This window comes from Typopeltis vanoorti, chromosome 1 (assembly GCF_054136105.1).
Source record: "Typopeltis vanoorti isolate ZY-2024b chromosome 1, IOZ_Tvanoo_1.0, whole genome shotgun sequence".
NCBI lineage: Eukaryota > Metazoa > Arthropoda > Arachnida > Uropygi > Thelyphonidae > Typopeltis > Typopeltis vanoorti.
In genome coordinates, this window is record NC_143549.1 from 8,429,753 (window position 1) to 8,718,110 (window position 288,358).

Sequence of the window (288,358 nt, forward strand, 5' to 3'; positions counted from 1 at the left end):
CATTGTTACCAAACTTGCTACATATGCAGAAAAATTGACATAATTATTAAACACACTACAGTTTCCAGAAGAGTACAACCAGAAACGCTTCTATCAAAACTAAAACATATTGGAATAGGCTGCCTTCTGTAAACAAGGTTTACAAATTACCTCCAAAAAAGGAAAGATAACTCGCATCGAATCATTCTATAGCACAGAGATATCTCCAGAAGCTGTTCTTTCTCATTTCCTCTTCACTATCTATATGCACGATATAAATCAACTACCTCTCAGAGGCAATATCCTCTTGCAGATGATATAAGCAATGCATTCTGACATAAGCAAACATACAACACTTCAATCTAGTCATGAGATAGCTCATCCATAAACTCCATTCACCTAAACATTGACAAGACAAAATATACGATTTTCAGACACCCACTGAGCCAGACAGTTCACAATAGGTACACAACAATCCAACATCCGCCCTCCAACGTATAAGGCAATACATAAGTGAAACAAACACTATTCACAGATTGAAGAATACCATTCTTTGGAATTCACCCTTGATGCAGAAATGAATTGGAATAGCGACATAAAACATATTAAAAATTAATCCCTGGCGAATACCGAACAAGCTGTATTGACCAAAGATTTGGATCTTGCATATATTATATAATATATTATATTATAAAATATATTAAGATAGATACAACAACGTTTGCATTCTCTATAGACTACACACAAAACTGGTTAATATCGCTTCAGTATAAAATGACAAAACTGATCTTCTGGAAGCAAACAGATAATGTCAACTTTATCTGCACTGAGACGACATCACAGAACATTAACTGCTAAACACCTATGACACCATGCAACTATGCTAAATTATTACTTTGATGGTGACTATAGACTAACTAGAAGCATGTACCGTATAACAAGACTTCAGACAACTAAAGACATTACATATAAATACAACAACCATTATGGAAAAACCAGCAGACATTTTTATATTCCAGATATGGTAAACAAACTGCCATTTGAAAACAGAAATCATGTAAACTAACTCTAAAACGAGCCTAAGGTTACACTCGATCCATTTAATCATCGAACATCATCAGACGCCGAATGGTCACTCTGCTGCTCGGTGATGTGCCACACCAGTCCTCGCTAGGTGGTTCTCTTGTATACTTTTCTGGAGGCTTCAATTCTCTAAAGATGAGTCACTCCAGACACATCGTTCATCAGTCTCTTTGATGCTCTGCTATTAGTTTTCAAAGAGCATTCTCTTCTATTACTGTTTTTCTCATTCCATCCTTCCATGCCTCCAAAGTATTTCAACTTTCTTCTGTTAATATTCTTAAGCAGTTTTAAGTTTTAACGATCCTTTCTTAAATCCATTTGTCTGTCTGCCTTTCAGATGATACCCTCAACAGCCTCCTATGACACCACATTTCAAAAGCAGCCATCCTTTTCCTATCAGACTTCTTCAGGTTCTAAGTCTCATGTCCATAATTCATTTTGAAAAAACAACAACATCCAGAATCGTGAACTTTGTAGATGCGAAGATAGATCCATCCTTCCAGATTTTAGCCACGTCTGTAACTTGTCTAGAATGATTTTCAGTGATACAAACAGCACAGATTTCAAGTACAATAAAGGATGATCAAGATAGACAATATTTACAATACATGATAAGACAATTTTTGCAATGTAAAATTTATAGGAATAAATGTAAAATACATATGTGCAATCAAGGACGATTACCATACTAAAAAAAAAAAAATACGCGATGAGGATATGGTACGACGCGTAACTGGTGGTCACATGACTATGAATATGCGATTATTTGATCCAATAAATGATTACACGCATTCACAATTAATTCCTTATATTCTTCGTACTTTTAGTTATACATCATTATTATTTCAACTGAACGTTTCTTAGAATATATATATATTGTCATTATCAGCTATATTGACTCGGTATTAAAAATGCATTAAAAATTCAACGGACTTCGTCTCTAAAATTAAAAATATAAAGCTCAAGAATTCAGATATTATGGCGAGCTTTGATGTAGTGGCACTCTTTACAAATGTTCCAATTCAAGAGGTTCTCAACGTTTAAGTAACAAGATCAACGTTTAAGTAACAAGATCTCAAAAAAGATGTTTGCTCTGCTGTTACATTGTGTTATTTCAGACTACTTTAAGTTTGAAGAAAAAAATTTATAAACAAAATAAGGGATTAACAATGGGAAGCCCCCTGTCTCCAATACTAGCCAACATATTTTTCGAGGATTTCGAAGAAAAGGCCATCTCTACTGCTACACTTAAACCTAAAATCTGGCTCCGTTACGTAGATGACATATTCCTTATTTGGGAATACGGTATGATAATCTTCACATCTTTGTAAATTACTTAAACAACTTCCACCCAGACATCAAGTTTACCATCGAAATTGAAGAAAATGGATCTCTGCCGTTTCTAGACATCAAACTGACTAAGATGTCTGACTCCTTAAAAAGCTCGATCTTCAGAAAATCAACGCACACGGATAGATACCTGCATGTCCTCACACCATTATTCAGCACAGAAGTTATGTATCATCTCTACTCTGGCTCATCGTGCCAGGTCTCTATTGTCAGATGAGGAGGAGCTGAAAAATGAACTACAATATCTCAAGAGAACCTTCACAAATAATGGAAACTCTTCAAAAACCATCTATAAACAACTATACCGCCGTCCTCAAAACACAACACAGAGACACAGGACAACCCCAAGGGTTACATCAGCTCGCTCTCCCGGAAACTAAGAAGAATTTTTTAAAAAATTAATATAAAAACGTGCTTTTCCACTCTTCCTAAACTCAGGTCAATTCTAAGCCAACCAAACAGGCTCACAACCATCTTCAGTTTCCAGGTGTATATAGAATCGCATGTGACTGTGAGAAGCCTTGTTATGGCCAAACTAAGAAGTCCATCCTCCTGCGTCTCGAAGAACATCAGAGAGACATCGCTTATAGTAGAACGAGAGCAAGCGCTCTCTCAAACCATGTCCTGTTCTCAGTGAACACAAATAATGAAGGCCGCAACACGAAATAGACTGGAATACAACATCACACATTCATATATGCCACGATGAAGTAGAACGCCACATAGTTGAGTCCAGAGAAATTATCCTAGATTCTTCTCACCAGTGGTCGGCAACCTTTTTAATATGATGGGCGTAATACTGCGGGCGCCATGACGCTCGCGGGCGCTGCGTTGCCGACTCTCCTTAATTTAAATAATTAAACTTAAAATTACAATTGGCACGAATGGTTTTGAAATGTCTTTCTATATTACTTTTTTTTTTTAGAAATAGCCACACTATTATGCATAATAAACAAATATATTTGCCATTTTGATCGATAAAGGCGCTCGCATCTGATCTGACAGATACATGCTAATTGTTAACACGAATATTCTTTTTGTATTCATTTTTTATGTTTATTTTTATGGTATTTTATATTCATTCATATGTGACAAAAATATGTTGTAAAAGCGAGGTAAATAAAATGATGTTAAAACTTGAAATCTCATTTTTCTTAAAAACAACTAATCAGAATTTCTAAGCCTGAAATGAAAGAAAAAATGCCTGTCACGAGCCCCCCGTAATTTTCAAATTTTATATTGCGCTCTTCATATTAAAAAGGTTGCTGACCTCTGCAAGATGTGCTTTACTTCTTCTTCCTCCTCTTCTTTCATTACGCGTTATTCCCGCTTCTTATGCACGGTCCGTGTGTTTGTTCTTTACAGTTATAGAAAATACTAAGGAAAGAGGTCTGGAACTTACTCCACCTTTACAACGAGTTGCCCATAAGACGCTACTTATGCTTGCATCCGACGAAACTTTTAGTTTCTATATATTCGGGACGAAAAACTCTTGTAGTTTTTATATTCGGCTATGAAATAATATTGGATTCAATATTCACTTAATTTGTACCATCATGTATTATATTTGCACTGTTTTTTCTTTATGTTTTCTTGCATTTTAGCACATAAATGACCGTATCTCTCAGATATACTGCGATCTACGCTGCAAAATTACCGCTGCGAGCTCCAAAGCAGTTTACAATAATTTCTCTGAGGGCGCACTAAAAATTCACTGCGGGCACTGCGTTGCCGACCTGTGCTTCTCACATAAACAGTAAACCTCGGTTATAGTTTGCCAGACTCACATAGCTCTGCCATCAGATACTGGCGAACGCGTGAAGTCATACGCTTGCGTATATGCCTACCAATAGAACTTTAGCCCGGACTGCAGCTTCAGTTCATAGTCTGTTATTGTAGTGGTACAATGTTTCTTTACGGTGTTTTTTGTGTTTGCTTTTAATGTTCTTACGCCTGAAGAAGTCGGCATTCCGAAGAAACATGTTGTGTGTTAGATTAAATTAATTTGTTTTTCTAATTCTCGGAATTCAGTCAGTAAATAATATGAATGCGTGTGTGTGTGTGTGTGTGTGTGTGTGTGTGTGTGTGTGTGTGTGTGTGTGTGTGTGTGTGTGTGTGTGTGTGTGCGTGTGTGCGTGCTCGTGCGTGCGTGCGTGCGTGCCTGCGTGCGCGCGCGTGCAATCCGAGGATGCAGATTTCATATCGTCTGGTAATTTATTATAGTCGTTTGTGGTTGAATGTTGGAAGGATATCTCTCTGTTGGGTTTGATATCCGTGATTGGAATCATCGTAAATTGAAAGCAAACTTGTGACTTCCTCTAGTAGCTTAACGGGAAAAATATATATATAATGGTTCTTTCGCACACAGAGAGTATGCATGCTACTTCTCTTGTGAAAATAGACTTTTCCGTATTATTGTTTTGAATAAATGTTATTTAATGAACAGCATTTCTTTTCTAATAACAACTTGGGGAAAGTGACTTTTAAAGATACTTATGATAAGAAATATTCTGTGTTTATAATGATTTTTTCCCAATTCGCTACAATTTCATTTATTTGAATTTGTACAGTTGATCACATAGATTTTATCCTTAATTAACTGATTGAAAACAAAATCCGAAACGTCTCAAATGAGAATAATAAAAGCAGTATAAGTTACTCGGTCTCATGATTGCCTACTTATTGCACTATCTACGCACCCACCCACCCTTCCATTATTGCCAGTTTGGGGGTGGAGAGACGGTACAGAACTGACACTGTTATGAAACTGATAAAATACTGTATTTTCTCGTTTATCAATTGTAGTGCGTGCTATTTCTACATTAAGAAATAAACTAGTTGATAGCAGACACTTTATCGTGGGTCAATGATCTATCTCCCACCGACAACTGCCAAGACAATAATAGAGCTTCGCTGGTATGTTTGTCTGTGTCCTGTTCGCACATTACACTGCAGTAGTTTGCAAACTTAATATAGTTGCATCCTCCTATCCTACTTTCCCAATAATAACTAATTAGTATTGCATCTTCTTTTTCACCAAGAGACATTTTTCCTCAAAACTTATCAGCATTTATTTATCCAAATATGTTTTCGAACTATGAAATAAATAATAATATTTATTATTATTATTATTATTATTATTATTATTACATTACGCCTCCAGGGCGTCATGTAATAAAGTGCCCTCCCTCGATGAGTCCAAAGACTCATCGAGGGAGGGCACCGACTCCACAACTCTGCGTCTCCACCACCCAATCCAACTACAACGAACCGCTCTACTTTCATCATCTACGAACGCTATCTACCGCCGACCACCACCACCATTAGTATTTTCACAGACAATCACATACAACATAAATATAACAAATGCTGATACACAAAATGAATGCATCATGCATTTCAAGTAATTTATTATTTTTTTTTCTTCCTATTTTTAATTATTATTTATTATAGGAAAAATAAGAAAATATTATTAATATTTTCCTATAATAAGAAAAATAAGAAAATATTATTAATATTTTCCTATTTTTAAAATCTATTTCTAGAAAACCAAGAAACTGAGGAAAGTGAACCACAAAAGAGGAAAGCAGGTGAAGATGTTGTTCCAACAGATGAATCAAATAAGAAGAAAAAAGACAAAACTTGAAGAAAATAAAAAGGACACATAGAAACAGCAGCTGCTGAAAGTACTCCAGAAGTTGAAGCTAGTGCATGAAAGAATCATTTGTAGATTTATAGTGTACTGTATTGTGTTTGTTTATAGTCTAATGGAATATGTGCTTAAGTATATTGTACTTCTGTCAGTAAATTAATTTTATTATCAAAAAATTATTATTATTATTAAGAAAGACCTCCAGGGAGTTAGAGACTCATCGAGGGAGGCACATATTCCACACACCAGCTATCATACTTATTCTTGAATTCATTCACACTGCTTGCGCTCATAACATTCAAACGCAATCCATCCCAATCACGCACCACCCTCTGAGAGAAAAATCTAGCCCTTATGCCCTTCTTTTCAGCCTTCATTTTCAGCTTCCAAGGATGACCTCTTGTCCTTTCCCCGCCCTCCATAAAATAAAAAATTCCATCAACTGAAATTCTGTATGACCCTTTCAGAAGTTTGTATCCCAATCATATTATCCATAATATAATAAACGTAAGAAATTCAACTGAAAATTTATTTGTACTATGTACTTCTTTAGTGTTAACTGAAGAAGTGGTACAGTGAATATAGAATACAACTAGTGATGCAGCAAATATTTAGAACTATACAAGTGATAATAGCAAATAGTAAAAAGTAATACCACATATATAATTAAAAATCTCCTAAAATTACTTTAAGTTGTAATATAAAGATTCATAATGCCAGCAAAGGTTGGTCGATTGGTAGAGCCTCTGCTATTAATGGCTCATTAAAAAGTTAAGCAAGTTTGAGCCCGGTTAATAGTTGGAAGGGTACCAATATTTTGATGCTGTTGGCGCACTCTCCCTCGATGAGTCTTTGGACTCCCTGGAGGTGTCACATTATAATAATAATAATTATTATTATTACAGAAAAGACTTCGGAATAAAGAGCAGAAATAAAAATAGTCTAGAAAAATGTATAGTGTATATGCACAGCAGATAGAACCTTAACTGGCAAATTGCCATGAAGAGTCAGTTCATGATGAACGGGAGAAAGAAATAAGGTGATGGACCAATTCGTCACCAACACAAGAATTCACGTGCTTTATACTTAAAATTTTCCAACTGTTATACAAGCAAAATAGTTACCACTTTAAAAACTAGAATGTTCATAAAAGTCGATCAAAGCCTTATACAAGGGAACCATAGCATCCTTATTTCTACAGGTCAGTGCCATCCGAATCATTCCTATTATCCGGTGTGTTTTTGCTTCACAATTTAGCAATATGTCCCCGAAATTTCAGACCCTTGTTTAAAATCACTCCAAGATCTCTCACATCCTCTATCTCTTCCAAGATATTTCCACCGATGTGTGCTGTACATCCCATCTTTACTTCCCAAATTTCAAACCTTACATTTAGTCAATCGTCTCTGGATCTTTTCCAATACACCATCGTTTTGTAAACCAGGTGACCAAATCTGTGCACAGTAATCCTTATGCGGCCTGATCAAAGCCTTAGACAAGGGAACCATAACATCTTTACTTCTACGAGTCAGCGCCCTCCACATCATTCCCATTATCCTCTGTGCTATCCTCATAATTTTTGCAGTATGTCCCCGAAATTAGGCTCTTGTCCACAATCACTCCCATATTCCTCCTCAAAGATATTTCCATGAATATTGTGTACTCTTCATTCCATCTTTGCTTTCCAAATTTAAAACCTTTACTCTTTGCGACATTGAAGTGAGAACCCCACTCATTTACCCATTCAGCCAATGTATTCAAGTCCTCTTGCAAAGCCACAGCATCCGCTCTACTTCTGATAGTTCTCCCCAACTTTGCGTCATCTGCAAACAACTGCATATCACCATTCAGACCTCTCCAAATATCATTTTCATACAAATTAAACAGCAATGGACCCAAAACAAACTCTTTGGGTACATCACTAGTAACTTTCCTCTTCTGGGATATCGCTCCTCCACAGATCTCTCTGATACCTATCAGACAGCCCATCTCCAATCCAGCGAACTAATCTACTGTTCAGCCCCATCCGTTCCAATTTAATTACCAGCTTGTCATGTGGCAATTTATCAAACGCAACGCCTTTCCAAAATCTAAATGTACCACTGTGTATGAAGGTGTATTGGAAAAGATCCAGAAACGATTGACTAAGGTGTTTTCTGGTCGCAATTTGCAGAAACTGGTGATTAGAGACAGGGGAGGGGGGGAAGTTGATTGAAACATGTAAGTTGATAAGGATTTATTACCAGATTAATGACTACCAAAAACCAGAAGGTTTTGCATAGAATGGGGGAAGGAAGGGAGAGAACAAGAAGTCATCTCAAGAAGCTGTATAAGGAGAGTGTGAACAAGAGGGTGAGGAGCAGGTTTTTATCATGGAGAATGACGAATGATTGGAACTTGCTGCCAGAGAGTTGTGAGTACGATGATGGTGAATATACTTAAGTCGTGGTATGGTAAAGTGTGACAGTGGTACTGCCGTGATGAGTCATTTGACTCCACGGAGGTTTGATGATGATTATGATGATGATGATGATGATATTATTATTAATAATAATAACAATTTTAAATAAAGGAATCGTCTTGAACGTTTACGCAGCTCATCGTAACTTCAATGAGAAAGAAAAACTATCATACACCCTCTGTCCAAAAAGAAACCGAACTTTTCGAAAATAGAAGAAACTAGTGGCGCCACCTGTTGTATCTTTTTGTTGTCGAAAGCGGCAACCTTCATCAGTGTTGTTTCAACTGTCTATGATATTTGTTTCATTAGAAGTCGAGTTATAGTGCCAAGAGTGACAATGTGTTTCCACGAACGGTCGGAAAATGAGTTTCAAACAGAGAGCAGCGATTGACTTTTGTGTTAAACTTGGTAAAAGTTTTATCGAAACGCTTCAAATGCTTCAAACACATACGGTGATGAATGCTTATGCCGTACTCGAGTTTCCGAGTGGTGGTTTAAACGATTTGAAAGTGGTCGTGAGACGCTTGAGGACGACGAAAAGCCGGACCGTCCAAAAACTGGACTGAGCGAAGTTAACAACCAAAAAGTGCATGATTCGTCCGTGAGATTGATTGAAGATGAATTGGGGATTCCAAAATCAACTGTGCACAACATTTTGACCAAGAGTTTGAGCCTTCGTAAATTGAATTCGCGATTTGTTCCATACAAGTTGACTGACGACCAAAATATATATGGAAATTGAACACTGCAAGGACCTCATTAAAACCACCTTCCTTGAAACAATCGTTATTGGTGACGAAACGTGAAGTTTTGGGTATGAGCTCTAAACAAAGCGCCAGAGTGCTCAGTGGAGACCACCAGAAGAGGGGCATCCGAAAAAAAAGTCGCTTGCAGAAGTCAAAAGTAAAAACAACGCTGATTTGTTTCTATTGCGATTCGAAGGACATTATCCACAAAGAATTCGTTCCGCCTGGCCAAACGGTGAATGGTGAGCTTTATCTCGAAGTTTTGAAGCAACTGATAGCGAGAATTCGTCGTGTACGGCATGAATGTCGTGACGACCGACCGTTCGTCAAAACACACTTTCACTCTTGGCACTCTAACTCGGTTTCGAATTAAACAAATGTCATAAACAGTTGACACAACACTAATGAGGTTGCCGCTTTCGACAACAAAAAAAAGATACAACAGGTGGCGCCACTAGTTTCTTCTATTTTAAAAGTTTGTTTTCTTTTTGGATAGAGGGTGTAGTTTCGATTTTACATGTCCACAAAAAGGTTTTGTAAGCATTTCTGCAACCGATTCCCGAGCCAGTCTCTCTTATACGCATTACTTCGTCCTTCCCCACCGCGCTAAAAAGTCAGTGTTTTAAAAAATTAACTCAGCAAAATCGACCACGCACGCACGCACGCACGCACACACACACACACACACACACACACACACACACACACACACACACACACACACACACACACACACACACACACACACACACACACACACACACACACACACACACACACACACACACACACACACAGAGAGAGAGAGAAACGACTGCATCCAAATAACTACTTTACAATGTAAAATAAGAAACATTGTAAGGAGAAAAGGGCGCTATCTACTCTCTTTGTGATAGAAAAGACATCAGAAGATGCATTTATTTAATTATTTTGGGATCGTCTCTGCAATAAACGTATAAATGTCGTTCTTTTTTTTTTATTCGCGTAGAATTGGTTTTGAAAAAAGGTCTCGAACGTTTTTGATATTGACTTCAATCATGATCACTTTTGAATTTTTATTTTTTAATTTGCAACCAAAATTTATATATTTTATTTATACTGAAACTTTTATTTTGAACTATAGTTCTTTCTTTCTTTCTTTCTTTTTTTTTTCATTACTTGAAGATTTGATTTCTTCAAAACCGTTTTGTTTGAGAATACGTTGACGGTTTCTAATTAAGTGCCCAATAAGAATGATCCTACTTTAGTTTGAGTGATATTTAATATTATGAATGAATTTCTTAAGAGCTTCTTAGGAGGATATTTCCTCCACGTATTTAATGTTCATGTTCGCTTTCCTTTTTCTCATCAATGATTAAATCAATCCATTGCTTGGCTTTTCTTTTAACAAGGCTTTGTCTAATTAAAATATATTTATAAAGGGATCCGTTGGGAATCGCTCAACTGCTGCAACAGTTCATCTTTTGGTGCCACCATTTTCTGTTTACGGTTCTTCAGAAATAAATTTCACTTCACAGTTTGACTTTGATACTTTGGTATCTTAGGTTAGTTCTGGTTATGTGTGAGAGTTAGTTTCATGTATTCTAAAGGATAGTTCAAGGTTCTGAAATTTTTTTTTATTCTTATTTTTTGTTCATATTCACATAATTCTGCTTTTTGAACAGGCATCTGCAAAACTGGAATTATATTCTTTTGAGAGAAAAAAATGGCGTTGAATAAAACAGAACAAATTCTATAATTAATAAAACTCACATCGTTTTATAGGAGGTCTTTGGTAGCTTGTTAATTATTTTTTATACATCATCGTCTGTTCTGCATTATAAAAATGTAACCGAAAATAATCACGACGTCACCAATGCAGAACTGTGGATCATTCAATAATTACAACGAATTTATTTCAGTGCTAGAAACTAAACCGGTCATGAGTACAATGAAGAAGCAATTGTTTCCATTTGCCACTGTGACTGTTTTAACACTTGGAACGTTCGGTGGCGAGGCGCAAACGTCCTTTTGGCCAGCTGGCAGTGGATGATAGTGATATCCTGCCAAATCCAATTTTAGCACGCTTTTCACCGCGCTCCCTCACGCTGCATCTTCGCGTCTCCCTGACTTTTGCGAAGTTTTCTGAAGTAACTTGGGCCACGTAACCGTCTGTCATTCGGGATAGCTGCAGGTGTCGTGACGAAGGCTGTTTTCATATGAGAACACAGTTGCTGTTTTCGTTTTCCCGTCTACCGAACCATTCCAATCCGCAAGTCAACTTTCGAGTTCAGAATTTTCTGAATAAAACTGTTATTATTATAGATCGCCGGTCTTGTTGTTCGTCGCCAGTCTGTTTCTTTCATAACTTCTGCAGTGTTCGATAGATAATAGATGACCTGCACGAAAAATTCGGCTGAAGAATCTAGCGTCTTGATGCGCTACATTCCGTGAGAAAGATAATTCGCCAACAAAAGGATTTTTTAATGCGAAGATGACCGTCAGCTATCAGTACGATGTCGCTTCCTCCACATCTGGAGGTTTCATCCGTTTGCTTTTCAGGTGGAGGGGTAGTGTTTGGAAACTTGTATACAGAGAAATGTTAGTATTTACAGGTATCTATGTGCTTCTTACAGTGCTGTATCGGTTTGCCCTTTCTGAAATACAGAAAAGGTAAGTTGGTTTCTTTAACTTCAGCACCCAAACTATCTCATGCACAGACATTTTAATGGCTTTCGTTACTGTTTCTGATTTTATTTATTTTGGATTTATTTAATTTCAACAGTGTCGCACACGATTAATAAAATACCGCAGACCGAACGGTCGCTGTGTTAATCTCGCAAATAGATGTTCACTGGCGCAAAATTTGAATGCGATAATGACACTCCACTGGTAATATTGAACTAGTAAAATCACCGTTTTCAAACCTCCAAAAGAAGCACGTAAAAATGTCTGATACTAAAGGTTGTTTCAATTGACAATAAAAAGCGTCAGTTTAATGTATTAAACAGGAAAATGTTTTCATTATTTAATTCAACGAAATTCTAAGATAAAAATATATTCAGCTAAAATATCGATAAAAGTCGTTCACTATTAATCAATAATAAATAGCCAAATTTACTGCCATGAAATATCAGTCGTTATTCCCAGTATCGTATGAAAACAATAAGTGGATGCTAGCAGCACAAGGCAGTAATTTTGTGATCAATGGATACTTGTGCAAACTATGACTGTTCGACCTCGATGCACAAGTTTCCAGTGGCTCCTTACCTTACTGGAGATAACACTAACGTTACTCAGGACTTTATTGTTTTTACGCTCTTGAAACGACACAGAGAATGATAAATAAAAAGCATGACAGAAATAAAATGTATTGTGCGAATGATATTGTTAGTTTTGATACTTTGATGGCCGCATCGTTTACATCTACAACCACACATCCACAATACACGTGCACATGTAAAATCACACGAAACAAACAAAAGTGAATCCAGAGAATTCAAACGATTATATGCAGTCGAAAATCTTCCTAATAATTACGATAATAAAACACCCAACCCAAATTCATCGTATGATAAATTAATTCTATATATATGATGTAGGTGAATCACTCGCGAAAAAAGTTGTAAACTTATTGTACATTAAGTACCGTCAGACAAATAATTATCAGTCTGTCAGTACTTATTTTTTATTTTATTTTTTTTCAAAATCATTTCACGCTTCCAGATTCAGAGGTGAAATTCACCTCTCATCTAAAAACATCTGGACCACAGTGCGATTCGAACCCATTGCCTGTTTGTTAGAAAGCAGAAACACAAGATACTCGGTCAACCAGGGTGGATATAAATAGCTGACTTGTTATTGATACTTTTCACTGGTTGCTGGTCTCTGTGAACAGACTTTTTCGGTATTCAGAGAAAATTATCGAACATTTGTGTGAATTCTGCTATAGAAACATTCCGAGCAAAATTAGAAGCTGGCTTCATAGTATAATAGTGAGTGCATCTAAACAAGTGGTGTATAAAACGTTAGTTTTGAGCAAACGAGTTTTAGATTAAAAAAAGAAAACATTTCACGAATTCTTACGACCATAAATATTTCAGAAACCTTCTTAAAGTTTTTAATGACATTGGGAAGTATTTATTTCTCTTTGTACGAGGGTGGTCTGAAATGTTCTCGTCTTAATAATGAAGAAACGAATTTATAATTTCAAAATTATTTTTTTTTTCAAAATAATCTCCCTTAAGACTAATTCATTTATTCCGGCAATGCTCCAACGCAATTATCCCGTCCCTGTAGTGGTTCTCAGTGAGATCCGCAAAATACCCCTCTACACTTGCAATCTCCTCTTGATTCGAAGAAAAACGCTGACCAGCGAAGAAGAGTTTTAGTTTTGGGAAGAGAGAGAAATCAAAGGGAGTCAAATCTGAGGAATAGGGTGGATGTTCCAACAATTCATAGTGCAGATCCCTTAATTTTCCCATTGCCAAAACACCTTTGTGGGCAGCTGCATTGTCCTGATGAAAGATGATTTTTTCCTTCTGCAAACCGGGATATTTCTCACGAATTTTTTCGTCTAGTCTAGTTAAAAGATCGGAATAATATTCCCCGCTTATTGTTTTACCCTTTTCAAGATAATTAATAAACAAAATGCCTTTACCATCCCGAAACACCGATGCCATGACCTTTCCTGCTGATGGAACCGACTTTGTCTTCTTCGGGCTGAACAACCGACGTCTGTCCACTATTTTCACTGCTGTTTGCATTCTTGTGTAATGGTGAATCCAAGTCTCATCCGTAGTAATAAATGGACGCACAAAATCAGTTTTAGTCTTGTTAAATGGCTCCGAGCACTGTTCAGAGATTTTCATGCGAGTGCGTTTTTGATCTTCTGTGAGCAAGCGAGGCACCCATCTTGCGCAAAGCTTTTACATTTGCAACAATTCTTCATGCAAAATATATCCTACACGTTCTTTTGAAATGCTTGTAGTCTCAGGAATTTCACGCACTTCGACTCGCCGATCATCTAATACCATATCGTCCACTTGATCAATGATTTCTGGTGTTGTTACGCTTTTTGGACGTCCTTCACGTGGATCATCTTCAAGGCTGGTACGGCCACGTTTAAACTCGACAGCCCATTTCTTAATTGTCGAAAACGAAGGAGAACAGTGCTCATAAACTTTTACGAACTTCGAATGAATTTCTTTTGGCGTTAAACTTTCTTTTACAAAGAATTTTATAACCGCACGATACTCAATTTTATCCATTTCAAGGGATACATACAACAATTTTGCTTCAGACAGCTGTATAAAACAAACTACTTGATAGGATGACTTGGAATTTCACTGGTATGCTTATGGCAGATGTACCAACTCAGAAAAAAATCTTATTGATAGCGTTGCAATCTGTGGTCGAGGCGGAGAACTTATCAGACCACCCTCATATTTGAAAATCGTCACACACTAAACGACCGTATTGTGCATAATCTTTTCTTTTTTTTTTTTTTTTTTTATTGTGACTCTCACCCCGGAGAGGTTGAAAGTCAATATTACATTAATACCGTGGATGAGTTGTTTTCCCCAGTTTTAATTAAATTTTTCTATTTTTATTTATTTTTACGTAGTCCAGAAACCTCTTCCGGAGACCAAACATGGAAGTTTTTCTAGCCAATTCAGACCTCCAATAAGCGGGACGGTGGTCTCACACTGTACGGTGAAATTCATCTTCCATCTAAAGATAATCACAAACATCCACGCGCACACATGGAATGGAGGCTGCAGCCTGTTACTGGAACAGCGAATAAGCCAATTTTCAAGAAATGTTTTCTAATTTTGCATCTTCAGTTTCACCAAAATTTGTTTCTTTCTTATTCGTGATGTTGAATTCGTAATGGATACGTAAAAAATTGGTGGGACTGTTAACTGGCTGTTGGTTTCCATAACAACGTAATGAACTCGAATCACAAGATTCCGTTATTTGCAACTTGGATGAGATTGAAGAATTTTATATTTTGGAAATACTGAATTACTGAACAGGATAAAGGAACACAACTTGTATAATTTAATTTCGTGCTGAATCATTTACATTTTACAAATATTTTCTATAATCGCGTTATATTAAAAAGCGATTCGCATGTGGGTTCATGCATTTCTGTTAATGTTCTGGGTGTTGATACCCTTAATTGAAACAATTTGCAGTATCGTGTTCATTAATAATATTACTATAGATTCTAACAATCATGTTTTATGAAATATAATTTAATGCTCTGTGTAATTGGACTCTCCCTTATCTCAGAAGCCATGGGAAAGAATGCTTTCACTTCCTTTTACTCCTATCCATTGAGTCGATCTTTTTCATTTTGGTGCAGCTGTGCTACACTGATTTCATTGTTCTAGAAATCTCTGCCTTAGCCTTCCACGCTGCGTCTTACCCGTTACCATTCTTTCAAATATCATTTTCAAGAAAATGTATTCTATTTTATTCGTGGGAGTACGTCCTCGTTGGTCATTTTTTGTCCATTTAATTGCTAGTGCTCTTCGACAACACCACAACCCATCCGCTTTTAGATATTTTTCTAAAGTCTTGTTTTAATAAATTCCACGTTTCACTTGCATAAAGGGCACACTACTCCAAACATAATTTTCAATTGATGCTGGAGTATCCCTGAGAAGATCAATGATCTCCTCTCTCTCTCTCTCTCTGACATGCAACTCTATTCAAAGCTTCGCTGATGACCGAACTCCCCATTCCTGTTCTTCATTCACAAAGCCTTATAGTGGTCAGGTAATTCAGGCTTCAAGATCTTCCAGAACCAATGACTTGAACCATCTTCTGGCCATTCTGAAAGTGAGGAGAGTTCAGTTCGATAGCCAAAAAACACAGCCCTGTCTCATTCCTGGAAGAAAGATCGTGCCTCATTCTCCCAACCCCACTTCCGATAATGATCTGATCTCATCACTTTCCCCTTCTTCGGCTGTGTCAGGCGTCAGCCGATCCTAGTACAAACATGTTCATGCCTCTTCAGCCTTCAAAAAACTTGGTATGCTTTTTCATTCTGAATAATTCTTTCCTTAAGCTCAATTCCGGACAATTTGTAATCCTATCCTAAATTTGTAAATCTTAAATGGTCTCAAGCATAGAAATCACTGTTTTCACATTTAGAGAACAGTGATATATATATATATATATATATAAGAGGCTTAATGACTAGAGGCAGAAAGATAGCAAAATAATAATAAAAAAATTACTATTTATTATCTGATCATTGCGAGTCTAGTTTCGTTTCCTTAGAAAACCTCATCGACTGCATAACATGAAAAGATATATATATATATATATATATATATATATATATATATATATATTTCCTTAGAAAACCTCATCGACTGCATAACATGAAAAGATAAATAATATATATATATATACAGGGTGTTCGGGATAAATTTGACATATTTATAATTAATTATATTTTTCCGTAAGTTACATGTATTAACACACACTTCTCTTCATTTAAAAGTTTGGACCCTTCTTCATTCATATACAAGATGTCAGAAAGGATGGATAGCTGGAACCCACCTGAATCATGGAAGAGAATAACTTGTATCATGATGATTCGTGCCCGCCATCAAAATAAGGATATTACGACTGCTGCCCAATGCTCCCTGAATACAGTAAAAACAATCAGGCATGAACTAGAGACTTGCAATGGTGACTACGAGGATGTAGCAAGAAGAAAGATCCCTAGCAGACGATCTGATTGCGTTCGTACAGCAGAATTCCTCGCAAATCTGCAGGAACAGGTGTTGAAGAACCCTGGCATTGGAATTCGGGCTTTGTTCGTGGAGTTGCTAACTGTAGTCAAGCCCTGGATAACAAGGGTAGCCAATGGTAGGCCGTATGTATGGCAGCAGGATTCGGCCCCTTGCCACACCTCTGGGAAAAGTCAAAAATGGTTGTCTGAAAATTTCTACGACTTCACCAGTCCAAATGTTTGGCCTCCAAACTCCCCAGACCTTAACCCCATGGATTATTTTGTATGCGGCGCAGTTGAAAAAGACACCAATCGCACTTCCAGTAATACAAAAGCCCAGTTAATGGATAAAATTAAAACAGGTTTTGCGGCCCTTCCCAGGGAGACTGTAGCATCAGCTTGTTCGAGGTTCCGAAGCAGAATTGAAGCTGTGATCGATGCTAATGGTGGTTATTTTGAGTAAATCTTGTTGATAGTATTGTAATTAACTCTGCCTGTAATGTTTTTTTGTCAATTCATTAAATTTAATAGATACAAAGAAGATTTTCTTTTTCCTTACGAAACTGTCAAATTTATCCCGAACACCCTGTATATATATATATATGTTAAAGATACCAAGTAATTTTAAACCTGGTTTTACTCCATTTCCCAAGTAAGCAAACAGACTAAAAGTCAAGTTTGCGCCTGCAATTGATGCAAGTCTAACTGATCCCACAGGTAGTGCAGGACCAGGGCAACTCGTGGCAAAGGTGGAACAAGCTCCGATCACTAATCTTAATATTTACCCTTAATGCCAAAACACATCTCCAAGAAGGGGATGTATGATGTTTTGTATTATTAAAGGCAAGGGGCCACTACCCAGACCGGTTTCGACCTTTATTGAGGTCTCGTCAGTGGGAGCTAGGCTAGAATTAGAAATACCAAGATTTAGTAGTACAGAGCTTGTAAGTATTTCGCCAAAACAAGTTACCATAAGGTGTTTTAACCTTATTAAATAAAAATCTCTGGAGGAGATAATAAGGTTAAAACACCTTATGGTAACTTGTTTTGGCGAAATACTTACAAGCTCTGTACTACTAAATCTTGGTATTTCTAATTCTAGCCTAGCTCCCACTGACGAGACCTCAATAAAGGTCGAAACCGGTCTGGGTAGTGGCCCCTTGCCTTTAATACAAAACATCATACATCCCCTTCTTGGAGATGTGTTTTGGCATTAAGGGTAAATATTAAGATTAGTGATCGGAGCTTGTTCCACCTTTGCCACGAGTTGCCCTGGTCCTGCACTACCTGTGAGATCAGTTAGACTTGCATCAATTGCAGGCGCAAACTTGACTTTTAGTCTGTTTGCTTACTTGGGAAATGGAGTAAAACCAGGTTTAAAATTACTTGGTATCTTTAACATATTTATACCCAAGGTAAAAATACTTTCTACATATATTTATACCCAAGGTAAAAATACTTTCTACATATATATATATATATATATATATATACACACATTACAAGAGAACATCAGCCACAAATTAATTTGCAAACGTTTTGCTGACATTTGAAGCCATTCTGAATGCCATAGTATGTTGGGAATCACACGGGCATGATCTTGCGTACGCCAAAGTTGAATAGCTGAAGAGTGACAATCAAATAGGTTATAGCTAAGGTTTTAGCTAATATTAAGATGGCTCAGACAGAGAACAGAGTGCACTTTCAAACTATTCTACTAGAATATCAAATTATCTTTTTTACATGTGTAAATCGTATCCATTCCTTTAAATAATGTCTCCATTTTTCAAGATCCTATTGTTTTGATCTTTCATCGTGGTACTTCAGATTTTCCACAATATTGCATTTGTGATTTCAATTTTCCTCTTCGCATAACATTTTCAATGCTGGCTTCTTTCGCTTGCAGTAATTCTGTTCCTTAATTTTAGATATTGCTCTTCACTCATCATTCTACTGATTTTTCCATTTATTTCAGTCGGCTATCAATGAGATCACTCTCTTTGTTATGCAAGGGTTCTCTTCTTACTTTGTTCAGGCATTATTGTTTGGTTATTGTTTCCTTAATCCCTGACCATTTTTTCGAGCAAATATTCTTTGTCTTGATTCCGTTTCGTTGGTTCATCTAAAACTTTCATATTCATTTTTATAATTCACTTCTTAGTTTGTTCACATCGTAAACTTAATTTTCTTTGCGCTTTCAGTTTTCTGCTTGAATCTGAGATTACATTTAATGAAGATTTAACTTACTTGTGGCATCTTTGCTTTGTTATTGTGCTGTTAGTTTGGTATTATCCTGTTAAATCTCGATACGTCTTAATAAACGTGATGTACAATTTTGTATTTCCTAATTTTTTTTCCATTAAAATATTCTAATTTGAACGACTCAACATATTTAAACAGTGATCCTGAATACCAACTTCATCAGACTCTATCACCCCAGTAAGAATTATTATACCCTTTACGAACTAGAATTTGTTCGTTTTAATAAACAAAATGGCCCAATTGTTTACAACATATTTTTTAAATTAAAACAGAGAGTTTGAAATTATTCAGATTCAATTCTTTATTGCCGCCCATTATATTTGCGAAAGTTTGCGAAAGTTATTTACATATTCAAAGAGCTCTATCTAACGGTGGCAAAAATCCAGCGTAAAAAGTTAGAGGAAGGCTTTTAAAATTTGAAAATACAAAGTTTTTTCTTGCTTAAGTTTTACACGCCAATCCAAATTAAAATATTTGAACAATGGAATGTGTATTCGAACATCTGTAAATCATCCTGATTTCAAAAGGCATAAAGTTACAGACAGTTACACAAATTATTTTCACGTACAAACAAATACAGGAAAGCAGTGCAATATGTGTTTACATATACAGATTCGCTTTTGTATGTTGTAAAAAAGAAAGAAAGAAAGAATACAAAAAACAGAATCCTCAAACACTTATTCAGTCTGTTCATACTATTATTATCAACATAATAGTATGCTGATAATAATCAGAGTATAATCAGAAATGTCAGAAGAATTCCAACAGACATCCGTATCCTGCCAACCACCCTAACACAGACAGAATTCGAATTGAACAAATACATACATAAATAAATAAATATGATTCCTTGAGTAATTTTATGGAGGAAAAAAATACAAACATATTCTACGTCTTTTTATCTACCAAAGAGAGAAGATAGCATTCCTTTTAGCTCACATTTTTTGGGAATTGGTTGTAGCGAGTCTTTGCTTCCGAGATAATCGGAAGATTAGAATTAGGAATACGATATGCACGAGAATAAGCGTTGTCTATCCTCATGCACATTGTGTTCCTAATTCTAATTAGTATCATTTTATGGTACGGTGTGATTTTGTGATCTTTTCTTTTCGGAGTCTTGTCTTTCAAAATCCGTATTCCAGGAGAGTAAGCCCTATTTGTCAAAGCTCGACTAACTTGGAATGGCTGAAAGCCTTAGAAAAAGGTATCCTCTAGTTCCTCTGTTGTGACTAGAAGAACTAGAGGACCAGGTCAATGCACACCATGAAATCTGCCTATGTGTGTTAGTAATGTAATCGCACCCCAGATTTTATCTTTTGTTTAAAAACGTTTATGGTATAATCCTTTACTGACAGTCAAGTCATTTGTTTTCGCTTTTTTCCACTTAAAGGTAACTTTCAATTAATATTAATATCTAATCCTAAAATAAACGCTTTCGTACAATTATCTATTTTCCTAATACTGATCAGGGAAATAGGACCTATCTTCATATCAACTTTTTTTCCCTCCATAAAATTACTCAAGGAATCATAATCCAAGTTTGCAGATTCCTTCTGGAGTATTTTGTGTATAACGTGTATGAAAAACATGAAAGATGTAAAAGAGAATATCAGGCTCCATGCAGCAAGCGAAGATTTTAACTGTTTAAATATTTATATTTACATAGTTCCTATTTTAGCTCATTATGTATTAGGAAAGTAAGCAGTTTTAGTGCTTCATCAGTACAAGATAATGTACACGGCAGTTTGAAATAGTTTGAAATTACAGCTGAAGTAGGGGAAGGGGGAAAACCCACAGGCAAAGTGAACTAGGGAGCATATCAGACTACAATAAATTAGCTGTTAACTTAAACAGCTATTTTAGGAAACTGTATCTGATGAAAAAGAAAACGGAGGGTGGGTGCTGCGAATAACCAATGTAGATAAACCCACTGTTGAGGAAGTCAGGGAAACTGGATCCATGTGCAATGTATAAAAATAGCAGACCTTTCCTTAGATCTGTTATTTTATGAAATTTTGTTTATTTATTTATTTTTACTAAGAAAGGAAAAATTAAAACTTGAATTTGCGTAGCTAAGGAAGCAGTTAGTTACCTGTGGATTCCAGTCTTGCAGAGAGTAATAATAATGAGATGAATGACAATGGAGAGTAGAGTCTTAACAAGAGAACGTGAAAACATTTTATTCCAGCGAGGATGCGTTTATCAGACAAAGGGAAGTTAAGTATGTGATAGATGAAACGAATTTCTTATGGGATATGAAATGACATCTCCAGCAAAGATAAGAGGAATATAAAACTTGAATAACTTGAACTTGAATCGAATATCAAATTCTCCAATGCCCTGATCAGCAGAGAAAACTGAAAGCGCTTCGTTTTCAAACTTCTGTATTTGTTCGTGATGAAATAATGGATGCACGGTATTTTCCACATGAAAATATGAAATTTTTATTGGACAAGGGATTCGCTATTACTATGAATAGCTTTTTCAGCATATGAGGTAGAGAATTCTTAAGCGAAAACTGTTTGCTCCATAGCCATAATTGCAGTTACGGCTACGGGGCAAACTTGTGTTTACTGCGCGTTTTCTTGTTTTCTCAGGATGCTTGACTATTTTGGGAGATGAAAAAATTTTTCTCTACAATAGGAGAAATCCTGCATTGCATCTTCATATAAGATCGGAAAACTAATCTTCAGCTGAAGAGAAAAAAAATATTCTCACAAAACTTCTTTGCGCCTTGGTCAGAATTTGATAAGAGGTCTTTCTCACCACAATGCATTATATTTACCGCCTGAAATAATGGGTAAGGAGTCACCAAAACTGTCATTATAAAAATGGCATCCTTCAAACTAAATACAAATGTATAAAAACATCTCTTGCCTAATTATTAACAATATTATTATACAATATTAGGTTTACTGTTGTTCGAGTGAAAAATACGAGTTTTGCCAAATGTGATCAGACAAGAAAAATACTGTCTATAAATTTAAGAGTAGAAAGATTGTTAAAAACAATATAGAAATGCAGCAAGGACGAACAGCGTACTTCTTTTCCATTTTTTTAAAGAACAGAACTGTTTAGCAATGTAGGTCTGCATTTCAGTAGAAATGGTCACAAATATTAGCAAGCACGATATATGGGGAAAGTTATACAAAGTGGAATATAACATTGCATAAGTAGAACGCCAATCAAAACTCATAAATGGAAATTACAGAAAACCCTGGAATATTTATTTGCTGCAGGAAAAGATAAGTCGTACTGGGTTATTCCGTAAATGAGGTGAATGAGTCAAAAACAAGTGAAAATTCCCCTACCATTTTGAGGATGGGAGCATAAACTTCTACTATACGTAAATGGATAACTTTGATTGTTTACAAGATTGTGTAGGATCTGTACATATTTACTTTTTTAAGTAATATATTACTTAAAAAGTATTAAAAAACAATTATTTACTTTTTTAAGTAAATAATTGTCTTTATACGAACACTAAGAATATGTAATGAATATCGTGAATTTGAAGTGCTGATTAATAGTAAAAGTCGGGATAAAATAAGTCTACTTAGGACAATGCCATCTCCTGATATTCAGAATTCTGTATTTGAATATGGAATAGGTGTTCCATATTTCAATAACTTTTAACAGTAATTTATAAGCAGAACAGAATGTAAAAGAAGGTCGAATTTCTTGAGCAGCACAAAAAAATAATAATAAATAAATAATTCTATGCAGAAATGAATTCACTCCTTAATGATAATTCTTATCCCATAACTGAATCTGTTTAATGTAATATTACCAAATCAAATGTCAGTGATTCAGTTTATAGTTCGATTACACTGAGAACCGTACTTATGCAAAGGCGCACGAGGCTCTTGGTGGGTTCGGAAGAATTAGGGTCAATTTAAGGACCCCATACAATAAGAGAGAGCGACACGGAGCACTCTACTGCCTCGGGAAAAGTGTAAGTACGGTCCTGATTACACGCTAAGAACTTTTCAAACAGATCAAATGGGAGACTTCAGTTTTTCTGAAGTGCAGATTGACTATTCGGCTTGTGGAGGAATATTTTCAGGATTTCTTACTTTTGCACACCATTAAAATACGCATATGAAAATGGAATATATATCAGACTCAGCTCTCGCTAAAAAGTTCGAATCGACCGTGAGATGCGGTGATTCATTCATTCAATCCAATACTCTTGGAGGGTAATGGATGGCAATGCTGTAGCCAATGAAGTTCTAACTGAGGCTCGGCTATTGCTGTTACCCTCCTGCCATGATCAGAGCTTTAATTGCTCAATAACACCTTATCCCTACACTGTCCTCTACAGATAACGGGGAATATGAAAAGCATTCTTGCTTCGCCCCTTTAAGCCAGTCCTTATAAGGACTATAAGGCTAAAAAGTTCATATCACTGGCCCTTCAGGTTACTTAAGCAACGACTCACGGGTCGATGTTCCACTCTGCAGTTGTGTTAGTATGAAAGTATAAAGAAGAAAGGCAAAAGAGAGAGATTGGATTCTTCCAAAGGAAGTTCAAAAAAATAGTTTAGGGATATAAATAAGCTAATTTGTAGATTAAATGTTAATGACAAATAAGAAGTAACGAAATTATACTTCTAGCAACAAGCACTGACGAACCGGGCAAAGAAAAAAAAGACGTGGGACAATTAGTCTAAAACCCATTGGTTAAAAAACAAATTCATTATACAGCAACTTATCGCACGTGGCTAAACATACACACCACCGTTACAATCACTTATAAGCGATATACTCGTATAATGCAACACACTTGGAAATGACTCATAATTGAATTTTCAGTTTTTTATCGATAATCCATTGCATTCGCAAGAGCTATCCATGAATATTTGCGATACATTTATGTTATTCAAAGAACTGAATCGAGGTAAAAATCAGACATAAGTGCGTATCGAAAACATGCCAAACTGCTTTCGACTTATTCTACAAAGTGTAATTGTAATCCTAATGTCAAATTTCATTCAGTTCCATGAAGCCGGTTAGGAATTATTAATGCCCAGTTCGGCTAATAAAAATACTGAAGTTTAAAAATATAATTTAGACACGTTATATCCTTTTGGTGCCCTTGAAAATGGGCAGCTGAATTGTAATTTTTCACTTAATTTCCTGTTTTATGTTTCTAAACATAAAACAGGTTTGTTAAGTCATAAGTAGTCGGACTTACATCATCAGTGGTACAAGAATTGTATCACAGACTAGGAAAAAAAAATAATCACACACTCCAGATTTGACCAGAAAACCGTTTCATTAACTAATCTGTAAGGGGGGGTTGGAATAATGCCAACTGTTGCTGTCACATTCTGCGGCTTGATGCGCGTCATATTCCGGTTGTTAGATTTTTGATGAAAGCAGACCAAACTTAGTCTAGGATTAAACCTACGTTTCTGAGCGTTTCAAACTGTATACAGATCTGAAATACCCCATTTAATAAAATCCTGAAATTTAAGGATTTTCTTTAAAAAAAATCCTTAAATAAAAAGAAAAACTTCAACTGAAGGCGTAAATCGCGTAGACGTCGAAAGAGAAGATTCGAATCAAACTATGACATGAGAGTTTGACAAAAATTGTAGGCCATACAATGATTTTTATCATCGAGTGTGACCAGCAAATTTTCTTATTAGAGGGTCATTCACATTACTTGCATTCGTATGGAACGTGACGTGTATGATCTTTATAGCGAAAATCCGGATATTTAACTGGCATACGCGAATTATTAATATTTATTTAATTTTTAATTTATGTTGAGCCCACTACCCACAGTACTAATTTGGGAGAAGAAACTTGTTGTGTGGGTTTCAAGGTGCACTGTTGTGAAGGGATGTTGAGCAGCAGCTGCACGTGTTCCAACGAGTTCAGTACAGAGTGGGGGAATTATTGATGCTGTTTCTGATGAACATTTGCCATGGAAATATTTCTAGAATACAAAAATTAAGGAAACCAAACGTCTGTGCGAAAGTGGGGGGGGTAATAATATACAATACATTTCCACGCTCCTGCGGGTGGGACTGTCATTAGAAAGAGATGGTGATAGAAATAAAAAGATAACATCCCTAATGGTGTCAGTAATTCATAAATTCTGAGAGTATACCTCACAACGTACAAACGGAACGCGTGCTTAAAATACCTGCACCTCTCCCCCGAGGTACTACCACTCGTGTTACTAATATTGACCTCTTCGAGAGGGATGGTGTCCACTAAAAAGTGTGATTTCCTTGTTCTGTAAATAGCATCACCATGCCGTGCAATTTAAGAAAAACTGAGGCTCCTTTCGCTTTTAGCAGCAGAGACTCTTTAACATCACCAGAAGCAGAGCCACAGCTCATAAAAAATTAAACAGAGAGAAACAGGAGGAACTGCAATGCACGAAAACGACTCTGGAATTTAAGTGTCCATTTAGTCATCGTAATTAAGAATTACCTTTAAAATGTTACAATGCACTAATAAGCGAATGTAGGGGGGGGAGTTAAATGGTCATTAATAAGACAAAGGGTGTAGTTTGAAGTGATTTATAAACTGACAGATAAAATCGTAATGAAGTTTTATTTCTGTTTTTTAGCGACGCAAATGCCGTTGTTGCCTCGAAATACATATTTTAAATACTTCTTACATAAAAAAAATTAATATTTATGTACTTGCATCTCGACAGAGTTCTAGACTGTTTCAAAGGTTATCAATCTGTTATCAAACATGTTACACTTTTTTTCAAATGTTATCAATATTTCATTCGTTATCAGTGCTCTGATTAGAAGTTCGTGAATTTGTGAAATCACAGCGAAAAAACTTATCTCTCATATGCTGATCTTGGAAGTATTCACTTTTCTTAAAAATGAACTCTTCTATTAATGCTTTTTATAATTGTGTGTTTTATAATCATAATTTTTATAATGCTTTTTATAATTGAGTTTATAATTTTTATAATCAATTTTTATAATATCAATTATAAAATTGATAACACTCAAAAATTCAGAAGTCGATGTCAATAAAACGCGACTATACTGGTAGGAGTTCTAGCACATCTCTTCAGGTGTTTAAAAAGGCAAATAAGTTATCTTTTTTTTTAGTAACTCTTGGTTTTAAAAAGTTCCTTCGTGCTACGAGTCATAAGGAAAGAGTATTTTTTGAATTTTTTAGCTTTTTCTTTCACTACTACTACAACGTAAGATTATTGTGTTCTACAAACGAGATCAGCAGTGGTTTAATAACACATTCTTTGCTATAGTTCCAGCGTACGCATCCTCATACGCTTCGTATCCATCATATATTTTAATGTAACATCAATGGTATTACAATTTTAATATGCACTTCGTATCCATGATAACCTTGACATCTATAGACATCTTGGCCGGTAGCGTGGTTAATGAACTGGAATGAAGATCTCTGATACTTCGATTATCCTCACTAGTCAAGAGCTGTGATTACTAGTTCCGATCTGCAAAATAAAATAAATAAAATATACTTATAAAGAGAAATTTAACAATCTACTTGCACATACCAAATGTTCTTTTCCTTTTCTAAATCCTCAAATTCATTATGCTGGTGAGGTATCACAAGCATCATTTGTAAATACCGTGAACCCTTTTGGAGTATATGATGAATGCTGCCACCAAAAGAAAACTTCAGTTTGGAAATTTGGGCATCAATTCAGCTATGAATTTGACTCTTCGAAAGAGCACGAGGTCGAATGAATTTATTTATTTATTTTATTTTTATTTTTTGTGGATTAACAGACTTGATGACGTTTATAGATTTATAGCATTATCTTACAATTTAGGATTACAGTCAACGAGGAAAACAATAGTCAAAAAAAGAAAAAAAAGAAAAGAGAACTTCGTTACTTTTTTTGAACAATTTACTTTTGTGAACATTTGCGAGCTTTTTTCTTTTTTTTAAAATAAATTCAGGGTTTCATTCTGAGTCTCAAGCATACAGATGAGAAGAGAATGCGAGGGCATCCGTGTAAGTTGAGAATGAATGTAGTGAAGAGGGGAAAGGCTAGATTTTTCTCTCTCAGATTGGTGTGTAATTGGATTGGATTGCCGTTGGATATTGTGTGTGCAAGTAATGAATCAAGAACAGGCATGGCAGCTGCCGCAGGTAATATATGCCTCCCTTGATGACGAGCTCTTAAGAATAATAACAACAACATGTACGTATTGATACTAATACTACTACTAATAATAATACAAATCTCCTACTTATCCTATAATTATGGTTACGAAAGCGAATGATACTTCGAAGGTCGTGAACTTTAGGGGCCTGATAAGTACACACATTATTATTATAACTAAAGAAATCAGTTGAGAGATAGTTCTTCATGATTCTTGAAGTGGCATCTTTAACAGAAGAATTTGTGTAAAAGAAACAGTAAGAACGATCACATTAAAACTCCAAAGGTTTTATTATTAGAATAATAACTCTTAATGTGCTTGCGCTTTATTTCAATGAGAGAACACAAAATAAAAAAGATTCAAATATTCTTTATTCTGTTTTTTGAAGAAGTTATATTTTAAGAAAGTATATATATACTTTCCCCGTATAGAAACACTGTTTCAGAGAGATTAAATGACGTCTTGGTCGTGCTCAAGCACCACACTTAATCCACAAGATATGTAAATGTATTCTGCAAACCTCCTGCTCATTACTGGGGATTATGGTTTTTCTTTTCCCATTTTTTATTCATAATCCATGTAGTTTCCAGTATGACTGGCGACGAAAAATCAATATGTAAACTAAACCTCCTCCTTTGTTAATTTTTCTAAGGTGTATTTAGACAGGCTTTTCCAATAAAATTTTATGATAAAATGTTAAAAGTATTTTTTTATTTAGAACAAGTTTCAAAAGCGACAAAAATATTATTATGCGGCCCGTTATAAAAATAAGCGATTTCACAGAGTCCTACCTCTTTGCTATTGAAAAGAAATAAAAAAAAAAAAAAAATTAAAATTAAAAAAGCAGAATAAAGCGGACAACTTATTACTTAGATATGACCTTGTCTCATGTGATCTTGGCTTCAAACTCGATGCATAATTTTGCGCACGATGCAGTCTATTCCATTTTGTGCATAAACACTCCAAAATCTTCAAAGATTTGAGATGTTTGTAAATGAATAACAATGCTAAATAATGCGTGGTCAGCTGATCATTGAGGGCTTTCTCATTCACTGCTATCCATAGATGTTCCGTGTTATATCGAATAGAAAACAGGGTAGTGTATAAATTGCAAGTTTCTCTGGCTTATTTGCCTGTTTTGTGGGATGAAAAACTCACCTTGAGTTAAAAAAAGGAGAAAAACATATGAGGGTACTTCGCATTTCAAAACGCATTCAAACTCGCATCTTTCTAATCAAAAAACTTCTTGGATGCCGATTGAGCAATCATGGGGGAGGCTTCAAGGACATTACAAACGGTCTCTTTCATTATCATCACGCATTTGAAGGATTTAGGCCTGTTCCGACCTTAGACGTCATCGTTGAATCTCTTTAGAAGACTTTTCAACAAGCAGTTTCATAGCTCTCGGTCTCCTTCCCTTTCGTATTTTCATTTATTCTCTGCAGCAGATTTATTCACGAAATATTTCCTAGCAAACTTCAACCTCTAGCCTTTCAAGAAAAATATCACTCGATTCTTTCTCTCTTTTCCCGTATCTATATACCCCGCATTAATATGTTATAGATTCGGTAACCTCTATGACTATTAATCACGGGAAACATCACGTATTCAGAATCTAGTTCGTTTACCTTAGGAAACTGTTCTTACTCTCTAGTAGAGAAAGAGAAGTATAAAACCTTCTTAAGCACAGCTTAGAGTTCTCTTACAATGGATAGCATAAAACCTACCCTATGCGATCAAAATTTTGTTTGGGTGTGAGGCAGTCTGAGGTGTAGTTCTCTGGGGAGAGGGGTGGGGAGATGAATGTTACCACTTATATTTGTATCAGATGGTATACCCGCAAGCGCTTCCAGTAGGACTGCATCGATATAAATATGAAGTGAGATAGCTGAATGAAGTCTGGCTTACCAGACTCTCGAGCTCTAACAAAAGAGTGATTGAGCAAAAGTTAGGATCAATAACTGTTATCACACGTAAACATCAGTCGTGCTGTGAATAAATCAAATGCAATTAGTATGAGGATGCTTTCCCAGTTACGCTATTGGACTGCTGATTTGTGTTGAAGTAATCGGATGCGGCGATGTTCTCGTTAAAGTAAAAATTCCAGCGGGATTCAGTTCTATAGTAAACAATCGCACGGGTTTCAAACCTAAGACATGCAACTCTCTTCCAAGTCCCTGACAGATGTCCCTGTAGCATTTTCCAGGTTGCTGCGAGATCCGGCGGCGATATGCGGGATGCTCGAACATTCCGAGACACAATTCTTCGATCTCGATCAATAAGTGTCGGTGGTCTCCCAGGGCGCTTTCCATGCAGTAGCTCCTTCAACTTTCCATCTGCGAATGACATAAGCAAGAGTGGATTTCGTTATACTGACACGGGTAGCAATGTCAATTGTCAATGACATTGCTACCCGTGGGATGTGCTGCAAAACATGCGACACATCCCACCTTTTATTACATTGCCTGAATATTTGCATGTGGTAGGATCCGAAATTTGCATGGCACGTAAGCCGTCCAAATACTTTTGTGAACATTGCGCGCGCGTGTGTAAGTAATGTATCTGAAATTAAGATAAATCAGGAACCGGAATTTAAAAAGAAAAATTAATTTTTATTGTTTTCTAATGTGTTAAGATGTTATGTTTCTACGAATATGTCCAACTTCTTTGTAACGTGAACATTTCTCCGGCCTTGTCACAAAATCTCACGTTTTCAGCATCTCGATTCTCCCCCACCCCCAAATATCATATCTTACTCGGTTAATACAATTTGAAATTCATTCAAATGAGCGTTTTGTAGACTAAACGATACCAGGAAATTATGGCACAAAAATTCTTAAGTGGACACAATATGGCGGCACATGCGCCTTCACAGAGAATTTTGACATTTAAAAGTCAGTGAGTTTCGAATGCTAATGAACTTGCTTTAGACGATTTTAATACGCGTGGGTCTGTTATTTGCTGATTTCTTTACGGCTAACAGTCCTGTGAGATAATTTATATGTCAGGTTAATAATTGTTTTCCCTGTACAGAATTCGAGCTTATAAATCTTTCTCCTCGTGCTGAGATTACTATCAGAAGTCAGTTGCTAATCGCCGAATTTCAGGACTGTTAGAACAGTCCGAGGGAACGTTTCTTCATAGTTGATTTGTCTGTTATTATAGGACAGAAAGAAACTAAGAAATAATAATAATAAATAGAAAATTTCAATAACAATACTTTGACTAACCATGGGATAAAAATCGTAATAATATTCCACGAGTACTTGTGGTATATTACAATAGTTTATACACTTCCCATTTTCTTCCACAGCTTTTACATTCCTCGGAAAGTTTGATGCGTTTTCTGGAACAAAGTGAACGTTAATGGACTTTCCGTTTGTTCTTTAACATAACGTTTTTAGCTCTTGCACTCGATTTCAGAAAGCACAGGGATTCCTCACATGTGTTTGTTATTAAGATGGTGCCAATAGATAAAAAAAGGAGAAAAAAAAAGGAAACAATTTGCTTCCCAGACTTTCAAAACAAATACCAGTCGTCGGCATCTCTCAGCAGTAGAAATGTTGGCACAATTTCAGTGACGTCGTATGGAGTCGGTGACACGTGTTGAGTGCTCCGCTGGAGACTGCGTGGTACTCACTTCTGCTGAGGTAGGATGGTTATCGTTTCATTTCAGGAGAAGAGTGCGGTTACTAATAAATAGAAGCTTGGAACATTTAAGTAACTTGATTACCTCGTGTATTTGGCTGGTGGACTTAAAAATACTTACAAACAACACCAGAATGACCGTTATTAAGTCCAGATAAAAACAGATATTTCAAATGAAATTTAAGTAATGTGCAATTGATTGAAAGAGGGATGTTATATCGACTACATATTTTTTTTTCTGAGTAGCTAACAACACTATTTAAATTTTACATATGAACCATTACCTAAATTCATAATTTATGCAATTTACGGTACTAATACGGTACTATACGGTATGCAATTTACGGTACTATATATATATATATATATATATATATATATATATATATATATATATATATATATATATATATAAAATTCCAACAGTAGCATATATATATATATACTGTATTATGCCTTTATGTATACTAAAGAAGAAGATTTTTTTTTTATAAGTAACAGTAGCATATAAACGCGTAAACATCCAAGGGATAGTATGTTGTATTTATTGGACATTTCAATATCTTTTGTATTTGTTCCTAGTTAAGATCTGAATTACTTTATTCTGAGTCGAAACTAAAGGGTTCATTGTAGTTCGATAGATTCCTCCCCAACTTAAAATACCATATTGTTGTGTGCTTTGAATCCAGCAGAATATATTATTAACATATTTAAGTATCTATGTCGACAGTAGAGTCTATTTAACATAATCCTCACTCTGTTCATGACATCAGTGATGAGAGGTTTCCAACTTAAATTACTATCGAATCATATTTCACGGAACAAGAATGCCAAAAACATAAAATAAGCATGCGATGAGTCTGGCTTGCAACTAATGTCGAGATGATGAAGGACATCATCCCACTGGCTACACCTGCACATGTTCAGAACTTTTGAAATGAACATCCTTGTAGCGAAAAACTGTAAAACTTGCAGTGGAATGTCAATTGTTTCCAATGAGCTTTTCACCACAGGACAGCTAACATCAACAGTAGACTCAGATGCTTGATTTGATCTCTTAAACATTTCTATTTCTGTATGATATCAGACTCGAGCGAAAATCAGAAGTCTGGACTGATCGCAGATGATTTTTAAAAGTCCTAAATCACGCAATCACTTCCTTAAAATGGAGTCAGACTTGAATGAAAACCGAATAGAATAGAGTTTACTTTTTTTTTTTTTTTTTTTTTTTGCCTACGACATGGGTTCCTTCGATGTTAAATAGCTGAGATCTTCGTGCTTCACATGATGGACCTCGCCCAGCTCAATTAGAGATCTACGTTTACTTGGTCTGTGGTTAACCAAAGTCGTGGAAAGGACCTCCTCTGATCATGTACACATGACGGGTTTATTTGCAGATGCTGGAAGGAAGAATGTCTCGCTATTAAAACTCATTCAGTATCTCTATAGGCCTGGTTTGCTGAAGCAACAATAAAAAAATATAAATGTGTATGCGTAATTAAGACTTCACCGAAGTCATCTTTGAAACACATTGCTTTTATCAGATTTACCTCCATTTGTAGAGAGAAACATCTATTTAGTTGGGAAAAAAGTGAGAGAAAGTACGTGAAACGAATTGTCATGTCATCTTTGTCATTAGATTTTCCTAATACAGCATTTAGATGTTTGACTTGCTGCAGAAACAGCAGGGAGAATTACTGGCCTCATTTTCGAGTAACTGGAGTTTCCCTTACACTCTAAAAACGAGATAATTTAATAAAATAAGGCTGGTTATGCAAAGGAAACAAGTTCTAATTTCACAACGAATCCTTGTCTAATAACTTCTCAGGTGAGCAATGAAGAGAGAATACGGATAAACGAGCAGCCAGAAGTTCAACTGGAGGACACTCTCTGCAATTTTTGATTTCGTGCCAATATATGCGGTGTAGAAACATCGAAAAAAAAATACTGTTCTTACTGGTGATGTTTTTGCCACACTATTTTACTTTTTTTTTTGTCTGTGAGTGTCTGTCTGTATGTTTGAGTAGTCTCCAAATTGCAGATGTGATACATTTCATACAATCTACGACGCTCTTAAATACTCTTTAGAATTCATCTCAAGTTTCTTATTAAGAAATGTCAAATATATCAAATGTCAGATATAGTTGAGAGATATTCCAAAATAAAGATACAATGCCAAACCATTTTTCTTTTTTGATTTTTATTCGGTTTAATTTCTGCTTCAGTTATTATATCGTTCCACCATTAATAAACATGGAAATTAAAGAATCGCCTTGTCTAATCCCTATACTTATAAGAATTTTGTGTGTATTTATCTTCTGATATCTTATTACGCATTCATTTTTCGTATGTATACTTGATCGTTCCGATAATTTGTAATGGTATCTTTCTAAATGCTAGTACTTTCAGGATATCCTGTAATCTGATTCTGTCAAAGAAATGTCTCTAAGTCAATGAAACGCATAAACATTCGTCTGGAATTCTATTGCTTTTTCTATTATTTGCTTTACAACTTTATAACATGCGGCGATATAATGATTTTCAAAAACCGCCACTATTAATGAGTGGATATCAATCAAAGCAAAATGGTTGTTTAGGAAATTAGAGCAATTTCGGGATTCAAAGAACACTATTTCAAAGGGACAATAGCAAAGGCAAGTAATAATGAATAAAAGACTGATCATTTTTTAATGGTAGCAACCGTGGCTGAAATTCAGATGTGTGTCTCTTCTACAAATACTTCTATAGTCGCTACTCGGTGAACTGGGAAACATTATTCCTACACTTACTCTTGGATTTGTTAAAACAAGAGCAGCTGCTGCCTAACATCTGTTTTTTGTATAACTGTAATCACATCGAACCTGCTTCTCCTTATCCTTGCTTTTTTTTATCTACCTCTGTCCTCTGTAACAGCCTTTAACATAATGCGTTTCCAACAAGTTCAACCTCCAGACCTTTAAGAAAAATGTCCACATAGATTTCTTCTTTCTCAATCCTTATACACGGCACTGATGTGCTGCGGATTCTTGTACCTCTCGTGTGTTGTGTGTATATGTATATATATATATCGGTGAGGGTATTTATTACGTCCTCGTAGTCCAGTGCCCTTGTAATATCGCCTCAATTTGTAGAACTACCAAGTTGCTGAGCCTTTCTTCTGTCATAGTTGTTCTGTGGTAGTCCTTCAACCTTTTGAGAGCGGAAACCGATCGTTTTCAGCTGAGCAGTTTGTTGCCATCTTACACAGAATAATCGTAACAGCAGTGTCCAGATTGGGATATATACACTGTAGGGTTTCCTGTCGAATTTTCTGTGAAAGTTGCAGGAATGTATTTATTTCTAGGCCACATGATTTCAAGTGGGCTCTGAAGTGCAGACATTCGTTTACAAATTCAGGTTCAATATCAGTCGAAAAGTGTTCTTGAAGTGTTTCCCCTTTTATGACGTCTTTTTCACATATCACATGCATTGTTGTGAGAAACCGGAACTCTATCGAGAAGTTTTCATTCGACACTTTTCTTCAATTCATTTCGAATGAGAGACTGTGCAAAATTGTGTCATAAGTATCAGTTTTGAAACTGACTGATGGATTGTACTCGTCTTCATTTTCGTTACTTTCATCTGCGCTGTCGTCAAAAAACCTGGTGGGCTTTTTCTTTCTCTTTTTCTCTTCCTCATACAAGTCAACTACACTTAGTTTCTTGCCCTGTTCTTCATAGGATTCATAGAGTAACTCTAGTTCTTTGAAATATTTTTCGAGGGACCCATACAGTCCACACACCGTTCCTATATCAATGTTTACACTTTGTAATTTCTTGCTTGTAGCATTCATTCTTGCTAGAATTCACTCCTTAGGCAGGTCATGATCCCAATCTCCAGTGACTGAAGTTGCCGTAGAATCCCACTTGCTTCACATCACGTAACTTTCTTCTGGGTGGTGTCATTTTCAATTTCGGACAAAGTGGAAATTATTTCCGTCCATCCCTCACGAAGACTCCGACAGGCATCGTCACAAGCTGACCAACGAGTAGGCGAAGGACGCTTGATTACTTTTGCAGAAGTTTCCAGGTGCTTTCTTAGAACACTCCACCGATGTGTTGAAGATGTGAAAAATACGTACATTTTCTGAAGGACATAAAAAATGCGGAAGAGTACCGACAGGATTCGGCAGCGCAAGTACCGATTAGAGACAGAGAATGTCCAGCGCGTGGTGTGAATTCTGACAATGGATTTATTTCAAGAATTCTTGCTTGCAGTCCTGTGTACTTGCCTGACATGTTACTAGCATTATCATATGCTTTCCCTCTGCAATTTGCTGCATCAATTCCAAGCTCGTTTAGTGAAGTGAAAACCGCCTCTTGTAACTTTTCAGATTTGTACCTACGTTAGGAATGAAACGCAAGAAACGCTTCGCAGGAGTTCCATGTTCTTTCACATATCGTACAATGAAGGATAGCTGATCAACATGATACAGGTCTGGTGTTGACTCAACACTTATGGAATAGTACTTAGCTATTTTAAGTTCTTCCACAATAAATTTGATTGTTTTCTCTCCCGTTATTTTGATAAAGTTCTCATGCGTCGCAAAGGAAAGATAGGAAACGAAACCTTTTCCTTTTTTCCCGCTTTTGGCAATGTGCTCAGCAAGAAAGGGATCAAATTCACTAATTAACTCTGGACACATCATTACATTTCTATTATGCACAAAACCGAAAATGTCATCCTTTCCCCTCAAAGGAAGTCCTCTACTGGCCAATGTTTTTACAACTGCAACTGCTCGTTTAGCACCGCCTTCCGGTACTTAATTTCTTCTTCCAGTTGCTGAGTTATTTGTAAGTCAATTCTTCCTGCAAGATTTGCTCTTTGTTTCAGAGCTATCAGACATATGACTAGTTGCTTTCTCGTGATGACTCACTCGTGCTTCTGCATTTTTCCAGTCATTAAATCCACAGACGAAGTGACTATCGTAAGCTCCCCCTCCACCAAAAAGGCGCACAGAAGATCTTCCCGGTACTAGGAGAGTAAACAAGAAAATCTCTTATTATTAATTTGCCATTAATCAGATTCCTCTCAATGAGTTTCTTAGAAAATGTCTTACTTTGTCAGGATAAGTTCTTTGTGATTTTAAAAGATCACTGTCTAAATTTTGTGAAAACCCGTTAACTGCGGTATACTCGCGTGTTACGTCATTTAGAATCCACTCAGCTGGGTCATTACTCACTATCACCTGTGCTGCCAAATTGTTGGGATTTGTTGTAGGCACGTCATTTGAAACAGATTCAATTTCCGTCTCCTCGATCACTTCTTGTTCTTTTTCCAAATCACAATTACTATTATCAGATACCGACGCAAAAAAACTGTCCAGTTTTCTTGTCTTTGATACTACTTCGTTAATTTTCGCTTCCTTGTCTTTTCTCCTCTTCTTATATTCCCTACCACTAAGTCGCTTTCTACCGTCACTCATGTTTTAAAATTTAAATAGTAATTTAAAACACGCAGGAAGTATCGGAATGATTTATACAATTTATACCTTTTTAAAAGCCAAAAAATAAAACAGTATTACCTCCAATCTGATGGCAACATGTGACAAGCGCACTGAAAACTCTAAAAAGAATTTCGGATTTAGCACGTCTTAACTGCCACAAAGATATCAACTAAAGAGTTGAAGGAAAGGCAACAATTAACAATCTTAATTTGAATTCGAAATAATAAAGGAGGAAAAGTTGTTAGTAAGTAAGTAAGAAAGTAAGCCATTAGTAAGAATAATACCGACACAAAATTAATTAGCATCGATCCAGAAACAGCTCGTGCATAGGCACTGCGGAACTGCAGCGCTCCTCATTTTTCTGGATATATAAATATTTTTATTAATTTATTTATATTTGCTTGTAATATTTAATTTTATCATCAACAATCCTCTACAATTCTCTTATTATCGTGATTTTATTTTTAAGTAATTTTGAATTATACCAAACTGTATAATTTTATTGATAATAAACAATATTTTTTCATGTCTAATTTTTTTTTTAAATTTTTACCGTAATTTTGATATTTTACCCAAACACGTATACACTGTACTTACAGTGTGTATGTATATTTCGAAAGTCGCAGCACCCCCACGATTTCAAGCCACGAGCCGCCAATGCATCAATCTCTCCCGAGCGCGATCCCTATTGTCTTTGTGTCCAGTTACCGAGTATATGCTGCATATAAGTTACACGTTATAATGACAAAAATGAGAACCGGGAAATTTCCGCCGCCCCTCAAAATTTGCCGCTCTACTCTCCCCCTATACGACCTATACCTCAATACGCCACTGTACTAGACACACATACAGTAGTCTCCCCTTATTCGCAGGTGATACATTCCAGACACCCCTCGGATACCTGAAACCGCAGATAGTACCGAACTCTACATCCAGTATGTTTTTGCCTATGCATACATACCTCTGATAAATTTTAATTCATAAATTAGGCACAGTAAGAGATTAACAACAATAATTAATGATAAAATAAAACAATTATAACAATATACTACTGTAATAAAAGTTATCTGAATATGAATGGAATCTTAGCAACATCAGCCTACGTTTTATTATTATTATTTATTTATTTATTATTTTATGAAGTCAAGAACTTTCCCCTTTTTCACTTAAGAGGAAGCACTTTAAGGCTTCTCTTTGGCATGTCCGGATTGCCAGCATCACTACTCTTGCTCTTTGCGGCGATAAAGAATTATTAAGTGCATTATCCTGACAGTCGATCTTCTTTTCTATTTGTTCCCAAAATATCAGCTTTATATACGTAATGATACTAATCTGTTTAGTTTGTAGTCTTCACAAAAGGCGTGCATTGTTATAGCGTATCTTATTATGTTCTCGCATAGTGAGAACATAATGCTTTTGTATATTTGTGTTTTAATGTATGTACGAACCAAGTCTTTTCACCTGTACGGCTTGCTTGCTATTGTCCTGATTTTTTCCCCTTTCTTTTGCCATCACACCTCCTTTTAGTGTAATCTTAATGTATACACCTTTCCTAAAAATCCAAACACTAAAATGAACACAAATGGCCAATGAAAAGAATACAATGAACTTTATTTATAATACAGATGTAAAAAATAAAAATGTTCAAATGAAACAAAATAATTATTATCCTAAACAATTATAAAAATAATTATATAAACCCATGTTACTGACTTGAAACTAATTTAGGAAAGGCAGTTTTTTGTTACAATGTACATGAGCAACGTGGGCATTTTTCATAGCCAAAATCTCCTGTTTTCCATGTTTCCGTTCTCAGAACCCACTCTGGATAAAAAAAAATAATAAAAAAAAACTAACAACTAAAGTAAAACGTTATTGTAACATTACATATGAGGTACGAAAGCAAATCATCATTAACCAGCACATTCGTGACGCATTAAAAGAACAACGAGATGTTGCACCCTTCGACTGGAAAAGATCTGAGTTCGCTTCTTGTCATGACGAAAGGAATCTTCGTATCGGTTTTTTCAATCGAAGGTGCTTTAGCCGATCTCATATGGTGATAACAAGGTTTTGAATACATAAAATATATCATCCCGCATACAAATCAGCCAAAGAACGGTAATTAACACACACACACACACACACACACAAAAAATGCTACTAAACATTCTGTCATACGAGAGAATCATGTGGCCTTTGCACAAACGTTATGGATCCTTTATATTGTATACGTAAGCATTAACTAAATACCCTAAAATTTATGTAAATTACCACCTTGGTCTTCGTGTCATTTTCTGGATGCACCAAATGAAATATAATATGTGTATCCATGTGGGCGTAGGAACTTGTCAGTGCTATCAGACGTATATTCGCTTTGACATATCATATACTCAGGTGTTCCTAAATCAAATCTAATTTGAATGGTTGAATGTCTGCTTTGCATAACTAATCTGGTTTTCGGAGACTTTGAAGAACTGGTGATTATTTCAGCACTTTTGAGTAACAATTTTGACGAAGCCCTTTGCTTGGAAAGACCTGAATTTGAACGTTTAAGATACCAAGAAAGTTTACCAGGGCTTTTCAATGGAAAAGCCCTGGTAAATTTCCCTTCTCGGAAATAAGGGTGTTATCGTTTCAGTACGTTCTTGTCGCCATAGCTTAGCCTCTGCTTTTAACTGCTTAACGTGAACTATTATCAAAATGTAATTGCTCCAAATTCATTTTAAAAATATAATCGGTGGTGAATCTTAAACAGGCTCATTTACATCTTTCCAAGTCTCCATGTTTCTAAACAGAGCCTAACGATCTCGCTGCCGTCATGTATACGTTACTAATTCACTGAATGACTGGCAAGTTACGAAAACAAAACAAAAACAGCTCATGTATGAAAATGCATCACAGAATGACGCAGCTTGCACGTTGTGAGATTACGATTGCTTAACAAACAATGCATTCTGCCAACTCTGTATACAATAAACATGAATCACCTGGCAAGCGAAGTGGGAAGGCCTCTGTCAGTGGGATTTCTACTTTGACAGTGACCCCGATTAGAACAATTTAAGAGATTTGGCAAGACAGAGCAGTAACTGTGTTGGCTAGTATTTAATTACTGCTCTCGAAAGCAGATGTTTAAATTTAGAAATCACAGGATTGAGTGAAGAAAGTCGTGCATTTTGTCATTTAAAAACGAGTAGTTGTTTTGCTATCTCTGTCACTAGGAAGAGTTTTGCGACATTTTTTTTTTTTTTACTATTAACATTTTAAGCATATTTTACAGAATTTTAATACCTTTAAATAACTAGAATTGAGGTAGGCAAATATTCTATAAAATAGTTTCACAAAATGCACTAAAACGGTAAAAATCTTTTCCATTTTCACGCATGCCACGTAATATTTCCAGAACATTCTCGTAGAAAAAGCAAAATTATCTATTCGTTTCTTGAAAGTGCTTCAGTCCAGTCGGCATGTGAACTTCACTAAAAATGACTGCTTTTGTTCCATTGTGTGAGTTTCAAAATGTGTTTTATTACTAATAATTAACATATTTACTGTATTAATATAAAATATTTTCAGTTGTTCTAGCTCCCTAAAATCACAGTTCATAAAATACAAGGAACTATCCTGAACACAATGATTCAAATATGTTACACATTTTTGTTACAAATATTTCAGAGATGTTACAAATATATAATAATAATAAAAAAAAATGTAATAATAATAATTTTATTTTTATTTATCATCATACAGAGTATTTACATCCAATAAAGTATATAACTTCATTTTCTGCTCAGTGCAAAATGTAGAGAAAAGTGATATATATATATATATATATATATATATATCATGTCTTTGATTATGAGGATTACGTATCTACTTCGAAGCTTGGGTTAGCTTTTAAGAAGAGAGTGGGATTTAGCCTTCACTATTTATGTTGTTTTTACTGTTTATGTATGGGGTATAGGCAATGCATGCTGCTGATTTGTGATGTGTATATTAGTATTAATGGTATATTAACTTTGTTGGTATATTTTCCGGAGTTAGTTTTTTAATGTTCCGTAGTTATCAACGTGTTTTAAATTTCTTGGTAGGTTGTTGAGTAGCGTACATATCTAATGTGATCTCACAAAAGAACCGTACGAGTTGTTGAAGGGTGAAGGAATGTAGAGAGTTGTTGTGAATCGTGTTATACGATATGTGTCTCTATTTTTTCGATAGGTGATGTTGAAGTTATTCCTCAGTAATATTATGCAGTGTTTCAGATTTTTAATGCTGATGATTTTGTGTATCGCCATGTGCTGGACGGATATTGGTTGTTGCGTGTAAGGTGTCCAGATCACTGTTGACACAATTTTCTTATATAATATTTCTAATTTTGTTAGGTGGCTTTTTGATGTATTTGCATAGACTGTTATTTCATATCTGAGTAGGGATTCGCTGATACCGTGATATAGAAGAATTTTTTATGTTGGGTGGAATAATGTCTTCAACTTGGAAGAGTTTTGCTGCGATGATCCGGAGTTTGGTGTGTAGGTATTCTATATGTTTTGTCCATTTAAGGTGGCAATCTATGTAAAGACCATATAATAATAATAATAATAATAATAATAATAATAATAATAATAATACGTGGTATTTACAGACCCTTAAGGCCATAACTTGCAAGTGTCTTTGGCATTCGTAACTATAGTTTTAGGATAAAGGGAAGGAAGGGAAGGGGACATTTTTCATACAAAAAATGTATTTTTGTACGAAAACTGACTGCGTTCTTTTACCCGGTTTGCTACGCGTAAAACACGTACTTCCGAAAAAGGGAGCAACTTTCCACTATCGTATAAGAGAGAGAGAGAGAGAGAGAGAGAGAGAGAGGCTAACTCACTTTCCATTGAAAAGCCTCGATAAACTTTCTTGGTGTCTTAAACTTTCAAACTCAGGTCTTTCCAAGCAAAGAGCTTCGTCAAAATTGTTACTCAAAGCTGCTAAAATAATCACCAGTTCTTCAGAGTCTCCGAAAATCAAATTAGTTATGCAAAACAGACATTCAACCATTCAAATTAGATTTGATCCAGGAACACCTGAGCATATGATACCAAAGCGAATATACGTCTTGTGCTATCAGACGTATAAGAAATTCAACTTGTAAGAAATTCATAGTATATTTCATTAGGTGCATCCAGAAAATGACACGAAGACCGAAGTTTAGGAAGTTGGAAATTAAGATGTGGTTTTCGAAATACAGCCAAATCAAATATGGCTATGAGACCAGCATACTGTCTGCAAATTGAGCATAAATAACATAAAAAGGATTTACCTTACATATATATTTAATTAGCATAAAATTTTCGCATTAGTATCAAAGGCATCTTCAGTATGACTTTCAAATTAAACAAGAACAGAAACCGCTATATTCAACAGCATGACACGCGCGAGCTGCAATGATGAGCTGCGGAATCCAGCGGTTTCTGTTCTTGTTTAATTTGAAAGTCATTCGCCCTTGTTATTAGGGCAAAAACTTTATGCTAGTTAAATATATACGTAAGGTTAATCGATTTTATGTTAGTTACTAATTATTATGTCTTACGTTTTCGATTAAGTAAGGTAGGCTCTATTATTTCAAGCAGTTATTCATTTGATTATTTCAATCGAATACTAATTATTCGAGTATGCCCTTCGCTAATTTTAATAAAGATAAAATTACTCTGTCCGTCTTACTAAACACATTTTTTAGTCGTTTAATGACTCATCACTGTATACAGGACTGAAATGATATAAAAGCCATAAATTATCTCTTAGATCACGTACAGTACCAAATGTGCTAGTATCCAATCCGTTTATTGGAGAAGAGTGACATATAAACAGATAAATAAAATTAACATAAGTTAATTTTATTTATCTGTAAATAAAATTAACATTAAAATGCACAAGTTCATCACTTAACAAAGTCCATCATCCCCCTCCTTTCCCCTTGATTCTGAAAGTATATGGCCCAATGGGATGCACAAGCAAGGTTTATTTCCATAATATAGAGCCTTTCAAAGAACCTTGACTAATGTACAGTTTAACAGGAATGCGTTGTCGATATTGCATTCCTGTTGACGACAATAAGTGTGCACGTTTTTCTTTCTATCTTTCATTGGTTGATGAAGTCAGTGAAAGACAAGAATGAATTCCCTGATCGTTTTTCTAGGCACATTTTAGAACATGCGAAATGATCTTTACACAAAATATTAAAGGACCGCCATAGTTAATAATTCCAATAATAATAAACGTTTAATATGCATGAACACGGCGGGGTTTTGATATTTTTTAAGTTTCTACCGCGGCAGACCTCATATCACTTCATTTTCAGTGTTACAAACATCAATGTTACAAACCACTAGTAGAATATTGCAGTGTAGCCATAATTGAAATCAATAAGTGTTGAAAACCTTCATGGTGAAATTTCCTATAAAAATAATTGCAGCTAAAAATAACCGCTTTAACTTCCTTGGGACTGCTACCCACAGGGTGGAAACCCAGATATTAGACCAGGGTGGCACCAAAACCACAAGTTAAATGCTGAAGACGAGAACCTTTGTTCAGATGAGCAGAACTGTTGCAGCTCCGTTGTTGATGATATAAGTGAGAATAACTAGGCACTTGAAATATCTAGATGCAAACAAATTGTTAGATCAACCAGAATTAGAAGAAAAAAAAGTCGAGAAACGATTAAACAAAGTAATAAGGACAGGCAGAATAAGAAGCAGAAAAGTGCTGAAGCAAATAAGTTAGAAACGAATGATAATAACAATAAATTCAGTTATGAGAGCGTAAAAAATGAAATAATATGGTACAGCAGTGGTTGTTAAATTTTTTAAACCGACGAATATTTTTTTTGTAAAAAAATTGCTTCCCCCCTTTAAAAACAATAACTGAGACATAGTTTTCTTATCATGTATTTTATTCTAGTAAAACTAAATGTTCTTACTGCTTTTTGATAGTAAACAATTATACTTCGAACCAAATTAAAAGTAAAATAGCACACAGGTATTTATTTTAAAAATTATGACTTGTAAATGTCGTAGTATAATAAAAATAAACGATGTTAGTGTTTTTAATGCTATATTATATATTGAAATAAAAAGTGAACAGAATATCGAGTATATGCGCGAGTTGTGTTTGAAAATGAGCAATAATACTGACCGGTGCATTGGGCTCTCCTGTCTCCCAAACGGGTCTCGCTCCTACAGTTTGAAACCACTGTGGTAAGGTGATTCGCCTAAGAAATTTGCGTTTGCCGATAGAGCTTGTTGAAAATTGTTGGAACTAATGATTTCAGTAATGATAAATATAGTGTGGAAGAGAACATCGAAGAATCGATGGAAAAAGCGAGAAAGAAAAGTGGAAGAGCTAAATTTGTTATAAAGATACGACAGAATGGCGAGTTATAAGCGCCTCTGCAGTGCAATTGGAGGTACGATGGAAGAATGAGCCCTTCATCTGAAAAAGATCTGGGTTCGCTTCTCGTCGTGATTTCATACGGAGATGGCAGGGTTTTTTCTCACGGAAACTACGATTTTTCATGCCGCATGCAGGCAAATCGGCTGTGAGAACAAACGCAATTTACAAACAAAATACTCTTGTTGGTGGCAGGCAGTAGATTGCATTGTACATGGCGATGGAGAATTAAGTAGGGCAGACGGTGAGGTGTGTGTCGTTGGAGGATTAAGTAGCAGCAGAAATGATGAGAGGTGGGTACTGGAATAGAGTAGAGTGCCTTTCCTAGAGGAGTTCTCGGCTTCCTTGGAGGTGTCACGTTATAATAATAATAATAATTTTTTATTTTATTTTATTTTATTTATTTATTTATTATTTTTTTATGTCTCAGATAAATTGCATACATAGATGCTCTAATAATTATATATATATATATATATATATATATAATATTTATAAAACATTACAATTGTGAATAACAGATACCTGCAAGTTAATACTTTTCTTCGAAGCTTAACAGAGCGTATCTGAGGACGATAATAGATTATAGATGGTGGTGGTTTCTTGGTTATGTTCCTATACTGGTCACAAGCCAGGTGTTGATTTTACTGTTTGTTGGTATGTGCTTGGAAGACATCGACTGCTATTACAGTTTAACTTTTTTTCTTTTTTTTTGGCAAATAGGGTTGGATTTAGACATGGTGTGTTTGTTTCTTTGTGTTCTTGAAGTGATGATTTTTGAGAGGGATTTGTCATAGGTTTGTGTGTGTGTGTGTGTGCATGTGTGGGGGGAGAGAGAGAAACAGGAATCGCTCTAATTTTCATTCTCGCTATAATATTTATACAGCGCCTGTTTCAGCTCTCTGTATGTTCCTAGGTTTCTGTTGTCGAACGGCAGTTTGTTTATCATGTCAGGTACGTAGAAGTTTCGGGTGGCTTTGCCGTAGTGATTGTTGTACTTATATGTTATGTAGTTTGTTGACTGTGGTCTTGTTATGTGATATGTTGCTCTGGTTACTCTATAGGTTGGGCTGTAGTAGTGTTTTAACATGACTGTGTAGTGGCATAACTGTTTCACCTTAAATATTTTGTGTTTTGTCCGTGCTTTCTGCATAATTGATATTCTGGGTTGTTCCCAGAATATCAGTTTTACCATTTTATCTTGCAACCATTGTAGCCTGTTAAGTCTGTAGTGTGCGCAGAATGCGTATGATGTGATTGCATATCTTAAAATGTTTTCACATAATGCTTTATAGATTAGTATTTTTATGTGGGTTGGGGCAATGTCTTTTAATCTGTATAGTTTGCTTGCGATTATCCTAAGCTTGGTATGTAGGTAGTTTGTATGGCTATTACAACTTTGATCAACATCGAAGTGAAGTCCGAGATGCGTGTTGTTTCCACCTATGTGATGGTTGTGATTTTAGGTTCTGCGCTTTGTGTATAGGAGGATAAATGTTGGATAGTGAGATATTTAGTTTCTATGGGCAGGGTTTGGGGGATTTTGAATACCATTAGCTTTGTTTTTCCAGGTTTATATATATATGCCGTTTTCGGTTAACCAGTTAGTGATTTGATTGATGTCGTGTTGCATATTTGTGTAAGCGATATTTGCATTGTTGTGAATGAATACTATTGGCCGTATCGTCTGCGTACTGGAAGATTTTACTTTTTAGGGGGAGTTGGCTTATGTCGTGTGTGTATATGTTAAATAGAATGGGAGATAGGACAGCTCCTTGCGGTACTCCACAGGTTACATGTACCTCTTCTGTATGCTGATCCTATACGTGTGGTGTGCTTTCTGTTTTTCGTGTATGCTTTAAAACACTGAATTAGACGACCTCCAATTCCGATAGGGGTTAGTTTCGTTAACAAGGTTTTGTGTGTTAGTGTGTCAAATGCTTTTGTTAGGTCAATGAATACCACTAATGTTATTCTGTTTTTTATCCAATGCAGCGTTTATTAGATCTGTGAAATCTTCCAGGAGTGTTGCTGTTCCTTTATTTTTTTCAAAGCCATATTGTGTTTTGGGTATGATTTGAAATTTTTCAACGTATGTGGAGAGTTTCTGATGCACGATGCGCTCCATGATTTGGTTGATTATAGACAGCGTGGCGATGGGTCTGTAATTACTTATAATGTTTCTTTTTCCCTGTTTGTGTATGTGTGTGATTAATGCATTCTTCAGTGTTTCAGGTATGTGTCCCATTTCGAAGATTTTATTGAACAGTTTTTGAATAACTGGAAGTAGGTTGGTTGAGTGTTTCTTGATGTCTTTTGGTCTGATTCCGTCTATCCCCGGTCCTTCGTTAGGATTAATTTGTTGAATTGCCAGTGATAGTTCTTGTTTTGTTATTGTGGGGAACCACATCGACTGGGTTGCTCATGGACCTAGTGGAGAATGTTCGTTTGTGTGAGGAAAGGTTGTTTCTTGTAGCTTTTGGACAGGGTTCACGAAGTGCTGATTAAAGTTGTTTGCCAACTGTTTGAGGGATATGGGGTCGCAGGCAAAGCTGTGTTTTATTGTTTCTGAGGCAGTTGTTCTGTGTATATTGTCCAGCATTTCATTAATCAGGTGCCAGGTTTCCTTTATGTCATTCTGAGCTGTTGTTAATTTGTTGCTGTAATAGTTTCTTTTTGCCGTTCTAATCTGTGTTGTTAGGAGATTCCGCTTTCTTTTGTATTCAGCTTTTAAAGCGATATTGTTCGGTGACTTCTTAAGTTGTTTCCATAGGGTATCTTTTCTTTGTATGTCTGTTATCCATGGATTTTGTTTCGTTTGTGGACGTATTTTTATTTTTGTTAATGCTTTGTTATATATTTTGTTAAATACAAATTTAAGATTACTATATACAGCTTCAGCAGAGTCTAAAGATGCTATCTGCATCCAGTCTGTTTTTTCTGATTTCATCGTTTACTATTGTTTCGTTTAGAATGCTATAATATTGTTTTGTAGTCTCGGTGATTTTTATGGGTTCTGGTTCAGTGTGTGTAATGCTGTGAAATAATGGTCTGCCAGTTTGCATGTTATGACGGCTGCTGTGTGGCTATTTGGAGGGGCCCTTATATTTATATGATGAATGCAGGATAAGGGTGTTGTGTTTCCGACTATCTCTTCTCGTGTATACGACTCTATGGATGGGATTATGTTATATGCCGATAATAGGTCTAGGTATTGTTCTGTTATTTGTTATTTATATTCCTAATGTTTATATTCATGTCTCCTTTAATTATCAGGTATTCTGAGGCGCCTTATTTCGTGGCTGAAAGCCATCTGTTTAGTTCATCTAGAAATTTTGTGGTGCTTAAGTTGGGTGGTCTGTATATTGCGCTTAATATCAAGGAGTTTTCATGTTTGATGCTTTTAATTTCGATGCATATGTTTTCTGCGTATTCTAATTTATAATTTATTTCTCTAACTTCTAGTTTATGTTTGGTAAATATTATTATACCACCGCCTCGTTTTGTTTGTCTGCAGTGTTTGTGTTGTTGGAAGTGTGGCATTTGGTAGGTGGATGCCTCTTCGTTTGTTGTAGATACTTCAATCAGTATTAAAATGTCTATGTTGTCTATATCTTCCTTCAGATAAGCTTACAGGGTAAGCCAGTATTTTTGAATGCTTCTGATGTTGATGTGGAGAATAGATAGTCCTTTTATGGGGATTGTCCGTTGTTGCCATTCTGTTATTGATTTCAGAATGTGGCAATTATCATGTTCTGGGGTGATTACGTCTTCTTGATGGTCTGTTGGTTGGTGTGCTGTTCCTTCTTTACGAGTTGTCAATATTCCTTTCAATGCGGCAGCCTGTTGAGGTCGTCTAAGGATTTTATTTCGATTGGTTTTGCGACTTGTGTCTTTCTAAGGAATATTTTGCAGTCTCTTATCCATATAAGCTGGTAATTGTTTTCTGTTTTTACTTTCCTTGCGTGGTAGAATATTTTCTGATAATGTGGCGTTAGGTATTCGGACAATTATATTGGTCTCCTTTCAGATCCTTGGGGTTGTTTATGATTATGGGCTGTTGTTGAGTCGCACTACGACGGGAGAAGGACGGGTATTATTTTCTCTTTTCCTTTTTTGTGGTAACCGAAACTGTCTGGATGTCTCTTGATTCAATCGGAGATCCAATTTTTTGGCTTAGTTGTATTACGGTGTCTCTTAGATGTTCCGTAGCTATTTCTGGGAGACCATTTATGAGATCATTTTTGTGCTGCTGTTGGTTTGAGAGTTCGTACTGTTGTTTTAAAGAGATTAGTTCTTGTCGTAGTTCCGTTGTCTCTTTAATTAAATTATGCTATCTTTCCGTTAGCTCTTTAACGCAGTTTTCAATTTCTCTAACGGTCTGTAATACACCTTCTACCGAGTTATTACTAAATTTAATAAATTCCTCATGTTGGTTGAATTTTTCTGTAATTTGTGCGGTATGTTTTTTAAATAGTTCTCCAACAAAATCGATTAAACAGTCTTTTAGGTTTTGTAATCTATTTTCAAGTAATACATTTAAAGTTGGCTCACCTGGGTTGCCGTTGTTGTTTTCTTTGTTTCTAATTCCCTCTGTTGTTGATAGCTGTTTACTGCCTGCGGTTGTTTTCTGCATGTGCTGTTTTCCGCCTGCGGTCGGAGGCGACATTCCTTTGTTGTCTCTGCAATGGGGACACTTCCACTCGTCACGATTCTTGTTTGATTTTCTCTGCCAAGTAGTCTCGGACAATCCTGAACATAAAAAATGCATGTTTCTCTGGCAGTTCCTACATGTTACGTGGTTTTTCTTCCCCCGTTAGGTCTTCTTGGCATTTGTAGCACTTCATACTTCTTGTTTGACGATCTTGCTGTAATTTCTAATATGGCGACTTCCTTTGTTCTCTTCTCGCGTAGTTGACCAACGTATACTTTGAACTTTGAATACTTATATTTTACTTATTACTTAACAGATACTTACAGTTTTTACATCAATATGTTCGTCTTGAAGAACGGAATTCACTGATGTACTTTAAATTTTAATTCACAAGAAAATATCTACTTTACAACTTAAAATGTGGGAGCATCAAAATATCGTGCTTGCTGCTAAAGCGCCCTCATAATAAAAAAAAATTAAAAAAATAATAATATATATTTTTAATTTAATGATTTTTATTATTAAAATTATGACTGCATATTATGCATTTACAAAACATGTTGTTCTAGTTTTTTTTTAACAATGAATTTCATACAAATATTCCTTTTTTGTACAATGTATTAATAATAGTTACTATAGATGGTAATTTATAGTTTGCAATTGAATAAGATTACATTTTAAACATTTATAGTATAACAGTATGTTATGTTTTACAATTTTTGCTTTTAATGTATTTAAGCGCTGTAACTATAGCACTTCAATGTAATAAAAAAATTTTCTTTCTTTCTGTTGATCTCAGTTGGGATGTAATGCAGTGTCTCAGCTGCTTGCATTCTTGAAGCTTTTTAATAAGCTTATCTGAGGATGACACCGGTTAGATATTTTTTTATTGATTTGATTGCTGGGTTGGAAGTAGGCCGATGTTTGAAGGGCAAATGAATGATCTGAAAGGTCTGATCAAAGTGCAATTGCCGATATATTCTGGTGTTATTACAACTATCTCGATAGTTCACATTCATTGTTGTTGTGGTCTTCTTTTTCAACTAATTAGGAGACTCTTTTTTTTCACTGTGGCAGCCTTTCTATGTCTTCTGAGCTTTTGGTTTGTATCAGCTTTGAAGTTTCTGACTTTTTCAAGAATATCTTGGCATCTCTGATCCACACAAATTGGTAATTTTTTTCTGTTTTTGCTTTTTCTTGCTTGGTACAACAGATTCTGTTTGAATGGTGTTAAATATACGGATAGGAAGATTGGCGTATTGTCTTGCAATAAGTTCAAGCCCTTGGCAACTGTTTTTTTTCTGTCTGCTGGCTTTTATGAGATTATCTCTTGTGGACTTGCTTGTAAGACGAACTATGACTGGTGCAGGTCGTGGCAAGCCTTGTTTTTTTGCTCTTCCTAGGAATCCGATTTACGGTCTGAATGTCCTTAAGCTGTGGGGGGAGGATATCAATTGCATGGCCTAATTTTAAAACTACGTCTCTGAGGTTTTCTGTAGGTGCAGTTTCAGGAAGACCGTTTATGACAAGATCTTCTTTATGTTGTTGCTGATTTAAACGTTCGTATTGCAGTTTTAGATTATGAAATTCTTGAAGGAGTTCGGATGTCTCTTTCATCAAATTGTGTTGCCTGTCATTTAGTGCGTTAATGCTGATTTTAATGTATTTTACCGTTTGCAACACTTCTATCGCTGCTTAATTATTATGTTTGATCAAATCTTCATATTCGCTAGTTTTTTTTTGTTATCTGTTCGTTCTGTTTGTCGAAGAGTTCTTGCACAAGATCTACTAAGCTGGCTTTTATAGTCTCCAGACCGTTTTCTATAGTATATTTAAAGAGATAAAATTATAGGACTCACCTGCGTTTTTTTTTTGTCTGTTGAGTTCGTCGTAGATTTTGCCTTCGGTATAATCGGCTGCATCGTAGGTGGCTACCTTAGGTGCGTTTCTTTGTTTCCCCCTGTAGAGTAGGCACTTCCATTCCAGAGTAGGCAGTTCCTCGTGTGTTGCATTGGATTTACGTTGTCAAGTTGTTTCTGAAAGGCCGGCACATGTAAAGTCCAGAATCCTACTGCATTTCCTACATGTTATATGATTTCCGTCAGACAATAAATCCTTCAGGTATTTGATTCACTTCATGACTCACCTTTCTTTCCTTGAGCAACTATAGTGTGATTGTAAAGATGGCAACGTCTTTTGTTCCTCGCTCGTTGTTGACCACACTCCTCTCTTTACATTTTTCAGCTCTTCAAAATTTGGTTTCTTCTTAGCCGATTTCGGTGAATTTTATATCACTGTCTAAGGCGTGACAAGTAGAGTTACTTGGGAACACTTTGAAATTAAAAACAGGAGTTGGAACCACTTTTTTTATTGATTGCAAACATATTTATACATACAATAAACATCTTGTGTGACATTGTGCCTTATAATTTTACAGAGTTCAGCACTAAGTGCTGCAATTCCTGCATTGGATTTCAATTCAAATTTTTAATAATAATTTTTTGCCTTTATTTTATTTATTTACAACACATGTTCTTCTATTATTAACAATGAAGATTAAACAAAATTTTTTGTATAATTTTTATTTATTTTTATTATTTTAAAGTTTGAGAAAGAGTGATTATACATACAAATTTCTGCATTTGCTTATAAGAATTACTTGTAGATGAGTGAGGAAAGTTAATCCCACCTACTTCGAAGCTTGGGTTAGCTTTTATGAAGAGAGTGAGATTCAGCCTTCACTATTTGTGTTGTTGCTGCTGTTTATGTATGGGATGTAGGCATTGGATGCTAGTGATTTGTGATGTGTATAATAGTGTTAATGGTTTCTTAACTTTGCTGGTATATTTTCCGGTGTTCGTTTTTTAATGTTCTGTAGTTATCTACGTGTTTTAACTTTCTTGGTAGGTTGTTGAGTTACGTGGGTATCTGATGTGATCTCACAAAAGAACAGTATGAGTTGTTGAAGGGTGTGGGGATGTAGACAGTTGTTGTAGGTCGTGTTATAAGATATGTGTCTCTGTTGTTTCGATAGGTGATGTTGAAGTAATTCCCTCTTAATGTCATGTAGTGTTTCAGTTTTTTTAATGCTCAGAATTCTGCGTATCGCCATGTGCTTGTCGGATATTGGTTGTTGCGTGTAAGGTGTCCAGATCACCATGTTGACACGATTTTCCTGTGTGTTTCTAATTTTGTTAGGTGGCCTGTTTGATGTATTTGCATAGACTGTTATTCCGTATCTAAGTAGGGATTCGTGATATAGGAGTTTTTTCATGTTGGGTGCAATAATGTCTTTAACTTGGAAGAGTTTTGCTGCGATGATCCGGAGTTTGGTGTGTAGGTATTCTATATGTTTTGTCCATTTAAGGTGGGAATCTATATAGAGACCAAGGTATTTTGCGTGTGTTACATGTTTGATTTCGGAACATCGGCAGGTATTTTTGTTGTTAATGCAGCGGTATGTGTGACAATGTATCGATAGTGATGCGGAGCGTATGATTCTTGGGTTGTGTATTATCAACATCTGTGTTTTGGTGCCGTTGATTAGAATTGCGTTTTGGTGGAAGTATGTTGTGATTTCGTTTAGGTCTTGTTGTGCTTTGCAGAGAGCTCTGTTAATGTCTGTGTGGATTGCTAGTAGTGCCGTGTCATCTGCGTATTGAAATATTTGACACTTCTTATGAATATGTTATGAACATCGTTAATGTATATGTTGAATAGAGTTGGTGATAATATGGCACCTTGAGGTACACCGTGTTTTACTTGTATACTCCGACTGTGACGTGTACCTATTTTTGTTACTTGTGTTCTGTTTGAGAGGTAGTTCTTGAACCATGTATGCAGTGTTCCTCTTATACTCTTATGTTGAGTATAGTTTGGTGAGGAGTATGTCATGTTCAAGTGTGTCAAATGCTTTGGTTAGGTCCAGCAGTATAAGGACGGCGTACTTGTTTTTGTCGAGAGCTTTGTTCATTGTGTCGGCGATGTCTTCTAATAATGCGATGGTGCTTTTGTTTTCTGAAAGCCGTGCTGGTTTTGTGAGATGATGTTTTAATTCTGTAGTCTGGTGTGTGTGTTATTTTTTCTAGGATTTTTGAGATGACTGGTAGTGTAGCTATTGGTCTGTAGTTCTGAGTATCGTTTGTTTTGCCGTGTTTGTATATTGGCGTAATTACTGCATTTTTTATTTGTTGTGAAATAATGCCTGTGTCGAATATTATATTCACGAGTTTCAAAAGTATTGGATTTATTTGTCTATTCCTGGAGTGGTCTTTGGTTTTAGTTGTCGGATTGCTTCTTTCAGTTCCTGTTTTTTATGGGTAGAAAATACATCGTTTGTTGTTGACTTTGTGTTTTGTGTCCGTAGTTTTTTGTTGATCGTTGGTAGTTTGTCTTTTTTGAGTTGTGTGATGTTGTTTGTGAAAGCATGGTTGAATGAGTCTGCTAGTTCCTCTTGGTTTGTGAAATGAGCGTGAAGTTTCGGATGTGTGGAGTGAGTTTGATGATTAAAAATGACTTGTATAAGAGAGAGAGAGAGAGAGAGAGAGAGAGAGAGGACTGGCACTTGAATGGATTTGCCATAAGGAGCTGGAGAAATTATTTATAGAATTGCCTCCTATGCAGAGTCAGGGAAATTGGATCATCATAGGAAAAACAGCTTGATTGTGTGTGTAAATTGAGCTATGGCATACAAAAGTAACAGTGATGCGAATGTAATCGAGCAGAACATGGTTATGAATTTGGTGAAGGGGAGAAATGTACACCTTGGATTCAGACTGTGTCTGGGGAGTTTTTTTTTAGTATCTATAATCATATTGCATTTTTTTATTTTTAAAAATGAAATTTTATTTCTGAATCAATAGTTACTGCAATATTATCCGCAAATCTAATCCAGAGTCCAATTCGCTATCACCATCGATGACTATATAGTATTAGACACTATTTCCAATATAATGTTATTAAATTTAATGATATTAAAAAGAAGTGGCGATAGACAGTAAACTTGTCTCACTCTTCTTTTTATTTTAGTAGTTTTAGTGTTCTCATCTCTTCTAATTCTAGCTGTTTGTTTTCAGTACATGCCATATTTAACTCTCCCATTTCTCCAATCTATGTTAGCTCTTTCCATATTTATGAATAATTTTCCTCAGTTTATAACGTGACCACTGAGTTGGATAAAGGGATGGTTCCACTATGATACTGTTGGACATTGTAAGGCAACTGATAGGATACCACACGAAAAGGTGTTGCATAAACTACAGAATATGGTATTGGATTATAAACTTCGACTTGCATAAGTGGTGGAAGGCTGACGGACAGATATCAAAAAGTGATATACGGCTGGTGCGAATCTGCCAGATTTAACCAGTGGTATGCCACAGGGATCAGTCTTAATAGTAATAATAATAATAATAATAATAATAATAATAATAATAATAATAACGATGATGATGAATCATTACTTGCATTCAAGCAGCAATGTGGATCTGTTGTATATAACCAGGAAAAGTAGAGACAAAGAAAAGAAAGAGAAAAGCGGGCGTTAATTGATTATATCAAGGTTAAACACAGAAAGGATGCTAATATTTTTGAATCTTCTAGATTCATTCTGGTAGTATAATGAAATATAAATAGCAAAAAAGATCAGAAGGTTGGAAAATAAACGCACTCCATGGTAAACATATGAAATATATCGAAGGGAAAGCTGACAGTTGTTTAACTCTTGTTAATGGCTTCAGAAGCGCAACATCAAGAAAGAGACAGAAGGTCTTGTTGCATAAGAAAAAGAGTTACAAAAGAATGCAGTAAAGCTAAGATTGAAAAGATTTGTAACGATAACAAATTCGACTGTGCAAAGATAAAGAAGAGAGAGTGGATCATCTAAATTAATTCTTGTAGCAAGAGTGCTTATACAGACTATAAAAAAAGGAGCGAGGCGTGAAAACCATATTTTCTGCACAAGCTCCAGTGCACGCTGGAGCTTGTGCAGGAAATATGGTTTTTTAACTAGCAAAATCCCTTGGGGACACACAGTTCCAAAAGTTATTGAAAATGAAAATGCAAAGAGATTATCGTACTTTAAAATTCAGGCAGAAAAACATCGTGAACATAATATGTCAGGCATCACTGTAGTCGAAGAGCATGTGTAGTTTATTGATGTGACAATACCGAGGGATAGTCGCCTAGAAGAAACACAGACCAAGTATAGGGATCTGGAGATTGAAATTAAATTCTATATATATATATATATATATATATATATATATATATATATATATATATATATATATATATATATATATATATATATATATATATATATATATATATATATATATATATATATATATATATATATAAGAAAGCAGCAACAATTCCAATTGTCATAATAGAGCGCTATATGTAATACCCAAGAGCATTCATGAAACATCTGGAAAAGTTTAGCTTCCCAGATAAAACACCATCTCAACTCCAGAAAACTGCACTCCCAGGAACATCTCCCATTTTACAACGATATCCAGTTGATTCCTTTAGATAAAGACCGAATTAGACTCACGTGCCAATCAAAGATTTCATTATGCTGTTGCGTATTTCTGAAATCTGGTAACTGAATATAGAAATAATAAATTAAGTATAGTTTCTGGGAAAATTCCCATGCTACTCCTCTTAAACACTATTGTTATAATTACGGCTATTATAGCCTGTTTTTGTTTAGGAGTGTCGCTTATTTTAAATACATTGGCTATTATTACTGAAAAAAGGGGTATATATATTTTAGGGAATTATGGGTGAATATAGAAGGCAATTATAGCAGAATAAAAGAGGTGGAAAAATTTTGTACATACCTTGTTTTGATACTAGCATGTCTTCCAATTTCATGATCCTGCTGAAGGTTGTTTATAAAGAGGTGGGGAGGAAAGGAGCGTGGGGTGTGTGTGTTTTGACGCGGGAAAAATAAATTTGGAAACCCGGGTTTTGTATTAATAATATATATATATATTATTAATACAATAATATTTGTATTAATAATATATATATATATATTATTAATACAAAACCCGGGTTTCCAAATTTATTTTTCCCGCGTCAAAACACATTATTTATAATATTAATAATATATATATATATATTATTAATACAAATATTATTGTATTAATAATATATATACAGGGTGTTCGGGATAAATTTGACAGTTTCGTAAGGAAAAAGAAAATCTTCTTTGTATCTATTAAATTTAATGAATTGACAAAAAAACATTACAGGCAGAGTTAATTACAATACTAGAGATTTACTCAAAATAACCACCATTAGCATCGATCACAGCTTCAATTCTGCTTCGGAACCTCGAACAAGCTGATGCTACAGTCTCCCTGGGAAGGGCCGCAAAAACTGTTTTAATTTTATCCATTAACTGGGCTTTTGTATTACTGGAAGTGCGATTGGTGTCTTTTTCAACTGCGCCTCATACAAAATAATCCATGGGGTTAAGGTCTGGGGAGTTTGGAGGCCAAACATTTGGACTGGTGAAGTCGTAGAAATTTTCAGACAACCATTTTTGACTTTTCCCAGAGGTGTGGCAAGGGGCCGAATCCTGCTGCCATACATACGGCCTACCATTGGCTACCCTTGTTATCCAGGGCTTGACTACAGTTAGCAACTCCACGAACAAAGCCCGAATTCCAATGCCAGGGTTCTTCAACACCTGTTCCTGCAGATTTGCGAGGAATTCTGCTGTACGAACGCAATCAGATCGTCTGCTAGGGATCTTTCTTCTTGCTACATCCTCGTAGTCACCATTGCAAGTCTCTAGTTCATGCCTGATTGTTTTTACTGTATTCAGGGAGCATTGGGCAGCAGTCGTAATATCCTTATTTTGATGGCGGGCACGAATCATCATGATACAAGTTATTCTCTTCCATGATTCAGGTGGGTTCCAGCTATCCATCCTTTCTGACATCTTGTATATGAATGAAGAAGGGTCCAAACTTTTAAATGAAGAGAAGTGTGTGTTAATACATGTAACTTACGGAAAAATATAATTAATTATAAATATGTCAAATTTATCCCGAACACCCTGTATATATTATTAATACAAAACCTGGGTTTCCAAATTTATTTTTCCCGCGTCAAAACACACACACACCCCACGCTCCTTTCCTCCCCACCTCTTTATAAACAACCTTCAGCAGGATCATGAAATTGGAAGACATCCTAGTATCAAAACAAGGTATGTACAAAATTTTTCTACCTCTTTTCTATACTCACCCATAATGCCCTAAAATATATATACCCCTTTTTTTGAGTAATAATAGCCAATGTATTTAAAATAAGGGACACTCCTAAACAAAATCAGGCTATAATAGCCGTAATTATAATAATCAAAATAATAATATTCTCGCTTTGGCATATCACCTTTTGATATGTCATTTTTTGATACATTCATCCACTCCTCCCCACTTTAAATATCACAATAACTGTGGTTAAAATAAAGCTATCTTTTAAATGGTTAAATGTCTATTCTAATTGATTGCTACACATCATTTGCATATTAATGTGTGAGTACCTTGCTCGAAGCAGGCGACAGTATATTTGAAACACTGAAATACATTACATTTAACATTTCTGGCTAGATGGGTGAAGCAAAATTGCTTTTCATATTCCCATTTCTTGTAATGAAAGAACTTTGAATGGAGTGTGTGTGAGCTATATGCTCGCCCATTGAGGGCAGTGAAGTCAGTTGTGTTCAGCTGAACTTAAGATAGACTTTGGTCTTTTATATATGTTGATTTCTGCTTCATTATATTCCGTGGCTTCCTTTATTAACGAGTTTGGATGGTTACTTGCCTTGGTAAAGAACTTCTCAGCTAGATTTAGGAGAAAGGAAGAGATATAAGGGATATTAACTTCTCTATGGATCTGGGTGTTTCTTATAAACCAAGGGGCATCCAGAATCATCCTCATGCACTTATTCTGTAATCTCTGAAGTTTTAGAATGTTTGAATTTGCGGTGTGGCTGCATGCTGAGGTGGCGTAAGTGATAACCGGTCGAATTACCATCTTGTAAATTGTTAATTTTGTTTCCGTGTTCAGTTTACTTTGTCTATTGATCATAGGGTAGAGCTGTGCTAAGATGTTGGATGTCTTTGAGGTAATGTAACTAATATGTTTGCTGAATATGAGTTTTCTATCAAGAATCACTCCAAGATATTTAACTTCAGTCTGCCATGGAATCTTTACTCCCAATAAATAATATCCTCCATGCTATGGATTTACTTTCTAGTGAACAATATAGCTGAGCTTTTCTGGGGGTTAACTTGGATCCTCCAGTCTGCCATCCACTTTTCTAGCGTGTGTATGCAAGTTTGTAGTCTTTTAAGTTGCCAGTTTTGGGCTCAGTGATCTTGCCATCAGTGCAATATCGTCTGAATATAATGCAGTGAATGTTGTTCTTGGGTTCAGAGGGATGTCTGCTACATAGGTTGAAAACAGGAGAAGTGCCAGAAGAGATCCCTGAGGTACGCCTGCCGAGATCCTGGGTCTGGTCGAAACCGTTTCACCGACCCTGACCTGCATATATATCTGTCTTTCAGGTAAGAATGTATTGTTTTTATTAACTTGACTGGAAAGTTAAATTTTATCAGTTTGTAGAGAAGGCCTTGATGCCATAATTTGTCAAACGTCTTCTCTGCGTCGATGAAGATGGCAGCTGTATTGAGTTTCCAGTTGAAACCTTTAGTAATGATTTCTACCACCCGGTGCACTTGTTTAGCTGTACTATGGGCCTTACGGAAGCGGAACTCTTCCGTAAGGCCCATAGTAATGTAATGTTTACGAGATGGACTGCAGCCTTTCTTGGGAGTAGATTACTATTCTGTTAGTTATGCCATCTTGTCCTGGAGCTTTTTTTACTGTTTAGATGGGTGATGATATTTATCATTTCTGCCGGATTTGTAAGAGTGATATGTTCAGAGTTAACAGTGTTCTGTCTTAAGGATGTCCTAACATGACGATGAATCTTGTACATAAGGTTGATATTTAGATTTGAATAAGATGGATTGCACTGGGATTCTAGGTTATCAACTAGTGCTTCGGCTTTCTCTTCATTTTTGTGAACTGTCCCTTTCTTGGTTTGTATAGGGGGTATGAGTTACTTTTTGTGCGGATTGCTCTTAAGAATTTCCACACAGAATGAACTTCAGTATTGATGTTAGCCAATTTGGTTTCCCATTGATGGTTTCTGTGTTTTTGAAGAGCTTCTCGGACCTGCCTGTTTAGATAGTTCAATACTTTTTTATCTTGTGGAGCTCTGATATTGTTGGTATCTCTTCCTGGCTCTATTTTTTGCTCTGATTAGATCCATGATTTCTTCAGGGATACGGTTGGTTGGGGGGAAGACAGTGGATTGTCTGACTGATTCTATTGCTTTCTGAATTTGTATGGTTAAGTTATTTATTGCTGTGTCAATCTCTTCCTTTTTACTGATATTGGGCACCAGACCAATATGATCGGGAAGAACCTTGGCTAATTTGTCCCATGGTATGAATGTGTGCAGAGGAGAGAATGGATCTGATGAACCTAGATTAAGCACTATGGGACTGTGGTCAGAAGATAATTCGTTGACTGATTCCAATTTGAATTGGTATCTTAAATTTTTAAAGATGACAATGTCCAGCACATCCGAGCCACCCGAAGGGCTGAAGTGGGTGGGCTCGGTAGGGCGGGCCACAACAACAGAGTTGAGCATTGCAAAATTGAAAAGTGTGTGGCCTTTGGTGTTAGTTGATGAGCTGTATCAAGCTGCGTGTTTTGAGTTGAAATATCCTGCTATTATTATGGAGTCATTTGGACCAAGTAGGAATCCAGATCTGTTGTCAGCAGAGGAATGCTTGCTTGGAGGGTTATAAGCAGCATAGATCTTGAGACTCCCAGCATTGAAGGTATGTACCTCCACACCAGTCACCTCCAGGTTTACTGTTTTGGGCTTGTCTATTGTATTATGATTCAAATAACTCTTAATATAGATGGGCTGTGCCTCTACCTCTTGTGCCAATTCTGTCGTTTCTGTACATAGTGTATCCACGGATTTTTGGGTTATTTGCTGGTCTTAGGTTTGTTTCACCAATCAAGATGATATCAGCACTGAGACGAGTTGAAAATTATTGAAGTTCCAAAATCTTGTTCATCAATCCATTTGCATTCCATGCGATTATCTTAAGAGCTTTTTGTTTGAATTTATTCATGACAGATGGCTGTTATAATGTTTTGAGTGCTTTGCAGGAATCTCTTTCTGGAAGATGTTGAGGGGCATATCTTGCTTAATTCCTGCAGCACATAGTGGCAAGTGAGGCTGTTAAAACAGATGTTATGTTGGGACTTTCTAGCTCGAGAGATGTAGGAAACTTAGTTCTTGCAGCCTCAGCATATGTTTTGGTCATGGTTGGTCCTACCTGTGAGGTAGAAGGCAAAGTGTTTCGAACTGAAGGACGATTTCTTTGGTTGCTTAAAACGTTGTTACGTGGAGGAGCAAGACTGACATTTGTTGATCCTCGATTTTTTGGATTGGAAAGGCATCCCTTGTAGTTGGCGGGGTGAGGTCCTCTGCAGTTTGCACAGCATGCTGGAGTTGTGCGTGGTTTGGTGCATGTGATGGTCTGGTGTCCCTCGCCGCACTTCAAGCACCTGAAGGTTGCCTTACATAATTTTTGGGCATATCCAAATCTTTGGCATCTATGACACTGACCTGCAGATGCTCTTCTCCTAAGAGGCTCAGATGAAATTTTGAGACCGCATACTACAGTCAGTTCATAGATCTGTTTTTGTGTGTTATTTCCACCAGCACCAAAGGCATTGATCTTTTATCTGATCTGAGCATTCTGCTCACTTTAACTGGAGACAGGCCCTGTCTAGAGAGATCAGTGGTCACATCTTCAGGAGTGATACCTTCAGCTATCCCACGTAAAACTACCTTCAGGTTCTTTTCGCTCGGTAAAGTGAAGGTGTGATATGGGACGTTAGCATTGTCATAAATCTGGTCATCTGTCTGTAATCCGAGACAGTAGTGGGTTGTATTTTAACTCCCTCATCTGAGTTTTTAGCCCATGAGAATGAGATGTTTTGTTCTCTGAGGGCTGATGAGACAGGGATCCATTTTTCCTTATCCCTTAATAACTGGTGGTATCTTTTCTTTAGGACCATTGAGTTCTTCTTTCCCTGTTGTTTTGGGTTCTTCTACATTAGTGGAGATTTTCCTCTACTTTTTGACCATTTGGAACTCTGTATATGTTTCCAAGGTATGATAACTGCTGTCTTGGAATGTAGCATCTTCCATACTTTGGGAGTGTGCAAAATCTGATTGCGTCAGAGTTATGGGCTCTTCACTCATGTCATCCATATTGTCCTCTGTGACTGCTGTGTGTATGGGGGGGGGGGTGTCAAAGAGCTTGACTTTTCCTGGCCAATTATCACTCGGCAGCTTTCCTAGTCTGAGGAATTCCCCCCCCCCCACCCCCCCCCCCCCCCACCCCCCCCCCCCCCCACCCCCCCCCCCCCCCACCCCCCCCCCCCCCCACCCCCCCCCCCCCCCACCCCCCCCCCCCCCCACCCCCCCCCCCCCCCACCCCCCCCCCCCCCCACCCCCCCCCCCCCCCACCCCCCCCCCCCCCCACCCCCCCCCCCCCCCACCCCCCCCCCCCCCCACCCCCCCCCCCCCCCACCCCCCCCCCCCCCCACCCCCCCCCCCCCCCACCCCCCCCCCCCCCCACCCCCCCCCCCCCCCACCCCCCCCCCCCCCCACCCCCCCCCCCCCCCACCCCCCCCCCCCCCCACCCCCCCCCCCCCCCACCCCCCCCCCCCCCCACCCCCCCCCCCCCCCACCCCCCCCCCCCCCCACCCCCCCCCCCCCCCACCCCCCCCCCCCCCCACCCCCCCCCCCCCCCACCCCCCCCCCCCCCCACCCCCCCCCCCCCCCACCCCCCCCCCCCCCCACCCCCCCCCCAGAACACAAAGAAACAAACACGCCATGTCTAAATCCAACCCTATTTGCACAAAAAAAAAAAAAAAAGTTAAACTGTAATAGCAGTCAAAGTCTTTCAAACATGTACCAACAAACAGTAAAATCAACACCTGGCTTGTGACCACTATAGGAACACAACCATGAAACCACCACCCTCTGTCATCTATTATCTTCCTCTAAGCTTCGAGGAAGAAAATTACTAACTTGCAAGTATCTGTTATACACACTTGTAATGCGTTATAAATATTATATACATATAATTACTACAGCAACTGTGTATGCAATTCATCTGAGACATAAAAAAAAAAAAATTCTGTATAATCCTTATTGTAAATACTGTAAATATTATTATTGTATGTAACTTTTACTGAGACATAATAAAATGTAAAAAAAAAAAAAAAATATTATTATTATTATTGAATTGTGTGTGTATGCTGCATTACTGCATTGTATCGTGAATTGTGTGCACATTGGTGCCAATCCATACTTAGCTAGTTTAAAAAAATGTATATTCATATTTATAAAATGTACTCTGCATTTTGTATATCGAATTTTCGTACTGTACAGAAAAGATAATATGTTTTTCATTGTGTGTGTGCAGATACTCTGTGTGATAGTAAACCTTATCATTTTCATTGTAAAAACAAATAAGTCGTTTATAAAAAAAAAAATAAATAAATAAAATAAATAAATAAATATTATTATTATTATTATTATTATTATTATTATTATTATATTCTAAATTCAAAAATTCTGTGTAAACCTTATTGTAAATATTGTAAATATTATTATTGTATGTAATTTATACTGAGACATAATAAAATGTTTAAAAATAAAAAATAAAAATAAAAATAAATTATTATTATTATTATTTATGAGAGATGTTTATGTTCAAGGACAAGAATACTCTCATTCAGGTAATCTCATGTGAATCCAACCTAACTAGTCTTCCAGTGTAGTGCTTAATACCCCCCCCTCCCCCATTCTATAGAGAGCAAGTTTTACATCATTTTTAAAACTAACATGACTACTGTAAACCTGGCGAACACATTCAGCCGGAAAATGCTAACTGTGATGTTTCTAATTATTATTACTATTATTCAAAAAGTAAATTTTCTATTTTCTATGTCTAAGTAAATTTTCTATTTTCTATGTCTCTCTCTCTCTCTCTCTCTCTCTCAAGAGAGAGAGAGAGAGAGAGACATCAACTACGTTTAGTCTTTAGATAAGGATTATCGGCTAATCTAACTTAAAGATATCGATTTATTAAAATAAAGAAAAAGTTTTAACCTTTGATATTTAGATTACCATGAAAATGCATTGTCCTTATTTTCTTCTCAGAATTACTTTTAAAAATATAAATATTTAGCTAATTTTTTTTTCAGGTTGATGAACATAATTTCTCTTTATGTTCCTGGTGCTGACGAAACGAGCAGAGTTCTGAGGCGTACAATGATGAGGTACCTAAATCTGACTTTGGTGTTAGTGTTAAGGTCAATCAGCATGGCAGTTAAGAGACGTTTTCCAACCAAGGACCACATAGTAGAAGCAGGTTTGTAAACCATTTAGATGACAATAAGTATTGTACTGTAATTTTTGCAATCCTATTTATTCATTTATTTCAATAAATTTTGTAATAATGCTGTTTTGTAGTGTTATGAATGTAGACAACGTGGACGTGTTAGCGTATTTAAATGTGTACACACTGGACCGCTGTTAGGGTACATGGCGCCTAGGCAAGCAATATTTTGTCGTCCCCAAATTTAAAATAAATAAAATAAATAGAAAGGAACTTTTTTTGTTGTTTTGAAATACAGTTTGGTCTTAAGTTAAAGGGAGATGGTAAATCCCGTTTTATTTTATAGCCGGGTACGAAACTCGGATCGAAATCCATCGAATCCATAGAGTTTCATGCCGAAAAAACTATCGGCGAGCCCAAGTGTAAGTGATCACTTGGGTAGTACAACACCAGGGCAACTCCAAGCAAAGGTGGAGCAAGCTCCGTCGCTAACCTTAATGTTTTACATTATGAGAAGAGGTCACTACCCAGACCGGTTTCAACCTTTTTTGAGGTCTCATCAGTGAGTAGGTAGAATGGGAGTTCATGTCTTTCATCATCGGCCTTTGGAGTATAAAGATTGCTGAGGGTCAGCAGGTATTAGGGGAAGTTAAAGAAAGGTCGAGTATGATAGTAAGAGATAATAAAGAGGCCTCAGTCAACCTGTTCAGCTATGTAACCAAGGTTGTGGCTAAATGGTCCGTACATGTCATCTCTTCTCACCTGTTCTAAAAAAAAAAAACTTTAAACGTACTTTACTTTACCCCATAGCTTAAACTAGATCAAACCAGGTGTCAAGATGTCATCTCCTAACACCTATTGCTCTCTATATAAAAAAATTGTGACTTAAATTAAATTAAACCATATGTCTCTTGTTCCTACAAGAAAGAGAAACGGAAAACATTTTAAACTTAAATTATGTAGGATTGAATTCTGGAAGTTGACTAATTAGCTTAGTGCCGAATTAAAGGGATCCATTGTTTTGAAGGGCAACTGAGGGGAGAAAATCTCCTGACGGCTGTTCTTTACAGTTTACACTGTAACATATCTGAAATAAAACTTTAAAAAAAGGAAAAGAAAAGAAAAAAAATTACTAATTAATTCTGGAGTTGGTCTGAGGAAAAGAAACCTGATATGACTTTGAAAGAAATCAATGGAACTTCAAATAAAAAGGGATTGACAGAGTGGGGGGAAGAACCTGGCCCGAGTGATGCAACCCACAACGGAGCTGCACCGCCTCGATGTAAGCCTTCGCAGCTCGGGTTCTCAGGTCTACCCCCCCCTCCTTTGTGGACTAATAATCATAAACCAGTTGTAGCAAGTGAAAGAAAATTACACACACACACACACACACACACACACACACACACACACACACATATATATATATATATATGTTAAAGATACCAAGCAATTTTAAACCTGGTTTTACTCCATTTCCCAAGTAAGCAAACAGACTAAAAGTCAAGTTTGCGCCTGCAATTGATGCAAGTCTAACTGATCCCACAGGTAGTGCAGGACCAGGGCAACTCGTGGCAAAGGTGGAACAAGCTCCGATCACTAATCTTAATATTTACCCTTAATGCCAAAACACATCTCCAGAAGGGGATGTATGATGTTTTGTATTAAAGGCAAGGGGCCACTACCCAGACCGGTTTCGACCTTTATTGAGGTCTCGTCAGTGGGAGCTAGGCTAGTCCTGCACTACCTGTGGGATCAGTTAGACTTGCATCAATTGCAGGCGCAAACTTGACTTTTAGTCTGTTTGCTTACTTGGGAAATGGAGTAAAACCAGGTTTTACTCCATTTCCCAAGTAAGCAAACAGACTAAAAGTCAAGTTTGCGCCTGCAATTGATGCAAGTCTAACTGATCCCACAGGTAGTGCAGGAGCAGGGCAACTCGTGGCAAAGGTGGAACATATATATATATAAAATTATATATAATTATAAATTATAATTATACATATATATCTATATGTATATATATATAATTATATATAATTATAAATTATAATTATAAATATATATATATATAATTATATTTTTTTATACCCCCTCCTGCGTGAACTAACTCAACTCTCCTAGCTGTCGTAACCTTTGGAAGTATTTACGTCGAAACCACTCAGTGTCTTCTTTGATCTCTGACTCTGTTAACTTGCTCAAAGTTCTGCAAGAGTACTTACTTTCGGCCGCTGTCAGGCCTAGATGACCCGTTACCTGGTTGGGCACGGCCGTGGCTATGTCCTCGATAGATATCCTTCCATTTCATACTTATAATTCCTTTCCGAAGGAGGAACGTTGGCCCATCTTCTCTGCACATTGTTACGAATGCACTGTCTGCGGATTCGATGGGTCCTCTCCATTTCTTTATTATTGCAAACCCATTTTTAAACATATTTTCACCCATAACTAGTTTGATTTCTTCTACAGAAAATTCTTCAGCCTCTTCCTATATTGTTATTTTGGCCTCCATTTCATCAGCTTCTGATTCTTCCGATGAGGTTGTGTTACCTGGTTTTGATTTTTTAATGTTTCCTTCTTCAGGGCTTCGTGACCGCTTTTGTGTACCTTCTTCTTCAGTAATTTCCACTTCCTCTGTTTCGCATTCTTCCTCTGCTTCGTTTTCCTTCTCTGTATCTAAAGTGGTAGTTTCTTGTTGGTTGTGCTCCTTTATTTCTCCCACTGCGGTTTCTATGGTTGTGGCTTGATCCTTGGCTGTTTCTTTTTCCTCTGTTCTTTCTTTGCTGGTCGTTTCTGCCTTCTTAGTTACAGGCGTTTCCTTCTTATTGCGTTTTTGATTCCCTGTTGCTATTGTGTTATGTGCAGCCTTCAGGATTGGGAAGTCTTCCCGTTCTGTGTCATTAATATTTACTACTGGTGTTACTGTGGCTGGCGTGATAGCACCTCCCATCCTTTCTGCCTGGTTTACTGGATGGGCAGGTGTCTACTTTGTGATCCATGGTGCCACATTTAAGGCAAGGTGCCTCACACTGAGCTAGGGCATGTCCTGCCGCCATGCAGTTCCTGCATTTGTTCTTGGGGCAGTCTTTACCTAGATGCTCCAGAGAACCGCACTTATAACTGTTTCTTAACTCCAGGGTAGTTAACTACTACCCTGGCAGAGCCTAGAAAGACAAAATTGGGGACTTCGGCCTTCATTTCCATACGGAAAGTTACCTCGCCAGTCTTCCAGTCGGGGAAGTCTGTATCTTTAGCGATTTTTACGTCGCGTACGACACCCCATTTCGAAAACACTTTGTTGATTATTTCGGTTCTCCCCCTCAAGATATTCTACAGGGAACCTCTCTATTCTTATTGTCTTGAAAACACTCCCTACTACAAAGGGAAAAAAAATTTTCCCTTGACATTCTAGTCCTTTACTTAACTTGTTTCTAGTTTCCACATTCTTTACTGCTACTACCTGGAACCTGCCTGCCCCATAGGGGTAAAGCCAACTATATTTTCTGCCCCTACTGCTTCGCTAAGAGCTTTCGCCAACGTCCTCTTCGGTATGTCGGAGTCCGCTTCGATGCCAAGGGTCCTGACTCACGGTGAAAAAGAAATCATGATTTAGAGAAAAAACTAAGTCCCAGAAATGAAGGACCTTCAGAACCAGGGCCAAGAGTTCCCTGTTTGCCGAAATCTCCTACTAGACTAGCGAGAGGCGGAAGACTGCAAAACAGGCACAAGGCAAAATTAGACAAAAGTAGAAAAAATAGATTGCAAACGATCTTACTCTAGGATCAGGATTCTGGAATATGGAGTTCTCCCTCAGGGTCGCTGGAAATAAGGACTTCTGGCAAGCAGTAGGTAGACCTGGAATATCAAGGTTTAACTGTTAACTTCTGTGGTAGATGGAGTGAGCCCTTGGCTCTTTATCCCTTTATCTCTATTTTACTTGAGGTAGCTGGGTGGGTGTTATGCAAGCTCTTGGTGAGCTTTTCTAGTGGTTTTCATTTTAAGATGTCTTTTGGTCTTCTGTGTTTGAAGTGGTCTGTTGGGCTGTAGTTTGATGCCTGTCTTAGTAATTGGTTCTCGTGGTTTTTTGTTATTGCGAAGAATTTTTCTGCGACGGTTTTCATGAGTGTCTTGATGCTTGGTAAATTAGTATCGCGATGAAGTTGAGCGTTTCTGACAAACCAGAGTGCGTTTAGTGCCATTCTGAGACACTTGTTCTGAGTTGTTTGCAATTTTTTAATGTTTCTTTCTGTCGTGTGTCCCCAGGCTGGTGAGGCGTAGATTAATTGGGGTCTTATTACTGTCTTGTATATGAGGAGTTTGTTATTTTGGTTTAGGAAGCTTTTCCTGTTTAGGAGTGGGTACAGCTGTGCAATGGTCTGGTTGACCTTTGTGATGATGTAGTCTGTGTGCGTCTTTAAATATAATTTCCTGTCCAGGTGTACTCCTAGGTATTTTGCTGTCTTCTGCCAGGGGATTATTTTTCCAAACATTTGAATGTTTTCTTCAGGTTCTGTTTTCCTTCTGCTGAATAATACTGCAGTACTTTTGTTGGATTAATTGCTATTCGCCATTTGCTGTACCAGCTTTCTAGGGTGTTGGCTGTGATTTGAAGTTTCTTGGTTGCGAGTTTTGGTGTGAGGGATCTAGCTATGATGACTGTGTCATCGGCGTAGAGTGCAGTGATGGTTGGTGATAAGTTAGGGAGGTCTGCCATGTATATGGAGAAGAGTAGAGGAGATAGTAGGGATCCTTGGGGAACACCGGCCGTTATTTTTCTTTCTGTGGATCTGATTCCTTCTATTTTAATTCTGAACTTTCTGTTAAGAAAGATTTGATGAGTTGGACGAGCGGTGTTGGGATTCCGGCCTTATGTAGCTTGTACAGTAGCCCGTACTGCCAGATCTTGTCAAACGCCTGGGCTATGTCTAAGAAGATTGTTCCTGAGTGTTGGCACCATTCGTATCCTTGAGTGATATGTTCTATGACTCTGTAGACGTGATGGGTTGTTGAGTGTATTTTTCTGAAGCCAAATTTTTCGTTCAGGTATTATGTTGTTGTTTTCTGCTGCTTCTTGGATTCTTACAAGGATTATGTGTTCTGCTATTTTGCCTATGCAAGATAGTAAACTGATGGGCCTATAGATTTGTGAGAATTGTTTGTCCTTTCCTAATTTAGGGATGAGAAAGACATCTGCTGGTGTCCAGCGTTCTGGGTAATGTTTTAGTCGTAACATGGCGTTGGTGACGGCTACTAGGTGCATTATGCCCTTGCAGGTGAGTAGTTTAAGTGCTATATTCAGGATCCCACCAGGACCTGGGGCTTTCTTGGTTTTTAGTTTTTTGATGACCTGATATATTTCTTTTGGTGACGCGGGTTCTGGGTTCTGGACAGGTTTGGTGTTCCAGGTTATCTTGCGTACTTGTTTATGGATTTTCTGGATGAAGTTTAGATCTGCATTGTCATAGTTGGGGCTGCATTGTCTTTTCAAGCTGTCTGCGAAGGCTTCTGCTTTTTTTTCTTCTGTTTATGTTATCTTGTTCTTCCCCCTTTGATTGGAGGATATGTGCTGTGCTTGGTCCGAAGTGACTTCATGATTTTCCATATGTGTTGGCCGTCTGTGTTTAGTTGTTCTATTATGTTGTTCCATTGTTGGTTGCGATGGTCTTTAAGCCCGTATCTGACTTCGTTTGTTTGTTGCTTTGTTCATTGTTTGTTTTTTTGTCTGTGGGGTCCATGGTCTTCTGGTATCGTCTTCTCAGTCTGTTCTTTTCTTTAATGAGTTGTTTGATTACTTCTGGGAGTTTATTTGGTGATGCCTTTGTGGTTGTGATTGTTATAGGGGATATTGCTGTCGTTATTTGTTTTTCAAATGTTGTCACTGCACTTTCCATCTCTTCTGTGTTTGTTATGTGGGGTACTAGGCCAAGTTTTTCTTGAAGGGCTGTTGGCAGTTGGTTCCAGTTTACTGTGGTGGTGCTGTCATTTGTTGGGTCTTGTATGATGCTCAGCTGTAGAATGATGGGGGTTATGGTCTGAGCTCAGCTCGTTTACTGACTGTATTTGGTAGCTGTATGGTATATTTCGTAGTATAGCTATGTCGAGGACATCTGGACGGCCGGTAAATCCATAGTGCGTGGGTTCTGTTGGTCCTATTATTGCCATATTTCTTGTGATGGTATGTGTTGAGTACTTTTCCATTGTTATTGGTGTTTCTACTGTTCCAGGTCGGATGTTTAGCATTGAGGTCTCCGGCTATTATTACTGCCTTTCCTGTGTTCAGTATTTCTTCTAGGTCTCTTTCTAGGAGTTTTTTATTTTGAGGGTTGTAGGCTGCAAATATCATGATACTGCTTGTGTTCTCCATGTGTATTTCAATTCATGTTGTTTCCATATGTTCTGTTTGAGGTCTGGCTATTGCGTTGTGTTTCATGCTCTTTTTAATGAAGATGGCTGTACCTCCTCCTCTTGCGTAGGTTCTGTCTGTGCGGTATGTGGTGTAGTTGTTGATTCTTGTCTTGTCACTTGGGCGCAGGTGTGTCTCATTTACTAGGATGATGTCTGCTTGGGTCTCTGTTGCGAATTCTTGTAGTTCTATTGCTTTTTTGGGTAGTCCATTAGCATTCCAGCTGATGATCTGTAGAGAGTTGGGTTTTCTTTTGCTTTTATCCATTAAGGATTGTAGAGAATAAAATCGGTGTGTGTTTTAAAATGATATCCTTGGCCTCTTGTGTTGGGTTAGTTTGTCGTAGTTCTGTAAGCATCTCTCCTATGCAGCTTGTTATGTTGAGGAGATTGGTTTTGCTAGTTTGCTGTGGGTGGTTTGTTTTGGGTTTAGAGTCTTCTTGTTGGGGTTGGTCTTGCAACTTCTGCATATGTTCTCCCGTTTGTTGTGGAGGCTTTGATTTGTTGGGTGGGTCTATATTCTTGTAACGGCTTGCTACTTTGGGGTTGGATCTTCAGGTTTTGGGGGAGTATTGTACACCCTCTGTAGTTGGCGGGGTGCGGGCCCCCGCAGTTAGCACATTTCGCTGACTGGGTGCGTAGTTTCTTGCATTCTAGAGTGGCGTGTTTTCCTCCGCATTTCACGCATCGGAATTCAGCTTTGCAGCATCGCTGTGCATGACCGAACTTCTGACATCTGTGCCATTGTGTTGTTGTTGATTTGCGTCTCAGAGCCTCTACTTTTATTATTAGGTCGCAGATAGTCTGGAGGTCGTATATGTCTTTCTGTTCTTTGGAGATTTCGACTAGGATCAAGGGATAGGGAGTCTTGTCTGTTCTATGCATTCTACTTACTTTAATGTGTTTAAATCCCTTGTTATGTAGGTCTGTGATGACTTCTGTTGATATTGTTTCTGTGATTCCTCGTAGTACTACTCTCAGATGTTTGTCGCTGCTGAGTTGGAAAGTGTGGTATGGTAGGTTGCTGCTATCCAGGAATTTTGTTATGTTTCTGTAATCTGTCGATGTCTTAGGTTGGATGCGTATACCTTCATCTGTGTTTGTTGCTTTTGTGAATGTGATTCTGTTGTCTTTAGAGAGGTAGCAATCGACACCCAGTGTTCCTTGGCCCTTAGGATGACTGGGGGTATTCTTTCTTTTGTTCCTTTGTCTGTCTCTGTTGTTTTGGGTGTTTCTGTCGTGTTCGATATTTTCCTTTTCTTTTGTACCTTCTGGAAGTCGGTATGCGGTTCTGCTGCCTGGTAGGCGTTGTTTTGTATTGCATGTTCTTCTGGTTCAGGCAAATGTGCTAAGTCTTGTTGTGTTTCGTCTTCGTTGTCGTCTGTGACTGTTGTGGGTGGGAATGTGTCGTACAGTTTTACCTTCCCTGGCCAGTTATCATTCTATAGTTTTCCTAGTCTTAGGAACTCTCTATAGACTTCCTCAAATGTTAGGTGCTTATCCATGGTTTTGGTAATGCTAGATTAAATAGAAAATTTGCTTCTACTTACCTTAGTAGGTTTTTTCATCATTCACGATTTCACTCAGAAACGTTCCTGTCGTCCTTTTATAATACGGTTCCAATACTTTGAGATTAGTCCGTAATCCGAGAAACGAATGTGTGCTATTCTCATCAGTAGATCACTCAATCCAATTTCACTCCTTAACGGTACAATAGTACAATCAAAGATCTGAGTCTCTTATGATGTAAAGAAAAGCAGAATGATCCTCTATCAAGGGTTTAAGTGAACCGAACCTTCATATACCTCTACTATAGAATTGCTGAACTGGTGTACTCTTATATTGTTATTACTACTATAATAAGCCAAAAGGCTGTTTTACTGGCAATATAAGTTAAGTTAAAGGGAGATGGTAAATCCCGTTTTATTTTATAGCCGGGTACGAAACTCAGAATCGAAATCCATAGAATCCATAGAGTTTAATGCCGAAAAAACTATCGGCGAGCCCAAGTGTAAGTGATCACTTGGGTAGTACAACACCAGGGCAACTCCAAGCAAAGGTGGAGCAAGCTCCGTTAGTAACCTTAATATTCTCCTAAGAGATGTGTGTATATATATATATATATATATATGTTAAAGATACCAAGCAATTTTAAACCTGGTTTTACTCCATTTCCCAAGTAAGCAAACAGACTAAAAGTCAAGTTTGCGCCTGCAATTGATGCAAGTCTAACTGATCCCACAGGTAGTGCAGGACCAGGGCAACTCGTGGCAAAGGTGGAACAAGCTCCGATCACTAATCTTAATATTTACCCTTAATTTACCCTTAATGCCAAAACACATCTCCAAGAAGGGGATGTAAGATGTTTTGTATTAAAGGCAAGGGGCCACTACCCAGCCCGGTTTCGACCTTTATTTATTGAGGTCTCGTCAGTGGGAGCTAGGCTAGAAATACCAAGATTTAGCAATACAGAGCTTGTAAGTATTTCGCCAAAACAAGTTACCATAAGGTGTTTTAACCTTATTAAATAAAAATCTCTGGAGGAGATAAAAATGTAGAAAGTATTTTTACCTTGGGTATAAATATGTTAAAGATACCAAGCAATTTTAAACCTGGTTTTACTCCATTTCCCAAGTAAGCAAACAGACTAAAAGTCAAGTTTGCGCCTGCAATTGATGCAAGTCTAACTGATCCCACAGGTAGTGCAGGACCAGGGCAACTCGTGGCAAAGGTGGAACAAGCTCCGATCACTAATCTTAATATTTACCCTTAATGCCAAAACACATCTCCAAGAAGGGGATGTAAGATGTTTTGTATTAAAGGCAAGGGGCCACTACCCAGACCGGTTTCGACCTTTATTGAGGTCTCGTCAGTGGGAGCTAGGCTAGAAATAAATTCCGAGTTTCGTACCCGGCTATAAAATAAAACGGGATTTACCATCTCCATTTAACTTAACTTATGTCGCCAGTAAAACAGCCTTTTGGCTTATTACAGTTTGGTCTTGTTTTTCCGAATTTGCCACTAGATATTGCCTTAGTTGCCTAGTGGGTTATGACAACCCCTGGGTAGTGCCGATCTCAAAAGTAATAGTTTGAGATGGCAATAAAAGGATGAAAATGAGCTCAGTGCTTATAAATTACAAGGGGGATATCTTTATGCGAAGATGAAAGTTCCACGATAGCGGTGGGAGAGGAAGAAAGTAAAACCAGTAGAAGTGAAGTGAATGAATTGTGATGATGATGAGGTTGAAAGAAATAAATCTTAAAGAAGCGTAAATGGCGCAAAGTAAGAGTACGGTTGCGCACAGAGAGAGAGAGAGAGAGAGAGAGAGAGAGAGATTAACTGCAAAATTGTTTTTTTAATAAGTAAAATTTCCTTTATAAATTAGTTTCGAAAAAAAAAACTTTTCTATAATAAATAAGCAAAAAACTCTCTGTAGAGTGATTTCTTGCTCGCTTACACACACACACACACAAAATGCAGGAAGAAAAATCCTCAATTTCAATAAGAATGTCACCACAAGCGCACTAATTGGCCTCGAGTTTATCTAAGAGCTCAGTAACAATTGAAGCTGATAGTTCAAGGGGAAAGTAAAGTGAAGGCAGCGGATGAAAGGCACAAAAGAGTGAAGAAGTGGCAAAGCGATAGAATAGAAAAAAAAAAAAAAACTCTATGCAAGTTACACAGTGTGTGACCTGCCGTATATTTAGAAGTTTTCGAAGTTGATGTAGTGTCGCGCTGTAGGTGCTCAAAACGCTTTACGATATGATCGCGCCTATAGCTTAGCATGGGTTACGTGCCCGTACATAACGTAACTCTTCCGTAAAGTAATGCTTTTTCATAATGAAAATTTCTGAATGAAAGACGTTTCAACATTGATACAGGCCTATAGTGCTGTTGCGGAATATGAAAGACGTGAGTGAATAGATAGAAGGGCGGGGGGAGGGATTGTGCCGAAGGGAAATAGAGCGAGTATCACCGTGGAATTGCTAGTATCACTGTCTTACTTTTGCAAAAAAAAAAAAAAAGGCTGATTTCACTGCAGCTATTTTGAGAGACAGTCAAGAAACCTTATTGTTGGTTATGTTAGGATAAATAATGTGGATAAAGTCGAGGACAAAATTTCATGTCCAGTATAATTGACATGACTGATCTTGTTTCAAATTGTCTAAGTCTGTTTACATATCAAAATACTAGTTACCTATCATATGTACATAATACCATAATAATATGAGACTTGACTAATTTTCTGACGTGTTGCCGTGCTATTCTGTACGCCCGCTTTGGTACATATGGTTGAAGCATTTCTGCAACACTGTATTATCACTTTGGTCCAACAGATCTTATCAGAATGTGCAGTGAGTTGTCTCAGGATTTATTATGCTATCTTTAATCAACGTGTCCAGAGAAAAAAAAAATGAAACGAAATAAAAAGAAAGTGCTTTATTTTCATGGATGTCTCTCGTTTTTCTCATTAGGTTTCATGACCAAACTGGAATTGGAAATGTTGCAATCAGTACCTTCCACGGAGTTTAATACCTTTTGGATACCGTGCACGTGGTTCATAAACCTCCTCAGGGATGCTCGAAAAGAAGGCAGGATCTCAGATGCCTTTGGGGTGAAACTTATTATGGAGGTTTGTAAAATAATTTCCTCATTTGTTCTATGATGCCTTTAAGCTGAAAAATATGTATTATACAAAAATTCGTTTCTAAGCACCTTTCAAAGAAACGTAATATTAAGAATTAAATTCCTGATATAGTCTCGCCTCCAACAGCGAACTCTAATCACGCGTGCACCCCCCCTCATACACAGTCGTTTCATATCTTGATCCCATATATATATATACCAACTGAAAATAACAACTGAAATGGTTCAAAAGCAAGCTAAAAAAAAATGGTCAACACCCGGGAAAGATAAATTACATGGCTACTGGTTGAAATATCTAACAGGCTTACATGAAAGACTTGCTGACCAATTTTATGATGTTTTAGAAGGAAAATGCAAAGAAGAGTGGCTCACAGCAGGGAATACGTTTTTGATCATAAAGGATAAAGAAAAAGGTCCAAACCCAGAAAACTTCCGACCAATAACCTGCCTGCCAACAACTTTTAAGCTACTCACAGGCATACTAGCTGATAAAATATACAGCTATCTTAAAGCAAATTCTCTTCTCCCAATTGAACAAAAAGGTAACAGCAAAAATTCAAAAGGCACAAAAGACCAATTGCTGATTGATAAAATTATTCTTAAAAATTGCAAAAGTAGAAAAACCAACCTCCATATGGCTTGGATAGATTATAAAAAAGCGTTTGATTCGGTGCCTCATAGTTGGATTTTAAAATGCACAGAACTATTCGGTATTAGCGAAAACGTGCAAATATTTGCAATCCAGCATGAAAAACTGGAAAACAACGTTGGTTATAAATAGAGAAGAAATTGGAGAGGTAAACATAAAAAGGGGCATCTTCCAAGGAGACTCATTATCTCCTCTATTGTTTATATTGTCATTGATCCCCCTTAACTAGAATTTTAAATGAAACTGCTCATGGTTATCAAACTGCGCAAAAGAGTGCAAAGATATTTCACCTTTTATACATGGACGATCTGAAGTTGTATGCAAAATCAGAGAATAAACTCGGATCGTTGTTCTAAACACTGTGTACATATTCAGTCAAGATATATCAATGGATTTTGGCTTAGACAAATGTGCAATTGCTGGAATAACAAGAGGAAAGTTTGAAGATATGAACGAAATCGAGCTGCTCAATGGTGAAATAATCAAAGCAATAAAATTCGAAGACAGCTACAAATATTTGGGAAATTTAGAAGCATCACAAATTCTGCACAATAAGATCAAAGAAAGAACTAGAGCAGAATACATAAGACGATTGAGAAAACTCCTTAAATCAATGCTTAATGCTGGAAATTTGATAAAAGCAATTAATACCTGGGCCATACCTGTTCTGAAATATTCAGCAGGCATTGTTGAATGGACCCAGCTAGAGATGAAAGATTTAGATCGAAATACTCGATAATGATTATTACAAGTAAAGCAAGGTATTGAAGAAGAAAAACGAAATTTAAATGATTATCTGCAGCAAACAACGGGAAAATGTCTATTTGAGGTAAGGAAAGAAGGTTTATTTAAAACCCATGGAGACAAAATTGGAACACAAAACCAACCAAGTAAAAGTGAGAACCGAAAGATGGAAAAATAAGACATTGCATGGAAAATACCTTCACAGCATAGAGGACAGCGCTGACAGCAACTTGACCTGGCAATGATTGAGAAATGGAGCACTAAAGAAAGAAACAGAATAGGTAATTTTTGCAGCACAAGAACAGGCCATTAAAACCAACGTTATGAAGGCAAAAATACTAAAAATTCAAGAAGACAGTAAATGTAGATTGTGCAAAGAAAATGAAGAAACGGTAGACCACATTATAAGTGGATGCAGCAAAATCGCACAAATTGAGTACCGTAAAAGGCATGATAACGTAGCTAAGATAATCCACTGGAATTTATGTAAAAAGTATGAGTTTGAAGTATCTAAGTACTATTGGAAGCATAAAGTTCACCAGAAAGTGGTTGAGAATGAAAAAGCTAAAATAGTCTGGGATTTCAAAATCCAGACTGACAAAAGCTTGGAATGTAACACACCCGATATCATAGTGGTTGAAAAAAAGTGAAAACAAGGGTGTTACGTTTATCGAAATATCAGTACCAGGAGATAGTCGGATTGACAACAAAGAAAATGAAAAAATTACAAAATATCGCGATTTGCAAATCGAAGTTGAACGAATCTGGCAAAAGAAAACGAAAGTTGTTCCCATAATAATAGGTGCTTTAGGCGCCATCCCTAAAACATTGAAAAAACATCTAGAAGCACTCGAGTTAGATGGATTAAAAATTGGGCAGCTGCAAAAGGCCGCTTTGTTCGGCAGAGCTTTCATTTTCAGAAAGTATTTCCACAACTCATAGGCCTTTGGGTAGGGCTCGAATTAGTGGAATATAACCAGCCTTTTCTTAAGACTGAGGAAGCAAATCAAGCTTTAATGAATATTATATATATAAATACACACACACACACACACACACACACACACACACACACACACACACACACACACACACACACACACACACACACACACACACACACACACACATATATATATATGTAATAATTTTTTTAACTTGTGGATATTGTATATTAGGATAACCAAGTAATTTTATAAACTTGGTTATTTTAACTCCTAATCCCAAGTATGCAAACAATTAAGTTTGCATACTTGGGATTAGGATATATATATATATATATATATATCCTAATCCTAATTCCTAAGAACACTCCTCTAAGAATGTTACGGAGTGTTCTTAGGAAGCGATTGCATATGAAAGCCTACAAATTGCAGTTAATGCAGGCACTACAGCCTGTTGTCAAAGAAAAAAGGTTAGACTTTTGCTGTAAAAAATGTGATGACATGGAGATCGATGCCTTCGCTGCGTGGCTCAGTTTTTCTGATAATTTTTCTCTTAAGTGGTGAAATTAATCGTCATAATGTGAGAATAATATGGGGTGGGTGGAGGTGCCAGAACATCCACGTCCGAACATTGAACACGAAAGAAGCTCACCAAGAGGAACATCATTTTTGTGTCATTTCTCGCAAAAAACTTTATGGACCTTTTTTCTTTGGCGAGGCAACACTAACTGGAATATCATACTCGATGTTACAAATCTGGATACAATTTATGCGCTGCCTCACTTTTACCATAATGTCCGTAATTATCTCAACGCAACTCTTCCTAATCGCTGGATGGGTTGAAGTGGGAGAGATGATCTTCTATTGTGCAAGTGAACACCCAGGTCCTCAGACCTAATCCCTTGCGATTTTTATCTCTTAAGCATTCGTTAAAGATATCGTTTACGTGCCACCCTTACCCAACACATGGCAAGGACTTCGGCATTGTAGCAGCCGTGAATTCAATAACTGCCGACCAGAAGAGTCTGGAAGAAACGACCATCGTTTTGATGTGTATCGTATTACCGGCGGTGCATACTCGTACATACAGTTGTTTGACTATCGGAAAGTTGACCACTGACGTATAACTGATTTTTATATTGCTGGAAATATAAATATAAACATTCTCCGCTTTCAGTCAAATCTTATATATATATATATATATATATATATATATATATATATATATATATATATATATATGTATATATATATATATATATATATATATATATATATATATATATATATATATATATATATATGCGTGTGTCTGTTACGGTTAAAGTGATAAATCCGGATATTATTAATAATTACCGGTTAAAGTGAATAATTTATGAGAATTGATCACTTTAACCGGTTAAAGTGAATAATTCCTAGAGGAGTCTGGTAAATGTAATAAAAACATGTTTATAGGTTTTGTATATAGGTTTTCATTCTCAATAGAAATTATAACAGCTTAAGTTAGGTTATGTTAGTTTATAATGAAAAAAGTAAGGAATGTACTTCATTTGCTCTCAATGAAATCAGAAATCATTATAGACTAACCTAACCTAACCTTTATCGGTTAGGTTAGTTTATAATGATTATAATGATTGTAATTTATAATCATTATAAACTAACCTAACCTAGCCTTGAATGTCGCATGTCGAACCAGAGTGTAGTCGTACTTTTCGTGGGCAGATTAATGGGGATGAAAGACAAACGTTGTTGTGGGCGAGCTTAATGATTGCGGGCAGAGAAATGGGGATAACAAATAAAAGTTGTTGTGAGCAGATGAATGGGAATTATAGACGTCGTTGCTGTACCTCTTTCCTCATCAATGGAGAAAAACACTGATCAGTTCTTCTCTGATTTATCTATTATCCCCATTCATCTGCCCACAACAACTTTTATTTGTTATCCCCATTTCTCTGCCCGCAATCATTAAGCTCGGCCCACAACAACGTTTATCTTTTACCCCCATTAATCTGCCCACGACAAACCACGACTACACTCTGGTTGGACATGCGACATCCAGGTTATTTTAGGTTAGGTTAGTTTACATTGAATTCTGATTTCTGATTTCATTGAGTGCAAAAGACATACTTTCACTTACTTTTTTCATTAAAAAATAACCTAACCTAGCCTAACCAGATATAATTTCTATTGAGAATGAAAAGCTATATACAAAACCGACAAACGTGTTTTTATTGCATTTACCAGACTCCTCTAGGAATTATTCACTTTAACCGGTAATTATTAATAATAACCGGATTTATCACTCTAACCGTAACACACACACACACACACACACACACACACACACACACACACACACACACACACACACACACACACACACACACACACACATATATATATATATATATATATATATATATATTTTTTTTTTTTTTAAAGAATTCAATGACTAAAACCGAGATTTAAGTAAAAAGGTTTTAATATTACACAACTAGTTTCGGCGTGTAACAGCCTTCATCAGGTGACATAAAAGAAAGAAAAAAAAACACTAAAACACTGAAGCTTAAATAAACGATGAACAACATGGAGAGTCTCTATACATAATTGACATTAAAACCTTGTGGTAGTATTTAAAGCTATTCTTTCGTTTGTTGTATTGTTGGGAAGGTGCGTGCTAGTAGCATCTCATGAACGCCAGTACATGATTACAGCTGATTGACTATCTAGGAGGTTGTAGCTCAAGTTATTATTTAGATGAACAGGATTGAAGATGATTCTCTAGATTCTACGATTTTTCTCTCTAGTTCATCATTGCAACGGAAGATATTAGTAGATTTTTCCCAGCGGACTGTGTGACTTTGGTTTTCATTATTAGGATTAGCGGAGAAAAGGATATATGACTTGATAATGCACTCTCTCGCTGTCTCTTGTAAGTAATGTCCTCATCTGTTCTTCCATACGCAATTCGACAGATTTGTCTGTCTGCCCAAAATAAGGAATATCACAATCACACAATATTTTATATACATCAGGGTATTTAAGATGATGATGACAAGGTTTGGGGTGGTTTATTAAGAAACGGATTTTTGGAAGTGGAGTGAACAAAGTTCAGATATTGTAGTTTCTAAGAAAATACAATATCAGAACCTGAACTCTGAAGATTATTTGAAGATACTCTGAAGATTACCCTCTGAAGATAATCCTCAACTCTGAAGATTACCAGAATAAAATGCTTGAATTACTACAAAATGATACCTACTCAATACTCGAAAGAAATCCAACTCGTGAACTTCAAAATCGTACAAACAACTTATTAAATACAGCCACCGAATCATCGCGAAACGTTCGCTTATCTCTACGCTCTCTCCATCCGTTAATTCCTCGCATAAATGGTGTTCCTAAAATCCATAAAGAGAACACCCCACTACCCCATTGTAGAAGGTATCAATTCTCCGACGTACAATCTCTCAAAATATCTTGCCGAATACCTCAAACGTTTTTCAGCCAAGTCGCCATCCTTTATCAAGGACACTACAGAATTTGTTTCATACATCAAGAATATAACAGTTAATGAAGATGAAATCATGTCTAGCTTGGACATAACTTCTTTGTTCTCTAATGTTCCAACAGATGAAGTCCTAACATTATTCAAGGACAAGTTATCCAAAAAAATGTTAGCCTTGCTGACACATTGCATCAAGTCCGGTTACTTCAGATTTCAAAATACTATATACAAGCAAAATCATGGGCTGGCTATAGGTAATCCTTTATCCCCTGTACTCGCAAATATTTACTTAGAGGACTTTGAAACAAAGCTATCTCTTCCTTTATTTTAACACCTAAAGTTTGGAAATGCTATGTAGATGACGTCTTCATTATTTGAAGCCATGGACATGATTCCCTTATGGTTTTCCTCGAACATTTCAATAGCCGACATCGAAGTATTAAGTTTACTGCCGAGCTTGAAACGGATAATTCCCTGCCTTATCTTGATGTCAAACTGACCCGCTCTTCTGGTAAACTCAAAATATCGATATATAGAAAGCTCATACATACCTACAGATATCTGCATAGTCAGTCCCATCACTTCCCTCCTCATAAGCTTGGAATAATTTCCACCTTGGGACATAGAGCGCGTTCTCTTCTGGATGACCCAAATGAACTTCTTACAGAAATAAACCATCTCAAAACTTCTTTCAAAGTTAATGGATATTCCAAGAGAATCATTGAAGGATTCCTTCTTAATCTCCTAGACATCGCTCAGAAGAAACAAATAGATTCAAAGGCAATATATCTATTCCTTACATAAGTACAGTTTCACATAAATTAGCAAAATTTCTAAGAAAATACAATATCAGAACTTTGTTCACTCCACTTCCAAAAATCCGTTTCTTGATAAGCCACCCAAAACTTTGTCATTATCATCTTAAATACCCTGATGTATATAAAATATTGTGTGATTGTGATATTCCTTATTTTGGGCAGACAGACAAATCTGTCGAATTGCGTATGGAAGAACACATGAGCGACAATTACTTACAAGAGACAGCGAGCCAGTGCAATATCAAGTCATATCCTTTTCTCGGCTAATCCTAATGATGAAAGCCAAAGTCATAAAGTCTGCTGGGAAAAATCTACTAACATCTTCCGTTGCAATGATGAACTAGAGAGAAAAATCGTAGAATCTAGAGAAATCATCTTCAATCCTGTTCATCTAAATAATAACTTGAGCTACAACCTCCCAGATAGTCATTCAGCTGTAATCATGTACTGTCGTTCACGAGATGCTACTAGCACGCACTTTCCCAACAATACCACAAACGAAAGAACAGATTTAAATACAACCACAACATTTGAATGTCAATTATGTATAGAGACTCTCTAAGTTGTTCAAAGTTTATTTAAGCTTCAGTGTTTTAATGTTTTTTCTTTCTTTTATAATGTCACCTGATGAAGGCTGTTACACGCCGAAACTAGTTGTGTTTTAATATTAAACCTTTTTACTTAAATCTCGGTTTTAGTCATTCAATTAGTTTTAAAAAATATGTATGTTAACCGAGCCGAGTCAATGATCATTCTTTCATATATATATATATATATATATATGAGAAGGTTGTAAACTTCTTGTAGAATATTAGTTCCAGAAGAGAGAGGGGTTAGATGATTTAGAAACCGTGCTTACAGGAACCAGACATGGAACTTTTTAAAGCTGCTCAGAAACGTATCTAGCAACTAAACACTTCAGAATTCCAGAAACTTACTTAGCAACTAAAGACATTTACAAGCATTTATGCTATCATAGTACTCGAAACCCTGCTCGTTTGGTACAGAGTAGAGTTTCGGGTACAGCGGATACAGCGTCCAGCCAGGGTTACAAATATCGAACTGTTTAACTGTATTTTGATGAAAGATGCCTGCTAATTTTCAGAGCATGAGTGCACTGACATCCACTTCATTAGCGATTCTTTTGCCGGAAGTATTAGACTCGCTGTTGAGGAATATTATCTACGATTTCTTGATCGTAATTGTCCCAGTCGCAGTTTTCAATACGGTATCCATCGCCATTTACGGAAAGCAGTAAGGTTGCAGGTGAACTTGACATTAATAATCAAGTTCAAAATAATGTTATGCGAGCAGAATAAGTAGAAGGTAAACATTTCGAGTAGCTATTATATAACTCTTTCTTTGTTACATCACGATTTGTGACAACCAACCGTTTATTTGACAATCAGATAAACGAGTGTGGGTTTGGCAAATGCCCGTGAAATGCCTTATGTCTTTTGGAGCATTCTAACTGTGAAGTTTGCTGTTCCAACAGATATGCAGCTCTCAATAATGCAATGCTTCCAATGCAGTGGTATGTTTTTCTGAACAGACCCCCTCTTTTTTTTATGGGAAGGGACAAAGTGCAAAACAAAGTAAAATACAAACCAAAGTGGCATCCATCTCCATCAGCATGGATTGGATATACTATAGATCGAAAATGCCTGGCAGGAAATTACCAGTATATATTGACTCTCTCTCTCTCTCTCTCTTTCTCTTTCTTTACACACACACACACACACACACACACACACACACACACACACACACACACACACACACACACACACACACACACACACACACAGGAGGGAGAGAGAGAGAGAGAGAGAGAGAGAGAGAGAGAGAGAGAGAGAGAGAGAGAGAGAGAGGGTATATATTGACTCTCTCTCTCTCTCTCTTTCTTTACACACACAGACAGGAGGGAGGGGGGGGCAACACTCTACACATTACAAGCAAACTGGCTGGTGCACATATCAAATTGGGAAATATAGCACACCAACACTATGAACATTTGATTAAATGTCTTCTCCTAATAAAATTTAGCTTAAGCTTGGGTGGCGCAACGCCTAATAGTCTTGTGCTCAGTAGTAAACAATGTTTAAATTAGTATCTTATTTAAAAAATGCATTATAGTAATTCCTGAAGTGTAGCCTGCAACGCGCTCTACCAGGTAATGTATTTCTAGCTCTATAAAAGTTAATCTCTGCAAGCAGTATTTAACATATGACAGGTGTGTCTTCCCGATTAAAAAAAAAACACTCATAATAAAATTGTATCAAAATTCAATAGACATTATTACTTTTTTTTTGTACTAATAATGTTATTGTCAGATCAATTAAGTCCAAAACTAATAATGCTGCTTTTCTTTTAGGAGTTCAACGAATTTAGGTCTAAATGTGGATTGCTATGGGGCTATGATTGGATAAGTGTGCCTTTGGTGTATACACAGGTAAGTATCATCATGATACACTTTCTAATCACTTTTATTTTCAGGTATTGGCATATGTGCAATTAAAGGCCGATGCAATAATGTCCAAGTTTACCAGTGTATTAGTATGTACAAAATTTACGAATTTATAGTATTTTTGATTGGAATGAGAGTGTAGCAATGTATTTGCTGTGTGGCCAGTGCCGTGACTTTTTATGAGGCTTGATAATTTTCATGAAAAGCTGGAAGCTATAGGTTATACAGCATTTCTAAGGAAGTTTCGTTTTTTTTCTTTTAATACAAATTTAATTTTAATTTTAATTCAGTTTTAATACAAACCCATTAAAAATGCCTCGTGCAGTTTGAAAATTTTCATAACGTACGTAACAAAAGCGGTCTGTTAAAAAGATGTTACAAATGCAATGTAGTGTAGTTTAGTATACTAAGAGTGTGATGCATTTATTTGAAGATCCACAAACTTACATGTGCTCAGACATTTTATCGTTATTGTAAGTGTTTTTCGTTCAAATTAATCAATGCTAGATTTGATGCACTATCTATAAGTACTTATAGTGCATCAAATCAGTTATTTTTACAATTAAAAATTAGCCACATTGTAAGTGCCCACTATAACTACCATGCGAAGTAAAGATGGAAGCAACAAACACCGACTACGAAAGTGTACCTCGAATTTCGTCAGCGAAGCACCGTCGATCACCGACAAACCCAACGACAATATAAAGTACCGCAGCTGTAAAATCGATGTTATCGAAAAATAAAAAAAAAAAGTGTACGCTTTCTGTTGCCACTGGCAACATACTTCCTGTGCTAAATTAGGTGAATCGGCGCAGAAGCTATTCAGCTTCTAAACTTAGGCAAACGAATTGAAAACCTCGAACATCTTAATACTATAATCAAAACCGTCTCTTCCTAAATCCGAACGCTGGAAGCTAAACTCGAGGTACTAGACGATCAGAGCTGCAACGCAAGTGCACCTTTGACAGCTAACTCCGCATTTTACTTGCATCAACAGTACATGACTCGATCGAAGCCGAAAACAGATTCAACGCCGTTATTTTGAACTTTCCGGCGGAAAATGGTAAATCACTAAAAGAAGACATCAGAAAATTAGCAGAAGAATGTAGCCATAATTCTAGAAATATCGTTAGGTGCCATCGTTTCGGACCCATAAATAAAAGAAAGGACGGAAAAAACTTTCCACGTCTCGTGAAAGTGACCCGTCACACACCGACAAGCACATCTAAATTAATAACAGCGATTAATAACAAGTTCAAGGACACTTTCCCCCCCAATCGCGCATATGTGCTCGATCTGACTTAACATTCGCCCAACGAGAACAAGGACGTCATCTTCGAAGAGAACTTGAAGAAAAACGCTAAAATGGAGACAACAGTTGGATCATCCGCTAACAAGTTAAATTAGTGCAAAAACCAAGTGAAACCACTAGCAGCCACCATGGAGATCAGTATACAGGCACTACATAGGAAATGGGGAATACCCTTGCAGTCAAATATATGCCCAACTGCACCTTGAACATCCACTTCACGAACATACTTCACTAGCCAGCCTGGCTGGCCGAGTGGCAGCGGATCCGCTCTTCAGCCAAAGAGCTGTGGGTTCGAATCCCGCCGTGGGTATAGATGTTTGTGATTGTCTGTTAAAATGGTGGTGGTCGGCGGCTGATGGCGTTGGTGTAGTTGCAGTCAGTTACTGGATTGAGTGGTGGAGACAGAGTTGCAGAGCAAGCGCCTTCCCCTGATGAGTCTTTGGACTCCCTGGAGGCGTCAAATAATAATAATAATAATAATAATAATAATACGTGGCCTCAACTTCAACCTTAATAGTTCTGCTATTATCTTCAATCTACCAAACCCCACCTATCCTTTTTTGCAGAAACTCAAATCTCACATTCTACTAGCACTTGGTCGAGTGGTTAGCGCATCCGCTCTCCAGCCAAGCGGCTGCTGGTTCGAATCCGAAATACGTGGCTTCAACTCCAACCTTAAGAGTGTCTGCTATTATCTTCAGTCTACCAAACCCCACCTATCCTTTTTTCCGCATTTGCTCTCCAGCCAAGGGGCTGCGAGTTCGAATACCGTGTAGGCATGTTTGTTTGTGATTGTCTTCCACCTTCATTCACCCAAGTATAGATACGCTCTCCTAATATTAACTGGGCCACCATGGGAGCAGTAGACCGAAACCTCCCTCAATGGGAGAAGCCTTCACCCTGCAGTGGGTAGAAAAACAGACTGGTCAATATATATATATATATATATATATATATATTATTAAAGTTTAGCAAAAAAAAACTTATTTTTATTTATATTTATTTAATTAGTTTTGTTTATTTATTTATTGCACAATTAGGATTGATGAAATAGCTTTAATAGAAGATAAAGTAAATTGTGAACTGTGGTTGACCGAGTTAAAGTCTGCAAGTCACAGTACAAAGGAGATTTAGAACTCATTACAACAAAGATTCACCACATAGGAATTCCATAACCAACTGAATAAGTCTTGCAATGATAAACCACGATCTGGTGGCCAAGTGTAAGTGAGGAAAGCGTGGGATCTGTAGAACAATCCTTATTGCAAGTCCTCAGAAACCAATGAAACAGCCATTTTGGAGCTAGCTGAGTATTCGTTACTTAAGTTGCGTAATATTCTCAGAATGAAACTTTACATGAAAACCTACAACATTCACGTTCACCAAATGTTGCTGGAAGAAGATGACGACACACGATTGATTTTCTGTCACAATTTAATGAAAAACGTGACAGTAATGCTTCATTTATTGACCATTTAATGTTTTCTGACGAAGTAACATTTCACAATAGTGGTGAGGCTAACAGACATATCTGCTGTATATGGAGTCAATGAAAAGCTAGATGAGATTCCCCTGAGGTCAATGTCTAGTGTGCATAATTTCCTAACATATTTAGACTTATAAGTGATACAGGGTTTCAGAACGATGACGCACTATGTCACTTTGCTGTCAGTCTTAGGCAGTTTATGAATGAAAATTTTCCTAACAGATGGATTAGAAGAGGTTGCAGATCTCTTGGCCACTACGTTCACCAGACTTGAGCCCACTAGGTTTTTCCTATGGGAAACATATTAAGACTATCATTTTTTCAACAAAAGCTCACTTTTTAGACGATCTGGGGACTATGATTACTAATGAGATTCAGGATATTACGGAAAGCCAGCAAAGGTTGGTCGATTCGTAGAGCCGCTGCTACTAATGGCTTAAGCAAGTTTGAGCGCGGTTAGTAGTTGGAAGGAGATCAATCATTCGATGCTGTTGGCACACTCTCCCTCGATGAGTCTTTGGACTTCCTGGAGGTGTCACATAATAATAATAATAAAAATAATAAAAAACAAAACTGTACAACTTCAGAATCGTATCTCGGTTTGCATACGTAATGACGATGACATGTCGAGAATTAACAATTCCAAGAATAAATGCATGTAAAAACTGTAATAAATTCTGTCACTTATCCTTTTTTTTTTTTTCAGATTGATTTTATCATGTATAGAACATAAGTTAAGAAAATTTAAAACTACAGGATTTAAAATGACTGTAATGATTGTAAACTGCACGTTTGGTTTTGCTCAGTGGCGGCCCGTACATAAGCACTGCAACACTGCAGCATCCCCAAGGAAAAAATGAAAAAATTAAATTTTGTTTGTGTTTATAATTAATTACAATGCTTACAACATTATATAAATGCAGTAGAACATGTTAAAGGTTACAGCTTATGTTTTCACATTGATTGAATAGTTAATTATTGGAATTGTTCGATTAACACTTAAGATTACAAATAAATGCACTGCGATCTAACGCCGATATTCGTTTGCGCTTGTCATTGCACGTTACGTCATTCCCAACTATAACTGCTCAAACGGCAATGTATCTGTAGTATGCTTCCGCGCGTTATTTCTGTGAGTTATGAAACGTTTATTATTGCTGTGTGTGTGCGTGGTGAATTATTTTTTGTAAATCTTATTTTATTTTGTTAAAATAACATATAATTATTTATTTATTATAGATACAGGGCTGAATTATGACGAGTGTCACTGTTGAAAATACGAAAAGAATAATATTTTTTCATTTGTTTCGTGTAACGATAATTGCGATCTAACGCCGATATTCGTTTGCGCTTGCACGTTACGTCATACGATACACTGCCTTTTGGGCAGTGTATCATATGATGATACACTGCCTTCCGCGCGTTATTTCTGAGATGTGAAGCGTTTATTATTGGCGCGTGTTCATGGTGAACTATTTTTTGTAAATTTTCTTATTTTATTTTGTTAAAAGAACATATAATTATTTATTTATTATAGATACAAAGCTGAATTATGACGAGTATCGCTGTTGAAAATACGAAAAGAATTATATTTTTTCATTTATCGTTACACGAAACAAATGCACTGCGATCTAACGCCGATATTCGTTTGCGCTTGTCATTGCTATTGATACGAAACTTTTATTATTGGTGTTTGTTCGTGATGAGGATGAAATATTTTTAGTGAAGCAAATTTTTAATATGTAAATTTATTTATTAATAAATTCGTTACTGATTAGGGGGGAAAAAGTTTTTTTTTGGTATATGCAGCATCCCCACTTAAAATTTTCGCCAGCTGCCACGGGTTTTGCTCCTTCGGAAATCTTTGCACAATTCTGCATTCTGCAAGGAATCAATTCTGTTTCCTTTTGTAAAGTAACGTGTTTGTTACAGTAGGTAGAAACACACGCACGCACACACGCACGCACGCACGCACGCACACACACAACTAACGAAGTATCTTGGCCCCCTTCATCATATTCTAATCAGATCTGAATCATATTTCTGATCGCATATTGCATATTCTGCATTGAATGTTAGTTTAAATGCATTAGTTTGTAAAATATGTCTTGATGTTTTCATTTCGTAGTCTTTACTATGTCGTAGTCTCGTTAGTTTTTTTTTTCCTTTGGTGTATTGCAAATATCAGCAATGGTTTATTATTCCAACGCTCAAATAGATTATTCTGTTGTTCTCTCTTATAATCGAATGTCTTTCCTATTGCTTTTAGAGGATCTTCTGAGCCTCCGTAGCTCAGTCGTTATAGACGAACCCCTATAATCGGAAAGACCTGGGTTCGATTCCCGTCCATGAGGTGAGAAACTTTTATCTGGTTTCTTTCGACTAAAGGTGAGTTACCGGTCTCATACGGATGTAGGGGGATTTTTTCACCTGGAAACTCGTGTTTTTCGTCCCTCAGATCAGGCAAACCAGCCCGTGAACACACACGGATTTACAGTCATAGAGAGAGAGAGGAATCGAATGCTTTCTTGTAGTCTATCTACGCCATGTTTACGTTAGGTTTTCGTCTTTTTGAATTTTCCAGGAGCATTTTATCAATACTGAGCTGATCTTTTAGTTTGATTCCTGTAGCCCAATGGCTGCTGATGCCCAGTATCTCAAACTTATGCGCTATACTCTACAAAACTCTCATATCATCATCTTCATCATTACCGTCAATTCCTTGATATGTACCATCAAGAGGTAAACAAATCACTTGATAGTAATACATAAAAAGTTTACATTATCACTAATTTCTCATCAATAATTTTTCTTCAGTCTTGTCTATTTGTAAGTATTTAAGTATTTTCATGTTTTTATACTTCATTCTTCTAAAGCACTTCTAAGTGCATCAATCCATCCATCCAGCTGTGGTCTTCCTGTAGCCATTTTTCCGGATATCTTTGCGTCACATATCTGTTTTATTAATCTCATTTTCTTTCTCATTCTGTTTATATGGCCATTCCACCTTAGGTTAGCTTTACTCACACATTCCTGAATTATAAAATTCAAATTTCTTCCTGATTTCTTCAGATCTTCACACTACAGTCGTTGTAGGATTCAAGTAATTTTTTTAAAGTAGAGAAAAGTGATAACAGACTACGGAATTTAGAATTCAGTTTCTAAGAACAGTGTTTTTTTGTTTTATTGAGTTTCTTCTGAACAAAAAAAAAAATAAATAAATAAAAAAATAAAAAAAAAAACATTTTTAACCTGAACAGTTTATTTTGAATGCTGTCGTGTAATATTCTTTAATATATATATATATATATATATATATATATATATATATATATATATATATATATATATATATATATATATATATATATATATATATATATATATATATATATATATATATACAGGGTGTTCGGGATAAATTTGACAGTTTCGTAAGTAAGGAAAAAGAAAATCTTCTTTGTATCTATTAAATTTAATGAATTGACAAAAAAACATTACATTACAGGCAGAGTTAATTACAATACTATCAACAAGATTTACTCAAAATAACCACCATTAGCATCGATCACAGCTTCAATTCTGCTTCGGAACCTCGAACAAGCTGATGCTACAGTCTCCCTGGGAAGGGCCGCAAAAACTGTTTTAATTTTATCCATTAACTGGGCTTTTGTATTACTGGAAGTGCGATTGGTGTCTTTTTCAACTGCGCCCCATACAAAATAATCCATGGGGTTAAGGTCTGGGGAGTTTGGAGGCCAAACATTTGGACTGGTGAAGTCGTAGAAATTTTCAGACAACCATTTTTGACTTTTCCCAGAGGTGTGGCAAGGGGCCGAATCCTGCTGCCATACATACGGCCTACCATTGGCTACCCTTGTTATCCAGGGCTTGACTACAGTTAGCAACTCCACGAACAAAGCCCGAATTCCAATGCCAGGGTTCTTCAACACCTGTTCCTGCAGATTTGCGAGGAATTCTGCTGTACGAACGCAATCAGATCGTCTGCTAGGGGTCTTTCTTCTTGCTACATCCTCGTAGTCACCATTGCAAGTCTCTAGTTCATGCCTGATTGTTTTTACTGTATTCAGGGAGCATTGGGCAGCAGTCGTAATATCCTTATTTTGATGGCGGGCACGAATCATCATGATACAAGTTATTCTCTTCCATGATTCAGGTGGGTTCCAGCTATCCATCCTTTCTGACATCTTGTATATGAATGAAGAAGGGTCCAAACTTTTAAATGAAGAGAAGTGTGTGTTAATACATGTAACTTACGGAAAAATATAATTAATTATAAATATGTCAAATTTATCCCGAACACCCTGTATATATAGCTTTATTTTATTTTATTTATTTTTTTTTTTATCCAGGTTGTTACCTTAGCAACATATGCGTTTTTCGTAGCTTGCATCTTTGGACGCCAGTATGTAGAAAATCCAGAACAAGGCATGATTGGCTATAAATTTGAATATTACATCCCCGTGTTTACCATTTTTCAGCTGTTCTTCTATATGGGACTTCTCAAGGTATTTATATATAAACGCGCTGTATTGCTTTATTCAAAATAACTTTGATAGTTTATTGAGTGCTTGTAATTACGTCTCCCACTCTCTATAGATGTTGTTTCATTATATATTTTGTCTCCTGCTGATGTGCTAATGCTACCATCCAAAATTTTTATTTTTCTAAAATATATAAAACTGCAATTATCATCATTATCAATTTCCTGATATGTACCCCCAAGGGATGTTCAGGTCACCATGACATCAATACATGATTAAGTTTACATTATTAGTAATCTCCTATCAACAATTGTGAGTACTCCAACACTGCTATAATAACATTCTATGCGTCTGAGGCACTTCTTACCGAATTAATCCATTTAGTTGATCTTTCTCTAGGTCTCTTTCCTGCCATCCTAACATCAAACGCCTGTTTTGTTAACCTTTCCTCCTCCATTTCAATTAAATGGCCATGCCACCTTAGATCATGTGATTATTTCGCCTTAGACATTATGGTGCCACTTTAGATAACCTAACACATTCTTGAATGCTAACATTGTCAAATTTCTTTCTAATATCTTCATGTTTAATATTATTTTGCCATTGATGTCATCGGTTTACTCCCCTTAACTTTCTCCGAATCTTCATATGTGGTTTCCATTCTGATCAAGTGCTTTATTCCTAACCCAACTTTCAGATCGATCACTTAAACTTGGTTTGAACACTTTCTTGTACACTGCTAGTTTGGTGTTTTAAATAATTTCTCTCTTATTTTTAAATAAATTTATTCAACTTGCTACCATTGCCAGCTTTGCTTATCCTGTTATCTATTTCCATATTTAATTTACCATCTTCACTAAAAACTGCGCCTAAATAGCTGGAATATTTCTCTTGTACTATAGGATCTCCATTCAGAATGCAGCTGAAGTTTTCTGTGCTCCTGCCTATTTTCAAAGGTTTGGTCTTTTAGTTCCTGATTTTCTTGCCAAATTTGTTACAGCTGTTATTCAATTTAGTTAGGGAATCCTGGATACTTGAACTAGATGTGTTTAGGAGTCCACCATCATCTGCATAAAGCAGAGCTAAGTTTGACATCTCCAATTCTATTATCCGGCCTAATTCCACTTTCGTTCATGTGATCCAGATACATGATGAATAAGAGTGGAGATAATGTGCATCCTTATCTTACTCCTGATTTTACATCAAACTATTTTCCTGTATTTCCTTCAATTCTAACTGCTGACTGACAACTTAAATATAAGCTATGTATTGCTCTGTATAATATTCATTCATGCCATATAATTGTACTGTTTTAAAAAGCTTTTCTTTGAGCACCTTGTCGTATGCCTTTTCCAGATCTACAAAACTTAAGTGCAGATCCTTGTTATATTTTCACGATTTCTCAACTAGTTGTCTTAAACATCTGAAGTTGTCAAGAACATCTGATCTTGACAATCTCTATTTGGCCTGAACCCAGCTTGTTCTTCTCCAAGTTTCTCTTCCACAATCTTTCTCAATCTCTTTTCAACTACGCGTATGCTTGCATAAATCTTACCTGGAACACTTAGTACAGAAATTCCTCTGTATTCTCACATTTAGTTTTATTCCTTTTTTTTATTTTTTAGAGCTCCCGATAATGGGAGCTCTACTCCAATTATCGGGAATTCGCTCTTCTGACTTTATGCCTCAATATTTAAGAATTTTTGGTCGAATATCATCTATTCCACCTGCTTTTGTACATTTCGAGTTTTTCTACTTGAAGTAATGATATGTACATTACATTTCTTTTGAAAATTTTCTAGTATGGTTCTGTCACTGTTTGTTTCGTTTAACAGTCTTTCAAAGTGCTTACTCCAGATATCTAGGATATCCTAGTTTTCGTGTCACATTTATCATTTTTGATTCCTTTTTCAGTACTTTTCCTCCGTGTCATAGCTTCTTTAATTTACTCCAGAACATTTTGCCAACTTCCTGATATTTATTTTCTGTGTTCTTACCAAAGTCTTTCGATGACTTTTGTTTAGCTACTTTTTCACATAGCTTAACTCTCTTACGTTTTTCTCTGCATTCATTTAGGACATCTACTATTTATTTGCTAGGAACTTTCAGTATGCTTTCTTCTTCTTTTTAACTTCCTGTGTCCACCATAATGTTCTTATTTGTCTATCCTTGCAGACATCTTCACCACATACCTCCCTAGCTGAATTAATCGGTGTCTTTTTCAGAATTTGTTACTGAGACTCCAAAATTGATTCCTGTTTTCAATTTGTATCAATGTTTCTTCAAAAATGTTTATATAGTTGAGTCTCCAATTTACCTGTAAAAGCTGCTCAACATGAACTCTTTTTAAAACTTTCTTACATACTCTTCTTTTCAATGTAATATCCAGATTTATCCTGCTTTGCACTAAGTAATGGTCATTTCCAATTCAAAATCCTCTGTACAATCTTATCCTGAATGAACATGATATCACGATCAAGAATGGCATACTCACTAAGGCTTTTCTTATTTCTTGTATTTTCTCTCCACATGTGCACATATTTATATCCGAACACGGTGTTAGTAATGGCTAGTACGTGGCTTGATGAAAAATCAGGCAAATATTTATTATTAGCTTTGGCCTTTTCCCCAAATTTTTTCTAAACATTTCTTTGTGTCTGGCGGGATTCATTTCCTGCTCTGCTGTTTAGATCTCCAACAAGGACCACTTTTTCCATTTTCTTTATGTCAGCGGCCTGTTCTAATTACTCAAAAATATTTCCACTTCTTCCTTAAAAGAACCTTCTGTAGGACCAGAGGCACGAATAAGTTTCATTGTCCGTTTCCACAATTTGAAGTTTGCCCACATAACTCTACCTCAAACTGCCTTCCAATCAAATTTATCTTCTCATTTGGTGTTGAATGCTATTGCTACTCTTTCCTTTCCTTGCTCAAAAACAACATCCTGTAAATATGTAAGTTTCCTATCGTAATACCTATGATGTATTACGCAATACATATCACGTATTGCTTTTATTTTCAGTAACATAGAAGTGAAACCAATACATCATCAGTAACGGTAGCAACATCAACAGCAGTGGCGGCCGGTGAAAATTTTAAGTGGGGATGCTGCATATACCAAAAAAAAAAAACTTTTTTCCCCCTAATCAGTAACGAATTTATTAATAAATAAATTTACATATTAAAAAATTGCTTTACTAAAAATATTTCATCCTCACCACGAACAAACACCAATAATAAAAGTTTCGTATCAATAGCAATGACAAGCGCAAACGAATATCGGCGTTAGATCGCAGTGCATTTGTTTCGTGTAACGATAATTGAAAAAATATAATTCTTTTCGTATTTTAAACAGCGACACTCGTCATAATTCAGCTTTGTATCTGTAATAAATAAATAATTATATGTTATTTTAACAAAATAAAATAAGAAGATTTACAAACAATAGTTCACCACGAACAGGCGCCAATAAACGCTTCATATCTCAGAAATAACGTGTGGAAACATATATACCACTCTGTAACTAGCCCCTCAACTAAAAATCTAGAGCTCACAGGAATAGTAGTACCCACTACTTCAACTGGGAAACTAACACTTTATGCAGCTTACAACCCTCCATCAAAGAATCTATTATATTCAGATCTAGATGCCGTCCTAGGCAATAATGATCAAATCATCATTGCCGGTGATCTAAACGCAAAACACCCATCATGGAACAGTAAAACTACAAACAGAAATGGCTACACACTCTTTAGCTACTCCAGTTCAAATTATGCAGTGGTGGCAGGCCCTGCAGAACCAACCCATCACAGTACGTATGGTACAGCTGACATACTTGATATTGCTATATTACAAAATATTAAACTACAGTATAGCCTAGTCTCTTTAAACGAGCTGACATCTGATCATAACCCAATCCTGCTCCAGCTGGGTAAGCAAGAACAACTGCTGCCTCCTCCCCACTCCTTTATCTTATGGAAAAAACTTCCAGAAGTACTATCAGAACATATTGGACCTGTCCCTCACATCAGCTCCATAAAAGAAATTGAAAATGCTGTCAAACGTCTGACTCAGCAAATCACCTCAGCCATAAAGGTTGTCACCTCTACCAAAACCACTTTTAAGCCAAACAGACTCCCAGAAGACATCATGGATCTAATTAGGAACAAAAACAAAGCAAGGAAAAGGTACCACAACACCTGTGCACCTCAGGATAAGGGGATTCTCAACAAACTGAACAATGAAGTTAGAGAAGCACTTAAAGCTTATAGGAACAAAACTTGGGAAGCCAAACTAGCCTCTGTATCACCTGGCGATCACTCCATCTGGAACATATTAAGAAGTCTCAGAAACAAAAGCAAATCTCTTCCCCCACTCAAGTCAGACACGGGACTAGTACACACGGACGCAGAAAAAGCTGAAGAGATAGCAAAGAACCTAGAAAAACAATGTAGCCCTACATATGACAACTTGGATTTCAAACATGTCTATAAAATCCACCTCCATGTCAGACATGCACTGAAAGTCACCGATACCAGCAACAACATACCTCCAAACACCTCACCAGCGGAAATCTATGAAATTCTAAAGAAGCTAAAGAATAAAAAAGCCCCTGGCCCAGATGGCATAACAAATAGAGTAATAAAACTGCTGCCCCGAAGAGCTGTTGTACATCTCACCACCATAATCAACGCCATGTTCCGATTTAACTATTTCCCCAGCTATTGGAAAGTCGCAGATGTAGTCCCAGTGCATAAACCAGGTAAAGATCCACACCTGCCTGAAAGCTATCGACCCATCAGCCTAATCTCAAACTTAGGCAAAATTGCTGAAAAAATCATTCTCTCTAAACTCCACGCCTCAGTAAATGAGTTAAATATCATTCCTAAGGAACAATTTGGATTCAGACAACATCACAGTACTACTCAACAAATTTATAGGATAATTGAGTATATCACCACCGGATACAATTGGCACCAGCACACCGGAGCAGTCTTCCTTGACATAGCGAAAGCTTTTGACAAGATATGGCACTTGGGACTGCTACACAAACTCATTTCAGCAGGTATACCATCAAGTATCGTCCACCTAATGAAATCTTACCTCCAGGACAGACACATACAAGTCAAAATAAATGGTACAGTTTCAAGTCAGCGACGGATCTCTGCGGGAGTTCCTCAAGGTTCCCTATTGGCTCCGATCTTATTCTCAATATATATGGCAGACATCCCGCACAACCCAATGTCATCCATCTTAGCACTTTATGCGGACGACACAGCAGTTCTTGCCAGATCTCTACGACCTCATCTTGTCACTAAAAAGTTGCAAGAAAACCTACTACAACTAGAACATTGGTTCTCCAAATGGAGATTACAAGTGAATCCCCAGAAGAGTGTAGCAATACTTTTCACCAGAAGAATGGCAACTCCCATGGGGGACCTTTATCTTTTCAACACCAAAATCCCCTGGCAAACAGAAACAAAATATCTTGGAGTAATTCTGGACAAAAGATTAACGTTCAACCCACACACCAAAGCCTTATGTACGAAAGCATCTAAAACTATTGCACAACTTTACCCTCTAATAAATAGAAAAAGTAGACTGAATACCAGAATCAAAGTGCTCCTCTACCTGTTGACGATCCGCCCAATGTTGACATATGCCTCTCCAGCCTGGAGCCACACATCCAACTCCAACATCCTCAGACTGCAGAGAGTGCAAAATAAGTGTTTACGCATGATATTGGACGCACCGTGGTTCGTAAGGAACGTGCAACTGCATAGAGATACGAACATCCCTTACATCTACTCCTTCCTATTAACTACAGCAGAAAAATTTTTCTCAAAGATCTCTACTCACCCCAACGATCTAGTTAAACAAGCAGCAGACTATGAAGAGACTGACCTCTTCAAATACAAGAGGCCAAAAGCCATCCTAAATACTTGCAACAATGACTGATCTCCGTGCCCCCCAGGGCGAGCTCTCAGCTCATAAATCTTTCCTTCAATTCATCCTCCTTATCAGACAACGGGGAATAAAAGCATCTTGCTTCACCCTTCTGGCCAATGATGTTATGTTATGTGAAACATATATATATATATAAAACAGGGGATTATGAAGTAAGATGGCGGCTCACGTGTTAGTGTTTCGTGTCGTGTATTAAGTGCCAAGCGAATATTAGTGGCATTAATAACAACAATACTAATGTTGGTTATGAGGATTTGCAGATTAAGACATGTTGAGGTGCTCCTAAGTCCATGAACTTCAAATCTGAGTTATCATCTATAAAAAGAGTGGGATTAGCATACACGTTTTATGCTGTTTGGTACTCTTTATGAATGGAATATAAGCATACGGTGTGCTATTTCTGTGATTTGTCAAGTTTATGTAGGTGTTATCTGCTATACTAACCTGTTGATATAGTTTCCATAGGTCGTGATTTGGTGTTCTGTAAATTGTTTATGTGTTTTAAATTTTGTGGTAGGGGGTGTTGAGTAGCATGGGTATGAGATGTTCGCTCATAGCTGAACCGTATGAGTTGTTGATGCACCCTAGTTCTGTAAAGAAATGTGTAGGTCATGTTATGCTATATGTGTCTGTTACAATACGTACTGTTGAAGTAATTCATTCAGAAAAATAAGGGAACAACATCTCTTCGAAGATTTTACGGATGTAATTAATACCGCCTTAGATATTAACAAAATTGTCATGGTAGTCTTTATCGAATTGACTAAAGCATATGACACACACATTACGTAAACCTTATTAGAAAAGCTAAGACATGTTGGAATAGATGGGCCTCTGCACAGGTGGTTTATAAAGTAACTTCAAAATAGAAAGTATTACACGTATCGGGTCAAACCGAAGTAGAGAGCCAGTAACCTGTGAGAGTGCCACAGGGATCTGTTCTCTCCCCAACTCTATTCAACATTTATATGCACGATATTAACCAGCTACCTCTCAAACGCAAGATCTTTTAATATGCAGATGATACAGCTATAATATCCATCTATAATAATTCAAGCATTGCCCAAACAATATGCACTATGACATAAATCTACTCATAGACTGGCTTACCAAAACCTCCATACACCTAAATTCAGAAAAGACAAAATTAATTATATTCAGAAATTCACCGACTCAACCAGTTATATATATATATATATAAACCATCCAACATCCACTCTACAACTTAAAAAAAACACAGAGAACAGTAAAACCACTATCATCACTCAGGCAGAAACAATACAATACCTTGGAATTTACTTCGATGCAGATATGAACTGGAATAGCCACATAAACCATCTACACAATAAACTCCGAACAATAACTGGCTAACTCTTCAAGTTAAAAGACAATAACTGGCATACTCTTCAAGTTAAAAGACTAATATACAAAGCACTATGCGAAATTATACTAACATACGCTATAACAACTTATGCGTTCTGTGTACACTACAAACTAAATAGATTAATATGATTACAGTACAAAATGATAACACTGATCTTTTGGGAACAAAGAGACAATACCTGCTTTATATACACTGCATGCAATGTCAGAACACAAAATACTAACAGCAAAACACTTATGTTCCTATGCAGCTATGCTAAAATATTATTTCGATACTAACTACAGGACAGCCAGAAATACATACCGTATAACAAGACCCCAGCAACTAATTATATCACATATAAATATAATAGTCACTACGGAAAGGCCACTCGAATCTTCTACATCCCAGATATGCTAAATATACTACCTTTTGAATACAGGAACCTTACAAACTTCAATAGCCTGAAAAGAGCCTTAAGGACATATCATGACACAAAATATTAGTTCTGGCTTTCCAGTTCAGCAATGCGTCATGACATTCCAAATTATCGTGTGGCAGGGGGGTGGAACGTACGTGCATCTGCCTGTGAATGAATTTCTCATCCTATGGCTGTAGTGAATATCAGACCTATCAAAAATCAGCCTACTAACAACATGACAATCAAACCAATAAACAATAACTAACTGGTTATTTATTTATTTAGCATATGGCCACACATGAAATGTTACATCACATTAATCCTTAATATATATGAACATAATAATAGACATATGTACAGTAATAAGACATAATACAGTCATAAAAGACAGACACTCAAGAATAGGCTACCACTGAATGTATAGGTTGATTATCTAGTCGACTGCACTTGGTGTAGCATGGATGAAGTCCGACAGGTTTCCACTGTATGCACTTTGGGCACATTCTGCTGTAATATGGTTAATTGTCTTGCGGGGTGATCCACAGTCGCACCTGGGTGAGGCAATCATGCCCTATTTGTAAAGGTAATATGCACATCTGTCATGATTGGTGCGGATTCGGTTGAGGGTAGACCAAGTTTTCCGAGGCAGGTCAAAACCCGAAGGCATCTGTGTTGGGTCCACTAATTCATGGAAGTCCCCTGTTGAAGTGTTACACTAGAGGACTCTTTCCGCTTCTCCTTCATGTTGAAACTTGTCTCTACAAGATTTTTCACTGTTAAGATTGGAAGTTGCCTTGCCTTGACTTTAGCCTGTTTATTTCTAGGGGTGGGATGTCTTCGTAGATTGGAAGATTTTGGATTTCCATGTAAAAGAAAGTTGGATCTGCAGATGTGTGGAGGTGAGATGTTGCTTAGCACTGGGAGCCAGTAGGTTGAGGTTGATTTCACTGTTCCAGAAATAAGGCGCATGGTGGTGTTAAGCTAAGCATCAAGTACACATCAGGTACAGTATGGATGAACAGCGTCCAAGTACACATGGGCGCTGTTCATCCATACTGGTGAGCAGTATTCAGCTGCAGAGTAAACGAGACCAAGAGCAGTGCAGGTAAGCGTTGTTGCTGAGGCACCCGAAGTTGTCCGCATAAGTTTTGCAGTATATTATTTCGTGTTTTTAGCTTGGATGCTATGTTAATGAGATGTGGTTTAAAAGATAGAGTTCTATCCAAATTGACGCCCAGGTGTTTCGGGAATCTGTTGTAGCGTAGCAATTTGTAGTTGAAGTAGACATGGGCGCGTTGAAGTAGACCATGAGTTCTTTGTTAGCCTGGTTATTGTTCAGGTGGAAGCATGAAACTTCTATTTTGCTATGATTTCTGTGTAATCTCCATTTGCTGAAGTATTCATCTAGACTGCAAGATCATTTAGTGTATCTTCCATTGTAGTAAAATTGGTGTATCTGGGGGCTATAGCAATGTCATCAGAGCAGCAAACTTCTTGGAGGCTGTATTAGTTATATGTATAAGTTAAAATATGCGATGTATAAGTTAAAAAGGAGGGAAGCCATAACTGACCCTTGTAGTAATTCATTATCCAGTGCTCTTTGTTTACTTTTGTTCTCATCCATGCACACTTGGAACAGGAGGTTACTTAGCATGTTATCAATTAGTTTTGCTGTTGTTCTCATGGGACTGAACGAGCAACTTGCAGATTGCACCATGCCTCCACACTGTATCATAAGCTGTGCGATAAGATCTACAAAAGCTACCACTGTTTTCAGGCATCGTTGGTAGCCTGCTTCTATATGTGTGGTGAGTGACAGACCTGATTCCAACGGCTTCGCTTATGTCTGAATCCGGCCTGTTCCACTGGGACTTGTTCTATTATCTTAGGGGCAATTCTATTAAGGATGAGCCTTTCTAGGAGCCAGTACCGTCGACAAAGTGCAGCATAGAGGCAGCTTGCCTCACGGCGCGGCTTAATAATGGAGCTCGTTCAGCCACATCGTGGTAGGCGCCGTCGCTATGCTAACAATTCCTTTCAGCGTAGCAAAGCGGAATGAAGTTTTTCCAAGCTTAAACTGATTAAAAATTATTTGCCAACAGCAATGACCGAAGAAAGATTGCTTGGTCTAGCAACTCTATCGATAGAGGCGGACATAGCTTATAATTTAAATTTAGAAGAGCTTATAAACAGTTTTATTGTGCGATATCCCTGTTCAAACATTTAATTAATATTATTATTTTATTGTTTTGCATTAATGTTTCTCTTGTAATAAAAACAAAATAGCAATTGGAGATTTTCTTATATTTTTGTCTTATAATCCATCAGGGGCAATATTTAATTGTTTGCCTCAGGGTGCGATCTACTCTGGCGACGGCCCTACTTGGATCTTATAACAGGCACTAAGCAGGGAGATTGGTCAGTAATTTTCTGGTTTGTTGTTGGTTTTTCCTGGTTTTAAGATGGGGATAATTTTTGTCCTCTTAAACTCTGTTGGAAGTCTACCAGTCTGAATGATGTCAGAGAAAAAGCAAGCCAACCACTCTCGAGCTTTTTGGATTGTCTTCAACAGGAAATCAGGATGAATTCCATCGAAACCTGGAGCCTTGCCTGGTTTCATAATCCATTAGAGGAGTGTTAATATCTTCAAGAGTGAAAGGTCGTGAGTATAAAGGATCTGATAGTCTGTTATTTTTCAAATATGTAAGTTCGCTTTTTATTCGAAGAGTGTGTTGTTTGTTCTTGGCGGTATATCTTGATGTGTTGACAATATGTGATGCATATTGGTTAGGAGAAATAGCTGATTGATCCCAGACAGTCATGGTGTCACTACCTAGTTTTCTTAGAAGGCTCCATGTTTTTCTACTGGAGTGCAGACAATCGAGTCTTTCTACTGTCTCAGTCCATTTCTTCTGTCGGTTGGTGTCAAGGCTGTGAATGAGTTCATCTGCAATGTCAGTATCGCCACACTCTAGGTATTCTTGATACAGGTTATTACTGTCATGTCCCTTCTGGAAGACTCTTGGTATGGTCTTCTTACCTACAGCTAAAACAGCTCCCACGAATCTCTTGTAATTATTGCTTGTTGGAGGGATAAAACAACTAACCGGTATCATCCTCAGATAAGCTTACTAAAACGCTTCGAGGTTGCAAACTGAAACATTACATCTCAACCGAGATCAACACAAAGAAAAAAAAATCCATTTATTACATTTAAGTGCTGTAGTTATTGTGCTTAAATACATTAAAGAAAAACTTGTAAATATATATTATTTATTGTTATTGTATAAATACTGTAAAAAATGTAATCGTATTCAACAGGAACTATAAATGACCAACTACAATAAATATTTTAAATACATTATACAAAAAAAAGAAAAAAAAGAGGAAAATTTGTATGAATTTCATTGTATTATATATTATTTGTAAATGAATAATATATAATCATAATTTTAATAACAAAAATTATTGATTTTTTAATAGAAACCTAATGTGGAAAATGGACCATAATCTGCCGCACTTACGAAGGTGGTCTGAAAAGTTCTCGGGCTCGACCATAGATGGCAACACTATCGGCAAGATTATTTATTCTAAGTTGGTACATCTGTCATAAGCATCCGTGTTTATGACAGATGAATGACTTGAAATTGCAACTCATTCAATCAAGTAGTTTGTTTTATACAGCTGTCTGAAGCAAATGTGTTGTCTGCATCCCTTGAAATGGATAAAATTGAGTATCGTGGAGTTATAAAATTCTCTCGAGTTTAAACGTAGCTGTACCAGCCTTGAAGATGATCGTGAAGATGTCTAAGAAGTGTGACAACACCAGACATCATTGATCAAGTGCACGTTATGATATTGAATGACCAGCGAGTCAAAGTGCATGAAACTGCTGTGACTATAGGTATTTCAAAAGAACATGTGGGATATATTTTGCATGAAGAATTGCATATGAAAAAGGTTTGCGCAAGATGGGTGCCGCGCTTGGTCACAGCAGATCAAAAACTCACTCAGATGAAAATCCCTGAACAGTGCTCGGAGCGTTTTAACAAGAATAAAACAGATTTTGTGCATCCATTTATTACTTTGGATGAGACTTGGATTCGCCATTACACACCAGAATGCAAACAGCAGTGAAAACAGTGGACAGAAGGCGGTTGTTCAGCCCCGAAGAAGACAAAGTCGGTTCCGTTAGCAGGAAAGGTCATGGCATCGGTGTTTTGGGATGCTAAAGGCATTTTGTTTATTAATTTTCTTGGAAAGGGTAAAACAATAACCGGGGAATATTATTCCGATCTTTTAACCAGACAAGATTAAAAAAATTCGTGAGAAAAGACCCGGTTTGCAGAAGAAAAAAACTCATCTTTCATCAGGACAATGCACCTGCCCACAAAGCTGTTTTGGCAATCGGAAAATTAAGGGATCTGCACTATAAATTGTATGAACATCCACCCTATTCCCCAGATTTGGCTCCCTCTGACTTCTATCTGTTCCCAAAACTAAAACTCTTCCTCGCTGGTTAGCGTTTTTCATCGAATCAAGAGGTGATTGCAGCTGTAGAGGGGTAATTTGCACATCTTACTGAGAACCACTACAGGTTCCCTCTATCCCTATTATCGCTACATGGGCGGGATAATGGCGCTGGAGCATCGCTGGAATAAATGTATCAGTCTGAAGGGAGATTATGTTGATAAATAAAAATAATTTTGAAATTATAAATTCGTTTTTTCATTGTTAGGCCGAGAACTTTTCAGACCACCCTCATAGTTGCTGTACTTTGTAAAATAACATGTTGGATTGTCACTTAAGACGATTATTGTATATATGTAAATAACGTTGATATTTAAAAAAATATATATTAGTTATGCATTAGAGAAAAGATTCTGTATAATGTTAATTATTAATATTAAAAGAACATGTGTTGTAAATAAATACAAAATATAGAGGCAAAAAAACTATTATTAAATTTGTTAATTCAAATCCAATGTAGAAAATGAGCTACATATGCCGCACTTAATGCTGAATTTTGTAAAATTATAAGTTGGAATGTCACTCAAGACGATTATTGTATATGTGTAAATATTTCAGAAATCAATTAAAAATTATTTTATTTTTTTTTATTATGTCACACCTCTAAGCACTCATCATGGTAGGGCACTCTACTCTGCTACACACACACACACACACACACATCTCACGTTTCTCCTACTTAATTCTCCAAAGCACAACGGCACTGCTGCCATCAATGCCATATACTGCCCATCACCACCAAAAAGAGTATTTTGTCTGTAAATTGCGTGGTGTCATGGCCAATTTTTGCGCATGTGGGATGGAAAAGTAGAGTTTCTTATATATATATATATATATAAACTGCTAACTACCTATGAGATCGGCTAACTCTCCTTAATTGAAAAGACCCATCTAAAGATTCTTTTGTGATGACGGAAATCGAACGCAGGTTTTTTCCAAAGAAAGAGTGCATGTTCCACTGTTCTTCCACTTGCGTTACGGAGACGATATAAGCCTCTCTCGTCTTTCAGATTTTTAATGCCCAATTTTGCATATCGCTATAAGGAATTGGCTTAGGTCTCCCAAGTACTGTTGAAACAATTTTTATATAAATTTTTTCTAATTTGGTTGGAGAGCTGTTTGCAGCGTTTGCGTAGACTGTTATACCGTATCTAAGCATATCAATGCTTAGATACGGTATAACAGTAAAAACAGTAAAGATTCGCAAAAAGGTAAAGCTCGTTTAACGCGATTAATTAATCCATCAATTAATGTGCGCTAAGCGAAATCGCGTTAAGCGAATGCAGTAAACAAAGGAATAATAATTTATAATTCATCCGTCAGTTAGCGTAAATTTGAAAATAAAATTACAGTATAAGCTATATTAGAGGATAAAAATCTTCAAAGGTAATAAAAATCAATTGATTAAATTTTTATTTAATGTCTAATCATTTGATTGAGCTACTTTTTTTTTGCAAACAATGTTAAGTAAAAGATGTTTGAATCGTGCTCGAATTTTTTTATCTTGTCATGCAATTTGCGATAGCTGGATCGCTTTATCAAGATTTCGGCGGACTTCGAAGCTTTGTTCCATATCAGGATCAGCATCAAACAAAATGTGATTGAAAACTAGCGCAAGATCTTGGATCTCGTTAACTGTTCTGAATGGGAATCGAGCAAGTTTCTCACATCTTCATTATCCAGTTCATTAAATCCTATTTGTTTTCCAATTGTGCTAAAATTTCTTCAATAATGTTAGATCTTGGATTTCGCGCATGATAAACTAACACAAGCTTGAGTTCAAAGTCGTCTTCTGCATTGTCTCCTAATAAAAGCGTACGACGATCTTTAGATATTTTGTATTCTGTTTGAGATGCTTCAGTTTTAGCTAGGAAAGATTTGTTGGTATACGCTTCCAAAAGAGACCAATTTTGTCGACGTTGATTATTTGCCAATCGTCATAACCACCTTCCTGCAGCAGCGTAGCTAGATCTTTTGTCGCCTGGGGCGGTCCCTGAGTTAGCCGCCCCTCTCAATGCACACAAAAATACTACAAAAAGTCAAAATAACGTATAGGGAAATAAATTAAAACACTATGTTTATTTTTAAACTTTAATTCGAACATTCTTGCTTTTCTGTTAGCAAAATCGATGATTGTCGAAGTCTATTTCATCACTCATTTGCTTCTATAGATGGTTATGGCAAGATTTCTAAAACGCAAGGTATTCATTGTAGATTTTAAATAATTCATCAATTTTAATTTAGAAAAATTCCTCTCCCAAATAGCAACACTTACAGCAATTGTGAGGAAAATTCGCAGTAGTATTACAATATTTGGAAATGAGTTCTCGAGACTGTATTTTAGAATAAACTGCAAAAGTTCAAGAGGACCGTCCTTCCACATCTCTGTTTCGTCTTGCGTAGCAGAAAACAATAAAACTGAAATCTTTTTCTCTCAAAGGAACTCTTCCTTATTAATGTCATCGTGATCATGATTTAGTTGACATTCGTATTTATCATTCAAAAGATTCCATGGAGTAAGGAAGACATATTTTTCAGCAAGGACATGGTGACTTCTTGAATCACTCTGTCCAGTGAAAAAAAAAAAAAAAATTCTCTCCTCAACTCAGTTTCGTATGACAATTCAGCATCTCGTGATTCTTCACCTGACATCAGTTTCTTCTTTCTACACCGATGATCCATGACTATCCCCAGATCATCAAAAATTTCTTTGGCTTAAGCTACTGAATTGTTAACTAATTCATCCCTATTTTCAGTTAAGATTGCTTTTAAAGCCTCGAGGTTTATGTCACATTGCTGTATATTCAATCCTTTGGTTTGGATATAGACTTATGTGTCATTAATTTCTAGAAGGACGAATTCCCACCGGCCAAGAAAGCACAGGAATGAAAACGATTGTAACGCAACAAGCAATACACCAGCATCTGACCTGGTAACTATTTTCTTCTTCACTAGTTAAATGTTCTACAGCACTTAAGATTTGGAGTAATTTTTTTTACAACACTCACAGCATCTGAACAAACGCTCCACAGTTCCAAAAAAAGGTAACAGAATTCACAGTAACAGAAGCTGCATGTACACCCGCCAAACTCAGCGAGTGATTTATACATGTGACAAATTCTGCTTTTCCATTCATTTCCTTGATGCATCTCTGAACGCCGTATGTTGACCAGCCATCACAGCAGTATTATCATATGCTTGTCCGCTTCAATTCTGAATATCAATTCCATCGTTTTCTAATTTTTGCATAATCATAGTTGAAATATTCTCGGCAGTTTTACCTTTTGTTTCAATGAAATCAACAAATGATTCCACAACCATCACTTTATTTCCATCGATCATTGATAGCCTTACGGCTGTTTGGAGGTAGCTATATATGCCACCATCTAGAGAAATGATTATGAGCAAGGTGGTTTCCCGTTGCCTTCCTTGCCGTACTATATCCTATGACTGTAGCCTGTGTGTTCACGGGGCCGGTTTGCCTGCTTTCAAGATGAAAAACCCTGCTGTCCACGCCCAAGACGGGTAACTTGGCTATGGCCGAGGAAGATCCTTATGCTCCTCACGTCGTCGGCGGGAATGGAACCCAAGACACTCCTTCCCCAGGCATATGGTTGCGAATCGCATAGCCACTAGGCTAACCGCGCGGACCCATCGATCATAAGGTAGCGTTAAAATAGGCTAGTTTGATCCATTTGAGAAATATCAGAGGTGCTGTCGAGTATCAGAAAAATACTTTGCTTCTTTTACTTACTCGATAACTTTACTTCTTACTTTTTCTCCCAAAATTTCTATAAAGTCGTCCTGAATAGTTCTCAACCGCCGTGCCATGCGCTTTATTGTTTTATTTTTAAGAATTTGAATTATAGTATGATAGGGAAATGTAACAGTTTGTTATATTTATATTTTATTTATTTTATTTGAAAGTATAGTTGTTAACAAATAATTATTAATTAAGTAATAAAAATTACTAAGTTAACATAAAAAAAAGAATCGTCGAAAAATAAAATTGTGGCTCACGTGATAACCTCCAAAAAAAAGTGCCGCCCGGGGCGGACTGCCCCCTCCGCATCCCCATAGCTACGCCGCTGCCTTCCTGAATTATCCTTTGCAATTCTTCAAGAATTGCAAAGGATAATTCATGCTTATCAGCACTAGCAGATTCTCCATTTACTCTTACGTTATGCAGTCCAGTTCGATTTTCAAAACGGTCAAACCATCTTAAACTCACAGTAAAGCTTTCACATTCCTCTTGAAATTTGGTCTGTTTCAACGAGGTAAAAATATTGAGAGCTTTTGCCTGAATATTCCTTTTATTATGAGGTATTCTATTTTTGGTTAGAATCCTCAATCCAGAGTGATAGAAGACGCTTCATCTCGATCATTAAATGGCTTCTATTTCGGGCGATCTGCATGCTTAAAGAAGCAGTGGCAACTTTTCTTTGTTCTTTGTATTCTTTGCTCTTATGAATTTAGTCTGATCTGTAGACTCGCTGTATGCCAAGCCTAGCACAATCATTATTTTACTAGCGCCACTTTCATGTCTCTTAATGACTTCCAGTATTTGCTCGTTGCAGATTGACGACAAAAAATTTCGCTAAAGAAAAATTTTGCATAACGTAAAAAAACCGCGTTAACTGATTAATGACTCGCTTAAAGCGGGAAGTAGTACCATTTCACAATCGCGCTAACTGATTATTGCGTATATTGAATTCGCGTTAAGCGAGGTTTTCGTACTGCAATATGAGTTTTTTTTTACGTATATTTTGAATTTGAAGAGTTTTGCTGCAATGATACGGAGTTTACCTATGCATGCATTCTATACGTTTTATCCATTTAAGGTGGCAATCTATGTAAAGTCCAAAGTATTAAGGGTGTAATTTTGGGGCAGTGGAAGCTGCTACTCTAGCAGCGGTATGCGTTGCCTGTGTAGCACGAATCCTTGGGTTTTGTATAGTTAACATCTGCGATTTGGTGCGGCTCATTATAGTTAAATTTTGGCTGAGATAGGTTATTATTTAGTTTAGGTCTTGTTTGTACTTTGGAGAAAGCAATGTTGACGTCTGTGTGGACTGATAATAGCGCAGCGTCATCTGCGTATTGATATATTAGATTTTGTGTGGCCAATAATCCGCAACTTGCTGAACAGAGCTGGTGATGATTATAGTTGTTGGACTTTTCACTTGGCTATGATTTGTGTCTATTTTTGTTTCTTTTGTTCTGTTTGAAAGACAGTTCCTGAATCAGATATGTAGTGTTCCTCTTATTCTGATGGAATATAGGTCAGTCAGCAGTATATCATGTTAATATGTGTCAAAAACTTTGCTTAAGGCAAGAAGTGGAAGTACTTATTTTTATTCAGAGCTTTGTTTATAGCATTCAGATATTTCAGATGTCATTCAGATATCTCTGTTTATAGATTCAGATATCTTCCAATAACACGTTGGTATTTTTGTTTTTTTAAAGCTATATCAGTATTGTGAGATAATATTGATGTATTTCTGTAAGTAGTTTTATAGTATAGTGTGTGTGTGTTATTTTTTCAAGAATTTCAGAAATGACTGGTAAGTTAGCTATAGTGGTTTGCCATTTCTTGTGTAGTAATAACAATAATAAGTGCCTTATCATTAGTGCCAGTATGCGTTTCTTAACATCCAAGTGATCCTTTGAGCTATTTTTCCCACTTTTGCAATATTTGTCCAGGGCTTTAACTTTCTGATCACCATCACCTCATAATCCCTAGCCCCATCTATTTCTGTAGTGCAATCACGTGACTGCAGTGCTCGCCTTGCAATCGCTTTGGCTTGATTCCTTGATGAAACCACATTATTCTGTGCTCACTCTATCATTGTATTCAAACTCCCTGTACGGTTTCTCTATCATCTTTGTTATCTATTGTCGTCCCCCATTTAGTATTATCAGAAACAATTTGACATTCTTCCTCAAATCATGTCACCGATGCACAAATCAAATGGCAACAGCTGAAATCAGCGGTACATCACTATTCAGCAGCCAGTAATTACCAAAAAGTCACCAGCCCTCTCATTCGTTCCACTCAGATACTGTTCTTCAATGTCTGTCGTCAGCCATCGTCTTATCCATGTCACTAGCTTCAGCATCACTATTTGTTTCAACTTCTGTAATAAGGTTCCCATGCAGGATCCTGTTAAATGACTTTTCAGGGACTATCATTATCACGGCATATGGTCATTTAGATTACCTAGCTCAACTATTAGTAGCTTTTGGAGATAGCTGGCCCAAGAATATCACTAATTATGAAAGGCATCCAATGAAGAGACGACTAATAAGTGCCGCCATCTCGCTGTTCCTAATCCTAACATTACATACTTATTGTCTGAGATAATGTGGGTTCTACGGAGGATTTTCTTGAGTTTACAGGACGAAACATCCGCGTTTCCAGGATAAAAAAATCCTTTTACATGTGCATGCGGGTTTTTTCTCGGGACCCATTCGAAGAAAGGCTTAGACAATATTCCTCTAGTCGGAGACTAGAATCGAACCTAGGCCTCTCTTCTGGCAGCCAAGCACCATGAGTGCAAATACCACTTGCACTGTACAGCTATACAGTCTTACGCTGTTTTACTGTGATTATTAATATAAATTCTTAATCGTTTAACGCAACGTTCCTTGATTACACATATTGATTTCTTAAAGTTCACTTAGTATTCCAAAAATTGTCTCGTTAACTGATTTTGATTATTCTTTTTAGGAACTCTCTCTCTCTCTCTCTCTCTCTCTCTCTCTCTCTCTCTCTCTCTCTCTCTCTCTCACACACACACACACACACACACACACACACACACACACACACACACACACACACACACACACACACACACACACACACACACACACACACACACACACACACACACACCATTAAAATGTTCTTCCTATTCAGCTATTGAAGTGATTAACTTGTTAAGTCTGATCAATACTTTCAAGAAGCAGATATTTATGGAACATGGTAAGGATATTTTTAACTACTGTTAAGATATGTGGAATTATAAAGCTGGTAATTATGAAAAGCTCAGGAATCAGCTTGTGAAATAATTTGGAAGAAGAACTGGGTGGAAAACATATCAATGCTGTTTGGGCCCCTATTGAAGAAATATTTGGTGGGGATAATATCAGAATATATACCAAAGGTCAATGGATGAATCAAGAGGTAAATTATGCAATCTAAAAGAAGCACAAGATCAGAGATTATAACAATCAGTTGCATGAAAATTACGAAGAGTAGGCGAGGAAGGTGACTCTTGATGCGGGTAGCAAAAGTGAAATATGAGCAGCAGTTAGCTAATGCAGCTAAAAAAATCTTAGGAAATTTTTCGTCATGTGGCAAATAGAATAAGGATGATTATGGGAGGATGGCACTGATTGGTGAAAATGAAGAAATAATAATAACCGCTGCAAAGGATATAGTTGAGGTATTTAATGAGCAATTTATAAAGGTATTTCATTCTTATGAATTGACATCGTGCAAAACTTGAATGCAGTGGGAAAAGAGGAGGAACTGTTAGTAAGTGAACTGGAGGTATATGAGGAAGTGAAGAGACTTGATGTAAATAAGGCTTGAGACTATTTCACCACGTGTTTTGAGGGGAATGTTCCAGAGAGCTTTTACATATCATTTTACAACAGCTTTTACATATTATTTTAATATGAGTCTTTCACTGGACTAAGTTCCAAAGGAGTGGAAGAGGGTAAAATTGTTATAATTCACAAGGGAGGTGATAAGGGTAGGGCTTTGAATTATAAACCAGTCTATGTGTCTGGAGTTGTGGTTAAGGTGTTAGAGAAGTTAGTTAGAATTGGTTTGACAACAGAAAAATACTCTTTGGCGGCCAGCATGAATTTACTAAAGGAAGCTCGTGCTTTAGCAACCTGCTTACTTTTTATAATAAAGTGATAATTGCATTGAACAAGGGTGTTGCATATACAGTGGTATATTTAGATTTTGCAAAGTCCTTTGATTAAGTTGGAACGGATAGGATTGGACAGCAGAATAGTTAATTGGATTGGAGATTGACTGTCTGACAGTCATCAGCGAGTTGTCTATGGATATCCAAGCATATCCCAGAAGAGGAAAGTTACTAGTAGTGTACTCCAAGGGTAAGTTTTGGGTCCATTGCTGTTTAATTTGTATGTAAATGATATTTGGAGAGATCTGAATGGTGATATGAAGTTGTTTGCAGATGATGCAAAGGAGAGCTATCAGGAGTAGAGCAGATACTGTGGCTTTGTAGGAAGACTTGAATACACTGGCTGAATGGGTAAATAAGTGAGGATGTCAATTCAATATTGCGAAATGTAAGGTTTTGCAATCTGAGAAGCAGAGATGGGATGTAGAATACACAATCGGTGGAAATATTTTGGAAGAAGTAGAGGAGATGACAGATCTAGGAGTGACTGTGGACAAGGACCTAAATGTTTTGGGACATGGTACTAAAATTGTGAGGACAATGCAGCGGATAATGGCGATGATGCGGAGAGCAATGACTTGTAGAAGTATGGATGTCATGGTTCCCTTGTCTAAGGCTTTGATCAAGCTACATATGAATTACTGTGCGCAGATTTGGTCTCCTGGTTTTCAAAAAGATGAAGATGTATTGGAAATTCAGAGACGAATGACTAAGATGGTTTCTGGTCTCTGGAATGTTGAGAATGAAAACAGATTGACAAATATCAATTTGCAGAAATTGGTGGATAGAGGATATGATCCGAGACATATAAGCTGTTAAGAGGTTATTATCAGATTAATGTCGGGGAGGTTTTGCGTAGAATGGATAAATACAGGAAGAGAAAAAGAGGTCGTCCATGGAAGCTGTATAAAGAGAGTGTGAGCAAGGGGATTAAAAGCAGGTGTTTTGCATGGATATTGGTGAGTGATTGAAATGCGTTGCCTGAGAGTGTGGTGAGCGCGAAGACCGTGAACATATTTAAGGCGCGGTATGATGAACTGTGTGTATAACAGTGAGAACACCTCCATGTAGGTTTTAATAATAATAATAAATTTTAGAGTACTTTTACTATTAGTCCTGAGATATTGATTGGTCTATACTTTTCTACTGCAGTCTTAAAATCCTTCGTTATACAAGGGACTTATTTTTGCCCTCTTTCCAATCCCTTGGAACTAACAGAGCTAAGACCTTAAATTAAATGGCCTAGACAGAGGCATTGCATTCAGATTCTGTATTTTAATAAATAGCTCCAATTCATCAACCTCTTCTCACATCAGTCCTTGACACCGCTCTCATAACAGTATCATCACTTGGGTGATGTACCCTTGCAAATTGGTCACTCAATTGCTCAACAATTTCATTTGCCTCTGTTACCTTTCTACCATCTGTACTCATCAAAGTTATCCTTCCATAGTCATTCTTCCTCCTGCTTGCCACATAACGAAAAACTCTTTGGATTTCCTCTCGAATGCTCGGTTAATTTCTGCTCATAATCTGATTTCCACTTCCTTACCATGCCAGTCACCTTTCTTGCCTAATCCTTGTACTGTTCATGACTTAGCAGATCACCTTTCGTCTTATATATCTTCCACAATATTCACTTTGCATCTCATGCTTTTTGATACTACTCATATAGATACTACTTTATCAAAAAGATACTACTTTTTGATAAACCACACAAAATCACCAATTTTCAGCTTGGCAATGAACGTTCATTGCCAAGCTGAAAATTGGAATTTCGTGCGGTGACCAATTTTTTTAAAATTTTTTTATTTAGTTAGCGATGACCACGCGATAACGCGTGATCGGTCGCTCGGTGAGAGCTCGCAACACGCGATGTCGCGTGAGTGTCAATGAACGTGTTCACTGGAATCTCCACATGATTCGCTAACTCCCAAGTCCAGACCACATGCTCCCTCTCCCATATTGGATGCAGTGTAGTTATAGACAGGTTTTCTGATCCTAGAACACGATCCAACACTCTCGTGCCCAGAATGTCCTCCATCCCAGTTTGCTTCAAGTAAATATCTCTCAGCAAGTTGAAGCCCCCCATAATAATTACTCGACTTGTATTCATTATACTAATCTACTGATACATAATCTTCCAGATTATCCTTGGCACCATCTGGCCTATAGCGGCAACTATCAGTTTCAATCTAACACCAGATTGACTCAGAAGAACTGCCATCTGCATGAGTGTCTCCTACTCTTGTTGCCTGCAATTCATCTGCTATCATCAGTAGAATCCGTATCTCCTGTTTTGTCTATCCTTCCTGAAAATACTAAATCTATCACATTCTATCCCTCTAACTACATCATCTGCATGTCTGACTAATGTCTGTAACATTTGACGAGGTTGCACTAACCATTGCAAAAAAAAACTCCTCCCTCTTGTTCCTGATACATCTGGCATTAGTATAACGAAACTGCAGCATCTCAGCAGGAATCAACTTCCTTAACTTATCGAATTGATTATTTTATTTAATATTTTTGATTGAGAGATTAGATTCTGCACTTATCAATTTTCACACTCATTTGTTTCATGGGTGTTTTTACACACACTCTCGTCTGCATCAGCCCTAAGTTCTTTAGTTTTCCTGTCTTTGTACTTCCATACCCTCAGTGAAATTATTCCTATATATTATTCCAGGAAACTCCTCTCTCTCTCTCTCTTTTCTTCTTTTTTTGCTTCTTCCAATAACTCTTTCACATCCTCCTTCATACAATACTTCTTACTTCTCAGGTCATTCGTTCCAGTCAAAACAATCTATTTGTTCACCTTCCATTTCTGCATTCTGACAGCATTACGAATATTCTTAATTTTCGCACCAGATATTCCTCGATTTGCTTGAACATTCTAAGTGGTCTTTGCTTAATCGCCGCAAGAAAGCTAGTAACATTGTCAGAAGGCATTTTTGAAGAAACTCAGTTGCGTATCCGTGTAACGACTTATAACGTGCTTTTACTGCAGGTATAACTCTGGTTATCAATATTTTCAGGTGTAAATGGGGTAGGTGTGTTGCGAACCCCATACGTATGTCACAAAGAGCCTATGAATTAATTTTATTTATTAATTTATATATAATTAATATATAATATATTAATTATATAATTTATATATAATTAATATATAATGTATTAATTATATAATTAATATATTTATCTTATTAATTTATCTTTATTAATTTTATTTGTCCATTGTCCGCATATATAAGCAGACTGGTCTACATTCTGCAGAAAAGGCTGTTAATAATCAATTAGGTATATAAAAAATCAGAATTAGAAGGAAGAAATAAAATTGCTGAAATAGATAAAGGGAAGTTTGGAAAGAGAAATACAACAAAGGAAGAATGGCAACGGGCATTTCACTAATAAAAGAAAAACATTCCTAGTATCAGAAGAATATAGGAAAAAAGCAACACAAGTAAAAAATCATCAAAGTATGGATTTTACCAGAAACTACAATGGTCTGAATATTAGAAAACAGATGACTGTTTAAAATACAGATAAAAAGAAATTATCAACACTTAAAAGTGAATTATAAATTGACATAAAAAGAAGAAACAGTGGTTTGATTTCGTCCATTTTTAATCGTTAGACTTCTAATTCCTCTGCTTCAGAATAACCTGAAACTATTTAAAGCGACAAGAAAAGTCCGTAACATAACACGATAACTATAATAGTTCTGTCTTATTTGTCACTATTAAACTTCCTATAGTTCCTCTTACGCAGCAAAATACAACCGTTGTTATTCTTCCTTTCTGATATAACTTTCAGAAAGTGACTTCACCTACGTAAGCAATTAAATTTCTTCATATTAAACTTCATACATTTCTATAGAACAATTGCCAACAAGCATCAGCACAAAACGAAATCGAGATTTTACTTGTCAAAACAGTTCTATTTTTATAGTATACTTGTAATATACCTTATTAAGATTGCCTCGCGCTTTGGAGAATTAAAGGCGTTAGCGAATTATTTAGGTATTATTATTATTATTATTAAAATCACAAAAAAATTTTTAATGCTATACATTATTCCATGATTCCTTATTCTTGTTTTTAAACTATGATCAATAATTCAGTTACTTCTAATACTCGCACAGTTTTGTTGATTTTTCTTATAGCGAAGAAATTTCTTATAGCCGATTATCTAAATTTATGAACTATATTGCCATTTTTTACATTATACTAATTCCAGTAAGAAACATGAAAATAAAGTAGTTTCTATAAATTCTGTAATTCTTCTGTTATACTGATTTTTTCAACTTGAATATATTCATGCGTAACAGGCATTCCTTTTGATGTGGAAACATTTCTTCAAAAAGAAAAAAAAAATTAAAGTTCCTAAGAGCAGAAATATTTCTGTTAATATAAGTATTAGTGGAAAATAGACACTGACCCAGTTAAAAACATTGGAAAACTAGAGACATAAAAACATAACATAAAATAATAGACATACAAAAACATAATACTAATAATAGATAACTAGCTTGATATAAATGAAACTCCTAATCCCCCCCCCAAAAAAAATTCAAGACTAAAACAAAATAAAACCAACAGAGACAACGCCATGGAAAAACCCAAACATCCACACTAATTTAAAATAATATATATATATATATATAACCGCACAGATACCAGTACAAGGAAATGTAAACACGCTGCCAAACGTATTCGCATTTCTCGAGAACAGCCAACCTAACACAACGAGAAAAGAACAAATCGTCAACCCCCCCCCCCAAAAAAATAAAGAAAATAAAGAACACTCAAAAACATGAAACAACCAATACGAGAAACGTTGGTCCTAAGAAATAATGTCCTGCGGGATGCTCAAAAGCCAACCTGACCATTAATACAGTACTTAAAAAAAAAAAAAAAGATTCATGTTAACAATCACAGTGCAGGTCAAAATTAGGAGAAAATCACGAATTTCTTTCTTTCTTTTTTATTTATGCTAAAAAGCTAGTGGAAAAAAGAAATATGAGATAAAAACACGTTTAATTTTAACTAAAATAATCATTATCAAATCGGATTATGGTAATAATATTTTTTTATTACTATTCAGTTAAATGTTATCATAAATAAAGCGTCACGACTTGTTCTAAAATTGAAATTTTAACTAAAACATCATGAAATGGTATTTTAACTCACTGACGATGCATAATGATCCTAGCATTCAATGTGTAATACTCTGAGACCAGAGGTTACAGGGATTTGGTACGTGTAGTGGGAAAATGTGATGTGTTTCATTTGCTGCCTTAAGCATATTGGCTTCCCTGACTTTATATGGCCACATTAACTTTCGATGACCATAGGCCACAAGTGTTTGTTTTTTGTAGGTGTGCACGTTTCTCGTATTGACTGGCGATGTGTTTCGTTTCCTTTTTGTGTACGTTTTTGTTTCTGGAGTGGTCATTCATTCGCTTCATTGACTCGAGTTAGCTTTCTAGGACTGCAGGACAGATTGTTTTGTTTGTAGGTGCGAGCTTCTGATATTGACTTTTGTGTGATGTGTTTATTTTTGTGTATACAGCATTGGCTTCTCTGACTTTAAATGGTTAAGTTAGCTTTCAAGGCCGCACGTCCGAGGCGTTTGCTTGTTTACTGGTATTGGCTTTTCTGTAAGGTGAATAATTTTTGGTTTCTCTCGTAATCTCAGTTTATTGGTCTTTAGAAAACAGTTTTCTGATCTTGATAAAGACCCTTCAGGTAATATAACATTTATTTGCTGTAAGAGAATTTGATGAAAATTATAAAGTATTGCAAGTTAATGATCGGGGTTTGAAGTACAAGTTGTTAATTAAGGATTAGTAACGGATTTTTTCTTTGGTTTCTTTGTTTGTAAAACATCCACTATTTTTTCCCTGAAGTATCCATTAATTATTTCACTGTTGATAAGTTGCGGCCCGTACAATCACTGCGACACTGCAGCACTCCCAAGGAAAAAATGAAAAAATTAAATTTTGTTTGTTTATAAATAATAACAATGCTTACAACATTATATAAATGCAGTACAACATGCTAAAGGTTAAAGCTTATGTTTTGACATTGATTGAATAGTTAATAATTGGAATTGTTCCATTAACTCTTTAGATTACAAACAAATGCACTGCGATCTAACGCCGATATTCGTTTGCGCTTGTCATTGCACGTTACGTCATTCCCAACTGTAACTGCTCAAACGGCAGTGTATCTTTAGTATGCTTCCGCGCGTTATTTCTGTGAGATATGAAACGTTTATTATTGGTGCGTGCGCGTGGTGAACTATTTTTTGTAAATTTTATTTTATTTTGTTAAATTAACATATAATTATTTATTTATTATAGATACAAGACTGAATTATGACGATTGTCACTGTTGAAAATATGAAAAGAAATATATTTTTTCATTTGTTTCGTGTAACGATAATTGCGATCTAACGCCGATATTCGTTTGCGCTTGTACGTTACGTCATACGATACACTGCCGTTTGTGCAGTGTATCGTATGTTACATATGTTACATATATATGCTTCATTTACATTATTATTATTATTATTATTATTATTATTCCTGATACCTCCAAGGAGTCCGAAGACTCATCGCGGGAGGACATCTTCAACTGTCTCTACACCTTACCTCTACTACGAATCAACGCCATCTACCGCCCACCTCCAACACCACCACAACTACTAATTTTTGTCTGTAAATTGCGTGTGTTCTGAAGGGCCGATTTGTATGTATGCGGGATGAAAAACCCGAGTTTCCGGGAGAAAAAACCCTGCTACCTCCGTATGAGATCGGCTAACTCACCATCGATTGAAATCGACCAGATAAAGATTCCTCCCGTCGCGACGAGAATCGAACTTAGGCCTATTCCAATCGAAGGGCGCAATGTACCGTCGTTCTTCCAATTGCGCTACGGAGGCGCTCATTATTATTTACATTAACATTACATTAACATTTCTGGCTAGATGGGTGAAGCAAAATTGCTTTTCATATTCCCCTTTGTCTTGTAATGGAAGAATTTTGGAACTTTGTTTGTGAGCTATATGCTCGCCCATTGAGGGCAGTGAGGTTAGTTGCGTTCAGCTGAACTTAAAATAGATTTTGGTCTTTTATATTTGTTGATTTCTTCTTCATTATATTCCGAGACTTCCTTGATTAACGGGTTTGGATGGTTACTTGTCTTGGTAAAGAACTTCTCAGCTAGATTTATGAGAAAGGAAGAGATATAAGGGATATTAACTTCTCTATGGATCTCTGTGTTTCTTATGAACCAGGGGACATCCAGAATCATCCTCAGGCACTTATTCTGTAATCTCTGAAGTTTTAGAATGTTTGAATTTACGGTGTGGCTCCAAGCTGGGGATGCGTAAGTGATAACCGGTCGAATTACCATCTTGTAAATTGTTAATTTCGTTTGCATGTCCAGTTTACTTTGTCTGTTGATCATAGGGTAGAGCTGTGCTAAGACGTTGGATGTCTTTGAGGTAATGTAACTAATATGTTTGTTGAATAGGAGTTTACTATCAAGAATCACTCCAAGATATTTAACTTCAGTCTGCCATGGAAACTTTACTCCCAATAAATAAATATCCTCCATGGTATGGATTTTCTTTCTAGAAAACGGTATGGCTGAGCTTTTCTGGGGGTTAACTTGGATCCTCCAGTCTGCCATCCACTTTTCTAAAGTGTGTATGCTATTTTGTAGTCTTTTAGTTGCCAGTTTTGGGCTCAGTGATCTTGCCATCAGTGTAGTATCATCTGCATATAATGCAGTGAATGTTGTTCTTGGGTTCAGAGGGATATCTGCTACATAGATTGAAAACAGTAGAGGTGCCAAAAGAGATCCTTGAGGTACGCCTGCCGAGATCCTGCGTCTGGTCGAAACTGTTTCGCCTACCCTGACCTGCATGTATCTGTCTTTCAGGTAAGAATGTATTACCTTTATTAGCCTGACTGGAAAATTAAATTTTATCAGTTTGTAGAGAAGACCTTGATGCCATACTTTATCAAACGCCTTCTCTGCGTCGATGAAGATGGCAGCTGTATTGAGTTTCCAGTTGAAACCTTTAGTAATGATTTCTACCACCCGGTACGCTTGTTGGGCTGTACTATGGGCCCTACGGAAGCCGAACTGTTCGTTAGGCAAAATTCCTAACTTATCTGTTTCTGCTTGGAATCTTGAGAGGATCACTTTCTCTGTTACCTTTCCGAGGCTGGATAATAGGCTTATGGGTCTGTAGCTTTCAGGAAGGTGAACATTTTTTCCTGGCTTCTTCAGTGCTATGATTGTGGCTGTTTTCCATGTAGTAGGGAAAAGCTGGAATCTAAAGATGGCATTTGTAATGTTGACGAGATGGACTATGGCCTTTCTTGGGAGTAGTTTTACTATTCTGTTAGTTATGCCGTCCGGTCCTGGAGCTTTTTTATTGTTTAGATGGGAAATGATATTTATCATTTCTGTTGGATTTGTAGGAGTGATTTCTTCTGAGTTGACAGTGTTCTGTGTTAAGGTTCACCTAACATGACGATGAATCTTGTACATAAGGTTGATATTTAAATTAGTATACGATGGGTTGCACTGAGATTCTAGGTTATCTACAAGTGCTTCGGATTTCTCTTCATCTTTGTGAACTGTCTCTTTCTTGGTTTGGATAGGGGGTATGGGTTGCTTTTTGGTGCGGATTGCTCTTAAGAATTTCCATACAGAATGATCTTCAGTATTGATGTTAGCCAATTTGGTTTCCCACTGATAGTTTCTGTGTTTTTGAAGAGCTTCTCGGACCTGCCTGTTTAGATTGTTCAATACTTTATTATCTTGTTTGGCTCTGGTATTGTGGTATCTCTTCCTGGCTTTATTTTTTGCTCTGATCAGGTCCATGATTTCTTCAGGGATACGGTTAGTTGGGTGGAAGACAGTGGATTGTCTGACTGATTCAATTGCTTTCTGAATTTGTATGGTTAAGTTATTTATTGCTGTGTCAATCTCTTCCTTTTTACTGATCTTGGGTACCGGACCAATATGATCGGGAAGAACCTTGGCTAATTTGTCCCATGGTATGAATCTGTGCAGAGGGGAGAATTGATCTGATGAACTGAGATTAAGCACTATGGGACTGTGGTCAGAAGATAATTCGTTGACTGATTCCAATTTGAATTGGTATCTTAAATTTTTAAAGATGACAATGTCCAGCACATCCGAGCCATCCGAAGGGCTGAAATGGGTGGGCTCATTAGGGCCGGCCACTACAACAGAGTTGAGCATTGCATAGTTGAAAAGTGTGTGGCCTTTGGTGTTAGTAGATGAGCTGTACCAAGAAGTGTGTTTTGAGTTGAAATCTCCTGCTATTATTATGGAGTCATTTGGCCCAAGTATGGAGTCCAGATCTGTTGTCAGCAGAGGAATGCTTGGAGGGTTATATGCAGCATAGATCTTAAGACTCCCGGCATTGAAGGTATGTATCTCCACACCGGTCACCTCCAGGTTTACTGTTTTGGGCTTGTCTATTGTGTTATGATTCAAATAACTCTTTATATATATGGCTGTGCCTCCACCTATTGTGCCAATTCTGTCGTTTCTGTACATAATGTATCCACGGATTTTTGGGTTATTAGCTGGTCTTAGGTGTGTTTCACCAATTAAGATGATATCAGCACTGAGACGAGTTGAAAATTCTTGTAGTTCCAAAATCTTGTTCATCAATCCATTTGCATTCCATGCTATTATCTTAAGAGCTTTTGGTTTGAATTTATTGTTCCTGACATATGGCTGTTATAATGTTTTGAGTGCTTTGCAGGAATCTCTTTCTCGAAGATGTTGAGGGGCATGTCTTGCTGAATTCTTGCAGCATAGTGGCAAGTGAGGCTGTTAAAACGGATGTTATGTTGGAGCTTTCTAGCTCGAGAGATGTAAGAGGCTTACTTCTTGCAGCTTCAGCATATGTTTTGGTCATGGTTGTTCCTTCTTGTGAGGTAGAAGGCAAGGTGTTTCGGACTGGAAGACGATTTGTTTGGTTGCTTAAAACGTTACGTGGCAGAGCAAGATTGAATTTTGTCGGTCCTCGGTTTTTTGGATTGGAAAGGCTTCCCTTGTAGTTGGCGGGGTGAGATCCTCTGCAGTTTACACAGCATGCTGGAGTTGTGCATGGTTTGGTGCAAGATATGGTCTGGTGTCCCTCGCCGCACTTCGAGCACCTGTAGGCTGCCTTACATATTTTTTGGGCATGTCCAAATCTTTGGCATCTATGACACTGACCTGCAGATGTTCTTTTCCTTAGAGTCTCAGATGAAATTTTGAGACTGCATACTACAATCAGTTCATAGATCTGCTTTTGTGTGTTGTTTATTTCCACCAGCACCAAAGGTTGGTCTTTTATCTGATCTGAGCATTCTACTCACTTTAACTGGGGACAGGCCCTGTCTGGAGAGATCAGTGGACACATCTTCAGGAGTGATACCTTCAGCTATCCCACGTAGAACAACTTTCAGGTTCTTTTCGCTAGGTAAAGTGAAGATGTGGTATGGGATGCTAGCTTTGTCCATAAATCTGGTCATCTGTCTGCAATCCGAGACAGTAGAGGGCTGTATTTTAACTCCCTCATCTGTGATTTTAGCCCATGAGAATGAGATGTTTTCTTCTCTTAGGGCTGATGAGATAGGGATCCATTTTTCTTTATCCCTTAATATGACTGGTGGTATCTTTTATTTAGGACCATTGAGTGCTTCTATCCCTGTTGTTTTGGGTTCTTCCACATTGGTGGAGATTTTCCTTTTCTTTTTCACCAACTGGAACTCAGTATCAGTTACCAAGGTATGATAACTGCTGTCTTCGGATGTAGCATCTTCCATACTTGGGGAGTGTGCTAAATCTGATTGCGTCTGAGTTATGGGCTCATCACTCATGTCAACCATATTATCCTCTGTGACTGCTGTGTGTGTGTGTGGGGGGGGGGAATGTGTCAAAGAGCTTGACTTTTCCTGGCCAATTATCACTCAGCAGCTTTCCCAGTCTGAGGAATTCAAAGTAAACTTCCTCGAATATGGCCTCATTCAGAAGTTTTGCCATGACAATATTTGGAAATGTGTTAAGTCACGGATGGAGAAAGAGTAGAGATTGCTCAGGTGTTCCGAGCAGGTAAAGATAACCCTGTGGACTTTTGAGGGTCCACTAGCAAATCCCGTAGACACACTAAGGTGTCTACCAGCAATAAGATGTCGCGATATAAAATACAACAATGGCGATACTAGCGACAGTAGGCCTAGCGTATCTCCCTTGTGAATTCAATTGACTTACCTGGATAAACTAGTATGAAAATAAAGTGCCTGTTTATGGCAGCAAGTAATTAACTGATATTACTAATGAATAAGCATAAATCTCTAAAAACATATCATTCGAATTCACAATTCACCATCAATAATGCTGAGCTCTTCGAACAAATCAGAAATTGCAGTCCATTAACCATGTAAATATAAGTAGCCTGAATGTCAATAATCTCTATGACAAAAGTATAATAATAATAATAATAATTAAACGAACACATTCAGCGCTGTATGCTGAACCTCTGTAGAGAACTAAAAAGATAACAATAATGTACTAATTGTATATAAATCATTATTGTATTGGTTAATATAATCTACTTTCGTTTAGGAGTGCTCCTTTTTTTTCGAGTAAAGAGCCAATGTCATTGGCTCTTTACTCGAATCCAGGGACGAATCATTCATAGGCGCTGCAGAACTGAAGCACCCCCAATTTTTCTCGCTACATAAATATATTTATTAATTTATTTATATTTGCTTGTAATATTTAATTTTATCATCAACAATCCTATACAATTATCTTATTTTGTATAAAAAATAATAAAAATCTATCTTGTAGCACTTAGGAGGGCGAAGGACACTAGCAGCATTGTGTTTTCAATTTTCAATTTTCTAAGTGCTACAAGATGGATTTTTATTATTTTTTATACATATGCTTTTGAGTGATTATTTTTTTAAATGAATTTTATAAAAGGCAATTTAAGAAATAGAATGAATGAATAGAATGCGCGTATCAATATGGCACTGTGGTAAACACAGTGCCATATTGATACGCGCTCAAGCATATGGACGTCATAGTGCCATTGACGATTGACGTTACTGACAGGATGGGTGAAGCACAAGTGCTTTTCATATTCCCCTTTATCTGTAATGAGAGTTATTTGGGAATGGGAGATTTGTGAGCAATTAAGCTCGCCCTCTGAGGGCAGTAGTGTTAGCTATGATCAGTTGAGAGAAGAATAGCCTTCGGTCTTTTGTGTTTGTAGTAATCAGTCTCATTGTAATTGACAGCTTGCACGATTAGTGGGTTTGAATGTGAACTTGACTTCATGAAGAATTTTTCTGTAAGATCACGAAGAAGAGAGGAGATGTATGGAGTGCCGGTTTCTCGGTGAATTTGTGAATTTCTGGTGAACCACGGTGCATCCAGGATCATCCTAAGGCATTTGTTTTGGATTCTCTGTAATTTTGAAATGTTTGATCTTGAAGTGTGACTCCATGCTGGTGAGGCGTAGGTAATGACTGGACGTATTACCATCTGGTAAAGAAGCAATTTATTATGTAGGTTCAATTTGCTCTTGCGGTTGATCAATGGGTAGAGCTGAGCTATGACTTTAGAAGATTTGGAACAAACGAGATTGATGTGTTTGTTGAAAAGGAGTTTCTTATCCATCAATACCCCAAGATATTTGGTCTCTGAATGCCATGGGATCTTTTGACCAGAGAGCAGGATGTCTTCTTTGTTGCAGATCTTTCTTTTTGAAAACATCATGGCTGAGCTTTTGAGGGGGTTTACTTGAATTCTCCAGTTGGTGAACCAGTTTGCTAGCTCATTGATACTTCCTTGGAGTCTAGTGATTGCTAGGTGAGGGCTGAGCGATCTGGCTAGAATAGCGGTGTCGTCGGCATAAAGAGCTGTAGTAGTTTTTGGGTTGAGAGGAACATCTGCCATGTAAGTTGTGAAAAGTATTGGGGCCAGAAGAGAACCTTGAGGTACTCCCGCCAGGATTTTGCGCCTTGAAGAAACAATTCCGTTGAGTTTTACTTGCATGTATCTTTCATTGATATATGAATATATGAGTTTCACTAGTTTAATTGGGATATTGTTCTCAATTAGTTTGAAGATAAGGCCTTGATGCCAGACCTTATCAAAGGCCTTGGCAACATCCAAAAATACAGCAGCAGTATGAAGGTGCCAGTTAAAGCCATGAGTGATATGTTCTGTTAGTCGGTGAATTTGTTGCACCGTGTTGTGAGCTTTGCGAAACCCAAATTGTTCATTTGGGATTATTTTCTGTTGGTCCACTGCTGATTGTAGTCTTGATAGGATGACCTTTTCTGTTACTTTGCCAAGACAGGAAAGAAGACTGATGGGCCTGTAGCTTTGGGGAAGTTGTGGGTTATTACCAGGTGTTTTCAGAGGTATAATGTCCGCGACTTTCCAATCAGAGGGAAAGTATTGGAATCTTAAGATGGAATTGGTAATATTAACTAGATGAATTATGGCTTTCCGTGGGAGTAGCTTTATTATTCTATTGGTAATGCCGTCAGGGCCGGGGGCCTTTTTATTCTTCAGATGAGAAATGATATTTATTATTTCTGTTGGAGATGTGGGGGTGATGGTTTCTGAATCATCCTTAAGCTGACTTAACGCATTTCTAACTTTACGATGGACTTTGTAAATAAGATTGATATTTAAGTTTGCATGAGATGGGCTGCATTGATTTTCCAGATTGTCAATTAGGGCTTCTGCTTTTTCTTCATCTGTGTGTGCAACTCCAAGATTGGTCTTTAAAGGGGGAAGTGGTTGTCTTTTGGTACGAAGAGATTTTACAAACTTCCACATGGAGTTATCTTCTGGGTTGATTTCTTTGTTTGGTTTCCCATTTGGAGTTTCTGTGGACCTGGAGGGCTTCTCGAACCTGTCTGTTCAAAGTGTTTAAGGTTGCTTTGTCCTGCGGGGCTCTGGTGTTGTGATATCGCTTTCTGGCCTTGGTTTTGGCTCTAATCAGGTCCATTATCTCTTCTGGGATCTTAGAAGCGTGGAAGACAGTGGTTTGAGTGACTGATGCTATTGCTATGTTGATTTGCCTAGTTAAGTTGTTTACAGCTTGATCTATTTCTTCTTTTTTACGAATGACAGGGGGAGGACCGATGTGGATTGGAAGAACCTTAGAGAGCTTGTCCCATGGTATGAAAGAATGATGGGGAGAGAGTTGGTCTTGAAGTCCTAATCTGAGTAGGATGGGATTATGATCTGAGTTAAGCTCTTCTACTGTCTCCAGCTGGTATTGATATTTGATGTTTCTGAGGATAACTATGTCTAATACATCAGAACTTCCTGATGGGCTGTAGTGGGTGGGCTCAGTGGGTCCAGCTACTATTGATGAGTTGAGTAATGTGTAGTTGTATAAGGTACGGCCTTTGGTGTTGATTGACGAACTGAACCAAGCCGTATGTTTAGAGTTGTCTCCAGCTATGATTATGGAATCTGTGGAGCCGAGGATGGAGTCTAAATCTGCTGTCAATAGTGGAGTACTGGGAGGATTGTACGCTGCGTAGATTTTGAGTTTGCCAGCGTTATTTGTGTGCACCTCCACACCCGTCACCTCAAGGTTTAGAGTTTGGGGGTTGGTCAGCGAGTTGTGGCTTAAATAATTTTTGATAAAGATAGCTGTTCCACCTCCACTAGAGTTAAGTCTGTCTGTCCTGTATAAAATATAACCTCTTAGTTTTGGATTGTTTGATGGTCTGAGATGGGATTCACTGATCAAGATTATGTCTGGATTGTATCTTTTTGCAAATTCTTGCAGCTCGAGAATTTTGTTTGTTAAGCCATTGGCATTCCATGCTGTTATCATGAGAGAATTTGGTTTAAATTTTTTGAACATTATAGAGAGCAGTTAATATGGATTGGGTTTCTAGGTAGAATCTTTTTCTGGAGGATGGTGAGGTGTTTGCTTTGCTGAATTCATGTAGCATTGTTGCAAGTGACGAGGTTAAAGCTGAGGTGAGATTAGAGTTTGTTCGCTCTTGTGAGTCATAGTGCAGTGGTGGCGAACCTTTTTATGCCCGCGTACCAAAAGTTTACAAATCGAGTTGCTGATGTGCCGGCGCGTGCCAAAAATTTACAAATCAAGTTGCTGATGTACTCGGCACATCAGCAACTAATTAATACAACACTAATTAATTAATTAACATTGATTAATACAAAATTAATTGCAGGATTTTATTGAGACAAGTTTAAAAATTAATATAGAATTTCATAATAATGAACATAATTTGACATACACATTGTCGTATACAAATCAATATTAACCTATTATCATTTTATTAATTTATCAATATATCAATTTATTAATGAGATTTTTGCTGTTGTACATTAGATGCCAAATGCTGTATATCAGATTCATATTTTGTCACTTTTAGTAATACACACGCGGAACCAGATTCATCAGTCATTCTATTTCTTAAATTGCCTTTTATAAAATTCATTTAAAAAAATAATGACTCAAAAGCATATGTATAAAAAATAATAAAAATCCATCTTGTAGCACTTAGAAAATTGATAATATATGAAAGAAGAGAAAATAGATAATATAGCCATTGATAGTTTTTTTAAACAACAAAAGGTTTCAGGAATGGCATTCCAAGTTCTCAATAATTCCTCTTCTGCATTCTTTTTTAATTGCCCCCAATAATCGATCATTTTCCATTATTTTCAAGCAAGTCATTTTTCAAATCGACGAACTTTTGTTTCCATATAGAACTAGATTGAAAATCGATTAGTTGCATTTCTATATCTTCCAAATTCAGCCACTCGAAAATCTCCAAATTGAGTTTATCTGTTGATGTTGTGTCCGGATGCAAAATAAATTTTGATGTCTCTGCAAATTGCTTGAACTGCGTAAATCTTGAATAAAATTCGTTGATTATCAACTGAATAACTGCAGAAAACTCTTTTGTCAGTTTAACTTGATCTGTTTTTTCATGGGATTCTAGATCTGCAAAGACTTTTTTTGTATTTGGAAAATATCGGAGGGTATTGGAAATGACGTCACGATTAAAAATTGGTAATTTAGCTTCGAATGCTTTGATTAAATCAAACATGGCAATAATTGTCTTGTTAACACTTTGCAGTTTAACATTTTTCATTTAAATGTAAACACAAATCAGTAAAAAACATTAATTTCGAAAGCCATTCGACGTTCATTAATTGATTGTATTTTTCAATGATTTTCTCATTATGTAAAAAAAGTCTGACTTCATCTAAACACTCAACAAATCTTTGAAGAACTTTCCCCCGACTTAACCATCGGACGTTGTTGTACATAAGTAAACCATTGTACACCGAGTTTACCTCACTTAATAATTCTATAAATTTTCGTTTATTTAAAGCGCGTGCCGATATAAAATTGACCAATTTTGTTACAATGCTCATAATATCTTCCGGTGGCTTGAAACTAGCCTTTGCGCATAAAACCTGCTGATGTATAATACAATGAAAACCCAGAACTGAATGTCCAATATATTTGGTAAATAAATTGACGAACCGATTTTCCTCTCCAGTCATACTGCGAGCACCATCAGTAGTTACGGATACAATTTTGGAGGGATCTATATCTCTTTCAGCAAGTGCATTTACAACTGTTGCAAATATCTATTCCTTTTGTTGTTGTTGCTAATGATGTTAAACTTACAATTCTTCTTTGATGATTCGTTATTCCCAACAGAATAACAAATAAAAATTGCTAAACGAGCTGATCGAGTTATGTCAGTACTCTCATCAAGACAAAGAGAAATTAAACCAGAAGATTTTATATCTGTTTTTTGCTGATGAGTTATATTTTTAGCCATTTCTATGATTCTATCTTTCACCGTGTTTCTAACCAAAGGCATATCTTTTATTCTTAGAATAATTTTTTCCTTGTTTTCAAAATCTTCAAAGAGAACTGGTGCGCATTTTAACCATGCTTCTTTTATATATTCCCATCACTAAAAGGTTTCCCGTGTTTAGCAATTACATTTGAGGCAAAAAAAAAAAAAAAAAAAACTAGCAGCAGTTATATTTGAACGACTGCCGATAAATTTCATTAAGGTTGTTGACTGGATATTCCTATTTTTAATTGCCCGAGCAATAAATTCTTTCCGTTCGTCCTTGCTTTTCTCAAGGAGCGATTTATGGTGTATCTCATAATGCCGTTTTACTGACGACGTTCTGCACACAACTGTCCCGGAACATAAAACGCATATTGCTTTATTGTCTTTATTAATCATGTCATACTCTTCAGTCCACCAGCTTTGGAACTCTCTGCTGCTTGACTGTGATAATTTTCGTTTTTTTTATTTTCGCCAGCCATGTTCGGTAGAACTGTAACAAAATAATTCACAACTTAAATCAAATGCATTTTTTATAGTTTCAAAAATATCAACATTTTATTATATGCCTAAATTAAATTATCTTTATAATTCCCATTTACAATTGCAAAAACAAAACAGTGCACATACGCAACAATAATGCACTTGCCGCTGCTTATTTCTGCGTACTAGCGAATGCATAATGAACGCACTTGCGATTAGAAAAGGGAAAAGTCAGGAAATCCTAAGGATCAGTCGTTCTCAATTCTTTTTCTATAGACTGTATTTTTATTTATTCTTACTGTATTAGAGGGCTCAGTCCCAACAAACTTACTCATAAATACTGTTCCCCTTTTTTTAAAGTTCATATATTAAACTAACAAGTATTAATATTATATAAATTAAGTGGATATTAAATCCAACATTATTTCAGAGCCGACTACAGTAACTATAGAATTTTCGTGGGAAATTTGGCAAGTGTATTCCCGTAAGATCTCTGGTCAAATTTCGCAAGGAACGTCTATAGTTTCTGTAGTCGGCTTTGAAATAATGTTGGATTTAATATCCACTTAATTTATATAATTTTGTATCGCCGATGTGAAGCCTTTTGGCTATTTATTTTAGTAAATAAGTATTAATAATTAATTATGGCATAATCATAAAGAGTATTAATACACTTAATGTATATGGTGTAGCATGCCGACAAATATAAAAGTACACATTTATAGTTATCAATCACAGAACTAATGCTACAATATTGTAGTTTCCTCAGGCTAACATCATCTGGTAAGTTTCATTGACATATCCCATTCTGATCACCAAAATTTATATTATTCAGTATTAAAATTGATTATTGCATTATTAAATTGATTTTAATGATGTTGGTTTGAAAAAAAAAAAACGGTAGTGAGAAAAATATTTGTGCATTGTAACTCACCATAGAAGTCAGCGGAGCAGGGGAAGCAGCAGAAGGATGTCGACTTGGCGGCGAACGCTTAGCGTCGAATATAACTTGCCCTCGCGCATAACTGGCACCCCTGATTTCACTTTACGAAAAAAGACATTAAAAGGTTTTGCATATATACCTCCCACACAAAAAACAACACGCCCTCCCCAACAGCCATTATATTCTGTAGATGCAACAAAAAAAAAAAAGTTGTATTGTATCTCTGAATAAGGTACAAAGTCTGTGTAATATATTTCTCAACAAATAGTGCAATTAGAGACAGCTGGAATAAAAACGGCGTCTAACTAATGAATCACATGTACCCCTCTCACAGAAACTACGCTGTATAGGTAAGCAAAACCATATGTTGCACCGGAAACACAGTAACTAACTAAAACTATTGTCCAATTTTTCAATTCCATGAAATAAGTGTTTGTTTGATTGCATTTGAAATTCTCAATGTCATTATGACAGATCACAGAGGCTAACTTCAAATAAAATTCTACCACGAATTGAAACATTCCATATAATGCTTGTGTGAGTTCCCCTTCCAGCTCAAACGCAAACAAGGCAATAAAAACCAATCATGAGTTGAAACTTTGTGTGAGTTGAGCCTGCCGATAAACGACACCCCGTCGAGAATGTCTTAAAACTAAGAAATATATAATGAATGTTGTTATGACAGTTGCAGATGTTATGGAATTCGGTTGAAGAGAATTAGCATTTCAACTCAAAAATCGTCGGTTCCATTTGTCTTTGGATCATGTGATCTTTTGTTAATACTGCACCAATCAAATTCATGTCTTCATAGCTGCTCTCTCATGTAAAACAAAATTTAATTTGTACGTATTGTAACAATTTAAAAAAAAGGCTGAATAATTTATAAGCGTATAAAAGGATAGCACATGTAAATCGTTGACGTGCCTTAACGCTCCGTGGTTTGTCTGAAATGCTCTCTTACACCGTGATGCCGATATTCCAGATATTCCCACGTTCCTCCATAACAGTGCTGCTGCTTATTTTGCCAAAGCAGCTGTTCATCCAAATCAACTCATTCGAGAGTCTTCTAACTATGACGAACACGACAGGTGGAAACATAAGCGCCCGAAAACAGCTCTGCTTATCGGTTCAGGTGCCTCCATACAGCCCTAAATAGGGTGAGCCAAGTGCTCGCTAATCTTTAATGCAAGACTATTTCATAGAGACAAAGGGATTGGAGTCCTTGGGACTGATATCCATCATGCCACATCAGTTATTGACGTGCCAGCAAAATTCTCGGGCGTGCCACCTCTGGCACGCGTGCTATAGGTTCGCCACCACTGTCATAATGAGATGCGAGCTATTAGCTTAATGCTGCACTGTCCGTCGCGCAATTCCACTGTTGTTTGTATGCAGTTTGTTCCAGTAGTAGTGTGTTCATAGTGCTTATCATGTTTACTCCGTCTCTTTAAATATTTGGACATTACAATTAAAGACATAACATTTGTTATAGTTTTTATTTTCGAACATTATTGGGGTTATAATAACGAATTTTATTTTTAAGTAATTTTGAATTATACCAAACTGTATAATTTTATCGATAATAAACAATATTTTTTCATGTTTAATTTTTTTTTTCTAAAGACTGTATTTTTATATTATTCACCATAATTTTTACAGCGTGTATGTACACGCTGTAAAAATTATGCGTATTATGTAAAAATTATGTATGTTCTTACAGCGTGTATGTACATTTCGAAAGTTGCAGCATCCCCACGATTTCAAGCCACGAGTCGCCCCTGCTTGAATCTTAGGGCATTACTGAAGTGTTATAAAACTAACTAGGGGGTTCCTCCCCCTGACGCCTACTGCGCCTAATCCCCCGTGTTCCGACCTGGTAGGACGGTTCTACTTGAATTCCGATGACTCGAATTTTGAAGACTCCACACTCAGGGTAGCCTCTGAGTTTCAAATAACTTGACAAAAACGTTACACAAAAACGTTACAGTCTACATCCGCTTTAAGCCGACATTCCATCCGTTTCCAATTTTAGCTTATCATTTTATAGTATAGAGTAGATATATGAAGAATAATATACGAGCAAAGTTGGACATACCTTTTTCGGACGTTGTTTTTGGTCTCCTTATCCCGGCTATCATTAAGCTGTTGAAGGAAGGAGGTTTGGCGAAAGTGGGGGGGGGGGGAGTAATGTGCGGGTTTTTTCAAATAATTCCCCGCACACTACTTTCCCCCCCACTTTCGCCAAACCCCCTTCCTTCAACAGCCAGCAGACGAATGCGTTTGTTATATGTATGTGTATATATATATATATATATATATATATATATATATATATAACAAACGATCTCTATTTAAGTTTTGTAAATCTTGAAAATGCATGTAGCAAAGTGCCTAGAAAAAAAGCTATTCAAAATGCTAATATCATGTGGGTGTGCATGGGACATTATATCAAGCAATACATTGTCTATATTTGAGTTGTAGCTCACCAATTAGAATAGAAGAATGTACAGGAAGATGGTTTAATGTAAAATCAGGTCCAACACAAGTGTATATTATCTCGCCTGTTTTTCATCATCTGCATTCATCATATGCTACATAAACTGATATGAAAAGCAGAGGCATTAATCTCAGCAGATGATGCTATTGCCTTTAATAAATCCAGTACAAGTCTACAGGATTCTTTGACTGGACTGAATACTGTATTATGAACATTTAGTAAATGAGCATTGTACGAGGGTGGTCTGAAAAGTTCTCTGCCTTGAACATAGATGGCAACACTATCGGCAAAATTTTTTTTTTCTAAGTTGGTACATCTGTCATAGGCATCCATTTGAAATTTCAAGTCATTCTATCAAGTAGTTTGTTTTATACAGCTGGCTGAAGCAAAAGTGTTGTCTGTATCTCTTGAAATGGATAAAATTGGGTATCATGCAGTTATAAAATTCTTTGTAAAAGAAGGTTTAATGCCAAAAGAAATTCATTCAAAGTTCATAAAAGTTTATGTGCACTCTTTTAATTCGTTTTCCACAATTAAGAAATGGGCTGCCGAGTTTAAACATGATCCATGTGAAGGAAGTCCAAAAAGTGTAACAACACCAGAAATCATTGATATCAAGTGCACGATATGGTATTGGATGATCGGAGAGTCAAAGTGCATGAAATTGCTGAGACTATAGGCATTTCAAAAGAATGTGTAGGATATATTTTCCATGAACTATTGCAAATGAAAAAACTTTGGGCAAGATGGGTGGCACGCTTGCTCACTGCAGATCAAGAATGCACTCGCATGAAAATCTCTGAACAGTGCTCAGAGCATTTTAACAAGAATAAAACTGATTTTGTGCATCGATTTATTACTACGAATGAGACTTAGATTCGCCATTACACACAAGAATCCAAACAGCAGTCAAAACAGTGGACAGAAGCCAGTTGTTAAGTGCCAAAGAAGACAAAGTCAGTTCCATCAGCAGGAAAAGTCATGGCATCGGTGTTTTGGGATGCTAAAAGCCTTTTGTTTATTAATTATCTTGAAAAGGGTAAAATAATTACTGGGGAATATTATTCTGATGTTTTAACCAGACTAGATTAAAAAAATTCATGATAAAAGACCTGGTTTGCAGAAGAAAAAAAATCATCTTTCATCAGGACAATGCACCTGCCCACAAAGCTGTTTTGCCAATGGGAAAATTAAGGGATCTGCACTATGAATTGTTGGAACATCAACCTTTTCCTCAGATTTGACTCCCTTTGACTTCTCTCTCTTCCCAAAACTAAAACTCTTCCTCGCTGGTCAGCGTTTTTCTTCGAATCAAGAGGTGTTGCAGCTATAGAGGGGTATTTTGCAGATCTTACTGAGAACCACTACAGGGATGGGATAATAGCGCCGGAGCATTGATGGAATAAATGCATTAGTCTTAAGGGAGATTATGTTGAAAAATAAAAATTTTGAAATTATAAATTCATTTTTTCATTGTTTGGCCAAGAACTTTTCAGACCACCATCATAAGCCTTCACTTCAGTGATAATTTTTTTTTTAATCTTATGTTGTAAATTATGTTTATTGTATCTCGTAACACAGTCATCAGCCATTGAACAGTACATATGTAAAAAATGTATCTTATCACTTTGTTACATTCCAGGTAGCAGAGCAGCTCATTAATCCCTTTGGTGATGATGATGAAGACTTTGAATTAAACTGGATCATTGATCGTCATATGAAAGTAAGTATTTCTAGAATATGGTAATATTTTAGAGATGGAAGATTGAAACAGATACTTTACAAATGAAATTGAAATGACTTTCCATACTGTGACAGTTCAGTCTAACCAGACCTGTTCAATTTATTATTATTATTCTGACTCACAACTCATTGTGGGAGGCCCAATGTAGACAATCTTGCATAGTCTCCATCAGGGCAGTCGCCACATTAGATTGCGCCCTGAGGCAAACAAATAAATATTGCCCTTGATGGATTATAAGACAAAGATTAAAAGAAATTAAAAGATTAAAAGAAAATCTCCAATCTATTTTGTTTTTATTACAAGAGAAACATTAATGCAAAATGATTACATAATAATATTAATTAAATGTTTGCTCTATGGGGATATCACACAATAAAATTGTTTATAAACTCTTAATATATATTTATATATATATTATTAATAGTAACCCAGGTTCCCAAACTTATTTCCCTTGTCTCAAGTACATCCCCATGTTCTTTCCCTCTCCCCCCCCCCTTTTCAACAAGAACTTGGATTCAGAAGGCATCTTTAAACCAAAATCAAGGTATGTACATAATTTTTCCACATTTTTTATTCTGCCATAATTGCCTTCTATACTCGCCCATAATGCCCTATAATATATATATACCCCTTTTGAGTTATGTTAGCCAATGTATTAAATATAAGGGACACTCCTAAACAAAAACAGGCTAAAATAGCCGTTAATTATATTAATCTTCTAAATTTAAATTATAAGCTATGTTTGCCTCTATCGATATAGTTGCTGGACTAACCAATCTTTCTTTGGTCATTGGGAAATAATTTTTAATTATTTACCAATGTTCTTAAATAATTTTTAATTAGTTTTAGCTTGGAAAAACTTCTTTCTGTACTTGCTACGCAAACAGGAATTGTTAGCGTAGCAATGGTGCCTACCGCAATGTGGCTGAACGAGCGCCCTTATTAAGCCGTGCTGTGAGGCAGGCTGCCTCTATGCTACACCCTGTCGACTACTGGTCTCCATCATACCACTCCTCACTCTTTAACCAATCATGATTGCACCATCCTATCAGAAAATGAATCCCTAGTTCAACTGCCCTCCACGCAAAGAAACCACTCCTCATCCTGTTTCTCATAACTGCCTTTTTTTTTTTTTTTAAGTAAAACAAGGAGAAGCAGAAACAACAAGAGGCTGCCCCTTGTTTTACTAAAAAAAAAAAAAAAAAAGAAAAACTCCCTAATGCCAACCTGGCAACTACCTCTCAGCACTTTAAATGTCTCTCTCATATTAGTTCTCCATTTTCTATCTATCAGAACATGCTCTCAGTCTATCTCATAGCTAATATTCCACAGTCGTGATATCATTTTTGTTATCTGGTATCTACTATCCCCCCTTGGTAAACAAATCTGATCACAATAATACAGATATGGCCTGAACAGAACTTTACACCATGGAATCACAACTCTTCCATCTTTGCTGGTCAGTATTGCAGCAGTTTTCTGGACTACTTTCACCACCTTTGTAGTATGTCCCCTAGACTTCAAGTTTCTATTGCTCATCATCTCAAGATCCCTTGCCTTTAGTACAGTTCTTGCAACAGTGAATGCAGCTTCCCATTGATGTATGATAAACTGCAAGACTTTTAGTTAAATTAAACTGATGCTCCAATTTATTTGCCCATCTGCCCAGTCTATTCAAACCCTCTTGAAGGACTACTACATATACCATATGAAACCACCCTATTGAAAGGCTGTAGAAACAGCAAGAGATTACTTGAACTGAGAACAGAAAAAAAGCAAGAGGTCTGAAGCAAAAAAAAAAGAAAAAAGAAAGAAAGAAAAATGTAAGAATAAATGAGAGAAAGAACATAAGCAGATAATTTTTATGGTGATTCTATGATAAGGGGGATACTTCACAAAAGTGCTAAAAAAATCTTGTTTGCCTGATGAAAAATCAATAATATTCATATAATGCTGTCAGAATGCAGAAATGGAAGATGAACAAATTGATTGTTTTGACTGGAACCAATGACCTGAGAAGTGAGAAGTATTGTATGAGGGAGGATGTGAAAGAGTTATTGGAAGAAGCAAAATAGAAGAACAAGAAGATGAAATTTGCGAGTCTGATGCCACACTATGATAGAGGTAAAATGAGAAGGAGGGCAATGATAACTAATTACTGTATTTGCCAGTGTATAAGACGCACCCCTTTTTTGTACACATTTTTTAGATCCTCTTCCTGATTATGCCAAGTTCTTATCATTTTCTCAGTTGGGGGTGGCCTGAAATGTCTCTCTGCAATCCTGTTTCCATGTTCTTTAGCATATGCAATCACATGTAGCAATTTTTCTGCTGTTAAATTTTCTCTAAAATTTAACGGCAGAAATTTATTATCATTCACAACAACCGCAACAGTAATTGGAAAGTTTAAACAAACAGGAACACAGCTGTGATCATCAATGACTGAGCATTTGCATCCACTGAACTCTACATAACTGGAATGATCTCATACACTGCAAAAAAGCAAGAAAGAAATCGCATAACTCGGAACAGAGAAATCCCAAAATGAAAGTAATAAAAAACTGAGTATCGGCGTATAAGACGCATCCTGTTTTTGAGACCTATTTTCAAAGAAAAAAGTGCATCTTATACGCTGGCAAATACGGTAATCAATACACAGGTTATGCAGAAGGAACGATGAAGAGTTTGTGGACCTATGACCTAAGTTTGATAGACTGCACTTAAATAGATTTGGAGTTAGGTGTCTAGAGAAAGAACTTTATTCACTGATAGTGTGGTACTGCCAGATTAGTAAAACTAAAGAAATTAAAGCAGATGTAGACAGATGTGTGTGTGCATGCATGCATGTGTGTGAATGAGTGAGTGAAGACACCTGAAGCAAATCAATGTGAAAATTAACAAGTGCAGAATCTAATCTCTCAAGCAAAAATATTGAATAGAGTAGTCAATTCAGAAGTAAAGGTGGTTGAGGTCTTAACAGGTATGCTGCAGTTTCTATATACTAATATCAGAAGTATCAGGAACAAGAGGGTGGAGTTTTGGGCATTGGTTAGTGTAACCTCATCAAATGTTATAAGCATTAGTTAGACTTCGCTAACAGGAGATGGTGTAGTAAGAGGGATAGAATGTGATAAATTTAGTATTTTCAGGGAGGATAGTGAAGATAAAACCAGAGATAGGGTGCTACTAATGATAGCTGATAAATTGCAGGCAACAAGAGTAGGAATCACTCATGCAGATCGCAGTTCTTTTGAGTCAACCTGGTGTTAGATTGAAGCTGATGGGACAAAATATAAAATTGGTTGCTGCTATAGGCTAGGTGGTGCCATGGATGATGTGGAAGACAAGCATAAGCAGATTAGCAATGAGTGCAAGTCAAATAATTATTATGGGGAACTTCAACTTAAGAGATACAGATTTGAAGAAGGAAATATCACATGGCAGGAAGGAATCAGGGTACGAGAATGTCGGATCATGTTATAGGTTCTGAAGAACTGTCCATAACTAAGGTGACTACACTGCATCAAATTGGGGAGAAGAATCATGATCTTGACTTGAAAGTTAGCTTATCATGTGGAAATTCCAATTAAGAAGGGGTATATGTTGAACCACAAGGTAAGTGATTTTGATACATTTAGGAAGTGGCTTAAATCCGTACAATGGCATAAGGATTTGAAAGGGAAGGATGTTTGCAGTGCATGGGAAATAGTCAAAGGGTATTTGGAGGAAGCAATATTTTAATGCAAGGTCAGGAGAGAAAATTGATTAGGAGTTAGAGGGATGAGTAGTATCATTAAACATGAGCTGCAGACAAAGCGAATACTGTAGCAGGTATATAAGGAGAAAAGTGACTAGTTAACTCATGAACAGTACAAAAATCAGGCAAGAAAGGTGACCAGCTTGGTAAGGAAGGCAAAATTACATTATAAGATGAAATTAGCTGGACAGGCAAAAGGAAATCACAAATAGTTTTTTTCATTATGTAGAAAGTAGGAGGAAGAATGACTATGGAAGGATAAATTTAATGAGAGCAGATGGGTAGAGAGATAATGGAAGCAGATGAAATTTTTGAGCTACTGAGTGATCATTTTGCAAATGTATATCATCCAAGTGAGAACATTGTTATGACAGAGGTGACATAGACTGATGTGAGAATAGAGGTTGAAAAATTGAATATAATTAGTATATTGTAGAATCGAAATGCAAATACAGCTGTGGGATTGGATGGGTTATTGGCTAGTGTTTTATGAGAATATGTCAGGGAACCCAGGATGCTTTTGACTAAGATGTTTAATTTAGTCTTAGCTTCAGGAAAGTGAACAAAACAAAGAAGGTGAACAAAATAATTCCTTTGCATAAAAGGAAGATTCAATGAAATAAAGAGCCAAGAGACTTCACTTTGGCAATGCAAAATTATACAAATTAAGTGGATATTGAATCCAACATTATTTCAAAGCCGAATATATATATATATATATATATATATATATATATATAGAAACTACAAGAGTTTCATGCCGAATATTGAAACTATAAAAGTTTCACTGGATCCAAGCATAAGCAATCTTTAGGACAGGGGCAACTCGTGGCAAAGGTTAAGTAAGTTCTGATCATTTTCCATCACTTTCCATTTTGCATCACTGAAGTGAAGCCTCTTGGCTCTTTAATTTCAGTAATTCTTGGTACCTTTTCAAAAATGTGACACCTTTTGGCAACTCATATAGGAAAGAATGACTTCTGTATCACTTCAACCTGGGTATTTCACAACTGGGTCTGACTCCCACTGACGAGACCTCGACAAAGGTCAAAACCGGTCTGGGTAGTGACCCTTTCCCATAATGCATAGCATCATACATGTCTGCAAGGAGATGTGCTTTGCATTATGGAGAATACTAGGGAAAGTGTTCAGAACTTACTCCACCTTTGCCATGAGTTGCCCCTGTCCTGAAAGGTTGCTTATGCTTGGATCTGCCGAAACTTTTATAGTTTCTATATTCGGCACGAAACTCTTGTAGTTATATATATAATGTATGTATTCTTGATCTTCTACTCGGTTGTAATGATACATTTTAGAGAATAAATTTTAAATGACTTTAAACCAAGATAAAATATTAAATTTTAATGATAATGATACAACTAGTTTCAGCCTTTTACAGCCTTCTTCAGGTATCGAAAGGACACAGTAATAAAAAATTGAAGTTACAAAAAACTGAGAATTACAGGCAAAAAATGCAATGCATAATTGACACAAAAATGCATTGCATTTTCTGTGGATGTTCTGTGGATTGAAGTGAGTTGTGTAGAGTAGGGTTTGTCAAATGAAAGGGAGGAGTGTAATGTGCTGTCATCTGTAAAACTGTGTATTGGGTTAGAGGTGAACTGAAGTAGGTCATTGATATATGGAAGGAAGAGGGTCGGTCAGAGAACTGAACCTTGTGGAACCCCAGCATTAGTTGGATGGCGAGAGGATAGGGAGCCGTCTACCATCACACATAGTGTTTGTCCAGACAGGAAGCTGGCAATCCATCTGCAGAAGTCCTGAGACAGTCCAAATGATGGGAGTTTGCTTAGTAAGCCTTTGTACCAGACCCGGTCAAAGGCTTTAGAGATATCAAGTGCAACTACTTGGGATTCGCCGAATTTCTCCATTGCATTTGTCCAGCGATTGGTGATGTTTGAGAGTAGATTTCCTGTTGATCGGCTTCGACGGAATCAATACTGGTGGTAACTTAATAGCTGGGTACCTTCAAGGTAGAGTTGGAGTTGAGAGTTGATGGTTTTCTCCATTACTTTAGATAGGACTGCAGTGAGTGAGATAGAGTGGTAGTTAGATAGTTGATATTTTTTCACCCTTTTTAGGAATGGGTTGAATATAGGCCAGTTTACAGGCTTTGGGATATATACCAGTGGAGTAAGAGAGTGTGTACTGATGGCATAAGATAGGAGTTCAGTTCTGGTGCACAGACCTTCAGGACAATTGGAGGAATGCCATCAGGGCCAGGAGACTTTTTTGTGTCTAATTTACACAACAGGTTTATGATATCTTTTTTGGCAAAAGGATACAGGGGGCATTGTATGTTGGGCAGTTGGAATGACTGGAGGGCATTTGCCATTGTCAGTTATATGTGAATTGGTGGCAAAGTGTGAAGCCAGGAGGTTAGCTTTTTCTGTGGGTGATGTTGCAATTGAGCCATCTGGGTATCATAGAGGTGGGAATAGTGTAGGGCAAAATACGACCAATTGTCTTGGCAAGAGACCAAAAGGCATGGCTGCCATTTGGACAGGCTGCAAGCTTCCTACTTTTTGCCTGTTCAAATTCTGTTTTAGAAGCATTGATAATTTTCTTGCATCTGTTTCGGGCTTCAGTATAGGCATTGAAGGAGGATGAGGTTCTTGATTTGAGCCAGTTGTGGTATGCCCGATTTTTCATTTGTACAGCCTTGGCACATCTTTTGGAAAAAACAGAGTTTAGTTAGGGGACGGCAGTTCAGAGTAGTGTGGGGAATGTATGTTTTCATGCCAGTGAGGATTACTTGGTGATATGTTCGGTGCATATATTTGGACTGGAAGACCGGAAACAATAATCCAACCATGGGAATGAAGCATAGTAGTCTCGGAGACTGTCCCATTTGGCACTATTATAATGCAAAACTACTCTTGTGTGGGAGCGACTGTGTAAGCGTTGTTGCATGGGGGAGGAGATGAGCACTAGGCTGTGGTCAGAATTACCCAGGGGGCTCACTGCATTCACTACATATTTGGAGGGGTCATTAGTAAGGAAGAGATCTAGGATATTTGGGGAGTGGTTCAGATTATCTGGTATTCTGGTTGGCTTTTGAACAATTTATGTAAGGTCATTAGTGATGGCAAATTATTATTATTATTATTATTATTATTATTATTAAACAAGACCTCATGGAGTCAAAGACTCATCTAGGAGGTCCTTTTATCTCACACACATCTCATCATACCGGGTCTTAAACACATTCAAACTCCTTGCAGACACCACACTCTCAGGCAAGGCATTCCAATCATTCACAACTCTGCACGAAAAAAACCTGCCTCTCACTCCCCTACTCACACCCTCTTTATACAGTTTCCAGGGATGACCTCTGGTTCTCCCCTGATCTCCCACTATTCGCTGTAGAACTTCTCCACCATTGATCCTATAGCAACCCCTTACCAACTTGTAGGTCTCTATCATATCTCCCCTCTTCCTTCTCTCCACTAGTCTCTGCAAATTACATCTTTTCAATCTTTCCTCATACTCGACATTCCAGAGGTCAGAAACTACCTTAGTCAGTCGCCTTTGGACCCTTTCCAACATCTCCTCATCCTTCTGAAAACCAGGTGACCAAATCTGGGCACAATAGTCCATGTGTGGCCTAATCAAAGCCTTATACAATGGAACAAGAATCTCCCTACTTCTACAATCTACTTCTACAATTTCTTGGCATTTTTAATTTAATTTATAACCAAAGGAAAAATTTTTCTATAAAGCTACTTCTCCAGATTTAAATACCTCATTCAAGTGATCATTAAACAACTCCACTATGTCCTCTTCATCAGTCACAAATGTTTCAGTATTTCTGCCTGCAGGATCTGTACAACTGGAAGAGGATAGCCAATTGGTGTTATGGACATTAAAATCACCCAGGAGGATGATTTCGCTGTTAGAAGAGTGGGAGTGTAGAAAATCAACTTTTAAGGAGAAGAAATGAAAAAGCTTAGAATGATTGGTGGTATCAGGAGAGCAATAGAGACAGCAGATGAATTTGACTGAGTAAGGGAGGGATAGCTTCAGCCAAAGAAGGTCAAAGTCGGGCGATTCTAGGTTAGGTGCTCTCTGGCGTGGTATGTCAGAGGCATATAATGGTATGTCAGAGCGGATATATGCGCAAAAGTCTTGGGTCATGTGGCACCCTGTTAAAAAAAAATATATATATTTTTTTTAATATTATATGCCTTTCTCTCATCAGCTGTTCTCATTACTTTATTTTAAAAGGGACTTGGATTACTAAAACTTGAGTGTCCATTAACAAATCCATGCAGACTCTCACAGATTACAGTATCCTCATCTGCTCACTGCTGTATATGAACTCCCACTAATTTTTCCAGAATTTTGACAACTACTGATGAAATACAAACTGGTCTATAGTTTGATACTTTCATTCTACTACCACCTTTATGCAATGGCACCATCTTACCCTCCTTGAACTCTTTAGGCACCTTTCCCATAGCCAGACTCTCATTGAAAAGCCAATTCAATGGAGCTGTCATTTCTTCAGCACATTCTCTCAAAACATGTGGGAAAATCCCATCCATTCACATTGCTTTGTTGACGCCCAGTGCACTCAGTATTTGAAACATACTCTCCTTTTCCATTCCTAAACTTTGACTTCTCCTCATTCCTCCAGTATTAAAACCTACTTAAATTAAAAGTTCCAAGGAATCAAGTTCCTGTTTAATCCAAGCAAATAAAGTTTTATGCACATGAACTATCTTTATGACTGGGCTACTTGTATATAGAGGCTAATGATTTCACATTAATTGCCTTAGTATCATATAATGCAAGACACGCATCCTTTTGGGTGTATATAATGCTATGCATTATGGAAAGACTACCCAGACTGTTTTTGACCTTTGAGTCCTCAAAAGTGAACCATTCTAGGAAGTAGCCCTTAATATAATGCATAGCTTTATACCCCAAATGATGTTGCTTTGCATAATGGGATACTAAGGAAATTAATGTGAAGTCATTTGCCTTCATATACAAGTAGCCCAGTTGAGAAGATATTTCATGTGCAAACTTTGTTTGCTTACACTTGGATAAAGGATTAAAACAGAATATAATTTCTTGGCATTTTTAATTTAATTTATAACCAAAGGAAAAATTTTTCTATAAAGCTACTTCTCCAGATTTAAATACCTCATTCAAGTGATCATTAAACAACTCCACTATGTCCTCTTCATCAGTCACTCTACTCCCATCTTTGTCTAAAAATATCATTCTCCCACTCATTCCTCCTCCTACTAGCATGTAACAAAAGAATTCCTTTGGATTTTCTTTGGATCTCAGAGCTAGTCTGTTCTAATATTCAAGTTTTTCCTTCATGACAATACTAGTCACTCGCATGGCCTGAGTCATATTCTTCGTGCATCCCTTTCCTTAGATCTCTTCCATAATGTATAAGTTGTATAAGTCTCTGATCAGACCACACTTAGACTATTGTTCTTAGATTTGGTCCCCAGGATTTGAAGAGAATAAATTAACTGTAGAAAGGATACAAAGATGGATGACAAAGATGGTTTCAGGACTGTACAAGGAGAGTTATGAGGATTGGCTGAGGGAATGTGGACTGTAGAGTTTGGTGGATAGAAGAAGGAGAAGTGATATGATTGAGAATTTTAAACTGTTGAGAGGTGGTTACAGGGTTGACACTGGGGAGTTCTTTCACTTGGTTGAACAGCGGGAAGGAGTGATGACAAGAGGCCATCCCTGGAAGTTACGAAAGGAAACTGTGAGCAAGAGGGTGAGGAGTGGTTTCTTTGCGTGGAGGGTGGTTGAACCGTGGAATGCATTGCCTAATGGAGTGGTGAGAGTGAGTACGGGCAATGAGTTTAAGGAGTGGTATGATAGACTTTGTGTTTCTTAAGGGGGACCTCCTCTCGATGAATCTTGACAGACTTTATGTTCTTAGGAAGGACCTCCTACGATGAGTCTTTTGACTCCATGGAGGCCTGAATAATAATAATCATTTTTTCACTTGCAGGTCCCATTTGATATCATTTGTCATCCACTCTACACCAAATTGTGTTCTTTTTTTCACTTGAGGGATACAACTTATCATTGCTGCTAATAAATATTTCTTCACTAGCTGCTGTACACTGATGATATCTCATCTTTAAAATTCCTCCATTCATGGAACTTCCTAAAGCTGATTTGTAAGATTATTATAATCACCTGCCTTAAAATTCCAATAAATTTCTTTCTCCTTGATACTCCTGCTTCCTCCAAGTCAAGACAACACAATGTCACTCTCTCCAACTAGGGGCATGGATGCTATCTTGGGTACAGTCAGATCTTCTCATGTTATGGCCAAATCCCAAACTGCTGAACCCCATGTTTCTTCTTCTTCTACTACTACTACTACATGTTGCCTAAGACATATCTCCCTCAAGAATTCCATTCTCTTACTAGAGAATGGAATTGAGAAGAGGAAACATGCAGTTTCCTCTTCTCAATTTATACTGCTTAGTTAAAATAATGGTCATTCTTTTTGAACTTGTCAAGCTCAACTGCCTAAAAATCTCCTGGTCCTCACCCCTTTATGTTTCTCCACTTATGGCAACACTCCAATAAATATCCTGTCCTGCCCACTTGCACCTCATTCTATATGCTCTCAAAACCATTAGTGCCTTTGCACTCTAAGTCCTCTGGTCTGAGAGAACAAAACTCATCACTTATCATAAACAATACTCCATCACTGTGTTTGTCCTTCTTATCCTGCTTGGCAATTTTATACTCTGCTAGTTCTATTCATCTCAGTATATCATTTTCCATCAACCATGTCTCAATGATCCTGGTAATGTTTGGACAGACTGAAGCTACCTGCACCACCAATTCATCTCCTTATTCCAATTTATCGCAGACTTTTCTTAAATTTGAAGTTTTAATGTGAATTCAGAATCTGTTCAATGCAGTGGCGCACTCAGGATTTAATCTTGGAGTGGGGGGGAGGATCTGACTGAGCATCTGCAGTGATCGCCAATACATGATACCCGTGATCTACTCTAGCCCGGCTAGGGCAAACGAAGTAGCGCTCAGTCCACAAGAGCACTACTTCGTTCGCCTTGCATTCACAGCGGCCAGGATTCCCGAGAGCTACAGGGTATTCCCACCTTATGTGACCACTAATTCATAAGTGGCATAGAAATAGAAGACATGACACAACATAAATTTTAAAAAAAATGAATTTTAATTAGGGAAATTTTTTAGAATTTTTTTTAGTTTTTTTTCCTTTTTCTTTTGGAGGGGAGCCAAGGCCCCTTGGCCCCCTCCCTGGATGCACCAGTGGTTCAGTGCACTAAATACTTGTTTTTTGTTTGTCTTAGTATTTTATCTGTTTATTATTTTATCACTTTCTGTATACATTGTTTACGAAATAATAATTCCATTGATGTTTAATTAAATGCAGGTCTCATATTTGGGAGTAGACACACTGAATACAACACCACCTCCTTTGGTAAAGGACTCCTATTTCTATGAATTAGATATGAAACTACCATATACAGAAGCTTCTGTTGGCTACAAGAAAAAAACTTACAGAGGTTCTGTGGCAAGAATGCAGTGAGTATTTTATGAACATGGTAATTTTAAGTGCCATATGAAACAAATCATGAAATGTTTTGGTAAAGCATTTCACTTTACTTGCCTGCCATACTTAATTTCTGTTTTTGTAGTTTTAATGACAAAAACTGAATTTAAAAGTAGTGACATAATAATTATTATTATTATTATTATTACCACCATCCCAAGACCTCATGGAGTCAAAGACTCATCTGGGATTTATCACACACACAGCTCATCATACCGTGTTTTAAACACATTCAAACGCTTTGCAGACACCACATTCTCAGGCAAGGCATTCCAATCATTCACAACTCTGCACAAAAAAACCTGCCTCTCACTCCCCTACTCACACCCTCTTTATACAGTTTCCAGGGATGACCTCTGGTTCTCCCTTGATCTTCCACTATTCTCTGTAAAACTTCTCCAGCATTGATCCTATAACAACCCCTTACCAACTTGTAGGTCTCTATCATATCTTCCCTCTTCCTCCTGTCCACCAGACTCTGCAAATTACATCTTCTCAATCTTTCCTCATACTCGACATTTCAGAGGTTAGAAACTAAGAAACTACCTTAGTCAGTCTCCTTTGGACCCTTTCCAACATCTCTTCATCCATCAAAACCCGGTGACCAAATCTGGGCACAACAGTCCATGTGTGGCCTAATCAAAGCCTTATACAATGGAACAAGAATGTCCCTACTTCTACACGTCAGTGTCCTCCACATCATTCCCAGAAGCCTTTGTGTTATCTTCACAATTTTGGCGATGTGTCCCCTGTTGCATCGTATATCTTTGATATTGATATATCGAGGCAATATATTTAACTTTATCCTTTCCTACTTCAGCCGATATATCAAATTCTATCACATGTACCTCTTTGTTAAGTCGGTTGCACCATTTTTATGTGATCTTCATTAATATTAATCTTAACGTTATGTCTCGCTTCTCTTATACCTTTTCTTACGTAATTTAACTTTTAAGGACCACCAGAAATTACCTGTTCCCTGAATTCCATGAGTTATCCTGATCACTCAGGCAAAAGTTATTTTTTATCTGTGCCAGCCTGGGCCTTAAGGTTAGAGATAAACTCAGCCTTTAGGGTAATCATAGAATATCAGGTGCCACTAATAATGTTAATTGAATTCTTAGAAGCCTCGGGTTCTCTGGCTTATTTTATTTTGCAGTTGTGCCCGACTATTTTCAATTGGGTTATCCACGCACACACACGATCACAGGTTCGATGTTTTATATCAGAAACACATAATAAATTTAGTTTAATCCTTTAATTACATGTAAGTAAGGAATCAAAATATTTATTAAACTCATTATATAATGCCATACAAGTTAAAGTGGTTATCAAATCTAATTTAAACTTCTACCATTCTTTCACTCTCTGACTCTTAAAACCATTATGCATTGACTTCAAAATGTTAGCAAATTCAATACCTCAACATATAATACATTCTTAATTACAACTCAATTGGACATTTAGGCATTTTAGCACATAAATAATCTCTCTCAGATTAATTACAACAGAATCTCTATCTAACTGAAAGTTCTTAAAGTTCATTTTAAAAGCATAGTCGTGAGAGTACTTATCTATTCTTTATCGGTTTTCTTCCGTCCTTCCTTCTTTGTTACGACTCTGGTTGTCTCGATCTTATTGCCACGTGGGTTACACGTGCTCACCTGAGCTGGGCACTATCACTCTGCTAAGGTTTTTACATCGATGACCTTCTCATTGACGGCCTATGGTTGATCTTGCCGAAATCTGCTGTGGTGTCATGCTGGAATTTTTCGTAAGTCAGCCCTCGAAAATGAGAGCTGAATTGCGATGAACTCTTGGAGCACATGAAGAGAAATGCAGGAACAAGAAAAAAAAAGGGGTGATTTACTTCTGTGTCGCTGGTTTTATACGCTCCCCTAGAGTGACACCTTTCCGAGTTTGAATTTCTCTTATTGTCTCACCCATTGGTCTCAGGCTGGGTGACTTCACCGATCAACATATGGGACTTCTTGTTTCCGGGAACGTATGCATCATGATGTCTTCTCAGATGTGATGCCCGCGGGTGCTTACACTGCTCTTATAGTATTTGGGCGATCTTTGCCCTATGTTGCTGAATAATACGCATTCTTTCATTTATAATATTTCGCTAATGATTTCTCTCGTATCTGCCCCTTTTTGCTGACTTACATTCATGCTAGACATATAGATACATTAATTTAAATTCATGTATTATTATTATTATTATTATTACCACGGGCTACTCCAGGAGTCCTTAGACTCATCGAAGGAGGCCCTAAACATCATGTTCACGCAGCTGTTCAACATTCTCACAGTATCTATCATACCTTGCCTTGAACTCGCTCACTGTCATAGCACCCACAACAGACTCTGGCAGCTTATTCCACTCATTTACCACTCTAAAAGTAAAGAACCCAGCTCTAACACCCCTGCTAACCACGCTCTTGCCCAGCTTCCATGGGTGTCCCCTAGTTCTCCCACCACCAGTCCTGATCTCAAAAATATCATCTGAATTAATCCTATAGAATCCTTTTAGCAATTTGAATGTCTCAATCATGTCTCCCCTTTTCTGCCTATCAACTAGTTTCTGCAACCCACAAATCTTCAACCTGTTCTCATATGGTTCATTCCATAGACCTGCTATCATCTTAGTCACTCGCCTCTGGATCCTCTCAACCTCCTCCCCATCAAGAAGGAACCGAGGTGACCAAATCTGGGCACAGTAGTCGAGATGAGGTCTTATCAGGGCTCGGTACAGAGGTACAATAACTTGTTTTTCTCTGCTCGTCAAGGTATTTTTCAACAACCAAGTGAGTTGATGAGCTGATTTAGCTACTTTCGCAATGTGCCCCCTAAACTTCATCTCCCTATCCACCAACACTCCCAAGTCCCTGGCCTCATCAATCTCTTGGAGTACAGTTCCACCAATGTGGTATGCTGCTGCTAATCTTTTCACTCCGAAATGCATAACCTTACATTTTGTCACATTAAATTGACATCCATTCTCCTTAGTCCAGAACTCCAATCTATCTAAGTCATCTTGCAAGACTTTGACATCTTCTGCATTCACTATCGCCCTACCCAACTTTGCATCATCAGCGAACAAATGAACTGTCCCACTTAGACCCTTCCCTATATCGTTAATGAACAGATTAAACAGCAGTGGTCCAAGAACAGAACCCTGTGGCACACCACTAGTCACAGGCCGTTTTTTGGACTCTACTCCTGAATAAACTACTCTTTGATATCTCTCCATCAACCACCCAGCTATCCATCTCACCAACCCTATATCCATTCCCATATGTTGTAGTTTATGGATTAGAATTCCATGTGGTATCCTGTCAAACGCCTTTGCCAGGTCCAGCAGTATCACTGTAAACTCATTTCCCTTATCCGGTTCAGCCGTCACCTTGTTATAAAACTTGAGCAAGTTACTGAGGCATGATCTACCCTTCACAAAGCCATGCTGTCCTCTGTACAGTATCTCATTTTCATCAATCCATTCCTGTATTTTTCCCTTGACTACTTTCTCCAAGACCTTGACAACGACTCCTGATATGCTGATCGGTCGGTAATTTGCAACCATAGTCTTGGATCCTCCTTTATGCAGTGAAACTATTTTCCCCTCTTTCCACGCCTTCGGGACTAAGCCAGACCTGAGACTCAGATTAAATAACATGGTCAAGGGCACTGATAATTCATTAGCCGCTTCATGCAAGACCCGTGCCGGTATACCATCCAATCCCACAGATGTATTCACATTAAGGTTCTGTAATAGACTATTCACCTCCACTTCATTCATCACAATTCCCATATAAACTAATGGTTCCTTCATTTTTTCAACGTCACCACCTGGATGATATACTTTTGCAAAGTGCGTGCTCAGTAACTCCACTATATCGACTGGTTCAGTGAACTCTTTACCATCGTCATTCCTTAAAATCATTTTGCCATGTACAGTTTTTTTCTTGCTTGCAGCATATTGAAAGAACTGTTTGGGATTCTCTTTTGCTTGCATAGCTAGTTTCCTTTCATATTCGGCTTTTGCTGTTTTTACCACACTCGTTACCCTTCTGGCCTGTACTTTATACCGTTCGTGTGCCTGCAGGTTCACCCCTTTCTTTAAATTCCCTCCATAGTTGTTTCTTTTTTTGCAGCTCAAGCTTAATGGTGTTATTCATCCATTTAACCCCTCCTTGTTTCACTATTCGGACCTTAGGTATACAATCAGCCATAACCTCCTGTAAATGCTCTTTGATCACTTCCCATGCTCTATCGACGTCCAGCCCTTGCGGTTGTACATGCCATGGCACTGATCCAAGCAATCTCCTAAGCTTGTCATACTTGCCAGCACGGTAATTCCACATATACCCTGTCTTAATCACAAATTTCACACCTTTAGCCACCTCCCAGGTCAAGACCTTATGATCACTCTCACCAATAGGTGGCAACATGGTCATATTCATTACAGTCAAATTCTCAGATACTATTACCAGGTCAAGCACTCTCACACCCCTAGTATTTTCAATGTATGTAATCTTGTATGTAATTCACAGTTTATCATACAAGATGTTGTTACAAAAAAAAAACATAGTTACATTGCGCTAAAAGATAAGTATGCATATATATTTTTTGTTAATTGTTAGATTCTGGAATGGTGACGTCATGTAAAATTTGAAGTCGCTTATTTCAGATCTAACACCCCTAAATTTTAGTTCCTTATCCACTGTCACCCCCAGATCTCTTATTTCCTCTACCTCCAACAATATTCTCACCAAGCATAAATTCTGCATCTCATCTTTGTTTTCTAAATTTTAAAACCTTACATTTTGCAACATTGAATTCACATCCCCATTTCCATGCCCAATCACTCAATCTATTCAAGTCTTCCTGTAAGGCCAGAACATCTTCACTACACTTCATGGTTCATCCCAACTTTGCATCATCAGCAAACAACTGAATATCTCCATCCAAATCTTTATCTATATCATTAATATACAAGTTAAACAGTAATGGACCTAAAACAGACCTCTGAGGCACTCCACTAGTGACTTTCCTTTTCCTGGATATCGCCCCCCTAAAAAAAATAATGATTTTTTTTTAAATTTTCATATACCTAAAATTTACACTCTTTGAGTATAATTACAAATATAAAATTGAACATTTTAGTAATTGGCATTCATGAAAATTTTCAGTGTATTATTCTGTTCACAGTGAACAGAAAAGTAAGTTTGCATTGATTTCAAACAAAATATCAACATATTAATCTTTTAATTAGGACAACACTCATAAAGTTTTCAAACACTTTTTTTTTTTAATGTAGCTAATGTCCTCAATTTTTTGTTTTGATTTGTGGGTAATATGGGAGTAAACACACACACACACACACACACACACACACACACACACACACACACACACACACACACACACACACACACACACACACACACACACACACACACACACACACAAAAGAAATAAGTGAAGCATGTAGGCAAAAGACTAAAGCCATAAACAGATGGAGTATCCTTTATGGACACCTGTTGACTGCTGGGATGTAAACTGGGATCTCAAAGTATTTTAGTGTTTCCCATAATTTGGAAGTTTTATGCAACTACAGTTATTCAAATTAGGCCAGTCTTTGAGAGCAGCAACATATTCTAAAAAAGTCTTTCTCTTCTAAATTTACTATGATGGAGAATAGTGGTATTTTTCCAGTTGATTCTATGAGCTGTATCCAAAGCATGGTCTACAATGCCTAATTGTCCATTGTCATGACTGCAGATGTATTTTTGGCTGATCGTCATGTCTGTCTATAGCAGGCCAACTTCAGAAACTGGAAACTCAACATACAATGGCAAATGAGAGAGAGAGGGAACTTAGTCCTTAGTGGAGCAAATAAAGGTAGATAGTTTTAAGTGAGAATCGAAAGTTGTGCAGAGGTTGTATTTTTTTAATATTCTGGCTTTTTTTTTTTTTTTTTTTTTTTTTTTTGATTTTGCTGGGATGGTGACAACATTACTTAAATCTTTCTGAAGAGAAGGTCAAAGATTGGGAAAGGATTTATTATTTTTTTGATACTGTGAGAACTGTAGTCATTAGATAGAAAGGAGTGGTGTATATGATTGAATTCTGTTGCAAAACCGAGAAGTATAATGAGTGCCTAGGTGTGACAATGATGAGCTCAGACAAAGAGCAAGAATAATGAATGGTATGCTGGCAGAGCTATGCGAGGAAATAGAAGTGCAGTTGATGTGTGGCATGTATTTGAGAGAATAATGGATTTGTATAAAAGTGAAGGATTGCATTTGAATTGCTTTGGTATGAGTGAATTGGAGAAACTGTTGCTAGAAGGAAGTGCAGTAAGTGATGTCTGCAAAAGATCATCATCAGGAGTGTGAAACAGATGAAACTAAAGTGCTCATTAATGGAAATGATAGTAGTTCGAGAAATGAGAGAGAGAGAGAGGAGACAGAAAGAGAATGGGAATTCAAGAGACATAGAGAAATGGGGGGTTGGGGGGTGTACAGGAAGAGTACACTCCCCCAACCCCCCATTACAAATTAGTTATTTCTAATAACTACTCTTCCAGCATAGGAAGAGTAGTTATTAGAAATAGTAGTTATCCAGAGCATCAAAAATAATAAGGGAAATGAAATTGTTGGAATATGTGAAACATGGTTGAATAAGGATGATATTCACCTTCTTGTCCTTTCTATCTTCATGAAAAACAGAAATGGAAGTTTTAATGAGGATAGAAACGACATGAAGGGAGTTTTCATGTCTACCACATAAGGTAGACATGAAACATGGAAATAGTGATGGGTTGAGGCAGTGTGTTGTGAGGTGGGGATTGAGAGGAAAAGGTATTTAGTTGATGCTGCTATGGGATAGGGAATGTGCAAGGTGGTGATGAAGAAATGTATGAGCAACCTGGGTTGGTGAACGAAGGAAGGGTAATTTTAATTATGACAGTATAGACTGGAATGGAGGGATGGCATTTGGGATCAAGGAAAATTAGTTTCTTGAGTTTTTGAGAGATAATTGTCTAGACCAGTGATGGCAAACCTTTTTACCCAGGTGTGTCAAACATCATTTTTTTTTAAATGTTGACATTGTTGATGTGCCACTTGCATACATGCATTATAAATTTCACTATATAATCATAGATGGTGACTTATACATATCATATTAGGCTATTTATTTAATAGGACATTGATATAAAATCTATGAATATATATTATACAATTACTTTAATAAACTGAAATAATATGAATTCATAGATTTTATATCAATATCAAATTGTTGCTGAGTACTGGTAGAAAGTTTCTTTATAGAAGGGCTATAGTGTGTACATTTTAATGCTACACAGGCAGCGCTTAAGATCTTGCTCAATCTATTTCTCCCTTTCGATTTGATATTATTTAAGGCAGAAAATAGAGTTCATAAGAGTATGTAGAAGAGAAAATTGTTAGAAGAGCTTTAGCAAAGATTTTAAGAGCATGAAAGTTTTCGGGACGGCTATTCCACATGCTTAGAATTTCACAGTCTGAATTTTTACACACGGTATCATGCAGACGTTCCTGCTCAAGTCCTTCTAATTCATTTCTAACAGCAATAAACTTTCTTTTCCAGATAGGATTACACTGGAAGTCGGCTAGCATTTCTAGATCTTTTAAATCCAACCACTCAAAGTCATCTAATTTAAGATACATGAATTCTGTTTCATCAGGATGCTTTATGAATTGGATTGTTTGTTCCAACATTCGAAATTGCTTAAATCTAGAAGAAAACTGCTCAGTTGCTGACTTTAGAACTTTGATAAATTGGTTGATATGTTGTTCACGATTTTTGGGGCTGGTTTCGTTACAAACAATTTTTCATTTTTGGGAAATACTTAAAATTGTTACTTTCTCAATCACATTGAAATATTTTGAGTTTATTCTCAAAGCTCTTGATTGTGCCAAACATAACATCGACAGATTTTCGGAAACCTTGCAATTGTATATTAAGTTCATTCAGGTGCAATGAAATATCTGTGAAAAACATCAGCTTGCTGAGCCAAGCAGAATCGTTCAACTGAGAAAATTCGTGCTCCATGCCCTTTGCATTTAAATATAATTTAATTTCATTTAAACATTCAACAAACCATTCACGTACTTGGCCACGACTCAACCATCGAATATTATTGTACACTGATTCAACCTCACTTAAAAGTGAATTAAATTCTCGTTTGTTTAAAACCCTGGCAGCAATAAAATTAGTTACCTTTGTCACAATTCTCATCACATCATCCAAATCCTTTAAGCCTGATTTTGCACACAGTGTCTCCTGATGTATAATACAATGGAAACAAACTAGGGGATGACCAACATATTCTGTAAATTCTTTGATAAAACCGACATTACGGCCAATCATATTAGGCGCAGCATCAGTTGTAATCGAAAATATTTTAGATAAATCTATCTGTTTCTCACGGAACACTTTAACAACACAGTCACACATGTCTTTACTTATCGAGTTTTGAGGGAAATTTTCTAACTTTATCAATTCCTCGTGCATAGAATCACCGTGAACATACCTTGCAATAATAGCCAATTGAGCTGATGATGTAATATCTCTAGTTTCGTCGAGACAAATGGAAAAATAATGGCATGAGTTCAAGTCTTATTGTATTTATTATTATTATTATTATTATTCAGGCCTCCAAGGAATCAAAAGACTCATCGAGGGAGGTCCTTCCTAAGACATAAAGTCTGTCAAGACTCATCGAGGGGAGGTCCCCCCCTGAGAAATACAAATTCTATCATACCACTCTTTAAACTCACTGACCGTTCTCGCTCCCACCACTCCATCAGGCAATGCATTCCACGGCTCAACCACCCTCCACACAAAGAAACCACTCCTTACCCTCTTGCTCACAGTTTCCTTTCGTAACTTCCAGGGATGGCCTCTTGTCATCACTCCTTCCTGCTGATCAACCAAGCGAAAGAACTCCCCAGTGTCAACCCTGTAACCACCTCTCAACAGTTTAAAAGTCTCAATCATATCACCTCTCCTTCTTCTATCCACCAAACTCTGCAGTCCACATTCTCTCAGCCGATCCTCATAACTATCCTTGTACAGTCCTGAAACCATCTTTGTTATCCGTCTTTGTATCCTTTCCACAGTTAATTTATCCCCTTCAAATCCTGGGGACGAAATCTGAGAACAATAGTCCAAGTGTGGTCTGATCAGATACTTATTCAACAGAATGATAACCCTCTTATCTCTGCAGGTCAGTGTCCTTCTCATAATAGCAACAATCCTCTGTGTTACCTTCACCACCTTTGCAATATGTCCCCTAAACTTCAGGTTTCTATCAATCATCAACCCCAGATCTCTTGTCTCCCCTACTTCCTCCAGTATAACTCCTCCCATAGAGTATGCAGCATCCCATCGATGTTTCCCAAACCTCAAGACCTTACATTTTGCTGCATTAAACTGACCCCCATTCATTTGCCCATCTATCTAGCTTATTCAAATCCTCTTGCCAGGCTGCCGCATCTGCACTATTACTAATAATCCTTCCCAGCTTCGTATCATCCGCAAACAACTGAATATCCCCCTGCAATCCACTGGCTATGTCATTGATATAAAGGTTAAACAATATAGGTCCTAGTACTGAGCCCTGTGGGACCCCACTTGTAACCCTCTGCCTCCTGGAAACTGCTCCACCATACACAACTCTCTGATACCTATCAGACAGCCAATCCTGAATCCAGTTGACCAATCTGACATCCAGACCCATGTGCTGCAACTTAAATATCAGCTTATCATGTGGCACCCTGTCAAATGCCTTCGCCAAGTCTAAGAAAATTGCAGTATATGCCTTTCCCTCATCTAATGTTCTTGTAACTTTATTATAAAAGGCTAGCATATTGCTAAAACAAGAGCGTCCTTTCAGAAATCCATGTTGATTCTCACAGATAACATTACCCTCATCTGCCCAATGCTGTACACGGTCCCTCACTACTTTCTCCAAGATCTTAACAACTACTGATGACACACAGACTGGCCTATAATTAGACACTTCCAGTCTGTTACCACCCTTATGCAATGGCACTATCTTATCTTCCTTCCATTCCCTGGGCACCTTTGCCAAAGCCAGACTTTCATTGAAAAGACACGTTAAAGGTACTGTCAATTCCCTAGCACATTCTCTCAAAACTCGTGGCAAAATACCATCCAGTCCCACAGCTTTACTGACATCCAGAGTACTCAGTATCTGAAACAAACTCTCCTCCTGTACCTCCAGACCTCGTACCAGTCCTATCCCTCTAGCATTAAAACTGACTCCTCTAGGATGAAATACTCCAATAAAGTGTTCATTGAACAATTCCACTATGTCCTCTGCATCAGTCACTCTATTCCCATTTTTATCCCACAATATCATTCTTCCACAGTCATTTCTCCTCCTACTGGCCACATAGCTAAAAAATTCCCTAGGATTTTCTTTGGATCTTAGGGCCAATCTCCTCTCATATTCCAGTTTCGCTTTCCTTACCACACTAGTCACTCTTCTGGCCTGTGTCTCATATTCCTCATGCATCTCTTCACCTGTCTCCTTATATCTCTTCCATAGCCTCTTTTTCGCATGCAATTCCTGTTTAATATTGTTTGTCATCCACTTTACTCCAAATTGCGTCCTCTTCTTCACTCGTGGTATACAACTTACCATTGCTGATAACAAATATTCTTTCACAATTTCCCACGCACTGGTGATATCCCGGCCTTCCAATACCTCCCTCCATGAAACTTCCCGAAGTTGACGTCTAAGACTATTATAATCACCTGCCTTATAATTCCACATAAGTTCCCGTCTCTTTGATACTCCTGCATGTCTATTCATTTTCCAAGTCAACACCATATGGTCACTCTCTCCAACTGGTGGGAGAGACGTCAACTCAGTTATTATCAACTCTTCTGATGCTATAACCAAATCCAAAATTTTTGAACCTCTTGTTCCCTCTGTTACATGTTGCCTAAGACATTTGTCCCTCAAGAATTCTAGAAATTCCATTCCCCTATTGCTACATGCATCTTCCTCTCTCCAATTTATACTACTGAAGTTAAAATCTCCCATAGCAATCATTCTTCTTGCACTTGCCAAACTTAGCTGTCTAAACATCTCCTGGTCCCCATCCTCTGTGCTTCTGGGTCTGTAGCAACACCCTACTAAATATCCTGTCTTGCCTACCTCTACCTCACACCATACGCTCTCAAAATCATTTGTCTCACTTCCTTCCAAATTCTCCACTCTTAGAGGACATAGGTCATCACTTATCATAAGCAGTACCCCACCACCACACTTTCCCCTCCTATCCTGACGAAAAATGCTATACCCAGCAACTTCTATTCCTGTTGTTATATCCCCTTCTGTCAACACGTCTCAGTGATCGCAATAATTTTTGGCCAGGCTGATGCTATCTGAGCCACCAATTCCTCTCCCTTATTCCGGATACTCCTGGCATTAGTATACAGCATATAAATGCCATTGTTTCTATACTCCACTGGGCTCAGTGTTACCTGACATTGTCTCCCTTCTCCCAAGTATCCATTCCCACAAGAGGCCACCCCTGCTATCATCCTCCCTTTGACACACTGACTCGTTCAGAACAGCAATCTCTCCAGATGCCTACGTCCTTCCTCATTCAAATGTAAACGGTCTCTCGCATACAACTCCTCTCTTTCCTCAAACGTACTCCAAGCATCCACATATACCAGTCCTCTCTTGTCACACATTCTCGCTATTATGCCATTCAATATCACCGCTCTTCTGCTCAGCTCATCATTATCATACCTAGGCAACACGCACACTATTTTTCCTCTCTCTGTCATCTTCCGTACAGTCTCAAGCAAAAATCTCATATCTCTCGCTGCCTGACTTACATTACCACTCAAGTCATTCGTTCCTACCATCACAATCATCTCATCCACCCTTTCACCTCTCTTAATTGCCATAGCCACCCTTTCTATTGTTCCTCCTGGCAAACACTCCTCACGCATCCTATCTTGAACACCACGGATCATTGAGTCGCCATACATTATACCTCTTACCATTACCTCGCTCCTATTGTTTCCATTCTCTCCTCTTCTTTCATTCCCATACCTCTCTCTTCTACTGTTTCCATTCTCTCCTCTTCTAGCACTCCCATACATCTCTCTCATTCCCTCTCTCCTACTGTTTCCATTTTCTCCACTTCTAGCACTTCCATATCCCTCTCTCATTCTGTCTCTCCTACTACTGTTTCCATCCGCTCGTCTTCTAGCATTCCCATACCTCTCTCTCATTCCATCTCTCCTACCATTTCCATTCTCTCCTCTTCTAGCACTTCCATATCTCTCTCTCATTCCGTCTCTCCTACTGTTTCCATCCTCTCGTCTGCTAGCATTCCCATACCTCTCTCTCATTCCCTCTCTTCTACTGTTTCCATTCTCTCCTCTTCTAGCACCCCCATACCTCTCACTCATATCCCTAAATTCTCTCTCTCTCCTACTCTGATTCGCCTTGCATTTATCTCTTCCATTCTCCTAATCTTATCTTTCATATTTCTGCTCTCATTCACAAGACATTCCACCTCCTCTTTCAACTCATCTATCTCCCTCTGCAGGTCAGCCACTCTTAATCTAAATTCACTCTCCCAAACAAAACCATCTCCTAAACTTCCACAGTCATTCACACCTTCCACACTATCAACTATTTTCTCATTCTCTCCTATCATACTACTTGTCTTCCTACATTCATTCCCCGTTCTTGGAGCAACAAAGTCGGATATCGATATATCTAATGTACTTATTTCCTCCAACTGCCTGCATTTTGCGCACATACACTCTCCACTCTCTTTAACAAGCCACATATGTAATTTCCGAGACGCATACATGCCGCAAGTACTGCATGCCACAAAGTCCCTTATGATATTGCTAATAATTGAGTTCTTAAATGGCGGAGGACTTGGCGTTACGCCACTTGCGACTGCTGCTGAATCCACCATCATTCCTTACTGCCAAGTAGCGTAATCTTTAATAATTATTCAATTAATAAATAAGAGGAAAAAAAAGTACAAACATCAGAACATTTAAGTACTAAATATAATTAAATAAAATGAAATATAACTAAATACAGTAACTTAGCTTCGTTTTGTCTTCCACCGTTACGCGTTCGATTCCGACGGTACCAAAATATATTATATCGCGACGGCAACTAACTTCCAAAAAACAACCACTGAAGTACACTCGTATTCAGAGAAACAATTTAGCACTCAAAAACGTAGAAAAACGGGGAAAAAAGCGGACTATTCACCGATTAATCACCGACTATTCACCGATTTGATTTTCTATACTAGCATTCATTGATATAACTCTGTCTTTAATAGTATTCCTACTTAATGGTAACTCTTTAATACACTTTACAATAGCTTCCTTATTATGAATGTCCTCAAATAAAAATGGTGCACACTTTACGAAAGCTTCTTTAACATAATCACCAACACTAAGTGGTTTCCCATGTTCAACAATAGTATGTGAAATACTGTAACTTGCGGCTACTAATTTGAAGGTCCTGAAACAAATTTAATTAAAATAGTTGGTGGGGTAGCAGTGTTCACTTTACTTGGCCAGTTTGCCTGTTTTGAGGGATGACAAGATTGTGATTCTGCCAGTTTTAGATGTTGCGATATGTATTCTTTCTTCAAAAGTTTTTTCTAGGAGCCGTTTGTGCTTAGTTTTAAAATGTCTTCTTACATTCCAAATTCTACTCACAGATAGCTAGCCACACAATTTACAGAGAACTTTATCACCTCTATCAATAACAAGAAGCTCAATGCAACTCTCTGCAACATCACAGGCCCTGTCCCAACCATCTCCTCACCCAAAGAAGTAGACACAGCGATCAATAAACTGGAAAGCACAATCCAAACTGGCCTTGCAACAGCCTCCTCCACCGTTACTGCTCAAACTAACCTGCTCCCAGAAGAGATTCTAAAGCTTATCTGCAACAAAAACAAGATTAGACGTCGATACCATGCAACACTATCGCCATTTTCAACATTTTTATCTCAGGCGTCCCAAGCACGGCATCAACCACTATCGCATTTTATGCGAATGACATGGCAATACTGACCAGATCGCTCAGACCATACCTGGCAACACAACGACTACAAAATACAGCAATGAATCTTGAAAAATGGTTTCGGATATGGAAAATTAATGTCAATGCAGACAAATGCACGGTGTTATGTCTTTGCCTTTTTCTTCTTCTTTATCAGTTGTTGTTTTATGCTACTTATTATCAGTTATTTCGTTTGCCGACAAATTTATAGTTATTTTATGACTGCGCCAGCAGGCAACTGAATTCTGATATACTATTCTAGGATACTAAGAAAAAGAATGCAGGGATCAAGAAGTTTGCAGTCGTGGTCCCGTTTCTTATGTTACTAATGGATTTCCCTCTAATACACGGTTAGTGATTTTCCAAGGTAATTCAATCCACAGAAACATGACAAACTCATTTGGTTCACACATAAGAAAATACATTTATTTGACACAAACATAGAGATACATTTTAGTTAAACCTTTAATTCTAAAAGAGTCTGAGTTCCCTCCCTTTTCTTAAATTAACACATCCAAAAGGTTCTACACTATAATTTCTTATACTGACAAAATCTTACACTTCTTTATATACTTATTCTCATACTCTGTTAATTTATACTAAATTGCCCGTTACTATCACACACATATAAAATGCATATATATATATACAGGTTAACTCTACAATTCTGGCATAAATTTCATGAGATAATGTTCCTTCTTATAATTCAAACTTTGTCCCTCCTCCCCAAAAAAATTTTAGCTAGCATTCAAATTAAGTTTTAACATAATAACATTAGTTTCCTTCTTTCTATACAAATGGTCCAAAGCCTCGATTTCCTATTCGGCCCAAGCCTAAGGAATGAGAGGTGTAGATAAAATGTCCAAATGCAGACAGTTCTTTAAACACTACACTGAAATTGGCTGTTTTCTCAATGTTCAGTTTCTCTTTCCTCCACGGTTACTCTAACTTAATACAAAGGTTTCAGCTTACTGTTCTTGCTTTATCTGGTAGATTTAGGACCTTTTCTAGATTCTCGGATCTCCTCACCGTATTTTCTTTGATGGCGTCTTGGCTATTCTTTTATTCTACTCGAAAAGAAGCACTTTTCACTGACTTATACACTGGCGTAAATTCACCAGCGGCCCTTTCTTCTAAAACTCTAGTTGCATTATAGCTGCAGCTTTGATCCACGTGGCACATATAGCAAGGGGAAATTCTTACTACGCATGGCGGCAAGCTTTCCACAGTAACACAGCTCTCCGCTCCGGAAACCAGGAACAGACGAAAAACAGAAAAGAAGAGAAGAGAGCAATTCAAATACCCGCTGAAACCTATATACCACAAAACAGTACCCTCACTCAGTGGTGTTGTCATGCATACGGCGGCTGCCGATTGGATACCGCGGCCCCGAACTGCCTTTGACATGGCCTAAAACTTGTATCACTTTATACACATCTTTTTAGCAATTATACATGATTTTTCTATCTTAATTAATTCATAAATACTCTGTTCAGATCATGGGCCCCTTTAACATCACTTAATATTTACAAAACTGAATATATACATGTTTTAGGTCATTAATAAGCACATTTTCTTTCTGGAGGCATAAGTATGTCCTTATCAAAAGTGAATCAGCACTTTTTCTGACACAGCAACGGCCATACTATTTACAAGGAAGAAAGCAGACCATCATGGAACAGTCACGATGTTCAATACTGATATCCCATGGCAAAAAGAAGTAAAATACCTGGGAATCAAACTAGATAACCATCTCAGCTTCAACTCCCACATCTCTCATGCCTGCAAAAAAGCAAACTCAGCAATAGCTCAACTCTACCCTCTACTCAATTGTAGAAGCAAAGTCAGTCCAGAAAACAAATTAAGAATATACAAAGCAATCATCAGACCTATACTGACTTATGGTTCACCAGCGTGGAGCCACACCTCCCCTGGCAACATCAAAAGATTACAAATAATCCAAACCAAATGCCTCCAAATGATCTTTGATGCCCTGTGGTTTGTAAGGAACACTATTCTCCATCAAGACGGAAACCTGCCAGACATACCTACGTTTTCCTCCAGATAGCAACCAAGTACTTTGCTCAGGCATCACTCCATCCCAACCTACTCATTTGTGAGTCATCAGATTACGATGAAAAAGACAGATGGAAACATAAACACCCAAAGGCGGCCCTGATCACAGATTGAAATCTTTCAACACAGCCCTAATTAGGGTGAGCCAAGTGCTCAAAACTTTCTTTCTTTAAACTGGGAATCATTCATAGCGATGAAGGGGTTCAGAATCCATGGGATTGATATCCATCAAGCCACATCAGTTACCAGTCTATCAATAACACCATATTGTTCAGTCCAGGCATCTTGGAAATTTCTTCCACTTCCTTTCTGTGATAATTTTAGTTTTTTTATTAGTCTAGCTGCCATTGTAAAAGGGTTCACAAATTAAAAAAGAGCACAATTATATACAGTGGTAATTAAGCAGTAATAATTAATAAGAACTAACAATTACTGGAAATGAATTATACACCAGCAACTCAAATTACTTAAGTGGCAGACCATGCAAGACTACCACTACTTCTTTCAGCAGGATTGCCAGATTTATTACCAGTACGTTCATAAAAACCTTGTTATGTTTTACTCTCTATGATGCTACTAAATAGCAGCTATTTAGTAGGTTTTGTTGCAACGTCATTGTAAGTTGTTACTATTTGCATTATTTAACAAAATTTACTGAATTTATTGCAACTATAAAAATGTTTTCATTATTTACTCAGATAAATTCAATATTTAATGCTGCGAATTATATTTTCTGTTAAAGTGGTTTTAAATATGTTTAGAACTTGTATTACTCAGTTGAGAGACTTGGAATGCATGCATGAACGAATTTCACACAGACGTCAAATGAAAACTTTAAGTTTATAATATATAAAGCACGTATTTATAAGTTTGTATCGTATAATATTGATAATAATTTTTATAAGTTTTTATAATATCATATGACTATGCAGAAATTATAATGATTAAGAAAGAAAACGTAAACTTAAAACGCTCGTTGTTTATAGGCTAGTTACAAAATAAAATAGAAATAAGCTAACTACAAAATAAAATAGAAATAGGCTAACTATAAAATATAATTCTTTCAAAGAACCCAAACCTACCTTCGCCTTAACTGAGAGTGATCTTACACAATTTATCGCAGTTTCTTCATCAGAATACCAATATTTTTCAACATCCAAGGTGTGTCACCTGAAACCCTCAAGTGTGTCTGTGCTGACAGCATATCATAGGTTCGCCATCACTGGTCTAGACAGTATGTAATGGAAGATATGTGAGGGTTGAGAGTTTTATATCTAATTATTTCATCAGAGGATGTGATTGTGAATGAGGTTTATAGGTGAGGGTGATCACTTTATGATCACTCTCACCTATAAACGTGATCACCTGGGTTCCACCTAGCCACATGAAGACTTCTGTAAGAAATGGATATATGTAGAATTACAAGGCTAGGGATTATGAGAAGCTTAAGAGACAGCATGGTGTTATAGCATGAAGTGAAAAGCTGAGAGGAAAAGAAATAAATGCTGCTTTGGAACTGAATGTGATACATAACAGCATTCTGGAGGTCAAAAGATTGAATAAAGTAGGTGTGAAATGGATGAATAAGGAGATTATTATTATTATGGCACTCTCCATGGAGTTGGTAGACTCATTGTGGGAGGTTCATTCAACTGACAACATATTTATCATTCCAAATCTTAAAATCTTTAACATTTAATGCAAGGAGTACTCCTTGCATTAACAACATATTCTGGTAATGCATTCCATTCACTGACAATTCTCCATGTAAAAAATCTATTTCCCACAATCCTCTTCACCACACTCATACAGACTTCCAGGGATGGCCTCTGTTTCTTCCTCTCTCGCCTTCTACTCTTTTTTATAATTCCCTCGGATTAATCTGATAAACTCCTCTCACCAACTTAAATATCTCTTTCTCTTATCCACCAAACTCTGCAATCCACATCTCCTCAACCTCTTTCCATACTTAGCATTCCAAATCATGATATTGTCTTAGTCACTCATTTCTGGACCCTTTCCAGTTTTCTACATCACATTGAAAACAAGGTGACCAAATCTGAGCAAATAGTCCAAGTGTTGTCTGACCAGTGTTTTATACAGTGGCACAATGACTTTCTTATCCGTAAATGTTAGAGTACTTCTTATCATAGCAGCACTACGATGTGCAGCCTTTGCAACATTTGCAATATACCCTCTAAACTTCAGTCTACTGTCAACTATCACTCCCAAATCTCGAATCTCATCCACTTACTGCAGTATGGCACCATCAATATAGTACGCAGCCTTATATTTCTGCGCTCTAAAATGCAACACCTTGCACTTGTTAATATTAATACTACAACCCCACTCCTTATTCCAAGTCAAAATTCTATTCAAATCTTCCTGAAGGGAATTAACATCAAAAGTGCTACTTATAATTCTTTCCAACTTTGCATCATCAACAAACAAATGAAGATCCCTCAGTCAGTCCAGATGATATACCATTTACAAACAAGTTAAACATCAAGTTTCCAAGAACAGAACCCTGGGTATGCCACTCATTTATCCTCCTTTTTTGATACACTGCTCCATCATACACAACTTGCTGGTATCATTCAGAGAGACACTCTACGATCCATCGAACATAAGGAACATACTATCATTCTAATCTTCTGCAGCTTATACACCAACTTATCATGGGGTAATCTATCAAAGATTTTTTCCTAAGTCTAAGAATATCATTATTATTATTATTATCCTAAGACTCCCATAGAGTCAAAGACTCATCTAGGAGGTCCTTTTGTCATTCACACAGCTCATCATATTGTGCCTTAAACATGCTCAAATTCTTTGCAGATAACACCCTGCCAGACAATGCATTCCAATCATTCACAACTCTGCATGCAAAAAACCTGATTCTCACTCCCCTGTCCCACCCTCCTTATACAGCTTCCAGGGATGATCTCTGGTTCTCTTCTGATCTTCCCCCATTTTCTGCATAACCTCTTCAACATTAATCCTATAACAACCCCTTCCTAACTTGTAGGTCTCTATCATATCACCTCTCTTTATCCTATCTACTAGACTGTAAATTGCATCTTCTCGACCTTTCTTGACATTCAACATTCTAGAGATCAGAAACTACTTTAGTCAGTCGCCTCTGGATCCTTTCTATCATCTCTTCATCCTTTTGAAAACCAGGTGACCAAATCTGTGCATAGTAGTCCATGTGTAGCCTAATCATAGCCTTATACAATGGAACAAGAATCTCCTTACTTCTACAAGTCAGTGTCCTCTGCATCATTCCCAGAATTTTTTGTGTTGTCCTCACAATTTTGGCAATGTGTCCCCTAAATTTCAGATCTTTATCCACTATCCACCCAATATCTCTTGTTTCCTCCACCTCCAACAATACATCCCAACCAAGCATAAATTCTACATTCCATCTTCCCAAACTTTAAAACCTTACAATTTGCAACATGGAACAGGCATCTCCATTCCTGTGATCATTCACTCAATCTATCCAAGTCTTCTTGTAAGGCCACAAATCTCAAATGCTCTACTCATCATAGTTCATGCCAACTTTGCATCATCTACAAACAGCTGAATATCCCCATTGAAATCTTCGCCAATATCATTAACATACAGGTTAAACAGCAGTGGTTCTTAAACAGACCACTGAGGCACACCACTAGTGACTTTCCTCTTCTGGGATATTGTTCTCCTATAGACAACTTGCTGATACCTATGAGATAGCCAGTCTCTGATCCAATACACTAATCTAACATCCAACTCCATCCACTCTAGTTTGACTATCAATTTATCATGTGATAATCTATCAAAAGCCTTTGCAAAATCTAAGTATACTACTGTGTATCTCTCCCCTCTGTCCAATGAAGCTGTCACCTTATTGTAATAAGTAAGTAGATTACTAAAACATGACTTCCCTTTAGCAAATCAATGCTATCCATCAATGAGAATATCATTGTTGGCAACCCAATTCTGGATCTTAGTTCTTACCAGCTTCTCCACCTTAACCACAACATCTAAAACACAGATAGGTCTATAATTTGATGCTTGAGTTCTATTACCTTCCTTATGAAGCAGCACGATCTTGCCCTCCTTCCACTCCTTTCGAACTTGACCCAGTGCAAGACTCATATTAAAAAAGTATGTCAGGGGAGATGCCAAGTCCCTGGCACATTACTTCAAAATACATAGTGATATATTATGAAGTCTCACAGCCTTATTAACATCAGGTTTGCTCAATTCCCCATATACCTCTTGCTCATTTACAATCAGTCTCTCCTCCTCATCATCACCTGCTCTCAACCATGATGTCATATTCACAAAAATGAAAGACTTGTATGAACTGCTTATTAAGTATCTCCACTATATCTTCTGCAGCAGTTGTTTTTATACCATTTTCTCCAATCAGTGTCATCCTTCCATAATCATTCCTTTTTTTTTTTTTTTTTGCTGGCTACATATTGAAATAACTCCCTATGATTCTTTTTGGCTTCATTAGCTAACTGCTGCTCATACTTTACTTTTGCTACCTTTACCAAACAAGTCACCCTCTATGTTTGTTTTGTGTTATCCTCATTTGTTTGTTCTTTGTAATCCTCATTTGTTTGTTCTTTGTAATCCTCATGGAATTGATTATTACCTCTCATGCTGATTCCATAATGCCTTTTTCCTCTGTATCTCATGCTTAATCTCTTCATTTATCCAAATCACATCTAATTTAAACTTCTGCCTCTTGGAATACATTTAGACATTGCTTCTACTAGACAGATCTTGAATATCCCCCAATATCTTCCCAGCTAACTTGACATTCCATGTTACACCTGCAAGCTGTCAACTGAGCTGTTCATAATCACCAGTCTTGTAGTTCCACACATACCCTTTTCTCACAGAGGTCTGCAGACTGCTGGCAACCACACAGGTAGTTCATTGTCACTCTCACTAATTGGAGGGTGATTTGATACCTCATTTATAATTACATTCTCTCTAAGACCCCATTCCTCGTGTGCCCTCTGTTACATACTGTCTGAAGTAGTTTTCCCTCAAAAACTCAAGAAACTCATTTTCTTTACTTCCAGTTGTTATCTCATCATCATCCCAGTCTATATTGCCATAATTAAAATTGCCCATAATGATCACCCTTTTCTTATTTGCTTGGCTAATTTGATTATACATTTCATAGTCACTACCATCCATATTACCAGTTTTATAACAGCATCTGACTAAGTACTTCATTCTATTCACCTCTATTTCACACCATACTGCCTCAAAACCACCACCACTATTTCCCTCTTGCATCTCTACTTTGTAGGGACACAACTCTTTCTCTGTCATCAGTAGCACTCCCCTCCCTTTTTTACTCTTTCTATCTTCACATTATACCCTTCGATCTCTATTCCTGTCAGAATGTCATCTCATCCAATCCTATCTCACTAATTCCAACAATTTTTGGGTGAACAAACTCAATTAATGCATCCATTTCATTTCAATTGTTTCTCACACTACTATCATTTGTATACAGCTCTTCCCTAGATCTATAGCTAGTTCCACTGATACCATTTATTTGATGTGATGACTTCTCCATGCTTAATTTGAGTCATTTTTTTTCTCCTTATTCATTTTAGAACGTTCTTCAAATCCGACAGTTTTCTTTTGATCCCAGGTCATCACCCTTTTCCCTTTTTGTCTACACAAGCATTCACATCCTCTTGGAGCATCAAACTTTCTCATGCTGTGTTCCCCTGTTCACCCTGAGCCTCCCCGTTTCCCTTTCTATCTTACACACCTGTTCTCTCATTCTTTATACTTATGCCACTCACTTCTTTGTTCATAACCACCTCTTCAATCACTCCTGTCTTACTCTCCCGTTCTTCCACATTGTTCACTTGATCAGATTCATTCTCTGCTCTCACTTCTCTACCTTCCAGCAGCAGTCTGATACCACTGAAGTGGTATCAGACTGCTGACTTGCAACAAAACCATTCAAATGCAGTCCATCATTCTTATACAGTTCACTTTGTCTTTGAAACTCATTCTACACAATAACAAACTGCACTCCTTTCTCTTCACACATTTCCGTAACATATCATTCATAATTCTTGCTCTCTGCCTCATCTGACCACTGTCATATCTGGATAACACACTTACTACCTTTCCTATCACACTGTTATCTTTTATCCATCTCAACAACCTCCTGATATTATTATCATCATCATCATCAAATTCCTGCCATGTACCCTCAAGGGGTGTACAGGATATGACAGTACTACATGAAAAAATTACATCATTACTAACTTCCTATCTACAATTTTCCTCCAAATCAGTCTCTCACTTGTCAAGACTCCAACATTATCAGATCTTATATTTCTATTGTCTAAGGCACTTTGTACCGTATCAATCCACCTATATCTTGGTCTTCCTCTGGGTCGTTTTCCTGCAAACCTGGCAGAGAACACTTGTTTTGCTAATCTTTCCTCTCCCATTCTATTTAAATGACCATACCACCTGAGATTAGCTCTGCTAACGCATTCCTGGATGCTGACAATGTCAAGTTCTTTCCTAATATCCTCATTTATAATATGATATTGCCGTTAATGCCATCTGTTCACGCCTCGAATCTTTCTCAGGACTCTCATATCTGCGGTCTCTAGTCTTTGGTCAAGTGTTTTACTTCTGATCCAGCTCTCAGATCCATAAGTTAAAACTGGTTTGAACACTGTCTTGTATACAGCTAATTTAGTGTTCCGACTAATTTCTCTCTTACTCCATATGAATTTATTCAATTGACTTCCTACCATACCAGCTTTGTTGATTCTGTTGTCTATTTCCATATTTAATTTACCATCTTCACTAAAAATCGTGTCTAAGTAGCTGAAATGTTTTACTTGTTCCACAGGTTCTCCATTCACAACACAGTTGACATTTTCAATGATTCTGCCTATTTTCATTGTCTTTGTCTTTTTATTGCTGACCTTCATACTATATCTATTACAACAGCTATTCAATTTAGTCAGAGAATCTTGCAGACTTGTAGCGGATTTATTTAGAAGTATAACATCATCCGCATAAAGCAAAGAGCTGACATTAACATCTCCAATTTTGATATCAGGTTTAATACCACTTTCCTTCATAATGTGATCCATATAGATAACGAATAACAGAGGGGATAATGTACATCCTTGTCTCACACCAGATTTAACATTAAACCATCTTCCTGTACTTCCTTCAATTCTAACTGCTGACTTACAACTCAAATAAAGACTAAGTATTGCTTGATATAATGCCCCATTGAAACCATATAACTGCAGTGTATTGAATAGCTTCTCTCTTGGCACCTTGTCATATGCCTTTTCCAAATCGACAAAACTCAAATACAGATCTTTGTTATATTCCCAGGCTTTCTCGACTATTTGAATTAAAGTGAAGATCTGATCCTGACAGCCTCTATTTGTCTGAATCCAGCTTGTTCTTCACCAAGCTTTTCTTCCACAATTCTTCTCAACCGTTTCTCAAGTATACTTGCATAGATCTTGCCAGGAACACTCAGTAGGGAAATACCTCTGTAATTCTCACATTCAGTTTTATTTCCCTTTTTATATATGGGTACTATGAGAGCTCTACTCCAATCATCGGGAATTCGTCCCTCTGTCCAGGCTTTCTGAACTATGCAGTGCAGCCACTGTAAGACTCTTATACCACCATACTTCAGCATTTCTGGTCGAATATCATCTACTCCTGCTGCCTTTCCATGTTTCAAGCCTTTGATGGCTTTTTCTACTTCAAGTATGGATATGTATTCCTGACTGCATGCCTGGTCAGTGTTTTTTATCACTGTGCTGTCATCACTGCTTGTTTCATTTAGCAGTTTTTCAAAGTAATTACTCCATACTTCAAGGATATCTTTTTCTCCTGTTTTCATGTCACCTTTATCATCTCTAACTCCTTTTACAGCACTCTTTCCTCCATTCCTAAGCTTCTTCAACAACCTCCAGAATATTTTGCCACCTTCTTGATATTTATTTTCTATATTCTTGCCAAAATCCTCCCATGACTTTTGTTTAGCTAGTTTTACACACTGTTTAGCTTTCTTACATTTGTCTCTGTATTCTGTAAGAGTAAAAGCTGACTTATTTGCCAGGAATGCTTTCTTCTTTTCCTTCACTGCCTCTTTAACTTCCTGTGTCCACCAGGGAGTTCTGATTATTTTATCCTTGCACACAACCTCACCACATGCCTCTCTGGCAGAATCAATCAATGTTTTCTTCAGAGTTTGCCACTGAATCTCCAAGGTTTGATTCCTGTTCTCAAACTCTTTCATTTTTTCTTCGATAATCTTTGTGTATTTTAGTCTACAGTTCACATCTGAGAGCTGCTCGACTTTTATTTGCTTTAAAACTTTCTTACATGTCATTCTTTTCAGTATGAACTTCAATTTTATCCTGCTCAAGACTAAATAGTGATCACTTCCAATTTCAAATCCTCTGTACACTCTGGTGTCCTGCACCAGGGAGAAAACATCACTATCAACAATAACATAGTCAACGAGACTTTTCTTATTCCTTGCCTCTTCTCTCCATGTGAATTTGTGCACATTTTTATGTTGGAACATGGTGTTAGTAATAACCAGTCCATGTCCTGAGCAGAAATCCAACAGATATTTGCCATTATTATTAGCTTTGCTCTTTTCACCAAATTTTCCCAAAATATTTTTGTATGTCTCACTATCATTTCCTACTCTGCTATTTAGATCCCCAACAAGGACCAACTTTTCCTTTTTCATTGTGTCAGTTGCTTTTTCTAAAGCGTCAAAAAATTCCTCCACTTCTACCTTAGTAGAACCTTCTGTGGGACCATAGGCACAAATAAATCTCATTGTCCAGTTCCCCATTCTCATATTTGCCCACATTACTCTACTTGAGACTGACTGCCATTCAACAAGATTAGCCTCGTATTTTGTGTTGAATACTATGGCTACTCCTTCTTTTCCTTGATTGTCATTGCCTGAATATAACATTTTGTATTTATTGCTCAGAAAGATCTCACCAGTTTTGGTCTTTTTTGTTTCAGTCACCCCTATTATGTCGATCTGGTACTTATCTAATTCCTCAGCTAGCTCCATTTCTTTGCCATTCAGGCTTCTTACGTTGATAGTACCGATCTTTAACTCTGGTGATGTTGAGTTGGGGTTTGTTTTCAGATTTGTTCCAGTAGCTGACTTTTCGTTGTTCGCCCTGGTTCCCTGGTGAAAACAACGGGGGCCTTGTTTAACCGGGCGACGCCCCAGCCGGCATGAAATTTTGTCATGTTGTACCATCATTTTTTATTTTGGTTTAACCAATAAGAATACAATTTGGTCGGCTAAATCCCAAATTGCCAGCTCATCCTCGTTCGTTCAGTATCCAAGTAGATACCCAACAGGGTGCACCACGAGAAGGTGAGGATTGGACATTAGGTCAGAAGCCCTGGTCGCTTCTCCGCATTCCTTTAAAGGGTATGTGGAGGTCTCCTCTCAGTTATACAGCTTTGACCCTTAAGCACTCCTGATATTATTATTATTATTTGACACCTCCAGGGAGTCCAAGACTCATTGAGGGAGGGCAACTACTCTACAACTCTCCGTCTCCACCACTCAACCTCATCCACCTATTACATCCTCTATGTCAATGCCATCTACTGTCGATCACCAGTACTTTCACAGACAATCACAAACATCCATGTCCTTAGCAGGATTCGAACCCAGCCTTTTGGCTGGAGAGTGGATATGCCAACCACTCAGCCATCAATCTGATGTGTTTTTTGCCCCAAGTCATGTCATTTGTTCCCTATTACAATTACCAAATCTTTTTGTTTGCTTACTTCTCATATCCAATGCCTCAGTCACTCTACTCATTCTACCTCCTGGAAAACAAACCTCGTGCATCCTCTCATCCAGCACACCTTTAATAATTGAATCACCATGCAACGCCATTTGCTGATATGTATTTCCATACATATCTCAAAGTCTCTTAACTTCATTCTGCATCCATTTAATCTCTTGCCTCAACTTAATCAACTCAACTTTTAAATCTCAGGTCACATTTTCATGTCATTCACTCTCTCAATTTTGTTGCTAGTCATACATGCTTATTTGAAGTCAGTGCCGCTCACCACATTACCTTTAACTGCACTTTGGTTTTTAACTTCCTCTATATTTGTATCACTTTTGTCTTTCTTACCATTGATTGCTAAGTTTCTCAGATCACTTGTTCTCTTTTTCAAAACTTTTTTACCATTTTCTGCTACTCTTTTACACCATCCTTCTTTTCTATCAGATGAGCACTCATCCTCCTCACGGCATTCTCACTACCAATATCACTGTATATGATTCTCCCTTATCTAACACACTCGTTACCTCATCATAAAATGCAAGTAAATTGCTAAAACAAGACCTACCCTTTACAAATCCATGCTGACTATCATAAAGAATGCTATGTCCATCAACCCAATGCTGTATTCTATTCCTAACTAATCTCTCTTCAACACCTTCATTACAACTGCAGACTGGTCTATAATTAGAAACTTCTGTCCTAGAACTATGCTTTGGAGTGGGTACTATTTTTCCTTCTTTCCACTCCTTAGGAATCCTACTCACTGCAAGACTTTTATAAAACAACCAGGTCAAGAGCCAAGCTAACTGTTGTGCACATTCCTTAAGAATATGTGGTGATATGTCATCCATTCCCATAGCCTTATTAACATCTAAACTCAATCAACATCTGATACACCTCTGATTCTTTCACTTTCAATTCTCTCAATATTTGCCCCACTTCTGTATATTACACCACATCATTTACACCAGTATGATATACACTGATAAAGTGCTTGTTCAATGATTCCACTATATCCTGTCATTCTGCTGCCATGACTATCTACCATTGTCAACCTGCCATAATTATTCTTTCTCTTGCTTGCAATATAAGCAGAAAAACTCCCTTGAATTAAACTTGGCCTGACTAGCCAATCTCTTCTCATACTGCACTTTTCTTTCTTTACCATGCCGTAATCTTTCTAGCCTGCACTTTATATTTTCATGGATCTGATCACCACAAACTGTCTTGCATTATCTTCGATCTCTTCTTTTCCAACAAAGCTTACTTGATTTCACTATTCATCCATTTCACTCCTACTCTATTTACTTGCTTAACCCTAGATATGTAGTTATACATTGCTTGCAGTTGATGTGGTTGATAGGAAGATTCTGAGAGGAACTGTTTAGTTGTTTGCTCATGATGCAAAGTTGGATAGAGCAATTGTTAATACAGATGATGTTAAAATTTTGTAGGATGATTTGGATAGACTGGCAGTCTGGACAAAGGAGAATGGATGCCAGTTTAACATGGCAAAGTGTAAGGTTATGCATTTTGGTGTGATAAAATTACCAGACTACATTGGTAGAAAACTGTACTCCAGGAAATTGATGAAGCCAGAGATTTGGGAGTGTTAGTGGATAGGGAGTTAAAATTTAAGGGCAACATATCAAAAGTGGCCAAAACAGCTCGTCATATTACTTGGTTACTGAAGAATATTTTGATGAGCAGAGACAAGCAGGTTATTGTTCCTTTTTTTTTTTTGTATAAAGCCTTGATAAGAGCCCATCTTGACTTCAGCGTTCAGATCTGGGCACCAGGGTTTCTTGGTGATGAGGAAGAGCTGGAGAAGATCCTGAGGCAAGTGACCAAGATGGTAGCAGGTCAATGGAATGAACCTTACAAGAACAGGTTGAAGATTTGTGGATTAGAGATACTGGTTGATAAGCGGAAAAGGGGTGATATGATTGAGACATACAAATTACTGATGGGTATTTACAGATTAATTCATTCTAAATTTTTCAGAACAGGTCTGGTGGTGAGACAACTAGGTGCCATCCTTGGAAACTGAATAAGGGTTTTAGAACTAGATTTTTTGTTTGGAGAATGGTGAATGAGTGGATTAGGTTGCCAGAGTCTGTTGTGAGTGCCATGACTGCAAATGTGTTCAAAGCAAAGTACGATAGATATTGTGCAAATGTTGGATAGTGCTTAACACGATGTTGAGGGCCTCCCTCAATGAAACTAGGGACTCCTTGGAATAATTCATAATAATAATAGTAATAATAATAATATTATGATGATAATAATGATGATAATAATGAAAAAAAAAACCATGTCATGTACATTTATTAATGTTATGGGAAATTATTTCATGTGTCATGATGTTTGAATTGTTTTTCTATTTATTTGTATAGGGTGCCACAGGAACAACAGGGCCTTCTTGTTCCAGATTTCTCAGAGGAGGATGATGATGAAGTGGCAGCACAATACAGCGGAATGGGAAATCGACGTGCATCTGTGTGGACTATTGTTGGGGGAAAGATCAGTAACCAATTCAGTGTTAGCAACCAGAATTTGGATTCCGAATCTTTGGGAAGTTCTTATTCTATGTACATTGGACCAAATGCTCCTCCACAACAACCTCCAGCAGATGACAACAAAAAAGCTTCAGGTACCTGGGGGTAAGATTCTGCCCCATTTTCTTTTTTTAACATAAATCTTATACAGTAATTTGTTTCTATTATGCAGTATTCCAGATTTACCAACAGAAGAATTAAAACTTGAAGTGGCTTCCTAGAAGCCATATTCATCCTGAGATCTGTTGACATCTTAAGAAAAGTTTGAGATCAGAACTTATGATTTACTGTTTGTATATTCCTTCTCATCAGGATTTTTCATTTGCACCTCAGTGAGTGACTGAGAGTTCATTTACCATTCATCTGATCTCTTGCAGCTGATAATTCTAAAACCACCACAGCACAGATGTTCAAGGATTTACAACAGAAATAAATTAAGGTCATAAAATTAATTCCCACTATGGAGTAGGTCTCAGATGCTCAAACAACAATATCCTATTTTAAAATAGCTAAAATGAATTAAGGAAAAAATCTTTCCTATAACTAGATATCGATTTAAAATGTAATTAAAAAGCTATTGCTCAACATTTTTTGTGCCCCCCCCCTCACCCTCCAAAAATAAAAAAATTATTGCCAGTTTATTCAAGAAATATTGAAAACAGAAGATAGCAAAATGATGAACCCCTGAATTGTTCGTCATTAGACCAAAATATAGAAGCCTATAGTATGCTGTAATGAAAAGCACTGAAGAAAAGAATAAGAAAAATTTGTGATACTTAAGAATCATATAAACAAGGCCTGAATAAGAAAAATTTGTGATACTTAAGAATCATATAAACAAGGCCTGAGTAGCCATTTTTATTATGATTTCATGATACCAAATCTGCAGATGGAGGATCATTATAGATTTTTAGTTGCCTACTAGAAATGAATATAGAAAATTTTTCTACATATTTTTTTTGGCTGATTCCAGAGTTGATCAATTTTTGGCAGACAAGTAGACTTTTTTTTTTCTCTCAGGCCTTTTTCCCCTTATGGAATCATTGTCTCTAGCATGATTCCCACATCATGACATGACATGACATAATGTGAGAATTCTCTCAACCTTGGTGATGACGAGTTAGAAACCAGCTGACTATCAGTTTCCAAAAACATTTGGGCTAAAACAGCACTACCTCCTCTGGAGAATGAAAAGACATCTTAGTGTGCAACTGTACACCAGTAACAACAACATAAAGATTGAAAAGCAATGGTCTCAGTACTTATTTTATATATATTTTAATCTAAATAAATTTAAAATAACCTTGAAGAGTACCACAGAGCACTACTGACTGGATATTGTACGACACTATAATTTCTATTTACAATCACTCCAAGACTCCTCGTTTCCTCCACTTCTTCCAGTATATAGTAATGTTAATTTTTTTTTTAGATTCTTGAGTATTTACTTATATATTTTCCCTTTATGTTTTAAAGGTTCTTTCCCCAGGTGCATATATTTGGTGTTTCACTATGCCACATAAATGAAAACAAAGTTTTCTTTTTATATATTTATATATTTTTACACACACACACACATATATATATGTAAACACGACATTTAAAATAAGTTTGTATTAAAACAGTAGTGAGCCTTTTACTCACCCATGCATACACATTAATAACTTTAAAATAATGGGTTTTCTGGCATTATATAAAGATATCTGTAAAGGCAGATGTTAGCAAGCAAATCGGCCACGAGAACACATGCAGTTTACTGACAAAAAAATACTGTTGTTGGTTTTGCGAGATAGATGGCATTGATAGTGGTGTTCTTGAGTGTATCTGGAGAATTAAGTAGTTGTGGATATGGTGAGATGAATGCAGCAGAGTAGAGTGGAGTACCCTCTTGTTATGAGTCATTGGACTCCTTGGAGGTGTCATATAACAATAATAATAATAATATATTTTAGTCAGAGTTCAAACAGACATTCACAGAAAACATGGTGAACTTGCTCTGGAGAATCAGAACACAAATTTCTCATCAGTCCTTAAGGGAAACAGCAGGAACAAATTTTCTTGCTCACAATTCATATCTGTCTATCCAATATATGCCTAACAAGCATTCAGTTAAAAACTTAAAACAAGTAACAAAAATATCAACAGCGTTCTTCATAAAACTCAGCTATCCAGTGCTGAAGCAGGAAACAGCATATATATGTAATGTTCCAGCTTTTTTTTTTTTTAATAGGAACTTGAACGTATAAGTAATCCACAAAAATACAACTTTTCATTCCTTATTTTATAAAGGGAATTATTTCCAACTTTCCCTTATATTCTTCCATCTGTTTCAGTTTTTATGCCTCTCTGCATCTATATATATATATATATATATATATATGCAATGATGAGTTTGAAAGATGCATTGTAGAATCTAAAGAAATAATCCTGGATCCTTCACACATGAACAGCAATCTAAGTTACAGTTTGCCTGATTCCCATAGCACAGTAATCCAATATTGGCGCTCCAAAATCAGCTATCACTCAGCATCAACTCATGCTAATAATGCCACGCGGTCTCTAATTCAAATATGACTGTTGCCATTCTCCTAACTCTTTTGTGTTAAACTGAAAAGCCCATTTTTTTTTACCATATTAGTTTTGTAAATTTTTAGATATTTCTCACTCACCTGAAGAAGTCAGAACTCCGATGAAACTAGTTGTGATTCATTAAAGTTTTTTATTATACTCCTCGGGTTCTAGTCAGTATAATTCATCATCATCATCATCATGCATATCAAGGATTTAGGCCTAGCATGGCCTGTTCCTGCCTTAGAAGTCATCGTTGAATCGTTTAAGAGGACGTCCTAGTTTTCTTTTTCCTAATGGCTTGTACTTTAAGGATTGTTTTGGTAATCTTTCTGTTTTCATTCTTTGAACGTGTTCCATCCATTTATGTTTATATTTTTTAATTTTTTCTATTACTACTTCTTGGTTTAATTCTTTCATAATATCCTCATTTCTTTTGTGATCAAATAGGGTATACTTTGCAGTTTTTCTCATAAACTTCATTTCTGCTGTTGTTAATCTTTGTTTGTCTTTTTGTTTTATTGTCCAGATTTTACTTCCATACATTTAAGACTGGTAGGGCTAATGTATTGTATATTTTTAGCCTGGTTTGTTTTTGAACTAGGTTTGGTTTAAATATAGAGTTAATTACGCCTGTTATTTTTAAATATTTTGCAATTTTTACATTTATAACTTTTTCATTTTCATATGTGATCATACATCCTAGGTAGTTAAATGAATTCACCTGTTCTAAGATCTTGTTATCTACACAGTGGTACTTCTGGATTTTGCTAAGGCTTTTGACAGGATACCCCCATAGAACACTGTTACGCAAATTGGAGCAGATGGGAATGGATACTAAATTGGTGATATGGATAGGAGAATGGCTCAGGGAGAGATACCATAAGGTGGTGTATGGAGGAGCCGAGTCCAGAATGAGACAGGTGACCAGTGGTGTGCCTCAGGGCTCTGTGCTTGGGCCATTATTGTTTAATTTGTATATAAATGATACAGGAAATGTCTTAAAGGGAGATATTCAGTTGTTTGCTGATGATGCAAAGTTGGGTAGCGCAATAAAAAATCAAGCTGATGTTGAAAGTTTGCAGGATGATTTAAATAAGCTGGTAAAATGGACAAAAGATAATGGATGTCAGTTCAGTGTGGAAAAGTGTAAAGTCATGCATTTTGGGATTAAAATATTACCAGCTGTGTACTACATTGATGGAAAGGTACTCCAAGAGATTGATGAGGCTAGGGACTTAGGGGTGTTGGTAGATAGGGAGATGAAGTTCAGAGGACACATTACTAAGGTGTCCAAGATTGCACATAGGATTACTTGGTTGTGCACAATAATTCATATGGGACATAATCAAGGCCTTATACAATGGCATCATAACCTCTTTATTTCACCATGTCAGGATTCTCCGCATCATTGCCATTACCTGATGAGATGTATTCTCAAATTGTGCAATGTGACCCATCAATTTCAGGTTCCTGTCCACCATCACTCTCAGATCTCTCATCTCTTCTACCTCCTTTAAAGTTTCCCCACCAAGTGTGTGCTTTGCATCCTATAGTTGCTTACAAATTTCAAAGCCTTACACTTTGCAACATTGAACTAATAGTTCCACTTACCTGCCCATTCATTCAATCTATTCAAGTCCTGTAAGGCCATAACATCTGCTTGACTGTGCATTGCTTTCCCCAATTTTGCATCATTTGCAAACAGCTGCATATCCTCATTTTAACCTATCCAAATATCATTAATATACAAATTGAACAATAATGGTCCCAAAACTGACCTCTGCTGCACACCACTGGTGACTGTCTTCTTTCAGGATGATGCACCCCATATGCAACTTTCTGAAATATCTGACAGCTAGTCATTGATACAACTCAGAAGTGTGTTATTAATGCCATCCACTTCAATTTATTTAAAAGCTTATCATGTGTAGTCTATCAAAAGCTTTTGCAAAATCAAAGTATACCACTGTGTATGCATCTCCCTTGTCCAAGGCATTTATCATCCTGTTATAGTACATAAATAAGTTAATAAAACACAATCTCCCTTTAACAGACCCATGCTGATAACCACAAAGAACACTACTGTTATTAACCATTTCTGTATACTATTTCTACCAACCTCTCTTGTACCTTCACTACAATTACAGATAGATTGGCTTGTAATTTGTACCTGCAACCTTATCACCTTTATGCAGTGGAACAATTTCACCTTCTTTCCATTTCTTGGAACCTGTGCTGTTATAAGACTCTTGTTATACAAGCATGCCAGTGCTACTGCTAATTCCCTGGAACATTCCCTTAAGACAGGTGATTATAATAGTCTCTGATATCAACTTGGGGCAGTTCTATGGAGGGCAGAATTGGAAGGCCCAGATATCATTAGTGCATGGGAAATTGTGAAGGAATATTTGTTAGCAGCAATAACAAGTTGTATTCCATGAGTGAAAAAGCAGACACAATAAAGTGGATGATAAATAATATCAAACAGCAACTGCAGGTGAAAAAGAGATTATGAAAGAGATATAAGGAGAGGGATGGAGAACAGATGTATGAAGAATATAAGGCCAGTAGAGTGACGAGTATGGTGAGGAAGGCAAAATTGGAATATGAGAAGAGATTGGTACTAAGATGCAAAGAAAATCCCTAGGGAATGTTTTAGCTATGTGGCCAGCAAAAGGAGAAATGATTGTGGAAGAATGACATTGTGGGATAAAAATAGGAATAGAGTGACTGATGCAGAGGACATAGTGGAGTTGTTCAATGAGCACTTTATTGGAATATTTCATCCTGGAGAAGAAGGTTTAATACTAGAGGGGTAAGGCAGGTTCGAGGTTTAGAGGTTCAAGAGGAGAGTGTGTTCCAAATACCGAGTACTCTGGATGTCAGTAAAGCAGTGGGACTGGATGGTATTTACCATGGGTTTTGAGAGAATGTGCTAAAGAACTGTCAGCTCCTTTGACTTGGCTTTTCAATGAAAGTCTGGCTATGGGAAAGGTACCCAAGGAATGGAAGGAAGGTAAGATAGTGCCATTGCATAAGGGTGGTAGCAGACTGGAAGTGTCTAATTATAGGATAGTTTGTGTGTTATCGCTAGTTGTTAGGTTCTTGGAGAAATTAATGAGGGACTATATACAGCATTGAGCAGATGAGGGTAATGTTATCTGTGTGAGAATCAACATGGATTTGTTAAGGGGCACTCTTGCTTAAGTAATATGATTGCCTTTTATAATAAAGTGACAAGAGCAGTTGATGAGGGAAAGGCATGCACTGCCATTTTTTTGGATTTTTCAAAGTCATTTGACAGGGTGCCACATGATAAGCTGATATTTAAGTTACAGCACACAGGTTTAGATGTTGGGTTAGTCAACTGGATTCAGGATTGGCTATCTGATAGGTATCAGAGAGTTGTGTATGGTGGGGCAACATCAATGAAGCAAAGTTACAAGGAGGTTCCATAAGGCTCAATACCGGGACCTGTATTGTTTTACCTTTATATCAATGACATTGTGAATGGATTGCAAGGGGATATTCAGTTGTTTGCAGATGACGTGAAGCTGAGATGGGTTATTAGTAATAGTATAGATGTGGTGTTCCTGCAAGAGGATTTTAATAAACTAGACAGATAGGCAAATTATTGGGGGTTTCGGTTTAATGCAGCAAAATGTAAAGTCTTGAAATTTGGGATACATTGATGGGAGGCTGCATATGTGATTGGAGGAGCTGTACTAGAGGAAGTAGGGGAGACAAGAGATCTGGGGGTGATGATCAATAGAAAACTGAAATTCAAGGGGCATATTGCAAAGGTGGTGAAGGTATCCCAAAGGATTGCTGCAATACTGAGAAGGATGCTTACCTGCAGAGATAGAAGGGGATAAACTAACTGTGGAAAGGGTACAGAGACAGATAACAAAGATGGTTTCAGGATTGTACAATGTTAGTTATGAGGATCGGCTGAATGTGGACTGCGGAGTTTGGTAGATAGGAGAGGTGATATGATCGAGAATTTTAAACTGTTGAGAGGCAGTTATAGGATGCACACTGGGGAATTTTTTCACTTGGTGGAGCAGCGGGAAGGAGCGATTACAAGGGGCCATCCCTGGAAAGTACGAAAGGAAGCTGTGAGCAAGAGGGTGAGGAGTGGTTTCTTTGCATGGAGGGTGGTGGACCCATGGAATGCATTGCCTGATAGAGTGGTGAGAGCAAGAACAGTGAATGAGTTCAAGGAGTGGTATGATAGACTTTGTCTTTCCTAGGAAAGACCTCCCGTGATGAGTTCCTTGACTCCTGCACTTTTGTTTTCCTTACTAACTGTGTCACTCTTCTGGCATGTTCTTTATACTCTTCATATAACTGATTATTACCATTTTTCATCTTGTCCTACCTCCAAAATACTCTCTTCTTCCAGATTTCATGCTTAATCCCCTCATTCATACATTTTTGCACCTGTCTTATTCAGCCTTTCGACCTCCAGAATACATATACACATTGATACTATTATATATTTCTTTGTCAATTCCCAAACAGCAATTATTTCCTTACCACTCAACTCTTCATTCCATTCTAAAACTCCATGCTGTCTGCTAAGCTTCTCATAATAACCAGCATTGTACTTCCATATATATATCTGGCTTTTTGCCACAAATTGATTGCATTTTTTCAGTTTGGATACAAGTGTCCTTCAGTGATGATGGTGTGGTTGAAATTTTTTGTTGTTTATATTGTGATTTGCTATTTGTTTGTTGTACTGTTTCTAAAGATGGCATCCATAAAGAAACATGAGGGTGGTCTGAAAAGTTCTCGGCCTCAACTACAGATGGCAACACTATCATCGAGATTTTTTTTTCCAAGTTGGTACAGCTGTCATAAGTATCCAGATGAAATTTCAAGTCATTCTATGAAGTAGTTTCTTCTATACAGCTGTCTGAAGCAAAAGTGTTGTCTGTATCCCTTGAAATGGATAAATTGAGTATCGTGCAGTTATAAAATTCTTTGTAAAAGAAGATTTAACAGCAAAAGAAATTCTTTGAAGTTCATAAAAGTTTATGTGCACACTGGTCTCCTTAATTTTTGACAATTAAGAAATAGGCTGCTAAACGTGGCCGTACCAGCCTTGAAAATAATCCACGTGAAGGATGTCCAAAAAGTGTAACAACACCAGAAATCATTGACCAAGTGCACAATATGGTATTGGATGACCGGCGAGTCAAAGTGCATGAAACTGCTGAGACTATAGGTATTTCAAAAGAACGTATAGGATATATTTTGCATGAAGAATTGCAAATGAAAAAGCTTTGCGCAAGATGGGTGCCGCACTTGCTCACAGAAGATCAAAAATGCACTCACATGAAAATCTCTGAGCAGTGCTTGGAGCGTTTTAATAAGAATAAAATTTATTTTGTGCATCAATTTATGACTATGGATCAGAGTTAGATTCACCATTACACACCAGAATCCAAACAGCAGTCAAAACAGTGAACAGAAGCCTGTTGTTCAGCACCAAAGAAGACAAAGTCAGTTCCATCAGCAGGAAAGGTCATGGCATCGGTGTTTTGGGATGCTTTTTTTTTATTAATTATCTCGAAAAGATTAAAACAATAACCGGGGAATATTATTCCAATCTTTTAACCAGACTAGACGAAAAAATTCATGAGAAAAGACCTGGTTTGGAGAAGAAAAAAAAAATCATCTTTCATCAGGACAATGCATGCACCTGCCCACAAAGGTGTTTTGGCAATGGGAAAAATAAGAGATCTGCACTATGAATTGTTGGAACATACACCCTATTCCCCAGTTTTGGCTTCCTCTGACTTCTGTCTCTTCCCAAAACTAAAACTCTTCCTCGCTGGTCAGCGTTTTTCTTAGAATCAAGAGATGATTGCAACTGTAGCGGGATATTTTGCAGCTCTTACTGAGAACGACTACAAGGATAGGATAATGGTGCTGGAGCATTGCTGGAATAAATGTATTAGTCTTAAGGGAGATTATGTTGAAAAATAAAAATAATTGTTGTTATTATTATTATTATTATTGTTCTGGGCAACTCCAAGGAGCCGACAGACTCATCGAGGGAGGCCTTAACATCATGTCAAGAACAACTATTCGACATTGACACAGTATCTATCATACCTTGCCTTGAACTCATTCACGGTCGTAGCACCCATAACAGACTCTGGAAGCTTATTCCACTCATTCACCACTCTCCAAGTAAAAAACCTAGCTCTAACTTCCTTGTCAACCATGCTCTTTCCCAGCTTCCATGCATGACCCTAGTCCTCCCACCATCAGTCATATTTTCAAAAATATCTTCTGGATCAATCTTGTAGAAACCCTTCAGTAATTTGAATGTCTGAATCATATCACCCCTCCTTCGCCTATCGTCCAATCTCTGCAACCCACAAATCTTCAACCTATTCTCATAAGGTTCATTCCACAGACCTTCTATCATCTTGGTCACTCGTCTCTGGATCCTCTCCACTTCCTCCCCATCACGAAGAAATCCTGGTGCCCATAACTGGGCACTGTAGTCCAGATGGGGTCTTATCAAGGCTCAATACAGAGGAACAACAACTTGTTTGTCTCTGCATGTTAAAGTATTTTTCAGAAGCCAAGTGATTTGATGAGCTGATTTTTCTTTTCACTTTTGCAATGTGCTCCCTAAACTTCAATTCCCTATCCACCAACACTCCTAAATCCCTGGCCTCATCAATCTCCTGGAGTACGGTTCCACCAATGTGATATACTGCTGCTATTCTTTTCACCCCACAGTGCATAACCTTACACTTTGCCACATTAAATTGACATCCATTTTTCCTAGCCCAGTCCTCCAAACTATCCAAATCATCCTGTAAAATTTTGACATCCTGTGCACTCAAAATTGCTCTACCCAACTTTGCATCATCAGCAAACAAGTGAACACTTCCTCTCAGATCCTTTCCTATATCATTGATGATAGAGGAAATTGATGAACAAATTGAAAAGCAGTGGTCCAAGAACAGAGCCCTGTGGTACACCTGTGGTACACCTAGTCACCAGCCGTCTTTTGGACTCAACTCCTGAATAAACCACTCTCTGGTATCTCACCATCAACCACCCTCCTATCCATCTCACCAACCTTATATCTATCCCCATCTGCTCCAGTTTACTGATTAGGTTTTCATGTGGTATCCTGTCAAAGGCCTTGGCAAGGTCCAGTAGTATCACTGTAAACCCATTACCCCTATCCAGTTCAGCCGTCACTGTGTTATAAAACGTGAGCAAGTTACTGAGACATGATCTACCCTTCACAAAACCATGTCGTCCCCCATACAATATCCCATTTTCATCTATCCAATCCTGTATTCTTTTCTTGACTAATTTCTCCAAGACCTTGACAATGATTCCTGATATGCTAATCGGTCGGTAATTTACAACAGCCGTCTTGGAACTACCTTTATGCAGTGGAACTATTTTCCCCTCTTTCCACCCCCTCGGGACTAACCCAGACCCGAGACTCAAATTAAACAAAATGGTCAAGGGTACTGACAATTCTTTAGCTGCTTCTCGTACAACACGAGCTGGTATACCATCCAATCCCACAGATGTATTGACATTGAGGTTATGCAATAGACTATTCACCTCCACTTCATTCACCACAATTCCCATATAATCTACTGGTACATTCGTTTCTGCTATGTCACCACCTGGATGATATATTCTTGCAAAGTGCTCGCTCAGTAACTCAACTATATCAACTGATTCAGTTACCTCCCTACCATCGGCATTCTTTAAAATCATTCTGCCATGTACATTTTTCCTTTTACTTGCTACATATCTAAAAAACTGTTTAGGATTCTCTTTAGCTTGCATGGCCAATGTTCTTTCGTAATCCTTTTTCGCTTTTCTTACCACACTCGTTACCCTTCTGGCCTGCGCTTTATATCATTCATTATTTTGATATTATAAACGTATATTTTTGAAATTATAAATTCGTGTTTTCATTGTTAGGCCGAGTCAGACCAACCTAATATGTCAGCAGCAAGGAAGGTTTCTGAATGAAAGTCTGGCTCTGCTTTGGATTTTTTGTAGTGGATTGCAAAAATTGCTGTATGTGTGCACCAAGAAATGTGAAAGATTTGTGGACTGGTTGGATAAACAAGAAGTAAGAAAGCATATACGTATATGAAAAGTGTATGGATAGATTAGAGCGATTAGAAATGAGAGCAAACCTTGGGAACATAGGAGAAGAGCTTCAGCAGGAGTTAGCAAAAATAAAAAGCAAAACATCTGGAAGAGGATATTAAACAATAAAGGAGAGATTGGCTGATGATAAGGAGAAGGAGGAAACAAATATTATAAAAAAAGAGTCATAGAATAGTCGTATATCAGTGTATGGGGACTCGATCATTAGAGGTACGATTACTAATAAAGTGCACAAAACATGCTTTCCTGGTGGAACAATGAAGCAAATAATTGATGAGTTTCAGAAAAGGAAATAGCGGACATAAAAATCAGTGCTTGTCTTGTGCACAAAATGATGTGGTTTGGGAGAAAAAGAATGTTGATAGAAACTTGAGGAAGTTGTTGCAGCAGGTAAAGAAGAATAATGTTGTTGGGAAAGTTGTAGGCATGTTGCCTAGATATGATAACATGTTTCCCAGATATGAATTGAGAAAGAGAGCCGAGATAATGAATAGTAAGTGGCAGAATTGTCTGAGGCAAAGGGGGTTCAATTTGTAAATCTATGGAGTGAATTTGAAGGGAAGTTAGAATGGTATGGATGGATTAGATTTGAATGGATTTGGTGTTGGACATTTATAAAGGCTATTGTTTTCTGAGAAGGCACAGAATCAAGAAGTTAATGACAAATTATCAGGTCTACCCGTGAAACAGGATATGAATTGAGAAAGAGAGCCGAGATAATGAATAGTAAGTGGCAGAGTTGTGTGAGGCAAAGGGGGTTCAATTTGTAAATCTATGGAGTGAATTTGAAGGGAAGTTAGAATGGTATGGATGGATTAGATTTGAATGGATTTGGTGTTGGACATTTATAAAGGCTATTGTTTTCTGAGAAGGCACAGAATCAAGAAGTTAATGACAAATTATCAGGTCTACCCGTGAAACAGGATAGCACAAATCAACAGATTGTATGGCAGGAAGAAGATGGATATGGGGTTGAAGATGTGGTTACAGCAGCACAAGATGGTGGAATGCATAAAGGTGAGGATCAGACAGGTAGGAATGGAAATCAGGATCAGGGAAACAGGAGTGGTCAGGGAAGAGAGAGGTGTGGTATAGCAGCTAGAATAGAGAATGTTGGTGTTGGTAGAATGACCTCAAACACACAGTAATTATTATGTTTATACACAACTGTAAGCAGTATTCGAAACAAGAGAGCTGAGTTTGTTGTATTGATTGAGACAGTATGCCCAAAAATAATTGGAATAAGTGAAACTTGGTTGTCTGAGGAGGATGTGATGTTGGGAATAAAATTAGAAGGATATATAATTTTCCAGAAGGATAGAGATGTGAAAAGAGGAGTGTGTGTGGGGGGGGGGATGCTGTTAATGATTACAGAGGAATTGTGTCTGCAAAGTGTGGAAGTTGATAGGATGCTAATATAGGCCAGAGAATGCCGAGAATACTGATTGTGAAATGTTTAGGCAAATTAGTTGGGCATGTAAAAAAAAAAGTAGGTGATCCTGATGGGAGTCTTTAATAACAGGAATATAGACTGGAAGGAGGAGATAGTGTATGGTCTAATAATTGCTGTGCCATTGTAATAATATTAATATTATCTCTTTTCTTTTTATTTGTATATGTATTCTTATGTACTTATAATTATTATTTATTTAATTACTTATCATCAAACTATCAAACTGCACCTTTATATTTTTTTCCCTATCAGTTGTAATACCGAGTTTATAGTCGTTGCTTGAGCTAGTTCAATCACTCTTAATCTTCTCTGGCTATAATCCCCCCCCCCCTTTCTCAAGGCCGCAGATATACTAATTTTCACCTGTGCTTAGTCTAGATTCAGGAAGTGCTTCGGGCTGGAACCAATTCCCTTGTCTATCTTGCTGACTTTCTCTTGCATTGATCTTTAAAAACTTATTTGTTTTTTTGACTGAGCCATTAAAGATCACATAGAGGAATTGTATATCTTTCCCATAAATGCAAAAGAAACATCCAGCTCAACACGAAATATCTCTTAAAGTTTAATTCTAAATCAAGCAACGTTTAAAACTTAAAATCAGTCAGTCATGGCTATTCTATCTTCAGGACACACAGGTTCTGTGTTTTATGAGACAGTGCATTGGCAAGTCCGAATCAGGCAAGCTATTAACAAACAAAACTGTTTGTTCATTCTAAATCAAGGTAAATACAAAGATTAAATGTACACATATCAAAATATCTGTCTCTGATTATCTCAGCTAAATAACAATGGAACAAAGTAAAACGCGTGTCTGGTTCTCCACTCGATTAGATTAGCATTTCTCACTTAAGCCTTTTGATATAAAACAATATACATGATCATAACAGTGTGAGGACCTCTGTGAGAAAAGGGTATATGTGGAACTACAAGGAGGGGGGGGTGATTATGAAGAGCTCAGGAGACAGCTTGCGGGTGTAGCGTAGAATGAGGAGTTAGCTGGAAAAGAGATCAATGCAACTTGGGGGATTTTCAAAAACTGTTTAGTAAATGCAATGTCTAAATGTATTCCAAGGGTGAGAAGGTTAAATAAGGTGCGAGATGGATGAATAAAGAGATTAAGCATGAGATACAGAGAAAAAGGGCATTGTGGAGGCAGCATAAGAGAAGTGGAAATAACCAATTCGATTAGGTCTACAAAGACCAAGCAAGGAGGGTGACTTGGTTAGTGAGGGTAGCTAAAGAGAGGTATGAACAGCAGTTGGCTAATGAAGCCAAAAAGAATCCTAAGGAGTTATTTCGATATGTAGCCAGCAAAAGAAAGAATAATCATGGAAGGATGACATTGATTGGAGAAAATGGTATAAAGACAGCTGATGCTGAATGTGTGGTGGAGATGCTTAATGAACAGTTCATAAAGATCTTTCAATCTTGTGAATGTGACTTCATGGAGGGATTGAGAGCAGTTGATGATAGGGAGGAGAGACTGACTGTAGGTGAGCAAGAGGTGTATGGGGAGTTGAGTAAACTAGATGTTAATAAGGACTTGATAATATATCACCATGTATTCTGAAAGAATGTGACAGGGAGTTGACACCTGCCTTGACATATTTTTTTAATATGAGTGTTGCACTCGGTCAAGTTCCTAAGGAGTGGAAGGAGGGCAAGATTGTGCCTTTTCATAAAGGAGGTGATCGAACTCAAGCATCAAACTATAGGCCTATCTGTGTGTCAGGTGTTGTGGTTAAGTTGTTGGAGAAGCTTGTGAGAACTAGGATCCAGAGTTGGGTTGATAACAATGGTATTATCTTTGATGGACAGCATGGATTTGCTAAAGGGAGGTCATGTTTTAGTAATCTGCTTATTACAATAGAGTGACTGCTTCCTTGGACAGAGGAAAAGGATACACAGTAATATACTTGGATTTCACAAAGGCTTTTGATAGAGTATCTCATGATAGGTTGACAGTCAAACTAGAGCAGATGGGTTGGATATTAGATTGGTGCATTGGATTGGAAACTGGCTATCTGATAGGTATCAACAAGTTCTGTATGGGGGAGCGATATCCAGGAAAAGGAAAGTCATTAGTGGAGTGCCTCAGAGGTCTGTTTTAGGTCCATTACTGTTTAACTTGTATATCAATGATATAGGTGAAGATTTGGATGAAGATATTCAGTTGTTTGCAGATGATGCAAAGTTGGGACGAACCATAAAGAGTAGTGAAGATGTGGCCTTGCAAGAAGACTTGAATAAATTGAGTGATTGGGCAAGCAAATGGGGATGTGAGTTCAATGTTGCAAAATGTAAGGTTTTAAAATTTGGAAAACAAAGATGGGATGCAGAATTTATGCTTGGTGAGAATATATTGTTGGAAGTAGAGGAAATAAGAGATCTGGGGGTGATGGTGGATAAGGATCTAAAATTAAGGGGACACATCGCCAAAATTGTGAAGGCAACACAAAGGCTTCTGGGAATGATACGGAGGACACTGACGTGTAGAAGTAGGGAGATTCTTGTTCCGTTGTATAAGGCTTTGATTAGGCCACACATGGACTGTTGTGCCCAGATTTGGTCACCGGGTTTTCAGAAGGATGAAGAGATGTTGAAAGGGTCCAAAGGAGACTGACTAAGGTAGTTTCTTAGTTTCTAACCTCTGAAATGTCGAGTATGAGGAAAGATTGAGAAGATGTAATTTGCAGAGTCTGGTGGACAGGAGGAAGTGGGAAGATATGATAGAGACCTACAAGTTGGTAAGGGGTTGTTATAGGATCAATGCTGGAGAAGTTTTACAGAGAATAGTGGAAGATCAAGGGAGAACCAGAGGTCATCCCTGGAAACTGTATAAAGAGGGTGTGAGTAGGGGAGTGAGAGGGAGGTTTTTTCCGTGCAGAGTTGTGAATGATTGGCTTTGCCTGAGAATGTGGTGTCTGCAAAGAGTTTGAATGTGTTTAAAACATGGTATGATGAGCTGTGTGTGTGTGTGTGTGTGTGTGTGTGTGTGTGAGAGAGATAAAAGGACCTCCCAGATGAGTCTTTGACTCCATGAGGTCTTGGGGTGGTAATAATAATAATAATAACAATCAGACACATGGATAGACATATATACACTCTAACGTAACTTAACTCAGGCTAAAAGAGAATTAGGCATAACTAAACTTTACAATCAATTTCCCTATCATCACATAACAATAGCAAATTTCTCTGAACTCTGTAAACAATTAGTTTACCATTAATTAGAAGTACGGCTTTCCGACTTCACAAATGATCTTTACACTAACTAACTATGGGATTGACATTCTTATCCTTAATTTTCACAATCTAGAAAAGGTTCTGGAAAATTCTTACTTGCAAACTTGTCAGCTAGTGCAGTAAACTAGATCCTAGAGATCAGGACTACCTTCCTCTTCCTTCTGGTGAAAACCACATTTGGGCACTAGTTCTCGGCAACGATGATTCAGCATACTCGGAGATTGTCCACAAACTTCATGGCGGGACTTCTGGAATTGACCGTCACTGCTGTTACGAACTTCCTATCATCGTCGAACTTCTACTGGTGGGATGTCACTCCCTTGTCCTTGGAACGGCTGAACACAGGAACCTCTTCAAGACGAGACTAGAAGCGAGAGCCAGGAACAGAGTGCTTTGGCCCTTCGATTTCTCCCTTTTATCCTACTCTTCCAACCTTGGAACAGCCTCAGATTAAACCGCCTGGATATTCTTGGAGGGGTTTTCTCCACTACCACTGTCACTGAGTTCTGGGGGGAAAATCTGTAGCCCATTGACCTTTGCAATTTTCGCTAGCCTCAGGTCTATATGTCTAATCCTGTCTGAGCTATTTCTTTGTTTGTACAATTTCAGTGGTTCTTAAATATTTTAACAATTTTACTCTAATATTTTACCAGATTCGATACAGCAAAACTTTTGAGGTAAACGTTTATTCAATTACAAGTATTTTGTATAATTTGTTATTTCCAAGTAAAATCGGTATAGAAAAATTTTGTTCTAATTTTTGTTCATATAAGATTTTACAATGGCAACAAGGAGAGTGAGATTCTGGAATTTTTGAGAGATACGTATCTTAAGCAGCAAGAGATTAAAGCAACTAAAGACTTTAATGTTTTGAATTTGGTGATAACTTCACAAGATGTAGTTGTTAATGAAGTGTTGATTAGATTAGCATTTCGTTGATTAGATTAGCATTTTGACATTGCTGCCAGTTGGTTAGAGTGATCATGAGTTACTTGTTTGGGAAGTGATGAAACAAGAAAGGGTCACTGCCAAAAATGGATACATGCGGAAGTATAAAGCAGGTGATTATAGGAAGCTCTGTAGTCATATTTAGCATCAGTATGTTGGGTAGTTGAGCAGAGCAGAAAGAAGTTGACAATGCGTGGAAAATCATAAGGCAGTATCTGACAAAAGTAATGTATGACTGCATACCAAGGGTTAAGCGAATAAATAGAGTAGGAGTGAAATGGATGACCAGTGAAATCAAGCAAGCTGTGCTGGAAAAGAAAATGTTATGGAGGAAGTACAAGACAGTTGGTGGTCATAAGATCAAAGAAGAGTATAAAGTGCAGGCTAAAAAAAGGTGACGAGTATGATGAAGAAAGAAAAGATGCAGTATGAGAGGAGATTGGCTGGTCAGGCCAAGGTTAACTCAAGGGAATTTTTCCACTACATGGCAAGCAAGAGAAATAATAATTATGACAGATTAACATTAGTGGCATGGGTGGTATGGCATTGCCAGCAGACTAACAGTTACAAAGGATATAGTGGAATTATTGAATGAGCACTGTATCACCATATATCATACTGATGGATCCAGTGCAATATACAGAAGAGAGGCAAGTATTAGGAGAATTGGAAGTGAAAGAAACAGAGGTGTGTCTGATGTTGGTTGGGTTAGATGTGAATAAGGCTGTGGGAATGGATGATATATCACCATGTATTCTTAAGGAATGTGCACCGCAGTTGGCTATGCCCTTGACCTGGTTATTCAATGAAAGTCTTGCAGTGGGTATAGTTTCTAAAGAGTGGAAAGAAAGCAAAATAGTACACTCGACAAGCATGGTTTTAAGACAGAAGTCTCCAACTATAGGCCAGTCTGTATAACTGCAGTTGTGGTCAAGGTGTTGGAGAAATTGGTAAGAAATAGAATACAGAATTGGGTCAATGGACATAACATTCTTTATGATGGTCTGCATGGATTTGTAAAGGGTAGGTTCCTGTTTTACTAATTTACTTGCATTTCCTGATAAGGTGACGAGTGTGTTAGATAAGGGAGAATCATATACAGTGATATTCTTAGACTTTGCTAAAGCATTTGATCGATTACCACATGATAAGTTGGTGTACATGCTGCAGAGGATGGGAATAGATAGTATATTGGTTAGATGGATTAGAGGTTGACTCTCTGAATGATACCAACAGGTTGTGTATGATGGAGCAGTGTCTCAAAAAAGGAGAGTAACCAGTGGCATGCCCCAGGGTTCTGTTCTTGGGCCCCTGCTGTTTAACTTGTTTATTAACCATATATCATGTGGATTGACTGGGGATCTTCAGTTATTTGCTGATGATGCAAAGTTGGGAAGAATTATATGTAGCACTGCTGATGTTAAATTATTATTATTATTACCACCCCAAGACCTCATGGAGTCAAAGACTCATCTGGGAGGTCCTTTTATCTCTCTCTCTCACACACACACACACACACACACACACACACACACACACACACACACACACACACACACACACACACACACACACACACACACACACAGCTCATCATACTGTGTTTTAAACACATTCAAACTCTTTGCAGACACCACATTCTCAGGCAAGGCATTCCAATCATGAATCATGAAATCCCTTCAGGAAGATTTGGATAGACTTTTTACTTGGACAAAAGAGTGGGGTTGTAGTTTTAATATCAATAAGTGCAAGGTGTTGCATTTTGGAGTGCTGAAATATAACGCTATGTACTATATCGATGATGCTGCACTGCAGGAAGTGGATGATATAGAGATTTGGGAATGATGTTTGACAGTAGACTGAAGTTTAGAGGACATATTGCTAGTGTTGCAAAGGGTGCACATTGTAGTGCTGCTATGATCTATGTGCCACTGGTCAGACCATTGGACTATTGTGCTTGAATCTGGTCATCTGGTTTTCAATGTGATGTAGAGACATTGCAGGGGGTTCAGAGATGAGTGACTAAGACAATATCAAGAGTTTGGAATGCTGTCTATGGAGAGAGGTTGAAGAAATGTGGATTGTAGAATTTGGTGGATAGGATGAGGAGAGGTGATATGTTAGAGACATTTAAGTTAGTGAGAGGATTTTATCAGATTAATCCAGAGGGGATTATAAAAAAAGTAGAAGGTGATAGGGGAACAACCAGAGTTCATTCCTGGAAGTTATGTAAAGGTATGGTGAAGAGTGCTGTGAGGAGTAGATTTCTTTTACATGGAGAATTGTCAGTGAATGAAATGCATTACCAGAATATGTTGTTAATGCAAGGAGCGTTAAAGATATTCAGATTCTATATGATAAATATGTTGTCAATTCAATGAACTTCCTATGATGAGTCTGTGGACTCCATGGAGGCAGTGGTGTAGTTGGAGCTTTTGCCGCCCGGGGCGGTCCCTGATTTTGCCGCCCCTCTCAATACACACCAAAAATACTACAAAAAGTCAAAACGACGTATAGAGAAATAAATTAAAACACTATGTTTATTTTTGAAGTAAAACTTTAATTTCAACATTCTAAAATGTTATTTTTCTTGTTTTCTGTTAGCAAAATCATCAATGACATGGGCGAAGTCTATTTCATAGTAATGTAGGTAATTCTTAATCAATTTTATTTAGAAAACCTCCTCTCACAACTAGCAACACTTACAGCAGTTGTAAGGAAAATTCGCAGTAGTATTACAATACAGTATTTGGAACTGAGTTCTCGAGACTATATTTTAGAATTAACTACAAAAGTTCAAAAACATTCAAAGTGCTGCCCCCTCCACACCCTCCTAGCTATGCCACTGCATGGAGGGTGTAATAGTAAAAATTATAATAATAATAATATCCTTTCTTCACAGAAGTCTGCATATGTTAGAGACATTTAATTTAATGAAGTGATCATCTAGTCACAACCTAGGTGATCACTTCATGATCACTCTCATCAACTGGAGGAAAGTGCAAAACCCCACCCACATTTACATTCTCTAATGAAATGAGCAGTTCTAAAACTCATGCTCCTCGTGTGCCTTCCTCTACATGCCACCTGAGATAGTTATCTCTCAAGATCTCGAGAAATTCATTTTTCTTATTCCCAAGTGCTTTCTCTTTATTTCAATGTATACTTCCATAATTAAAATCACCTGTAATAATTATCCTTCCTTTGTTCACTAATCCAAGCTATTTATACATTTTTTTATCACCACCCTCCATATTCTCTGGCCTATAGCAACATTTAGCTAAATATGCATTCCTGTCAATCTCTACATCTCAGCACACTGCCTCATAAACATTGCCACTATTTTCCTCTTTCATGTTTACCTTATGTGGACATAATTCCCCTGTTATCATCAGCACCACTTCCCCCCCCCCCTTCTTGTCCTTTCTATCCTCGTAATAAAAATACTATGTCCTTAAATTTCTATTCCCATTAGGATATCATCTTCATTCAACCATGTTTCACTTATTCCAATGATTTTGGGGTGGATCACTCAATCAATAAACTCAATCAGTGCAACAATTTCATCTCCCTTATTTCTGATACTTCTGGCATTTGTAGATAAATACAGCAGTTCATTGTTAGGTCCATCTCAAAATCGACTCACCTTATGCCATTTTTCCATCCCGTTTCCCCGTTCATCTTGTATTCTTGTTCTCTCTTCATCTTTTATACTACCACTGTTTCCACTGCCAAACATCTTTAATTTTCCAAGTCATTTTCTGTAAACAGAATCATGTTAAGATATTTAAATACCTTAACAATAAGTTCACCAAGTGAGAATGAAGCATATTATTTAATGATCCCAAATTTCAAAACCTCACATTTATTTGCATTAAACTGAAATCCCCAATCATCTGGCCACTTTTCCAGCTTATTCAAACTCTCCTGAAGAGCCAAAACATCAGCACTCTTACTACTAACTCTTCCAAGCTTCACATCATCTGAAAACCAGCAGAGTAACAGTAGAGTTGCATCAAGGAAATAGCTACATGATAATTCTGCTGGATTTTGCAACAACATTTGACAGAACACCACATAGAACTCTGTTATGCAAATTAGAACAAATGGGGAATGGATATGACACTGGTTGAGTGGATAAGAAGAGGGTGACTGATGGACAGATATCAAAAAGTGGTATATGGAGGGGCAGAATTATTATTATTATTACTCTAATACCCCATGGAGTCAAAGGATCATCTAGGTGGTCCCTTTGTCATACACAGAGTTCATCATACTGCTCCTTAAACACATTCAAATTCTCTGCAGACACCACACTCTCAGGCAAGGCATTCCAATCATTCACAACTCTTCATGCAAAAAACTTGCTTTTCACTCCCTTGTTCAGATCGTCCTTATATAACTTCCAGGGATGAACTATTGTTCTCCTCTGATCTCCCACCATTCTATGAAAAACCTCTTGATCCTATTACAATGCGTTACCACTTGTATGTCTCTATCATATCACCACTCTTCCTCCTATATACTAGACTCTGTAAATTGTATCTTCACAACCTTTCCTCATATTCAACATTTAAGAGGTCAGAAACTACTTTAGTCACCTCTGGACTCTTTCCAACATCTCTTCATCCTTTTGAAAACCAGGTGACCAAATCTGTGCACAGTAGTCCATGTGTAGCCAATCAGTCTTATACAATGGAACAAGAATCTCTTTACTTCTACAAGTCAGTGTCCTCCACATCATTTCCAGAATTCATTGTGTTTTCTTGACAGTTACCCCAAGATCGCCTATTTCTTCCACCTCAAACAATATGTTCCCACCAAACATAAATTCTGCATTCCATCTTTATTATTAATGCATGACACCTCCAAGGAATCCAAAGACTCATCAAGGGAGGACTCCTTCTCCATCTTCACCACTCAATTCACGAACTATAAAGAACTGCAACTTTGTTTCCCAAAATTTAAAACCTTACATTTTGCAATATTGAACTTGTATCCCCACTATTATGTCCATTCAATTAATTTCTTCATGTCTTCTTGTAAGGCCACAATATCTGCTCTGCTCCTCATAGTTCATGCCAACTTTGCATCATCTGCAAACAACTGAATATCTCCATCCAAATCTTCTGCAATATCATTAACATACAAGTTAAAAAGCAATGGTCCTAAAACAGACCCCTAATACATACCACTAGTGACTTTTCTCTTCTGGGATACTGCTCCTCCAACACAACTTGCTGATACCTATCAGATATCCAATCTCTGATCGATCCAATGCACTAGTCTAACATCCAACCAAATTTGCTGTAGTTTGACTATCAACTTATCATGTAGTAATCTATCTAAAGCCTTTGCAAATTCTAAACATATTATTATATATCCATCTCCTTTGTCCAGTGAAGCTGTCACTTTATTGTAATAAGTAAACAGATTATTAAAACATGACCTTCCTTTAGCAAATCCATGCTATCCATCAAAGATAATACCATTGTTGTCAACCCAATTCTGGATCATGGTTTTCACTAGTCTCTCTAACTTTAACCACAACAACTGACACATATATAGTCCTATAATTTGATGCTTGAGTTCTGTCACCTCCTTTATGAAGTGGCACAATCTTGCCTTTCTTTCATTCTTTGGAACCTCGACACAGTGCAAAACTCATATTAAACAAATATATCAGGCAGATGCCAACTCCCTGGCACATTTCTTCAAAATACGGGGTAACATATTATCAAGTCCCACAGTCTTGTTAATATCAAGTTTGCTCAAGTCCTCATATACTTCTTACTCACTTACAATCACAGTGAAAACAAGTGACTGGGACCATTGCTGTTGAATTTCTACATAAATTATATATAAAATAACCTGAAAGGAAATATTTAGTTGTTTGCTGATGATGCAAAATTAGGTAGAGTAATAGTTAATCAAGGTGATGTGGAGAGTTTGCAGGATGATTTAAATAGGCTGTTAGTATGGGCAAAAGATAATGGGTATCAGTTTAATTTGGAGAAATGTAAAGTTATGCATTTTGGGATAAATATGCTACAAGTTGTGTTCCACATTGATGGAAATGTACTCCAGGGAACAGATGATGCTAAAGATTTAAGGGTGGTAGTAGACAGAGAATTAAACTTTAGCAGGCATATTGCTAAGGTTGCTAGAGTAGCTCATAAGCTTACTTAGCTATTGAAGAACATACTATAAAGTAGAGATAAGGAAGTTGTTATTCTTCTGTATAAGGTCTTGATATGTCAATATTTTGATTATTGTGCTCACATCTGGTCTCCTGGGTTTCTTGGGGATGAGGAAGTGGTGGAGATATTCAGAGACAAGCAACCATGATGGTAAGTGGTCTGTGGAATTTTCCCCTATGAGGTTAGATTGAAGGTGTGTGGATTGCAGAAGTTGGTTGATAGGAGAAAAAGAGGGGGATATGATAGGAACATTTAAGTTTAAAGCTTAAAGGGATGTTTAGGATTGATGCAGGGGAAATGGTTCAGCACTGGTTGGAGTGACCAGAACAAGGGATCCCTGAATCATCCCAACTAACCACACCTTGAATAAAGGTGTGGTTAGTAGGGATGTGAGGACTAGATTTTTTGCTTGAGAGTTATGAATGGGTTGCAGAGTCAGTTGAGTGCTTTGTCTATTAATGTGCTAAAGGAGAGGTATGATAGAGGTATGTGGATGGTTTGGGTCTCTCCTACTTGTGAACGAGCAAGAGGTACATTGAGGAGTTATGTAAGGCAATAGGATTTGATGACATATCACCACATGCTTAAGCAAATGTTCATAGAATTTTGCATTGGTCTTGCCCTATCAGTTTGACAAGAGTCCTACAATAGTGCAAACCCCAAAGCAGTGAAAGAAAGATACATTTATTCCACTTTACAAAGGTGGTGATAAATCTAATGCTATAATGAGTTTAAGGAGTGGTATGATAGACTTTGTGTTTCTTAGGGGGACCTCCCCTTGATGAGTCTTGATAGATTTTGTGTTTCTTAGGAAGGACCTCCCACGATGAGTCTTTTGACTCCATGGAGGCCTGGATAATAATAATAATAAAGTATAGATCAATCTGTATATCTCAAGACTGGCATGGATGGTGAACACTAAGTCACAAAAGTATGTTGCTAACATTATTCTCTATGCTTCTCAGCATGGGATTGGTAAAGAGAAATCGTGTTTTACCAACTTGCTAGCGTACTATAACAAGGTCACAAATGTATTGTACAAGGGAGATGCATAGGTCACATTGCAGTGGTATACTTAAATTTTGCAAATTCTTTTGATATATCACCACACCACAAGATGGTCACTGAACTGAGGTAGATGGGATTGGATAACAGACTAATGAGTTGGATAGGTGACTGGCTATTAGATAGGTATCAGCAATTTAACATAACAAAAAGAAAACTACTGGACTACTTAAATCAGTCAACACGTGGCCGGAAGAAACAATCAAAAAATTAATACCGCAGTATGCCCGCACACCCAGAATTTATGGCCTACCAAAAGTACACAAAACAAACATGCCATTACGTCCTATTGTGGAAGGAATTGACAGTCCGAATTACTACTTAGCCAAAAAATTAGCTGCCACACTCAAGGAATTGGTTGGTCATTCCCCTTCCTACATAAAAAATACACAACAATTCATAAACAAAATTAAAAATATTACACTCAACGACTAAGATCTATTAGTCAGTTTTGACATAACTTCCCTTTTCACCAATGTCCCAATCAATGATACTATCCTACTCTTAAAGAACATATTTCCACACGACATCACGGCCCTCTTTGCCCACGTACTCTGCTCTGGATATTTCGTGTGGCAAAATAATTTTTACCTTCAAAAAGAAGGTACCGCCATGGGCTCTCCACTCTCCCCCCCAATAGCGAACTTTTATATGGAAGATTTTGAGCAACGAGCTCTAGAATCGGCGTGCCTAAAGCCCAAAATTTGGCTCAGATACGTCGACGATATTTTCGCCATTTGGCCCCCACGGCCGCCAAGCACTAGATACATTCCTTAGCCACCTGAACAAACAACACAAACGCATCCAATTCACCATTGAAATAGAAAAAAACAACTCTCTTCCGTTCCTAGACACACTTGTCACACGTCTTCCTTCAGGCTGTCTCTCCTTCTCAGTTTACCGCAAACCTACACACACAGGCCAATACATACACAAAACTTCCTATCACCACCCAACACAAAAACTAGGGGTTATAAGCACCCTTAAACACAGAGCTCAAACCATTTGTTCAACTGAACAAGCTCTTAACCATGAATATGAGACCATCAAACATACCTTTATAAAAAAATGGATACAGTATAAAAACCATTCACAAGATCCTCCACAAAGATACCACTAATAACAAAAAAGATTTCAAAAATGCTATTGCTATACCATATGTTAGAGGCATTTCATAAAAAATAGGCAGAACACTACACAAATATAACATCAAAACCACCTTCAAACCCCCGACAAAATTAAGGCACCTACTCAATTCTTCCAAGGATCCCCTGCCACACTTAGCCCACCTGGGGGTTTACAAAATAGATTGCACTTGTAACATACCATACATAGGGGAAACAGGACGAACCATCCCAATCAGAAAGGATGAACACAAATGTCACATAAAATACCTCCATTTTGGAAAAACCGGCCTTTCTGACCATGCACTCCAAACATACCACAGAATTGACTGGAAAGGCACCAAGTCCCTACACCGCACCAAAACCTGGTTTGAGCGTAAATTCAAGGAAGCATGTGAAATGCTCAAACATGATCCGAATCTGAATAAAAATGATGGTCTAACAATCCCAAGAATGTGGAGGACCCATCTACAACCTTCATAGCAACCACAAAGAAAAATCTCAATACAAGACCCAGTGAAGTGGGTTTTTTTTTTTTTTCCCTTGAACATTCAATAGCAACCTGGACAAATCCAGAAGATAATCGTAATATAACTGTATAATTCCAGAAGAAGCCTAGTACATGAGGACTTTAGCAGAGTTTATTGTAGTTTTTTTATTTATTTATTTATTTATTTTTATTTTTTTTGAATAATAAATAAATAAATAAATAAAAAAATAAATAAATAAATAAATATGGCCTTTAAAGGACAAGATCCAGCAAGAACTAAAATAGTATTAGATAACAAGATCTTAGAACAGGTGAATTCATTTAACTACCTAGGATGTATGATCACTTATGAAAATGAAAAAGATATAAACATAAAAATTGCAAAATATTTAAAAATAACAGGAGTAATTAACTCTATATTTAAACCAAACCTAGTTCAAAAACAAACCAGGCTAAAAGTATACAATACATTAGCCCTACCGGTCTTAATGTATGGAAGCGAAATCTGGACAATAAAACAAAAAGACAAACAAAGATTAACAACAGCAGAAATGAAGTTTATGAGAAAAACTGCAAAGTATACCCTATTTGATCACAAAAGAAACGAAGATATTATGAAAGAATTAAACCAAGAACCAGTAATTGAAAAAATTTAAAAATATAAACATAGATGGATGGAACACGTTCAAAGAATGGAAACAGAAAGATTACCAAAACAAGCCTTAAAGTACGAGCCATTAGGAAAAAGAAAACCAGGATGTCCTCTTAAAAAATGCTCCCTACATTGATAGATTGAGAGCTTGTGGATTGCAGAGATTGGTTGATAGGCGAAGAAGAGGGGATATGATAGAAACATTCAAATTACTAAAAGGTTTTTATAGGATTGATGCAGGGGAAATGTTTCAGCTGTGTGATAGTGATGGAAGAACAAGAGGTCATCTCTGAAAATTAAAGAAGAGTGTGGTTAACAAAGGTGTCAGAACAAGGTTTTTTGCCTGGAGGGTGGTGAATGAGTGGAATTCATTGCCTGACTTAGTTGTGATCTCTTCGTCTGTAAATGAATTCAAGAAGAGATATGACAGATATTGTTTTGCTAGTTTGGGTCTCCCGCGATGAGTCTACTGACTCCATGGAGATACCCGTAATAATAAAAAAAAAAAACGATTCAAAGATGACTTCTAAGGCCGGAACAGGCCATACTAGGCCTAAATCCTTGATACGTATGATGATGATGATTTGTTTATTTATTTATTTTTTATTTTATTTATTTTTTTTTTCCCACTAGAGGGCAGGCTAAGAAAAAAGATTAGTTAACAACGTAGATGTAAGTTTGGTGTGAGGAAATTTTGGAGGAAGTTGAGATAAGAGATATTGGAGGAGTAGTGGACAAGTATCTCACATTGCATAAGTTGTGAAGTCATCATATCAGATTATGATAATGATGTGGAGAGCCTTAACATGCAGAAATGAAGTAGTTATGGTTTCATTGCACAGACTTTGATCAAATCTTGTATGGATTATTGTGCACAGATCTGGTTCCTGATTTTCATGGTAATGATGATATAGTGGCAAGAGTCCAGAGAAGACTGACTAATGTGGTAACTAGTCTTTTAATAGGACTGGATATGAAAACAGATTGAAAGAATGCAGTTCGCAAAGCTTATCAATGTGAGAGAGAGAGAGGATATGATCGATACATTTAAGTTGATAAACTGTTGTTACCAGGTGAATGTGGAGGAAGTTTTTCATAGAATGGGTGGAGGTAGAACAAGGGAACATTCCTGTATGCTGTATAAAAAGATTCTTTGCATGGAGAGTGATTGGTGATTGGGATGCATTGACTGACATTGTGGTGAATGCACATATGCTGAATGAGTTTAAAGCATGGTTTGATACACTTTGTGCAAAACTGTGTACCACCCACAATGAGTCTTTGACTCCATGGAAATCTGATATTAATAATAATAATAATTATTATTATATTATAATAATAATATTTGATTTTATATATAAATCAAGTGGATATTAAATCCAGCATTATTTCAAAGCCGAATGCAGAAACTATGAAAGTTTTGTACAAAATTTGACCAGAGCTAACAGGAATACACTTACCGGCATTTACGAGTTTGCCCTAACACGGACCTTACAGGGGACATGAACACTGCCCAAGCGTCCATATATTCACCTTCTGTTGGTCCATTTTGATAAGGTTTCACTGGCCTGACAGCTGTTTTGAACTGATTAGTTCTCCTCAGAGACTAGGCAGAAACCTTAAGAGAGCAAAAATTTTCGTTCAGTACTAAGGAACACGAAGGTCCACGTGAAGCTCTCTGGTCAAATTTCATACGAAACTTTCATAGTTTCTGCATTCAGCTTTGAAATTATGCTGGATTTAATATCCATTTGATTTATATAATTGTGCATCCCCAAAATGAAATGAAGCCTTTTGGCTCTTTATTTTAGTAAATACTTTACGCACCGACCAAGAGTTCACTTATGAAAAATACGCCCCTCCTACACTTCATGTTTCTTAGTAATGAATGAATGTTTTTGCCTTCTTAAGGTTTCTTCTGGAATTTCGCACCCAGTGAGGGGTGGGACTTAAGAATTCGGGGGATTGCCTCGAGTCTCCTGGGAAAAGTCTTTTCCGGCGTGGCCCGTGTGGGGTTTTGTTGATGGATGCTTTTCCTTGGAATATGAGCGGTTCTGCTCAGTGGTAGGGTGAGCCTGTCACTGATTGGAACCAAGCTGAGTTGGACAATCTTTCAGTCACTCGTAGGGAGTGGGCCGGGAGATCGCCTAATTTTTAGAGAGGGCTTTACTTAAGTATCTGCCTCGTCTCTGAGGAGAACCAATCAGTTCGAAACAGTTGTCAGGCCAGTGAAACCTTATCAAAATGGACCAATAGAAGGCAAATTTATGGATGCTTGGGCAGCATTCATGTCTCCTATAAGGTCCATGCTAAGGTAACTTGTAAATGTCGGTCAGTGTATTCCTGTAAGCTCTCTGGTCAAATTTTGTACAAAACTTTCATAATTTCTGCATTAGGCTTTGAAATAATGCTGGATTTAATATCCACTTGATTTATATAATTGTACATCCCCAAAATGAAATGAAGCATTTTGGCTGTTTATTTTAGTAAATAATAATAATAATAATAATGCTAGAATTATTCACAATAAGGGAGAGGTGTTTCTGGGTTACTTCAACTGTGGTGAGATGTATTTATTTATTTAATATTTCATAAAGTTGTAGGCATCAGTAAGACTTGGTTGACTGAGACTGATATAGCCATAGAAATAGAATACAAGGGGATATAGTATTTTCAGAGAAAACAGACAAAACAGAATTGGGGATAGAGTACTGCCAATGACAGGAGAAAGGTTGAAGTGAATCAGGAGGACTGAATGCAGAGGGCAGTTCATTTGAGGCTATATAATGTGAGATAGAGAACAACAGGATAAAATATACAATTGGTTGCTGCAAAATCCTGGGAGCATAAGGGAGAATGTAGATGGCATGCATTGGTAAATTAGCATGATGGGTGTAGGTGGAGTAATAATTATGGGGACATATGGAAAGTGAAGTGGTCACAAGAAGAAAGAAAATGGAATTTATACAGCTGCTAAGAGATAATTATCTGAGGCAGCAAGTAATTGAGGAGACATGATATTTGAGAGTGCTGGATTTGATCACAGTATCAGAGAACTTAACAGAAACCAATCCAGCAAAAAAAACTGCCCCTGTTGTAGAAAGCGATCATGTAGTCTTGACCTGGCAGATTACTAGACATGCAGAATTTTACTAAGTAGAATTACAAAGCAGGTGATAATGACGAGCTGAGGGATCAACTTGCAGCAGTGCCATGGCATAAGAATTTGGAGAGAAGAGATGTTGGTGCTGCATGACAGGTGGTTGAGAGGTGTTTGAAGAAAGCAGTACCAGACCATATACCTAGAGTCAGGAGGAGTTGAATAAATTAATAGCAGGAGTTGCAGAAAAAAAAGAAAAGCATTGTGGAAGGAGTATAGATAAAATAGATAAAAAGATTATCAGTCACAGATTTGGTCCCTGATTTTCATGGTAATGATGATATATTGGCAAGAGTCCAGAGAAGACTGATTAAGGTGATAACTAGTTTTTCAATAGGCATGAGCAGTAAAAGCACAGACAAAAAGAGCGACCTATATAGTAAGGAAGGACAATTTGTTATAAAAGAAATCTAGGATATGAGGTCAAAACAAAGCCTAAAGAGTTATTTTGCTGTGTAGCAAATAAAAGGAGGAATTACTGTGGTAAGGATGACTTTAAAAAAGGCTGATGGTAGGGAAATAAGAGAAGCAAGCTAAATAGTTGAGTTACTGAGTGATAATTTTGCAAAGATGTACCATCCACGTGGTGATATGGCAATGTTCAGATGTGATATTGATTGATGGGAGAATAGAGATTGATGGAGTGGAGTCCATTAGGATATTGCAGAACCTAATGCAAATATGGCCATGGGATTAGATGACATATCAGCCCCTGTATTAACAGGAGCTGATATGCCATCAAATACAGGCCCAAGAAAGAAGAAGAAGCAATTATAGGCCAATCAGTATCTCAAGAGTAATGGAAAGGTATTGGAGAAGTTCGTAAAATGACAGAATTCAGAACTGGGTGGACAGCAGTATGATACTTTATAAGGGGCAGGTTTTGGGAAAGGCAAGGCTTGCTTAGTAATTGGAGTTGAGTCCAAGTGAAGGCAAGTGACTAGTGGTGTACAACAAGGCTGAGTACTTGGTCTCTGTTGTTTAATTGGTACATCAGTGATATGAAAAATGATTTCATGGAAATATTCAGTTGTTTGCTGATGCAAAACTAGGAAGAGCAATAGTCAATAAAGATGATATGGAGATCCTGCAGGATGACTTAAGCAGACTGATAGTATGGGCAAATTAAAGATGAGAAAAAATTCTGGGCAGTGGCCTTTCCCATATATGATGCATAGTATTATACTTATCTGAAAGAGTGTGCGTGCTTTGTATTATGGGATACTAAGACAGTTAATGTGAAGTCATTAGCCTCTATATACAAGTAGCTAAATCATGAAGATACTTCACAGACAAACTTTGCATACACTTGGATAAAGGATTAAACCCAGAATATGATTTCTTGGCATCTTTAATTTTCATCTAACCAAGCAGAAAAATGTTCCAGAGTATGGACAAAGCTTCCAGTTTAGCAAGAAGGATCACAAGCTATGTACTATATATTGTTGAAATGAACTGAAGTAGGGAATTGGGGAGTGATTATGGACAGGGAGTTGAAGTTCAGGAGAGGGCATATTTCAAGGCAGCCAGAACAGCACATCAGATTACATGGTTGTTGAAAAACACACTAACAAGAGATGTTATTGTTCCCCTTTATAAGGCCACATCTGCACTACTGCATGCAGATCTGGTCGCCTGTCACTTGCATGTGATCCTCTCCACTACCTCATCCATGGGGATGAGGTAGTGGAGAGGATCACATGCAAGTGACAAAGATTGTGCAGGTCTTTGGAATGCTCCCTATGAGAATAGATTGAAGGTCTGTGGGGCCTTCAAAAACTAGCTGATAGGATTGACACTGAAGATTTTTAGTATATCACAGGAAGGGAGAGAATGGGATTAACCCTGTAAAATATGTAGCAGTGTGGTTAGTAAAGGTGTTAGGATTAGTTTTTTTCATGACGGTAGTAATCTGTCAGAGAATAAGTTTAAGGAGAGGGTCTCCAGCAATGAATGTTCTGACTACATTGAGATTCCCATATAATAATAATAATATTTGGTATAAAAATCAACAATAAAAATACAAGGACTATGAAAATAGTCAGGAACATTAAAAACAGCATCTGAATGGAGAACCTATAGAACAGTTAAACATTGCAGTTATTTAGGGTACAATTTTTAATGAAGAAATATGGAAATAGAGAGCAGAATTAGCAAAGCTGATTTGGGAGGAGTTAGTTTAATAAATTTATATGGAATAAGCGAGAAATTACCAAAAATATTAAAGTAGAAGTATACAAGACAAAGTACTTTTAACTTGTGGATCTGAGAATTGAGTTAGAAATAAAATAGTTGATCATAGACTGGAGATATCAGATATGATTTCTGATCATATTCAAAATGAAGATATTAGGATTGAAGTCAATATTGTTAGTATTCAAGATGTTGATGGTAGTTATGTGCAGCAGGAGAATTAAGCAGTAGGTGAAACAGTGGGGTGTGTGAGATGAGTCCTTGAAGATTTCACGTAATAATAATAACATTATTAGGTGGTATTTTCATTTAAATGAAATAAGAAAGGTTGGACAAATGGATATTTTATGCTACAATGAGTATAAACTGATCTTGAGCAAGATCAAGATTTTGGTGGATTAATATGTTAGAAGACCAAATTATACAACACTATAATATATGCTTTTTCACATAATACTATCACAGTACCATGTGCATATCTGAACACTTTCATGTTTGAAAATCTTCAGATACCAGCCATGATACAGCAGTATAAATTGGGGAGAGGAAGATGCATGTAGCAATTTCTAGAATTCTTGAGGAACAAATGTCTTAGGCAATATGTAACAGAGGGAACAAGAGGTTCAAGAGTTTTGGATTTGGTTATAGCATCAGAAGAGTTGATAATAACCGAGTTGACATCTCTCCCACCAGTTGGAGAGAGTGACCATATGGTTTTGACATGGAAAATGAATAGACATGCAGGAGTATCAGAGACGGGAACGTATGTGGAATTATAAAGCAGGTGATTATAATAGTATTAGACGTCAACTTGGTGAAGCTTCTTGGAGGGACGAATTGGAAGGCCGGGATATCATTAGTGCTTGGGAAATTGTGAAGGAATATTTGTTAGCAGCAATGGTAAGCTGTATTCCATGAGTGAAAAGAGGAACACAATTTGGAGTAAAGTGGATGACAAACAAAATTAAACGGGAACTGCATGCGAAAAAGAGGCTATGGAAGAGATATAAGGAGACAGGTGAAGAGAAGATGCATGAAGAATATAAGAGATAGGCCAGGAGAGTGACTAGTATGGTAAGGAAGGCAAAACTGGAATATGAGAAAAGATTGGCTCTTAGATCCAAGGAAAATCCAAGGAAATTTTTTAGCTATGTGGCCAGTAGGAGGAGAGAAATGACTGTGGAAGAATGACATTGTGGGATAAAAATGGGAATAGAGTGACTGATGCAGAGGACATAGTGGAATTGTTCAATGAACACTTTATTGGAGTATTTCATCCTGGAGGAATCAATTTTAATACTAGAGGGATAGGGCAGGTTCGAGGTTTAGAGGTGCAGGAGGCAAGTGTGTTCCACACACTGAGTACTCTGGATTAGTAAAGCGGTGGGACTGGATGGTATTTCACCACTAGTTTTGAGAGAATGTGCTAAGAACTGACAGTGCCTTTGAACTGTCTTTTCAATGAAGGTCTGGCTGTGGGAAAGGTGCCCATGGAATGGAAGGAAGGTAAGATAGTGCCATTGCATAAGGGCGGTAGCAGACTAGAAGTGTCTAATTATAGGCCAGTTTGTGTGTCATCAGTAATTAGTAAGATCTTGGAGAAAGTAGTGAGGGACCGTATACAGCATTGGGCAGATGAGGATAATGTTATCCGTGAGAGTCAACATGGATTTGTGAAGGGGCGCTCGTTTTAGCAATATGCTAGCCTTTTATGATAAAGTTACAAGAGCATTAGATGAGGGAAAGGCATATACTGCCATTTTCCTAGACTTAGCAAAGACATTTCACAGGGTGCCACATGATAAGCTGATATTCAAGTTGCAGCACATGGGTCTAGATGTCAGATTGGTCAACTGGATTCAGGATTGGCTGTCCGATAGGTATCAAAGAGTTGTGTATAGTGGAGCAGTATGAATGAGGCAGAAGGATACAAGTGGTGTTCCACAGGGCTCAGTGCTGGGACCTATATTGTTTAACCTTTAAATCAATGACATTGTCCGTGAATTGCAAGGGGATATTCAGTTGTTTGCGGATGATGCAAAGCTGGGAAGGGTTATTAGTAATAGTGCAGATGTGGTAGCCCTACAAGAGGATTTGAATAAGCTAGACAGATGGACAAATGAATGAGAGTATCAGTTTAATGCAGCAAAATGTAATGTCTTGAGGTTTGGGACACATCGATAGGATGCTGCATACTCTATGGGAAGAGTTAAACTGGAGGAAGTAGGGGAGACAAGAGATCTGGGGTTGATTGATAGAGAACTGAAAGTTAGGAGACATATTGCAAAGGTAGTGAAGGTAACACAGAGGATTGCTGCAATAATGAGAAGGACATTGACCTGCAGCGATAAAATGGTTATCATTCTGTTGTTTAAGACTCTGATCAGACCACACTTAGATTATTGTTCTCAGATCTGGTCCCTAGGATTTGAAGGGGATTAAATTAACTGTGGAAAGGGTACGAAGGCAGATAACAAAGATGGTGTCAGGACTGTACAATGTTAGTTATGAGGATCGGCTGAGAGAGTGTGGACTGCCGAGTTTGGTGGATAGAAGAAGGAGAGGTGATATGATAGAGACTTTTAAACTGTTGAGAGGTGGTTACAGGGTTGACACTGGGGAGTTCTTTCACTTCGTTTAAGAGCGGGAAGGAGTCATGACAAGGGCCATCCTTGGAAGTTATGAAAGGAAACTGTGAGAAAGAGGGTGAGGAGTGATTTCTTTCCATGGAGGGTGGTTGAACCATGGAATGCATTGCCTGATGGAGTGGTGAGATCGAGAACGATAGAGACTTTTAAACTGTTGAGAGGTGGTTACAGGGTTGACACTGGGGAGTTCTTTCACTTCGTTTAAGAGCGGGAAGGAGTCATGACAAGGGGCCATCCTTGGAAGTTATGAAAGGAAACTGTGAGAAAGAGGGTGAGGAGTGATTTCTTTCCATGGAGGGTGGTTGAACCATGGAATGCATTGCCTGATGGAGTGGTGAGATCGAGAACGGTCAATGCGTTTAAGGAGTGGTATGATAGACTTTGTGTTTCCTAGGAGGGACCTCCCTCAATAAGTCTTGATAGACTTGTGTTTCTTAGAGAGGACCTCCCACGATGAGTCTTTTGACTCCATGGAGGCCAGAATAATAATAATAATAATAATAATAATAATATCCACATCATCAGGATCACCAGTTTGATAATTATGATGATATCATCATTCCCCCTATTTGTCCACATGCTACATTCTGGTTACTTTATGCAGAAAATAATTTTTCCTTACAAAAAGCAGGTACAGCCACGGATTTCATCACTTCACTAAAAAGAAATGGATATGCAGTTTTATTAAGCAGGAGATTCTTAAGAAAACGATTATGTGGAAAGAATGATGTGAGCAGAAGGATAATGTCAGTTTTGACAATTAGTTGTAGGCCAGAATAATTACTTCTGTTTGTGTTAAGGCTTAAGTGCTGGGAGGACATCATGTTGGAGGTTTAATTGAGTATTGACAGCACTAGGAAAGGATTAAAAATCGATTTTAATGCTTCCAATATTTTGTATCAGTAACGGAGACATCTTCAGGTAGTACAAATAACACACACATATACACACACACACACACACACTACTTAATGATAGGACTTTAGAGTCACATGGGTGACTCAAATCCTATCTAGAAGGTGTGCCCTCTATGGGTGTTTGTAGGCAGCCTAGGATGTAAACTGGGACCTCTTATAATTATTGTTTCCCAAATTTTGGGGAAGTGTTGAAAGTTTATTTTTTCACTTGGTTAGAGTATAATAAAATTAGTTTAATCCTTTATCCAAGTGTGAGCAAACAAAGTTTGCACCTGAAGTATCTTCAGGACTAGGGTAAAGTGATACAACACCAGGGCAACTCGTTGCAAAGGTGGAGAAAGCTACCAACACTCCTAACTCAGTATCTCCTATAATGCAAAACACATCTCCTTGTGGATATGTCTAATGTTATGCATTAAAGGAAGGGCCACTACCCAGACTAGTTTCGACCTTTATTGAGGTCTCTTCAGTGGGAGCCTAGTTTCGACCTTCAGAAGATCGAAACTAGTCTGGGTAGTGGCCCTTCCTTTAATGCATAACATTAGACATATCCACAAGGAGATGTGTTTTGCATTATAGGAGATACTGAGTTAGGAGTGTTGGTAGCTTTCTCCACCTTTGCAACGAGTTGCCCTGGTGTTGTATCACTTTACCCTAGTCCTGAAGATACTTCAGGCGCAAACTTTGTTTGCTCACACTTGGACAAAGGATTAAACTAATTTTATTATACTCTAACCAAGTGAAAAAATAAACTTTCAACATCTTTCTCTAAATCCAGAGTAATTTATTAAAAAAGGGTGGCACACCATTTGGCAACTCCTATAGGTAGAGATGACCTGCTAATGCTTCTGCCTGTTATTTCCACTAGGGCCTGGCTCCCACTGAAGAGACCTCAATAAAGGTCGAAACTAGTCTGGATAGTGGCCCTTCCTTTAATGCATAACATTAGACATATCCACAAGGAGATGTGTTTTGCATTATAGGAGATACTGAGTTAGGAGTGTTGGTAGCTTTCTCCACCTTTGCAACGAGTTGCCCTGGTGTTGTATCACTTTACCCTAGTCCTGAAGATACTTCAGGCGCAAACTTTGTTTGCTCACACTTGGATAAAGGATTAAACTAATTTTATTATATATTGGGGAAGTGTTATGCATCCATATTTGTTTAGATTGGGTTGATTTCTGAGTGCTGCTGCAAATTCCAAAAATAGTCTTTCCTTTTTAAATATACTATGTGAAGCATGGTAGTTTTCTTCCAGAAGGTCCCACGAGTTGTTGTGTCTAATACATGGTCTGCAAGGCCAGATTGACCATAGTCGTGACTGCAGATGTAAAATTGGTGGTCATCTAAACAGACAGTGGCTGAACTACCTGTCTGTCCAACGTAAGCCAATTTGCAGGAACAGGGTACTTTATATACTCCAGGCACTGAGAGGGGAGGGAACTGATCTTTGGTAGAATGGATAAGGGTAGAAAGTTTCTGGTGGGGTTTAAAAGCTGTGTAGAGGTTGTACTTTTTTTAATGACCTGGCTATTTTTTCCAATATGCCATGGTCTTAGGAGACAGTGATGGCATTTTTGAAATCATTCTGAAGAGAGATGGGGGAGGAACTGGTTAATTTTTTATTTCTGTAATCATTGTAGCCATTGGAAAGGAAGGTGTTGTGTATATGGTTGAGTTCAGTTGAAAAAGAGGTTCCACTGGAACAAAGGCTATAGCTCTATTGGTTAGAGTTTTAATGATGCCATATCCTGGCCAGCCAAGTGGTTAGCGTATCCACTCTCCAGCCATAAGGCTGTGGGTTTGAATTCCACCATGGGCTGGATGCTTCTGATTGTCTGTGAAAGTACTAGTGGTGGGCAGTAGATGGTGTTGGTATAGTTGCAGTTCATTGTAGTTGGTGGACTGAGTGGTGGAGACAGAGTTGTAGAGCAAGTGACCTCCCTCGATGAGTCTATGGACTCTCAACAATAATAATAATATTGTTCAGAATGGTGGTGGGAAAGTTTGTGGATGTGTCTGCCTGTGTGAATGGGTTTTCTATATATATATACAGTGAAGGAAAGGTTACCATTTGGAAGGTGTATTACTAAGGTGTCTAGGAAGGGTAAACTATAGTTATTTCTTTTTTGTCCTCCAGAACAGGAAAACGTCCACATGAACACACATGGATATCCAGTTTACGATTGTGGTCTCAATCATAAACTGGATTCTTGGATGCAGACTATTAAGATGATTGAGGAAGGACTCTAGTGTGTCTGGACCATGAGGCCAAATCGAGAATACATCATCTATGTATCTTATCCAGATAGAAGGCTTGAGATGAGTATATGGTGCGTTTTTCAAAATTTTTCATGTAAAAATTGGTAAGAGGGGATGAGAGGGAGGAACCCATAGCAGTTCCCTTGATCTGTCTGTAAATTTTGTTCTTCCAAGAACCATTCTTGGAATATCCTAAGTACCCCCAATTCATCAACCTCTGTTCTCACATCAGTCCCTGTCACCTCTGCCATAACAATATCTTCACTTTGATGATATACTCTTGCAAAGTGGTTGCTCAGTAGCACAACAATTTCATCTGTCTCTGTCACCTCTCTATTATTTACACTTATTACAGTTATCCTTTCATAGTCATTCTTCCTCTTATTTGCCACATAATGAAAAACATTTTGGAATTTCATTTTGCCTGCTTTGCTATTTTCTTCCTTTCCATGTGGTCATCTTTCTCTTTATATATCTTCCACAACATTTTCTTTTTTTTTAGTTCATGCTTAATGATACTACTCATCCATCTATGCTTATTTGATTTACCCTCCTGACCTCTCCATAACTCAGTCAGTTTAGACAAAGCCCTTAGGTTGAAAAGACCCTGGGTTCGATTCCCATCAGTGATGTGAGGAACCTTTATGTGGTCTCTTTTGACTAAAGGTGAGTTAGCTGGTCTCATATGGAGGTAGGTTTTTTTTTCACCCATAAACTTGGGTTTTTCATCTCCCAGAACAGGCAAACCGGCCCTATGAACACACATGAATTATAGTGATGAATATGTCCCAGCCATATGCTGGTCCCAAACCCAGATAAAATTTGAGGGTGGGGGGAAGCAATGGTGAACTACCCTGTAAAAATCTCACCAGTAATACTTTGTAAAGTCTCCTATGGTTGGAAATGACTAAAAGGAAAAATCAGTAGTAGTAGTACCTTTAGGTATACAGTGTGATATTGCATCTTCCAGATACTCCTTGATTAATCCCCATGCACTGTGAACATCCTTCCCTTGCAGATCTTTATGCCAAGGCACTGCTTCATGCTGCATCCTAAATGTATCATAATCACCTGCCTTGCAGTTCCACATATATCCATTCTTAACTGGAATTTCTACATTTTGCTACCTCCCAAGTCAAGAAGACCACATGACCACCACATTCCACAATTGGATGCTACATTGCCTCCAATTGGGGGAATGAAGAGCAGTTTCTTTGCATGAAGGGTGGTTGAACAGTGGAATGCATTGCTTGATAGGGTGGTGAGAGTATGAATGGTGAATGAGTTAAAGGAGTGGTATGATAGATTTTGTGTTATCTAGGATGTGTCTACAAAATACAGAGCTGGCTATCTGATAGGTATCAACAACTTGTGTATGGGGGTGCGATATCCAGGAAAAGGAAAGTCACTAGTGGAATGCCTCAGGGGTCTGTTTTAGGGCCATTACTGTTTAACTTGTATATTAATGATATTGGCGAAGATTTGGATGGAGATATTCAGTTGTTTGCAGATGATGCAAAGTTGGGACGAACCATAAAGAGTAGTGAAGATGTTGTGGCCTTACAAGAAGACTTGATTGGGCACGGAAATGGGGATGTGAGTTCAATGTTGCAAAATGTAAGGTTTTAAATTTTGGAAAACAAAGATGGGATGCAGAATTTATGCTTGGTGAGAATATATTGTTGGAGGTAGAGGAAATAAGAGATCTGGAGGTGATAGTGGATAAGGATCTAAAATTTAGGGGACACATCACCAAAATTGAGAAGACAACACAAAGGCTTCTGGGAATGATGCAGAGGACACTGACGTGTAGAAGTAGGGAGATTCTTGTTCCGTTGTATAAGGCTTTGATTAGGCCACACATGGACTATTGTGCCCAGATTTGGTCACCGGATTTTCAGAAGGATGAAGAGATGTTGGAAAGGGTCCAAAGGTGACTGACTAAGGTAGTTTCTGACCTCTGGAATGCAAGTATGAGGAAAGATTGAGAAGATGTAATTTGAAGAGTCTGGTGGACAGGAGGAAGAGGGGAGATATGATAGAGACCTGCAAATTGGTAAGGGGTTGTTATAGGATCAGTGGTGGAGAAGTTCTAAAGAGAATAGTGGGAGATCAGGGGAGAACCAGAGGTCATCCCTGGAAACTGTATAAAGAGGGTGTGAGTAGGGGAATGCGAGGCAGGTTTTTTTCGTGCAGAGTTGTGAATGATTGGCATGCCTTACCTGAGTGTGTGTGTGTGGTGTCTGCAAGGAGTTTGAGCGTGTTTAAGACACGGTATGAGGAGATGTGTGTGTGTGTGTGTGTGTGTGTGTGATAAAAGGACCTCTCAGATGAGTCTTTGACTCCATGAGGTCTTGGGGTAATAATAATAATAATAATAATAAGTCTTGTGACTCTATGGAGGTTCTGAATAATAATAATAATAAAATCATGCATTTTATAAAATCTGATATTTATCTTTAGGTATTATTATTAGTGATGACATCATCTCTTTTAAGTTATATGCAACATGATATGCATCTATCATGTTGCATATCATATGCTCTTTTAACAAAACACTAACACAAAATTACTGGACACTTCGCAAAAGTTCTAGTAACCTTTGTATTAATGCTCTTATTCTTACAACCTGATTACTACTTATAATAAGGAGATTAATCTTATCTAAATTATGTAAATTGCATGTAGTCTTCTGACCAGTTTGCCTGATTGGCTAGTGAGATACTATGTTAGCAAAGAAAATAATTCATTACAAATACAGGTATCCCTTAATTAATCCCTCGTTAAAGGCAATGGTCACTACCCATACCGGTTTCGAGCTTTATTGAGGTCTCATCAATGGGAGCCAGACCTGACCATGCTAAGGTTGAAGTAATGCAGAGCTTATATAAATTTTACCTAAACATAGTGCCACAAGGTGCTTTGACCTTATTAAATAAAATCTCAGAACCTTAGCATTGTCAGGTCTGGCCCCCACTGACAAGACCTCAATAAAGGTCGAAACCGGTATGGGTAGTGACCATTGCCTTTAATGCATAGCATCATACACCTCTGCAAGGGGATGTGCTTTACAATATGGGAAAAATACTAAGGAAAGTGATCAGAGCTTAACCCAACTTTACCATGAGTTGCCCAGAGTGGTACTACCATGAGTTGCATCAGACTTGCACTACCTGCAGGCACAAACTTGACTTACTTGTCTGTTTGCTCACTTGGGAAATAGGATTAAAAACCAAGTTTATATAAAATTACTTTGTATCTTGAATACATAATATACCCAAGTTAAAAAACTTTCAATTCTCACATTAGTTAATGCTGCGGGTACAGAGATATCCTCACTTGGGTGATAGACTTTTGAAAAGTGATGACTCAGTAACTCTACTATTACATCTGAATTGGTCACCTCAATACCATCAGCACCCACTATGGTTATCCTTCCGAAGTAATTCTTCCTTTTACTTGCCGCATAGCGAAAAACTCTTTGGGATTACCCTTGATCTCCTTGGCTAAGGTCTTCTCATAATCTGATTTAGCTTTTCTTACTATGCTGGTAACCTTCTGAGCTTGAACCTTATACTGCTCATGGATGTACTGATCGCCTTTCTCCTTGTAAATTCTCCATAACATTTTCTTTTTTTGCAGATCAAGCTTGATACTACTCATCCATCTAATGCCTACCTTGTTTGTCTTCCTAACTATGGAAACACAATCTGATATTGCCTTCCTCAGATACCCGCTGATTTCATCCATGCACTGCTAACATTTTTCCCCTGCAATATGTTCTGCCATGGGATGGCTGCAAGCTCACTCCGAAGCTTGTTATAATTGCCTAACCTATAGTTCTCTATGTACCCCTTTTTAAGAGAGAAATCCAGAAATTTTGCAACCTCCCAAGTCAATACCACATGATCGCTCTCTCACCAATTGGAGATAATGAGGACACCTTACTTATGCATATATCCTCTGAACCAATGACCAGGTCCAACACTCTCACACTACGTGTCCCTTCAGTTATGTGCTGTTTCAAGTAATTATCTCATAGAAGATGTATGAATTCCATTTCCTTTATGCCACATGATATTTCCTCCTTCCAATTAATATCACCATAATTAAAATCCCTCATAATAATCACCAACCCTGCACTCATTTTCTGATGCCTGAATTCAATATTACCCCCTGTACCCCCTGGCCTATAGCAGCAACCAACTGTATATTTGGTTGTGTTGGTCACTATTTCACACAGACTGCCTCGAATGAACTATCATTCACATGTCTACCATCTTGATATACTACTTTCTTTGGCTGCAACTCATCAGCTATCATCAACAGTACCCCCCTCCCCCACTGAACTTTCTCTATCCTCCCTGAAAATACTATGCCCATCACATTCAATTCCAGTGACTACATCTTCTGCTGACAACCAAGTTTCACTAATGCCTATAACTTTTGGTGAGATTGCAATGACTAATGCCAAAAATTCTTCCCTTTTATTTTGAATGCATCTTGCATTGGTATACAAAATTTGCAGATCCCCTTTAGTTCTTGTACCAGCTTTGAAACTGATATACGTCACTAATTTCAGTAGTCCCATGCCGATTTTTATCCACTCTATTCTGCAATTTATTCCATGAATAAGGATCAACAAATATACAATCACTGCTTAAGTTTCTCCCTCTTACACTCAACCTTTTCAATTTTAGTTTCCCTGCCCAATTACTTGAACTTGTTCAGAAAACAGTAACTTCTTCAATCACTTATGACCTTTTTCCTTCAAACACACTCCAGACATCAACAAATTCCAGACCTTTTTTTTGCACATTCTTGCACCATTAAGCTTGAGCTGCAAAAAAAAGAAACAACTGTGGAGGGAATTTAAGGAGAAATGTGACTGGCAGGCACATGAACAGTATAAAGTGCAGGCCAGAACGGTAACGAGCGTGGTAAGAAAAGCAAAAAAGGATTACGAAAGAACCTTGGCCATGCAGGCTAAAGAGAATCCTAAACAGTTTTTTCGATATGTTGCAAGTAAAAGAAAAAATGTATATGGCAGATGGCAGAATGATTTTAAAGAATGCCGATGGTAGGGAGGTAACCGAATCAGTTGATATAGTTGAATTACTGAGCGAGCACTTTGCAAGAGTATATCATCCAGGTGGTGACATTGCAGGAATGAATGAACCAATAGCTTATACAAGAATTGTGGTGAATGAAGTGGAGGTGAATAGTCTATTACAAAACCTCAATGTCAATACATCTGTGGGATTGGATGGTATACAGCTCGTGTCGAACGTGAAGTGACTCAAGAATTGTCAGTGCCCTTGACAATTTTGTTTAATTTGAATCTCGGATATAGGTTAGTCTCGAGGGGGTGGAAAGAGGGGAAAATAGTTCCACTGCATAAAGGAGGTTCCAAGACTGCTGTTGTAAATTACAGACCGATTAGCATATCAGGAATCATTGTCAAGGTTTTGGAGAAATTAGTCAAGAAAAGAATACAGGATTGGATAGATGAAAATGGGATATTGTATGGGGGACAACATGGTTTTGTGAAGGGTAGATCATGCCTCAGTAACTTGCTCACGTTTTATAACACAGTGACAGCTGAACTGGATAAGGGTAATGGGTTTACAGTGATTCTATTGGACCTTGCCAAGGCCTTTGACAGGATACCACATGGAACTCTAATCAGTAAACTGGAGCAGATGGGGATGGATATAGGGTTGGTGAGATGGATAGGAGGGTGGTTGATGGTGAGATACCAGAGAGTGGTTTATTCAGGAGTTGAGTCCAAAAGACGGCTTGTGACTAGTGATGTGCCGCAGGGCTCTGTTCTTGGATCACTACTTTTTAATTTGTTCATCAATGATATAGGAAAGGATCTGAGAGGAAGTGTTCACTTGTTTGCTGATGATGCAAAGTTGGGTAGAGCAATTGTGAGTGCACAGGATGTCAAAATTTTACAGGATGATTTGGATAGTTTGGAGGACTGGACTAGGGAAAATGGATGTCAATTTAATGTGACAAAATGTAAGGTTATGCATTTTGGAGTGAAAAGAATAGCAGAAGTATATCACATTGGTGGAACCGTACTCTAGGGGATTGATGAGGCCAGGGATTTGGGAGTGTTGGTGGATAGGCAGTTGAAGTTTAGGGAGCACATTGCAAAAATGAAAAGAAAAATCAGCTCATCAAATCACTTGGCTTCTGAAAAATATTTTAACAAGCAGAGACAAACAAGTTATTGTTCCTCTGTATCGAGCCTTGATAAGACCCCATCTAGACTACTGTGCCCAGATATGTGTGCCAGGGTTTCTTCTTGATGGGGAGAAGTGGAGATGATCCAGAGATGAGTGACTAAGATGATAGCAGGTCTATGGAATGAACCTTATGAGAACAGGTTGAAGATTTGTGTTTTTTGCAGAGATTGGACGATAGGCGAAGGAGGGGTGATATAATTCAGACATTCAAATTACTGAAGGGTTTCTACAAGATTGATCCAGAAGATATTTTTGAAAATATGACTGGTGGTGGGAGGACTAGGGGTCATGCATGGAAGCTGGGAAAGAGCATGGTTGACAAGGGAGTTAGAGCTAGGTTTTTTACTTGGAGAGTGGTGAATGAGTGGAATAAGCTTCCAGAATCTGTTGTGGGTGCTACGACCGTGAATGAGTTCAAGGCAAGGTATGACAGATACTGTGTCAATGTCGAATAGTTGTTCTTGATATGATGTTAGGGCCTCCCTCGATGAGCCTGTTGACTCCTTGGAGTTGCCCAGAATAATAATAATAATAATATCATTCATTATCATCACTTGTCTACTTAACTCATAATTGTCAAAACGAGGCAGCACACACACCATCCTCCCATTGACACTTTTCTTCTTCACGATATCTAACAATGTTCTTAAATCTTTTGCTACCCGATTTATGCTACCACTCAGGTCATTTGTACCCACCATAACTATCATCTTTTCTGCATCATGCCCTCTCTTTATTGCTAAACACATTAAAACTGCTAATGTAATATTTCTCATATTAATGTTGCCCCTTTTTTTTTTTATCTAGCTATCACCTAGATAGCTATACCTTAGCTATGTAAAATTGCAAGCACTAAATTAATTTGATTAAATCTGCATAGCTACAAAAATCCATCACCGTTTACACAAGCTCATGTGACTGTTGTCTAGACAGTTGTTCACTCTAAGAAGTGTGCACACAAGTTTTGTTTTCAGAATTTCTAATTTGCAGTCAATATTTTTTTAATGTACTATAAAAATGAATCATATAGTAAATCATATCACTTATTTTATTTAGTAATTTCTCTAAGATCTTAACTTTCAAGATCTTCACTCCAGTGTTACTCTAACCTTTCCAACTTTATACACTCCAGTTGTTACTTTTAGCATATGTCATGTGAGCAAACTGATGCTGATGTCAGTAAGTTCCAAAAGCGTATTTGACTGATGATGATGATGATTAAAAATTCTGAAAGCAAAAATTTTGTGTGGCAGTTACGCATGTGTACGCTCTTTTTCATTGATGCACAGCTTAGAGGGAACATGGATTTTTTGTATCTTTTTTTTTACAGTGAAATGTATTTTAGGATGTTGGCTGATTAAATGCAGCAAAAATCTTCCTCATGCAAGGGAAGACTTTGCTTTTAGTAAGTGGCTGTGACAGTATATTCAATTTTGTTTATGTAAAGGTTTAAATAACTTTTTAAAATTCTTATATATTATTCTTATATTATATTATATGATTCTTATATAAAATTCTTATATAAAATAGAAATTCTGTATACACTGGTGTCCAAAATCTAAGGACAAAAATTATTTCTGCAGATTACAACTTGCAAATTCAGATGAATCAGTTTGTAGCAATTTGTATAACTGACAATTTCAAGTAGAAAGTGGGTACACATTCAAATTTTCTAATCATGCACAAAGGAGTCATGTGATAGCACTCAACAAGATAAAAGGCAAAAGGGTATGCTAAGCGAATTGTGTTTGAAGGAAGCTCTTTTTGTGAAGGAATAATGTTGCAAACTTAGATGTCTTTCAATATCTCAAAGACATCATCTAGATCAGCATTTCTCAAACTTTTCCTATGATGGAACACTTCACTAATCCTGAAATTTTAACGGAACACCTTGGTTAGAGTCGGGTATCATCAGTCTCGTATTGAGCGTAAAGCTAAGCGCACACAATTGCTGCAGCATGCTGTACTGCATCGCAAAAATGCGATAGCACACACTACAGATGTGCTGGGCCATAGTTCATCACATTGACCTTGCTTGTGACTGCACATTTCCTAGAATAGATACCACTGTACTTCACTCGCGTTCAGAGGTGTCAACAACCGCGGGCAGCTGTCATCCAGCATGCACTGGCCTTAATAGCACAATTCACACTGATTTTCAAACATGTTTGAATTTATTGCATTTAAAACCATTCCAGGCTCATATTAACACGTTCGCTGCCAACTACGAGTATACTCGTAGTGGGTAAACCTGCTTCACAAGCCAGCTACGAGTATACTCATATGACGCTTACCGCCGGGAAGGAGATTATTGTAGTGACCTTGAAGAAGTGAAAATCCTTGGCTTGTGGGGCTAGCATCAAAACTGTGTATTCTCATAGACCGTATATGCTCTGTACAAGCCAACTACGAGTATACTCGTAGGACGTTTACCTCCGGTAACGAGATTATCGTACTGACCTTGAAGAAGTAAAACTGCTCAGCATAGGGGAACAGACCATGCCAAAGTAGCGTGGCAACGAACGTGTTAATTTTGATAATTTTTCATGGCGCACTTATCCACTTTCCTCGGAACACTGGTGTTCCGTGGAACATAGATTGGGAAATGCTGATCTAGATGATTTCATTCAGGGAAGAATTATTGGAAAGCTTGAAGAATGCTGCAGAATTACTGATATTGCCAGAGAGTTTGGAATCTCACATAACATTGTATCCAGGCTCTGGGCAGCATTTCAAACAAATGGAATATATTCCTGACATTTGCTAAGAAGTCGCCCTCACTCTACCATGGAGCATGAAGACAGATTTTTGATCATAACAGCAAAATGTAATTGACACACCTGGCCATGTCAGCTTGCAAGTAAGTTCCTATGCCCAAAGGCCTATAGTCTGCATCCCTTTTTCCACAACTCATCACAGAGCATGTTTTTCAGTGGTATTGCATCCATAAAAATTAGACAAGACACCAATGGGCTGATGTACTCTTTACAAATGAGTTGTTTTAGTCTCTCCTCTGGAGACCAAGGATATTAATTGAATTGTGTGCTTATTCTTGCTTTGAAGGAGTAGTGGGCCAGTTTGCCTCCCAAGAACTCTTCAAGAGTCACTTGATGCTAAGCATAGAAAATGTTGTGAGAGCTGCATCACAGTTCGGGGTGGACATATTCCATACTGAAATGCTTCTCTGCATAGTTTTCTGTAAGCACTGTACATTAATTCCTTAACTATGTTCTTAGGCAATTTGTAACTTTTGCCAAAAATGTATTGCAATTTAATTTGTATGAAATTTATAACACATTTTTTGTGTAATGTAATGTAATTTATTAGTATGCTGGTAGTAAATTTATGTCTACATCTGGCTGTAGGCATGAAAATTTTTTCATATACAGTAAAAATGTAGTTTGTTCTTAGCTTTTGGACACCAGTGTATAACTGACTACAGATCTCGATTGAGGCTAGGAAAGTGTTTCATAGAAGACTGTGGGCATGGATGTATGCGATTGTGTTTAGGTGGGATATTAACTTCATCGCCAGGTGCGAGACCATCATCCCGCTTATTAGAGGCCTGTTGTGGCTTGAAAAGATTCCATGTTTGTCTCTAAAATAGAGTTTGTGGACCAGGTAATAAAAAGACAAATATATATATATATATATATATATATATACGAGGACTGTTTGATAAGTCTGTTCAAAGTCTAAGAGATGGCGCCGTATGTATCGAGGTTATTTTAAGTGGCTGGCAACTGTTGCAGGATCACACACTAAGTTTCAGTCAGATAGATCTGTGTTGATTTATTACTATGGATGAGACTTGGATTCGCCATTACACACCAGAACCCAAACAGCAGTCAAAACAGTGGACAGAAGCCGGTTGTATAACGCCAAAAAAGACAAAGTCGGTTCCACCAGCAGGAAAGGTCATGGCATTGGTGTTTTGGGATCTAAAGGCATTTTTTTTTTATTAATTATCTTGGAAAGGGTAAAACAATAACTGGGAATAGTATTCTGATCTTTTAACCAGACTGGATGAAAAAAGTCGTGACAAAAGATCCAGTTTGCAGAAGGAAAAAATCATCTTTTATCAGGACACTGCACCTGCCCACTAAGGTGTTTTGGCAATGGGAAAATTAAGGGATCTGCAGTATGAATTGTTGGAACATCCACCCTATTCCCCAGATTTGGCTCCCTCTGACTTCTATCTGTTCCTAAAACTGAAACTCTTCCTCACTGGTTAGCATTTTTCTTTGAATCAAGAGGTGAGTGATTGCAGCTGTAGAGGGGTATTTTGCAATCTTACCGAGAACCACACTACAGGGAAGGGATAATGGCATTGGAAAATGGCTGGAATAAATGTATTAGTCTTAAGGGAGATTATGTTAAAAAATAAAAAATAATTTTGAAATTATAAATTCGATTTTTTCATCGTTAGGCCAAAAACGTTTCAAACCACCCTCGCAGTGGAGTTGTTCAATGAACACTTTACTGGATTTTTTAATCCTGGAGAAGTAAGTTTTAATACTAGAGGGATAGGGCAGGTTTGAGATTGAGGTGCAAGAGGAGAGTGTGTTTCAAATATTGAGTACTCTGGATGTCAATAAAGCTGTGGGACTAGATAGAATTTTGCCACGGGTTTTGAGAGAATGTGCTAAAGAACTAACAACTCCATTGACCTGGCTTTTGAATGAAAGTCTTGCTATAGGAAAAGTACCCAAGGAATGGAAGGAAGGTAGTGCCATTGCATAAGGGCAGTAGCCAGTTTGTGTTTAATCAGTAGTTGTTAAGATCTTGGAGAAATTAGTGAGGAACCATATACAGCGTTGGGAAGATAAGAATAATGTTATCTGTGAGGGTCAACGTGGATTTGTTAAGGGGTACTCTTGTCTTAGTAATATGATTGCCTTTTATAATAATGCCATCAACTTATTCCAGAGTTTGCAGATAGAAAGAGAGGTAATATGATTGAGACTTTAAAACTGTTAAGAGGTAGTTACAGGGTTGACACCTGGGGAGTTCTTTCGCTTGGTAGAACAGGAGGAAGGAGCGAGGACAAGGGGTCATCCCTGGAAGTTATTAAAGGAAGCTGTGAGCAAGAGGTGAGGAGTGGTTTCTTTGCATGGATGGTTGAACCTTTGAATGCATTGCCTGATAGAGTGGTGAGAGCACGAACGGTCAGTGAGTTCAAGGAGTGGTATGACAGACTTTGTGTTTTCTAGGAAGGACTTCCACAATGAGTCTTTTGACTCCATGGAGGCCTGAATCATAATAATAATCATTGTATTGTAATATATATTGTATCAGCTAGATATAATATTGGATGTTTGTGGAGTGTAAAACTACATGAAAACTGATTTAATGATCTGTGGGTTGTAAAGATAATCCTGAATTTTTAATGAAACATTAAGAATATTCTGTAAGTGCAGAGAGAAGATTTGACAGATATTTTGAGAATTTATAGGTCAGACAACCTATACAATTCAGAATAGGTTTTAGCAGACCATTATCCTCCTCTCTTTAATCTTGGAGTTTAGAGGAGCTTTTTTTATGCAGCTTTCGTTATTATGGCCAGAGAGTCATTCATCTAGAACAGGGGTTGGGAACCTTTTTGAACCAAAGAGCCATTCCACCAAAAAAATTAATTAAAACAAAATTCTGGGAGCCGCAACTTCAATTCCATTTGTCCTGGTGACTCAAAGGTGCTGTTAGTTCAAACTTAGGTAAATTTGTTTTTAATTCAGTACTTCCAGATATCAAATACCACTTTTATGTTTGCATATAAATTTTTTATATGTTCAATAAATAAAAAAAACATTAAGTTTAAGTTTTTAATCACAAAACATGTTTAAGTAAGCATAACATTGCAAAAAAGTCAGAATTTGTATTGCAAAAAGAATTAGTCCGAACAAAAATACAATATTACGTATTTTAATAGATATTTGAGGGTTTTAATTTAAAATTCACTAATGAGATTTTTGATTTTGCATCTTCTCAGCCAATTACTTAAATCTGGATTGTTTGTCGTGCACTTTAATAATAATAATTCGGCTTTCAAACTTTCATCAGTTAATTAGTTCCTGTACTTATTTTTAATGTAATTAATTTGTGCATAACATTACCTGTCACATTAAACACTAGTTTAGTACCACAATAAAATATGTTAACAGAATATTTATTTTGACAGTTAAAATACGTATGTATCTAAAAACTGTGGTGTTTGATAGGACAGCTGATCAATAAGTTCAAATTTTTGCTGTGGCACTAGTTACCATAGTAAGCGTAACATGCATAACAAATTTCATGTGTAACACACACGTCATGTGCACCACGAACAGGTGTATCAAAAAACTATTTATTTGTTTGTATTAATTATGTATCTTTTAATTCAATATAAAAGAGCCGCACTTTGTTCAGTCAAGTGCCACAAGCAGCTCCGCTGGTTTCCGACCCCTGATCTAGAAGACATTAAAAGTATATTTTACTTCGATTGTGATAAGTATGGTTTATCCAGCCATGCCTTATCTGCTAGGCATGGAATTCACTGGAATAAAACTAAAGTCTTACACAAAAGTTATTTTCTTCTTGAAAGATTACAGAAAGTAGTGAAGCCAACATTCATAGTCCAAAACTCAACAAAAAAGACTGCCTCAAACTGTTCCAATTTTGGGAAATCATCCTAAATAACACTCCTCATTCCTGTTTTTATAAAATTGTAATTATTTAAATATTTAAATTTATTCTTCTGAATTCTAATAATTGTAAATGCAGCTATCCTAATGTAGTTGATAGCATATTGTAGCATATACATGCTTGCGGTTTAAATATTGTTCCTATGTTTATTTCTTTTCAACTCTATTCACAAAGTTTATTGTGGTTCCAAACACAGTATCTAACTAAAAGCACTGTCTTAACATCTTCTTTCAAATTTTCAGTTGCATAAAATATGTGGTAACATCTGTTCATAATACAATTCGCTGGGTCCAGAACCAAGTGAGTTATGTGAAGCACATGTATGTATATATATATATATATATATATATATATATAAATATAAACTTGACGTTTGAATTTGAGCTTTTCTGTTGCAAACAAACATTAAAACAGTACAGCAATACTAATTAATACAAATAAAATTTAACTGAAGGCATTCAAACTTTGCATACCATTATGTTTAGAAAAATGCACCCACTCGGTGTAAAAAGGACATAATGTACCATCAAGAGAGTTCCTGCTTGAAGTGAAACATGCAGGATGGAACACTGCACAGCATGAATATGTTAAAGCTAAGAAATCTGTGAGATACACTTTGAAATTTTCTATTCTATTTCATTAAAAAAAAAAAAAAATGCTGGTTGTAACCCTCTAAATTGATTTCATGATTCACTAAAGAGTCATGATTAACATAAAGTTTGAAACATCAGGTATTTATTTTAAACGTATTATTCCATATTAAAGGGTTGGGAATTTTTTTTTTTCTTCACATGTAATTTGTTTCTCTTAGCATGACTTATTATGGCTGTTGTTGAAGTTGAGTTGAACCTCGGAGAGACATAGAATATATTATTATTATTCAGGCCTCGATGGAGTCAAAAGACTCATTGAGGGAGGTCCCTCCTAGGAAACACAAAGTCTATCATCCCACTCCTTAAATGTATTGACCATTCTTGCTCTCACCACTCTATCAGGTAATGCATTCCATGGTTCAACCACCCTCCATGCAAAGAAACCACTCCTCGCCCTCTTTCTCACCGTTTCCTTTTGTAACTTCCAGGGATGGTCCCTTGTCATGACTTCTTCCCGCTGTTCAACCAAGCAAAAGAACTCCCCAGTGTCAACCCTGTAACCACCTCTAAACAGTTTAAAACTCCTCTCAACAGTTTATTATTATTGCTCAGGACCTCCATGGAGTCATATGATTTTGCAAAGTCAAGAATATCACTATATATGTTTCTCCCTTAACTAACACACTTGTCACCTTATCATAAAATGCAAGTAAATTACAAATTAAAAAAAACAGGACCTACACTTTACAAATCCATGCTGACCATCATAAAGAATGAGATGTCCATCGACCCAGTTCTATATTCTATTCCTTACCAATCTCTCAAACACCTTGACCACAACTGCAGTTATAGAGACTGGTCTATAGTTGCAGACTTCTGTCTTAGAACCATGCTTGTGGAGTGGTACTATTTTGTCTTCTTTCCACTCCTTAGGATCCCTAAGGGAACCATAATCACTTTAGTTCTGCATGTCAATGCCCTCCTCAGTATTGCCATAATCCATTGTGATGTTCTTACAATTTTAGTTGTAAGACTTGAAGTTTAGGGGTCGCATTTAGCAATGCGACTCCTAAACTTCAAGTCTCTGCCCACCATCACCCCTAGATCTTTCATCTCTTTCACCTCCTTCAAAATGTCTCCATTAATTGTATACTCCGTATCCCAATCTTGCCTACTAGATTTCAAGACCTTGCATTTTGCAACATTAAATTGACAGCTCGCACTCAAATAGTCTATTCAGATCCTCCTAAGCTACATCTGCTCTATTTCTCATAGGTCTTTACAATAACATTTTCTAATCCTGAGCACACATGCTTACTTTCAGAAAGATTTCTGAAGCAAATACTGTTTTCTGCTTGGCTACTAAAAACAACAACTGCTTAACATCTTTTAATAGAGTTTCTTTGAGTTGAGTAATACTTTTTTTTTTTTTACTGTTTTCTTCTATAGTTAATTCTGCACGAATTTTAGATTCTTAAACTTAAGGGGTGTTTAAAGGTCAAAGTAGTATAGCTGGGAGACCTCCACGTTGCCTTTTAAGGAATGTGGAGAAACGACCAGCCTTCTGACCTAATGTCCAATCCTCACTTTCTCGTGGTGTACCCTGTTAGGTATCTACCTGGATACTGAACAAATGAGGATGCACTGGCAATTTGGGATTTAGCTTACCAAATTGTATTATTATGGCTTAAACCACAATATAAAATGATGGTACGACATGACAGAATTTTATGCTAACCAGGGAGTCACTCAGTTACTTCTGATATTGATGGTACCAAACCATCAACATCAGAAGAATCGATGGTAAAGAAATGGAACTAGCAGAATTGGATAAGTACAAGATTGCTTTCTAAGCAACAAATACAAAATGTTATATTCAGGCAATAACAATCAAGGAAAATGAGGAGTAGTTATAGTATTCAACATGAAATTTGAGGTTAATCTGCTTGAATGGCAATCAGTATCAAGTTGAGTGATATGGACAAAATACCAGAATGGGGAACTGGATAATGAGACATTTATGTCTATGGTTATATAGAAAATTCTACTAAGGAAGAAAGGGGAATTTTTCTAGGCCTTAGAGAGGGCAGCTGACACATTGAAAAAGGAAAAGTTGGTCCCTATTGGAGATCTAAGCAGCACACAGTAGGAAATGATTATGAGACATATAGATGTGTTTTGGAAAAATTGGAGAAAAGAGCAAAGATAATAATAATGGTAAGTACCTGCTGGATTCCTGTTTTGGACTAATTATTACTAACACTATGTTCCAACATAAAAAATGTGCACTAATTCACATGGAGAGAAAATGCAAGAAATAAGAAACTCAATGACTAAGCTATAGTTGACAGTGATGTTTTCCCACTGGTTCAGGACACAAGAGTATACGGAGAATGAAGTGATCACTGCTTAGTTTCGAGCAGGATAAAATTGAATTTCATATGGAAGAGAAGAGTGTGTAAAGAAAGTTTTAAAATGAATCAAATTTGAGAAGCTTGTTCAGTCGCAAACCCTGAAGAAAACATTGATTGATTCAGCCATAGAGTCATGCAGTAAGGTTGTCCATAAGGATTGAAAAATCAGAACTACATCATGTGAATCAGGTGGACTCAGGAAGTTAGAGGCAGTCAAGAAGAAGAAGAATGCATATTGAAAGTTCTTGGCAAGTAAGTTAGCTTGTACTCTTACACTCCAAAGTATTATAATTCTTCCTAAATCCAGCTTGTTCATAGGATTGCATTCCCTCAAGTTTATATTTTATTCTATTATTTATAATTTTTGTGAAAACTTTATATAGTGGGGAGCAGACTTATAGGTCTCTTCCTTATTGCCCTTTTTAAAAATTAATATTAGAAGTGAATTGTTCCAATTTTTTGGAATTTTTCTCTATTTTAGGCATTTATTAAAAAATTTAGCCAGCTGTTTGATGACAGGGCTTCTTCCCAGTTTTAAGAAGTACCATAATTCCATCTTTTCCTGGGGCCTTTCCATTCTTTGTTTCCTACAGTGCCATTTCTGCTTCACCTTATAAGATCTCAGGGGCACTTTATTTCTTCCTTACTCGAGTTATCCATAATTGATTCTTGGATGTCTTGGTCCTTGTCTTCAGAGAGTTCAGTATAAAATTCCTGAATTCTTTTGATTATTGCATCACTATTTTTTTAAGTTCACCATTTTTTTCTCTTACAGCAGCTATTTCCTTTGTTCCAACTGATAATGTTCATCTCAGGACTTTCATATTACTATTGTTTCTTTAATTTTCCTAGTATTATATGATCTAATTTCATTTTTCATCCTTTTGCATATAGTTTTAAAAATTTCCACATATTCTATTTTATTGGTCTCATTCAAATCTCTTTTCATATCTCTTCTTTTCTTCATCAGATCTAAGGTTTCCTGTCTTAGTTTTTCTCTCTTTGGTGCCTTTTTAAACCTCCTATTTCTAGTGCACAATTCAAGAGAGATTTTGTTAAGATTTCATTAGCATCATTGATGGTAGTAGCTACGTTTAACTTTTTTAGTTCATTTTGAGTGATTCTCTATAACAGCTTTTATTGTGGTAGAGGTTTTGTGGATTCACTAAATTGGACTTCTTTTTTTTTCTTATGAGCTTATTCCGTTCCCATTTTTTGTTGATCCATACTTTTGCCTTACTAGTCTGTGGTCACGTCCTGTATTGAATCTATTAAGCACATCGGTATTATTGATTATATGTCTTTTGTTGGAGAGGATGAAGTCTATTTCATTATAGGTTTGTCCATTTTTGGTTGATTTTCTTCTTGAAAAAGCTGTTCATAATAAAGAGGTTATTTTCTTCTGCAAATTCAATAAGTCTTTCTCCTCTTTCATTTCTCTGTCCAAATCCAAATTTACCGATGAAGTTCAGATGGTCATTTCTGCTTCCAATCTTGGCATTAAAGTCACCCATTATAATTATGTAGAATTCTTTAGAATTATTTAATGTGGATTCTAATGTTTCATAGAAATCTTCTATCTCTTCATCTGGATGGTCCTTAGTTGGGGCATATATTTGTATAACTTTCATTCGGTATCTTTTATTTATAAAGAGTTCAGCTATTTTCAATGTTATTTTATTAACAAACAGGACATTGTCCTTGAGTGTTTTATTTATTAGGAATCCTACACCACCAGTTGAATTTCTTTCACATTCACTGTGGTAGAGTAGATGTCCATCTTTTAATTGAATGAGAGTTTCTTTTTTTCTTCTTATCTCTGATAGTTCAATTCCTTCATCAGTTCTTACAATCTATCATCATCCTGTAGAGATCTGCAGGTGGACCATTCTAGGACATGTCCCCTTTTTTATGCTGGGCAACGAACGAGCCAGTATGTAATTTTCCTACTCGATTCATCATTTATATTGACCTCATGGGGGGGGGGGGGTATTTGGCCTTATAGCACCACTCTGGCCAGATGGGTTGATGCCTCACAATAATGCATAAGACAAAATGAAACAGCAAAATAGGAAAGATTCATCCCTAGCCCTCGAATACTCTATAATAGCATTGGGGAGAAGGAGCAAGAATTAGAAAGAAGGAAAGAAAGAAAAAAGTACCCATCTACAAAAGGGAAATAAATGGGAGAATTACAGAGGTATTTCCTTACTGCGTGTTCCTCATAAGATTTATGCAAGTATACTTGAGAAACAGTTGAGAAGGATTGTGGAAGGGAAACTTGGTGAAGAACAAGCTGGATTCAAGACAAATAAAGGTTGTGAAGATCAGATTTTCACTTTAAGACAAATAATTAAGAAATCACAGAAATATAACCAGGATCTCTGCTTAAGTTTTGTAGATCTAGAAAAAAGTATATGACAAGTTGACAAAAAAAAAAACTTTCAAATCACCACAGTTATATGGTGTAAATGGGACATTACATCAAATGATTCGTAGTTTCTATTTAAGCTGTAAGCAAGCAGTTAGAATTGAAGGAAGTATAGGAAGATAGTTTGATGTTAAATCAGGTGTGCGACAAGATGCACATTATCTCCACTGCTATTATCTATATGGACCACATTATGAAGTGTTATTAAATCTGGTATCAAAATTGGCAATGTTAATCTAAGCTCTTTTCTTTATACAGGTGATGTTATGCTTCTGAATAAATTATTATAGAATAAATCCAGCACAAGTCTGCAAGATTCCATGACTAAATTGAATCTTCTTCTGCAGCTTTTCCCACTTAAGTAGGGTCACTGTTTGTAGCGAGTCTCCTCCACAACCTACTGTCTTGGGCTGTAGCCACATCCAAGCTCTTCATTCTCAAGCCCTCCTCCACCATCTCCCTCCATCTCTTCTTCGGACGCCTGCACTTCCTCCTCCCCTGCACATCCATCTGCATGACCTTTCTTCTCACATACTCTTCCTCCCTCCTCATCACATGACCAAACCATCTCAATCGTGCTTCCTGTATCTTTGCTCCTAAGTTAATAACTTTCACCGTTCCCCTTACATAGACATTTCTCAGATGATCCCTTCTGGTCAGACCACACATCTACCTCCATCCTGCTGATGTTATTTTTCCTCATGGCCACAGTTTCCATAGCAAATATCATAGCTGGCCTCACTACTGTCCTGTAGATTTTGCCTTTTAGATTGATCGGCACCCTCTTATCGCATAGCACTCCAGCCATCTCTCTCTCTAGTTCCTCCATCCTGCATCCCACTTCCTTCTCAGCCTCACCATCCACTTTCATTGTTGAACCTAAGTATCTAAAGGCACTGACCTTCCTGATGATATTTCCTTTCAGCTCCAGATCTGTCTCCTGGCTACCATCCACTTTGTAACACATATACTCTGTCTTACTTCTGCTCAGTCTCATACCTCTCTCTTCCAGTACTTTCCTACAACTTTCCAGTTTAGCTGCCACTTCTTCTCTTGATCCTGCACACAGCACAATGTTATCTGCATACAACATAGTCCAAGGTGTGTCTTCTCTCACCTCCTCCATCACAATATTAAACAGGAATGGACTTAATGTTGACCCTTGATGCAAGCCAACTGTCACTGAAAAACTTTCTGTCTCTCCTAGGCAGGTCCAAATCTGCATGATTTGGACTCTTGTCCTCACATTTCTGTACATCTCCTGCATATTCTTCAGTACCTTTTTCTCCCCCAGATATTTCCAGACTTCTTGCCTTGGTACTCTGTCATATGCTTTCTCCAGATCATTAAATACCCAATGTAGCTCCCGTTGCCTCACTCTAAACATTTCCATCATCTGTCGTAACCTAAAGATAGCATCTGTCGTCGATCGACCAGGCATGAAGTCAAATTGCTCCTTTGCAATCTCCTCCTCCTTCCTCAGTCTTCCATCAAGAACCCTCTCTAGGATTTTCATTGTGTGGGACATCAACTTTATTCCTCTGTAATTCTTACGGTCTTGTGCATCCCAGATGGGGACAAGAATACTTTCCCTGCATTCCTCGGGTATATTTTCCTGTTGACAAACTTTTATTAACATTAACAGATCCCACAGCAGGTCAATTCCCTCTACCCCCAGTGCCTTCCATGCCTCCACTGGGATCCTGTCCGGCACACCGATTTTCCATTCTTCATCCTCTTTATGGCCTCCTTCGCTTCCACTCTACTGTTGTTCTGCACCATCCCCTCATAAAGCTCCCCATCTTCTCTGTGAGACCTTGCATTTTCTTCATTCAAAAGCCCTTCAAAGTATATTCTCCATCTGTTTCTTATATCCACATCCCTCCTTAATACCCTTCCTCCAGAGGTTTTGATCTGTCTCACATGCACGATGTCCTTTGATGCCTTATTTCTACATTTTGCCAATCGATAAATCTTTCTCTGTCCTTCCTTTGTTTCTAATTGATCATAAAGGTCTTGATATGCCATGGCCTTCACTTGTGCAACAACTCTCTTGGCTTCTCGGTTTTTCTCTCTGTCCTCTTCCACTCTTGACTCATCCCAATTCTGCTTTGCCTTCCTCTTAGCCGTCACTGATTCTTGTACCACTACCCTCCTTCTGCTCTCTAATCTTTCCAGATGTTTTACCAAGCACCTCAATTGCACAGCTTAGAATTGCTTTTGAATTATGTCTCCACCAATCTTGTACACTTTCTAGTCCATCCAAAATCTCCTCTAACACTTTCTCCCTAAAGCGTTCCTCACACTCTCTTTTTTTAAGTGAAATCACTTAATTGTCTTCCTCCCATGGCTTTCAAAGGTTCTTATCTTCGACTTTATTTTAAAGTCTGCGCACAGCAGCCAGTGTTGCTATGCCACTTGATCTATTGGGATTATCTTACAATTTGTTAGCCTTAAGATGTTTTCTTCTGGTCAAAATGTAGTCAATCTGTGAACTGTTGTTGCCACTTCTAAATGTTATCAAATGCTCTTCCAGAAAAAGGAATTTACAATTGCCAGATCAAACGCTACCGCAAAGTCCACAACCCTCTCTCTTTCTTGGTTCATCATTCCCACTCCGTGGCCACCATGCACCCTTTCACAGTCCCTATTCTGTCTCCCTATGTGTCTGTTCACGTCTCCTCCCACAATCACTATCTCATTTTCTTCCAGTTCCCTCATTTCTTCATCTAGCACGTTCCAGAATTCATCTTTCTCTTCTGCTGTACAGCCAACTTATGGGGCGTATACACATAAGATGACCAGTTGCTCTTCTCCAAGACCCAATTTCATTCGCATGATTCTGTCATTCCTCCTACCCACTTACATTACTTTGCCCTTCATTCTGCCACACACCACAATTCCGACACCATTTCTTCCCTCTTTATTCGCTCCAGAGTAGAACAGTTTATACCCATCTTCTAGTTCTTTTGCCTTTTCCCCCTCCCACCTTGTCTCCTGCATGCATAAAATGCGCAACTTCCTCATGAAAATAGGAAAAAACATTGAAAATCTCAACTGTATCCTGAATGGTGAACCTATAGAACAAAAAAAACATTTCATGTATTTAGGCACAATGTTTAGTGAAGATGGTAAATTAAATATGAAAATAGACGATAGATTTAGTAAAGCTGGTATGGTAGGAACTCAGTTGAATAATCTTTCTTTCATGTGTTCATTTTGGTTTATATTAAACTAAAGTTTTGCTCTAACACGGTAGTTGTCTCCATAATTTGTCATAATGTAGTCAATTGAATAAATTGGAATATAAAAGAAATTTGTCAAAACACTAAATTATCTCTATACAAGACAGTATTCAAACAATTTTAATTTATTGATCTGAGAGTTGGGTCAGAAATAAAACACTTGCCAAGAAAAAAAAGCTTTCAAGTCACTGCAGTTATATGGTGTAAATGGGACATTGCATCAAGTGATACATAGTTTCTATTTAAGCTGTAAGCAAGCAGTTAGACTGGAGACCACGGATGGCATCAGTGGATTCAGAATCTTTGCAACGTTAGCAGAAAAAGACCCAAAAGAAGATTAAGATGTAACTGTCTTAGGTGTTGATGGTTATTCATGACTTATTTTTCAAGGAATTAACAACACCACACTTTTATCACAACGATGTTTTATTAACACTTATATTTTGCTGATTTTCAACGCGGCATCATCAGAGCACAACACACTTGTACACGTGACAGTGAGTAAGTGAAACAATATAATTGCAAAGGACAAAAGATCTAAAGTCCTATTTTTGGCGCCCTCTAACGAGGAAAAAAAAAACAGCTATGCAGGAGTTTTTCTTAGGATAACAGTCTATCAAATTTTTGGCAAATTAATGCAACCATATTTGTTAAGGTTTGGAGAATTCTTCAAAGCCATTGCTGACTCAAAAAAATAATCTTTCAGATCTATAACGACTCCTAAATAGCACATTCGTTTTCCTCCATCTAATCCTGTGTGACGGAGTGTCCAAAGCATGGTCTGCCAGTCCCGACTTGCCATAGTAATAGTAGCGAATGTATCTTTCATGTTCTTCCAGGTGGATGTTCACTGATCTTCCTGTTTGCCCATAATAGGCCAAGTCACAGTCACAAGGAACTTTATACACTCCTGGGTGTGCTAAAGGGTGAAGTTTATCATTAGGTGAGCGGATCAGAGTTGCCATCTTGACATAAGGTTTGAAAGTGGTGCGAAGGCAATGTTTCAACAATACTTTGACTATCTTTTCCAATGTACCTCTGATATAGGGAATAGAAATGGTCATGTTGTATTCTTGTGTATTAGAGGAGGGCAGAGTAATGGGCAAGTGTAGTATTTTATCTATTTTGTAGGGATTGTAGCCGTTGGCTAAGAACACATGGTGCAAATATTGGAGTTCTGTAGTCAGAGCTGCATCGTTAGAACAAATGGCTCTGTGTGTAAGTGTTTTTAAAATGCCGTACTGTTGGATTGGACGATGATGTGATTGTTTATGTAAGTATCTTCCGGTGTGTGTAGGCTTTCTGTAAATAGAAAAAAAAGATAGTGATCCATCTGAAAGGCGGGTGACTAATGTGTCAAGAAATGGTAAACAGTTATTTGATTCTTTTTCTACTGTGAAGTGGATTTTGGGGTGTTGGCTGTTTAGGTAGGTGACAAAAGCATCCAAAGTGTCTTGTCCATGGGGCCAGATGGCAAACACATCATCTACATAGCGTAACCACGCTTGTGGCTTGTATGTAGCTGTGGTAAGTACTTTGTTTTCAAAGTGTTCCATGTAAAAATTTGCTAACGGGGGGAACCCATAGCAGTACCATTAATCTGTTTGTAGAATTTTTCTCCCCATGTTCCACATATCAAATTATACACTGAGACCCTACAATGTCTCAAAAGAAAAAAGTCTGAAAATTACTGAAAAAAGTGACATCGTGGCCAAAAGAAATCATCAGGAAAATAAAACCAATTCATGTTAAACCACCCTGTATTTATGGATTACCAAAAATCCAAAAAACTAATATCCCCTTACATCCCATAGTCGATAGCATAGATAGTCCGACATATAAACTGGCCCGGCATTTAGCCAAGTCACTTTCCCCCCCCCTCCCTTACTAGCAATTCCTCTACGTTTGTAAAAAATTCAGTCCATTTCAAAAGACTGGTTAAAAATCTAATCCTAAAAGATTCAGACATAATGGTTAGTTTCGATGTCACCTCCTTACTTACCAATGTACCACTTATAGACACTCTTGATTTAATTAAGTCTAAATTTCCCCCTGACATTTTTGAATTATTTCAATTTACCATGAATGCAGGTTACTTTACACGGGGAGGAAAATTCTACAAACAGATTAATAGTACTGCTATGGGTCCCCCTCTCCCCCTGTTAGCAAATTTTTACATGGAACACTAAAAACAAAGTACTTACCACAGCTACATACAAGCCACAAGTGTGGTTGTGCTATGTAGATGATGTGTTTGCCATCTGGCCCCATGGACAAAACACTTTGGATGCTTTTGTCACCTACCTAAACAGCCAACACCCCAAAATCCACTTCACAGTAGAAAAAGAATCAAATAACTGTTTACCATTTCTTGACACATTAGTCACCTGCCTTTCAGATGGATCACTATCTTTTTCTATTTACAGAAAGCCTACACACACAGGAAGATACCTACATAAACAATCACATCATTGTCCAGTCCAACAGTACGGCATTTTAAAAACACTTACACACAGAGCCATTTGTTCTAATGATGCAGCTCTGACCACAGAACTCCAATATCTGCGCCATACGGTCTTAGCCAATGGCTACAATCCCTACATCTGCACCATACGGTCTTAGCCAATGGCTACAATCCCTACAAAATAGATAAAATACTACATTGGCCCATTACTCTGCCCTCCCCTAATACACAAGAATACAACATGACCATTTCTATTCCCTATATCAGAGGTACATTGGAAAATATAATCAAAGTATTGTTGAAACATGGCCTTCGCACCACTTTCAAACCTCATGTCAAGATGGCAACTCTGATCTGCTCGCCTAAGGATAAACTTCACCCTTTAGCACACCCAGGAGTGTATGAAGTTCCTTGTGACTTGATGAAAGATATGTTCGCTACTATTACTATGGCAAGTCGGGACTGGCAGACCACGCTTTGGACACTCCTTCACACAGGATTAGATGGAGGAAAACGAATGTGCTATTTAGGGGTCGTTATAGATCTGAAAGATTATTTGTTGAGTCAGCAATGGCTTTGAAGAATTCTCCCAACCTTAACAAATATGGTTGCATTAATTTGCCAAAAGTATGGGAGACGGTTATCATAAGAAAAACTCCTTAATAGCTGAGGTTTTTTTTCTCATTAGGGGGCGCCAAAAATAGGACTTTAGATCTTTTGTCTTGTGCAATTATATTGTTTCACTTACTCACTGTCGTGTGTACAAGTGTTGTGCTCTGATGATGCTGAGTTGAAAATCAGTGAAATATAAGTGTTAATAAAACATCTTTGTGATAAAAGTGTGTGGTGTTGTTAATACCATGAAATATAAGTCATGTATTGATACAGTGAAAAGTGCCTTAGAAGCTTCATATTAGAAGAAATATAAAATTTGATAATGTTGGAGTCCTGACAGATAACAGATTAATTTGTGGGATAAATTATTAATTAGAAGTTAGCAATAGTATAATTTTTTCATGTAGTACTATCATAATATCTTTTACACCCCTGAGAGTACATATCAGAAATCTGATAATGATAAACTTAAGAATATAAAATATATGCTGTTTTTAATTTTGACAATAACTTATCTTATAAAAAAATTTCTTGAATTCTGAAATGTAGCTTTCATAGCAGTTACACTTGATATATATTCTAGAGGAGCATAAACTTGTGCATTGGCATTTAACTCTTTTGGGGGAAAAAATGTTGAGAAAAAAAATTGATGGCTGATTAACAGAGAGGATAATATAAATTATATTGATTTTAAATATTTCATTGCATTTACAAATTATACTTTCTATACTAGGTTAACTTTATATTATCAGAAATCTAATAAATGTTTATTACTTTCAGGTCCCTCAAGAATTCTGGTTTACGTGAAGAAAATATGGACACTAGTGCAATGTCTGAGCAGAATTCTCCGATGACTGATCATCCTTTGGCATACAAGTCTAAGCACAAAGAATCTGTCATAAGTACAGGCATCACTCCATCTGTTATAATGAGTGGTGGATCAAGAAAGCCTCTCATTAAAAAGATAGTTCAACGTATTACTCCAAGTGGAAGGCAAATCCGAACAATCAATCTACTACGAAAAGGTGGTCACCATCATCATCCTCATAATCAGAGATGGAGAGTATTTCAGACTGACCCTAAAAAAGATTATGGACAAGAAATTTTATCACTTTTCCAGCCAGTTCTTCCAGATGCTGATGGCACAGGTACAGCATCCGATGCTCAACTACTAGTTCAGTCTGAGGTTGCAGATCAGTCACAAACTCAACCTCTAGCTATAATTTCTGAATGTCAAGAGGGAATTCTCCCAGCTAATGTGGAACCAGAAGGCACAAGTTTTACAACAGTGCCATATATTGATGAACAACAACCAGGAGATACACTTATTATCATGACATGTCCAACAGAACCAGGAGAAGAATATGTTGAAGTTGCAGCATTAGAGCCGGAAATATATGATTATCAGTCAACATCATCACCTACATATGCTGATGAAATTGAGCCAGACCATTCAGAAGACTTTTATGATTATGATCCATATCAACCAGGAATTCCTAGATCAGCTAGTCAAGCAATACTTGTGGATCCAGAGATTGATGAGGATGTGGATCTGACAAGATCAGGAGAATATATGCTCAGTTCCTCATCATTTCCACAGTTGACATTTACTAGAGCATCCCCAAGCATGGAGTCATTATACAAGAAGCAGCCACTAGATGAGGGAGGACTTCAACTAGAAGCAGACCCTGAAAAGAGCTGTGACAAAGCAAATGAAGCTAAAAGAGTGTGAATGTACTATTCTATCTGTCTTTCTTTGTCTCTTCCCCCCCCCCCCCCCCCAAATCCCAGTATGTAAAAGAATGGATTGGATTGATATTATGGCAGAAATCTAGGAAGTAAACTGAATTGATTCATGATATTTGGAGAAATATGCTGACCTTAAATCTTTCAGAAAAATGGAAGATGCAAAGCAATATGTATATTTGCATATACCACCAGAAAAAATTCTGAATTTTTGAAAAAAAATCCTATGGATTTTGAATAAATATAGAAATAAAGGATGAGGATTCTTATAATCATTCTGTTATTCAAGCAGAAAAACAGAAAACCTGTGTTCAGCATGATGGTGCAATATTAAAAGAAATATAAAATCCTCATAACCTCTGCAAATTGACTTAGAATGGATATAGGAGTGGATTAGTATCTCCTTTGCATTGATGCCAAACTCACAAGATAGGATACATTACCAGACACCAAACTGCTTTATGGTATATGAATTTTCTTTTGTGTTTTGGTACAGCAGAATTGCTAAGAGAAATATTTTTTTCTACATGCTCATTCAAATGAGGACAATACAGTCATATAAATGAATCCAAGTTATATATACAAAATATAACTGAAGGAATACTTAGAAATCACATCAATGTTTTAAGTAATTCTGATCTCATTAAATTACTCTATTCATAAAATTTTTCTTTGTCTCATTCTCTCACATTATTAATAGTGAAAAAAAAAATATATATATGTATACGAGGGTCGTCCAGAAAATAAGTTCCAATGGCCAGTCAGAGAAACAAAAATATACTTACAAAAAAAACTTTATTGGAAATTAAACTAGATATCTTTCACTACTTTTCTACATAATTTCTGCCATTGTTCAGGCACTTATCATAACGGGGCACAAGAGTTGTATACCTTCATCATAGAAGGTTGCCGCCTGTGACGCAAACCACGTACTGACTGCTTCTTTGACCTCGTCATCGTTTTGAAACTGCTGGCCACCAAGGAAGGATTTCAGATGTTTGAGCAGGTGAAAGTTGCTTGGCACGAGGTCAAGAACTATATGGGGGATGATGGAATTGTTCCCAGCCAAAGGTGGCGAGAAGTTGTGTTATGCCGGATGTATGTGGGCAGGTGTTATTATGAATCAAAACAACTCCCCTGGTAAGCATGCCATGTCATTTATTCTGGATCACGTGAGGCAGTTTTTTAAGGGTTTGTCAGTACATACTCGCATTGATTGTGGAGCCTTGACCAAAGAAATCTACCAGCAAAATTCCTCGTCTGTCCCAAAACACAGTCCACATGATTTTTGAGTGGAAACAGTTGTCAGAGTGGAGTCCCTCCTCATTTCGTCTTGACTGGTAATGAGGTGTGACTCCACTCCATGAACTGTTGATTGGATTCAGGGGTTGTATGCGACACCCAAGTCTCGTCCCCAGTGACAAGTCTGCTCAGGAACATTGAATCACTTATTGCATATTCTCCATAAACCTTAATAATTTGTCGATGAATTTCAGCTGCGTTAATGTTCCTCACATTCAAGAAACGGATAACAGACCTAATTTCATGTGCGGCGGGTGATTCGATTTTCTTAGACATTTATAAACACACACCAAGAAGCATATGCACTGTGAGAATGTCTGAAAATGGCACCAATGGCTTGCTAATGAATCATAACAAACTCAGCACGCATGCACACCATTATGATCGCGGTGCTGCAGTGAAAATATTTAAAAACGGAACTTACTTTCTGGACGTCCCTCGTGTGTGTATATACATATATATATTTTGCAGTGAAGCAATAAGTAGCTCCAAGTTGGTTTTTTGGAGGGAGTATTTTTTCCACAAAACCACACGCACATTAATTGTGCAGTTAATATGAGTGAGTGATATGCAGTTTTTTAAATGATTCTTTAACAATTCTGTGTAATTCCACAGTGCTAATTTTTCAAGATTATGAAAATAGAAACAGTTACTAAGTTAGACTGAATTATTGAGAAATGACTATTAAAATCTTGTGAAAAGCAACTCACATATATCCCCCCCCCCTTTCCTGCCACCCACACACTTGGACCAAGGTTGACTGGATATCATCACTAAGCTTTTGGTTAAGATTACTTATATTTTAAGGCAGGAAAAAAGTTTTTCAGCTGAATACCAAGTGTACAGTGCCACCACATAAGAGAACATCCAAGTCAACTATAGGACAGTTTGTGATGTAAAGGCTTTGGAAACACAAAATAAACAATTGGATTGTTGAGAATAGAAATCTTTCCAAGAAGATGGCATAATTTTGATAAAGGAAGGTTTGGTTTTGGTAACCTAGTTATATTTTATAACAGGCCAACAACCATAATGGACAGATGTATTTACAATGATATTTTAGATTTTGCAAAGCACTGAGTTAAATATTGCAAGTCAAACTATCAGTGAAACAAAGAGGAATGTGGATAGATAGTAAACTGGAGATGGCTGGCCAGTCAACTGGTATAAACCAACAAGTTGCCTTGAAAAAGAAAGACGACAAGCAGTGTATCGTGCAGTTACATTCAGAGCTGCTGCTGTTTAATTTATACATTATCAATTTCTGAGAGGAGATATTATGAAACTTATGTTCAATCGAAGAGTGTATTACTATTAACATCTGACCTCCACAGAGTCAGAGACTCATCTTGTTTTAAACTAATTCAATGTGCCTACATTCATGACACAGGCAATGCATTCCACTCTCCATGTAAAGAACCTGCTCCTCACTCCTCTGATCACACCCTTCTTATAGTTTCCAGTGATGGCCTCGTGTTCTATCCCCGTTTTCCATTCTATGAAAATTCCCTTCCATGTAAACCTGATAACAACCCCTAACTAGCTTATATGTCTCAATCATACCCCCCCCCCTTTCCTTCTCGTATTCATGAGACTTTGCAATTTACATTCTCTCAATCTGTCTTCATACTCCACATTCCAAAGACCACTGATCACCCTTATGAATCATTTCTGTACTTTTTCTAACATATCCTCTTTACAATGAAAACCCGGAGACCAAATCAGTGCACAATAATCCATACGAGGCCTGATCAAGATCTTATACAATGACATCATAACCTCTTTATTTCTGCAAGTCAGGGTCCTCCATCTCATTGCCATTATCCAATGTGATGTCTTCATAACTTGAGCAATATAACCCCTCAATTTCAGATCCCTGTTCACCACCACTCCCAGATCTCTCATCTACTCCACCTCCTTTAGTGTTTCCCCACCAAGTGTATACTTTGCATCCCATCATTGCTTACCAAATTTCAAAGCCTTACACTTTATAACATTGAACTGAAAGTTCCACTTACCTTCCCATTCATTCATTAATGCAATCTATTCCAGTCTCACGTAAGGCCATAACATCTGCTTGACTCTGCACTGCTATCCCTAATTTTGCATCACCTGCAAACAGTTGCATATCACTAGCTAAACCCATCCCAATATCAACATACAAAATGAACAACAATGGTCCTAAAACTGACCCTTACAGTACACCACTAGCTATCTTCTTCTTTCAGGATACTGCACACTGATATACAACTTTCTGTTAGCCAGTCACTGATCCAACTCAGAAGTCTGTTATCCAATCCCATCTGTTTCAATTTATTTAACAGTTTGTTGTGTCACAGTCTATCAAAAGCTTTTACAAAATCCAAGACCACTGCACAGTATATGCATCTCTCATGTCCAAAGTATTTGTCACCTTGTTATAGTACATAAGTTAGTAAAACATGATCTCCATAATATACCAGTGTTGATGTTGATCTGTGGTTATTATATATAGTACCTTCACCAGTGGCCTAAAATTTGAAGCTACAGCCTTATCATCACCTTTATGCAGTGGAACAATTTTATCCTCCTTCCACTCCCTTGGAACCTGTGCTGTTGTAACTCTTATTAAACAGGCATGCCAATTTCCTGGAACATTCCCTTAAGATGTGTGGTGATAGGTGTCATCAAATCCTATCACCTTATTGACATCAATGTTATATATTTCCCCAAATACCTCCTACTCACTCACAATTAAGCCATCCTCTACACTTAAGTTCCTCATGATTCCATCCTGATCAGGATGAAACACCATTATAAATTGACCACTGAATACCTCAACAATGTCTTCTGCAGCAGTTACCATTCTGCCACTTTCATTCATTAACATCATCTTCCCATAATCATTCTCCTTGCCACATATCTAAAAAACTCTCTTTGTCTGATTTGCCAATTTCTGCTCATACTGCAACTTTTGTTGTCCTTACTGAGTCACTCTCCTGGCTTGTACTTTATACTCTTCATATAACTGATTACCACCATCATTCATCTTGTACTGCCAAAGTACCTTCTTCCAGATTTCATGCTTAAGTCCCCTCATTCATCTATTTTATACCTATTTTATTCAGGCCTTTTGACCTTCTGAATACATTCATATGCTGTTATGTATTTCTTTGTTTCTTTGTCAGTTCCCAAGCAGTAGCATTTATTTCCTTACCACTCAACTCCTCATTCCATGTTATAGCTCCAAGTTGTCTGCTAAGCTTCACACTGCATCATAACTATTGCCACTATTTCCCTCTTTCATGTCTACCTTATGTAGACATAATTCCCAAAATTCTTAAGTAGCACTTCCCCTCCTTTCTTATCCTCATGAAAAATACTGTACACTTCAATTTCTATTCCCGTTAGGATATAATCTTCATTCAACCATGTTTCACTTATTCCAACAATTTTGGGATGAATAAACTCAATTAGTGCAACCATTTCATCTCCCTTATTTTTGATACTTCTGACATTTGTAAATGAACACAGCAGTTCAATGGCAGAGAACTTCATGATTTTTGTGCTTTTGGCAGAATTAATGTAGATATCAGTTCATTTCAGTGTACACTTTGGCCAGAAGAAATAGATGGGATGGACAAGCTTCACATATCACAAAAGTTAAAGGTTATAACTTTCATTATATGTGAAGGATGCTGACATATAGTAGGATAGAGGTGATAACTCCAATGCACAAGCTTGATCAATCAGGTCATGCTACATACTCATATTCTGTGCATGTGTCACCTACATAACTGTTATGAGAGAACTGGAGAAAGTCCAGAGCTAAGTGACTAAGACTGACCCAGGAAAGCAGTATATTAAGTATGAGGATAGGTTATGGGAATGTGCTTCTGCAGTGATTTGCAGCTAGGTGGGAAAAAAAAGCTGTTTTTGAATTATGTTCAAAGCAGCTAAGGGTATAACTTTACAAAACTATAATGTGTATTGTGCCTTGCCTTGAACCCGCTCCACTCATTCACTGCTTTCCATGAAAAAATCTACAGTACGTTAGTAACATGATCACAGGGCTTCTGGGGATGACATCTCACTGCCGCCCATTGCAATCATTCTTTTATTTCTGTTTGTTAGACTCCTCTCACTAACTTATGTCTTAGTAATAAATCATGTTAAAACCCTTCTCCATTAGAAAGACTTAGGTTCAAATCATTTCTGCAATGTGAACAACCTTTATAATGGCTTTTCAACTGAAAGTAATTTATACACTCACATGAAGGTGGCAGAGTCTCTCCTCCATAAACTTGATTTTTCATCCTACTAAACATGCAAAGTAACTAGAAGAACAAATGCAGTTAACAGACATAATATCAAGTTTATGGAGGAGAGACTCTGCCACCTTCATGTGAGACTGTACAAATTACTTTCCGTTAAAAAGCCATTTCTGATGGAGGATTTTAACATGATTTATTACTAAGACATAAGTTAGTGAGAGGAGTCTAACAAACAGAAATAAAAGAATGATTTCAATGGGTGGCAGTGAGATGTTATCCCCAGAAGCCCTGTGATCATGTTATTAATGTACTGTGGATTTTTTCATAGAAAGCAGTGAATTAGAGCATGTTCAAGGCAAGAAATGATACATATTGTAGTTTTGTAGAATAATTTAGGTTATTGTAATATATACTTTGAGGTGCTGAATTCAGATCCAAAAATGTCATCATGTAAGGATTTATTTAATTTATTTTTTATTTTTTTGTTTACAGATATGTACACTTCTCACATGCACATATCTAAACTTACCTATGGAATGGAATATTTTATTATGAACTCGGCAAAATTTTAGTATTTATTAAAAATCCTAAATTTATTTTAAATAAATCTACTAACGTCTTTTATTCCCTATAAGGAGTAGGCAAGGCCATTTTAACCTTATCTAACTTTCGGGGACACTTCAATCTCTACTGTAGCACAGAGAGCTGTCACAAGACTATCACTAATTATAAAGCATCTAGCAATTATTGTAATTTTTGTAGTCTATTGTGACACGCAAGCTGTGTCACAGTTGTTTGAAAATGGAAGTGAGATGTTCTGTACATTAATAACATGATCCCAGAAGCTCTGTGATCATGTTATTAACGTACTGTAGATTTTTTCATAGAAAGCAGTGAATTAGTAGAGCGTGTTGTAGTTTTGTAGAATAATTTAGGTTATTGTAATATATACTTTGAGGTGCTGAATTCAGATCCAAAAATGCCATCATGTAAGGATTTATTTAATTTTTTTTTTTGTTTACAGATATGTAGACTTCTCACATGTACATATCTAAACTTACCAATGGAATGGAATATTTTATTATGAACTCGGCAAAATTTTAGTATTTATTAAAAATCCTAAATTTATTTTAAATAAATCCACTAACATCTTTTATTCCCTATAAGGAGTAGGCAAGGCCATTTTAACCCTATCTAACTTTCGGGGACACTGAGGGGCTACTTCAATCTCTACTGTAGCACAGAGAGCTGTCACAAGACTATCACTAATTATAAAGCATCTAGCAATTATTGTAATTTTTGTAGTCTATTGTGACACTCAAGCTGTGTCACAGTTGTTTGAAAATGGAAGTGTGGTTTGAACGTGTCTAAATCCCCTATTTCACTTGCATTGTCCTCTTTGAACTTGTTTCTTTAATGTATTATCATCTCATTTATTAAACGTTATTTTGGACCTCCCATAAGCACTGCTATGGTCTCACACCAGGCAGTAAAATTCTTCTTCTTCCACCTGAAGGTATTCACAAACATCCATGCCTATAGTGGAATTCAAACTCAGTCTGTTGGTTGGAGAGCACATGGCTCATTATGCTGGCAAAGACCCATCAATATAATTTTTTCATCTATTCTTAGACAAGAATTGGATTAGGAGAGTTTAGGAATTTAATACAATTGGCTTGTCATTCCTCTAAGGGTGAGCATTTTTTATGTTTGTAGATATCCATGTTCACATGATCCTTTGTTTATTTAGAGGGATGAAAAACCAGTTTCTGGGAGGAAAAAAACAACAACCTCCATCTCCTTGTGAAAATGACTAACTCATCTTTAATTGAAAATCTCTGATAAAGGTTCCCAATGCCACAGACTGGATTCGAACCCAGGTCTTTCTAACCGAAGGGGTTCATTGAAACTGATTGAGTATGAAGGTTCTGGCAAAAGATAAGTTTTAGTATTGAGTATAGATTTTTTTTGCAGTTACATATTAAATTTAGCTAAAAGTAAATCATTACTGAGTGCAGAGTAGTTGTTTGAAGTATATGGTGCATCTTACTACTCCTTGTTTCCCTAATGGAAGCCATCACATTGACTAATATACTTGTGTGGTCTACCACCATTACATACAAAATCCTATATGATAATACAGGAATGAAATTAGTATACATTATGAAACTTATGGAAACAACTACCATGTTAGAGTAAAACTTTAGTTTAATATAAACCAAAATAAACACTCGAAGTTTCGACCTTCACATTAAGGTCCTCATCTGAAGTGTGTGTGTATATATATATATATATATATATACACATATATATATATATATATATATATATAATATACACACACACAAAGAAACAAAGAAATTGTAGCTGCACTACAATCTACATGGCATGCTGAAGTTACTGACCAACTGTTAAAACTATTGGCCTGACCCCCTGGTGAGAAAAAAAAAACCTTACATCATCATAGCTTTGATGTAGTAAGGTGTTTTTTTTCTTACCAGAGGTCAGGTCAATAGTTGGTCAGTAACTTTAGCATGCCGTGTAGATTGTAGTGCAGCTTGTTTCTTTGTATATATGTGTATACTCCAGATGATGACCTTAATGGGAAGGTTGAAACGTCAAGTGTTTATTTTGGTTGTTTCCATAAGTTTCATAATGTATTCTGATGACTGTGTGAGCATGAAGGAAAGAATGAAATTAGCATCTTAGGCTTTAGTAACAGCAGAAACGGTGTGCTGGATGGAGGGTGATGCCAAGAGAGATACAAAAAGTGTGATAGAAGGTAGAAAACATACACAAGGTGTTGATAGATTTAATCTTAGTGTGACTGACGAAGATATAGCAGTTTGAACAGGTGTTCTTATTGTGAATGGTGTGCAGAATCTTGGAAAGAGAGAAACAGTGGATGACATGAAGACCAAGTTGATGATGGTGAGGGGAGATATTAGGAGACATGAAAGGTTAATTAAGTAGAAGTGAAAAATCACTTCTACTTGCATGAAAACAGAAGTGTCAGAAAAAGAGAGGAAATATAGGAACGAGAGAGAGATGAGAAGACAGTAGTAAATAAACTGGGAAAACAGAGTAGGGAATGCCAGTGAGGGAGGAATGAATGGAGTTGTGAAGTGTGATGCATGAAGATTTGAGGATTCACAATGTGCAAACTAGAATGAAGTGCTTGCCTTCTTTTCACAACTGCCTCCTTGTTCATTAGTGAACCATCAGTCATCTCATACACATTCTCACCGTGCTTCAGATGTCAGTAATGATTAATACTAATGAACATGAAGGTAGTGCAATTAGGGTAGCAAAAGTTTTGAGATTGTACAGTAGAAGACAGTGAACATATGGCATGGATATTATGATGCAGAGGTTAGGAAAGAGCAGCAATAATGATTGAGAGAAGTATGTATAGAACATTGCAGAGACAAATGTATTAATTGTATTCCCATACTTTCTATTATTACTTTTTTCCAAACAAATGCTAGAAGTATCAGGAATAAATGGAAAGAGTTTGTAGTACTGATAAGCTCAGCCTACCCAAAGATTATTATCAGTGAAATGTGATCGAAGGAAAAGTATGCTCTGACAAGCATAGAAGTAGAAGAGTAGAGTATATTTTGGCAGGATAAACAGGATGGCAGATTGTTAGTCATGACACATGATCAGTTATGCTGCCCTCTTAGGACAGAGAATTGGGAGAGAGAGAGAGTAGTGGCACTAAGGACTTTGAAATTGTTAAGTGGACAGGACAAGATATTTAATGGGATGTTGTATAGCTCAGTGAATGTAGAGGCCGATGAATGGGAAATGGTTAAGCAAACTACTTTTGCACATTTAAAAAAACGTTTGCATATACCTTGCACATGAAAAAAGGTTTAAGCACGTTCAAGTCGGGGCGATAATAACTCGCTCCCCAAAGTAAACATGCCTTCCCCAACAGCCACTATACTGCAGACACAAGAAAAACAAGTAGTTTTATTGTATCACTGAATAAGGTACAGAGACATTTGCAGTCTGCGTAATATATTTCTCAACAAATAGTGCAATTAGAGACAGCTGGAATAAAAATGGCACTAACTAATGAATCACGTCCCCGCTCACAGAAACTATGCTGTATAGACTCAAGCAAAACCATGTTGCACCGGAAACACAGTATCTAACTAAAAACTATTGTCCAATTTTTCAATTACATGAAATAAGTGTTTGTTTGATGCATTTGGCATTATGACAGATCACAAAAGCTAACTTCAAATAAAATTCTACCACGAAGTGAAACATGCATATAATGTGTGAGTGAGTTCGCCTGCCAGCTCGAATGCAAATAAGCAGCAATAAAAATTCAACCGAAGGAATGAAATTTTGTGAGAGTTGAGCCCACTGGTAATGAGAAGTTCCGTCGGAACAATAAATGGGCAAACCACCACCACCACCACCCTGTTGTGAACGTGTTAAAACTAAGAAACATATAGTGAATGTTGTTAAGGCAGTTTCAGATATTATGGAATTTGGTTGAAGAGAATTAGCATTTCAACTCAACAACTGTCAGTTGTCTTTATCTTTGGGTCATGCGATCATTTGTTAATACTGCACCAATCATATGCATGTCTTCATAGCTGCTTTATCTCTACTGCCCTACCACTGCTGTCTGTTTCGTGCTCTGCTTTCACTTCTCATGGCTATTCGTGAAGGATTGTTCATTACGTATCTCATGTCTTCTAAATTACTGGTAATTTTTGCTTGAAATAATGGGAAAGAAGATGACGCTATTTGGGTAGATGACTTTGATTATGCACACTAGAAAACCACTCTTGAGGCCGGAAGTAGTGATAGCGAGTAGAAGACTTTTTTTTTTTTTTTTCATCATGTAGTGAGTAGGAGGAAAAATAGGTGTGTTGGCAAACGATCCTACTGGACAGAGACAGTGATCAATACAGATGACATACTAAGTTGTTTAATGATCACTTTATTAGAGTATTTCATCTGGGTAGGGTTTATTTTATCCCTAGACAGGCAGGGAGGATTGAAGGTCTAGAAATACATGAAAGAGGAAGTGAAAGTTGTGCAACTGGAAAAAGTTTTTAAGGAGTAGGAGGGTAAGATAATGTCATTGAATAAGGATGGAGGTAGAAGAGGTATCAAACCATAGACCAGTTGGGTTTTCTTCTGTGGTTTGGATTTTGGAGAAATTAGTAAAATCTTGTATACAGAACTGGGTAGATGAGGGTAATTCATAGGAATCAGCATGTATATAATTGAGCACTTTTGTTTTGGTAAAAGCTGTCTTTTATAAGAGTGACAAAAGAAAGGCATATACTGTTGTTTGTATGGATTTTGTATGAATTTTTTGATGAACGAACTTTGGAGAAAGGTACAAAGCAAAATAATGAACATGATACCAGGGCTAAAATGTGCGTTATGAGGATAGCATATGTAATATGTAGAGATTAGTGGACAAAAGATGAAGGGGTATTTGAAACATTTGAGCTGCTCAGAGGTATTCACTAAATTGGAATTATGGAATTTTTTGTATGGGTATGGTAGAACAATAACCAAACAAAGACCAGGGAGGGAGGAAAGGAGCTTTGTTTCATCCCACTGATGTGGCTCTTCCAATGGATTTGAATTGCAAATTTTGTTTGCGACTTCCATCCTGGAAGTTATAAGAGGAAAATAGTAGTAGAAAACGGTAGCAGTAGTAAGAGGAAAAAAGGTAGTTTTTTTTTTTAATGGAGAGTGGTAGAACTATGGAATATACTGCTTAAGAGGATGGTGGGAGCATAGATCATAAATGAGTTTAAGAAGTGGTATACTAGATTGAGTATTGTCTAAAATTAACCTCCATAATCCCTACTGTGAATGTATGATTCATCAGAATAACTACTTTGAATTTTAGATGACAAAGATAAAAAAAAATTGTGCTCCTTACTATAGATGTATAAGATGACTTAATAGGCAAATATCAACATGAGGAATTGGATAAAGGAAAAGTTTGTTCTCATTTGTGATTTGAACAACATATCAGGAAATAATTATCAGACATATAGAATTGTTTTGTGAAATGACAAATAGAAAAATAAGTTGGAATAATGAAATATAAATAATTATTAACTATGGAATAGCTTACCAGAAGAAACATTTTATTTTAGCGTAAAATTTTTGCTCTGTTATTAGAGCGAAATAATTGATTCTGTTTCAAATTGAACATGTAGAGCAGATAGAAGACTCAACAGTGAATATATGTGAGCTATACATAAATGACCTGACAGAGTGGCATAGTCTAAAGTACACTAAGATCTTAACTGCATTAATCAAAACAAGAGATAATCAGAATAAGTTTATCAGCAGAATTAAAGTACAGCTTTAGGGAGGAAATACCCTACTTGCCAGAGCAAAGGCAAATAGTTTCCTAACCAGAAATCTGAGTTTCAGGAGAGAGAAAGCAAGAATATGCCTGCCATACTCTTTCTCTCTCCTGAAAAGGTTTGATTTAATGATAATTTGGGCTTGCTATCAGTAAATGCGTGAAGGATGGAGACTGTCTGCCCACTAATCTTCAAAAGTTAGGACTAAAGGAGCTCCACCTATTCCCTATGAGGAATAAAAGCCATTGAGAGAAGAATTTTATTTACAACAGAATAATATTTAGTGTGGTCTTTCTGCAATGCATCTTCAAACTTCATGAAGATGGCCTATAATAATTTAGTCTATCCATTCAGCTCTAGGTTTGAATGCTGTGATAATGAAGGATATCACACAACAATGTTATTGCGGGATACATCATTATGATTTTCTTGAATCATTTCTATATTTATTATTATTATTCATGATACCACCAAGGAGTCCAAAGATTCATCGTGGGAATATACCTATTGTACAACTCTCCATCTCCACCACTACACCGAACTTTTACTACCAATCATCTACATCAGTGCCATTCACTACCAACCACCACCACCATAAAAGCTAGTTTTTGTCTGTAAATTGCTTGTGTTCTGAAGGGCAAATTTGTCTGTATGCAGGATGAAAAAACCCAAGTTTCTGAGAGGGGAAAACCCTACTACCTCCGTATGAAATTGGCTAACTCACCCTCGATTGAAAAAGTCCATATAAAGATTCCTCCCGTCATGACAAGAATCGAACATAGGCCTTTTCTAATCGAAAGGCACAACACCATCGTTCTTCCAGTTGCACTACAGAGGTGCCTATTTGTTACAATTGACTCCATAAACTCTTAGACGGATTTTCAATGAGTGGAAAATTTATTGTAACTAAACTGTTGCAGATTTACAGTTCGTATGCTGCTTTATACTGCAATTTTCCCCCCTTAAATACATGGCATATTAACATTTTACATTTATATCCTTTTTTTTTTTTTTTCTTATTACAGACATAAGAATGAATGCATCTTTTATCTGATATGACTTATCATGTAATAATGCAGTACCATACCATTCTTCTTGTTCTCATATTTTGAATATTTGGTTTGCTGTTAGGGACTAGTTCAATATTCATTGGTATGAATTATGTACCCATGAAGTTTAACCTTTCAGCTTCTTCTGTTGTTAGTAAACTCTCACTACAGTGAACTTTTTTTTTTTAAATGAGATATTTGCTACAGATTGGCCAGGATTACTTAGTTTATCACAGTGATAGTTCAATGTATTTAAAAAAAAAGGGAGTGGGGAATGAGGTCACAGTAGGATGTGTTATGAGAGGTAGCAGCAATAAAAAGTTTTTTTTTAGTTTTGGTTATAATTTATTAGAGTTTTTGTTTTATATTTATGGAGAGGCTAATCTAGACAGAATGTATAGCCTGTAGATGGAATGCACTTGTTGAATTGGTATTTTTATGTGATATTTTAGTATATTTTTCAGTGAAATGCTTGAACAACATCAGCTGGACCAATTCTGTTTGCCAATACATTATCTGGCCTGCCACCATTTAAGGACTACCTTTTATATGGCATACTATGGGATTTGGTGGTATGCAGTGCTTGTGGCATGTTTGCATCCCAGCAGTTAAAAACGTGGAAGGTGAGAGGCTAAGGAATGCATATCTGCTTAAAATGTAGAAAATGGTAAGAGTTTGGCAATATCAAAATCAGCATAACAAATTTCTGCAGTTATGTCAGAAATAAGTAAATGCCCACTGAGAGAGAGACGAGTAATGTCGTGATTGACATGAGGAAAATGAGCAGCATGTGAATATAAATATAAAATTGGGGAGTGTAATAGGTTTGGAAGAGAGGATGAATGACAAGCAATAGTAGGTTGCTTGTAAAGAGAGAGAGAGATGGATGCACTGAAAGAAGTGTAATGTATGGGGGAATGAGTTAAGATACATGAAAAAAGAAATTAGGAGACTAGAAGTGAATGAGAATATAACTTAGGGAGTTATTGGAATGACAGGAGTACCAGGGGAAAAATGGGGATGAACAGGAAGGAGCAGGGATGGCAGGAAAGTGGGAGAGCCAGGAGAGAAAATGTCAAAAGCAGAGAGAGAGAGGGAGGAAGCAAGGGATCAGGTGAGCAAGAGATTGAGTGTAAAACAGAATGCCAAATGAGTATTCACTTGGAGAGATGACAGTGTGATGGAGGGTACAAATGATTTGAGACAGTGTAAATTGGATGATGAGAGATTTGAGGTTTATGAGTATCAATAATTAATGGTATAATAGCCAGGATATGTCAAAAGAAAAGCTTGAATTATGTGGATGCCTGGATGCATTAAAGGACAGAAAAGAACTGTATGCAAGAGATGGCTTGCATCTGAATGAGGAAGAACACAAGTGTCTGAAGAAAATGTTCTCTGAACAAATGAGTGATTATGTAGGAAAAATAGAATTTTCAGGGCAGATGGTAGCAGGAGTGCCCTCTTGTGACTCAAGCCAGGAGAGTGACTAGCATGATAATGAAAGCAAAACTTGAATAAAAGAGATTGGCTCTGAGATCCAAGAAAAATTCTAAGGACTTCTTTCATTATGTGGCCAGAAAGAGAAAGAATGATTGTGGAAGGACACTGTTAGACAAAGATGGGAGTGACTGATACAGAGAACATAATGGAGTTTGTTTAATGAACATTTTATAACGGTAGTCTGAAAAGCTCTCAGCCTCAACCATAGATAGCAACACTATTGGCAAGATTTTTTTTTCTAAGTTGGTACATCTGTCATAAGCATTCAACATGAAATTGCAAGTCATTCTATCATGTAGTTTGTTCTATATAGCTGTCCGAAGAAAAATTGTCTGTATCCCTTGAAATGGATAAAATTGAGTATCGTGCGGTTATAAAATTCTTTGTAAAAGGTTTAATGCCAAAAGAAATTCATTCAAAGTTCATAAAAGTTTATGGGCACCCTTCCCCTTCGTCTTCGACAATTAAGAAATGGGCTGCCGAGTTTAAACGTGACCATACCAGAAATCACTGATCAAGTGCATAAAATGGTATTGGATGACCTGCGAGTCAAAGTGTATGAAATTGCTGAGATTATGGGCATTTCAAAAGAACGTGTAGGATATATTTTGCATGAAGAATTGCATATGAAAAAGGTTTGCGCAAGATGGGTGCCGCGCTTGGTCACAGCAGATCAAAAACGCACTCCCATGAAAATCAAGGAACAGTGCTTGGAACATTTTAACAAGAATAAAACTGACTTTATGCATCGATTTATTACTATGGATGAGACTTCAATTCATCATAAAACACCAGAATCCAAACAGTGGACAGAAGCTGGTTGTTCAGCACAAAGAAGACAAAGTCGGTTCCATCAGCAGGAAAAGTCATAGCATCGATATTTTGGCATGCTAAAGTCATTATGTTTATTAATTATCTTGAAGAGGGTAAAACGATAACTGGGGAATATTATTCCAATCTTTTAACCAGACTAGACAAAAAAATTCATGAGAGAAGATCCAGTTTGCAGAAGAAAAAAATCATCTTTCATGAGGACAATGCACCTGCCACAAAGGTGTTTTGGCAATGGGAAAATTAAGGGATCTGCACTGTGAATTGTTGGAACATCCACCATACTCCCCAGATTTGGCTCCCTCTGACTTCTATCTCTTCCCCAAACTAAAACTCTTCCTCGCTGGTCAGCATTTTCTTCGAATCAAGAGGTGATTGCAGCTGGGGAATATTATTCTGCTGGTGAGAAGTAGGACACAGAAATGGGTTGATAACAGGAGTATTCTCTGTGGTTATCAGAATGGGTATGTTAAAGGCAGATCATGTTTTACTAACTTATGTACTATAACAAGGTGACCAATACCGTGGACAGGGGAGATGCATATACAGTGGTGTTCTTGGATTTTGCAAAAGCTTCTGATAAACTGCCACATGACAAAATGTTAAATAAACTGAAACAGATGGGACTGGATAACAGACTCCTGAGTTGGATCAGTGACTGGCTACTGGCTATCAGAAAGTTGTACATGGGTTGCAGTATTTCTGAAAGAGAAAGGTCACTAGTGGTGTACCGCAGAATTCAGTTTTGGGACCATTGTTGTTCACTTTGTATGTTAATGATATTGGGATGGGTTTAACTAGTATATGCAGTTTGCAGGTGATGCAAAATCGAGGAAAGCAATGCAGCAATTCAAGGCCTTACAGGAGGACTTGAATAGATTACATGAATGGGCATGTAAGTAGAACTTTCAATTTAATGTTGCAAAATGTAAGGTTTTGAGATTTGGTAAGCAATTATAGGATGTAAAGTATACACTTGGTAGTCAGTGGTCTTTGGAATGTGGAGAATGAAAGTTACAAAGAGGAAGAAGGGGGGGGGGTTAAGATTGAGACATATAAGCTAGTCAGGGGTTGTTATCAGGTTGACATAGAAGAGATTTTTAATATAGTGGGAAAAAGGGGGAGGTAGAAGAAGAGGCAATCATTGGAAACTGTATAAGGAAGGTGTGAGCAGAGGAGTAAAGTAACGGTTCTTTGCATGGAGAGTGGAATGCATTGCCTGAATGTTGTGAATGTAGACACATTGAATCAGTTTATAGGAACAGCTGGATGAGCATTGTATGTACCTCCCACCATGAGTCTCTGAATACATGAATGTCAGATGATAATAATGGAATTCCCCCCCCCCAACTCTGCTGTAAATTTTTACTGTATTATTTAAAATTGTTTAGAATTTCCTGTCTGATTTCAAGTATTAAGATGATCTTGCACACCTGGACTGATGACATCATGACTGCACTGCTTTCTGTTGAAAAGGTTCTGTAAGTAGTTGAGCATTATGGAGATAACATATGGCTAATCTGGTATAATTAGTTGTACATTGTCTAATTAGATAACTAGTTCTATGGGTTTTCCAAATAAGAGACATGATATATAATATAGGCAGTAGAAAAATAAGATAATCATATTCGGGAGAAAAAAAGATTTTCAGCGATCGCTAAGATTTACCATTGGTACATCCTTTCTTACTATTTATTGTGAAATTCTATGTTTCATTTCCTACCCCCCCCCCAAATGAAAGACCGAGTTACCTAGTTAGTGTTTACTATCACATGATAAAGTACACATATTTGAGAATTTTTAAAATTAGCCAACCATTTTTTATCTAAAAAAAATATTTTTTTTACATACCTTTCATTAGAAGACCAAATGATATTGACTTTGTGGGTCAAGTCTTACTAAAGCTAAGCACTGACTGTTTTAATTTACATGGATAACAGTGATTATCCATGTAAGTTAAGACAGATCGATACTAAACAATGAATTACTAACTTTGCTATGAAATAGTGTGTACACAAAGTAATTATGGAGATAACATAATGTCTTATCTCGAGTCCTGTAAAATCCTCAAGGCCCACTTACTCGTGTTGGCTACATTTTAGACAATGTTAGGTAATTTTAATGAAAATGATAAAATAAAACAATATTTCAAAAGAAAATAGTTGTTTTAGTGAATTAGAAAAAGAAATTCATCACAATAGTAATGAATTGTTTTTTCAATAAATTATCTTAATAAATCACTATAATTTATTAAATTGCCTTTTGGTGGATTTGAACATCGTTACTTTCAGCTCTTCTTACTTCTGCAGATTCTCATGTCTGTCCATTTTAGCTGATACTGAATGAGCAGGGATGCTGGAAACATACAGGAAGGACCAAGGATTAAGCCTATCTTTTAACAAAAATGGAAGTATGGATATTTTTATTACTTCCTGCACATGATAATAGAAATGCCAACAGAACAGATGTGTTAGAACTATACTGTACCATGTATCATTTAGTTCTCTGTCAGCCTCATGATTGTTGAGGTGAAATAGGCTTACCTAGGTTTTAGTTGAATTGGCATGCAAGAAATTTTCTTGGTAATAAACTAGCATTTTAGGTCATTTTAGGGTTAATGATGGTTATTAGCATAAATGTTAAAAAGAAGAGGGATGAGTATGCTCCCTTGTAATAGTCAATTTTTTTTTTTTTGCTGAATAAAGTCAAAGAATCATGTACTTTCCAACAGCAATAACAAAATGCATGTGAGTTTGTAGTACTTGGTAATGCTATGAACTTGGCTAAAGAGAAGTCCATAGTTCATTATGTCATGGGTAGCAGTGAGATCAACACCACAGCAAGTCCTGTAATCTATCAATTGAAATCTATCTTCGGTATACTGTGTGAGATCTAATGTGTAAATATAGCCAGATCTAAAGTTCGACTGTTCTGGGATAAAAAATTTCTCAAAGCAAAAGCTAAGTATGTTGATGATTATCCTTTCACACATTATATAGAGATTATAGAGTAAAAATATAAACATAGTTTTTTGTATCTATTAATGGTTTGCCTGGTTTTAAAGAGGCCAAGATTCTGGCTTGTTCTAGATTGCTGGCAATGAAAGTGTTTCAAGACAGTTGTTAAATAATCAAAATCCAGTTGCAAATTATAGTAGCAGCAATAATAGCATGATAAGTATCTTTATATTGCATGTGGGCAATATAAAATTCTATATACAAGGAAGCACATGAGATAGCAAGCAGCCCAATGACAAAATGACAATAACAATTGAGGAATGTTAGTGAACGTGGATTTTTTCCAAAGAAATTTATTTAATGAATGCTGTTTATTTTGTTGTCAATAGTGGAGGTAGACACAACAGTTCTCTCCATCTGCTTATCTATTTTTCCTTTATAATGGATTATAAAATTCAAAGGGACTCATGATATTAGGAAGTAATTTTTGTTCAAGAATTGTGAAGATAAATGCCATGATAAAGTGACCATTAGTTCAAAATTTTAAACTAATGATCACTAATGTAAATCCTTATTTTAGTTTCTAACAGTTTCAAGAAATGCTTAGTCATTTTGTTACTTTTTTGTTTTTTTAATGTAGGTGAACTAGGGTAATCCACTATGAAAAATAAACAACTGTGATGGTATATCTCAAAATGAGGTTTCATCAAGTTTTTTTTTTTTTTTTAATTTACTGAATTGATTTTGGTAGGGTCCTGATTAATAATCCTACAGCCATTATGATCACATACGAATGTCAATTTTCTATTAAAATTGATAATATTTAGAACAGGTGATATCATGTAATTTCAAATAATTCATATTCAACTGATGACAAAGAATGGTTTCCAGACTTTTATATTTATATTTTGAGAGATGCAAAATCTTTTTTGGATAATGAATGATTGATCCAAAAATAAGGGACTTGCTGGTATTTTAATATATCCTAACATGCCTTTGACTGATATAAATTTCTGATATCATTCTCATATAAACTTATATGAATCAGCATTATGACACTGTTTAACAAAAATAACATAACTCCACAAACTGCCAAGATTTATATATATATATATAATGACTGGAACAATTTCTATCAGATGTAGTAACACAGAAGAAAGCCATGATACTTTTTTTTTCTAATTGCCTTTTACATGAATATAACCTTTCTCATGCAGATAGCAAAATACAAACTGAAAATTTAGAAAGTGCTAAAAGACAAACTACAGATAAGTCATTCTCAAAGAAAAATCATTATTATGCTTATTAAATGTCAGCAACAATTCTTTAATCTTATTCTAGAAGTTTTGCTTTGATGCATTTGAACACTTTTATTCATGAAACAAGTGGTTGAATTAAGGAAGGGTTATAATGTGTAACAAACAGATGAACAGTGTTATTTGAATGGCCTGAATAAGTAACATGTTGACAATATTTAATTAAGATGGATTTAATTACAGATATTGCAATTTACATATCACGGATCATTGTCAGTACTTTAAAACAGCTAAAAATAAAAAAAAAAAATTAACAGTGAAAATGGAATTGTTGTGGAAAGAGAATCAAAATATCTGTAATTAATCCATCTTAATTAAACATTTTCAACTGTGTCTACATGTTACTTATTTTACTTATTCAGAATGAATAATGCATAGTTATCTCTTAAAAAACGTATTCATTTGAAATGGTTGAATCAAGGCTCTTCTGTATGTTGTTTTCTGAATTACGGGCCGCATCTAACAAGGACAACAGAGACTAATGCATTAAAAATAGCTTGCATTCAAACTCTCTCCAAAGAACACTAAAACAAGATCTATTTTCTAAACCTTTCATGTCCTGTTTACAAGTGCATCGCATTTACATTTATAAAGAACAACACTAAATACCATTTATACAAAATATCTCAACAAGCATTTCAAAATAATATAATTTTACATTTGCACAATATAGCAATACCTGACTAGTTATAAAGCACATTTGATAGAATTTTTCATCACATATAAAAATGCAAAATTTACTACCTGATCTATTTTGATATTTTTAGAGTAATGGAAACAAAAGTTTCCAGCTAACATAAATATCTATTTACAAAAGTTTATTTACAGAAATTCACCAAAATGCACTGCCATCAGATAACAAATGCAACTTGCAATAAAAATTCTATTTGAATAGAAAACATTAGAATAAATCCTCTCTTTCTCCATTCATGGAAAATATATTTTGATTTTACTCCAAGTTGGATAATTACATTATAAAGTGTGACCCATAAGTCAAGGATTTTTTTTTTTTTTTTTATTAATTATGAAAAACCCTGTCACATAAATCCCTTCCCTGCTTCACAAAGATAGGTTCATTCTTAGGAATGTTCCATGACTTATGAGTCACCCTATATATTACTTTGCACCCCCCCCCCGGACCTTTTTATAAACAGAAGGTATAAAAAAATCTCTGTTGAAAGGTAACAAATTTATCAGGAAAATAGGCTCTTTTTACTATATAGAATTATAATTTTCTTAACTCTCTTAACTTTGATTTCTAACAAAATTAAGTACAGTGAATATGGTGAGCACCACAATTAAAAATGGAATGTTGATTGGTAGTGCAATACACCTCTTCCTTCACAGGGGGATAGATTACTGATAACACTCTGACTAGAAGCCTACATGGTAACATTTAAAGATGTAGATTAACTCGCTTGAGTACTATACATGGGATTTTCAAACTTTGAAACAGCATGCTTGAACAATGGATTTGTATTCTGTAAATAACAAAAACTGGAATTTAGGTATTTCAACCATAATTTGGAAACTCACGTATACATAAATAAAATATGAAATTCATTAATTTTTAAATGAGAGGGATAGGATAAAAATACATACTTAAATTTAATTTTCTAAAAAACAAAATATAAGGTAAATAAAGAAAAATCATATCTGTTAAAGTTGCAAGCATAAAAAGTGCTTGGATAGCAAGGCGATTTTCAAATGGTAATATATTAGAGAGGATGTGTGTAAATACTTAACGAATATTATCATCAATTTCTTGATATTATCCACGAGAGATGTACAAGATACTGACATTACTACATGATTAAGTTCTGTCAACAATTTTTTTCAAATTATTCTATTACTTATCAGCACTCCAGAATTATAAGATTTCATATTTCTATTTTTAGGGCACCTCTAACTGTACCAATTCACCAGATTTTAGTTATCCTCTGGATCCTTGCATCAAATACCCATTCTGCTAACCTTTCCTCTCCCATTTTGTTTAAGTGACCCTGAGTGTACCCATGTCTGACATCAGATGGTTTAACCACAAACAAGCCTTGATATCCTGATTATCATACTCAACTATGCACCCGCCATCACAGCAGCTTCTTTCTACACACACTTGAATGCTAACAATATCAAGATCCTTCATTTTCAATATGATTCTACCATTGATTCCATCTCTTCATTCCTCTAATTTTTCTCGAAACTTTCATATCTGTGGAATCCCTAGTCTTTGATCAACTTTCTTGCCTCTAACTCAGAGCCATATTATAATTATTATTACATAACACCTTCAGGGAGTCCAAAGACTCATCGAGGGAGGGCACCTACTCTAAAACACTCCATCTTCACCACTCCAAACTGCAACTTACCTTCATCTACTGCCGACCATCACCACTGGTATTTTCACAGACAATCACAAACATCCATGCCCATGGCAGGATTCGAACCTGCAGCCTTTTGGCTGGAGAGCAGATACACTAACCACTCGGCCATCCAGGCTGGCTGGTTATATGTCATAACTGGTTTGACCACTATATTGTATTCAGCTAATTTGGTGTGTGTGTGTGTGTGTGTGTATTCTCTATATATACCATTTTTGCTTATTCTTTTGTTTATTTCCATAGCTTATTTGCCAGATCTGAAATATTTTACTTGTTCTATAGTTTCTCCTCTATAGAACTGCAGTTGAAATTTTCCCTGTTCTTGACAAATTTGTTACAGCTTTTTATTAAATTTACTTAAAGACTCTAGGAAACTCACACAGGAGGATTTTTTTCAGGAGTTAAAACATCTTCAGAATACAGAAAAGTCTGATATCTCTGATTCTAATATCAGGTTTAATGCTACTTTCTTCATTATGTGATCCATGTAGATGATGAAGAGTAAAGATAGAGGTGCATCCTTGGCTAATGCCTGATTAGACAAGATTTTACATCAAACTATCTTCTCCTTCAGTTTTAAAACTAACTGCCGATGCTGACTTACAACTTAATTAGAAACTACGTATTGCAATGTTAACTTCCATTTACTCCATATAGCATGCATCATTCTGAACAACCTTTGTCTTGGCACTATGTCATAATACTTTTTCCAGCTGTACAAAACTTATTCAGATCTACAAAGTACAGATTCTTGTTATATTCCCATGATTTCTAAACTATCTGTTATGAAGAGAAACTTGGATGACAACTTCTGCTTAGCTTGAACAACCCAGGTTGTTCTTCTCCAAGTTTCTCTTCAACAATTTTTTTAGCCTCTTCTCAACTGTGTTTGCATAAATCTTACTTGGACACTAAGTAGAGAAATTCATCTGTAATTCTCAGTTGTATTTCCCTTTTTATAGATTGGACTATGAGTTCTACTCTAATCATCTGACATTCAACCTTCTAACAAGGCTTTTGAATTATGTAGCTAAGTCAAAACTTTTATGTTTGAACAAGTCTAGTCAAATATCTATTCCAGATAGCTTTTTTTCGAAGTACCAATATGTCTTCCTGATTGCATTCTTGAATATGTTTCGTAGATATGAATATGACAAAGTGCTGCTCAGAAGAAAGCTACAGTTATATAGGGTAAGTGGAACATTATGCAGTGCTGTATATAGCGTATATCTAAGCAATAAGTCAGCAACTAGAATTAGAAGGAAGTTCAAGATAATCTGAGGTAAAATCAAGTGTAAGAACAAGGGTGCCCACTATCTATACGTTATTCATCACCTGTATGGATCTAGATATTTCCAAAGTCAACTTTATGCATCACCTGTATATATATATCATTATGAAGAAATTTGGCATTAAACCTGATATCAGAATCAGATATACCAAACTTGACAGTTTGCTTTTTGCAAATTATGAAGTACTCCTAAACAAATCCAGTGCAAGTCTCCAGAATTCTTTAGCTATAATAAAATTGTTATGAAAATCAGCAATAAAAAAAAAGACAAGATTATGAAAATGCAGGATAAACTGCTTCTCCTGAATGGAGAACCTATAGAAAAGTAAAATGCTTTAACTATTTAGGTACAATTTTTAGTAAAGAAGGCAAATTAAATATGTAAAAAGACAACAGAATAAGAAAAGGTGGTGTGATGGGAAGCCAGATGAATAAATTTGAATGGAATAGGGGATTTGCTTTAGTCAAGATATTTCCAAAGTCAATTTATACTTGATCCCAGGGGCGGTTCATGCATAAGCACTGCGGAACTGCAGCACCCCAATTATTCTCGATATATAAATATATTTATTAATTAATTTATATTTGTTTGTAATATTTAATTTTTATCATCAACAATCCTATACAATTCTCTTATTTTGTATAAAAAATAATAAAATCCATCTTGTAACACTTAGGAGGGCGAAGGATGCTAGCAGCAGTGTGTTTACCACAGTGTCATATTGCTACGTTTGCAAGCATATGCAATTCATAGTGAGATGTGAGCTACTAGCGTAATGCGGCACTGTCTGTCGCACAGTTCCACTGTTGTTTATATGCAGTTTGCACCAGTAGTAGAGTGTTCATAGTGCTTATTGTGTTTACTCTGTCTCTTTAAATATTTGGACATAAAGACATAACATTTATCATAGTTTTTATTTTAGAATATTATTGGGGTTATTCACAATTATGACCTCAGAATTTTTAAGTAATTTTGAATTACTAAACTGTATAATTTTATCGATAATAAACAATATTTTTTCATGTTTAATTTTTTTTTTATTTTTACCATAATTTTGATATTTTATCCAAACACGTATACACTATACTTAAAGTGTGTATGTATATTTCAAAAGTTGCAGCACCCCCACGATTTCAAGCCACGAGCCGCCACTGCTTGATTCTTTGTTAATTTTCAACATGGCAGGATTATTATGTCTGGTGATTCTAAATTAATAAGGTCGAAGCACCTTGTGGCAACTTGCATAGGTAAAATTGATAGGCTCTGTATTACTTAAACCTTGGGCATTTCAGGGTCTGCCTACTCACTGATGAGACCTCAAATAAAGGTTGAAACCAGTCTGGGTAGTGACCCCCACCTATAAATCATACATCTCCTAGGAGATGTGTTTTACATTTATGGGAAATACTAAGAAAAGTGATCAGAACTTAATCCATCTTTACCACGAGTTGCCTTGTTGCACTACCACCATAAGTCTTGAACCACGTTCAGGCGCAAACTAGACTTACTTGTCTGTTTGCTTACTTGGGGAAAAAGGATTAAAACCAAGATTATAAAATTACTTGGTATCTTTAACATGGCAGGATTATGTTCACTGGGACAATTTGTTCATACTTTAAAATAATGTTATGGCTGAGTTGGATAAAGGGAATGAATTTATATGATATTGGACTTTGCTAAGTCATTTGATAGGATACAGAACTGAAGTATAAACTATTCACTTGGATAACTGGGTGGCTGAATGACATCAGAAAGCTATATGGGTACTTGAATCTGCCAGATCTTGGCTGACCAGTAGTGTATTCTGGTGATTAGTCCTTGGTTCATTGTTGTTCAATCTACACATTGCTGATTATGCAAATGATAATGGCTGTTAGCTGTGTTAGTACGTGCTTATGTACTCTGACACAATAAGATTTCCAATGATATTATATCGTATCGGTTGGATTATAACCTCACCTGAGGTCTCACATTGGTGAGTATGGGCACAGCAAATACGAGGTACCTGAGCTACAATACATCTTACTTTTGACAATATACATCTGGTATATTGTCAAATTGTATCTGCAGACTAGCCTTCTTTCCTCTATTTTCTCCTCCTCTTCAGTGCTATTTGAGAGCCGGGTGGGAGGGGAGGAGATGATTATTTCATTTTAAACTGTAGTTTCTAATGTAAAATACTTTCTTATATAACCGTGGACTAACCATGATTATATAATCATACATATAACACAATCAAAATTAATTTATTGTAGAGATATTTTATCATATGTATCATAAAACATCATCATTATGAACAAAAACCAATAGTAAGGAATAAGAATAAAAGAACCAATACAGCACTTGCATTACATTAGAATCCCTCTATAATTTCATTGGTTAAAAACTATTGGGATGAAAAGAAAATTAAATAATTTAAATTTAAAAATTAAACTTAAGAATACAAATTTATTTAATGCAGTTGAGGTAAACCATTTCCCAAACTTCAGGATTGGTAAGGCAGTCATTACAAGGTTAAGTCAATGAAGTAGAGCCCAGCACTTTCTCTGAATAAATGTTCACATTTCTACATGGAACTATATAATAGGTGTTTCTCCATTGGATCCCATGGCTAATATTTTTAATTCTGTGTTGCACTATACCCGATTTTTGAAGTTATTGGATGTGGTCTTGATGTTCAGAAATGTTTATTAACTGATATTCCTGTTTGTCCATAGTAAGATTAGTTGCATTAACATGGTACTTGATGTATATACCAGGTAATATCATTATAGAAAAAAGAAGGAAAATTAATTTAGACACTTATCTCCTGTTTATAGAGTATGAAAAAAACAAAAAAGCATTTGAAAAAGTAAAAAGACATATATTGCTTGAAAATACCTAATATTTTATTACAGACAATACTGAATATAAATATAATGAAAGTAATGAGACAAATCCTGAAGCACATCTCAACTCAACATCACCAGAGTTCAAGATTGGTACTATCAACATAAGAAGCCTAAATGGCAAAGAAATGGAGCTGGCTGAGGAATTGGATAAGTACCATATCAACATAATAGGGACGACTAAAACAAAAAAGAAAAAACTGGCAAGATCTTTCTAAGCAATAAATACAAAATGTTATATTCAGGCAATAACAATCATGGAAAAGAAAGAGTAGTAGCTAGTGTAGGATAATCTTCTTGAATGGAAGGTAATATCAAGTAGAGTGATGTGGGCAAATATTAGAATGGGAAACTGGACAGTGAGACTTATTTGTGAATATGATCTCAAAGAGGGTTCTACAAAGGTAGAAGTGTAAGAATTTTTTTAAACTTTAGAGAAAGCAACTGACACAATGAAAAAGGAAAAGTTGGTCGTTGTTGGAGATCTAAATAGCAGAGGAGGAAATGATTGTCAGACAGACATACAAAAATATTTTGGGAAAATTTGGAGAAAAGAACAAAGCTAATACCTGTAGGATTTCTGCTAAGGACATGGACTGGTTATTACTAACACAATGTTCCAACATAAAAATGTGCACAAATTCACATGGAGAGAAAAAGCAAGGAATAAGAAAGTCTCATTGACTATGTAATTGTCGATAGTGATGTTTTCTCCCTGGTGCAGAACACCAGAGTGTACAGAGGATTTGAAATTGGAAGTGATCATCATTTATTCTTGAGCAGAATAAAATTGAATTTCATATTGAAAAGAAGAACATGTAAGAAAGTTTTAAAGTGAATAAAAGTTGAGCAGCTCTTAGATGTGAGCTGTAGACTAAAATACAAAAACATTATTGAAGGAAAAATGAAAGAGTTTGAGAACAGGAACCAAACCTTGAAGATACAGTTCAAGCCCTGAAGAATACATTGATGATTCAGTCAGAGACATTCTGAGGTTGTCTGCAAGGATAGAAAAATCAGAACTCCATGGTGGACACAGGAAGTTAAAGAGGTAGAGAAGGAAAAGAAGAAAACATATCAAAAGTTCCTGATGAATAAGTCAGCTTGTGCTCTTAGAGAATACAGAGACAAATGTAAGAAAGCTAAACATTGGGTAAACTAGCTAAGCAAAAGTCATGCGAAGACTTTGGTAAGAACATAGAAAATAAATATCAGGAAGGCGACAAGATATTCTGGAAGCTACTGAAAAACCTCAGAAATTAAGGAAAGAGTCCTGTAAAAGGAATTAGAGTTGATAAAGGTGACATGAAAACTGGAGAAAAGATATCCTTGATGCATGGAGTAATTACTATGAAAATTGTTAAATGAAACAATCAGTGACAGCACAGTGGTAAAAAAACACTCAATAGGCATGCAATTAGGAATACATATCCATACTTGAAGTATAAAAAGCCATCAAAAGTCTGAAATGTGGAAAGGCAGCGGAGTAGATGATATTCGACCAGAAATACTCAAGTATGGAGTTATAAAAATCTTACAATGGCTGAACTGCATAGTTCCAAAGGTGTGGACAGAGGGATGAAATTCAGATAAGTGGAGTAGAGTTCTCATAGTGCCCATATATAAAAATGTCAGGATCAGATTTTCACTATGACAAATAGTTGGGAAATCATGGAATATAACAAAGATCCGTGTTTAAGTTTTGTAGATCTGGAAAAGGCATATGACAAGGTGCGAAGAGAAAAGCTATTCAAACCCATTGACACCATATGGTTATATGGTGTCAATGGGCCATAATATCAAGTAATACTTAGTCTTTATTTGAGTTGTGAGTAGTTAGAATTGAAGGAAGTACAGGAAGATGATTTGATGTTAAATCTGGTGTCAGACAAGGATGTACATTATCCCTTCTGTTATTATCTATATGGATAACATTATAAAGGAAAGTGGTATTAAACCTGATATCAAAATTGGAGATGTTAATCTCGGCTCTTTATTTATGCAGATGATGATATACTTTTAAATAAATCTGGTACAAGTCTGTAAGATTCCTCGATTAAATTGAATAACTGTTGTAATAGATTTGGTATGAAGGTCAGCAATAACAAGCCAAAGGCAATGAAAATAGGCAAAAGCATTAAAAACATCAACTGCATTCTGAATGGAGAATCTATAGAATGAGTAAAACATTTCAGCTACCTAGGCACAATTTTTAATGAAGATGGTAAATTAAATATGGAAATAGACAACAGAATCAATAAAGCTGGTATACTAGGAAATCAACTGAATAAACTGATATGGAACAAGAGAGAAATTAGTCAAAACACTAAAATAGCTGTGTACAAGACAGTGTTCAAACCAATTTTAAACTTATGGATCCAAGAGCTGGGTTAGAAATAAAACACTTGACTAAAGACTAGAGACTGCAGATATATGAGTCCTGAGAAAGATTAGAGGCACGAACAGATGACATCAATGGCAATATCATATTAAAACAAGGATATTAGGAAAGAACTTGACATTGTCATCATCCAAGAATGCATTAGCAGAGCTAATTTCAGGTGGTATGGTCACTTAAACAGAATGGGTGAGGAAAGATTAGCAAAACAAGTGTTCTCTGCCATGTTGGTAGGAAAACGACCCAGAGGAAGACCAAGATATAGGTGGATTGATACAGTAAAAATTGCCATAGAAGACAGAAATATAAGATCTGTTAATGTTGGAGTATTGACATGTAACAGATTGATCTGGAGGAAAATTGTAAGTTTTCATGTAGTACTATCATATCCTGTATACACCTTGAGGGTAACTGTAAGGAATTTGATGGTATTAATGAAATACTAATACAGAGAAATACTTTAAATAACCCGAATATACAAATATACAGGAAAGAGATGTGTTTATTTATATAAAGATAAATGACCTTCACTCTCACTTTACCAAGTTCTGTCTAATTGCCACCTCTCCTATTCTGACAAAGTGAATGTTATGTGGAGAAAAGATTACCAGAATGCCAATCTTACATCATTGACAAGAAAGCTGAAAATTCAAGTCTAGCACAACATGGAATCAACACCGACTGCAGAATTTCTGGTTTAAAACATACTTACTCCATTCTTGCCACTTGAAGTTTCAATATTGATTTAAAGAGTCCTAAAACTCTTTTACATTGTCCTAATCTGAATAACTTATCCTTATCAAAATTGTAGGAAAGTAAGATTCTCTTCTTTCATCAACAGTTTTTTAAATTACTAAATCTCTTCCACATTGTGTTGTTTCTTATGCCATCTCACAAGCTCAATGTTTTAAATAACCCATCGTTAATACACTAACATTCTACCTTGTATTTGTTAGCCTTATAGCCATTGACAATGACCTGTTATAATCAGGATGAAATATTTGGAAATAAATAATATTCGTGTAATGTTTTCCTGAAATGTGTAATAGCAACTGGAGTAGATGATATTCAACAGAAATCTCAAATATGGAGTTATGAAAGTTTTAAAGTGGATGCATTGTATAGTTCGGAAGACGCTATCAGAAGGTTGAATTCCAGATAATCGGAGCAGGACTTTTATAACATGCATCAATAAAAAGGGAAATGAAAGAATGTGAGAATTATAAAGGAATTTCTTTGCTGAGTGTTCCTGGTAATTCTAGTTTTGAGGGAAACTTGTGATCCGTTTAGTATGATATTATAAATTAAGTTTTTGTATGATAATATAAATTACATAATTATTTATGCAATTTATTTTACACTTTTATGATTAACCTTTTCTTCAGTGAAAGCATAACTGCCACTTCTGGCAAAGCATTGCTAGCCTGGTTGGCTGAGTGGTTAGTATATATGCTCTCCAGCCAAAAGGCTGTGGGTTCTAATGAATGTTTGTGATTGTCTATGAAAATGCTAGTGGTGTTGGTGGGCAGCAGATGGTGGTGGTGTAGTTGAGTGGATTGAGTGGTGGAGACAGAGAGTTGTAGAGTAGGTGCCCTCCCTTGATGAGTCTTTGGATTCCCTGGAAGTGTCATGTAATAATAATAATAAAGGTATTAGTGATTTAACATCATGCAGCTCATACTATTTTGAATAAATCAATTATTTGCATCCTACCTTGTAAAAAACTGTTGTTTAAGCCACTGACAATAGTTTGTTCATTTCAAACTGAAATATCTGACAGTATATTTAATAAATAATTTTCTTCTTCTTCTGCAGCTTCTCCCACTTAAGTGGGGTCACTGTTGATGATGAGTCTCCTCCACATCCTCCTGTCTTGGGCTGTCACCACATCCAAGTTCTTCATCCTCAAGTTCTCTTCTACCAGCTCCCTCCATCTCTTCTTTGGCTGCCCACGCTTCCTCCTTCCTTGCACATCCATCTGCATGACCCTTCTTCCCACATATTCGTCCTCCCTCCTCATCACATGACCAAACCATCTCAACCTTGCCTCCTATATCTTTGCTCCTAAGTTCGTAACTTTCACTGTTCCCCTCACATAATCATTTCTCAGAAGATCCTTTCTGGTCACATCGCACATCCACCTAAGAATTCTCATCTCTGCTACTTCCATCCTGCTGATGTTATTTTTCCTCAGGGCCACAGTTTCTATAGCATACATCATAGCTGGCCTCACTACTGTCCTATAGATTTTGCCTTTCAGATTGATCGGCATCCTCTTATCGCATACAGCCATCTCCCTCCAGTTCCTCCATCCTGCATCCCACTTCCTTCTCAGCTCCTCCATCTTCTTCCAGTGTTGAACCTAAGTATCTAAAGTCCCTCACCTTCCTGATGACATTTCCTTCCAGCTCCAGATCTGTCTCCTGGCCGCCGCCCACTGTGCAACACATATACCCTGTCTTACTTCTGCTCAGTCTCGTACCTCTCTCTCTTCCGGTACTTTTCTCCATCTTTCCAGTTTAGTTCACGCTTCTTCTCTTGAATCTGCACACAGCAAGATGTCATCTGCATACAACATTGTTCAAGGCGCATCCTCTCTCACTACCTCCATCACAATATTAAACAGAAACGGACTTAATGCTGACCCTTGATGCAAGCCAACTGTTACTTGAAAACTTTCTGTCTGTCCCAGACAGGTCCGAACACTTGTCTTCACATTTCTGTACATCTCCCGCACCAACCTGACATATTTCTCCGAAACCTTCTTCTCCCTGTCTGAGGGAGAAGAAGGTTTCGGAGAAATATGGCACTCTATCGTATGCTTTCCACAGATCGATAAATGCCAGATGTAGCTCCCGTTGTTTCTCTCAAAACTTTTCCATCATCTGCCGTAACCCAAAGATAGCATCTGTTGTTGATCTACCAGGCATGAAGCCAAATTGTTCCTTTGCAATCTCCACCTCTTTCCTCAATTTTCCATCAAGAACCCTTTCTAGGATTTAAATCCTCTGTAATTTTTACAGTCTTGTGCATCCCATTTACCCTTGTAGATGGGGACAAGAGTACTCTCCCTCCATTCCTCGGGTATATTTTTATATTTTCCTGTTCGCAAACTTTCATGAACAGGTCCCACAGCAGGTCAATTCCATGCCTCCACTGGAATCCTGTCGGGGCCCACCGATTTTCCATTCCTCATCCTCTTCATGGTCTCTGTCACTTCCACTCTACTGATGTTCTGCACCATCCCCTCAGAAGGCTGCCCATCTTCTCTGTGAGTCCTTGCATTTTCCTCATTCAAAAGTCCCTCAAAGTATAATCTCCATCTGTTTCTTATGTCCACATCCCTCCATAATACTCTTCCTTCAGCGTCTTTGATCTGCCTCACATGTAAGATGTCCTTTGCTGCTTTATTTCTACATTTAGCTAGTTGGTAAATTTTTCTCTGTCCTTCCTTTGTTTCTAATTGATCATACAGATCTTGATATGCCATGGCCTTCGCCTGTGCCACAACTCTCTTGGCTTCTTGCTTTCTCTCTCTGTCTTCTTCCACTCTTGACTCATCCCACTTCTACTTTGCCTTCCTCTTAGCTGTCAACTGCCACTTGTACATTATTATTCCACCACCAACCCTCCTTCTGCTCTCTAATCTTTCCAGATGTCTCACCAAGCACCTCGATTGCACAGCTCAGGATTACTTTTGAATTATGTTTCCTCCAATCTTGTACACTTTCCAGTCCATCCGAAATCCTTTCTAACACCCTCTCCCTAAAACGATTCCTCATATTTTCTTCTTTTAAGTGAAACCACTTAATTGTCTTCATCCCATGGCTTCCAGAGGTTCTTATCTTCGATCTTATTTTAAAGTCTGCGCACAGCAGTCGGTGTTGCTGTGCCACTTGATCTGTTGGAATTACTTTACAATTTGTCACAATCTTAAGATGTTTTCTTCTAGTCAAAATGTAGTCAAATTGGCCACGGAGTGGTAATGATGAACCAAGAAGGAAAGAGGGTTGTGGACTTTGCAGTAGCGTTTGATCTGGCAATTGTGAACTCATTTTTCCACAAGAGGGAAGAACATTTGATAACATTTAGGAGTGGTAAAAAGTTATCAAATGTTCTTCCCTCTTGTGGAAAAATGAGTTCACAATTGCCAGATCAAACGCTACTGCAAAGTCCACAACCCTCTTTCCTTCTTGGTTCATCATTCCCACTCCGTGGCCACCATGCACCCTTTCACAGTCTCTATTCTGTCTCCCTATGTGTCCGTTCAAGTCTACTCCGACAATCACTATCTTGTTTTCTTTCAGTTACCTCATTTCTTCATCTAACACATTCGAGAACTCATCCTTCTCCTCTGCTGTACAGCCAACTTGTGGAGCATATACACATAATACAACCACCCGCTCTTCTCCAAGACCCAATTTCATTTGCATGATCCTGTCGTTCCTTCTACCCACTTCCAGTACTTTGTCCTTCATTCTGCCACACACCACAATTCCAACACCATTTCTTCCCTCGTTATTCGCTCCAGAGTAGAACAATTTATATCCATCTCCCAGTTCCTTTGCCTTTCCCCCATTCCACCTTGTCTCCTGCACACATAAAATGTCCAACTTCCTCTTCATGTCTGCCACCTCTCTTCCCCTTCCAGTCATGCTTCCAACATTCAGTGTTCCCACTCGCAACATCCTCTCCACCTGCAGGGCTCACTTCTTTAACCACACCCGCCCTTGATGCGGTAGCGCTCATCCACTTCTCACAGCTGTAGGGCGATGTGGCTGCGCGTCACTTAAGGGGTACGCCCTAGCCCTTATATCATTTTCTCTTTGACTCGTATCATAGCCAGAGCTGGCAGTGAAGTTTTACGACCGGATGCCCTTCCTGACATCAACTCTCGCAATTTATCCGGGCTTGGGACTGGCACCTATTGAGGCTAACTTGCCTCCTTCGGTGGCTACATAAGACGAAATGACTTAGCAAGATAGGAAAGATTCACCCCTAGCCCTCGAATACTCTAATAGCATCAGGGGGAACGAGCAAGGAGAGAAGAAAGAAGGGGAGGGACCAGTCTACAGAATAATATAACAGATGTGTATATATATATTTAATAAATAATACTTTTCCTTAAAACACGTAGAAAGGCTTATGTGTTCATCGTACATGTTGTTTAGTTTTGAAGGTATATATCAGAACACAGAATTATAAGTAAATAATTATTTATTGATTTATTGCTGATATTTCGCTAGTGTTATAACCAGCGAAATATCAGAGCACATTTTGTATTCTTCAGAGCACAAAAACACAGTTTGTGACAGTACGCGAGACTACAACAACATGGTGCAACAAAGGGACTAGTTTAACAAAATTGTAGCAACAACGCAAAGACTAAAGTCCTAATTAGGTTCCCTGTATCTAAAAAAAAAAAATAAATAAATAAATAATAATAATAATAAAACACAGAGAGAAAGCAGGTACTAGTTATGTCTTAAGATGACTGTCTCCCAAATCTTAGGCAAATTTATACGGCTGTATTTGTTGAGATTCGGAGTATGTTTCAAGGCTTCTGTTGCTTCGAAGAACAATCTCTCTAACTTGTAAAAGCTTCTGTGCAGCACTTTTGTTTTCATCCAGATGATTAAACAAAGCGGGCCATGACTGCATGTAAGAATTTGGTTAACAGAGATTAGATTTCATTATAGTTTAAGTATTGTGTATCATTCTGAGAGAGCCATCCTGGGTAAGAGACCCATCTATCCTCGGCATTGGCTGGCACAGTTATAATATAAATTTGTCAATGCTTATCAGGTGGACTGTCTCAGATGATGTGTTAATGGTCACGTCCCACACAAGAACAAAGCCCTAGATACTAAATAACCTACATGTGGTTAAACTATAGAGAGGCCAATAGGACTGCATACTAAAAGGGGGAGATTTAAATAAAGAACAGAATAAATATAGGATGTTTTAGAAGGGAAGGATATACAAGAATAAGAGATAAGATTAAATAAGAAAGAAAGAAATAATAAGCATACAATAGTAATATATAACAGTATATAGGAATGAGGAAATCAGTCAGCAGAACTGTCACACAATATAGACCAGCTATTCACAATGCTTAAATAACTTGCTCTATAAAATCTAGGCAATTACTGGCTGTTACAATCTATATCTTTGGCTAACATTCTTCTCAATATATATACTAGCTAATTCTCAGCCTCAATTATTTCTCATAGCGACTTATACGATTATTTTAACAAAACTATGTTCAGCAGACATACAATTCTTAATCACTACCTCAGTATTGTACTAATGCTGAGGTAGTGATTAAGAATTGTATGTCTGCTGAACATAGTTTTGTTAAAATAATCGTATAAGTCACTATGAGAAATAATTGAGGCTGAGAATTAGCTAGTATATATATATTGAGAAGAATGTTAGCCAAAGATATAGATTGTAACAGCCAGTAATTGCCTAGATTTTATAGAGCAAGTTATTTAAGCATTGTGAATAGCTGGTCTATATTGTAAGGTTATGAATTGAGCATAAAATAGGCTTAAAACTATCGCCTGATCTTTGGGAAATGCACTGTCTCACAAAAATAACGGAACCTGTGTGCTTAAATTAGAGAAACTGCTATGACTGACTATTTAAGGAATTATTTTAGAACGTGAACTATTCTATAAGTGACTTATCTCTTATAGAATCACTTACCACCCTGAATTAAAATAAAATTAATTCAGGGTGGCACAATCAAAAAACAATATAAATTTTTCCTGAGTTACTTAGCATGGGAGACAGTAAACTGCAACTGTGAGTTGCCTATTCTAGAGGCCTTCTTACTAACAGTGCTAACACTTGTAGAATGTATAAAGGAAGTGTAAGCGGGGACTAAATTGATCAGATTAGATTAGAGTAAGATAAAGAGTACTTAACATAAAGTTAGAAGATAAAGTAGACATAGGAAAAATAATGACAAAAAGAGTAAAAAGATAATACAAAAGATGCAACAGCAGATAGATATTAACATAAAATAAATAATTATCATAAAAAAATTTTACACCCAGTCATACAACATCTTATATATTTATTTGTAAATAAGCAGTTAGAAATAAAGGAAGCGAAGATGGTTTGATATAAAATCAAGTGTAAGACAAGAGGGCATACCATCTATTCAATCATCTATATGAATCACATTATAAAATAAAGTGACAATAAATATGATATCAAACTGTAGATGTTAATCTCACCTTTTTTCTTGATGAAGATTATGTAATACTCTTAAAAAAATAAAGTAGTACAAGTCTACAGGATTGCTGAATGACAAATTTAGCATGAAAATCAGTAATAACAAAGACAAGACTGAAAATATGCAGGAAAATTGGAAACAATAACTGCATTCCAAATGGTAAACTTATGGAACAAGTAAATATTACAGCAATTTAGGCACAATACTGAAAACTTTCCACAGCACTGCTAAACCGCCAAAAACTCACATTTGAATTTAGGCAGAACTTTTCTGAAGTTGGCAAAGTAAATATGGAAATAGATAATAGTTACAAAGTTGCTATGGTGGGAAGTCAACTGGAAAAGGCATATGACAAGGTGCTCACAGATAACTGTTCAAACCACTACACTTATATGGGGTAAATGGAACATTATCACAAAGCAATTCATAAAGTCAGCAATAAAAACTGAAAGAAATATAGCAAGATGGTTTGATGTAAAATCAGGGATAAGACAAGGTTGCATATTATTTCCACTCTAATTCATCATCTGTGGAACACATATGAAAGAAAGTGGCATTAAACCCGATATTAGAATTGTAGATATCAAACTAAGCTTTTTGCAGATGATATTATACTCCTAAATACATCCAGTGCAAGTCTCCAGGATTCTCTAACTAAACTGAATAACAGCTGTAGCATATTTGGCATAAAAATCAGCAAAAATGGCAGGAACAAACACAGAAACCTTTAATGGGAATTCTCAATGAAGAACCTATAGAACAAGTACAATATTTCAGCTATTTAGGCAAAATTTTTAGTGAAGATGGCAAATTAAATTTGGAACAACAGAATAAGCAAGAACTGGTATGGTTGGGAGCCAGGTGAATAAATTTCTAGGAAATAAAAGAGAAATTAGCTAAAACATTAAACTAGTATCTTGTATGATACTAACCATTTTAAGTTATTATTATTATCAACACCCAACCTCTATGGAGTCCGAGACTCATTGTGGGAGGTACTCACTATTACAAACAATGTTCATCCAACCTCGTCTTAAACTGATTCAATGTGTCCACATCCACAACACACTCAGGCAATGCATTCCACCCACCAACCACCCTCCATGCAAAGAACCTGCTTCTCACTCCTTTGCTCACACCCTCCTTATACAGTTTCCAACAACGGCCTCTTGTTCTACTTTCCTCTCCAATTCTATGAAAAATCTCTTCCATATCTACCTGATAACAACCCCTGACCAGTTTATATGTCTCAATCATATCCTCCTCTTCCTCCTATTCACAAAGCTCTGCAACTTACATTCCCTCAATCTGTCTTTGGAATGTACTCCACATTCCAAAGACCACTGACTACTTTTGTGAATATTCTCTGTACCCTTTCCAACATATCCTCGTCACCATGAAAACCCGGCGACCAAATCTGTGACAATAATCCATATGAGGCCTGATCGAGGCCTTATACAATGGAATCATAACTTCTCTATTTCTGCATCATTGCCATTGTTCGGTGTGATGTCTTCACAACTTGTGCAATGTGGCCCCTGAATTTCAGATCCTTGTCCACCATCACAACTAGATCTCTCATCTTCTCTACTTCTGTTAAAGTTTCCCCACCAAGTGTATACTTGACATCCCGTCGGTGCTTACTAAATCTCAAACCTTACACCTGGCAACATTGAACTGACAGTTCCACTTACCTGCCAATTCATGCAATCTATTCAAGTCCTCTATTTAAGTTATGGATTGGAGCTGGGTTAGAAATAAACCCTTGATGAAAATTAGAGACCACAGATATGAGAGTTCTCAGAAAAATTAAGGGGAGTGCACAGGTGGCAACAATGGCAGAATCATATTAAAAATGAAGATATTAGAAAGGACTTGACATTAATAACAATGCAAACTTAATCGTGGAGCAGTTGATTCTGTTAGTTAAGAGGGGGAAGCAAAAAAAGCCAGGCTTGATTTAAACATCAGCAAAACAAAAGTGATATCTTCTGGCAATTTGGATGAATTTAAGATTGAGGGAGATAAAATAGACGTCGTTGAAACTTATGATTTACTGGGGTCCAGGATAAGAAATGATGGTCAATGTGAAAAGGAAATTAAAAGAATGGCTCTGGAGATAATAATAATAATAATAATAATAATAAAAAAAAAGCTATGTTAAACCTGACAAACATTATGAATGATAGAGATGTAAGGTTATGAAAGTTAGAATTTCAAATCAATGGTATTACCAGTAGTGATGCATGGATGTGAAAGCTGGGTTATTAAGAGGAAAGATAATTTAAATTTAAATTAATTAATTATTTAATTTAAATAATTTAAAAATTATTTATAGAATAGACCTGCACATACCTATGGTGACAAAAATATAAAGTTAAAAACATGTAAATCAATAATAAAATTAAAAACATGCCACATATCCCTAAAGACCTTTTGCATACACCAGAGGTATAATAGAACACTTTGGGAAATTCCAGTCTAGAGGTAAATATCTTTCAAAAACTTCACTGAAATATTATAATTATTACATTTATTTTTCCAGTAGCCCTCCATCTACTAAGAATATTTGGTTTTGGTTTAACTTCTCTGTCACAATGTCAACAATGTTAAGCGCTATCAGTACAAGCATAATTATTTACATTTTTCACTAATTCTAGGCCAAATATTTACGATATTTTACAACACAAAAATGCAGTTATATATATTAAAGATATTTATACCTAATTAACAGAATGTGCATTTTATTGAATAACTATTCAAGAAATGTGCATCACCACTCAGCTAATGGTGTCTGCCAAAAGACTTAAAGAGCAAACGTTATATTCCAAAGGCTGCTCGCTGAACAGGAATCTTAAATGATTCTTGGGATTCATTCAATATTTTTCTTAAGAAAATAAATTCTTTAAATTTCTTTACTCTTTTCATTTTAAAGTCAGGCTTTGAAATATAATTAATGTTAAATACTATTAAGTTTTGTATTTTGCGATTAACAGATGCTCCTGTGCATACCAAGTTTAGAAATAAAAGCTGAAATTGTATTTAAGCTAAAGCTTGATGAAATGACTATATAAAGACTTAAAAACTCGAAGAATGTTAATTAACTGAAGTTGGTCTTTCAAAATGAAGTAAGCAACTTATTGTCCTAAAGGTTTCTTATACTTACAGTATCTTGAAATTCTGTTCGTTTCAACTCTTCCACAAACTTCTGATAATCTCTTCTATCTTTCAAATATACACACAGTCTACCAATAAGCACCATAACCAACCCAATAAAAAATACTCCTGCAGTAACTCCAAGGGCAATCCAAAGTATCTGTTCCTTTTGCGGGCAATCTATAAAAATGTACAGCTTTATATTTTTACATACACTTATAACAAAATATCATGATCTAAATGTATATTTTATCTTCCAACCAATTCAATATTCCAAATCATCCAAATTGTAGTTTATAAAATTACAAATGTTCTTAAAGTTGTTCTCAATCATCTTGTACGCTGAGAGAATAAAGAGAAAAATGTAAGAAAGCAAAGCACTCTGTTAAACCAGCTAAACAAAAGTTAAGGGAGAATTAACTTTTGTTTGACCAGTGTGGGCTGATGAAAGAGCAATATAGTCTCTCTCAGCCAAGTCATCCCCCCAGTGGTACAGCCTATTTTCACAAATGGGGTGAGTACTGCAGACTTAAATGCATATCTTCCCTAGTTGTGAAGCAATGCCAACTGCATCTCTAGGTGATAGATGTTGTTCATTGCCCAGTGAAACACCACACTGTTTTTTTGGAAGTGTGAAGTGGCTACTACCATGTTTCATTCTTAGAGTAGGGGAATCCCCAGCTACTGTTCCCAGCTTCCTCCCCACATGTAGTAGTGCAGGTGCAATTATTATTATTATTCAACTAGGGAGAGAAATTAGTCAAAACACTAAATTAGCTGTATACAAGACAGTATTCAAACCAATTCTCACTTATGGATCTGAGAGCTGGGTTAGAAAAAAAAACACTTGACCATGGACTAGAAACTGCAGATATGAGAGTCCTGAGAAAGATTAGGTGAGTGAACAGATGGCATCAATGGTAATATCATATTAAAAAAGAGGATATTAGGAAAGTACTTGACATTGTTAGCATCCAGGAATGTGTTAGCAGAGCTAATCTCAGGTGGTATAGTCACTTAAACAGAATGGGAGAGGAAAGATTAGCAAAACAAGTGTTCTCTGCCAGGTTGGCAAGAAAAAGACCAAGATATATGTGGATCGATACAGTAAAAAGTGTCATAGACATTATCAGATAAGATCTGATAATGTTCGAGTCTTGACAGATAACATTGATTTGGAAGAAAATTGTAGACAGGAAGTTAGTAATGATGTGTTTTATGCAGTACTATCATATCCTGCACATCCCATACATTGGAGCAGTCTCTGCTCCATTGGAGAAACAGAAATAAAACAGCTTTCTGCAGGCTGACTACCAGAAGTTCATGGGAGGACTGAATCTGATGTCAACACATCTGCTGGAAGCTTCCCAATCAGCTGGTGAATAATACTGCTGCCACTTATTCTGCCAGGTCGTGCCTGGAGGGAGATTGAATTACTGGTATGTAGGAAGCACTACCCAAGACCACACCTGAGGGCAGAGTCCAGGCACTCCCAGGTGTGAGTTATGTATATAAGTTCCTCACCCTAGCTGCATGCCCCCTGCTCTTTATGTTACTTGAATCAGCAACTCTAATATGAAAGACAATCACACAAATACTAGTGTGTTTTAATATCGGATATAAAAAAAATACCAAATAAAAAAAATGAAAAACAGAAAACAACTTAAAAATACAAAAAATGGAAAAATAATAAAAATATCCTCCCCTCCAAATAACACCAAAATTTCTTCCAATAAAAAATACTTCATCTACTTCACTAACAGTTGAGACATCAATATAAATATCAAAACCTTCCTTTTCCTAACAGAATCCCAACTGGCATCCTCTAGGACCACAATCCATCTGAATTGTCTCAACTATTTCTTGTATGATGCATTTTGCAAAAAAGAAACACACTTTTGTAAAATCTGATATCCTTTGCCAAAGGCTATCTAACCTGGAATCCATGCTTTTCAAATCTGCTCTGGCTCAGGATTTCCTTAGCTGACATTATAGCCTTCATTTGCTGCCTTTACTGCTCCCCTGACAACCATGCAGTCCCATTTGACTTCTTTTTTTTTTTTTTTTTTATTACCTCACACACAAAAGGCAGAAAATCCTATAGTAAACATATGCCATGTGAGGGCAAGATCAGGAATAAAGTAATCTGTTGATATTCTCCATAAATTGTTGATTGTAGTCCTTTGGAAATGCTTCATGAGGGAGACTGTTCCACAGAATTGATGTGGAAGGAATGAAGATTGACTAAGAGTAGCAGGTTCAGTGAATATGCAGTTCAACTGTAAAAGGATGCAGAGCAGCTGTAGTACAAGTTCCTGTAGATCTACCAGAAATGTGAGCATAATGGATGCTAATTATGCTAACAATGGCCATGGAATTATCTGTAGAAAAGACACAATACAGAAACTGATTTTGTATGGGATAGTGGCTGAAGAGTCTGTAAGAGAAGTATCATTTATCAACAAGACTAAGTTTTTCTGAACAGAATCAAGAATTTTTAGGGAGGCTCTTAGGTGGCACTACCTCATACATGAGAGCAGTATTTCGATGTTGGTCAGATTTGGGATTTGTATAGAGTAAGTAACTGTTTGGCAGTGAAGTACCATGTTGACTGGAAAAGGATGCCAAATTTTTTGAAGCTGCTGAATGCCTCAGAAGTGATAAGATTGTGCCAGGAAAGGTTTACAGTAAGAGTCAATCTAGAGGAGCGATTTCATCTTGGCTGTTGAGCTCAGCATTATCAAAGGTAAATGGAGAACATCTAAGGTCTTTTTTTTTTTATGGGAAACAAAACTGCATTTTGGAAGCATTGAAGATAGATTATAGGAAAACCTCATTTAATGTGATTAATTAATCCATCAGTTAATGAGCGCTAAGTGAAATTGCATTAAGCGAATACAATAAACAATAGGAATAATTATAATTCATCCATTCAGTTAGCGTAAACTTGAAAAAAAAAAAAAATAAAATATATATATATATATATATATAAGCTATATTAGAGGATGAAATCATCAAAGTTAATAACAATCGATTGCTTAAATTTTTATTTAATGTCTGAACATTTGATTGAGCTACTTTTTTACAAAAATATTAAGTAGAGATGTTTGAATAGTGCTCGACTTTTTCATCTTGTCATGCAATTTGCAATAGCTGGTGATCACTTTATCAAGATTTCGGTGGACTTCGAAGCTTTGTTCCATATCAGGATCAGCACCAAATAAAATTTCCTTAGCATGCACAATGTGAATGAAAACTAGCTTAAGTTCTTGCAGTTATCTTCTAGGTGTAACATTCTCTTCTTGTTCACACTCCTTATCTTCTTCATATGCCGCTTGTATTACTAGTGCCACTTTCATGTTTCTTAATGACTTCCAGCTTTTCCTCTAATGTAATTACTTTTCTTCTCTTTTTATTAGTGCCACTTTCTTTATCAGTCTTTCTCTTTTCCATATCAGGGATTGATTATAATAAAGCCTTATAGGTATCTGAATTAAAGCAGAATGAAGGAAAAGTGATTGAGCAAGAGAACAGAGTTTGCATGTGTGCTTGAGTCAACTACCACGTGTCATCAGCCACCACCCACAGCACTGCCACTGCCTGCTACACTGACAAGTGCCGCTGCTTGCTGCAGATCGGCGACAAAAAATTTCGCATAACATAAAAAATTCGCATTAACTGATTAATCACGTGCTTAAAGCAGGAAATAGTATCATTTTACTCAATTGCACTAACTGATTATCATGCATATCGAATTTGCATTAAACAAGATTTTCCTGTACTTTCAAATATTGAACAGGTTGCTTTCACCAAAATCATGGATGCCATGCCGATCAGTTCAGGGCACTTATTATAGATGATCTTCAATCATGATATGATTGAGTACTGAAAGGCCTGTCATATGAGTAGGATGAGTGCATTGTGTCAAAACTATGAAATAGGGTTTGCAGTTCAATGAGAGCAGGTCATTTATATAAATCAGGAAGAGCATAGGTGAAATGACAGAACCCGAGAGACACTGACAGGAAAGTCTGAAGAGAGAAATATCCATACTGTTGGTCACTAATTAGATAGCAGTTCTCAAGGTTTTGAAAGAAGCTGACTTTTGATAACCTTCTCCATTACTTTAGACAAAACTGATGCAAAAAAGCTTAATGGTAAACATTTCTCCTTTCTTGGGAACTTGTTATATATGAGCTTTTACTAACTATTATAATAATGGAATTAACTCACATAAATAATTCTTTATTCATAGAATTTTCACCGAGTATCACAGGCATCATCAGTACAAGGCTAATTAAACAATAACTGTTATATTCACAAAGCGCCACCTAAGTAGTTAAGGTTAAATTTCCTAAATTTATTTAATTATTATTATTATTTAAAAAAAAAATTTTTTTTTTTATAAATATATATATATGTGTATATAATTATATGTTAGGAAAGATTTGCTGCTTTATAAAGTACAATCTCCCACAAGGGGGAAAGACGTAGACCATCGGATCTGTTTAGGTTAGGGGAGTGAAGTAATGTTTCACATGTTTCTTTGTATAGCCATTCCATTAGGAACAGACTTTTGTCTTGTTCCACTTAACTCTATGTCTGGTGTTGATCGCATGTTCTGCAATTCCAGACTGTTCAGGTTCAAGGTACTGGATGTACGACTGGTGTTCTTCTAACCAGACCTGAGCAGATCTTCCTGTTTGTCCGAATGATAATCCACACGAGCAGGGAATCTGGTAGACACTGATAGACAGCGAACATTTCATTCTGTTAAAAGGGCATAATTTTGCCGTTGATCCGAATAAAGTACCCATAATAGACTTTTTCCATAGTATAGACAGAGGTATTCGATCCTTACCCCAAAAACAGCTAACAGAACAAGATTCAAGTGTGCAAAAATTCTTTTTAATGGCAAGCCTCTGCGGCCGAACCTATCGTATGCTGGACAAAAAGCACTGAAATCGCTAAAAAATAACAAGAACCTAATTATTACGAAAGCTGACAAAGGGAAGGCTGTGGTCATCCAAGACAGAAGAGAATATGAGAGAAAAACATCACTGTTACTCCACGACTATTCGACTTATAGGCCCCTCACTTCAGATCCTACGAATAGTCAAATAAAAAAGCTTAATGCCCTTATAGAAAAAATATCGATATGGGATGAAGATAAAAAGAAAACACTAAATACCTCCTTTGGGCACCCACTGAGATTATATGGTCTTCCAAAAGTACATAAGCCAGGAATTCCATTAAGACCAGTTGTAGACTGTACAGGTTGTCCCACTTATAAAATATCAAAATTTCTGTCAAATTTACTCACTTCTTCAACTAGAAGAACTGCTACATATATAAAAAATTCTGTGAACTTCAGAAATAAAATTTCCGATCTGCATCTAGACGACTCAGAGATTATGATTAGTCTAGATGTTGTTTCGCTATTTACGAATGTTCCGTTGGCGGACAGCATAGAATTACTACACCAAGAATTTCCTCCAGACATTGTCAAATATTTGAATTTGTAATAAAGTCCGATTATTTTTCCTTCAAAAACCAGTTATACCAACAAATCGAAGGGACAGCAATGGGTAATCCAATATCTACTGCTATTGCCAACTACTTCATGGAGCATTTCGAACAGCGTATCTTTGACAACATTACACCCAGACCTAACATTTGGTTCAGATATGTGGACGACATTTTTGCCATATGGAAGGGCACCTCAGAAGAACTACAACAGTTTCTCTCAAAAATTAATGTACTTCATCCAAGGATCCAGTTTACCCTAGAAGTAAATAAGAAGTTAGCCTTTCTAGACCTCTTGATTCTTCGCCAACCAGATGGTTATCTACAATTCACAGTCTATAGGAAAGACTCATACAGGCCAGTACATCCACGTTGAATCACATCACCATCCCAGCCAAAAGGTAGGTACTATAAAAACACTAGTTCATAGAGTCAACTCCTTTTGTTCTTCAGAAGAACTTTTACAAAAAGAATTACAGTATATTAAATCCTCCTTCATATCCAATGGCTATAAGAAATCCTTCATAAAAAAAAAGAGCTTTAAGTAGTCGTGCTCCAGAATCCTCTTCAAGTACAGAAGAACCTACACGTATACCTCTCCCCTATGTACACGGGGTTAGTGAACGCACAGCTAAGGTGCTAAACCCACTAAATAACTGTGTGGCTTTTTGACCCATCAGAAAAATCTCCACATTCCTAATGACTCCAAAGGACAAGCTCCCACATATCAACTATCCAGGTGTCTACCAGATTCCCTGCTCATGTGGATTATCATATTTCGGACAAACAGGAAGATCTGCTCAGGTCCGGTTAGAAGAACACCAGTCGTACATCCGGTACCTTGAACCTGAACAGTCTGGAATTGCAGAACATGCCATCAACACCAGACACAGAGTTAAGTGGAACAAGACAAAAGTCATTCACAAAAGTCGGTTCCTAATGGAACGGCTTTTGTGAATTACTTTCTCCCTTGTGGGAGATAGTACTTATAAAGCAGCAAATCTTTCCTAACAAAAAAATGTATACATATATATATATATTTATAAAAAAAAAAAAAAAATATATATATATATATATATATATAATTTCATAATTAAATAACTAAATAATTAAAAATAAATAAATAATAATTAAATAAATTTAGGAAATTTAACCTTAGCTACTTAGGTGGCACTTTGTGAATATAACAGTTATTGTTTAATTAGCCTTGTAGTGATGATGCCAGTGATACTCGGGTGAAAATTCTACGAATAAAGAATAATTTACGTGAGTTAATTCCGTTATTATAATAGTTAGTAATATGTCTACTCATGGTATTTCCTTAATGAAACTTTTATATGAGCTTTCTTTCATGCTGTGACCAACAGTATGGATTTTGGCACTGCAGATCCACAGGAGATCTCCTGGCCAGTGTCACTCACTGGACCCATTCCATGGAAAGGTCTGGAGAAACCTGCGCTGTTGCTCTTGACATCTCCAAGGCTTTTGATGAGCTCTTGTATCGAGGGCTTCTCAACAAGTTACCATCATTTGGACTGCCTTTGTCGTCATATAAATAGATCACCAGTTTTCTCTCAGATAGATCTGTGTGAGTAATGGTGGATGGTGTTCTCTCTTCACTTTCCTGTCAATGCTGGTCTCCCTCAGGGATCTGTCATTTCACCCACCCTCTTCCTGATTTATATAAATGACCTGCTCTCATTGATTGCAAACCCTATTCGTAGTTTTGCTGATGATGCTGAGTTGATAACCTCCTTTTCTGTTACTTCAGACAAAACTGATGTAAAAGTTTGATGGTAAACATTTCTTCTTTCATGGGAACTTGTTATATATGAGCTTTCTTACATGCTGAAGGGTGGATGTCAGATGAGTACAATTTAGTGAATACCTATTCTTCATGCTGTTGAATGATATGCTGTTTTCACCGAAGACTTAAACCATGAGGCATAGTTAGGCTTAACAGCCTTGCTAGTCAAATACCAATGGCAAAACTATAAGCACTGCTGCTATATTCTTTTTACATTAAAATATCGTTTTAACATAATTATATCAACATAACGATCTTTTTTATAAATCATTTATTTCATTTTTAATTAACTAAACTAACAATATTATGTTAAGATATTTAAATATCTTAACAAATGACTCCCGCATAGCACACTCATAATAAACAAATGATTTCATCTAGGGCCTTTGTAAGTGGAAATCAAATGACATCAAAACATCCAGTCATTCCAGGGATACATGGAATGACTGGATGCACCTAAAATTTATAAGGAAGGAATTCTGTTAAGACCAACTGGGAATGGTAGCTATTCTCCCTTGCACTTTTTCTAAAATATTTAACTAAACGTTCAGTGCCACATGTAGGAAAAACAATTTTCCTACATTAAGACTTTGAAGGATATTATCAGCAGAATTAAGGATATCAATTTAGATCCAACAGATAGCTTAGTGAGTTTGGAGGTAAAGTCTTTTTAAATGATGTTCTGAGAGAAAACAATGATACTATTATTAAATATTTTTTTACCAAAACACTATCAACCTTTTCAGACATTGTCTAGATAACATGTTCTTCAAATATGAAGACTTTTACTATGAACAGACAGCAAAGCTAGCAATAGGAATTTCAATTTTTTTTTCTGTAGGTTATACATTTTTTAAAACTTTAGTACTAATCCCCCCCCCCCCCCCAAAAAAAAAGGATTAGGAGCAATCCCTGCTTACAATCTTTAAGTTTTTCTTTTTTCGAAGTTCTCAAGAAGCAGGATATTTGTATGCAGCCAGAGAGAGCATACCATAGCTTTTTTTATTTTTTATTTTTTTTTAGTGGGTGATAATGAAACCATTTTTTTAAAATTTTTATTTATTTTTATTATCCCATGGTATTATTACCCCAGCTCATAGAGATCAAGTTCATGTATTTTATACAGCGCCTTTTCTGGGTTGTTATAGAGTTCACATTTGGAAATATTCATACAGTTTAGTAAATGCATTGGTGATGCTGCCTCGATGTTACAGATTTTGCAGGTGGGGAAGATTTTTGTGCCATTGCTAAACTTGATTGGTCTTGTGTGGCCAGTCTTGAGGCGAGAGATCATGGTAGTGGCACTGCGATTAAACTTGCAGTTGATGGTAGCTCTTGCATTTTCTGCTGAGTACCAGTGGTGAGTCATGTCCTGAAGAATTGTTCTTTTTATGTTTTCTTTTTGGGTGGTGTTGTGTCCCAATTTAATTATTATTCTATCTAGTGAAATTCTGCTTATCAATATTCAACTTTTATCTAAGTATGAGATATCACCCCAAAATACAAATATTTAAGCTATTTCTCCCCTTAGTGTCCCTAATATTTATATTATACTGTGCCTTTTGTCAGTTTGAGATATTAAATACAAAAACAAGGAGCAATTACTAACATATGTCTGAATGTGAAACAATATTGCAGTCGTGACACTTTATCTCGTTTTTTAACACATTAATTTCCCGCGTGATTAGGTTCGTACATTTTTCAAGTGGTGCACTGGGCAGCAATTTCAGACAACTGTTTTATCAATGAACAAAGGTTTATTAAACTCATTAGTATGGTACAATTCAATTTCTAATATAATTCAATTCAATACTAAGAAAACATTTACAAAATAACATTAGCTTATCACAAGTAATTTGGCTATGATCCTATATGAGTATTGCGATCATGCCGCCATAACAAATTCAACTTATACAATCATATGTATAATCATCATCAAATTCCTGCCATGTACCCTCAAGGGGTGTACAGGATATGAGAGTACTACATGAAAAAATTACATCATTACTAACTTCCTATCTACAATTTTCCTCCAAATCAGTCTGTTACTTGTCAAGACTCCAACATTATCAGATCTTATATTTCTATCGTCTAAGGCACTTTGTACCGTATCAATCCACCTATATCTTGGTCTTCCTCTGGGTCGTTTTCCTGCCAACCTGGCAGAAAACACTTGTTTTGCTAATCTTTCCTCTCCCATTCTATTTAAGTGACCATACCACCTGAGATTAGCTCTGCTAACGCATTCCTGGATGCTGACAATGTCAAGTTCTTTCCTAATATCCTCATTTTTAATATGATATTGCCATTGATGCCATCTGTTCACGCCTCTAATCTTTCTCAGGACTCTCATATCTGCGGTCTCTAGTCTTTGGTCAAGTGTTTTACTTCTGACCCAGCTCTCAGATCCATAAGTTAAAACTGGTTTGAACACTGTCTCGTATACAGCTAATATAGTGTTCCAACTAATTTCTTTCTTATTCCATATGAATTTATTCAATTGATTTCCCACCATACCAACTTTGCTGATTCTGTTGTCTATTTCTATATTTAATTTACCATCTTCAGTAAAAATCGTGCCTAAGTAGCTGAAATGTTTTACTTGTTCCACAGGTTCTCCATTAACAACACAGTTGACATTTTCAATGAATCTGCCTATTTTCATTGTCTTCGTCTTTTTATTGCTGACCTTCATACCATATCTATTACAACAGCTATTCAATTTAGTCAGAGAATCTTGCAGACTTGTAGCGGATTTATTTAGAAGTATAACATCATCCGCATAAAGCAAAGAGCTGACATTAACATCTCCAATTTTGATATCAGGTTTAATACCACATTCCTTCATAATGTGATCCACATAGATAATGAATAACAGAGGGGATAATGTACATCCTTGTCTCACACCAGATTTAACATTAAACCATCTTCCTGTACTTCCTTCAATTCTAACTGCTGACTTACAACTCAAATAAAGACTAAGTATTGCTTGATATAATGCCCCATTGACACCATATAACTGAAGCGTATTGAATAGCTTCTCTCTTGGCACCTTGTCATTTGCCTTTTCCAAATCGACAAAACTTAAATACAGATCTTTGTTATATTCCCATGCTTTCTCGACTATTTGTCGTAAAGTGAAGATCAGATCCTGACAGCCTCTATTTGGCCTGAATCCAGCTTGTTCTTCACCAAGCTTTTCTTCCACAATTCTTCTCAACCGTTTCTCAAGTATACTTGCATAGATCTTGCCAGGAACACTCAGTAGGGAAATACCTCTGTAATTCTCACATGCAGTTTTATTTCCCTTTTTATATATGGGTACTATGAGAGCTCTACTCCAATCATCGGGAATTCGTCCCTCTCTCCAGGCTTTCTGAACTATGCAGTGCAGCCACTGTAAGACTCTTATACCACCATACTTCAGCATTTCTGGTAGAATATCATCTACTCCTGCTGCCTTTCCACATTTCAAACCTATGATGGCTTTTTCTACTTCAAGTAGGGATATGTATTCCTGACTGCATGCCTGCTCAGTGTTTTTTATCACTGTGCTGTCATCACTGCTTGTTTCATTTAGCAGTTTTTCAAAGTAATTACTCCATACTTCAAGGATATCTTTTTCTCCTGTTTTCATGTCACCTTTATCATCTCTAATTCCTTTTACAGCACTCTTTCCTCCATTCCTAAGCTTCTTCAACAACCTCCAGAATATTTTGCCACCTTCTTGATATTTATTTTCTATATTCTTGCCAAAGTCCTCCCATGACTTTTGTTTAGCTAGTTTTACACACTGTTTAGCTTTCTTACATTTGTCTCTGTATTCTGTAAGAGTAAAAGCTGACTTATTTGCCAGGAACTTTTGATATGCTTTCTTCTTTTCCTTCACTGCCTCTTTAACTTCCTGTGTCCACCAGGGAGTTCTGATTTTTTTTTTATCCTTGCACACAACCTCACCACATGCCTCTCTGGCAGAATCAATCAATGTTTCCTTCAGAGTTTGCCACTGAATCTCCAAGGTTTGATTCCTGTTCTCAAACTCTTTCATTTTTTTTTTTTTCAATAATATTTCTGTATTTTAGTCTACAGTTCACATCTGAGAGCTGCTCAACTTTTATTCGCTTTAAAACTTTCTTACATGTTATTCTTTTCAATATGAAATTCATTATCCTGCTCAAGACTAAATAGTGATCACTTCCAATTTCAAATCCTCTGTACACTCTGGGGTCCTGCACCAGGGAGAAAACATCACTATCAACAATAACATAGTCAATGAGACTATTCTTATTCCTTGCCTCTTCTCTCCATGTGAATTTGTGCACATTTTTATGTTGGAACATGGTGTTAGTAATAACCAGTCCATGTCCTGAGCAGAAATCCAACAGATATTTGCCATTATTATTAGCTTTGCTCTTTTCTCCAAATTTTACCAAAATATTTTTGTATGTCTCACAATCATTTCCTACTCTGCTATTTAGATCCCCAACTAGGACCAACTTTTCCTTTTTCATTGTGTTAGTTGCTTTTTCTAAAGCATCAAAAAATTCCTCCACTTCTACCTTAGCAGAACCTTCTGTGGGACCATAGGCACAAATAAGTCTCATTGTCCAGTTCCCCATTCTCATATTTGCCCACATTACTCTACTTGAGACTGACTACCATTCAAGAAGATTAGCCCCGTATTTTGTGTTGAATACTATGGCTACTCCTTCTTTTCCTTGATTGTCATTGCCTGAATATAACATTTTGTATTTATTGCTCAGAAAGATCTCACCAGTTTTGGTCTTTTTTGTTTCAGTCACCAGTATTATGTCGATCTGGTACTTATCTAATTCCTCAGCTAGCTCCATTTCTTTGCCATTCAGGCTTCTTACGTTGATAGTACCGATCTTTAACTCTGGTGATGTTGAGTTGGGGTTTGTTTTCAGATTTGTTCCAGTAGCTGACTTTTCGCTGTTCGCCCTGGTTCCCTGGCGAAAACAACGGGGGCCTTGTTTAACCGGGCGACGCCCCAG

At 36.9% G+C, this 288,358-nt stretch overlaps 2 protein-coding genes across 4 annotated transcripts in view; one reads left to right on the top strand and one right to left on the bottom strand.

Moving 5' to 3' along the window:
- The first annotated feature begins 11,332 nt into the window (after positions 1–11,332).
- Positions 11,333–237,738, top strand: LOC150109767 (bestrophin homolog 17-like). Its single transcript, XM_090409019.1, has 9 exons — positions 11,333–11,923; positions 63,027–63,193; positions 74,041–74,198; positions 83,250–83,327; positions 90,514–90,669; positions 133,377–133,457; positions 144,677–144,828; positions 173,356–173,622; positions 236,108–237,738. The coding sequence occupies exons 1-9, from the start codon at positions 11,745–11,747 to the stop codon at positions 237,057–237,059; spliced, it is 2,190 nt and encodes a 729-aa protein (XP_090265145.1). The 5' UTR covers positions 11,333–11,744; the 3' UTR covers positions 237,060–237,738.
- Positions 237,739–256,215: 18,477 nt separating this feature from the next.
- LOC150109768 (integrin beta-PS-like) overlaps positions 256,216–288,358 on the bottom strand; it is a 392,096-nt gene continuing 359,953 nt past the window's right edge. For all 3 annotated transcript variants that reach the window (XM_090396604.1, XM_090396612.1, XM_090396593.1), the window contains 2 exons: positions 276,021–276,190; positions 256,216–258,130 (listed from right to left, as the gene is read on the bottom strand). In XM_090396604.1, the coding sequence (XP_090252730.1) occupies positions 258,059–258,130; positions 276,021–276,190 (242 nt within the window). In that variant the 3' untranslated portion in view covers positions 256,216–258,058. The remainder of the gene's footprint in view (positions 258,131–276,020; positions 276,191–288,358) is intronic.

Coding starts and splice junctions, on each gene's coding strand:
- LOC150109767 (XM_090409019.1), top strand. CDS start 11,745: ATGACCGTCAGCTATCAGTACGATGTCGCTTCCTCCACATCTGGAGGT. Junction 90,670..133,376: donor TCTATATGGGACTTCTCAAG/GTATTTATATAT, acceptor GTTACATTCCAG/GTAGCAGAGCAGCTCATTAA. Junction 133,458..144,676: donor TCATTGATCGTCATATGAAA/GTAAGTATTTCT, acceptor AATTAAATGCAG/GTCTCATATTTGGGAGTAGA.